The following is a 288,358-nucleotide window of genomic DNA, read 5'->3' as shown; positions in this document are numbered from 1 at the left end:
ATCCTGCTCAACCAGCCGATTCGAAATCAAAGCTGACTTAATGCTCGTGTTTGGTAGGAAGTTCTATTTTAGAATACCTGCACCGAATACAACTAATTTGTTTGAAGTGAAGGCTCTCAAAATATCCATTTAGAAAGAAGTGGTTTGGAGGTATTTTCCAATATATCCCGAATACATTTTTCTTTTTCCAGTCACTATTTATATCAAATGAAAGGTCTTTAAAATTTCTAGGGTTTTCTTAGAATTATGTTCAGATATTTATCGGTTTCTCAGATTTTAAATAGAAAAATTCTCGAAAGAATGTCTAATAGAATGACCCAATATTTGGATCTTAAGGATATCTGAGGTCTTCAGGAACTTGATTTGAGCAAACAATATATATACATTAGGGTGCCCGTGGACGACTTTTTTGGATGAATATCTCTCAAACGATCTTAATGTACTAAATACGAGAAAAATAAAAAAACAATTTTTTTGAAAAGGTCCTCATTTCCCTACCTACGATTTAAAATCTTGATCTCAGTACAAATATGATCCAAATAAATTTTCTGCAATCTTTTCGAAATAGGTCTCGAAAATACCGTAATTTTGAGCTTATCGCGGGAAAAATAATTAAAATTTTTGTTAGACTATTCCTTGTCCGCAAAACGACTTTAAGTGTATTATAAGGGGTATATAAATTTCAAAATAATCTAAAAAATTGGAAATGGACCAAACCAAATGCCAAACTATTTTTTAAATATTTTTCAGTATAAACTAAAAATTACACCAGTTTTGACACCTATTTCGATAAAAAGCGAAAACAATATGATTCTCCAACCCACTAGAAATAATTTGTGGACCAAAACTACTCTACAAAAATTTTATAATTATTTTTCCCGTAATCAGCTCAAAATTACGACATTTTTGAGACCCATTTCAAAAAAAATCCAAGATATTTTATTTTTCACAAATTATACTGAGGTTAGGATTTTCAATCGCTGGTAGGGAACTGAGGACCAATCGAAAAAAAAAATAGTTTTTATGTTTCTCATGTTCAGTACTTTAAATTCTTAAAAAGGCGGTTCCTCGGGACACTCTAATAGTATATATTTCCAATTGATACATGCAATTTAAAACTACTAAGGAAATATTTAATATCAAATTAATCGGTTAATACGAGTGCATAGGAACGCTAATCAATTTAAGTTGTGTTGTAAATAGATTTAAACTTTTATTTATTGTATGTATAAATAATTGGTTTATTTTACGAGTATTTTATTTATATTTTTGTGTTATATGTAAGTATATTTGTGTTAAAATATATTTTCATGACGTAGTTTAAATATTATACATTTTTCAAATTGTTAAACGAAATTTCCACAACATTTTTACCAAATATTTTTCACATTAAAATATTGTGTAATAATTTAGTTAATTTAAGATTTTTTGTTTAATTTTCCAAAAAAAACACAAACACAAGACCTGATTGAACCACACACATTCATGGAGAGGAAAAAAAATAACATTTATAAACAATTAAATAAAACGTAACGAAAACACATTAAAATTTCATACAGATACATTTTGAATACAATTTTTTTTATTCGCTTTTTGCACAATTTTCTATATTATTTTTAAGTACAAGTACGAAAACGAGCAGAGAGCTTTTGTATAATAAATTTTTGTAGTTTATTTAATGAAAAAATTAACTTTATTCAAATTTTTATTTTTGTATCTTTTCATAATTTTGTTTTTAAGTTTGTATAGCTAGATAACAAATTTGTTGGTGTGGGGTGTTGGTATTTTACTATACTTTTGTTTGTATGTATGTCCATTTGTTCATGTAATTTATTTAATAATTTTTTTTTTCGTACATATGAATTACTGCGATACTTTGAAAAAAAGCTATTCCCGCACGTATACGTAATGTAAACAAAGTTAAATATTTATTTTTATGAACTGCATATTCCAAGTTTATACCGACAACTAAAAGATAATTTGGAATTTGTTGAGTATTTTGTTTTACCAAAAAGAATAATAAAACAAATTAATTGCGATAGTGATGGAGAGACATCAAGAGAAAAAAATGAGAATTTTCCTTAATTCTCTGTTTGTATTCTTTTGTCTACTCATAAATAAATTTGCGAGGAAAATATGAGAGAAGAAATAATATACACTGTATGGGGTTAGGCCGAATAGTAAATACCCTTACCTATATGATAATATGATCTTGTTAAAATACATCGGTTCATGTTGCCAAAGTTAAATATAATAATGTTAATACTCAATTTATAGATAATTTTCTTATTTTCCCAGCTAAAAAAGATTATGTATGGATCATATATGGATTCATATATGAAGCATATATTTTCATATATGTTCATATCCGAAAATTGGCGGAATTGGGCATAATCTCCATATATTTTCATATATTTCCATATATTTTCATATATTTCCATACTTATCCATATATGGAAAATTTTTTCATATATGATTCCATATATGACATGATCATATATCGCCATTTTTCGGATATGAACATATATGAATACATATGGTCCATATATGATTCATATATGATCCATATATGATTCATATATGATCCATATATAATCATATATGATAGTTTTTAGCTGGGTTATCAGAATTTTCAATAAATTCTCTACTTTTGTCGATATATTCTCAAATTGAAAAATTTTTTTTCCTTAATTTTTCAAGAAAATTATTAAAGGTATTTTTAGACTACAATACTGAGTATTAATACTTGTCAAAAATGTTTGTATCATAATACAATTTACTAGTCTAAATATAATTTGTAATTTGATTTTCAAAAATATTACTGATTTTTTTGGCATACGGTCGGTATTCATAAATTTTTTAAAACAATTCAAAAACTTTTTATTTTCAAACGTATTCGGGATGTATTTTATAAATACAATAAAAAACAAACAAAAATTGTAAAATACATTAAAAATAAGAACGAAAAGTGCATAAATAATTGAAAATTGGATAAAAAATATTACAAATATTATAGTGTAAACATAAAATGTATTTTTCGGATTGATTTTTTGAAAATGCGAATTATTTTCATAATATTTTTAATTTGAAGTGTGTTAATACTTAGTATTGTAGTCTGAAAATACCTTAAAGGTATTTTTCGGTAAATACTTTTATAAAAATTTTTCAAAAGTTTATAAATCAAAATTTCAGACAAAATTTGTTCTAAAAAAACTTTGACAAATGATTTTGAATAACCCGCTTCATTTTTAAATAATATTTTATATAATTTTTTTTTATATTTTTATTTATTTTTAATAAAATCTCAATTTATATATAAAATCTTCTTAAAATTCTCCATTTATGAAAAAATTTCGCAAAAATTTTAAATTATAGAAAAATTTGATGAATTCTCAATTTATAGAAAATTTTTGAGAAATTCCCAATTTTAAGAATATCTTCTATAAATTCGTTAAATTCTGAATTTATTTATTTTTCAAAATTTCTTAATTTATAGAAAATTTTCAACAAAATTCTCGATTAAAAAAAATTGTTCTATAAATGTTTTAAATTTTCGTAAAATTTGCACAGTGTATTCCTGTATATCCGGAAGAGGTTATAGGATACTTTTTATTTGGATATTTCAAGTAGGCAAGTGGGCCCATATTAAGAAAATATTAAATCAGTATATCTGAGATAATATAACATTTAGAGTCCTCAAATTTTGTCGGAGCCACTTTAGAGTGAATATGATTATTTAGGATAAAAAGTAGGCGGACTAGCAGCAGAGGGCGTGGCACCTCCCATATAAATTTTATACACAAATTCGTTTATCTTGGAAACTATTACCACTAGAATCTTAAAATTTTGCACGAAGAACTTTAACATCCATGTAAACATTTTGTGTTAAACCAATGAGGGGAGCGATACCTCCCATACAAATTAATTTATATGGCAAACTAATAGATAGGAATAATATTAATCTGAACATTTTATAAAAAACAGGGGGATTTTCATCTTAGGGTAGCAAAGCACACTGGGTATAGATAGTAAGATATAAAACACAAAAATCGGTTAAAAATTTTAAAAGTTACAAATTCCTCCGATCATTTATTGTCACAAAACACTTAAATAAGAAATATTTTAAAAAAATAAAAATTTTGTGAAATATTCTAATAAAACTATGTCATTACACCAAATACATATATTCGTATTAACTTAAATGTGAGTTTTTTCTTCATTAGATAGCTTAACCCGTATTTGGAGTATAGTCATAAATTTAAATAATCAATAAATCATTAAATAAAAAAAATCTATTAATATAAAGTATTAAGTCTTGTAAAGGTCGTTCTAGTCCTACCATAATGAAAATATTTATTCGATAAAAGTGAAAGAGGGAGAGAGAGAGAGTGAATGGGCGATCAATGACTTAATTAACCCTTTAAATATTATTTTAGCACTGTCTTGGAAAAAACAGCGTATTTTTACCAAAACTAAAGAAAAATCCCAATTTATATGTCTCTCAATAAAAAAAAAAACTTTAAACTCTTGCAATTAGTATTTATTTTGCAGCAAAGACAACTACGGAGAGAGAATATATAATAAAGTTGTTTTAACTTTTATGTAAATCAGTTATGGACAATTTTCGTTTTGAAATAGTACTAACTTTTACCAAAAACAGTACTTTTTTAACATTAAAAGTACTATATTACTTTTCGGTTTTACTAGTAAATTGGGTCCTGTAGAATATAGTTTACCTAGTAAACGAAGGTCTAACTAGTATATTGGATAAAACAATAGGATAATATATTGACCAGTCAATAGATTAGTCTATCGACTAGGCTATAGATTAGTCTATGGACTATTTTATGGATTAGTTCTTAGAATAGTCTACACAGAGGGAAAAAGAAATAAACACGCCTGGTACCAAATTGACACCAAACTGTTTATAATTTTTCAATAACATCCGTTCTCAAAAAGTATATACATACGTACGACAATACTATGTAATGTTGACAACATTGCAACAATTCGTTGTCGAAATCTAAATTTTAAACACATCCGTTGTCTAAATGTTAACAAACGTGGTAAGCTCACTATTGACAAACAATCCATTGCCAAATCTCAACGTTGCGTTGTCAACATTACATAATGTTGTCGTACGTATGTATATAATTTGACAACGGATGTTATTAAAAATTATAAACTCTTTGGTGTCAATTTGGTACCTGTCGTGTATATTTCCTTTTCTCTATATGTACAGTTAAAAGGATTACTAGATCTAGAATACCGCACGTATGCGTTAACTCTAGTTATTGCTTGTAATTAGTAAAGGCCCCTTAAAAATCATGCCTTAACAGTTCTTCATTTTGTTAAAAAAAACTACACTTTTTTGCTTCTTTTCTTTAGACAACTTTTGCGAAATTGTTTTCATGTAATTGTCTGTGATTATTGAAATGTTGTTTAAATATACTACTACTGCTTATATTTACACTATTCTTTATATTTATAGTCTTATCAAAAACTAACGCTAAATAAATTGAAAAGAGTAAAGCAAAAAAAAAAAAAAAAAACACTGATAAGAAATTTTCAACAACAAAAATGCTTAAGGTGTTTCAACCAAAATTCTTTTGCTAAAAAAATGATTGATAAGAAAATTTCAAGTTGTTTTTTATTTATTTTCCTATTTTATTTAATTTTATGCGTTGGTGTATTTTTATGATTTGTTTTTATTTTTGTTGAAATTTTATTTTTATTTTTCCAAGCAGATAAAATGAGAATTTTGCCAAAAATCATATAATTTCTTAAGAAACAATTCAAAGCTCTTAAGTATATCAACATCTATTAATCTGTAAATTTTAGTTAATTTATATATTCTTCATTCATATCTGAAATATCTTGTCATGTTAATCGTTTATGTTTTATTTTGTTTTTGCTTTTCCTATGATAATTTCGTTGATCATTATTTCGGTAATTTATGCGTAATAGATAAAAAGTATTAAGTAGTTCTAGGAAGAAAATATTCTTGGTTTCTATGAATTGGATTTATTTTAAGACTGATTTGTTTAAAATTATGAAAAATATTAATAGAAGAAAATAAATGTTTCATTGTTATAAGTACACTTAAAAAATAAAATTTTATAGAAATATTGTGAATAATTTACTTTTGAAAAAAATTATAGACAATTCTAAATGTAGTATATATGTACTCAGAAATGACATTTATTTAAGCAATGTATGACTAAAATAAGGTTAGTAACAGGCATGGATAATTTATTTTTTAAAATATTAAACATTTATAATAGGTTTGAACTAATTTTCCACTACACCAGACTGTAAACTAGATTATAGACTGGTCTATAGACAAGAATATAAATGGGCTATATCAAAAGTATATTTTTTTAGAAAAAGTACCGAATATTTTTTTCCGCGGTATTTTTCGATATCAAAAAGTACTAAAGTACTGAATTTTCCATGCCTGGACTGGATTATAGACTAGTGTATAGACTGGACTATAGACAAGACTATAGAGTGGTCTATAGACTGCAGACTGATTATTACTTATGAAAAGTTTATATTTTAGAAAAAGTACCGAAAGTACTGGAAAATGTAATAAAGTACTGAATTTTCCATGCCTGGTTAGTAATCTATATTCTATATAAAAATAAATAATGTGTGTTTGTATGTTTGTATATTTGAAGTTTATATACTTCTAAACGGCTGAACCGATTTTCTTGAAATCTCACAGTGTATTCCTGTATATCTGGAAGAGGTTATAGGCTACTTTTTATTTTGAAATTTCAAGTGGGCGAGGCCCATATTAAGAAAATATTAAATAAGTACATCTGAGATACTATAACAGTTAGAGTCCCCAAATTTTGTCGGAGCCACTTTAGTATCAATATGATTATTGAGGACAAAAAGTAGGCGGAATAGCAGCAGAGGGCGTAGCAACTCTCATATAAATTAAATACAAAAATTCGTTTATTTTGGAAACTATTACAGTAGTACAAAACAGGGCGGACTTCATCTGGGGAGCTTAGAGCCCCCATATAATTTAAATTGAAAATAGAAATAGAATCTTAAAACTTTACATGAAGAACTTTGACAGTCATGTGAACATTTAGAAAATAACGGGAGAACTTTCGACATATGAATTAAATACAAAATTTCGTATATTTGGGAAACTATTAAATTGTTAAAATTTTTCATAGAAAACATTCTTAAATAACGTTCGGAAAAATTGGCGAACTTGCAATAATTTGAGTGGCATATGTAACAAATTGTGTATCTTGAAAACTATTGTAGTTTTCGTTAAGTATGTTTTTTATTTTATTATATTGCTTTTAGGGTAGCAAAGCACACTGGGTGTAGCTAGTATTATTATAAATTTATTACATATATATAGTAATTTGTACATGATGAATTAAAAAATATCAATGAATCGATAATAAGGTATTAAAATAGAATATATAATAGATTTTATTAGGCAAACTACTTGACAAAATTTTCTATAGAAAACTGAATGATTATAAAAAAGTTTGACAACTAATATAGTACACTAATGCTTACTAATACTAATGGTTTTAAGTCTAATATGGACGTAGAAAACATTTTCTAAATGGTAGTTTGTATAGGGATTTATGCTTAATTAAACGTAGTTGCACCGATATCTGAAGACAACAATTCATATTGTATTGAAAATTATTACATTTAAAAGCTACATTCATATATACTCAGCAAAAACATGGTAATGACTTGTACTTGCTCAACAACTTACTTTTCAATGACTATTACATACCATCTGCATTACTTAGAAGTAGTCTATTAATGACTTTTAACCTTATACATATTGTTTCCGAACTTTATTTTTAACACAAACGAAAAAAAATATATTTTTTTATAAAAAGTGGACGTATTCACGTACGCAATTTTTCCTCAGAAACAAAACTACCCAGCAAAAAAAGAACTTCCAAAGAAGCGAAAAGGAAGTAGAATTTACTACTCGGAAGTACTAAAAAAGACCTAATGTGATGATTTTAACACAGGCTTGTCATAGGAGGGATGTCCTTTTTATTTGATTCCAAATTCACTACTTCTGAAGTCATTCTCAAGAGTGCTCTACAACTAATTTGACTTAAATAATATTAACATTAATAAGGGTAATAGAAACATTAAATACAAAAGCCCAAATATAACATTTTTATATAATAAAAATGAAAGAGCATAAAATATATCTTCAACATTGAAAAAATAGAATTATTTTCGCTTCTTCGGAATTCTTTAAAAGTCACTTCCTCAGAAGGTAAAAAAAATCAATTAGTGCTACTTTTGAAGTGGTGATAAATGTTATTCTTTTGAAAGTACTTCGTTTTGTTTTTGCTGGGTACTTACTTAACTTCATATTTGCAAGCGATCATAGTAAGTACTTATCTAACTCCGTATTCGTAAGCGAGAGTGGTAAATACTTTGAATGTGTGTAAATAATTTAAAAATATCATAAATTTTTCGTAAGTTTTCTAAATATTATTTAGCCAATTCATCAACTATTCAAACAAAAATCGCAGAAAAAACTAATTACTGAACTTAACTAATAAAGCTTCTAAAGTATCTCTAGAACTAGTTTGGAGTGTGACAAATCCGAGTTTTTATATTTTTTTTTCTACAGAAAACTACTGGATTAGTTTTTTATACAAAATTTTATATTGCTATGTTCAAATTTAAATTTAGTGATTACAAATTCTTTCCAAATTTTGATATAAAATTCCTCTATCAAATATTTATATTATAAATTAGAAAGTCTGGTACTTAAGCGACTAGATGTTGCCAACATCGTTAATAAATGATTTATTAAATAAATTAGAAAAATGTATAGAATTAAGAAAATATTACTACATAAATATATGCAGCAGCTCACGTATCAAATCCGTATAGAATGCTCGAACAAATTTAATAAATTTTTTATTCCAACAAACCCTTCTTTATAACTGTCTTTTTTTTTTTTTTTTTTGATTGAGTTTGTGTCTTGTGTGTTAATTTCTTTTTAAATTTCACAACTTCATTTTAAATTGCTGCTAATGTGTATTATAATATTCCAATCAGTGTTACTACATAAAGATTAGATTTATTTTATATTTAAGACAAACCCATAATTTTCACTATTTATTTAGTGTGGTGCTAAATGCAAAAACAAAAAAATTCACAAAACAACCGAATTCATTCAGTTTATCAGAGTTAAATTGTATTTTTGCTTTCAGATCGTTTTAATATTTAAATAACTTGTATAAATAAGCGAAAATTGTTGTGTACAATAATTTCAAATTTGAACAAATGTTTTTTTTAAGGAAATATTATACTAAAATTGATAATCATTTTGTAAGTATACATTTAAAATGTTAAAGGAATGTTTAATAACAGGCACCAACCATATCAGAAAATTATAACAAGTGGAGGGAAGGGTCTTAAATTTTTTTCTATAGAAAACTGTTCGTAAAACTTTCTTTGAAAAATGTATAATTTATTGTTAAATACTAGTTATAGAACGAGTGCAAATAGAAGCACTTGAGTGTCCAGAATATTGTTGTGGTTCTAAAGTAATTGACACGCGTAAAATAACTAAAATAACAAAGGCTCAGGTTCGTATTCTGTGTGAGCAATATTTTAACTCTCGATTTGTAAGTACTTATTTAAGTTGTTATTTGCAAGCGAGAAGAAGCTGTGAAAAGCGACTTTTTTAGCTTCTTTACTCATTACTTTTCAATGTTAGTTTTTGGGTAGATTAGATTAGAGAGCCCTAAGCACTGCGACCCTGTTTCGGGTCCTTTGTGCAGCCCATGGGTTCACCATAACAGGTTAAATTCACGTATGAAAATAACAGGTTTGATTGGTGAGTGCATGAATTTATCCTTCAGGGGCTAAGCAGTCGTTCGTTGCCAGAATGACCTTCGTGGCCGGGTACCCAACATATTGTTAATTTGTTGTATTTACCCAGTTCGTTCAATGAGGACACACAGTCCATCACAACACCCGACCTAACTTCATAGCTTGCCTGTCTGACATTATGTAAATTCTTAGACCCCTTAACCTTCACATCACGCACTCTCTAGCACAGATGAAGATGGCATAGATTTCCGCCTAAAAGATTGAGGGATATTTTTCCAAGCCTTCTAAAATTTCTTAGACTGGCGAATTTACAAGCCTCACCTTTAATAAGAATATCCAAAGGTGGTATGTGAAGAATAGCCCCAATGGCATATGTAGGACTTGTTCTCATGGCCCCCGTAATAGAGACGCAGACGAGACGATAAGTTTTGTTTTTGCTGGTTACAATGAAAGCAATAATAATTTTAACAAAATCACTAAAGAAAAAATTAGTTACAAAACTGTTCTAAAAAGATGTATATGTAGGTTCCCTAAAGCTGCCTTAGAACAAGTTCCGAGGGTGTCAAAATCAAACAAAACTCATTGATTAAAGAACTGGTTCCAGAACCGTTTCATATAATATGTGTCTCGACCTAATAACCCTTCCATAGGATCAGTTTCAAAAGTGATAAAACTAAAAAAATTGGGTCCAACTCCAGGAAAAAGTTCATAAATTCTACAACTAGTTCATGTAAAATATATCAAGATGTTATCTTTTTCAATTCAAACAAACTGGTAAAATACCATACAATTAATTCCCTGAATTTGCAAAAAATACCCTTTTTCAAAAATGAATCATATTTTTTGGCATTAGATGCGAACAATTACAAACGTGGTTTCGGTAAAATAATAAAATCAATACAGATCAAATGTAAAAAGGATTATTGCACAAACCTATATTATGATTAGCTTAGAAAAACATTTGATATGAAATATTAAAAGAACAATCAAAATTTAGACAAAAATTATAACTGAATTTCGAAGTATGTTTTTCAAAATGATTGATATTTTGGGTATAATACATTAATTATAATAATTTTAATATATTTTTTAGCATTATTATACTGTATTAACTAATTTAACCGACACACCACTGGACTTTCTAAAACTGGTTTAAAGCAACAACAAAATCTCCCAAAATTCTTTCGAATTTCATAAAATCAAAAACAGGTATGTTAAAACAATAATGTTAAACAAAAATTTCAAATGTCATTAAACCCACCAAAAAATCTTATTTTATTAACAAATTAAATAATGATGATGATGGAAAAAAGGAAATGAATTTTTTTTAAATTTAAAACAATAAATTTCTAAATTTATGCATAAATGCCTTAAATAACTTAATAATTACCACAATAAAATTTACCTTGACTTCTTGGTGTCTACTTCGAATAACACCAAAAACAAAACGAAAAAGAAACAAATTATGATGACAACGCAAAACTTTCCAATGTAAAAATATTTAATAAGAAAAAAACCCAAACAAAATATTTTTTTTAACTTGTTAGGTGTTTGAAGTGAATTTTTGTTTAAAATTGAATACCAGTTTTAAATTTCTATGCGTCTCAAAGTTAAATAAAGGCACTAACAAAAAACCGGCTTTTTTTAAATATAAAAATAAAAAAAAGAATTATAAACTTGACAGAGAGAAAACACACAAAATAAAAGTGAATTGATAATAATTGTGTTAAATAAATAAACTCAATAAGTATGAAAAGCAACAATAATAACAACAAAATAATACTAATAAATTGCTAATGACCTTAAGATTGCACGCAAAAATATTGTTAAAAAGAAAACAAAAACCTGAAATACCCCCTTCAAAATTTAGTCGCATGACTAAAGAAGAATTTTGTCCAGAAAGGGAAAGATAACAATGAAAATTCTATAACCAAACATGAGGAGGTACAAAATCAATTTGTATTCAATGCACATACATACTTTTGAAAATAAAAAAAATCAAAGTATATTTTATTTTTTTCTCTTGATATTAATTGTCAATTCAATATATTAGGCTATTTACCGTTATATTGTTTATAATGAATCGATAAACACCTTTCGTATTATCATTATTAGATATTATACCCTACACTAGTAGAATTTTAGGTATTATGGGTTCTTATTAATGTTTGCTTCTACCAGCTAGTGCACCTTTCGGCTAAGAATCGCTTTGCTAAGTCATGCAAAGCAAAGCGGTAACTTTGGTAATTATAATTTATCACAGACCTAATATAAGGTCCTGTTCAGAAAAATACTTCTATATTTGATTATGAAATATTAGCATCGCGTGGCAATTAATTTAATATAAATCCAATGGCTTTAACAAATTCAATGAGATTTGGTCCAAAATTGACTCCTCCAGAAAATTAGACGTTAATATATATCGGTAGAAATATTTTTTTCAGGTCCTTTACTGACCTGAGTCCACAGAACCAGTTCTTTTAAAAATCTATGTTTTTTACCAATTGTTTGGATATCTCTTCTATATGCTGACATATTGTCCATTGAAGGTCAAATCGTTATTTATGATTTTATAGTTGTTTCAAACTTTAATAGATAAGACTTTCAGGCGACATGACGTCACGCTATTATAAAATTTCATATATGGCAAAATTTGTCCCCGGATTTTAAATCATTTATCATTCTAAAATTCTCTTTGGATCACCACATTACGGTCGTTACAACTTCTAAAAAACACTGGTGTACAGAACTTCATGGTCGGCTATGATCAACTATAATTTCCTAGTTCTTCTCTATAGCTGTCTCTTACTACACTGGTTTTTCTCTTTACATTACAATTGATGTCAGTAATGCTAATTAAAAATATTGATTTATTGAAAATAAGCGAATAAATCGCATAAAAATACAATGTTTTCGTTAAAATAAATAAAAGATCATTCGAAAACTTTCTATAAATACAGATTTTGTTCGAAATGTTTATAAACAAGTAAACAGATTAGCGACATATAATACTTATACGCTAAATGCAAATACTTCTTATTTGTATAAGACCTCGTTATGGCTCCAAATTAAAATGTAAGGTCATGAAGAAAATTTGCAAAGACAAAATATAATCTTTCAATGAATTTGAAATGTGCAGAATAAATCAATCAAATAATGTATATTTGAAACATACACTACATCATATTATCATCTCCAGATAAAATACATATATATGCATGTAGGTTTAATTTGGAATATTATAAAATTCAATTTCTTGACATATTTGCATGAAATTTTTGTTTGATTTTATATGTCATGGTGGTATGAAATGAGTTAGCTAAGATAAAATAAGAAAAAGTTTCATGACAAATAGTCGTTATAATAATAGAATTCCAAATATTTAAAATTAAATATGATGTTGGTTAGAGTGTTTTAAAAATAACTTTCTTAAGACACTGTCGTATTGAATAAATTAATAAACTGGTAGGAGAGCATATGATCATCAGTAATGAGAATATTTTAAGTGTTTTTTGAATGGTGATTCTATTTGAGGGCTTGGTTTATTTGTGGACTGATTCTCAAGGGATTTATTAAATTGATTTATTATAAATGATTTTCAGAATTATGTTAGAATATTGAGACCAACAAAATTTGAAATTCAAAGACCAAAGTATATTCTAAACGAATTTGAATAACTTTTCCATAACATCAGGTTTTCAAGTTATTGTGTCCTTTATTTTGAGAAAAATTAAGTTTTTTTGAGACGTTACAATTGCGCGAACACATATTTATAAAATTTGTTGTTATCTGAAGGTCCTTATCTTGTTCCTCCTTCGAGATATCGATATTTCCTTAAAACTTCAAACTTCCTATATATCTTAACCAACAATCAAGGGGCTTATCTTGTTCCTCCTTCGAGATATCGATATTGCCTTAAAACTTCAAACGTCCTATATTTCTTAACCAACTAGCAATAATTTAACCATTTAACTCGAGAGATAAGAAAATCAGTTGGACTTAACATTCAATTCAAATATATTTCTAGATATTAACCGAAATTTTGACATAAAGATCTACCACCTTATTCACAAACAACATTTTCATTTTATAAAAGGTTTATAAAACAAAATTTCCATACAAAATCTAATTTATAAACTGTTTATAAAATAAAAATTTTGTTTGTGAATAAGGGAGCTATTATATACGATAAAACTCTTTGCTGGCTTCTACTACACATAAATTATTAGAAAATGTATTTCAAGGAAACAAAGATTAATATCGACAGAAATCTAGAAGCATCTTAAGTAAAAGGAGGATTTAAAAAATTCATCAAAAATACAACTGTTAAGGGTTTTCATTAGTTGGTGTGTTTGAAAGCAGAATGTAAGTATGTTACATCAAATCCGAAGAAATACACCTCCATAGTGGAAATCGAACCCTCCAGTCTGACAGTAGAACACTAACAACTATCCTAATGGATGTACACAAGATTTTTCCTTAAAAAATATGTTTTTGACATTTCTGGAATAGAAGTGAATTTAAAATTGCTCCGGCTCCAAAATTGGTACAATTGTACTTTTTTAGAGATTACAACCAGACAGACAATCTCTAAAAACATATTTATGATTACTGTTTTATCCTATCGCTAAAATGCAATTTTTAATAGACATTTAAAATACTTTACTAGACTTTGGACTTATCTATGGTCTAGTCTATAGAATAGAACCTCTATGAATTAGTCTAGACTAGTCTATTATCTAGTGTTCCGAGTAGGATATTGTCTAGACTAGTTCCTATGAGCACTAGTCTGTGAATTAGTCTAGTTTAAAAATAATAAATTTAAAAGCCCAACAGTTCCTATATTGATTAGTTCACTGAAATTTGGTACAATCGGAATCAAAAAAGTACAATTATGGATGCTATTTTGTAGAATATTGCTGGCAGGAGATAATACGCTGAACGAGGGGTATTATCTCAAGCCAGTAGTGATTGATTACCAATATAATTTGAATTCGAATAGCGTCAAAATTTATATGTGTAAATATAGAAAAATCGCTATATTTGCTACATTGTGGTTTATTATTGTTATAGTTTTTCACTAAACTTAACCAACCACAATACTTGTAATGTAATATGTAGTATTTTATAAAAAAAATTGTTTATAATTTTTCTATAGAAAAAAATAAACAAAGATTTGTATTGTCAATAACCTTTCTTGGTAAAAATAATAAATAATAGCAAATATCTTATAGGTATTTCTTGTTATTGTTTATAAAAATATAATAACAACTCACCCTGAGACATCATCATCGTCATCATTGTTAGCAGCGTCATTATTCCTATAGACATCATCATGAGGACCGGTTAAATCTAATGATTTTGTTGCTGCAACGTGTATTTTATTATTAGCCGCCATTGTATCGCGTGTGTTAATTTCACTGCTACTAAAAGCGCTAACGCCGCTGCTACCGGCAATGTTACTGTTGCTGCTGCTATTGGTAGTATTTATATTGTTGTTATCGTTGCTATTATCACATTCTTCATTGTTTTGCTGTTGCTGTTCTTTTTCTTTTCTGCTGCTTAATAAAACGAAATCATTTGGCCAAACACGTAATTTCCTACGAACATTTGACATTTTTTATTGCAATTTCTTTTCTTTCAAATATTTTATTTTTTTGCTAATATAATATATTTCGTACTTTTTTTTATTTAACTAGCATGTACAGCACTTTATTTTTTTTTTTATTTTGTATTATTCGATAAATACTTTTATTTAACATGAAATTCACTTAATTTTGTTATAATTCACTTTAGATTTAGCACACGTGTATATTTTTTTAAAATATTTGTTATTTAAAATTATACAATGGTGAAATTTTTCATTTATTTTTTTTTTACTTTTTCGTTTTCTTTTATTTCCAAAATCACTTAATTCACCAACCCGTCACTTAACCATTTCGTATCCAAAGTATAGCAGCTACTAAAGCCATGTTAAGACGTTACTAAATTGTTGTTTTTTCTTCATGTTTATTCTTTTAGTATAACAGCTGATTGCTGAAGAGAGGGAATTGAAGAAATAAAGTAAAGAGAAAGAGATTTTTAGTTATTTAATACAGGGTGTTTAAGATAATTTTATAAACTTGTTAAATTGACAGTTAATTTTAAATATAAATTTAATTTAATTAAAATTATTAAAAAATAAATTTAACAAATTTTAAGGCTACTCGAAAATGATGACGAAATCTTGAGTCGATTACGATTTTTTAAATACAGTGGAGTAGGGATAATACGAACTCCCAAAATTTTACATTAGTGACTCTAAATAATGAACAACGCAAGCATCTATAAAGACAATTTAATTACTCTTCAAAATTGGGTAATAACACCAAAATAACATGAACTTTCATATCCGTCCGTACATTTGAACCTGGTAATAAAAGTTCAGAATATGGCTTTGGAGCCTATAATTATATTAAAAAATATGTTTAAATTTAATGAGTATAGAATCTATATCTATAGATCCATATTTGACCATACAATTTTTGTATGGGGGATTGTGGACGTTGGAATTAAATCTTTTTACATTGAAAGGGGCAGGAAGTACTACCGCAGGAATGGAATTTTCTAGCTAAAAGATATCCTGTTCTTTTATCATCAATTAGCTTAGACGATATAAGTATTATCGTTTAAATAATTTCTATATTATTCAATTATCATCGTTTTTTAACGGCAAAGTTACCAAATGTTTAATTAGCTGTATGATATAGTACGCCATCTTGAAACCAATTCTTATCCAAGTGCATATCCTTTCAGTTTATAAAAAGAAAGTGATTCAATCGACAACTGTCACCGATAAGTACCTTCCTTAAATAGCAAACTTCTTCAGAGATTTGGACCTTGAAGATATCCTGTACTTTTATCATCAATTAGCTTAGACGATATAAGTATTAGCGTTTAAATAGTTTCTATATTATTCAATTAGCATCGCTTTTTAACGGTAAAGTTACCAAATGTTTAATTAGCTGTATGATATAGTACGCCATCTTGAAACCAATTCTTATCCAAGTGCAAATCCTTTCAGTTTATAAAAAAGAAACTAATCATGGTAGTGCATATTGATGACGTATTGATCTTTATGCACGACAAAGTTGTTCAAGCTTGAAATGACTCCGTTTATCAGCGTCAAAGTAATATATGGGTCATTTTGTTCAAGCTTGAAACGACTCCGTTTATCAGCGTCAAAGTAATATATGGGTCATTTCGTGTCAAGTGACCCAACTTTCAAAATCGATGTCTTCCGATTTTAAGGCTAGTACTTTTGGACAGTAGGCCAGACACAAATTTTCAGCGCTATCGACCTTAATAGGGGTCAAAGTTGGACATTTTGATCATTCAAATGAGTGTAACTTTTCACCTATTGTTCCTAGCAAAAATTGTCTAAAGAAGTTCAGATAGCTATTTTTTCATTGTTTTCAACTAACCTTGGTGCAAATTTCATCAAAATCGGAAGACATCGATTTTAAAAGTTGGGCCACTTGACACGAAATTGCCCATATACAATATATAGCAAAGATCTTTGATTATTTAAATTCTCCTTTTTTATATGAAAAACCATACATATTTTAACTCAGAATAATAATTGTTTCAGTTTATTAAAGAAATATGAACAAGATTTGAGATTAAGCCGATTTATTATCAAAAAAATATGCATAAATCAAAACACATCCGTTGCAAAAAATATATGTACAAACTTTGCTTTTAATATATAACTTGACATCCGTATTTTGTTTAAATATCAATTGAATTTCCTGCAATACTCGTATAATAATAGCGTACGCTTTCATTTGAAACATATTTTTATTATATCTAAAACAAGGCGGAGCTAAAAGAAGAACTTGTGATGTAAAGCAGTAGATAATTATATCAACTACTTATTACAACCCTTAATAAGGAATTAATTGTTTAATAAGTACAAATTTTTGGTAAAGAAATACACTGTTAAAAATATTGTTGCCTAGAAAATATCTCAGATAGATATTTTACACTAATAGCAAAATGTTTTAAATAGATATTTTATGAAAATATCTATGGTAATTTGATTCGTACAAAAAATTGGGATTTTGAACATTTTAGATTTTATCGAAAATCGGAGAGGATGATTTTAAAATGTAAAGAATTTGGAAATTTTAGATAAGTTTAAACTTCGTATTTGCCGAGTTTCATAAAAACGAAACCTGGAAAGGTACGAAACGTGTTTTTTGAAACCAACCTATACTAAATCACTGCTTATAAGTGGTCCTGTTAAATGGCTTTGGACGTTTATAGACCGTCATAGATATCTGATATATCATAATTTTGTATAAGTACATTATTCATTAATCAATTTAATTATCTCAGTGTAATTTTAATATGTGGCACGCGTTAGGGGTTGTTTACTCCTAAAGCGTGTCATTGGCCAATAGGAAAGCAAACATATCCTTAACAAACATAACTCTCACTTTAAAATAAACAGGTGACGATACAGCAATACTTCACATAAAACAACCACCACCAACTATCGGCTCCTCTCGTTTCTCTTATTCACATTTTTTCCTTCTGTAGTTTAAAATTTTTTATTATGAAGGATATTTTTATAAGGCATGAAATTTGATAGTCATATTTAACGTTAGTTTGTCTACTCCAAAGAATTTTTTTGCATTTGGTTTTGGGGACTAAAAGCATAGAGGAAACACACAGGACGAACTGTTATAGTTTGAGAGAATTAATGAACAAAAAAAAAAAAGACTCAACACAAGAAAACACGTTGAAAAATGTTCACCAATACCAATAGTGATAGTTGTGGTTATATTAACAAGCATTGCTTGACCACTCTAATAACAAGGATAATAAGGATAATTTACGCATTGTTGCTTCAGACATTAGTGAAGGAGGGTGTCAGTCTCACTTGTTATCAGCTCGGCTTTGGTCATAATTGTAAATTTAAAATTTTGTAAGAGAGTATACGTGCGTTTAGTTTTCGGTTAAACGGAAGTTAAAGGAGTACGTTATTAAAACAAAAGGATACTTCTGCAAATTAATTCTTACGAAAAAAAAAAAAAAACAATTTACTACCCGTTAATCATACTATTATTATAAAGCTTACAAACTACTCCTACAAATCATTCAACACTGTTAACTCTAACTAAACGGACGTGTGTCCAGACGTAAAACACGGAAATAAATTAATTTCCTTTAAAAAAAATAAAATAAAAAAATGTTACCTTTAAATACTCCAAATACAAATAATAATGAAGGACATTTTATAAACAGCTCCACAAATGTGGCCGGAAAAACTCAAATACGTCCCTCCTCGCCGCGACAATTTTTCGCTCGAATTTACGGTCATCTTGAAAATAACAGTAGTAATAATAATCGTCCTCACACTAGCGGTGACAATGTAACTCCCATTACCACAATATCGAATTTAAGATCGAATGATGTTGTCACCTCATTCACGCATTTACCTCAATCGGCTTCACCAATATGTGATACAAGTTATCAAAGTGATGGCGCTAGCACCTCGTCACCTGATATTTCAATAAGTGATGAAAGGTGTGTTTTTTAGTGTTCTGTGATTGATTTTGTGCATTTAAAAAATATTTGAAAATTTTTTAAAATTTTATTATATTTCCCTTTCCCTTAGAGTGGATAATAATTGTGTGTCCTTTAATGCTTCATGTACATCTCAGGATTACAGCAAACCGGATTTAAATAATGTTCTATCTTCGTCTTTTGTCGGATTACCATTTGGATTTCCAAGTGAAACTCCATTTTCGGCGGGATTGACGGCATTTTGTAAGTAGAAAAGTTAATGTTAAAATAAAGTTTTTTTTTTTAATATTTATTGAAAATTATATAAATTATATATCTAAAAAAGTTTAAATGCTAAAGAATCTAGGGAAAACATCAGATTAGAAAAATGTCACATAACCTAAAAACTAAATTTTTATTACCTTTGCTAAGAAAAATATCACAAAAATTTGAGAAATAAAACAATTTTTTAATGTAAAGAGTTATATTCTTAACATAAAGCAAATTACATAAATACTTCTAAAGGATTACACAGGTCAACAAAATTTAAAAAAAAATCAAAACCCAGAGAGCAAAATATATTTTTTAGAGGATTGAGATCCGAACCGAATGTAATACAACCGATTTTAAAATCGACTGATTGGACTTTCAGACAACATAACACATTTTATAAATAAAGATATCTTCACGCTGTTATAAGGATTCAAATATGACCCAAAAAGGATTTTTTTATTGATCTATTCGATAACTCGAAAACTTGATGTATTAAAAAAAACATATACCTTGATCTCTGGATTAAAAATTTATTGGCCTATGTTATTAATCTAATAACAAGATATGTAGATGGGAGGCAAACTACACCAAGTCAAAATTTCGGAATTTTACTAAAACATTTTGTCGATAAAACTATCCTATCGATAGATGTAAAAAATCTGATCCCGACAGTATAAAAAAAACATATTTTGACATAAAAATTTTAATCGGCATAGTTTACCTCCCACCTACAGATATAATAAATTTTAATAACATTTATAATATGTACATATTAATAAAAAAAAACTATTTCCCCTTATCTTTATCGGTTGATTCTGCTTCAGTCGTATTTTTACTTTGTTCCAAATTATATTGAATATTCTTTAATTCAATGGCTAAAAACATTTTTAAATTGGGATCTTGAATTTTATTAAGAACTAATTGGCGTGCTTGATCACAATTTCCATCCATTAATTTTGCCACTGTCTCAGCATATTCGATCCAAACACAATTTGCACAGCCAGACATACAGCATGTTGTAGGTTCGGGAGGCAGCTAAAGAAAAATTAAAGAAGAAATATTACACAAATATTCTGCACTAAGTAATATATATGTATATATTTTGAGATAATCCATTCAGGGTCGATCATAGGTATTATGCTCTGACTGCAAAACAATGCAAAAATCTAATTTAACTAAGCTGTATATCAATGTATGTTGTTCGGATTTAGAACATTTAGAAATCATACTTTCTCTTCTTAAAAATGTCTGATATTTTGAAATAATTCACCCGCCACTATTTTCTGTAATAAGAAGAATTTTAAATTTTTAAGAAGTGGATTCGGACGTACTTTAGAATCACAATTCCATGAAATTTGATATACATATTATGTTTGACCCTGGGTCGAACCCTAGAGATTTTAGTTAGAATCGCACCCATACAACTGCATCTCGGAATTTCTATTAAACACTCATAAATATAGTGAAGGGTATCGTGGTGAAACTTGGCATAAATAAGTTTTATATGACATCTTTACCAAGTGTTATGAAGATCGGCCCATATTTAACCCCAAGCCCCATATAAACATTATTTCAGATAATCAGTCTAGCGTCCATTAAATACTCAAACATAGCCTTATTATGATAAAATCGGAAAATTCCGTAGGGTTTGTTTAAAAGTTCAATATAATACAAATCTTTTAGAAGAAACTTAAGATCCTATTTCATTAAGGATGATCGGGCATGGCCGACCACATGATATCCTACTCCAATAAATATGTTAAAATTGTGCATTATTTTTTTGTAATGAAGCATTTAAGATGTTTTTTCCCTTAATTATTTTGATTACAAAAAAGCGGTTGGGGGCCAGAGGTAGATATGTACCAATCCTTATAAATTTTGGTAGAGGGATTTAGATTTACATAAAAGTTATTTAGGCAGAATTTCGTAGTAATACTAGTGCATATGAGTGAATTTTTGACTTCATTTTGAATATCAATTTCTCATATCTTTACCAAAATTTAAGGAGATCGGTAAATTTTTAACTCCAAGGCACATATAAACATTCCTTCAGAAAGCCAGTTTGGTGTTCATTAGACACTCGGATATTCTGTATTTGTTTAAACGTTCAATAATCTACCCTCTTCTAATAACTAGCAGGTGTAGGGTATCATACAGATCTTTCAGAAAGAACTTAATATCTCATAGGAACTTAATCATCAATGAGAACAAGTAGGAATCTTTATTCGGGCATGGCCGTTCGCATGATACCCTACATCAATAAGTATGTTTAAAATGTGCTTCATTTTTGATAATGAAGCATTTAAGATGGTTTTTTACCTTAATTCTGAATTATTTTGATAACAAACAATTTTCTGAAAGAGGGGTTATACGAGGGCAAGGGTTAAATATGGGCCTATCCTCACAAATTTTGGTAGAGGGATTTACGCTTACATAAAATGTATTTATGCAGTATTTCGTCGTGTTTATGAGTGAATTATATAATACTTTCATGTACTAGGGTCAAATGTTGCCCGATCATTACGAAAATTGGCAGTATCATTTAAACTTATGTATATGTAGATACTACCACCACATTTAACATAATTATGATCTCCAATGCTATATTAAGGGGTACGGTTATATAGGGGCTAGATGAAATTATTAACTGATTTCAACCATTTTTAATAGACCTTGAAGATAATAGTATATTTTGTGTGACAAACATCAGCACAAACTATAATACTTCCTACTATAGTGGTATAATTATCTTTAAGAATTACTTCTCGAGATTAAATCGAAGACAATGAATTTAAAAAATGCATAAGATAATCATTTTTTAAGAAGAAATTTGAGCGTTAATTATTGCGAAAATTTAACACCGTTGCACAGTGGGGCAGAATGGAAAATTTTTGGAAATAAATCTGGCATTTCTAAACGGCTAATCCGATCGGGATAAAATTTGGCGTGAGCGTAGCCAAGGAGTATTCGAGTTTAAGTTTTGAAGATGAACCCTGCAGATGCCCCAGGGACGGCGCTGTGGCGGCTCAAAGTAGGGTACCTACGACATGTAAAATTTTTAAACTCGTGCCATTTTTTTGTTTTTCACCCAAATACAAAGATTTTTATATTTTGTGAAAGCGCTCGACGAGATCTTGAAAAAACATGCTTGGACATACTACTTATCTCTTATAATATCCGAGTTATAGGCATTTAAAAATTTAGTGATACAAAATTTACCATACCTTGGTCCACCTTTTTTTGAATACCGGGCGTAATTTTGGACCAAATGGACTCAATTTTTTCTTGTTAGTTAGACAACAAAATTTCCAATAATATACAAAAAATTTCAGATCAATATTGTTTACAGATCCAAAAATATACGTTTTTTAATTTAAAAATTCAAAAAATTTTAGATTTTTGGCGTTTTTTTTGCCAAAAATGTATCTTAACTCTTTTATTAATAAAATAAAATTTTTATTAAGAACATATAACAATTTTATAGTTTTCTAAAAGGTATCTTTACGCAGAACGCTTTGGCGTAAAAAACTTGTCCTATTTTTTGAAAATGTTGCCACTGCGTCCTTCCGAATATGACCTATTTTTTATCAAAACTTCAACTTTGGGCGACATGTTCTAAAATCCCAAAGCTGGGATCAGAAAACTGAAAGCAGTTTTGGAAACCTCAATATATTTTCTATTTACTCCAAAAGTATTTTCCCAGCCCTGAAAGAAATGTGGACCCTATGGGCAAAAAAGTAAAAAATCCCATTTTTGGGATTTTCATTCCTATTTTTGGGAATTGCGGGATGCCCTTTGACCTTTTCAATTTTTTTTTGCATATTCTTATTTGAAATGACAAATTTAACAAGCGTTGAAAATTTCATTGAGTTTTGTTCATAAATAAAGATTTTGTCATATATTACATATTTGTTTAATTTCTAAAACTATGATTTATATCAAAATTTTAATAGGATCGCAGATAGCTACAACAATTTAGTCCATATTTATCCCTTAATATCATTTTTTAGTTAGATATGGAAATTCTCGACCCTTTACAAAAAATTTCAAGCCAATATCTCAATTACATTCAAAAATATGTTCATTTAAACCTGTGTCCTTTAATTTCATCTTTTTCATATTTTAGTATTAAGTATGACAGCACATATTTAAATCTTATATTTACCTATTTTCTATTTGTTTGCTTATCTTTATAATTGAAAGGTCCTATTATGCTTAAATTTTCAAAAATTTATAACTATTTTTTACCTAAATTTTTTCGACAGATCATTTCGTTCTGTTTCGTTTATGATCATGTAGGTAAAAATATACAGGTAATGATAATTTCGATTCATTCACTAATAAGAAATATCAATGACTGAATTACAGGTTATAGTAATATAGTCCTAAATGTTAATAGGTAGACAATTCGTAATTTTTTACTTTGGAATACCTGTATCGGAAATGACAAGAATTGGTATATAAGTAAACTTCTCAGATTTTAAGTACCATATTTAATAAATCTACAATGAAGATTACATTAAAGTACGAAGAGTTGTGTTCCGTTTTATGGAGTATATCTTCAAAAGGGCCAGAAAGAATTGAAGACATTTCAAATTATATAAAAACTACATATAGTAGAAAAGTAGACAAAACAGGCATATCAAAAATTGAAAACTTTTTAAAACTTTTTGATGTAAAAAGTAAGTCTGTGGATGGAAATCAAAAGAAATTTCGATTAAAATTTTGTAGTTGGATGGAAACTACTACGGAAATCTCAACTTACAACACATCAACAGGAGCGCCTTGCAAGTCATACGAAGACTTATGTTCAAGGTAAAAAAAAAGAGGGTCACACAAAAACTTTTTTCAATCTCAAATGAGGAAATTGCTGATACATTTAACGAAATGCTGAAAAAGGAAAACCAACATATGGATGTCGTACATATTGCAACTATTCTTCCTAATGCATCACCAAAACGACTTAAGCGAATTGTGGAAAGTATACCAACTCCAACATCATAATCAAATTTTACTGAAGAGGAAGCAATAGCGCTTATGTTGGAACTGGGTCTCAGTCGAAATAAGTACCAAATATTAAGGAAAGCTCTGCATGAAAAAGGACACAATATATTACCATCATACAAGGCGATCCAGGAAAAAAAAAACAAACTATCCTACTAAATCAACAAAAAATAATGAAGAATTGAAAGAACTGAGAGCTGCGGAAAAAAGCAGAATCCAAGAAGAATTTAAAGTTCAGATGGGATTAAACATCGACAAACCACTTTCAAGTTGCGGTAGTACAAATGATGGTAATACGTCGAGAAGGTTTTTTCGTGATTTTGAAATTACTTCAAAAATAACTGGAATCGACAAGGAGTTGCTTCGAAGAGTTAAAACTATTTTAATGGCACTGAATAGTAAACATAAAATTAATGAAAATCAATTTGGGGAATACACATCTGAAATTTCTAAATTACTTGTATCTCTGTATCCATGGAGGGAACTAACACCAACAGTACACAAAGTATTGTGTCATGGTCAAATAATAATTGAATCGAATATTCTTCCACTTGGAGAGTTAACAGAAGAAGCCCAGGAAGCGAGGAATCGAGATTTTAAGCATGTTCAACTATTCAGCTCAAGAAAATGCTCCAGGCAATCACAGAATGAAGATATTTTTAATAGTTTACTTCTATCTTCTGATCCTGTTCTTTCAACTATGCGAAAAAGATGGATTTGTTATGAAACTCTATCATCTCAAAACAAGGAGGATTTAAAGGACTTATATTACCTTCTGGATATGTATACCGATATGACAGATTATTTTATAGAAAATAAGTAGTGCTAGGAATTAACTATATAAGTAGGTTTAAGACAAACAGTTCAAATAAAAAAAGCTATTATACTAACTGATGATATTGTATTAAATTGTGTTTTATATTTCGGTGGGCGGGAAAGGTAATTTGTGTGGGGTGATTTAGGTGTTGTTGTGCGTGGCTCATAATACAATTATAATTTTTTTTATTTTATATACAATATTATAATAAAATAATTAACTAAATAATTTTTAAAAATTGTCCAAATATTTTATTCAACACCAAATGTATGTTCTGTCATACTTAATACTAAAATATGAAAAAGATGAAATTAAAGGACACAGGTTTAAATGAACATATTTTTGAATGTAATTGAGATATTGGCTTGAAATTTTTTGTAAAGGGTCGAGAATTTCCATATCTAACTAAAAAATGATATTAAGGGATAAATATGGACTAAATTGTTGTAGCTATCTGCGATCCTATAAAAATTTTGATATAAATCATAGTTTTAGAAATTAAACAAATATGTAATATATGACAAAATCTTTATTTATGAACAAAACTCAATGAAATTTTCAACGCTTGTTAAATTTGTCATTTCAAATAAGAATATGCAAAAAAAAAAAATTGAAAAGGTCAAAGGGCATCCCGCAATTCCCAAAAATAGGAATGAAAATCCCAAAAATGGGATTTTTTACTTTTTTGCCCATAGGGTCCACATTTCTTTCAGGGCTGGGAAAATACTTTTGGAGTAAATAGAAAATATATTGAGGTTTCCAAAACTGCTTTCAGTTTTCTGATCCCAGCTTTGGGATTTTAGAACATGTCGCCCAAAGTTGAAGTTTTGATAAAAAATAGGTCATATTCGGAAGGACGCAGTGGCAACATTTTCAAAAAATAGGACAAGTTTTTTACGCCAAAGCGTTCTGCGTAAAGATACCTTTTAGAAAACTATAAAATTGTTATATGTTCTTAATAAAAATTTTATTTTATTAATAAAAGAGTTAAGATACATTTTTGGCAAAAAAACGCCAAAAATCTAAAATTTTTTGAATTTTTAAATTAAAAAACGTATATTTTTGGATCTGTAAACAATATTGATCTGAAATTTTTTGTATATTATTGGAAATTTTGTTGTCTAACTAACAAGAAAAAATTGAGTCCATTTGGTCCAAAATTACGCCCGGTATTCAAAAAAAGGTGGACCAAGGTATGGTAAATTTTGTATCACTAAATTTTTAAATGCCTATAACTCGGATATTATAAGAGATAAGTAGTATGTCCAAGCATGTTTTTTCAAGATCTCGTCGAGCGCTTTCACAAAATATAAAAATCTTTGTATTTGGGTGAAAAACAAAAAAATGGCACGAGTTTAAAAATTTTACATGTCGTAGGTACCCTACTTTGAGCCGCCACAGCGCCGTCCCTGGGGCATCTGCAGGGTTCATCTTCAAAACTTAAACTCGAATACTCCTTGGCTACGCTCACGCCAAATTTTATCCCGATCGGATCAGCCGTTTAGAAATGCCAGATTTATTTCCAAAAAATTTCCATTCTGCCCCACTGTGCGTTGTAGGGTAGAGTTATTAAATTTAGACATAAAGATAGGAATTCCCTTACAAATAAGCTGAGATCCTCCTTTATAACTACATATTACTTATGTAGTTTTAGTATCGATCCAAATTTTCGTTAGAGCAATACGTTTTATTCCGATAACATTTAACTATAAAAACTTACCTCAATTTCGTTAGAATTTTCGCTGGAATATCGTAAAAAATGAGCACAAATAGTTTTGCCAGTTTGTAAAATTACATTTTTTGAAACACTTCTAGTTAAAACAGGATACATTTCTTAAAGAAATAAAAAATAAAAATCAATATAAAAATATACACTTATATATTTTTATACCAAAAAGTGGCAAAAATTTCTCACAATATACACAGGTGTTAAACACTTAAAAAAATTATTAAAAAAAAAACTTATTATTAATAAAAAAATTAGTTCCGGCATGCAAAAGCAAAAAACAAAACGTAATTATTATAAAAAATAATAAATATTCTTCGTATGAAGATATTAAATTTCAAAACAAAAAAGTGTGTTCATAAAAACCGTAATCGGAAGAACTTTAGAAAAAAATTATGTATAAGGATTTAATCAAGTATGAAACGGTTGTTTTTTTTTTGTGGTTGTGGTTCTTACACTTAACATAACAGCCGAAACTTGTGGTAAAACCTGTTAGCAAAGATTTGTAATGAAAAAGGATTTTCAGTTAAAAGTGGACAAATGCAGAAAAAATACTTATAGTCATTAGGAAAAAAATTAACATTGTAATTGATCTGAAAAGGAAGCCTAAAAAACTTAAACTTTTAGGATTTGTAATTTATGTGCAAACAAATACATATTACATTAGTTAAAAAAAATAAAACTACTGAGTATTGTATTACAAATTGCCTTTTTATGCTGATTTTAGAAAAAAAATATAACCAGTTTACAAAATCTGAAATAAGAACACCTGAATAAGGGTTAAGTTTTTTTCGTAATTAGTTACTACCATAGTGATATAAATTAAATGAATGTTAAGGCCAATTTTTTAATTAAAAGTAAAGTGGAGAATATTGTAGAAGAGTGAAATAAATTACCTTTGTTAAAAGCAAAGGTTATAAGTTAAAATTAGCCTAATTTAGTTTAATTAAAATTTAGTTTAATTAAAATTTAGTTTAATTCTATATTATTTATGTATAAAATGAATGTGTGTTTATTTGTTTGTTGGTTTGTGGGTGTGTTTGAAGCCTATAGACGCCCAAATGGCTGAAATTGCAAGTAGGCGAGATGCCATGCCCACATATCCATTATGTATTAAAAGTAGCAATAGCTAGAGTGTTAAAATTTACATAGACAATTTTGACATCCAAGTGAATATTTGGGGACAAAATGGGCGGACTGGCTATCAGTTTATCTGAGTCTAAAAATTTTGTCGCAGCCGCTTTAGTATATTTGTTTCATATTTAAGACAAAATGGACGGACTAAAAATAGGGGGTGTGAAACATTCTTTAAGAATTAAATACAAAAATTCGTATATCTGGAAAACCATCAGTGCCAAAATTCTAAAATTTTGCACGGGCAACATTAAAATCCATATGAACAATTTGGGAGGAAATGGCCGGACTAGCAATAAGGGGCGTGGCATCTCCCATATAAATTTAATATAAAAAATCGTATATCAGGGAAATCATTAGAGATAAAATACTAAAATTTTGCACGGGCAACTTTGACATCCACGTTAACTTTTGGGTAATAATATAGCGGTTTAGCAATAGGGGTTTTGACATCTCTCATATGAATGAAATAGAAAAATTCGTATATCTGGGAAACCTTTAGAGATATAATCCTCAAATTTTGCCTGGAAAGGGTGATAAAAGGGTAAAATTGCAGTTGTTGGCGTGACATCTCCCATCTAAATTAAATTCAATGAATTGCATATCTTAAAAACTGTTGCAGCACCAAAATTGTAAAGAGTATTTTTATTTAAAAGAATCTAAGGATTAATACAAGGAATAACGTGGATCTCGATTATTAAAACCGTTCTTATAAGGGCCTATTGTAGCCGATTGTCACCAAATTTAGTAGATGGATTTAGGTAAAAATGGTTTATGTTTAATTATATTTAAAGCTGTTGCAATCTTGGCTCATAATTTGGCGCTGCGAATTATGGCCCCAGGTAAAATGGCCCCAAAACGTAAAACGAAATATGGCCCCAACAAAGATACAGGAAACAAAAACACGAAACTTTTGTTTTTTTTTCATATATTTTTTGGGGTATTTCAACATTTTTACATTTGGGGTAATACTGCATTTTGCAAAAAAAATAAAAATGACCCCAATGTTGTGAAATGAAGAAATACCCCAAAACAAAACTTTTTTCCTTTGGGGCTAATTTTCATTCTTAAATTTTGTAAAATACGTGAATATTAAAATATTAAAAAGGGACCTAAAAAACCATATAATAATTAGGGGTGATCTTTCATTATTACTATTTATTAATATTTTATAAAAAATCAGAACATTATCGCGCGATATTTTTTATTAAAAAATATTTTATGTAATAATATTTGTTGTATTTTCATAAAATGTTTGTTAATTTTGAACATATTTTTACAAAAAATATTTCAAGAATGTTCAAAATTAACAAACATTTAATGAAAATACAACAAAAATTATTAAATATGAAATTTTATAAATATGTTAGCTTATATTTGAGGTGGGATGTCATAATGTCCATTGACGTTATGACACACCAAAAAGTTTCATAGTGTCCATGGACGTTATGACAATTTTTAAAAGTGTTATAATGTCCATTGACATTGTATCACTTTTAAAACAGAACTGTATTTGAAAATTTGTAAAGAATTTATGAAAGGGACATTCTTACCCCCAAAGGAATTTATCCTAAATTTGGTGTATGTTGCATTTTGGTTTCCATTTAAAAAGTTTTCTGTATAGCCGGCCTTCGGCCGGGCGCAGGGGTTTTAAACTCTGGGGTATTTTGAATACCGGCTTCGCTAAATTAAGCCTTCTTTTGATAAATGGACTCTTTGAAATCCATAGACTTTATGTTACATTGCTCATATGCATTGTGACACTTTTGAAATTGTTATAACGTCCATGGACACTAGACTCAATTTAGTGAGTCATAACGCCCATGGAAAATATGACACTGGACTTTATGACACGTCACCTATATTTGAATTAAAATTAAATGGGGTGAAATTTCATTTACGTTTTTGGGGTAATTGTTCATTACGAAAAATTAACCCAATATTTGGGGCCACTTTTCATTTCAACCTTGGGGGGATTTTTCATTAATTTTGGGGTGATTTTTCTTAAAAAATGTTAGGGTTATACTTCATAATGAATTTTGACCCCAACATTGGGGCAATTTTTCGTTTTATATTTTGGGGCCATTTTACCTGGGGCCATAATTCGCAGCGCCTCATAATTTAGAATAATATTAGCCGGGAATTTGCAAAATATTGTACAATTTAACCGATTTTATTGTCGTAAAACTAACTTCTTATCATTGCTTCGAGGTCTATTTTGTTTTATTGCGTTGAGAATAAATTGAACACTAGATGACTGTACAATTTGTTAACCTGAATAATGGAAGCACTGATCTGATAATTAAAATAATTAGAATCATTATTGATGATGTTCATAAGAAAATAATACTTGGTGGAACTAGAATGATCCTATCTATTTATTATAAGGAGCTGGAATCGAAACAAATGATCATTGGAGACCGGTACCGATAATAACCGGGGCCAAACAGAGACCAAAATATACTTTCCCAAAGAGTTGAGCTGCGCTAAATGCGAATATCGAATTGCACTTTCACATCAGATTTTCGGCGTCATGAAAAAACTCCCCACGAAATAACTCCCCAAAACAAAAATGAAATAACTCCCTTAAAATTTGTTCAGAAAGCAAAAACAACGAAATTTAATTCGTTTTTGGGGCATTATTTCACACTTAAAATGGGCAGTTATTTCATTATGAAATAATTCCTCAAAATTCAAAAATGAAATAAATCCCTAAAAATATTTTTGGGGAGTTATTTCATTATATTACTTTTATCACACGAAATAAAAAAATATATGTCTGATAGACGGCTTTTGGCCGGGCGCAAGGGTTTTATCCTCTGAGGTACAAAGGACACCGGCTTCGCTAAGAATACACTCTCCCTGTATCGAGAGTGTTCAGCCTTAGGCCGGCTATTTAGGAAATCTTTACTAAGCGAAGCCGGTGTTGGTCATATTATAGAGCGGTAAATCCTTGCGTCCGGCCATAGGCCGGCTATTTAGGAAATATTTATTAAGCGAAGCCGTTATTGGACATACCATAGAGTAAAAAGTCCTTGCGCCCGGCCGCAGGCCGCCTATTAAGGGAATCTTTATTAAGCGATTAAACTGAAATATATTAAACTTCGAAGCCACACTCGAAAGTATGAGCGACCTACATTTTTTAGAAATGTCACTAAAACCAACTTGTTCCATAATTTGTTATTTTTAAATGGGAACTTATTTTTAAATGGGAACTTCAGACATACAGGAAGATTGTTTCATATGAAATAAATCCCCAAAAATGGGGTGTTATTTCATTTTAATTTAGGAAGTTATTTCATTTCGTTGGGAAATTATTTCATAATGATATAAGTCCCCAAAATTGAGAACTTATTTAATTTTTGTTTTAGGGAGTTATTTCATGACGCCCAGATTTTCGTGAAAACATATCATAAATTTGAAAAACAGCGCCATATTTAGGATGTTATAATAGCGCATATAAAAGCCCAATCTGTCGACTTTAAATAAAGTTTTAACCTCTGTTAAATCGAAATTTCGTAATTTTTTTAATTTTGAGCTCATCGGGGTAAAATAATCATAAATTTATGAACTAAAAAAGTCTTTAAAAGACCCAACAAAATTCCAGTCAGGATTTTCAACCGTTGGTAATATTTTTACATATCCTTTCAACATAATTGTCATAAGGTACTTTAACTCTTTTATATACAGTGTCTCTCATAATTATTCGAATTTGGGTAAACTATAAAAAGAAACCAAATTTAATAATATATTTTGTGTGCAAAAAAAATAAATTAATTTGTTATATTGTCTAGATAGTCCTTATGTTTGATATCACGCTTTTTAAAACTTGAAAAATTTGCATTGACTTAAATTAATTGTGCTTTTTTAAAAAAAGTCCATGAAATTGCCTCACAAAAGTATACGAATTTTTCCTGTATTTCATATTTGATCATATTATACGCAACACAAATTTTAGAATCGAATGGTTTTTATGCGTAATATTGTTTTAAGGGGTTACTATCCACGGAAAGGATATATTTTTGGCCCATTTGGTCCACAATTTTGGGGAATTTGTACCCTCTTTTCATGTAATATCATTAAAATGGCGATTTTTGGCCATAATTGCAAATTTTTCTCCTTTTTCCAGATATAAAACAAAAATTTTATATTGGGACTTAAAAGACCCCTTGGGGTATCTAAAAATAATATTTTTTGTTACAAGAATCTGTATTTAAACGTCCCAAGATAAATTATTCGGGTCATTCTTCTGTCGCTAATTCAATATATTGGAACTTAAGTCCATTTTTATAATACTACGATCAACTATTTTCGGGGAAAGTTTTCTGGTATATATTCTTTTAGATATCAGCTTTAATACATTTTAAGTTTTCAATGTGTTGTGGAAGTGTAAAACTCCAAAACATGCCTCGAAGAAGCACCATTCAAAATAGTAAAATCATTATTTTTATATACCAATGGCCTCCATGCTGCATGGCACGATATCATTATGATCACATCAAAAATGTTGATATGTGTTTAAATATTATTTACTATGATCAAATTAAAACCAAAATTTAGGACTTACAGTGTTATTGTAACGGGCTACATAAGCGTGAAAGTTACGAGTAGTAAAAACTGAAATCTACTATATAGGATGACGTTTTGTTAAGGCATGTTTTGGGGTTGTATACCGCTATTATATATTGAAAATTTAAAATACATTAGTGCCAATATGTACATGAATATACACTAGACAACTTTGTCGGAAAATATCGTCCCTAGAGGTACGAAAAGGGACTTATGATCCAGATAATTCAATTAGAAACTGAAAAACGATACCAAAAAATACATCTTGGAACGTTTAAGTACAGATCCTTATAACAAAAAATATTATTTTTAGATACCCTATGGGTTCTATTAAATTCCAATATTAAATTTTGGTTTTATCTCTGGAAAAAGAGTGAAAACATACAAATATAGCCAAAAATCGCCATTTTAATGATATTACATGAAAAGGGGGTACAAATTCCCCAAAATTGTGGACCAAATGGGTCAAAAATATATCCATGCGGTTGATAGTAACCCCTTAAAACAATATTAAGCATAAAACCATGCGATTCTAAAATTTGTGTATCGTATAATATGATCAAATATGAAATACGGGAAAAATTCGCATACTTTTGTGAAGTAGTTTCATGGACTTTTTTTAAAAAAAGCACAAATAATTTAAGTAAATGTAAAGTTTTCAAATTTTAAGGGGCGTGATATCAAAACTAAGGACTATCTAGACCAACGGTTCCCAAAAGGGGGTCCGCGGACCCCTAGTGGTCCGTAGCAAAATCCTAGGGGGTCCGCGAAGACGAACGAAAAAAATCATGAATAAAAAATATTCTCTATATGTTAGAAAATATTAAAAATATCTCCAAATTTTTCGTAAATACTAAAATACACAATTTTTATTCAATAATCCCAGATTTGTTGGTGACTTTTTGAATTTTATTGTTTCGGTCGTTTATCAGGATGAAGCTAGGCCCTACAAAATTATTGTTTCACTTTTATAAAGTAAAGTATTACGTGATTTGTAATTTTTATAAATATTTATGTATCGAAATAAATGTTTTTATATCAGACGGATAATGATTTGCCTTAGAATTAAATACTGATACTGGTATCCCGGAATATGAAGTTAGGTCACATTTCATAATATTTTTTAAATTGTAAGCAAAAGTGTTAATCTAGTTAATTTTAAATATAAATATTCCATTCCGACGTGATACACAGATTTTAACTTCATTTTGTTGTCCAATATTATTAAATCAATATCAGAAAATTCATTGCGTTTTGCGTAAATAGTCAAAACCAGGCAGTGAAATAATTCGTAGGTATTTTAAAATTAAAATTTAAGATCCAAATTCACAGTACATTCGCAAAGACTTCATGTCATATTTTATGTGGATAACGCATTCCGCAACAACATCGAAGAAGTCTAACTTTCTCATATTTTCCCGAAAACTTAGCTTACATACTCAACTCACTCCTATGCAATCGCAAAAAAATTTGGAAACATGACTTTTTAAGCACATGTCGGCAATACTTGATAAAGAAACCTTTTCGCTACCTTGACGAGAAATGAACATGAAAGCTCTCACGATCATAAAATTAAACATCATGTTAGAAGTCATTCTATATTTAAAACCATGCAATTGAAAACATTTCCGAAATACTAAATATTCTCAATAAACGGGAATATTTTATAGGGTTTATGGACCAGGACAAAAACAATTTTCGGATGAACAATTATTTATAACAATAAGATATCAAAATATGTATGGGGGTCCGTGAAATTAAATAAATTCCTCAAGGGGTCCGCGAAGTAAAAAACGGTGGGAACCGCTGATCTAGACAATATAACAAATTAATTTATTTATTTTCAACACAAAATATATTATTAATTTGGTTTCTTTTCATAGTTTACCTAAATTCGAATACTTATGAGAGACACTGTATAAATCTTTTTCATATAAAGTGTTGGAAATAGAATCTGTCATATATCCAAGTCAATTGACAAGTTACATTATAATTCCTATAGAGTGTATAATACATATTCAATAGCAGATAGAAATCCTTATTATAACTTTTTAATTTATATTTTACGCTTGAAGTAATCTTATCAATATTTCAAACAAGAAGTAAAAATTTTGTGTTTTTTTAACAATAACAATATGAAAAGCATCCTCACATCTTTCATTTAATTCTCTCAAACATTCATACATACATATATTTTTGAATTGCCTAGACAAGCACATAAAAAAATATTAAACAAACAATAGAACATTATAGCCAACATACACAGATGTTAGTATTGTGTGAAAATTCCCGGATCAGTTGAAGATTTTAAATATTTCGTTTAGGGAAAAAGGGTATGGGTGGGGGTGTTTTTTTTTTTCATTTATTAATATTTGATTAACAAGTGTTAAACGGAATGTATACATATGAATTGTTCAGATATCAACAAATAATTTACAAGTTTATTGTGTTTGTTTGCTTGTTGTGGTCTTTAATTAATTGTTAACCATTTTTTATTCACACGCAACATTTTGTGGCATTATAATAATGAGGGGGTAACTTAACATGGTCTCATCATAAGGAAATAACAATTCAAGTGTTTTTTAAGGATTCCCAAAAAATATATATCTGTTTACAATAATAAGTAGAGATTAATTTCAATTTAACATCTTCATTAGGGAAAAAATTAATGCGTGTTTAAGGAGCATTAAAATTATGATAATATAAATATTTGTAGGAAGGGGGACGAAATTGTCTATAGAGTTTATTTTATTCTAATTATTAATAGATCTTTTTAATGGCATGTATCTGATTATTAACTGTTACAGTTTTTATATTATTATTTTAATGTTTAAATTTATTTTCGAATTTTAGTGGCTCGTCGCCGTCGCAAAGAGGGCAGACAACGTCGTCAACGTACCACGTTTAGTAATGAACAGACTTTGCGTTTGGAAGTGGAATTTCATCGTAATGAGTACATATCACGTAGTAAACGTTTTGAATTGGCCGAATCATTGGGTCTTTCGGAGACCCAAATAAAAATATGGTTTCAAAATCGTCGAGCGAAGGATAAACGAATTGAAAAGGCCCAAATTGATCAACAATATAGGTGAGTAATATAGTTTGAAAATTTTGGATTTGGAACAACCAATTGACCGGCTACTGCGTATTTATCGTTCAAATATTAGTGAACTGATACGGACTTAGTTTACACAAATATTTAACACATAGACCAAAGTATACATTTCTAAAGGATTTTAGCCATATTTGAAACGTTATAACAGCGTGAAAATAACTTTATTTATAAAATAAAGTCAACAGATTAGACTTTCAGACGACTGTTATAACACGAATAACGGTGTTTTTGCAATCTATATGATACGATATCTGGAAAACCTATGATAGCGAAATTCTTAGATTTCGATGATTTGAATTCATCGTTGCCCAATCCTTTAGAAAACTATACATTAGTCTCTGAGTTTCGACTTTTATGTTCAAAATATGTTGGTTCCACTGTTCTAACAATGTTTTGAATGTGAATGATTTTTGGATGTAAAGGATTTCGCTGACTTGACAATCTTTTGCCGAGTATGACTCGGTTCGTTTCGGAGCGAAAGATGAAAATAAATTTTGATTGATTTGAATACAATGATAGAATAGGATAAGTTTTATTACATTTTGCATGAACATGGAGTGTATTGCAGAGCCAACAGATTATTTTACTGTGATTTAATTGAAGCTTTCGGACTGAAACAGATAAGCTTTTATTATAATAGTACTGGCAAACCCAAAGTCGAGAAATAGTGGACACGTTATCTTTAGATTTAGTTTTTTATGTCTATCGCCCAATTTCGCATTATGAAACTGTAAGTTGACGTTATGATAGTAAGATATAAATTTTACAGATTTGCGGTAATCGCAAATTGTTCATAAGTTAACCTCGAAGTCGTGTGATTTCAGGGTATTCGATTATTATTTTTAGGAATATTTTTCATCCCTAGATTACACCGATAAGCTAGAGATAACTGTAGCGATAAAATAACATCAAAGGAAATCCTGCAAGGAAATAGCCCGTGTCGATAGACTCGTAGACCAATTTAAACATTCCATTAATCAGATTATAAACAAGTAAGAAATTTTAGTCGGGCATGGCTGACCATATAACATCATAACACCAATTCTGATTATAAAATGTGATTTATTTTTCATAACGTTGAATTTTACCTTGGATCCTATATATTAAGGCACTTTATTGATGAAAAACTAAAATTCTGATAGAGGCTTTATTAGGGGGGCTATAGGCAAATATGGTCCGATCCATTAAAAATTTGTTGGATGGATTTATGTTTGTGTTATGCTTATAGGTGAATTGTAGACATTCAAATAATTTTCTAAGGGGGGTACGATCAAATGAAGCCTTATTATTACGAAATTCAGCATGGTATTATTTTTTGTATTATTCGGTTATATGGGGTAATAATGGACCTATTTCAACCATTATCAATAAGCCTAGTCCTTGGACTAACAAATTTCATCAAATAATCTTAAAAATTGCTACGTTTATACACAGACGAACGGTGGGACATGTCTTAAAAAACTCAGAAAATAATTACAAGCCGACTATTTTACTTTAAGATGGGTACAGGAGTAATATTTCTGTGCATTGCAAACATCAAAACAAATCCATTGTACCCTCCCCCCTAATTTTGTAATTGTAACATTCACAATGGACTCAACTATTGCAGAACTTTAAGTAAAGACGTCAGTTGATAATGTCACATGGCCTTGAATTTGAAATTTTAATTAAAACGTGTATTAAGTTCCTGTTATTATTTTTGGAAAACCAATAAAGCAGAAAACAAACGGAAGTAAAACTACAAAAAAAAACGTAACAAAACGGTAACAAAAACAAAATAGAATTAGCAGTAAAAATATGATTAACGGACGTAATTAAATTAACACGAACCTGAAATTTTACGACATTTACTGGCACACAATTCCCATTAAACTATAAATAGAGACAACTAAAAAAAGACATAAATGTCGCTTTATCAGTAGATGATCTCTACATAATTATTTAATGATTTTCCAATTGTTTTATTGTTCGCTTTTTGTTATTTTATCTCTTTTTAGGAATTTTGTGGTGGCCAATGGTTTTATGAATTCCATAATGGGTCACAATGCAACATATACGCCAACAGCTCTTCAGCAAAATTTCTATACACCACAGTCTCAACAACAGCCATCACAACATTTAAATATAACAATGCCAGCCAATATAAATACTAGCCAAATTGGGCCAAAACCTACCACGAACACACCTTCTTCCCAGCTAACACAGATTCATCATAATGCCCACACACAACTCACTTCGTCGAGCAGGAGATTGAATAATGATGCCCTTATCAATAATCCCAATATCTTGCCTAATGCCAATAATAATTACATTGATATTAATAGTTTTCACAAACAGGAGAGTGTTGTTGCCTCCACTTCTGCCAACAGTTTATGTAATGATGGCACCAGCACAGGAAACAATTGTAATTTTAATAAACTTATTAATTCGTGTTAACAGACAAATAATTATTGTATTTCTAAGCATCCGCATTCAAATTTAAATTAAAATATTTATATGTATGTACTAAGGATTAAAAATATAAAAATTTCAACAATAAGTAATAAAACATAATCAAAATTTTTGTAAAGGTAAACAAATGTTTTGTAAAGCTTATTCAAGGATAAAACTAAAAAGAATAGTAAGTGGCTGGTTAATTTGCATGAATCTTTTATGGTTGAGAGATTTCTTTTAAATTTAAGATTTTTTATTTAAAAAACAAAAAGTTTAATTTGAAGAATTTTGTTCAGAAAAGGTATAAAAAACCTAATTTAAATAATTCTGGAAAAATACAATAGATTACAAGTTTTATTCAAAAGATTATTCAATCAATTCTAAGACGATCCTGCCATGTCCTTCCGTTTGTCTATTGAATTCACGACTTAAAGAGCTAGACTACTGAAATTTCGCATACATATTCTCTATTAAGTATTAGGTTGTTTGATATTGAAAATTGGTAGCCTCTATACAAGTAGCTCCACGTTATACTAAATACATAAATTAGTTTAATTACACAGAATTTCTTAAGGGTTTCACATAGAATAGTGCTTTTTCTATTTATACCCTAAACCACTTTAGTGGGGAGGGTATATTGGATTTGTGCTGATGTTTGTAACATACAAAAATATTCGTCCTAGACCCACCTTAAAGTATAGAATCGTTTTCTGAGTCGATTAAGCTATGTCCGTCCGTCCGTCCGTCTAGCTGGCTGTCCATGTAAACCTTGTGCGCAAGGTACAGGTCGTAATTTTCAAGATAATTGGATGAATTTGGCACGCACGTTTTATTTAACCCAAGGACGAAGCCTATTGAAAATGGTTAAAATCGGTCCATTATTTCACCTAGCCCCCATGGAACATAACCCCCCGAAAAGGGCATCTGAGCTCATAATTATGTTAAATATACAGTTATATCGATAAAATACGACACAACTAAGTTTTATAGAAGTCTTGATGACCCTGCCAAATTTCATAAAGATCGGGCCCCATTTGACCCTAGCTCCCATACAAAGTCCCCTTCAGAAAATTACTTGAATGTCCAAAATTAACTTATAAATACAAATATCGCGATGAAATTCAGCACAATAAAATATTATGTAAATATATTCACAAAATTTTATCGGGCTTGGTCCATATTTGCCCCTAGCCCCCATATAAAGCCTCTTTCAGAAAATAAGTTTTTCATCCATAAATTGCTTAAATGTATCGGAACAAGGGAATATTGAAGATAAATGCTTTATTATGAAAAATAAATCACATTTAATATTCATAACTGGTCATAACTGGTCGGCTACGCCCGACTATACTTTCTTACTTGTTTTAACTACATATGTATTTTCTATTTTATTTTTTGATACTTTTTTGTTTGGACTTTTTGAGCTTTTTGTAATATTGAACCCAAAAACATGAAATTAAGCATTAAGGACTCTAAATGGTACTTTTTGTACCTTAACTGGTACTTTTTTTTTGTTCATAGAAACATAAAATTAAGCACGTAGCATTGAATGAAAATCTTTTAAAAGGACTATTTTTTGTTTACCAATTACAGTCAAACTCGCTTATAACGATCTCGGATATAACGAACTCTCGGTTATAACGAAAAATTTTTCAATTCTCCATATTTTGCTTCGTTTCGGTTATTACGAATCCTCGGATAAAACAAACAACTGCGTTTTCAGTTCCTCAAGTACAAACAAGTTCATACAATTTTCCTTTATTTTAACGAACTTCAAAATTCTGTGGTGAAATCATAAGAAAGTATTTAGCTTTGTTGGAAAAAAACTTAAAATCGTTAAGAAATAATGGTGTTTTTTTTGTAAAAATTATTAAATAAATTTCTAAAACATATTCTTTTAATTTCGTTAAATGCCACTTTTTTTTTGGAACTACAAAAACTTCACACGTCTTATTACGAACTTCGCTTATAACGAACAAATGTGACTGGTCGAGTAAGAATCATCAACAAATAATAAAGTCCTATTTCTTGATACTTTTTATTATAGGTATATTATATGTATATTGTATATTACAGATGTATATTACAGATAGACTAATATTTTTCAATATCTTTACTGTTTATATACATGTAGGTATATAGTTTCCTGCGGTAGGTTAGGGGTTAGTGTTCTAGTCTGGTAGAACGGAGGTGGTGGGTTTGATTCCCACTTGAGGCACTGGCTAAGGAGCTCACAACAGGCCCCATATAGGCCTAGGTGTATTTGTTCAATTTTGATGTACTTATATACAATTCTTTCAAGCTAACTAACTACTGTTTATATGAAGACAGCATGGGTTATGTTTATTTCATTAATTACGATGATTGCAGCGAAGCACTTCGGGTGAAGTATTTAATATAGCACCTTTTTATTAACTTATGTGTATATTAGAGTGGGTCGGTCTCTATGGACAAAAAAAAAGTTGTGTCAGTCACCCCCTTGGATTAAAGGTATGTTAATAACATTTCCAAAAATAAAAAAAAAATATTTTTTTGCCACGCCTAGAAATACCGCCCTTTTTGTTTTTTATATATTACGCCGCCATTTTAAGTCCGATCGTAAGATGTGATATCACTATATTTATAGCTTGACTGTAGCTATATTTCACCCTTAGAAAATTTTTTAATTCGACGTGATATTCTATGCGCGACTTCTGATATCTCGGATCCTTCCCCAAAATCTAAAATTGTGGCTATACTGGAATAAAGTACATTGAATTATAAGAACTATTAGCTTTTAAAATGCTCACTTTTATGCATAAACACCTATTTTATAGATATTTGAAAATGTTCAAGTATTTATCAACCGTTCTCACAACAAACAATTAATTTGCCAGGAAAAACAGTCGAACATTTTTTAAATCAACTATATAAAACAGAAATCCTTTTCATTTTTTCAGTTACAAACCATTTCAGATCCTACTTCCTTTCAAAATAGCAGAAAGTTAACTATGTATGTATATCCTGCAGCAATATAGTGGTTTAGCTATGTCCGTCCGACTGTCCGTCCATGTAAACCTTGTAAAACTATATGTCGCAATTTTCCAAATAATTTGATGAAAATAGGCTCAAATATTTCATTTTACCAAAGGACGAAGTTGTTTGAAAATGGATTAAATTGGAGCTCTTAATTGCGGCTTGTCGTTATTTCCCTCTTAAACACTTCCATTATGATGAAATTCTGCATATCTAAATCCTATATGAACATAAATCCCTCCACCATATTTTGAGAGGATAGGTCTATAATTGATCCTAGCTCCCATATATAGTCTCTTTCAGAAAATCAGTTTTACATCAGATTTCAGTATAAATGCTTTATTAAATAATAAATCACATTTTAGATATATTCATAACTGGTATCATATGGTCGGCCATTCCCGATTATATTTTTAATAGTTTTTATTTCAACAACTTCTTTAAAAATATATAACTATTTAAGAAAAGTTAATCTATCATTAAATAAATTTATTACATTTTATAAAAATTAGTATAAACATTTTTGAAAATTGTTAAAAAAAAGAAACATGCAAGTAATTGTATGGTAAAAACATGAAATATTTCTTTAATTTTGCACAGATTTTTATAAAATAAAATGTTTAGTTAATACCTATGTACCTACGTGATTTTGTTATTAATTAATAAAATTAAATGTTGAATAAAATTATCAATCTTGTGTTAAGATAAGGACAGAATGAAATTTGTGTATTGTAAATTAATTTGAAAAAATAGTTTTCGACCATATCCCTAGCAAATTAATTGTTTGTAGTTAGAACTATACAGGTATTTTTAAATACCTGTAAAATAGCTGTTTATGCATAAAACTGAGCATTTTAAAAGCTAATAGTTCATATAATTAAATATACTTTATTCCAGTATAGCCACATTTTTAGATTTTGGGGAAGGATCCGAGATATCAGAAGTCGCGCATAGAATATGATGTCGAATTAAAAAATTGTCTAAGTGTGAAATATAGCTACAGTCAAGCCATAAATATTGATATATTATATGTTACGATCGGACTTAAAATGGCGGCTTAATATATAAAAAACAAAAAGGGCGGTATTTCTAGGCGTGGCAAAAAATATTTTTTATATTTTTGGAAATGTTATTAACATATCTTTAATCGTAGGGGGTGACTGATTCAACTTTTTTTTTCGACCCACCCTAGTGTATATGTATATTTATGTTTTACAGTTTCAAATAACTCGAGACCTTTATTATAATAACTACGTATATTAATTGGCTATAAAATGCATTTCATATGTAAACCAATCCTCTTGGTGGACCTTTAGGATTGATTCTAAACAATTTTTTAATATTGCTATTTAGGTGCATTTTAAGAAGCCTACCTAATGTACTGTATATATGAAAGTCTGTATTTTTTATGTAAACAAAAAACGAGAAATATTACAAAAGTAAAGCAGCACAAACAAAACTAATTACAACAAAATAATGCTTACCCCTTCTATATTTTTAATAAAGCTTTTCTTTAAATATAACAAACCACTTATTATTATTTAAACATTAATTACAATTTCCTATAGCCGAGAACCACTTTTCCGCGTAATAATAATAACAAAAACACCACAGATAACAAAAACACTACCAGCTGACAGAGCCCTGCGCCGACAAATATTAACGGCGGCGGCGACTGACACTAAATATGTCGGCGGCGGTTTAAAATCGACTGTAAGCCGGCTAAGTTTTCAACTACGTTTAGTTTTCAACGATTTTAAATAAAAACGGAATCCGAGAGATCAGAAAGTGGGATTTTGGAAGCAAATATATTGTTTATAACAACTAACAACAAAACAGATCAAGCTCAAAAGTTGTGTGAGAAATTATGCAGGGATGAATAAAAAATTCTTAAAAATTAAAAACAAATCCTTTCTCCAAGTTTTACGAGGATCTGCCGATATTTAACTCTATCCTCCATATAAAACGTAAAAACAAAGATATTTTATTTGTTTATTTACTAGCTATACCCAGTGTGCTGTGCTACCCTAAAAGCAATATAAATAAGAAATCCAGTTAACGATTTTGATGATTCTAACTACAATGGTTTTCCAGATATACAATTTGTTACATATGGGAGATTCCACGCAAATTATTGCAATTTCTCTAAATGTTCTTCAGTAAAATTTGAAGATTCTAGCTCTAATAGTTTCTCAGATATACGAACTTTTCTATTTAATTCATATGGGAGCTCCAAGCCTCCCAGATGAAAGTCCGCCCTTTTTTCTCCAAAATGTTCAGATGAATATTAAAGTTCTTCGTGCAAAATTTGAAGAATTTAGTTCTATTAGTTTCCCAGATAAACGAATTTTTGTATTTAATTCATATGGGAGGTTCCGCTCTCCTCATTGGTAGTCCCTCAATTTCTTACCCAAAATGTTTACATGGATGTTAAAGTTCTTCCAGAACATCATTTAAAGGGATCACAAAGAGATTGAAAAATATTCCAAAAGTTTCACTTTGAAAACATTATTAGAGTGTATGAAAACTCGCAACTCTAAAGGCAAACTATTCCTATTTTAGCGGTAATTTCTTTATGATTAAAATAAGTAAGGAGTAAGTGTTATATTCGGCAAATCATTTGTCGTAAAAAAGCAAATTTCGGAAGTGGTCATATACATATATATGGACTTTGATCATTAGATTAATAAGAACGTCACCGTGATTTTCGGATTAGAGACTTAAATGTGGAATTGGGTCAATTATGGACAAAGTTCTCTATAATTTCAAGTATTTTTTTTAATTCAACCATAAATCTATCATAATGATAACTTATGGAATGATGTATTAGCTATAAACTGATTTTCTGTAAGAGGGTTATATTGGCGGACCGATCCTCAAAATTTTATTTTTCATAAATGTAGGTTTCGGTTCCTAAAAATGTTTTTTTCTTCGACATCGACATTTGAAAGCCACTTATGTGCGTTTAAGTCATTTTCTGAAGAAGATTTCATATACATATTTACATTACATATTTTCGTTCCAACAAAGTACGTAGAAAACGTTAAAATCAATTATTGAAGGGGGCAGGGTCAATTGTGGCCTATAGAGATTTCGATTTATATCGAGCCCTTTTTCAAAATGGACGTAAGCGAAATAAATTTTCGTTCAATTAGGATACTGCGTGTTTAATTTTATGTTTATATAATCAATATTTTAGAAATTTCAAAAAGTACGAGTTAAAGAACGAAAAATTACCAGAAATACGCCAGTTTAAATTTTCATTCACTCAAGTCCCTGATTGCTTAGTTTTATGTTTTTAGGCTCATTATAATAGAAAATTCAAATAGTACCAGTTGAAGAACGAAAAAGTACCAAAAAGTCCCGTTTTATATGTTCTAACTTACTCCATGCCCTACAGGTTTAATTTCATGTCTATAGGTTCAATATTATAAAAAATTCAAAAAGTACCAGTCGAAGAACGAAAAAGTACCAAAAAGTCCCCTTTTATATGTTATCACTTAATCCGGGCTGTACATTCTTAATTTCATGTTTCTAGGTTCAATATTATAAAAAATTCAAAAAGTACCAGTCTAAGAACGAAAAAGTACTAAAAAGTCCCATTTTATAGATTACTCCGGGCTCTACATATTTATTTTTATGTTTCTATATTTAATTTTATGTAAAACTCAAAAAGTACCAGTCGAAGTACGATAAAGTTCCCCTTTTATAGATTCTCGTTTACTCCAGGCTCTAAGTGCTTAATTTCATGTTTCGAGGTTCAAATTTTGTAGCAAGCTCAAAAAGTACCAGTCAAAGAACGAAATTTCATGTTTCTATGTTCAATTTAACAGAAAACTCAAAAAGTACCTTTTGAAGAACGAAAAAGTACCAAAAAGTCCCCTTTTATAGGACCTCACTTACTCCGGGATCTACATGCTTAATTTCACGTTTCTAGGTTCATTATTATACAAAAACTTAAAATGTACCTTTTGAAGAACCAGGTTCTCACTTAATCGGGGCTCTACACGCTTTCATGTTTCTTATTATAGAAAATTCCAAAAGTTCCTTTTGAAGAACGAAAAAGTACCAAAAAGTCCATATTTATAGATTCTCAAGTGTTTAATTACATATTTCTAAGTTCTAAGTCAAAAAAGTACCAGTCGAAGTACGATAAAGTACCAATAAGTCCCATTTTATAGATTCTCATTTACTCCGGACTCTACTTGCTTAATTTCATGTTTCTAAGTTAAATTTTATAGAAAACTCAAAAAGTACCTTTGTAGAACCAAAAAGTTCCGAAAAGTCCCTTAATTATTAATTTCATGTTTCGATTTCAATATCATAGAAAACTCAAAAAGTACCAGTTGGAGAATGAAAAAGTACCAAAAAATATCACTTGGTACCGGTGTTCCAAATAACACCCCATTAGCTTATTTAGTGTTTCTTGAATAAAATCAAATTTCCCGTTTTTACCCCTTTTGGTACTTTTTTCCTCCCCATTAACGAAATAAAAATTCTGTTCCAAAAAATTGCATCATATTGGGAGCCCGTTATTATGTACTCATATGTTTAAGTTAATAAACTAAAAATAATGTTTCATAAAAAAGTACCAAAAATAGGTAAAATTTTTTTTAAATGAACGACGATAAGCTTTAACTGTTTTTGTAACTTTTCTAGTTTAGGAGATTTGAGGTTACCGAATTTACGTTTTTACCCTTTTTTAACCCCCAAAAAAATCGAATTTCCAAAAATCCCGTCTTATTGGATACATTTGGTGGAAGACTAACATCTTGCCCAAATTTCAGCTCAAAGAGCTTAAACCGTTTAGGCTCTACGATGATGAATCAGTGTGTCAATCGGTAACGTTAGAGTTTTATATACGTATGTATATAGATTTCGTGCATTGAAATACCCTGTAAAAACATTGTAGTGTTCGACTTGAATTCAAGTTTCCTTTTTACTGGAGAATGCTATTGAATTAAAGTGTAATGAAAGTGTATTTCAACACTTGAAATTTAAATGTTTGACTGGAATTAAACATGTTTTAAACTTTAATTCCAGCAAGAATGCTTTATTTGGTATAGTGTGACAACTATAAGGGATCTAAAGTCGACATAAAGCCCACAATGGTTAGTACCAATATTTTGCCCAAACAACATCTACATACCTAGCAAGGTTATATCCTCTAGGTCCGTGAAGACTTTCTCTACAAAGCTATAAATTTGTATAAAAGGCGGCTTAACAATTGTTTCTTGTAAATATTCGGCCACCATAGTGTTTGGAGACAACAAGAGCTTCACTGAAAGGCACACCAGACAGACATCGCGCTCTATTATGGGTGTATGTTAGTGATTCTGCTGAGATTCCCCTGAATACGGCAATCAGCTTCCGTCCATTGACTCTAGGTGATAATATACCATGTCACCACTAGCCGACCGACCACCACCCGCCTAGGTGACTAGGGAGGTATGCAATTGCCACTCTCTTGTGGGCATTCTTCCAGGAGACCATCATGATGACTCCTCTTTCTTGAAAAGAAAGACGTTCATTACAGACAAATAAATAATTAATTAACACCATTACTTACATTTTTTAATCTTCTAGATCTCACAAATATGCCAAATCTAGATTTCAATAAACACTTTTGGGTATTAAACGAAAACAAACCCCGCCTGGAAAAACATTTTCATCATAGTTATTAACAATTTAACTAAATTAAATCCAACACTTGCTGTTTCTTTGCACAATGACCCTCGGTATAGTAGTATAGCATACAATCTTATTAATATCAATTGTTAGTAAAAAATTATTTTTTATTTAAAGAATATCATTTCTGTAATTTTAGATTTTTGCACACACACAACAACAGATTTTTTTTGCAAATAAAAAATGCAGAAAACAGTTTGGCGCGAAAAATTCTAGCAGAATTTCTTTTCGCAGTCGGCAGAATTGACATCAACTGCACTTCCCATTTAAAATACACATGTTCGATACCCTAGCCCTTTACGGTATGACATACCAGCAATGTAAAATGGTATAGCTCCGTTGACGTCAACGAAGCTGGTTTGAAGTAAAAGCAGCGACTCGAATTAGGCGCGTAAAACACGAAAATATCTGAGGCGAAGCATATATGTACATCGAACGTTGAGCAAAGTTCTACACGGCCAAATTTCAATGAGCGGCTTATTATTAGATAAAAGAAAACTTGCTTAAATGAAAACAAATTAATTTTATATTGTAAAATTCCATAAATTTAGCGAAAGTGTTCTGTTAATTGTAGAAAATATGGCAAAATTTTCAAACCGTATTAAGATGAAAAATTTTCGGCGGCGGCGGCTTTGACATTTTGTTCGGCGGCTAGGCTTAAGCCGAATTATTGGCGCAAGTCTCTGCCAGCTGATTAAGTTATAGTTGCCGTATCAAATTTGTATAATTGTCAAACTGCTACAGCATTGCCATAATGCGAAAGTTTGCATTATTGTTTGTGTTTTGTCAAAACGAAGTAAAATATGGCATCTTTGTTTTAGCCGCCATTATATATTTTTTTCTTTCAGAAAATCAATACAGAATTATCGCTAAAAAAAATCTTCCTGTATTTCTATAATCACAGAATTTGTGTGTAAAAATATTGATTATTTGAAAATTTAAATAATTTGCTAACAAAATGTCGGAAAAGAATGATGGTAATAATAGTGATGACAGTGTGGAAATTATTCCCAATAAAGATGATGTAAGTTAAAATTAATTGGAAAAGGACGAAAGGTGTGGCTATTAATAGAACTTTTACCTATTGTATTTTATCTTCTGGCAGGATATATGTGAACTGGAACATTTAAGAAAACTATTCATTGGTGGTTTAGCTCCCTATACCGACGAAGATAGTCTACGTAATTTCTATAGCCAGTGGGGCAAAGTGGTTGATGTAGTTGTAATGAAAGATCAAAACACCAAAAGATCGAGAGGTTTCGGTTTTATAACATACACCAAAGCATATATGGTGGATAAGGCTCAAGATAATCGTCCACATGTTATTGATGGCAAGTAAGTGTAAAAGGTCAAAAGACGGGGTATACAATACATTTTTGTCATGCAAAATGTTTCTACTTTTTAGAGCTGTTGAAGCTAAACGTGCTTTACCTCGTCCAGAACGTGAGGCTCAGGAGAATAAAAGTGCCTCGGTTAAAAAATTATTTGTGGGTGGCCTGAAAGATAATCATGATGAAGCCTGTCTGGAGGAGTACTTTTCAGAATTTGGAAAAGTTGTATCGGTTAAAATTCTTACTGATAAAACTACGGGCAAACGTCGTGGCTTTGCTTTTATCGAATACGATGATTATGATGCCGTTGATAAAGCTATATGTAAGTTTTTAATTTTTGTTTGGTCTGTTAAAAAAAATATTGCTCCGCTTTATTTTAATATTCTAAGTCAATTGGATAGGTATTCATCCATGTAAATATGGTTATCAAGCTACAATAATCATGAATTATAGTTTGATTCATATTTTACCTATATGCTTTATTTGGATTTATTTTGTCGGAAATAATTGCAACTGCATGAAATAGTTCCGATATTTTTCTACGTTTGATCGAAAATTGTAGTGATTACGGTCAGATTTTTGTAAAACATTACTCTTATATCAAAAATATTATGTACATACTATAATAATAATTTGTTATTTTTCCTTTAGTGAAAAAAACTCATTCCATTAAATATGTGGTGGTGGATGTAAAGAAATCGATTTATAGCAAAGAATTACAGATGAAAAAGAATCAACAGCATAGTAGCGGCGGCAATAATACTATGGGACAACAAGGCAATAAAATGCCACCGAAAGACAATCTTAGAAATAATATGCCTCCACAACAGCCGCCACATCCACCTCCATATCACGAAGGGCCACCACCAAACTACAATCAGTGGGGACCACCAGCCCCAGCTATGCCTCCACCAAATTATGGTGGATATCCACAACCTCCACAGCATCAACCACCACCCAATTGGAATTATCCACCAGCTCCCAATACTTGGAATGCACCACCACAACCACCTGGAGTGCCCCAGCCTCCACCACCGGCCTGGAATAACAATCAGTGGGGTTGTCCACCACCAACAGGACCACCAGGTCCACCCGTACCTATGCCACCACCAAATCAAATGCCTCCCCCCGGTACTCAACCACCACCAAACTGGCAACAACCGCCGGTAGTACCACCTGTGGTTGGACCACCCCCACCACATCATCCACAACAGCCACCAGTTCACCCTCAAGTACCGCCTCCCAATTTTGGTACCGGCTATCAGCAGAGTTATAACGGCGGACCCACTAAACATCAGAGTGGCATGAATTCAAATCGCATGAATCCTTACAGTGCTCCGCCAAATCCAAATAATTCATATAGTAAGTAAAATTTGGCAGAATTAATCAAGTTAAGTTGTTTACCCAAAATATATTGACGCTGCTCCGATCAAAACAGTTGTGTGGTTTTTTATAAGGTTTCCGTGAGATACTGTTGTTTGTGTCTATCTACAATTTCCTAACAGTGTTTTAAAAATAATCCCGAATTGACCATTTCTAAACTAAAATTGAACTTAAACACTTAGAAAATTTGATGTTCAACTTACCTTTGCTAACTTCTAAACAAATAAAGATATCTTCAACGGATTTTTTGGAAATATGTATAAAAATATTGAATAATAAATAAAAAAATTATCATTTTCCACATAACTGATTTAGTCGGAATAACAACGTTATTCTTTTATATTAAAAAGTTAAAGTGTAGTTTTGTTTTATTGGTTACTTTTTAAAAACACATTTTAACATACAGATGATACAAAAAAAATATTATAATATCTAAATAATCCTTGCCGTAACAAGTTTAAAATGTTAATATTTAAATAATTTATATACTTTTTCCTTATTAAGATAATGTACCACCTGCTCCTGGTTATGGTGGATATAATGCTGGACCACCAAATGTTAAACCGCCAGTCAATAACAACACCGGCCCTGGACCAGTTCCCAATCCCATGAGTAATGGTGGAGGACCATCATCAAGTGGCAAATATCGACGCTAAAATCTAATGGATAGCAATCAATAATTTACAAAGTAAAAGGTATGATACATGCTTTTCTTTTTTAAATATTTTTTTCGAAAACTTAGTTTTAGTATTTACCATGTTAGTTGAGTACTAGTACTCCTCATAAACATTAAATTATTTGGATTTTTACCCTCAAAAGACGTTTTCGTTATTAAACAAACTCCTTGTTGTAGTTTAGTACAAACAATTTCTATAATTTGGCAAAGAATTTGTATCATTATGTTCTAAAGCTGGAACTTAAAATAGTATAGATGTTTTTCCTCAATATATACCTTCATTATTCAATACATTTCCTGTTCAAAAATAATTAGCAAAGTCCAGTTACAAATATTTATTCAAGACGAATGCATGTTAAGTTTAATTTATACATATAGATATTTTAATAAAGAAAATTTGATTCAAGTTCTAGGTCTTATTACGTTCGTATGTAAAATACTTTTATAATTTCTATAAAATATTTTAAATAATATAACAAAACTAAGTTCGTATAGTTTCCAATAAGAACGCAATTTATTTACTATGTATTTAATACATTTTAATAACTTTTACAATTAAGTAAAAAAAAATTTTAGGTTTTATGATACAACTTAAAATAATTTTAAAATATACTTGAAGTAATAGTTTCGTTGACCATATAAGATCAACTCTTATTGAGGCTATTTATTTTTCTTATAAATATATATTTCTTAATTAATAACTTTTTCATAAATTTTCATATATAAAATGTAAATAATTTATACATATTTTATTACATTCTCTTTTTAATTTAGGTATGTGTGCTACATGCTCAAAAATATTAGAATTTATATATTAAGTTTAAATAAAAGCAAAAGAAATAAAATATATAATAAATATATTAAATACAAGTTATTACTATATAAAAAATTAAAATAGACAACAAATACAAATTAAGTACACCCCCAAGAAAGAAAAGGTATTGCATTAAAGTTTATTTAAACAGTGTCTAAAAACTAAATTAGAGTAAAAAGAAATTATTTTAAAAACTTTCAAATAAAACAAACAAATAAGCAGCTTTAGTTTATTTATAAAATTATAATTATGAATTTAATTAAAAATCTAACATTTATAATAGAATATAATAATATCCCTTTAGGAACTTTTGATTGATCATTTATAATGTTTATAAAAAGTGGAATTTTTTTCAAAGTTTTCTAAACAACTAAAAATAAATTTTTCTTGAGAGGAATAACTGTTAATATAGAAATTTAAGAGAGATGCCTGTAGTATATTATATGCAATCGTTTGTTTAAAAACTGAAAATAAACTTTCCACTTATTTTCAGAAGTTTGGTAGGGTCACTCACTTGTTTTTTTTTACAATACAATAACTTTCCAAATATTTTGAGATAATATTATTATTTTCTCTTACAATCATTTTAATTATTACAAGTAATTTTAATTGTATTGAGAAATTACAATTACTTATAATGTAATTGACATCCACCAAGCCTATAATGCTACTAAAAGAGTACATTTATTGCATAAATCATATCAATTTTTAAGTACAATTCCTTATTACATTCACTCACGAGCGATTTTAATAAGTTTTATTAAAGGTGAAAACAAAAATTCGCGATTAAAAGAAGAAAACAAATTGGTGATATATGAAATTGTATGTTGAAGCATACCTCCAATCCCCTAAAGAAAAAACTTTCATTGCTGATTGAAAGAATATAACATTTTAATGATTTACATTTCAAATCAAATAAATCTACGATTCTCTTTGAAGGAAATCTATTAAATAAAAATGGTAACATTTTATAGACGTAAAAAAATGCTTGGACATAGGAAATGATATATAAAATTTGCTTTTCCTGAGAAGAAAATCATAAGTTTTTATTGGGATATTATTGTAATAAAAAAATTAAGTTTTTTTCGTTTAATAAGTCTTTTTCATCCACTACTGACAATTAGTTGCAAAAATATACATATAACAAATAAAAATAGTTTGTGTTAATTAAACATTTAAGTTTATGCAAAACAAAATATACAGAATAAAAACAAAAAGACAACAGCAAAATTTGTTGTTGTACTTTAATAATATTTTACGATTTTATAATGAAAGTAAACATTAAATTATTTTTTACAAAGTCGCTATACTAATATCAATATGACATTTTAAAATTAAATTTTTTTTTGTAAGAACTAAAAAAAAATATATAAAAATATTTGATTTTATGCAATATAATTTGTTTAATAGCTAATTTTGTAACATTAATATGTATACAACAAATATTTTGAACTATCTTGCCTATTTTATATCTTTCTTTTACCATGACAAAGGTCGACATGGATCGAACATTAATATTTAATTTAAAAAAGTTTGTTGCATTTGTTACATACTATTAAAAAAATAAAATAGTATATAAATTATACTAACAGCTCAAAATAATTAAAATAAACTTCAATAATTACAACTGATTATAGGTAAATAGAATACCTATCAAAATATACTGAATTTACAAAATACATACTTTCGTTATTATTTTATAAATATTTTGAGTTTCATTTATCCAAGACTTTGTAAAATTTAATTAAACAACTAAAATAGTTTTTAAAACAATAACTAAAAATATATATAAAATTCATTTTAAAACAATTATGCTTATGAATTATTATAAACTATGTAAGTTTTTTTTTACAATTGCCTTTAACTATTTTAAACAACAATAATAATATGTTTATTAAGAAATTTAAACATTTCTATGCTGCTCTCAACTAAAATAATATTTAATATTATAAGATTAATAATAGAAAAACAAAAAAAAAATCAAATTAAATACTAAAGTTTATTATAAGTTCTCTATACTTTAAAGAGTCCTCTTAATTATTTTATTTTTTTTTTTTTCTAATGTATGTATTTGTAAAATGTCTGAGGAAAAGAAATAATCGCAATTTATTGTTGTAATTAACAGTAATATTAATAAATTTAAAATTAATTAAAATAATATGTATTTTGTGTATATAATAAATAAAATCATCAAAAAACACACAGTTAAGTATAATTATTGTTATTTCTTATATATGTATAATTTTTCTTTATTATTTTTCTTTATTTATGTATGTTCTAGAAGAAAGAAGATTTTTTTACAATTATTTTTATTAAATATTTAATACTTGTAATGTTATAAGTATTATTTTTTTCAAAATTCTTATCTAAACTACTAACAACTCTTAATATTGTTTGATATTATTAGTTCATATTATGTCTGTATTATTACCATAATATATAATATATAGGTATGTTCGTTACCAATTTTAAGTAACACTTAAGAAATTGCAAACTATTGCACAAATACAACTTTATCTATATATATAAAATTCTAACGTTACTGACTGACTGACTGACTGACTGACTGACTGACTGACTGACTGATTCACTGACTGATTCATCATCGCACAGCCTAAACGGTTGAAGCTAAAGAGCTGAAATTTGGACAGGAGGTTGGTCTCCCGCCAAATAGATCCACTAAGACGGGATTTTTGGAAATTCGAATGTTTAGGGGGTAAAAAAGGGTAAAAACGGGTAAATTCGGTAACCTTATATCTCCTAAACTAGAAAAGATACAAAAACAGTTTAAAGCTTATCGCCGTTCATTTAAAAAATAAACGGACAGGTGTCTGGTACTTTTTTAAAATTCGGCCCCTTTAGGGAATAAACGGGTAAAAACTGTATTTTGGTACTTTTTTCGCACCCCATGTATCTTTTAAACCAGTGCACATTCAAAAAATATTTTTGACTCCTTCATAACTTAACGAAAAAATAAAAATATGAATTTAGTACTTTTTGGATATTCGGACGTTTAAGGGGTTAAAATTGTACCTATTTTTGGTACTTTTTTCATAAAACATTGTTTTTGGTTTATTAACTTATACATATGAATACATAATAACAGGCTCCCACTACGATGTTGCAACTTTTTGGAATAGAATTTTTATTTCGTTAATGGGGAGGAAAAAAGTACCAAAAGGGGTAAAAACGGGAAATTTGATTTTATTCAACCACAATGATCCAATTTAGATAAAATTTTTAAATTTAGAAACACTAAATATCCTAATGGGGTGTTATTTGGAACCCCGGTATCAAGTGATATTTTTTGGTACTTTTCATTCTCCAACTGGTCCTTTTTGAGTTTTCTATGATATTGAAATAGAAACATGAAATTAATAATAAAGGGACTTTTCGCTACTTTTTCGTTCTACACAGGTACTTTTTTGAGTTTTCTTTAAAATTAAAGCTAGAAACATGAAATTAAGCATGTAGAGCTCGGAGTAAATGAGAATCTATAAAATGGGACTTTTTGGTACTTTTTCGTTCTTCAAAAGGTACTTTTTGAATTTTCTATAATATTGAACCTAGAAACATGAAATTAAACATGTAGAGACCGGAGTAAATGAGAATCTATAAAAGGGGTCTTTTTGGTACTTTTTCGTCCTTCGACTGGTACTTTTTGAGTTTTCTATAAAATTTAACCTAGAAACATGAAATTAAGCATGTAGAGCCCGGAGTAAATGAGAATCTATATAAGGGGACTTTTTGGTACTTTTTCGTCCTTCGACTGGTACTTTTTGAGTTTTCTATAAAATTTAACCTAGAAACATGAAATTAAGCATGCGGAGGCCTTAGTTAATGAGAATCTATAAAAGCGGACTTTTTGGTACTTTTTCGTCCTTCGACTGGTACTTTTTGAGTTTTCTATAAAATTTAACCTAGAAACATAAAATTAAGCATGTAGAGCCCTTAGTAAATGAGAATCTATAAAAGGGGACTATTTGGTACTTTTTCGTCTTTCGACTGGTACTTTTTGAGTTTTCTATAAAATTTAACCTAGAAACATGAAATTAAGCATGTAGAGCCCTTAGTAAATGAGAATCTATAAAAGGGGACTTTTTGGTACTTTTTCGTCTTTCGACTGATACTTTTTGAGTTTTCTATAAAATTTAACCTAGAAACATGAAATTAAGCATGTAGAGCCCGGAGTAAATGAGAATCTATAAAAGGGGACTTTTTGGAACTTTTTCGTCTTTCGACTGGTACTTTTTGAGTTTTCTATAAAATTTAACCTAGAAACATGAATTTAAGCATGTAGAGCCCAGAGTAAATGAGAATCTATAATAGGGGACTTTTTGGTACTTTTTCGTCTTTCGACTGGTACTTTTTGAGTTTTCTATAAAATTTAACCTAGAAACATGAATTTAAGCATGTAGAGCCCAGAGTAAATGAGAATCTATAATAGGGGACTTTTTGGTACTTTTTCGTCCTTCGAATGGTACTTTTTGAGTTTTCTATAAAATTTAACCTAGAAACATGAAATTAAGCATGTAGAGCCCAGAGTAAATGAGATTCTATAATAGGGGACTTTTTGGTACTTTTTCGTCCTTCGACTGGTACTTTTTGAGTTTTCTATAAAATTTAACCTAGAAACATGAAATTAAGCATGTAGAGCAATTGGTAAATGAGAATCTATAAAAGGGGACTTTTTGGTACTTTTTCGTCCTTCGACTGGTACTTTTTGAGTTTTCTATAAAATTTAACCTAGAAACATGAAATTAAGCATGTAGAGCCCTTAGTAAATGAGAATCTATAAAAGGGGACTTTTTGGTACTTTTTCGTCTTTCGACTGGTACTTTTTGAGTTTTCTATAAAATTTAACCTAGAAACATGAAATTAAGCATGCGGAGGCCTTAGTTAATGAGAATCTATAAAAGGGGACTTTTTGGTACTTTTTCGTCCTTCGACTGGTACTTTTTGAGTTTTCTATAAAATTTAACCTAAAAACATAAAATTAAGCATGTAGATCCCTTATTAAATGAGAATCTATAAAAGGGGACTATTTGGTACTTTTTCGTCTTTCGACTGGTACTTTTTGAGTTTTCTATAAAATTTAACCTAGAAACATGAAATTAAGCATGTAGAGCCCTTAGTAAATGAGAATCTATTAAAGAGGACTTTTTGGTACTTTTTCGTCTTTCGACTGGTACTTTTTGAATTTTCTATAATATTGATCCTAGAAGCATGAAATTAAGCATGTAGGGCCTGAAGTAAATGACAATCTATAAAAGTGGACTTTTTGGTACTTTTTCGTCCTTCGACTGGTACTTTTTGAGTTTTCTATTAAATTGAACCTAGAAACATGAAAATAAGCATTTAGAGCCCGTAGTAAATGAGAATCTATAAAAGGGGACTTTTTGGTACTTTTTCGTTCTTCAAAAGGTACTTTATGAATTTTCTATAATATTGAAAATAGAAACATGAAAGTATGCATGTAGAGCCTGGATTAAGTGAGAAACTATAAAAGGGGACTTTTTGGTACTTTTTTGTTCTTCAAAAGGTACTTTTTGAATTTTCTATAATATTGAACCTAGAAACATGAAATTAAACATGTAGAGCCCGAATTAAGTGAGGACCTATAAAAGTGGACTTTTTGGTACTTTTTCGTTCTTCAAAAGGTACTTTTTGAATTTTCTATAATATTGATCCTAGAAGCATGAAATTAAGCATGTAGAGCCTGGAGTAAATGAGAATCTATAAAAGGGGACTTTTTGGTACTTTTTCGTTCTTCAAAAGGTACTTTTTGAATTTTCTATAATATTGATCCTAGAAGCATGAAATTAAGCATATAGAGCCTGGAGTAAATGAGAATCTATAAGAGGGGACTTTTTGGTACTTTTTCGTTCTTCAAAAGGTACTTTTTGAATTTTCTATAATATTGAACCTAGAAACATGAAATTAAGCAAGTACAGCCAAGATTAAGTGATAACCTATAAAAGGGGACTTTTCGGCACTTTTTCGTTCTTCAAAAGGTACTTTTTGAATTTTCTATAATATTGAACCTAGAAACTTGAAATTAAGTACGTAGAGCCCGGAGTAAGTGAGAACATATAAAAGAGGACTTTTTGGTAATTTTTCGTTCTCCAAAAGGTACTTTTTGTGTTTTTTATAACATGAAATTAACCATGTGGAGCCCGGAGTTAATGAGAATCTATAAAAGGGGACCCTTTGGTAATTTTTCGTTCTTCAACTGGTACTTTTTGAGTTTTCTGAAATATTGAATATATAAACATAAATTTAAATAGGGGACTTTTTGATATTGCAGATATATATACATTTACAATAATATTTATTTTATTTCATTACGATGAGGGTAGCGAAGCACACTGGGTATAGCTAGTATACATATAAATTTTGTATTTTATACAAATCTTAGAGCGAATGTAGTCCTTTAATATTATTTTTCGTTCAAGTTACCCCCAAATCAATACTATCTGAATACAATAACTTAGTTACTGTTTCCTTTTAGCAAATAACTTTTTCATTTACAGTAAGAGTATTAAATCATCTTCACTCTGGACATGTCTAGCATATGCTTCTTTTTCATTGCAAAATCCTTTGCCATATTAACTATAATATACCCAAACACGTTACCAAGCATTCTGTACAAAATCGTTCTTAGAATATTTTATTAAACGGGAGATATTTTGCTAATACAGTACATTTGTAACTAAAATTTAGACGTGTTTTAACATTACAATCGGAATTATAGCTCATGAGCAATATTAACCAAAAAAGGATATATAACTGTAAAAAGATTCATACAAGCGAATATTCTAAAACTTACTTATCCTATTAGGAGAAACGTCCACCCACGCCGTAAAGAAATTTTATTCACCCCTATTCTGCATTTCGATTACGTTTACGCATTCAGTTACGCAACGATCGAAAAAAGGTATTCCAACAAAAAACTGAATCGTAAGAAAAAGAAGAAGCAATTTCATTTCGTTTCAATGCTTTATTAACGTGTGTATTTTGCGTTACGATTGTACCTACGTTTTTGTAAGTTGTTGTTTATGTTGCGGAGAGTCGAATCGAAATGCAGAATTCCAAAGTTGCCAAACGGAGAAAATTTCGATTCGAATTAAAATGCAGAATAGGGGCCATTAAAACTTGATACATATAATCCTACTTCATTCGGAAATATTTTTTTAAATTACTTTCACCATTAGTTTGCAAGTTCGTCCTACGGTTTTTTTGTTCGTTTCCAGAGAAATTTAATGAAATTTAGCGCAAAAGTTTATATTGTCCCAAAGACTAGATAAGGTTAGGTTAGGCAGCATTACTTGGGTCCGAAATTAATCTTTTTTGTAAATGATGGGCAGCCGTCTCCTCTTCATCCTCATTCTGACAACTCCAACAGAAGTCGTTGTATGAAACACCAATAGTCCTAGCAGGGTTACCAAATTTTGCAGTGACCAGTAATATACAAGATTATCGGCATGGGTCCATATAAAGCCACAATGCTCAAGCTCTATATGTAGTCAAGTTTCCCTTGAGCCATTTAAGGGTTATGTTTGAATATCTCGCCAACACATTCAGGCATTCATTGAAAAGTCTAGATGTGGTAAAAACACTAATAAGTCATTTAATAGCAGCTTGACTATCAGTATTTATTCTGATATCCCTGTTCTATATCCGATAGTACCTTAGCCAATTTGACTCCCACTTGATAGCTGAAATTTCATTTGCCAGTTAAACTAAATCTGACAGCACTGCTCATTGCCATCTGTTTGGCTAGAAGATCTACTCGAAACCAGTTCAGCATAGATAGCAGTCTTTGTTGGTGTTGTTGAAGCTCCGTGCAGGAATCGTTGATTTTCGCGAGTTCCATTTGCAAGTTAAACTCATTCTGATAGCAGTGCTCATTGCCATCTATTTGGCTAGAAGATCTACTGGAAGCAAGTTGAGCTTAGCAAACAAAGTCTTTGTGGGTGTTGTTTTTAGAGCACCGATAATGAGAAGATGAGATCTCATAACCACTACCCCATACAACATTAGTGGCTTGATAACAGCCTCAAATAGACAATGAAAATTGTTTGGGTTTATATCCCAGCATGTTCCAATATAGCGCCGTTGTTGGTGTAACAGCTAAAACTATACAATAATCTAGTTGGGGGGTTCTACATCAATCTCCAGGCCTAAAAATTGGGCTACTTCAACTGAATGCGTCCATAAATCCATTGGACGGAGTGAAGTAGGGTTGGCTGGGCAGTTGAATATGTGTTGGTTGTCATGGAGACTCTGACCGTATTGAGCCTGTTGCTACAACCCGATCGTAGTTGTGTCAGAACTACTCTTGTTTTCCGCGACAGATTTTCTTCCGTGTCTGCTATGGGCGACCTCCAAATACGACATTCATGCGGTATCCTGCGACCGCTGCCATATACGAGGACTGATCCAATGGATCCTGCACATATCTGCATATGTTTTCCTCGTATATACAACAACAACAATATAGCGCCGGAATTGCTTTTGATGTTCAAGATAATTTCCGTCTAGGATCACTTCAAAATATTTTGCTCTATCGAAACGCTTTAAAATCTCGCCATTAAGCCGAAGAGGAGTACAAAAACTAAGCATATTGAAAGTATTTAAAATCGTTCCATTTGGATATTTACAAAAATTTGTGCATCAATATTTTATGTAAATTAGAATCACACTGCTGATTTTCATAATCGTTCCATAATTGACAATACTTATCCACAATACTATGTCCCTTTCTAAAAGTAACTTTAATCTGTATAATTCTTTTATGAATATTAGTATTTTAGATATGCCACAAATCGAATAGAATTAAACAAGTTTTAAATTTATTTATTTTTTTAAATCAATACATAAAGTTTATTTTTACTCTGATCTCAAAACTTTTTCAAATAATTTCATTACAATTTCAGTTTGGATATTCTAATTTAAAATAAAAGGTAAGAAAATGTGTAATGATAAAACAAAATAATAATAAATAAGAATTACACCAGACACATAAATTACAAACAGATTTTTATAATGTGGTACAGGTTGTTTAAGATATTTAGCTTTAACGAACAAAACAAATAATCCATAATACAGAAATTATGAAACAAAAATTAAAAACTTTTAATAAGAGAAACTTTAACATTTTTATTTTTTATAAAATTCATAATTTTTCTAAAGCCTTTGATTAATTTTTTCGTTTTAACTTCCCTAGTGTAGGGCACACACAAAATATTTTATGTTTGTGTCTTAGGCCAATAATGCGTCTCTTTTCTTTCTTTTGTTTTAATTTAAATAAATTTTGCATCCATTTGTAAAACAAAATCTGCAATGATGAAAATGATTTCATCAAAACAATTTTGTTTATTTATTTGTTTGTATAACATCTTGAGCGCACAACTAAATTAGTTCTCTTCCAGTTTTACTTTTTCTCTTTTTTTGGAAATCAACTGGAATATGTAAACACATTTTTTGTTTGTATATTATTTCAATTTGCTTTTACTCTTCACTAGTGACCATTTCCAAATTAGTTTCATACAGTTTGTCTGATCGTTTAGTTCAATCGATCGATCGTTTGTTCGTTTAATCTTAGTTTCAAACACTTGAGTGTTTGTGTATACGTTTTTTTATTCTACAATTTGGATACATTTCCTTTTTAGTTCAACATCTGTTCATTAGTTTTACCACAAAAAAAAGGAATTTATTTTTAGATAAAATGTAAGTAAATTAATTGTGATCTTGTGATTGATGGATGATTTAAACAAAAAAACGTAACTAGAAATGATCATAAATAAATTTTTGAATTCTCTTAGCTAAAAATCCAATTTAAACCAATTTCCTAAAAGAAATTATTAATATAAATATAAAGTTCATTGAATTTAACAACTTTAATTGAAAGTATTTAATTTTTTTTTTCAAATCTCAAATTTCATTTTTATAAAAGTTCAATTACTCTTTTTTTATTATTATTTTCAACTGCTAACAAAATTTGTATTAGTTGTTGCAAAAATATTGTGAACATTTTAACGCAATTGTCAAGTATTGTTATTTCAAAATTTTTTAGTTTATTCTTTACCAAACTAAGTTCAAATTTCCAATTATTAATATCAAGTTCATTGAATTTAACAACTTTAATTGAAAGTATTTTAATTTTTTATTTTCAAATCTCAAATTTCATTTTTATAAAAGTTAATTGAACTCTTTTTTTATTTTTATTAATTGCTAACAACATTTGTATATGTATTAACTTTAATTGATTTTGTTTTGTATTTTAACGAGGGTCTTAATAAAATTTTGAAAACAATAAACCCGGAGTGCTTCGCTAACCAAGTAGAAATCAAATAAACTAATTTTATTACAAAAATTTTCAAGGATATAGAAAACTTTAAAAGTACTATTAAAAGAAAGTACTTTTACGTCACCATAAAAAACCTCTTATTGTAAGTGTTTGTGTTTTTAGCTAAATTTTTAAAGAAAATTTGTAAATAACGAATAGAAAAAGTACTTTTTTATACTCTTAGAGAAATATAATCGATTTAAAGTTCGAAAAAATACATATAATTCACATCACATTTGTATTCATTTATTCAATATTATAAAAATGTTCTATTTGAAGGATGAAAAGTATTAAAAAGTTCCTTATTATAGATTTCCTTTCACTACAGACTTAGCATTGTTTGAATACCACTTAAGAGTATTTTTTCCATAATGGCATGACGCCAAATTAGTACAGAAATGTGAAGACACCCTGAGTGATTAAAGATATGTAAATCCATTTTTTAGATACTCCGTAATATACATTTCTGTGTTTATCGATCCTAAAGTCGCAAAGGATTGGCTGCAAATGGCTTATCCCAAGAAACAACATGTAGAATTTGGTTTGTTTTTTTTATCCGATATTCTTAAACATTACCTCGTCCATCAGCCGCATAAAAATATTTACCCGGAAACTGTGAAAAGTTTCCCAGTACATAAGTTTCATCATCCATCACACAACAAGTGTATTTTTTAATACAATTTTACCTTGATATTTATCGAATTGATTTGAAACTTTCTACGACTTCAACTCAACATTAGCTTTAGCTCTGCGCACAAAAGAATCAGAACATTTAACTATACGCGTTCTTTTCTAATTGAAGTCTGGTGCTCTTCAAATAAGTTGTTCAACTTATTTTGCCTTATCAGTATCTGCTAGACCTTTTTTTATTTCCGATCTAGGGTTTCTTTTAATGATCAAGTCTTCCTTATATGATTCAACAGTTTAATAAACCTTGAGATCTTTTGCTATTTTTATGAAAGCTTATACTGGACTTTGAATAGTTTTAATTATTTTTTCACGTACTATTTTCTCGGAGTCCATTTTGACCGAAATAATATCTAATTAAAGCTAACGTGATCAAAAAGTTTCCCAGTACATAAGTTTCATCACTCATCACTCAAAAGAATCAGACTCTTCTTTTCTAATGGAAGTCTCATGCTCTTAAAATAAGTTGTACAGCTTATTTTGCCTTATCAATATCTGCTAGGTCTTTTTTCTTCCCGATCTAGGTTTTATTTTAATGATCAAATCAAGTCTTCCTTATACTATTCAATAGTGTAATAAACCTTAAGATCTTTTGCTATTTTTATGAAAGTCTATATTGGACTTTTTGAAAAATTTTAATTATTTTTTTCACATACTATTTTCTCGGAGTTGATTTTGACCGAAATAATATCTGAATAAAGCTAACATGATCAAAAAAATATATAATTTGTTAGACCAGGGGCCATTGGACCATCACTTATGTAAATTTTAAAAAAGTACCTAATACTTCGAAAACAAAAAACATATTCTCTGAATGACCCCAAAATCATTGTAATTGGTCCATAATTGATAACTCCTACCATATAAAGCCCACAATCTGAATATAAATTTCGGCTAAGCTGAACTTAGAGTTCTTTCCGGTCTAGATATTATTACTCAAATATATGTTGCATTTTATACTAACATGTTTAAAATACTATACATGTTTCTTTTACACTTTACAAGGCCAACTATCACATCAATTGTAATTTAACCGACATTATAAATTTTTTTTATTATATTTTTTTTACACTTTTCTATTTATTTGCACGCGCCTTTTTGTCTTCCTTGATTGGGTAATTTAGATGCAATCTAATTGAAAAATATTAATCACAATCAATGCACAGTAGAAACTTTAAGGGAAAATAAATATAAAATTAGGAAATTCTTTACAAGTTTAAATATGATTTTTATTTGTTCGTATTAAAAAAATACAATTAAGATATGTATGACTCATAATTGGCGGAAATGGAACTGACTCTTAAACCACTCTGTTCTTGAATATATAACTAGAAAATATTATAAAACAATATTTGTTTAATTGGAGAAAAATATTAACAAATACACTTATAATCCAAGTTTAAAAACAAACTGTTATTACTAGCATTGTTATTTAAAGTATTTGCATGCCTTGCATTTATCTCCAAAAGACATTACCTGAATTATGTCGCGTGCTAAGAAACTCAAAACAACATTATGTATAAAAAATAAAAACAAATATTAAATTTCTATGTTTTTTTAAATCGTTGATTACTTAATATGTTGTTAGTTGTATCTCATATTTTAGAAATATGTACATACATTTATTAGACCCACTGTTCTAAATTCTCTACTCATATAGCGCATGTGTTTTTGTATATTAAAACCAAGTGACCATAATATTTATCAAGTTAGCAACAGAATACTTTCAAACTTTAGCAGACAATTATGAACATTTAGCGAAAAAATAAAAAAAAATATTCTAATAGAAAATTAAAAATTTTGGAGAATTGATTGAGAATTAAAACATCCTTTAAAATCATTGTAAACTGATGTTGAAATTCCAGTCCAGCACCGAATAGCCATCACTATACTAAATTTTTTTTTTTGGGATTAATAATAAAAATATATTTATTAGATTTCGCTAAAATGGGCTTTCAAAGTCATTTTTCATCTAAATGTAAATAAAAAGATTATTTCATTTTTCAGCAGTGTCCAGTTATTAATTAAAGAAGAAAATTCATGACCATTCATCATCATGCAAAAAGGAAACATTAAGGATGAGTTACTAATGGAGGATACACAATACTGCTGTCAGTACTCCAGCTCAAGCATCCCTGAATTTATTGCTAAATCTCCTTTCCATGAGAACTATGTTATGTTATATCGAACAAGATAGAAAGCGCATCACAATGGTTTCGAACTTTTTAAATTTTTGTTGGCCTGTGTTATTAATAATTTAGAAAGTGCGTTCACTACCCTAGGATACAGTGTCACATAACTGATTAGGATAATGATTTCAAGTGGAACTGCGGAATATAATAATTAGGGAATTATAACAGCTATTTAGACTACTTCTTTCCTTTTATTCTCCATTTTCTGACAATATTTTTCAGTTTCTCTTTTATTTCTGAGCTCCATTTTGTTCCCAAAGAATCCATTTGGGAAATAGACCAGGATATTTAGATGACTTCTTCCTTCCAAACTTTATACAATGTATAACAATTTATTTTTTTCAGATCGGAGTTCATCTCTTATTTTTAAGTTCTCTGACCATCTATTTATACCCTACACCACTTTAGGGGGGAGGGTATATTGGATTTGTGCTGATGTTTGTAACATACAAAAATATTCGTCCTAGACCCACCTTAAAGTATACCAAACGAGTCGATTAAGCTATGTCCGTCCGTCTGGCTGGCTGTCCATGTAAACCTTGTGCGCAAGGTACAGGTCGCAATTTTCAAGATAATTGGATGAAATTTGGCACGCACGTTTTATTTGACCCATTGAAAATGGTTAAAATCGGTCCATTATTTCACCTAGCCCCCGTAGAACAGAACACCCCGAAAAGGGCTTCTGAGCTCATAATTATGTTAAATATACAGATATATCGATAAAATAAATACGGCACAACTAAGTTTTATAGAAGTCTTGATGACCCTGCCAAATTTCATAAAGATCGGTCCCCATTTGACCCTAGCTCCCATACAAAGTCCCCTTCAGAAAATTATTTGAATGCTTAAATGTATCGGAACAAGGGAATATTGAAGATAAATGCTTTATTATGAAAAATAAATCACATTTAATATTCATAACTGGTGTAGGGTATCATATGGTCGGCCACGCCCGACTATACTTTCTTACTTGTTTATCATTTGTTTTTGAAGGAAATCACAATGGATCCTTTAGATAACCAAATGGATGTGTTTCATGGGACACACTAAACATCTGATCAACGCTATAAATATGTTTATATCTGATGAAGATGTAGAAATACAGAACCTCAAGCAAACGCATTAAATAGTACCCCTGCAGGAAATGAAGCGATAATTGTCTTAATGCCACTAGTACTAATACTAGAACAACAGACACTAGTACAAATTGGGTTAGAGTTTATATGGAAAAATACTAGTACTAGAAGTAGTTGAATGGCGCCACTTGTAGATTGATTTTTGTTTGACATGTGTTGGAAAAAATAATTTTTTTAAATTATTAAAATATAATTTTGAAACATTTTGCATAAAAAACGATATTTTCATACATATCCCTTCAAATGTGAGGATAAATAGTGCATGCAAATTTAGGTCCGGTTGCAGGCAAATCCCTATGTAAGTACGTCTATTAAATTTAAAAACTGCAGTAAGTTTAATATTTGTTTTATCGTACGGCAAATGTTTTTATAACGAAATGGAGATATATACCTGAAGGGAATTTTTGGACATAATGAAATCAATGATGGTGATACGGATAGAACCAGAATTTCTTCAAACTTTCATATTGAATTGTTAGGTAAATGTATTTACAACATTTGTTATTGTATCTTTAGAAATAAAACCTTATAAAAAACAAGTTGTGTAGTAATTTTCACTTGGAATTGTGCAGGAGGCTTTCAAAAGAGCAAAACCACCAATTATGGCGACTTTTTATGAATATTAGAACTAGTATCAAACTGGTTCTAAAGAACCCAATTGGGTCGAAGTGTACTAGTATAAGTCTAGAACTAATGGTACTAGTAATTTTTCAAACACACTCAATGTTAATTTGAGCATTATGATGGTATAGGAAAGTTTACAGTTGGGAACTAGTACTGGTGATTTTGGTACTAGTTAAATACTAGTTTGGTACTAGTTCCATTTCCTGCAGGGACATAATTAAATTTTACTTTATTTTCATTCTTTAGATTGACTGTACTCCAGCTGTCTACTGTCCCTTTCTTTTAACAACCCTGAAAATTAAAAAGTGAATTTACATAAAATTTTTGCCTAAAATCATTAATTAAATTTAATATTATTAAATTGCAAGTATTCAAAAATTACACTTAAGTACAGTAATTATTTAAAAGTTAGTTGAGTATTCAAACTCCTAAGATAAAAAGTAAAAAATTAATAAAACAAAACAATAATATATTAAATATTACGGGTATGTGTGTCATGTCCCTGAAAATATAAATTACTACAAAAAGATAAGATTGACCTTTCATGTTGAATATACTTAAACCAAGTTTTATTTTTTTAAATAATCGAAATAATTCTAAATTTTGTTTCAAACTGTCAACTTTATTTAAAATACTTTTGTTGAATACTTTTTATTAATTTAATATTCTTTGTAAAATTATAGGCGGCTTATCATCTAATCCTTATCAGTTTATTATTAATACTCAGTTTGTTAGTATTTTTTTTTTTTAATTTAATTTCCGTTGATGAAAACATTTTTCATTTATTTTTTTTTAATTTTTATATACGGACGATTTTTTATACCACGATAAATATATTTTTTATTATTATTCAGTTCATTATTAGTGCCTTTCTTCCAATTCGAATGTAGATCGCGAAAAATTAATCGAAATTTTCTTGTTTGAGTCATTTGTCAGTGTCTTTAGCTAATAATAGGATATTATATGTAACATTTAATAACATTAACTACAAAACTGATATAACTCACAGTATTGACCCAACATTCTCTTCATTGTTTACCAAAAAATCGCAATCGGATCGAGGCCAGGACTATGGGCTGACTGACCACTTCATCAATAAGAAATTGTATGGGTTAATATGTATTCACGATTTTTTACGTGTGCTTTGGGTCACCAGCCCGCGTTGAAATTAATTCATTCCCAGTATAGACGCTTTTATCTAAAAAAGCAAAATGATGAATCTTCAAATAACAGAAAAGTCTGCGTGTTGCGATCGGTACTTTGAACTTGACACTGTAGCAATAGAAAATTTTGGTCGCTAAGCCATTTTTTACTATTTTAGTGCGTGCTTTGGGACGCTTTGCCGTTGAAATATGTGATTATTCATCAGGATTGGCACTCTTATCTATAAATGAAGAGTCTTCGAAGTTGGGTCTACAAAAGTATGATGAGAAGTCTGCAAAATACGTCGATTCTTTCAAAATGACTGTTTTCGCTCTGGGAAAGAATTCAAAGGCACCATGGCAAGTAAAAATCGACGAAATATTGAGGAAAGAAGAACCATGGCAAAGAAACAGTAAAAAATATTGAGGATAGAAGACTATCTGAGTCTTTTTTAGACTCATCACCCCGACACATAAAAGGCCCCACCTTAATTCGATTGAATATTTATGCTGAATAGTGAAGTGACGTTTGGGACATTGCTGATTAACCTAAAACAATTTGGGAGAGCTTCGACTGGGACTCAGCGTGACTGGGATAGTTTTCAAGAAAAATAAATAATGCTAAAGCGTGTTAAAAGTGATTTATGTAAAAAAATATTAAAAATTCTGCTATTCCCTAAAGCTTTCGTAACGTACAAAACTGAGTACATGCGAGTTATTAGGCCGTTCACCACTTAAGTGGGGAGGGTATATTTGGTTTGGCTGTATATGTAAAGCTTGTGCGCAAGCTATAGGTTCAAGAAAATTGGCACACACTCTTTTTTGGTCCAAAGCAAAACCTATAGAAAATGATCTATTTTTTCACCTAGCCCCTAAGCTCATAATTGTGTTAAATATATCGGTAAAAAGCGACACAAATAAATTTTATACAAGCATTGATGATCTTGCGAAATTTCGTAATGATCGGCCCTTATTTGACTTTAGCTCCCACACAAAGTCCCCTTGTAATGTAATATTCAAGAGAAATTATTTTTTTATAAAAAAATCACATTTAATACTCATAACTGGTGTAAGGGGTATCATATGGTCGGCTACGCCAGATTATACTTTCTTACATATTTCATTTTATTTCATAAAAAGTGCACAAAGTACTAACATACGCTCAGTTTTGCTCGTATGTGAATGATAACATAAAAATATTCCCATTTATTTTTTAATATTGTTTAGATTTAATATTTTAAAAATTTCCAAGAATTTTGATCTTTACATTTTATTTTTGCTCTTTTCTCTCCATCTAGCTCAATTGTAAATTATTGTACAGAATTAAATTCTCATATGACTTCTTTTTTTAAGAGAAAGAAAAACACTGATATAGAAATAAATCTTAATTGCAAGATTTGCAATTGTGTGTATATTATGCACTTTCCCTCACCATTTTCAATTGTATTTCAAAAATTCTGGTTTCGTTTCAAATATACATATTTTAGAAATTTTGAATTGTATTCCCGATTTTTTATTTTATTAAAAAAATTGTCTAAAAAATATTGTGGAAAGCAATTATAAATTTCTGAAATTCAATTCGTCACCTAACACGCAAACGGCCCTAGCTAACATTTTTAAAATTTTACAGGAGAAGCAAAAAACTATTTAAATTGAAAAGTTTGTTTCTATCAACGCGATTTATTTGTAGTAAATAAACAAATTATTTAATGTTGAAACCTATAATTTGTTATGAAGATGATAGTTGAAATGGATAAATTGGACTCTTTGGACCTTTAATATTTAAATGTTTTTCTAGATAGAGCCTTTTGTTTTTTGTCAATAAAATCTATAATTATGGTCGGAGGAGTCCAATTTTTAGGGTAGACATTTGTTTTGATGCTATACATTAGAATCAAAAATAAAATCGATCGATTTTGAATTTAGGGCCGTTTGCGTTTCAGGTGACTTTTGGAATTTTTTTTAAAACATTTTGAAATTCAATTGAAAATTTTAAATACAAATGGAAACGGTTTAGTTTTTTTAACTCTTTATGGAATTTAATTTGTACATATGTATAATGAAAATGATGATGATGCCTGCTAGCATAAACATACATACATACACATTCATATGAAAAAAATTTCAAATGAAAATATTAATTACAAAAACTGATGTTGAACAGATGTATTTGATTGCAAAATTATGCATTACGAAAATAATCTGAGTATTATTTAAATAAGTGAATTCTCCACCATTTTTTATTTTGTAATTACGATACATAGTTTAAATGAAAAAACCTTGTATTTCTATTAAACAAATATTGAATCAAAAAACTTGAGGACATTTGATCCGTTAAAATGTACTACTCAAAGTAGCAGTTCTAGGAATGGACCCAAACCTCGACCTACAGTAAATTGTCAGTGCTCGATATAAAATCCCAAAAATTTCGGCAGATTCGTTAAGTTCCCTGTCAAAACAAAACGAAAAAAAAGAGGAAGACTCAAGAATAGTTTAATTATATTCTCGGAACATACATTTAATAGATTTCTTTTTTCTATAATTATCACTCTCAACAGTTTTACGTAGAATAAATTCACAATAAGTAATGATTAAAAAGTGTTAACAAAACATAAATGTACATACATTAACTATAAATCTTCACAATTTAAAACGCCTCTTAAAGTTTTTCCCAAATTATCAGTTTTGAATTTAGTTCATTCATTTAAAGCCATCACAAGGCAGTATTTTATATTTATGTAGCTTATGTACATATAGTGTGAAAAATCAGAGAGCCAGAGAATGAGCGATAAAATAGAGAAGAGAGACAGACGACTCTTATCACCATTTACAAAGACATTATATTTTATTTTTAGCGTTTCTTTTAATATTTTAGACTAAATCAAAAAAACAATATAATTTAAACATTTAAAACGATTTGAATTTTAGAACCATGAAGTGGGCTCTACTGATGCTCGTTGGCCTGTTGGCCTTTGCTCATATTAAAGCTGACGAAGAAGACATCAGTGATTTAGATGATTTGGATTTGTTCGATTTGGATGAAAGTGATGAAGAACTTTTGAGACAATTGGAGGAAAAGAATCTTGTAAGTGTAGTTATTTTATATAAAATCCAAAACTATTTATCAAATTATTTACTTTTAAATTATAGAATAGAGATATTGAACGTGAAAATGAAATCGCTACAAAATTGGTGGCTGAAACTAATCAATTGAGCAATCCCGTTATTGAAAGTAAGTTTTGTTGAAATTTAAATTTGAAAAAAAAAAATGTTTAAACCGATTTATATCTTGTGAGAAGTTTCACAACTTGTTATATAAAGTAGGAAAAGGCTATATTTAAATTTGTATATCAATCCCTTTAGTTGATCCCTGCGAGAAAATGCACTGCGGTGCTGGTCGTGTTTGCCAACTAGAAGGCGTTGAGGCTAAATGTGTTTGCATTCCCGAATGTCCCGAGGAAACTGATGTTCGTCGCCGCGTTTGCACCAATAAAAATGAAACTTGGTCTTCTGATTGTTCCGTATATCAACAACGTTGTTTGTGCGACACCAAAGCTCCTGGTTGTCTTAATCCCGACAATAGCCATTTGCACATTGACTACTACGGTGAGTGTCATGTCCAAAAGGATTGTACCGAAGAGGAAATGAAAGATTTCCCCCGTCGCATGCGTGACTGGCTTTTCAACGTTATGCGTGATTTGGCCGAACGTGATGAACTCACCGAACATTACATGCAAATGGAATTGGAAGCTGAAACCAATATGACCCGTCGTTGGGCCAATGCTGCCGTTTGGAAATGGTGTGATTTGGATGGTGACACTGATCGTTCCGTCTCACGTCACGAACTTTTCCCCATTCGTGCTCCTTTGGTTAGTTTGGAACATTGTATTGCTCCCTTCTTGGAATCGTGTGACTCGAATAATGACCATCGTATCACATTAATTGAATGGGGTGCTTGTCTAGGCTTAGATGCTGTAAGTTTTCGTTTTTTTTTTTCTTCTCAATTTCATTTAAAATTTGATACAATAATTTTTAATTTGCCTTTTGTTTCTTCTATTCTCTTTTTCTTATCACAGTCTGACCTTAATGAACGCTGTGATGATATACAAAAAACTGTGCCTCATTTGTTGGGTTAATTTCGTCATCGCAACGGAAGTTGTTCAATCACAATTTATGAAACACATCTCTTTGTTGTTTTTATGTACCACTACTAAATATATGTTTATTATATACACAATTTCCGTATGTAATTTTTAATGCCAAAAACATTTTGTAATAATTTTTTTAATAAAATAGAATTGTAATAAATATTTTCAATAATGGTTTTTAATTTTTGATAAAGCTTTCTTAGGGCTAATGGCGTTGTTTTTTAGACTTCTAGAAGAATAAAGAGAACCTAATTTGAATACTGTTGCTCTCTTTTTGCGGTGATCACATTAAAGGAAATTTTTTAGCAGAAATGTAAAGTAAAATATTATAGTAATTCCTAAATTATTATAAAATATTATAGTAATTCCTAAAATATTATATTATATTATTATATTATTGCATTCCGAAATGCATCACATGATGATACGCATAAACACGGCAAAACTCGCTTCATAAATATTGCTGATGTTTTAGATTTTAGTTTGTTTCATGAACTTTTCTTCCTTTATGCGTTTTTACACGAAAGTAAATCTCTATAACAAATAAACATCAGCTATTTGCATCAACGTCGCAAAGTAATCACCAAATGCAGTGCAATTATGCATTTGCGAACAGTCCCAGTAATATAAAAAGCCTCTTAAGGCTAATATAACTTATATTACAAAGATATTTTAATGAATATTATTTAAATAAAATTCAATGAAATTTTTAAATTATTTTATTGTCATCAGATGTTTGACGATGCTGATGCAAATCAGCTGTTTGCCTCAAACACCTAATATTCTAAATTTATTACATTAAAAGTTATGAGTACAAATTTCAAACAACCCCGAAATGATTAGTTTTTTAAAAAATCACGAATTTCTTTTTTCATACAAGGATGAACTATGTTGAAAATTCGAAAGATGCATTTATAATATCTAATAGCTTCCATTAAAATTAATACAATTAAAATAACATATTTAGAGTATTCACACGGTCGTCATAAAGTCATATATCATAAAAGAATAACTCGAAAAAATATGACTGCTGTTAGCAACCCTCATAAGTTAGTGTGCTATTTAAAATTTGAGTCAGCTGATAAAAGAAAAATACAATTATAAACAATTTTTTAAAACTATCATAAAACTTTAGTATTTAATGACAAGACTCGATAGCACACCGTGTGAATACCCCAATTATGTATTTCGCAATATCCATATATTTTTCCGTTACATAACATATGTTATGTTAAATATAACATTTAAGTATATAGTGTAACAGTGCGTTAGATGTTAATTTTTCACAGCATACTTTAAGGCATTACTAAAATGTTTTCAATATTAATGAAATGTTAATATAGAGATGTCTAAAATCTTTAATTCGATCATTTATACATCATATAAAGGGAGAGGGTATTTGATATTCATCATAGCCGAATATACATAGCATTCTATTTAGTTTAATATTGATTTATCGGGGTTTCAACTTTTATTTACAAAATACATGGATTAATCGATTATTTTTATTTAATCAGGAAAAAATTTAAAATTTGTTTTCAAATTACTAGTTGTGGAACAGTGAATAACAACTATAAAAAATAACGAACAATTAAAACACACATTTAGTTTTATCTAAATTTTTGTCAATTTTGTATTTATTTTTTTTTTATTTTTTCAATTTAATTAATATTAAATATTTATATACTTGTGTTAATTTTTTATGTTTTTTTACTTGTGTTCTTTTTGCAAAACATTTTCATTTAAATTTAATATTAAATCAAAGTAAAAATAATCAAAACTCCTTTCATTAGATTGAAAGAAAGAAAAAAAAAACATTTTTTAGAATAAATCATTTAATAAATGAATACGAAAAAGGTATGTATGTAGATAAACAAAAGGGCATGGTGTTTTATAACAAACAAAACCGAAAAAGGAAATTTACGAAAATCATTAATTATAAACGGTTATATTATATTGTGTTGTGTAGTCGTTTTAAAAATATAATGAAAAAAAATGTTTTATAAAATTTATTATTTTATGTTTATGATTTATATAATTATTATTAGAAATTAAAAAAAAATGTATATTAAATTTATTAAAATTAATACCCTTGCGAAAGAATGACAGTATTTTTTCTTTGCGGGTCTTGTACGTTGTCTTCTTTCTTGCCAATCAGAGATTTGTGAATGTGTGGAATGACACCACCACCGGCAATAGTGGCCTTAATAAGACTATCCAATTCTTCGTCACCACGTATAGCTAATTGTAAATGACGGGGTGTGATACGTTTGACTTTTAAATCTTTGGAAGCATTACCAGCTAATTCAAGTACCTAAAAAGACAAACAAAATTATTTTTAAATATGCATTAAAAAAAAAAAAGAAATTGGGAAAAATGTTTGTTAAATAATTTTTCTTAAGGACCATAATACTATTTGAAAACTTTTTATAAGATTAAAAGAACTTCCAAGGACAGCATAGTGGTCATAAATATATTCAATTCTGAAAACACGGATTAATCATACTAGATTGAAACGCTTTTAAGAAATCAAGCTCCTTCTTAAACCCTTTCTCAAACGACATTTTATATTATTTGAAAGAAATCTATGAATAGACATCAATAATCTCCTAAAAAAAATTATATCGGAATGAAATGTTTATATATTGAAAGCGAAAGTTATTTTAGTAGAACAATTTAAATTATATTTCAACAAATTTGTATCTCGAAACAATTCAGTCGAATTTTTAGGATTCTTATACAGCATGTCTCGAGTTCCTGAGAGCTTATTTTGAAAACTATCAAAAATATTTAATTAAAATCTGTAAAAATCGCCAAAATTAATTAGTTTCTGTATTATGTACAGTTATGGGTTTGCTATATATTTTTCAATCAAATAAATTTACATGTATTAGGAATGGCAAATGGAATTTTCAAGTTCAAAGTACAAAATAGCATAAAAATTATACTTTATATACCCACCATCAAAAATGATAAGGTACATATCTCAAGTTATGCAAAAATCATGTTTTTGTATTTTTAAATCACCGTTCTCAACTCTATATTGTGTTTTCATAAAAATCGAATCAGAACTTTTGAAAATATCGAAATTTTTAAATCTGTTTTACTATAGTTTTGTATTGGAATGTAAAATTTCAAAACTTTCTCCTGAAAAGTACAAAAAACATCTTATGTACTTTTGCCTTTATACCACAGATTTGTCTAAGACCCCAAAAATTACATATTTGTATTATGGGTCCTTATTTGATTCTAAGACGATCTATCCAAGTCCGTCTTGAAAACATGATAAGAGTCCGAACGATAAGAGTTTTCCATAAATATTTCCTATTGACACAGGTTGTTTGGTAATAGAAATTGGCAGTACCGGTCACCGATTTCACCCAGCCCCTATATAGTTTTGTGATACATACATAACTAGCTTAAATATACCAGTACATCAATGACAAAATTTTTTTTTATAGGAACCTAAGAAATTGGACTAGATACCAGCCTATACGCCACACAATAGTGTAGTCTTTAGAATACCCAGACTTATTCATAAGCTAATCTCCACACAACAGATTAGACAATGAATTAGTCTATAGACTAGACAATGGATTAGTCTATAGACTAGACAATCAAATAATCTATAAACTACACAATATACTGGTTAACATAATAGACCATAGAAGTCTGTAGTAAAATGAACCTTAAACGTCCTTTGAAGTTGTACTTTAAACACTGAATTACTTTGAAATTCAACCTAGATTATTTTTTAAAACCAAATAGTTTATTAGTGTATCATTGTACTTTTCAAGATCCAATTGTACCAAAAAAGTAAACATTATACAGTATTCATACATTCCAATCATAAATTTTCAATTACACATTCCTGATATAAAACCAAAACAAAACTTTCGCTTTCCGATTTTTTGACTCTTTTTTTTTATTATTTAATTTTAATCAAAATCTATTGACATTAGGTAAAAAACAAACGGCAACCCTCGTTCATAACAAAAAACAAACAAGTACGCAAAGAAAGAAAACATAAAGAAAAATGGCGGGCAAATGACGCCAAAAAAGAAACCTAAGTAAATATGGTATATAGTAGATAGGCCATAAAAACATCACAAAAACAACATAAAACATTGAGTACAGCATATACAACAATAACAAAAAATATTGAATAGAAACATTACATTACAACGATGACGACAAACAATAAATGACCATTATGTTTTGGATAAATAAGTGTGAAAGTGATAGCAATAGAAAAAGAAGAAAAACATTTGGCGCGTAATGACGTTCATACATTCACACACATATGCATACATACATAAAGGAAGATTGTTGTCAAAAAATTTCATAATTAAATAAAAGAAAAATAAACTTACTTCAGCAGTGAGGTATTCCAAAATAGCAGCAGAATATACGGCAGCGGTGGCACCTACACGACCATGGGAGGTAGTGCGACTTTTTAAATGACGATGGATACGACCCACAGGAAACTAAATAAAATAGAAAATATTCTTTATTATAACTATTTATAAAAAAACAATAAAAATAGCAGCATCAACTTAAAAATACACCCTGTATCCAAATACAAAACACACAACCTCAGCATTGATATAGTGAAAAAGGCGGGAAATTTTCTGAGATTTTATCTGTGTGTGTTCTTCGGCGTATTGTTTGGGTTGGTTGGTTGCTTAAATTTAATTTTATTTTTAACTCACCTGAAGACCAGCTCTGGCGGAGCGTGAAACTGCTTTGGCTTTTGCTTTTCCTGAATCTTTACCAGCTTTACCACCAGCCTTTAATAAAAATAAACAAAAATAAGTATATTTTAACCAAGTAAACGTAGCAAATAGCAAAATATCATTGTGGCAGGCATGTCGTGCTGCTCATCTGTCATTTCTTTTACTCTTTTTCAAACATAAAAAGTGAGGTTATAAATCATTCGTGCTTATTTTAATATTTAAATTATAATTTACATTAATTATAAAACTTGATTTCATTTATACACAAATATTTTGTTGTCTCTATTTTCATATCATTTCGGGTTTCTTAACATTTCCATTTTCTTGGGATTTACACGCACGCACGCTCCCATCATTTCAACCAAGCAATTGGCCCCATTCACAATGACATTTTCTTTCGCTTTTTCATTTCACATTTTTTCTATCACTATAAAATTAACTAGATGTTTTACCATTTTTATTGAATTTTTGAAATGCTTTCTTTAGTTATAAATATTTGGAATGAATATTTGATTTAATATATTCTTGGCTTTGTGATATTTTCCAAACAAAAATATTTTTTTCTTCACTTTACACACTACCGAACGAAACGAATTTCTTTTTACGAATGTCGATAGAGAGACGCGGAAAATGCAAATAAAGTAGTAATGGCCGCCAATGCTTAAGAAACTTGGCAGCACTATTAATTATTCGTTAAGTATGGTGATGCCGGACTATTTAAATTCCAAAAGAAGAATATTATTTCTATGTAGCTATTTAAGCGCCTTAGCTACACATCAAATTATTTGACTCAAACGGTAAGTTTTTTGATTGCGTTAGTAAAAAAACTCACACCGCATATATACATGTGAGTTTTTCACTAACACAATAAAAAAACTTACAGTTTGTGTCAAACAAATTTGATGTGTGGCTTTAAACTTTTTTCTATTATCGATTTTGATATCAAATTTAACTTACTTCAGAAACTACAGCGAGTTAATCGTTTTTAATATAAAAAACTGAATTGTATATACATATTCCTAATTTACTACAATACTGTACAAAACATAATTGGGGTTTGGATTATGATCTAGTAAATGAACGATAATACATAAAAATAAAGCCATTGAAGATTTTCGTCATAATATTTCATTATCAACTACAACCAAATTTAAGTATTTAATATTAATATTTTAAAAGTAAAATTGAGTGATGTACTAATTTGTGTGAATTTAAAAAATCCAAAAAATCTGCAATAAATATTTCCTTTATATTACATTTTTATAATCTGGCAGTACCATGCTGCGGGAGTAATGCCAATAATGTTGTGAAATCCAAAATCAAACTTAACGAAAGCACACAAAAAATACAACACTGTGACATCATGTTGCACAAAAAAATGTCAAAACAAGTTTGAAAACAAAAAACGGCAAGCTATTTTTCCACAAAAAAAAAAAAAAAACAGACGCAAAGCGTAAATATATGGAAAAAATATAGCGTCCTCAATAACGTGAAACATTTTAAAGTAATATTTGTGGAATTCAATAATACAAGACATAACCGCATATAAGTACCATGCCGAAAGTTGCAGCAAAAAGAAATGTAGCTGGTGGTGCAACTGGAGGAGGCGCCAAAAAGGCCGCTGCAGTAGCTAAGAAATCCAAGTTGTATAGTATGCCAGAAAAAATCAAAGAAGGTACTATTTTAAGGGATCTCATGAAAACTGAATGGAAAATAGGTCCTTCAATAGGTACTGGAGGTTTTGGAGAAATATACTCGGCTTCCAAGAAAGCAGAAAATAAATACGACTATGTGGTGAAATGCGTAAGTAAATAAAAAAGGTGTTTGTGTTTTTCTTAACATTTTATTCATTTGCATTTGTCGCTCTAGGAACCTCATGATAATGGACCACTTTTTGTCGAAATGCATTTTTATATGCGTAATGCCCGCTTTGATGACATAAACAAATTCCAAAAGGAGCATGGACTCAAGAGTTTAGGTATGCCCTATATGATTGGCAATGGCTCTGCGGAAATTAATGGTATTAAACATCGTTTCATTGTCATGCCTCGTTATGGCAGTGATGTGGCCAAACATTTCTTAGCCAATGGACGCCGATTACCCGAAGCCACATGTTATCGTTTAGCCTTGCAAATGCTGGATGTTTATGAATTTATACATGGTTGCGGTTATGTACATGCTGACCTTAAGGCAGCTAATATACTATTGGGTTATGGCAAACAGCAACAACATCAAGCGTACCTTGTGGATTTTGGTCTGGCTTCACACTATACAACTAAAGATTTTAAACCCGATCCAAAGAAAATGCATAATGGCACCATCGAGTATACATCACGTGATGCCCATTTGGGAGTGCCTACTATGAGGGCTGATTTGGAAATTTTGGGTTATAATTTAATCGAGTGGTTGGGTGCCGAATTGCCTTGGGTGAAAGATAAAATACTGACCAGCCCAGTAAAGGTGCAAAAAGCTAAGGAGAATTTCATGTCTGATGTAGGGGCAAGTCTAAAAAAACTTTTTGCCAAGGGAGTACCCAGTGCTTTGGTTGACTTCTTTAAGTATGTGGCAAAAATGGAGTACAATGATACACCGGACTATGAAAAATGTCGTAAAATGTTTACGTCTGCTCTGAAAACATTAAAAATGCCGTTAACTGGGGATTTGGAGTTCAAAGTAAAAGGCGACTCTAAAATTAGTTCACCCTCAACTAGCAAGCCGATTAAGGTAGCCGCTGCCAAGAAAAGGATCAAAAAAGAGGTATTGGCTTCAGAAACAGAATCCGATAAAGAGTCTGAAGATGAAATAATAAATGCCAGCGATGATGACGATGATGATGTTGTATATCTTAATAACAAAAAGCCATTGAAAAAGGAAACCAAAAGACCCTTAAAAACCGCAGTTAAACTAACACCCAAACAAAGAGTTTTAGCCAACAATTCTCTCAAAAGAAGAAGCAAAAATGATTCGAGCAACTCTGAAACATCACCTTCGCCCTCTAAACGCAGTAGACTTAATAACACAAAATCGCCCATTCGAACAAAACACACGCCGTTAAAACGAAATTCACCACTAAAAACAACATCATTAACTTCATCATCACCGGCCACAAAAACCCGACATACACCTCTAAATGCCAAAGCCAATATACGTATGTCGCCCGCCGTAACAATGTCCTCAACACGTTCAGGAAAAACTGTAATCAATGATCGTGTAACGCCCAATCGTAAACCCGCCAAAACATATGAATTTAACTTTGAACTAGATGTTAGTATGGATGCAAATGTTATAGTTAATGTTAAACGTAAAAAGAAACCTTTACAACTCTCTCAGGAAATTCAGGATAACTCTTCATCTAGCCGAAATACTCCCTCGGGAAAGCACACTACATCGAATTTATCAAATTCCACTCCTGTTACTAGAGTTAAAGTACGTAAAGTTGGCAGTGGTGATGATGGCTCTGATAGTCCCCGTACGCCAGCAGTGACTGTGAAAAAATCTCGTAGAATTCAAAATACACCTTTGTAGGATGTACTCTAAATTATTAAGGAAGCACATGATAACATTCAGTAATTATTATTTATTCAACTATAAAGGAAATTTTTTGGTCTTATTTTTTTTTAATATTTTATTTGTTTTTGTATTAATTACATATATCAACCTTTTCGGCACTATTTTGCAGATAGTATCTATTGAATTATAAATCGATTGAATTATAATATTTATTTGAAGATCCATCCAACAATCGTTAAAAAAAAAATCGATACTCCTAAATTCCCATAATCACACATTTCTGTCTTTATGTTGTGTTAATTTTTGTTATACAAAACGGACCAAATATAATTCAAAAAAAATTTTAAGAAATGTTGAAAATATTACTTTTGCACCTTTTCCCTATTTGCCACAGAATTAGTCTTGTTTTGTTTTAAATATTAGTAGACATGGCTTAAATTCATTAAATATTTTCCCTTATTACATTTTACATTATTAAACCTTATAATCATTATACAGCTTAATTTAACTTAAAAAACATTAAAACATTCCTTAAAGCACAATTAAGGCATTTTTGAAAATTTTTTTGTTTTATACTCTATTGCAAACATTTTTACTGATTTGTACATTTTTTAAGTGATAAATTTTTGTCGCGATAAATTTTTTCTTTGTATTGTACGTGTTAAATTATTTTATAACATACTGCGTGTGTGTGCATTTCATTTGATAAACAAATAAATGTTAAGTTTGAATTTACGAAATTTTATTTGAATAGTTTAGTTTTGTTTAAATATATTTTAATTTTTACTTTGAAATAAAAATAATATTCTCCGAATACAATTTCTTCTGCGATACAAATTTTATTTTTTACAAGATTTTATTTAATTTATTCTGCTATTAATTTGCTAGTAAGTTTTAAAATTTGTAACTGAATTTCGAAAATGCAAATTTTATATATCGCTCATTTACTGCAAGACTGGCATAATTCAAAAAAATAACATTTAACTATTAAACAAATCAAGGGATTTGAAAAATTAATCCAGGTTCAGATAGTAAAGGTTAATATCGTCACCTGAAATGCAAAGAGGCGTAACAACCAAAAATTTGAAAATCGACTGATTTGATTGAAAATGGTCCACCACATCGATATACAAGTTGTCGAAAATTTGTAGAACTTTATTGTCAAAAACACCAATTTTATTAACATGAAATTCAAAAGGGCGTAACAATAAATTAGTCATTTTTACAAATCAGAATGTTCTAAAAAGCATTTGGAGTCACATTTATATTTAAACATGTTTATTGATGTTTGGATATAATGCATGGAAGAAAGAGACATTTTTATAATAACAATAGTTTTAATTTTATTTAGTTTTCTGTCTCTCCTGTAAAATTTTGAAAAGTGTTGTTACGCCCTTTTGCATTTCAGGTGACGATATATTTCTCATCTACATTTTTATCTAATGTTCTTGAAAACAAGAGTTTTAGTTTTTACATTTACAACAAAAAATCGATCTCACACCGATAATTATAGACATTTTTGAAATTTGATTATACGATATGATTATATATACATTATGATTATGCCAATCTTGTAGTAAATATTCACATTCGATTTACGTATTCCGAAGGGGAGTTTAACATTTTCGGCCGAATGTATAATAGGAGGCGGATTTCAGTAATGGAACAATAATTATTCTTCCGTTGTTATTAAAGGAACTAACATATACGATTTTTTTATTTAATTCAATTTGATATTGATAATAGGCACGAGATGAGCCACGTCCACCACTGCTTAAGCGATAATATAAAAATAGCGTTTTCAATTAGTTAACAACAGCTATGTGTATATAGATATTTCATAAAATTGCAACAGTAATTGAGATTTATTTCCGTTAATTCAATAAAAAAGTATGCAATTTATATTTTTCTGTAGGTTTTGTATATTTAAAAAAAATTATTTTAGTCAAATGAACTGAAGACATAATTTTCGTTCATAACATAGCATTAGTTATCGGGTGGTTATGAGTCCAAAATTCCACCCTAATTTAAGGATTAAATTGTATTATATCCTGTAAATTATGCATTTTTAAATAAAAAAATTAGGGTTCTATAGTTGGAACGAAAAGTCGACTTTTCGACTTTTTGCATTTAGTTAAAAGTCGACTTTTCGACCTTTCGACTTTTTCCATTTTATGAAGAGTCGATTTTTCGACTTTTCGACCTTTTTCATTTATTTAAAAGTCGACTTTTAGATTTTTCGACTTTTAGTATTTTATAAATGGTCGACTTTTCGACTTTTTTCGACTTTTTCCGACTTTTTTCGACTTTTCGACTTTTTTCGACTTTTTCCGACTTTTTGATTTTTTACGACTTTTTGACTATTTTCGATTTATTTCGACTATATTCGACTATTTTTTTTACTTTTTTCGTTTTCCGACTATTTTAGAGTTTTCGACTTTCGACTTTTTTCGACTTTCTTCGACTTTTTTCGACTTATCGACTTTTTTCGACTTTTCAACTTTTTTCGACTTTCCGATTTTTTGACTTTTCGACTTTTTTCGACTTTTATTTACAAAGTCGACTTTTCGACTTTTTTCATAGATGATAGTAGAGTTATCGACTTTTTTGGAACAAAATAGTCGACTTCGACTTTTCGACTTTTTTCGACAAAAAGTCGATTGTTCGATTATTCGAAAGTCGATTTATAGAACCCTAAAAAAATTAGTCTACTAGCAATCTGGTAGCATTAAATATAAAACAGCTGTTTGTCCAGAGTAGCCACAAACAAAAATTAACTTAACATTAACTTATATTAACATGTAGCTGTGTTATGTGAATTCAAAAACGAAGTATATGTTCTATAAAAATAAACAAACCGAGTTTAAGTTTTTCTTTAATAAATTATCATCAATATTAATTTTAAACACTAATTTTTATAGAATAACCGGGATTTGAATAAATAATTTTAAACTCCTTAACTGGGGAACAGTTTTCAAAGTCTGGCAAGCCTGTTTCATTGGTTGCTGTGTTTTTTTCTTTTTGATGTTTCTTAAATAATTGTTTTAAAACTAGTTGCATTTAAGTTTAAATAAAAGAAAGGTAAAACTATTTTTTACAAAGGAGAAAGCGACAACATTTCATTATGACCACTACCAATGAAATTGAAATATTACTTAAAAAAGCAGTAACTCTTCTACATTCTTCACATGCAAATTCGGCCACTGAGTTGCGTTTGCTGCTGGATGAGGAGATTAAGAAACGCTATGGCTCCGAAAAAACCATTACGAATAGTTTGAGCAAGAAACAGTTGGATGATGAGGCAAATTTCCCCGGAAGAGCAGCCACCCCACCACCGCAACCAGTAGAGACGGAGGAAGTTATAAATCTAATACATTCGCCGGCTAAAACCATATCGGATTCTCCTGACACTATAGCTGATTCAGATGATGCTGTTAGTGGAGCCGGAGGTATACTGTCGACGACAGCCGAAGATGAAACCAATCTCAAGGAGTTTGGTGATTTAAATTGTTGTGTATGTGGTGAAATTCGATTTACAGCTACAAACCGTCTGATCGAATGCTCGAAGTGTGGAGCGCTATATCACCAAGAATGTCATAAGCCACCAATTAGCGATGAGGAAGCATCCGAAGAACAGGGCCATAATTGGCAGTGCGATAATTGTATTGGGAAGCCAACAACGGCTACGTCCACAGCAACGACTAAGCTAAGTGGCAGTTGTACTCCCGGTGTTGTCGTTATACCTGATGAACCAATGCCCTTAATTACCAACTCAGTACCATCTATAAAATCGAAATCATCGGCTACTTCTTCCAGATCATCATCTTCATCAAATTCATCGTCGCCGTATCATAAAATAGAACACGTACAGGTGGTAAATTCTGTAGTAAGCGGTAAAACGTCGTCATCATCTTCAAAGTCTCATCGCGAAGATCGTATGTCAACGGGTAGTAACAGTAGTAAAGTGACTACCATCAATTCATCATCCATATCTTCAACTTCATCGACTAATAAGAAACATTCTTCGTCAGGTAAATCTAAATCATCTAAACATCATGATAGCAAAAGAAAATCAAATAAATAAAATTGCAACAATTGCATTTTCTTAATTTTTGAAATTGTTTTAAACTTATTTATGTGAAATTTCCATTGTGAATAGATGTAGATACTTTTGATTAAAAATAGGTTGTAACTACGTTTGAACAAATCGCATCATTAATGTCCCCTTTTAAAATAGTGTATCTCTATGAAATGGAATGTAAGCAAGTATAATTACTTACTACAAGGTTATATCGTCACCTTAAATGCAAAACGGCGTAACAACACTTGAAAACTGTTATTGTTATAAAAATTAAATTTTATTACATGTATTACATACTACCATCAATAAACACATTTTAATACAAGTGTACCGCCAGTCCTTATGTATTATGTTGCTTTTTAGGACGTTGTGGCGGGTGCAAATGACTAATTTGTTTTACGCTCTTTTGAATTTCATGTTAATAAAGTCGAGTGTTTTTGACAATAGAGTTCTTAAAATATGCGACAACATGTATTTTGATGCAGTGGGCCATTTTCAATCAAAAAGTCAATTTTTGGTTGTTACGTACCATTTGCATTTCAGGTGACGATATATAAGTTGGTCATTCCTTGTGTAAAACCAATAAATATTCATCTGAGACCCATTCCTTATCAAATTCTGAGTCGACGCTCACGGTAAAACTAAGTAAAGGACATCAACCAAATTCACCGAATATATTTATTATTGTCAGCAGTTTGATATTGAAAATCAACGAAATCGGTTCACAAAGTATAAAGTTATAAGTAAAAATTTTAGACAACCTCGAAAAAAGTGACCTTTTTTTCCTAATTCTCGAGTAGTTTTCTCATAAACTACCAAAGGTAATTCGATGAATTTTGTCACATGTTATTTTTATCGCCCAGGGATTATGTTCAAAATCAAAACAATCGAACCAACATTTCCCATAGCCCCCATAAAAAGGTACATATTCTCGGAAATGGATTTATCATTAATAACTTCGTCAAAAATATCGGTATCACCGCAAAATTTTGAACATAATATTTCAAAATATTTTCCTGCTTGGTCCGACACTCAAATATTATGAGAAATTTTAATAAGCAAAATATTTCGCTACGATTTGTATAAATTACCAAAAAGTATAAATGCAAAATAAATTGAAATCCATAATTATAACGGTATTCTTTTTTAACATACCACTAAATACAACCCTGTCCACACAAAAAGATAATACGTACAAAAACAATAACAAAACTTTGACATTTAGCAACAATCATGTTCTGTTTTGTTGCACCTGCGCCAGTTTTGTCGTGAATTTTCAATTGCGCGGATTGCATTTGCAAGTTCTTATTAGATTATTGTATTTTGGCCTTTAAAATTTAATGTTAAAAATTACGTTAAAACAAATATAAAAATAATATTGTTTAGCAACGCATTAATCATTCAAGCGTTAAAAATTGTATAAAGAAAAAGAAAAAACGGTTTCGTGTAAATTATTGTGTTTTTTAATACCGGCGTTCGCGTCCATTTTTTTTTTTTTGATAAAGCAAAATAATTTTCTACTATCATTTTACAATTGTGTTAATAAAAAAACAATTGAGTGAAAAAAGTAAATAAAGCACCAGTTATTAATTGATAACAAGTGATTAGTAAAAATAATAAAAATAAGTTCTTTGTTAATTAATTTAAAAGTGGGAATATAAACCAAAGTTAAAATGTGCTAAATTTAGCAAATAGATTACAATAAAGAACAAAAGAATTTGTTTTTATTAATAACATTCTACCAACCAAACTACCCTTTTAAAATATTTCACCTACAACAACAATAAAAAACACCTGACTTGAAGCATTTTTCACTTCCAGTTACTGTTGTTATTGTTATTTTGAAGTCATCATGTTTAAAGACTTGACGCCAATTTGGTGCCTTCTGCTAATAGGATGCAAGGTCATGCATGCGTCCAGTGTTGGCAATGAAAATCCTTTGGTAAGTGTTCAAGTGCAATTTTTTAATTGAAAGTATTTTTTTGCCAATAGAAGTACTACGTTTAATATTTCCTTTCGATTAGAATCCATGTTTGTTTTTGTATGTAGTTATATTGTATATTTTATTAAAGAAGAGAAAAAGGTGGTTGGTTAGTTTATGGAGTGTGGAAATTGAAGGCAGGGTGAGGAGGGTAGGTTTTTAATATCAAGCGTCATGTAACGGTTTGTTGTTGTTTTGCTTCGTCATATGTTTTTGACATTTTTGTCTTTGTTTTGTTTATTTTTATTTATCTTTCAAAGAGAGAGAGAGTAGTAATTATTTATTTCTCTTATTAACAGTGTTGCCAATGATTTTTGCAATAAATTTGGAGATAATTTATTGTCGAAAGCGGGTATTTTTCAGAAAAACAGACATGGAAAATTTAAGTTTTGAATAGTACTAATTTGTTGGAGAATGAGAATGAACTTCCTTTATAATATACTTGTTTTGTTTACTTTGAATTTAAACAATTTAGTTTGTAAATTTTAATTAGAAAATTTATTGATAGAAAAATAAATTTTTCATTCAGTATTGGAGAAGAAAGTAATTCTGATGAAGATCAATATTTTTCTGATACTGATGAGACATCGCCTAGAAACAATGATGATCAAAGTAACGACTGGGTACCTGGACCATCTGTGAGAATGGCAACGGGCTATGGATGAAGAACTAAACGCTTTAATTGAAAATGGAACATGGGAACTTGTAAAACTACCAAAAGGAAAGAAACCTATTGATAGCAAATGGTGTTTCAAAATAAAGAGGAACTCTAAAGGTGATATAGAGCGATATAAAGCGAGGTTGGTCATAAAAGGTTATTCCCAATGCTATGGGAGAAAATGCAAGGATAGTTGCCGATATTTATCCTTCTTCCAAATTAGGTACCCAAACATGTATGTGGATTATACAATTAAACATTTATTTAAATTTATAAATGGCTTTAGAGAAACGATTTTCCACGGAAGATTTTTGTACCAAAATGACCCGAGTAAAAAGTTTCATTATTAAAACACTACAGGCACAACTTATAAGGGCTAAATTTTGTTTATAACCCTAATATACATACATACATTCTAAATCGTTTATTAATTTTGGCAGTGATACGAAATCTCACACAAATTAGTTTCAAAAATCATATCGTATCATATCTTGTTGATCGGTCCATAATATACCATTATATCAATTACTGTCCTACTTCCAAAAGCAGTAGAACAAAATCTTAAAGGTTTGTTTTAAATAAGCAATTTTAACTAGCTAACCTATACCCTCACCAAAACTGTAACATTATACTCGCGTCTGCCTGTTGCACCACCATTTTTAGAGCCATAATAATATGTATTATTAAAATAAATTCTTTATTAATAGTATATCTACATATGTATTAAGCAATTAATATTTTTAACTATAAAAAATTTGCAGTGTATAAGGTATTTTTCCACTTCATCCACTTCTATTACAACTGAGCATTTGTACTTTGATATGATTTAATTTTAATGCATAAATTATATTTTTATTTTACAGATTCTATCCACTAATGAATGCTCCATTACAGAGCCAGTCTATGGACATAAATTCGATTTTAGTGCCTTACATTCAGATTTTGCCCACCTTACACGCAGTGATTTGGGTGATACATTCGAATTTAATATATGCGGTAATATAACACGCAAATGTAATAATCGCTCTGATGTTGCTGCTTGTCTCAAAAGATCCGATGATAAAGAATATATATTGGGTTAAGTTTTGTTGTTAATAGCCAAGTTTATTGAAATACTAATATTGTTATGTTTTATCTGATTATAGGTACTCAACATCAATTAAACTATCATAATGGCAAAATGTATTTTAGTTTTTCCAATGGCGAAAAATGTTCCAGTTCTAATAAAAAAGATGAAACCTATCAATTGCATGTATTTTTAGGTTGTGATTATACGTTGGATAAAAATCAATCACGCGTAACATCATATGTAAGTATTAAACAAAACAAAAATGATAATTTTTTTTTATTTCTTAATCTATAATAAAGTTCTTGTGCTATATCGAATTGGCTTCTTTAAGAGCTTTTGCGAGGAAGTTATTAAAACGATTTATATCTGCAGTAGATCAAATATTATATTAATTTTTGATCAGATAAATAAATTTTTCTAAAATTGTATGTAATTCAAGTTCAAATCATTACAAATTATTACTCTTTAAAAAAAGAGGAAAACAACTTCTGTTGCTTACAAGTTATTATTATAGGAATTTTAAATTAGACCATTTAAAATAACCTTTTGGTAATTATAAAATTTTTTATTTACTTCTAATTGATATGTGAATTATTCAGAATAATAATTAAAATTTATAATTTGCTTCATCGTCTTTATTTCAATGACAACATTGCGAAATGTTGTACAAAATTTAGTTAACATTAATAGATCTTTATTGTTTAAATAATCAACGATTTCGTGGAATATATCGTTTTTTAATAATATTGCGAATTTTGGTGGGATGAATCCAATTTTTTTGTGAACATTTGTTTTGAGGCAATATATTAGAATCAAGAATATAATTTTTGTTTTATTACATATAAGTATACATGCATTTATTTCTAATTCCATTAGTTAAACTTTAAAAAAGTTCCCACATGAAACTATAAAGCTTGAACTGTTTATATACTATACTTTATTTATTTCAATGACCTATTTTATATGTAACAATATCATCTTTATCAATTTTATCACAAATTCTTAATATTTAATTGTTTTTTCTTGTTATTTTTATTAAAATTGAGCACCACCTAAAAGACTTTGTTCGCTTTGATTGACATTTGATTTCATGGGAGGCTTCTTGTCTTTTTTTATACCCTACACCACTTTAGTGGGGAGGGTATATTGGGTTTGTGCTGATGTTTGTAAAGCACAATAATATTGGTCCTATACCCACCTTAAAGTATACCAGTCGGCTCAGAATCTGTCCGTCCGTCCGTCCATGTAAACCTTGTAATCAAACTACAGGTCGCAATTTTGAAGATCGTTAAGATCGGTCTATTATTTCCTAACCTAGCCCCCATACAACTGAACCCCCCAATAGGGCTTGTAATCCTTGTAATCAAACTACAGGTCGCAATTTTGAAGATAATTCAATGAAATTTGGCACATGATCTTTTATGGTATCGTAGACGAAGCCTATTGAAAATGGTTAACATCGGTCCATTATTTCACCTAGCCCCCATACAACTGAACCCCCGAATAGGGCTTTTAAACCTTGTAATCAAACTGCAGGTCGCAATTTTGGAGATAATTCAATGAAATTTGGCACATGATCTTTTATGGTACCGTAGATGAAGCCTGTTGAAAATTGTTTACATCGGTCCATTATTTCACCTAGTTCATAATTATGTTTAATATACTCATATCTCGACAAAAAGCTGCAATAACCAAGTTGTATACAAGACTTGATGACCCTCACGAATTCCATAATAATAGGTTCTCATATGACCCTAGTCCCTATGAAAAGCCCCCATCAAAATTTCACTTAAATGTCCACAATTTTATTCAACAATAAACGGCTTAAGTATGTATATCTAAGGCAAGGTACAATTCAACTTAAATGCTTTATTATGGCAACTAAATCACATTATATTTTTGTCAAAGGTGTAGGGTATTATATGGTCGGCCTCGCCCGACTATAATTTCTTACTTGTTTAATTTTTATTTCTTTCTTAAGTTTATTTCTAAACAATATGTTTGGTTGATATCTGCATGAGATTTAAACCAATTTGTAGTCATTTGCAAAATAGTTAATTTATAATTAACATTTTTATCAACCAAATATGTTATTTTCTACATGGATATTAGTTTTTGAAACTAAATACATAATTTTATAATAAAATATATTGATTATTTTTATTCAGGGATATTAGTTTTCGAAACTAAATACATAATTTTATAATAAAATATATTGATTATTTTTATTCAGGGATATTAGTTTTCGAAACTAAATACATAATTTTATAATAAAATATATTGATTATTTTCATTCAGTTTATTGTTTTGTATTATAATTGTCGCTTTTTCAATCACAGTAGAATAATTACTCTTAAGTTCACTGCAATCTGTAAAGATATGAAAAAAAGGAATAATCCATTAAACTCTTGTACATAAATATATTTATTGCAGTATTTAAATCAGTTATCAGCAGTAAGAGAATTTAAAGTTAAAAAGTTACTAATATATTTAATAGTCGATGAACATGAGATCGCCAATTATAATACTAATTAGTTAAATTTTTTAATTAGTTTAATTTTATAATATTCTGGAACTTTTATGATAATTTGGTTTATTTTACGCCATTAAATTGCATAAAAAAGAATATTTATTAATTTAAATTAAAATAAAATTTTATATTTCTATAAAAAACTATCTATTGTGCTGAGTGTATAATATTCAGCATAGCCTAATTTAGTACTAATGAATTCTCTCGTCAGTTGCCGACCTCTGACTTAATTACAAGCACACTAATTGATTTCATTGTATCTATAGTTTATGTATTTATATTTACCAATAATTTCGCCACATATGTTGATTGATTTTAAACGTTTTGGAAAACTTTGATTACCTAGAATCTCTTCCAAAGCAGGTCTATCAATTAAATTGCCAAATTTCAGTTTGAGAGTTAATTTATGATTATTCTCCAATAATTTATACCAATTATGCAAAATGGGCGATAATGTTTTATCATAATTAAGTTGTATATGCAACAGATCTGTTTTCAAATTTGCCCATTCAGTATCATAACTTTTATTATATTCATACATATCAATCAACCAATTATAATTTGCCATATTAATAGTGAAATTCTTTATTGTTGAATGTTTTATAACATGAACTATATCCGAATCAAAGAAATCATTATATACATTTAAGTTTAATGTTTTTAAATACATAAAACCCGGTAAGTTTTCAAATAATAAATTTCGAGGTTTCACTGTTAAAGTTTCAAGATTTGGACAGTTTGTGGCATTAATCCATAAATGTTTAGTAAAATCAAGAGCCCAATCTAATGTTTTAAGATTTTTAAGTTTTTCCTGATTTTTGCGGAATAAGATTTTAATATTGTTGACGATGTTGTAATGCAAACTTATATGTTCCAAATTTGAGACAATTTCAAAGTATTCGACTTTACCCTTATAACGAGTAGCATAGGAAGTAATAGCTTTTAAATTCATTTCACCTAATATTGTTTGAAAATTATTCCAAGTAAAACCATTGCAGTGCTTCAATTCTAGTTCCTTTAATGTAGAAACCGGTGTAAATTCCTTTACATTACAATAATATAAGCTCAGACTTTCCAGTTCAGTACAAGAGTTATTGAGTGTATTAAAAAATTCATTAGTAAAGCGAAACATATTCGTTGACATCACTTTTAATTTCCTTAGGTGTTTTAAATTCTTCAATACCTTATTGTGAAAATTACAATAAAATGTCTCACAACTTATTACATCCATCAGAAATTCTTCACAAGAAGTTTCAGTTTCAAGTGTTAATATTTGAATATTATTAGCATTCATATCTAAATATGTCCAAAAATCATCTTCCTGTAAAATCATGGGTTTTGTATCAAGTTTATCTTCTGCTTTATCTTGCTCTCCATTGTAGTCGGCGGCGCTTTTATATATTTCCACTTCTTTACGTGTATTTTTTAATATAATTTTCATTTTAAATCTGCAATTATTAAATGTTTTAAATTATGTATAATATTTTATAGAATATCTGTAATATCTGTTCGATGTTGTGAAATTATAAATTATAATAAACACCTCTAGCTCAACAGGCAAAAAATTTTAAACTAACAAAAACAAAACGGCAGAGTTGGGATTTTTAATGTTTAATATTCTTGTCATAGAGTTGCAAAAAAAAATTGTACACGAAAGAGACAAGTCAGTTTTAAGCAATTGATACAAAAGTACACTCAAACGTAGTTTTATGCGGATTCAAAATTATAATTTTTTTCTGTGTAAAAATGATTTTGAGGAAAATGTTGGACCACATATAACCAAAAAGGAGTTCTCAACAAAGTACTACTCCTGATTTTATACCAATTCCGGTTCGGATATATAAAGTATTGATTGTTCAAATCCTTTGTACATGTAGGAACATTATTTTTTACTTTTTGGACATTTTATATACATATTTTCTTCATTTGGAATTCGTATTGTTCATATTTTTATGGTTTCAGTAAAGATTTAAATTTTGTGTTGTTTTATTTTGGAACGCAATTATGTTTGTCTTTTTATGTAAAACCAAATTAGTGGATTTTGTATTTGTGCTAGTGAAACGTTTTGTGCGAATTAGTCTCATAAAACGAGGTTTGAGTGTAATTCGTAACAAATGTCTCATTGATCCTTTTTTTTATTAACTGTAAAATTATGTATTTAAAGTGGGATAACATTAAACTAATTATTTTGCATAAGTTTTGTAAAAATTCAAATGAATAATTTCAATCTGATACGCAATTTGATATTTTGATAAGAAAAAGTAGAAACACTTGAGTGCCATAGTTCCCATCACTGCATATAAATGATGATTCATGAATAAAAATAAGTATATGCATTTCTCTCCATGTAGTTAACTTTGTACAGAGTTGCCAGTTTATATTAAATGTTTATACTGGATTTATATTTTTTTCCGATTTGACCATCAATCAAAAAAGTCTATTAAAAAAACAAGTAAAAAATATATTCGGCCAGGGCCAACCATATGATACCTTATATCGGTTATGATTATATCTTAAATGTATATTATTTTTAATAAAAAAGCATTTATGTTAAATTTTGCCTTAATTTCGAAATATTTTTGATTAAATTCTGATTTATATATGGGATCTAGGGTCAAATATGAACCCATCCTAACAAAATTTGGTAAAGGTTTTTTTGTTATTCCGTATTCGAAAATCGAAATAGAAGTGTTTATAAGGAATTAACGACGTTCAAGCCATTTTCAGAGTGGGCTTTGTAGGAGGGCTAGGGTCAAATAAGGGTCGATCATTATGAAATTTTTCAGTATCATTTACACAGTATTTTAGTTCATAGTTTATATAGAAACCCTACTATTTATTATATCCACCATCAAAAAAGGGTATATTGATTTTGTCATTTCGTTTATAATATTGGTCGTAGACCCGCAATACGATATTTCCATGTCCGTCAGTCTGTTAAAAGCACGGTAGAGGCCACACGGGAAAGGCAACTAGAGAGTTAATATTTTGAACAATTTTTTCTCTACTTATAACGTTGGTTTGGTATTGTAAACGAGAAATAACGGTCTACGATTTCACCTAGCGCCTTTACAAGTGGACCTTCGGAACATAGGTTAATGAGTCATAAATAAGTTAATTATGAAGGAATCGTAATAAAAACTAGTTTTGTACACGTACAAATTATTGTGTACAAATTATACTGTCATGTATGGCAGGCTTCGGACCATAATTAAATCTACCCGTCATATATGGGCCCCTTCAGAAAATGACTTTAAGTCTCGCAATTGGCCTAATAATAGGATCATATTTCACACAAACATGCTTTATAAGATTATAAATTTCTCTACATAAGATTATAAATTCCCCCTTATAAGGTCCCCTTCATAGAATGACTTTAATGCTCATAATTGACTTAATAATATGATTATAGTGGTGAAATTTGTCATAAACAAGATTTATAAGATTAAAAACCTCTTTACCACATTTCATAAAGATGGTTTCAGAATTGGTGGTGCCCCCATATTAATCGGTCCATAAATGATCCTACCCCCATATAAAATTGTAATAAACAAGTTTTATAAGAACAAATATTTCCTCAGGATCGGTCCATAATTGACGTTATTCCCCGTATAAGGTTCCCTTCCTAAAATTAATTTATTGCTTAATAAATATCATAATTTCCAACAGAAATTAGTTTTTTTAAGAAACTAGTAACTTTTAATTCTGTAAAGCTTGGTCCATAACCCTTTCGAATAATAAAATTTAGCAATTATCAAATAAATGAGAAGACCTTCCGAAATTTACTTACAGCACAATTTGATAAGATTCAACATAGCCGAATATAATTCTCTTACTTGTTAATCTTTTAGAAAACTACGTCTGTTCAAAATTGCTCAAAAACTGAATTTCTTAAAGATGTATTATAGGGTCAAAAATGACCCAACCCTAAAAATATTTACATAAAACTTATTTATATACTATTGTTTATAAGTGAAGTACAGATTTCACGTTTTCTGAGGAGAGGTTTGTATGGTGACTAGGATCAAAAAAAGTCGATCATTGCAAAAAACGGAAAAAGTTTCGTATAAGCCTTAGTGATATTTGTTAAATAATCCATTCGCATTTGACCCCAGTCCCAAGCAAATCCTCCTTCAGCAAATGACTTGAATTCTATAACTTTCCTGTATAATATTAGAGTAATGCGGTAGTCATTATAAATAATTTTTATATTAACATAAATCCTTCCACCAAATTTAATGGAGATATGCTCATATTTAAGCCTCTCCCCTTATAAAGCATTTTTGAAAAAAGTCAATTTTTGAAAAATTTTGTATTAAGGTAAATAAATATCTAATATTCGAACCTAATATCCAATATTCGTTATAATCATGGCTGTCAGGTTTTGAAATTTCGATTTCATGATTTATATTACCACAAATTTATATTAATCAGTTTATATAACTTAATTTCCACATTTCACCTTGTTTATTATCTAATCTTAAATTCTAGGCTCCTGATGCTTGTTCTTTTTACATAACCTTTGAAACGCCCTTGGCCTGTTTACCAGAACCGGACAGTGTTAAAGGTAACATTTGCAATGTGCACGATAGCAGCACAGGTCATACATTCGACCTAATGCCACTAAGTGATAATAATTACAGGTAAATTACTCATATGTATAAAATTTATGTATACATACAACTTGTATGATACAAGTATACATTTCAAATTAATTTTATGTTTAATAAATAATTTCCAATATTTATGTGTTTATTTAGAACAATTGACCGACAAGGAAATGTTTTTGTAATTAACATTTGCAAACCAGTGCTGTATGGAGAAAATGCTATGTGTCCCGCTGACAGCAGTGTATGCTTTTTGAAACTTAAAGAAACCGACTATAAAAAGAAGTAAGTTGAATTGTTTTACGAAATTTGAAATTTTTTTTAAGTAACATTTTACTTTTCCACTTTATTACACATTTATAGATTTATAAACTATGGCACAGTTCAACCTAAACCCGTCATAGAAAATGGTCATTTAATAATGCGCCACATTTCTCCGACACCCTGCAATAAAACAACGAACTATTCATCAACCATTTATTTCTATTGTGATAAAGAAGTAAAGGTAAGATAATATTATTTTTATTATATTCTGTATAGATATTTGATATTTTTAGTATGGGCTTTTAGTATAAAGATAATCTACTTTCATTGGTTAAATAAATTTACTTTAAAAATTGTTTTATTTTGGCCAGTTAAACGACTTTCTGTTTGAAATTTTCTAAAAAGTTTCATAAATATCGACTGATTATGAGCCTAATCATTTATTTCATGTTATACATACTAACAAAAATATGACCTCTTAATCACTTACTGAAAAACAATTCATTGATTAAAATTCGCCAAAAATTGTTTTAATCTAACTAAACTAAGGTTTATTCTACTACAAAAAACTAACGTACTTTATAATTAATATAAAGCAAATGCTGTCGGCTTCTGTAAACATCGTGTCATTACTATAAATGTAATTTAAATAATGTTTTTTCCGTCATGATGGTAAAGTTAATCTCCTCCTGACCTTAATAATTTGTGTATTCTTCCTTTTAATTTAGCAAATTTGATTTTTCCATACTTTCCTATGAATTTTCATTAATAAAAAAAAATGTTTACATGCTCATCGACATATGTATTACATCTACGTAAATATACATTTTCCTTTACTAATTGGATTTAAATTTTTATTTTTCTTACCACAGAATGCCCATCCAGAATTAATGGGTCTACATGGTTGTTCATATGAATTTTCATTTCTTACTCCGTTGGCCTGTAATGATTTACCACCTTGTACTGTTATTACACATGACAACGAAATGTAAGTAATTTCTCCATGTATTTCTGTAGTCAATCAATGATTTTACAATAATTTGATATTTGTTCTTATAAAATGTTTATTTTTTATTTTCTTCTCTTTATACATTTAACATTTGTGTTAAATGAACAGAATTAATATGAGTTCCTTAATGGATAAACCATTTAAATTGCAGCAGGATAATCAAAATTATATATTCTCTGTATGTTCATCGGCTGGTAGTCCTTGTATGGAAAATGATGGTAAGTTTTATTTTGATTTGAGTTCAATTATATGTATATACATATCTACATACATTCATACATACATATGTTTATTGTATGTCGTATTAAGTTTATATTTAAGTACAAATTAATGTGGGTTACAGAAGACTATTTGGAAATATTTTTTGTTTAATTATCGAAAAATAAGTATAAGGTAGATATTGCAATTATTTCGATGTTTGACCTTTATTCTGATGATTTTATTTAATTTTTTTTGTACAGCAAGTGATTTGCTTCTACGTCTATCTATCTCAATTCATATCGTATACATTTTTATTGGATCATTCGAATTTGAAAAACCTGTTAACCCATTAATGTCCACAGTTACATATACGTAACGCAAATTAATTCCAATTTGGATTCGAAATGCAAAGAAATGGAAAATGCAAAGTTAATTTTTTCTGATGGATAGGTTAACTTAACATGTTCTTAACAATTAGAAATCGAATTTGAGTAATTTTTGCATATAGGATTGTATTTTTGGGTTATTTTGTAAAGTTTCCATTTCGTAAACCTGTAAAAAGTCATATTTTTCGAGGAATGAATTCTTACAATGTTAATAACTTCTATGTACACAGAAAAAAATAATACATAACTAGAATGAATTTTGTAATAAATTGTATGAATCGAACATGACTTTTTTTCCCAAACCATTTTCATTCGGAATATTAAAAGTTCATAAAATGTATGAATTTGTACATGAATGAACTTTTTGTTTTTTTTTACTTATTTTCTTTGATTTTCATAAAAAATTGCAATAAATATCCACATTGCAATAAATATCCAATGTTCCATTTTTTTAGAAAATAAAATAATAATAATTAGCGAATTTTTATGAAAAATAAATAAAAATATTGGAAAACAAAATATGAAATAAAAAAACATCAGAAATATAGCTAAACATCCATTCTTCAGACAATCCTGCAAGTTACGCGCATTTTCATTGTTTTCAATCTAAAAATCATAAAGAAATAAAAAATTTTCCAAAGAAAATTTTAAACATTTTTTAACAAATAGAAAAATAGAAAGAAAATTTTTAATTTTTTAAGTCAAGGCTTCTAGATTATTTTTAAAAAAAATAAAAATGAAAAAATTCATACAATTTAGGAACTTATTCTTAAATACTATTAACTTTAGTCAATGAAAGCTGTTCATAATATTTATGCTCAAACTTTTTTCTGTGTAGTTGGTTTTTAAAAAAAGTTTCTGACGTAAACTTATAAAGAAGTGACTAAAGTTTATTACCTAATTGTTTATATACATATACCATGTCCTTGTGGAGACTTAAAAAGAGGATAATAAAAGTGTTACGTATATGTAACAGTGGGCAGTTTTCAGTACTTTTTGTACCCCTCTACATTCGATATAAATAATGAACAACTTGCTTACTTTTTTATGTAATCTGCCCCAAAAATAGTTTTTATCAGAGGAATGGGGTTTTCAAGTAAAAAAAACTATATATTATCTTGAAATATTGATGTTTGATGACAAGCAATATATTTTTAATGTAAATTTTTCTATTAAATCGTCCTTTCGTGGATATTTTACATTTTTTAAGGATTTCCGTAAAGGATATGCCATTTGACCGCATTAAAACATGCTCAAGGAACAGTTGGATTGCAATTATCCTTCAAAAATTAAGCATGGGTTGAAAATAATGACCATTTTCTTGGGTATTAGGAAATTGCAAGGATTCTAGCGCCAAGGACCTTTGGTAAATGTATGAAAAATGTGTATTGTTAGTCAATATTTCTGTTTCTGCAAGAAAATATACAAATTTCTTTAAATTCATGAATTGTCACTGCATAAATTACAAAATTTCACGAATTAAAATTTTATACTTTTAAATCATTTTTTATTTTATATGAAAACATTTTATATGATACACCAAGTTAGCTAATCCAAGCTTAAAACTTAATAATTTACCAATATTTTTTAATATTTTTTTTTGTAAAAAGATGTAATTTTTACTTAAAGGGACAAACATTTGTGGGTAATGCCCACTGTTACGTATATGTAACATCTTCTAAAATCCAGATCGCCGTGGGCATTAATGAATTAACCCATTAATATGTTAGGTAATATTATCAAGGTAGCCGACAGTTACAGTTGCCCCGTAGACTTGTGTATGTGGCATTCAAAAATAAATTAGAACTCCAAATAATAGGTCAATTTTTTCTTTAACTTCCCAAGCGAGAAAAACAGTTTTACCAGGCCTATTCGGAGGTTTATCAGAATAAAATAGCAGCATTCAAATCAGTCTTGATAGGTTGACGGAATGTTTACTGGTTTCCTTATAGAATATGTATTTGATATCTTAGCCTGAATACCATTGATCAAGGATTATGAAATATTATATTATTTGTACTTGAAGTTAATAAGGCTAGTCTCACGCTGTGAGGAAAATGGTCAATCCATTGTAGTTCACATTTCCAGGATATCGGCTCTTCTTCGGAAAATTTAAACTTATAACTGACACAAAGATACCTACAATTATAGCCATAAATATTTACATAAACAAGTTTAGCCTCGATAAAACCTTTTACCTTTGGATTTAATAAATCAATCAGATTTAGAAAATCGCTTAAAATTTACTCATAGCTCGTTAGAGAATCGTGTAATTCTTATTTATCTTAATCTCAAAAAAGTTAAGCCGCTTATGGTTATATGTATTCTAAAATCCAATATAAAAAATGGCTGACTAAAACATAATTTAATTTGAATACGTTAATAGTCTGTATATTCGATGGTACCATTTTAAAGTATGTTTGTGTAAATAAGCTTTAAACCTAAAATTGAACTAAAGGAGATTATGTTGGAAAATAAGTAATCAATACATTTATTATTCTAATCATTTTTCTTAAACCGAAAAAGAGTCTTAAAACATAATTTCGCAAATGCAGGGAAAAAACAAATTTTATTAATGTCTATTGAATCTTCATATCCCCTACCGACAACAAGTAAAGAAAAAAATACAAAATCACGTAAATAATTTGTTTATGTTGTATAAGCGAAATATGTATAAAAATGGTAGCAAAAAAAAAAAACGATTTTAGTAAAAATGGGCAATCAAACCCATTGGCATCAAGGTTTGTTTGTTCAAAACATACATTTTTTTAAATATTGTAAATAAAAAATAATCAAGGTAAAAATTGAAGCTATACATTTTCAATGCGTGCAATCCTATCTATAATCCTACCCCGGCAAAAGTTAGCAACAGGATACATTAGGGGGGTTGTGGATACTAAATAAACGATTGTAAATAACAAGCAAATAAAATGTAATATTTAAGACACTATTTAATGATCCTAACTACAGTAAAATATAAAATATTTACCTAAAAATCTAAATCCATATTGTATGTAAAATGCAAATTGGGCTTGAAATTTGCACAACATTTAACTTTGAAATTATCTGCTAGCCTAACAATTTAAATAAAATATCAACCATCCACATACATATGCAAATATATGTATGTATACATATACAATTTTATCCAATATATACATTGGAAATTACATTCTATTTTTTACACCACCAGTTTACTCCTCCAGCCAGGTCAGGCAATTGTAAAATTGAAAAATAAACAAACTCTCCATAAAAAAATCTAATTTGTATATACGACTACAAAAAAAGGATAAAGTAATAAAATACCGAAAAAAATGATGTTAAAATAAAATTGAAAAACCCATCGAGAAAATCGACAAGACAACATTTTATTTCTTTTTTAACTTTAACATTTATTATATAAATGTTATTTTGTTTGCATTTTTAAAGCTTTCCCGAAGCTAATACCAAAATACATATAAACTGTAATAGAAATTGTACATAAAAATAAATATTGATAAAGATTTCTGGTTAAAAGTAGTAAAGAAGTATTGATTCAACGGTAAACAACTTGATTGCATCATTGAATTTTTAAATTACCATTTATTATTTACTTATGTGATTGAGTAAGAAATTAATTATACTTTTATGATCCGAATTACATTGTGATTCATTTATATGTATATTGCAAAACTAGTTTTTATACCCTACACCACTTTAGTGGGGAGGGTATATTGGGTTTGTGCTGATGTTTGTAACGCACAATAATATTGGTCCTATACCCACCTTAAAGTATACCAATCGGCTCAGAATCATTTTCTGAAGCCGATTGAACCCCCCAATAGGGCTTGTAATCCTTGTAATCAAACTACAGGTCGTAATTTTGGAGATAATTCAATGAAATTCGGCACATGATATTTTATGGTATCGTAGACGAAGCCTATTGAAAATGGTTAACATCGGTCCACTATTTCACCTAGCCCCCATACAACTGAACCCCCGAATAGGGCTTTTAAACCTTGTAATCAAACTACACTACGCAATTTTGGAGATAATTCAATGAAATTTGGCACATGATCTTTTATGGTACCGCAGATGAAGCCTGTTGAAAATTGTTTACATCGGTCCATTATTTTACCTAGCCCCCATACAACTGAACCCGCCAAATAGGGCTTTTAAGTTCATAATTATGTTCAATATACTCATATCTCGACAAAAAGCTGCAAAAACCAAGTTGTCAAAGGTGTAGGGTATTATATGGTCGGCCTCGCCCGACCATAATTTCTTACTTTTTTTTGGAGTTTTGCTATATTCTAACCACAGGGATGGAGTTTTGAAAAATCTTTGTCTATTTTCTTGCGTCTATATAAATAAAATAAATAAAAAGTGGCCTCCGATAGGTTAGTGTTGTAGTTTGGTAGACCGGAGGTGGTGGGTTCGATTCCCACCTGTATCGCTGGTTAAGAACCGCACAACAGGCCCGATAGAGGTCTAGGTGTATTTCTTCGGATTTGTTGTATACACATCCTCCTTTCAAACTAACTAATTAATACCCAGGAAAAACTTATATTGAGAAGTAATGAGTTAAAAAGCTAATAAAACCTCTTTTCACTCCTTCTTCATTGGCATTTTAAGTCATTATTTTAATACGGTGGTGTCATTGGATGCAAGTACTTCCACGCTCTCTTACAAATAGGCAGTTAAAGAAGTACTTGCAATTTCTCTTACGAAGAAGTTGTTTAGTAAGTTGTTTAATTGTTTAATAATAAAAAGAGCCAGCTAGAATACGAATCAGGGACTTCGGTTTGTTAGTCAACTGTTCTACTCAATGCACCACTGCATAGCTATTTTATTGCGCATCAAATAATGGTTTTTACATACAAATTTTATTTCGTTTTCTTTTTGTAAAACACATTTCTTAACACGCAATTAAATAAAATGTGCAAACAAAATTATAAAGCCGAAAATAAAGTACTTCTATATCAGATTATAAGAAAGTCATTACTAGAGTACTTCTAAGTAATGTGGACGATAAGTAGTAGTCATTGAAAAGCAAGTGATTATGGAAGTACAACCCATTACCGAGTTTTTGCTGGGTATAAATAAACGATTAAGGTTTGATAGTAATCGATAAATTCGGGTACTATGGCATTTAATGGTAAAATTTTCCAAAAATATCTTTTTAGGTAATTGGAAGTACTCCTGTGAAGTCTTATGTTTGTCTAATAGAGTCATAAAACCCAATGGGGAAATGTAATGGTATCAATCATTTTAGGAGTTACTTCTGTAAAGTTTTATATTTGTCTAATAAAGTCATAATAAAGAACAATTGGGAAATGTAATGATGTTACCAATAGCGTTTTTCGGGAATAGTATTGCTCCTATACTCATGGTGGATGTTTGAATGGATCAGTATGACTAAAAACATATACTTGTTTTGGTCGTCAGCGACTCGAAACACATCTAAAAGTAAGGATTTGCTTTGGAGTTCAATCTCTTGATCTTAGTCCAATACGGAACCAATGAAACGATGTATAGCAAGATTTAAAAGTCGGTACTAAAATTTTTTGTAATTTGTTGGGCAACCGAGTGTGCTCCGCTGAAGAATATGTCTAGTAGAAGGGAAGATCTTAAATATTAGTACTATACCCACCTTAACTTATACCAATTGATTAAGAATCACTCTCTGAGTCGATGCCCGTCCGTGTGTCCATGTAAACGTTGTTATCAAAGTACGGGAAATTTCGCAAATACGTTGTTTTTGGTCCAAGAACGAAGTCTATTGAAAATGGTTAAAATCGGTCTGTTATTTCACCGAACCCCCCGAAAATGGCTTTTGAGCTCATAATTAAGTAAAATATAATTGTATCTCGACAGAAGGTGTCACAATTAACCCATTCGTTCCCACACTTGGGTACAAAAAAAAAAAAAAAAACAACCGGTTTTATAATGCTAGATTATCCATATTACTGATTTTTTTTGTAAAATTTGATTTTTGGAATATAATTTTAGGATCTAAAGAGTAAATGTAGCGAATTATAAAGTCATAAAAACATGACGGTAAATTTTAAATAATTTTTTTTGTCAACAGATTTTTTTTGTGTTGAATGGATTAGAATTTTACTGAAAAATAAAGTAAACAGATCAGCCCATTAGGATTTTGTTAAAAAATAATTAAAAATGGTTAAAATCGGTCCATTGTTTCATCTATCCCCCATACAACAGAACCACCCGAAAAGGGCTTCTAAGCTCATAATTATGTTAAATATACCTGTATATCGATAAAAAGCGGCACATCTAAGTTTTATACAAGCCTTGATGACCTTGCCAAATTTCATAAAGATCGGGGCTCATTTGACCCTAGCTCCCATACAAAGCCCCCTTCCGAAAATTACTTGAATGTCCAAAATTAACTTATAAACACAAATATCCCGATGATATTCAGCACAAATAAATATTATATAAATGTAAATATATTCACAAAACTTTATCGGGCTAGGTCCATATTTGCCCCTAGCCCCATATAAAGACTCTTTCAGAAAATTAGTTTTTCATCCATAAATTGCTTAAATGTATCTGAACAATGAATTATTATGAAAAATAAATCACATTTAATATTCATAACTGGTGTAGGGTATCATATGGTCGGTCACGCCCGACTATACTTTCTTACTTGTTTTTCATATATCTTAATTATCTTTTAAGGATGTTTATGTCCTTTTTGGTAAACATTTTAAAAGGCTTGTAGGTGCTACTGATTATCTTTATAATAAAATCAGTTTACATTTACATTTTTTCATTATTTTTCCAAATATTGCCAAGAAATTGATGAAAAAGGAATTGATAAATGCAGTTAAATACTGGAGGATCTACCAGACAACATTTTTGATGAATGGGAATTGTATGACAGTAGTGCCATTGGAGAATACATTCCATTTTATGAATTCGAATTAATTTATCAATATCAATAAAGTGCACTAAATACGGTAATTCACAGAGAATTTCAATACATTTCATAAATAATCTAATGATAATGATTTCATTTATTTGTGCAAAATTAATGTACAGATTTTATTGATGTATTTCTGTTGGTACGCCAAATAAAGAGTTTTAGTACGTAAATTGTACTAAAACAATGGGTGTATAAGTTCCATAATTTTATAATTTTTTTTTGTGAAGTATGTATGCGATTAATCGGAAACTACTTTTATCTTTAAACGAAAATGTAAAAAAAAAACACCACAACAACATCCTCTTCCTCTATACATTTTCAATTCCTTTAATAAAAAGTAAAATACAATTTGCAATTATCCAATTAATGTGTATTTTTAATTTCTTTATTTCTGATTTTAAGGCAATTTTCTTTATTGCCCCTGAAGTGAGTAGAATTCAAATTAAATGACGTACATAGGTACATATTGTTTTTCTTTGATAAATTTCAATTTTTTTCTTGTGCATGTTTAGTTTTAACGTATAACACAATGGAAGAGTTTGTTGCATTTGGCTACAACGGAAACGGAAATACAATCGCATTTCCGTACAACCATTGAAAAGGCCGCTTTTTTACTGTCCGCGTTGTCTATTGTAGTTGTAAGTATGTAGACATAGGTTTGTATTTTTATTGTATACCAATTGCGAATTGCTGCCATGTACTAACTGTTGTTATGTTCATTTTTTTTAATTTTGTTGTTGCTATTGTTGTTATTACTGTTAAAGTTATCGTTGTTGTTTTTCTTATCCTTTACGTTTCCTTGTAGCCGTAACCATTTTTGTTTTTTTTTTCTTGTTCGAATAATGTAAACAATAATAACGTCACAAACACGTCGAACAACGTTCCATTTGTTAAGCAAATAACAATCGTTGTTGCTGCTGGTGATGATGGTTCCAGTGGCTGATGTTTTCAGACCTTAACTGGCTGTTATTTCGCTCATTTCTTTCATTCTTATTTTACATCCTTTTAGCGCAAAACAAATTGTTTGTTTTGCCATAGAATTGCATGCAATGTAGGGAAAAAATAATCATTTTTGTTTTCAGCGAAATATTATTTTTGATTTTTTTTCATCACTTTTTTTCTTTGTTTATTCACCAACAACCGTTTAGAGGATACGTTCATTTAGTTATGGTACCTGTAACATAAGGAAATATTGCCCTAAGACTTTATGTTTGGAAAATTAGTTCAAAAGGTTTCTTAGTTTTAGCTACGATCGTAATGCAGAATACACACAATCATAATACATTGAAACGAAATGGAATTGGAAAAAAAATATATATATTTTTTGGGATTTTATTTATATATAGGGTCGATCATATTCGACTATATTTTCTTATTCGTACGATACTTGCGTTTTATTTTGTTGTTAATTTTTAATTCTGTTTTCTATATTCACATTTCGTATTCTCTCTGTACACTTGGCATGGGTTATTGTTGTTGTTTTTTTTTCAGTATGTCGTACATAAATCGTATCTAAATATGGCTTTAGGGAGTTCGGAAACAACAACAAAAATAACAGAATACATTAGTTCGAATAAGTGACTAATATTAAAGTAGACAAATCGAATGTTATAATTTAATTCATATATTTTATTCAAGAAAAAATGTATTAAATTTTTAATTTTCATTATAATCAATCAATTTAATGAAAACAATTGTTCCACATTTTGTAGAATTTATAATTTTGCACACTATAGTGGAAAGAAATGAAAAACAATTAAAATGCTTTTGATTCTAAATGTCATCTTTCTGTATGGTCCAAAAAAACAGAAGGGCTGATTTTATTGTACCATGCTCCTGATTCCATATTTTTACATTCTGTGTGTCTGGTTGGCGATTAAAATTGTAGAATCATGTCGTTGTCTATTGTAATAATAGCAAACATAGTCGTAATATTTTTTAAAATTCTTTCCATAAAAAATTTTTTTTAGCGGGAAATAATTTTTTTACACTAAAACAAAAATAACCATATATTATCAATTTTAACTATATTTTCAAGAGTATTTGGAACGGTCCCCGTTATGCAAGGATTTCCTCTTTCATAATTTAAACTGCAACATATTTTTAATGGTTTTGGTTTTTCTTGCAGTTTACATGGATTTAACTTTTAATTTAAAAATGTTTAGCATTTTACTCGGCATATTTGTTTAAATGTTTTATATAAATATTAATAGATCTTTAAATTTAAGTGTAGTCGTGCTCAGAAATGGAACTAATTTATGTATTTAAATTTTATTATGTAATTAAATATTATTTTAGTGATATTTTTATTTTGGTTATTTTTAAGTGTAAATAACACGGGCTAACACATTTTTAAGCCAGGAACCATAGTATGTATATATATTCAATGATATTTCGGGATTTCATGTTATGGTCAAATATGGTCAGATACTTATAACATTTGGAGGAGTGATTTATTTTTATATAAATGTTAGTTATGCTGAATTTAATTGCGATATTATAAGTATATTATGGTTATAATAAATAAGGATGTTTAAAGAATTTTCTAAAGGGGTGTTTGTATAGGAGCCGTGCCATTAATGCTTATATCAAATTTAGTTGTGTCGATTTTTGAAGAGATCCTAGTCTTTGATGTAGATATGAAATAAAAAGGCCAAATCGGACGTTCTGGTTGTATGGAAGGTAAATAATCAACCATTTTCAATAGGCTTCGCCTTTATGTCGTAAAACACGTACACGTACATGTTGGCTTTCTCATACTATGTGTCGATTTTTGAAGAGATCCTAGTATCTTTGATATAGATATGAGATAAAAAGACCAAATCGGATGTTCTGATTGTATGGAAGCTAAATAATCAACCATTTTCAATAGGCTTCGCCTTATGGCGTAAAACACGCACATGTTGGCTTTCTCCTAGTGTGTACGGTCAAAATTTTATCAAAATATCTTGAAACTTGCGGCCTATATCTTGCGAACAAGGTTTCTTCTTAATCGACTCAAAATTAATCTGTGTCGATCAATATACATATGTATGTACTTTAAAGTGGGTGTGGGAGCAATATTTTTGTATGGTATAAATATCAGCATTGATTGGATAGAGAAGAAACTAAAATTTGCGGTCACTCATATTTGACTTCAAAAATGGAACCCTTATAATCGGCTACAGATCCCTAAAAATCGGCTACAGATCCCTAAATTAAGCTTCATATTACACAAAATGACAAAAACTCAATTATTTTTAGAAAACTTGGGCAACGCCGAGTATGTAACTGTCTAAATGATACTCGTTTGGATCAACATTTATCATTTCTCCTAGTCATTCAAGTCATTCGCTGCGAAATAGATAGGACCGATTTTTATAAAAAAATACTCTAAAAATCGAAAAAAAATAATTTTTTTTTTTAATTTAATTAAATTTTCTTTGTACAATTTTTGTTATGTTGAATAGGCGAAAAGTGACACCCAATTGAAAAAACCCTGTATGACCAAAAAGTGCAATTTTGATTTTGACTCATTCAGTTCTTCATCGATATAGCTGATGTCTGGCCTACTATCCAATAGTACTAACCTTGGTGTAAATTTCTTCCAAATCTATTTTTTGAGTTGGGTTAATTTTTTAAATTTAATTAAATTTTCTTTGTACAATTTTTGTTATGTTGAATAGGCGAAAAGTGACACCCAATTGAAAAAAACCCTGTATGACCAAAAAGTCCAATTTTGATTTAAACTCCGGCAGTTCTTCATCGATATAGCTGATGTCTGGCCTACTATCCAATAGTACTAACCTTGGTGTAAATTTCTTCCAAATCTATTTTTTGAGTTGGGTCAATTGACACGAAATTGCACATATACTGTCACGTACCAGTCGTTGTAGTTTCTGAAAAATAAAATTAAAATGTTTATTCACCATAAAAAAGTTAAGTAAAGTTACCAACCTATCCCTAATGAACATTTATAACGTTAAGAAATATTTTATAAATTTTCAATTTTAATGCACATATTTACAGTTCAATCGTCAATTTCAAATCCATTTAATTCCAATTATAAATTGATGTAGCTGAAAATTACATAAATTCTCCAAATATTTAAACATGTTTTTTAAACAAAAAGCAATTTATTCCTATAAATCCATTCAATATCATTATCCTGCTGCCTGTATGAAGTTTTTTTTTTTTAATGAACAACGTGTATTTGGTTTGTAGTTGTGTGTGTGTTTGTCTGTGTATTTGCACGCTTACAAATGTACACAGATGTTCAGTTCGTGTTGTGTTTTATAAGGACAATCCTTTTATTCGTTTTCTACCCAAAATGACAATGTTTATGTTGTCATTCATCTAGCCGTACAGTCAGTCTGCCATTGCTGGTCATTGTTTTCAACGTGGTCCGTCCGTTGTCGTTAGTTGTTTACTCAACAACTATACTTTAGAGTAAAATGGTCAGTCACTAAAACATTTTAGGCCATTTACTATGATTTGTAACGATATTACAAAATATCGATATGTATGTAAGTATGTATCTTTGTTTAGTAGTTTTTCCTCGTTGGAATGTTGTCTGTGTATGTGTGCGTTTGGTGGCTCTAATAAAATCACTCATCTGTTAAGCAATAAAAATCATTTATTTTTAGCCACTTTGTAATCTGGCTAAAAGAGTAAATTTCTTTTGAATTATGCTGTTTGGTAAATAGTTTTGTTTAAAGTGAAGTCTCAACTAAAGGGGCAGTAGAATGTTGGCATTAATGCTCGTTAATGCTGAGGTCCCAATCAGGATAACTTTCTGGTTCGATTTAAAAAAGACCGCATTTAAATGTCGCAATTTTTATAAACATGAAATTCGTTGGCATTTAGCACACATATCGTAATACGAACTCTATTAAATTTTGTTGAAATCGATTCATAGGGCTAACTTTATATAAGGTTCTCTTCTAATACAGAAGTAAAAATTTTAGAACAACGATGAAATCTGTTTATATTTGACCTACAGCCCCGGAATATATTTCCTACTTGTCTATTGAATAAATTTTGTAAATAAGATGGAAATAGTCTTGATGAATAATAATATTAAACCAAAATAAGAGTGAATCGAATATTCTTATTTGTTTACTTGTCCGTTTTCGATATCTTCTACTGTAAATGTGCTATAGATAGTTGGAATTCGATAGATGTAAGTGTATTGAAGTTTGTTGGCCATGTTTTATATGTTTTAAACGATTTCAAAACTATTGAGTTAATTTTTCTACTTGATTGCATTTAAGTTGTAGTGGTGTTACTAAGAAAAAGTTACTTCTTTTAAGAAGAGAAGTTTTCTTGCTGTTAAAAAATAAATTCTTCAAATTGATGGCGATTATATGGAATATATTTTAAACTTCAATGAACTTGAAATCCATGAAGTTGAATTGCCAAGAGCTAAAAAGAAATGGCCAAGAGTATTAAGTTGAAAAGATACAATTGTATGTTCTTATATAGTTATTGATAAAATATGAATATAATTTAACTTATTTTTCTTCCTTAAAAATAGTATTTAAACTTTATTCTGTCCTGTTTTTCTCTTTACAGGGGCTTGTCTATTTAACAATCAATCCAACGGTCTGGGTATGTTCAACACAAATTTACGTATCAATCAAACTGGCGCTCCATATTTATTATACGAAAATGGCGTCATTTGCAATGACAAAGAAAATACAAAATGGTCAACAAAAATTGAATTTGTTTGTGCCAACAAAACTAGTAACAGTACGGGTCCAAAAATAATTGAAAATTCTCATTGTCAGCTTTTAATACACTATGAAACTGATTTAGCCTGCCAAGAACAAATCGATTGCAAAGCCAAAGTCTATGTAGAACACTCTGAAGATGTGGCCGATATGGAGTTAATCGATTTAACACCACTGATAAATACAATCGATAACTATGAAGCTGAAATAGATTCAACTTCAATTACTGCACAACAAGTGACCAAATCTACTAAGGTAAGTTGTGATAATGGTACAGTGAAGGAAATGTAGTAGAAAAAAAAATATACATACTGTGAAACTAAATTGATTTGATGTTGTTATAAAAAGAGTATTTAAAAAATTTTACTGAGGAAGAAAAAAGGAAAATATATATGTTTTGAAAATTAAGTTAAAAAAAATTAAAATTACTTTTTAGGTACGTTCACATCTATTAAAATGTTTGATGAAAAAGACGTAACCACTATTTTTTGTAAAAGTTTTTCTTTTGATTTTATATGATTGCTGTAGTTGCAAAAGTTTTGAAATTATTTTCGGTAGAAAATTTTATCCAATTTGATTGCGATAAAATCTTCTGTAGAAAAAATCAATTAAAATTTTAGGGGGCTTTTTTTCGTTAGAAAAAATTTAAAAAATTTTTTTAATATGAAATTTTGCCTCAATTTGATTGACACATATACAATTTGTTTGGGGCACTCCTTTCTGTAGAACATTTTGTGCAGGACAAGAAAATGTTGCCCAGTTTGAATGGGATTCTTTTTATGTAGAAAGTTTGCACAATTTGACATTATTTTCTATAAAATTTATTCTAAATTAGGACACTATATTCTACATATACACAGAAGGAAAATCCGGTAGAAAAGAACCGAAATTAATACAATCCGTTGTCAAAAGTGAGCTTACTACGTTTGTTAACATTTAGACAACGGATGTGTATAAAAATTAGATAACACCCAGTTATCATTTTGACAACCACCGTTGTAATTTTGACAACGCATCGTTGTCATTGCAACAACGCATTATTGTCACTTCGATTGCGCTTTGTGTCATTTCGGCAATGTATCGTTATGATTTCGACAACGCAACGTTCTGTTTGACAACATAGCGTTGTCGCTTTGGTAACACATTATTATGTTTTTTGTTGATTTGATAACGTTGTATATTTTTGTTGTAGATTTGACAACTATCCTTATATACTTTGATAACGGATGTTATTGAAACATTATAAACATTTTGGTGTCAATTTGGCACCAGGCGTGTATAATTTTAAAACGACTTTTTTTCCTCTATGTAGTAAGCTGACTCAATTTGATTGAGATAATATTTTGGAGAAAACGTTAACCCAATTGGATTAGGACATTATTTTCTTTATAAACTGTATAAACTAATTTCTATAGAATTTTTTTACTTCAAATCTTTTTTGTACTTCCATTATATATCCCTTTCAACTTCCTCAATTTTCATTGATAATGCCTAAACTTAGTCATCATTTATTTTTAATTATGCAACAAAATTTCAATTTCAACTACAAGTATGTGCAATGTACAATTTAATTTTTTCTTCATTCTAAATTTTGTTTCCCTTTCATCATTTCTAGTTTTTCCTAAATGTCTGCCGACCATTAGTGCCTAAAAATGGTTTAGGTTGTAAAGGTGGTACTGCCGTATGTATGGGTAAAATTGATAGTAATACCGGTAAGCTGGAAGAAGAACAGGTATGTATTTTGAGTATGAGGTGCTTTTTATTCCGATTTTTATTACTCTTTTTTTTTGTTGTTGGTCCTGAACAAAACTTAAAACCTTAAGCCGTTTATCTTTGTTATATAGGTAAATGAGTGCGTACATGTGTATATTGATTTTCAGTTTGAATTTTTACTGAAATAGATTTTTTCTCAGATTTATACTGCCATAAGACCTTTAAGTTGTTTTATTCCTGTTTACTTTGTAAAATGAGACCAACAAAGTGGATTTAAAGCAAAGGTCGAAAACAATTCGTTCTTTTATTGGAATTGTCCAAATAAAGAGGAATACTTTCAATAGACGTTCTTTACAAAATTATTAAAAAGAAGTGTACAATATGCTATACATACTAATTTTGTGTTTTCGTACTAATTTTTTATTAAGTACAATATATACATATTTTTATACCCACCATCAAAAAAGATGGGGGTATATTGATTTTGTCATTCCGTTTGTAACACATCGAAATATTGCTCATAGACCCATAAAAGTATATATATTCCGGGTCCTTATTAAATTCTAAGACGATCTAGCCATGTCCGTCCGTCCGTCTGTCCGTCTGTCTGTTGAAATCACGATAGGGACCACACGAGAGGAGCTAGACAGTTGAAATTTTGCATAAATATTCTCTATTGTTAAGGTTTGTTTGGTATTGAAAATGGACAATATCGGTCCACTTTTTCGGATAGCCCCCATACAAGTGGACCTCCAAAAAACAGCTTCAACGGGCATAACTGCTTCAGAAGTACAAGTATAGCGATAAAATTCGACATAAATAAGTTCCATATGAGCCAAAATCTTTCTACCAAATTTTTTCAGGATCGGCTCATAAATGACCCTACCCCCCATATAAGGTCCCTTTCAGAAAATGACTTTAACACTCATTACTGGCCTAAAAATTCGGGAATAGCTATAAAATTCAGTATAAGTCAGTTTCTTGCGAACCAAAGCCTTTCAACCAATTTTTTTTAGGATCGGCCCATAAATGACCCTACCCCCCATATAAGGTCCCCTTCTGAAAATGACTTTAACACTCATTACTGGCCCAAAAATGCAAGTATAGCGATGAAATTCGACATAAATAAGTTTCATGTGAGCCAAAATCTTTTTACCAAATTTTTTGAGGATCGGTCCATAATTGACCCTACCCCTCATATAAGGTCCCCTTTAGAAAATTACTTTAACACTCATTACTGGTCAAAAAATGCGAGTATAGCGATGAAATTCGGTATAAGTAAGTTTCTTACGAACCGAAATCGCTCTACGATTTTTTTAAGATCAGCCCATAAATGACCCTACCCCCCATATAAGATCCCCTTTTGAAAATGACTTTAACGCTCATTACTGGCTAAAAAATACGAATATAGCAATAAAATTTTACACAATTAAGTTCCTCGCGAGCCAAAATCTTTTTAATAACTTTTATTATGGATAGGTCCATAATTGGCCCTTCTCCCCCTATTGGGTCCACTAGGTCCCCTTTAGAAAATTTCTTAAACGATCATTACTGGCTTAAAAATATGAGTTATGAAATACGGTTATGAAATTCGCTCCGAATTTCATGCGGAATGTGTCGGTAATTCAACCTACCCCCCCATATAAGCCCCTTTATAAAATTACATGAACGCTAATTGCTGGCATAAAAATGCGAGAACAGCGAATGTAAACAAGTTTTATATGAACCAAAATCAGTCTACAAAAAGTTATGAGGATATGTCAACAATTGACCATACACCACATATGAGATCCTCTTTAGAAAATTTGATGAAGAAAACTCTGATAATTACAAGTACAGTACAAAATATTAAAAATTAATATTTTGTTAGTTCAAAAGGTCTCGGTCCATAATTGTCTTAAGCCATATTCCAAACATCACCCTGATGTTTATATGGGAGCATTCCTTTTACGGCATACGGTTTGATGGTGGGTATATGAGATTCGGCACAGCCGAATATAACACTCTTACTTGTTTAAATTTTAAAAACTTGTTTTTTTTTTTTAACTTTTGTTGAAATTAATTATACATTTCTTAATTTATGTATTCCAAATTTCTGGCAATTTTTCTAACAATCGTTGGCCACATTATTTCCGTAACATAATCTTAAACAAACTGTTTTTGCCAAGATTATTTAATATTGTTTTCCATTAGTTTTAGTTTAATTTTGTTCCTTTTTTGTTTGGCACAAAGTTATGCTATAAATACTCATAAATTTTCTATGTATTTTACTACAATTGTAAAAGTAACTTACATTTGTTATTATTTTACCAACACTCTGAGGTGCCACATTAGGAGGGGTCAAAAAAATGGATTAGGTTCATTAGAAAGTCCTCAACAAGTAGGAAAGTATGAAAGAATAAGATCTTAAAGATGTTAATGAAAGAAGGATTACACAGAGGGAAAAACCGCTAGAAATGTACTGAAATTGATACAATCCGTTGTCAAAAGTGAGCTTACCACGTTTTTTAACATTTAGAAAATGGAAGTGCATAAAATTTAAATTACACCCAGTTATCATTTGACAACCACCTTTGTCATTTTGACAACGGATCGTTGTCTTTGCAACAACGCAATGTTGTCATTTTGATTACGCTTTGTATCATTTCGGAAATGCATCGTTGTGATTTCGATAGTAATCATAGTGTTATCACTTTGATAACTCATCGTTTTCACTCCAAAAATATACCCCATATAAATAAATAAATAGATAAATAAATATTATGAAAAAATTTTAAAATGTACGTAGTTTGCCGCCGCCGGTCGTAGATCGAATCTGTATCGAATGATTTGACTACGTTTTGTTGATTTGATAACATCGCGTATTTTTATATCCTTCACTTTTTTCAGAAGGGTATATATAAGTTTGTCATTCCGTTTCTAATTTCCACAATATAATTTTTCGACCCTATAAAGTATATACATATATTCTAGAACTTTATAGACGGCGGAGTCGATTAAGCCATGTCCGTTCGTCTGTTTGTCTGTTGAAATAAATTTTCTGAAGAAGCAAAATCCCTCCATAAATAACGGAGATATGAGGAAAAATCCGAGACAACTTCTGAAAATGTAAAAAAGACAAATTTTTGAATGCACTGATAAAAAAGCAACAACAACATTGCTTATTGAAAAAAAACGTATGTTTGGATGTGTGTTGGTTTCATTGCGTTGTGTATTTTATTTTGCTATTGATGAAGTAATGGTAGAGTCGGAAAAAATGAAATAAATTTAAATTTTATAAAATTAATCTTTTTTAAAGAGACTATGGTGAAGGGTATATAAGATTCGGCAAAGGCGAACATAGACTTCTTACTTGTTTATATTTTTGTTGTTGATTTTACAACCATCCGTACATACTTTGACAACGGATGTTATTGAACAATTATAAACACTTTGGTATCAAGTGTGTATAATTTTAAAACTTTTTTTCTCTCTGTATACTATTTGATCTATAAGACTCATCCTCATTGAAATATTTGTCAGGCTGTGACATGTCTTACCGAGTGCTTTTTTTTCAGATTATTTCTCTGTCCCACCTTAATGTTCTTCAGTAAATTTAAATACATAGGATCGAGTTAAGGCCATAATTAATTTCTTTAGAAACTCTTTTTAAGCAATAGATTATGTAACGATAATATACTTTACTCGTACTGAAATATATGATTTATTACAAACATTTATTAAAAATATAGTAATAAATACAAATGTTTAAATTCTTTCGAAATAAACCGATATTCTTATCTGATATATTTATTTATCAATATGTCCGTTTTTTTCTATAATGAATTGATATTACTTTATTCTTTTACTAGGACACTTGGTATTGAATGAGTGTGTTAATTTACCATAAATTGTATATTTTTTGTTATTTTTTTAAAAGGAAAAAATGTGTTTTTATATTTTATGCAAGTTTTGCAAAACAATAATGCCATAAAAAGCAAAACGTAAGAAAACTGTCAAATAAGTTTAGTTTGTGTTTTATTTTTTTAGTGCCTTTACAAAAAAAAAAAAAGAAAACATACAAGAGTATTCTATACGGACCTACACACTCCATCCTATAGAAGAATAATAACACTTAAGTTTAAGTAGATGTTGCGAAAGTTTGTCTTTTGGAGTGTGCATTTGTGTTTATTTATCTATGTGTGTATGATATTTCCGTTTCCTTTGACAACTGTAATACCAAATAGCAATAAATTTCTTAGTGAGATATTTTAGCAAACTATAATATTTGGGGAGGGGGTAAACACTGACATCCTACACCCCACTCCTACATATAATAAATTTACATTTTTAACAAGTAGATTTAAATATATAATACTACTTTGGTTTGTCCCACTGTATGTACTATGCTTAACCGTGCATTTAATTTAGAGCATTTTAAAGTTTTATTTCCTGAGTTACAATAAAAGTTTATTTTCTATTTATTAAAAATATGCAGTGACAACTAAATTCCTATTCAAGTTTTTTTTTGTTAAAAATACTTTTTTTCATTTAATTTTTTCTTAATTGTTTGTGATGACACTTAATGACCATTGTAGTGCACTCGTTCTCAAGAGTATGCAGTAAATATCACAATTTTTTCTTTTGAATATTCTAAGTTTAGTTTTCCGTTATATTTTTTCCTCATTAAATTTAATTAATGAGAAAAACAGAGTAAATAATAAAAAAGTGTGAAAAGCTTAAAATAAAAAATAAAACTTTAAATAATGCGCAAAAAAACAATTAATGCAAATCGATTAAAAGAATTCATAAACAATTATATTATATTTTATAAATTCTTTTTGGTATTTAATAAATAAAATAACATCTCTAAAACTGAGCATTTTACCACTTTTTTCTAGTTTCAATATTTTAGAAAATTTAAATAGTACCAGTTGAAGAACGAAAAAACACCAAAGAGGAGTTTAATTTTATAGATGGTCATTGCATCAGGATTCCATATGTCTGATTTTATGTTTCTAGGTTCAATGACAAAAAAAAGTACCAAAAGCTCGCTTTTTTAGGTTTAATATTATAAAAAAATTATAAATTACCAGTTGAAGAACGAAAAAGTTCACTTTTATATATTTTCATTCCATCAGGATCCTATAAGTTTGATCAATAGTTCAGAAAATCAAAAATGTACCAGTTGAATAACGAAAAAGTACCCTTTTATAGATTTTCATTCAATAAGTATGTTGCGTTTTTAGGTTCAATGTTATAAAAAATTTTAAAATTTCAAGAATGAAAAAGATCCAGTTTAAGAACGAAAAAGTACCAAAAAGTCCCGTTTTATATGTTCTTATTTAATCGGGGCTCTACGTGCCCGTTATTATAAGTTAATAGACAGAAACCAATGTTTTATGAAAAAAGTAACAAAAAAATGTACAAATATCCAAAAATATCGATAAATTACGAATGAATTAAAAATGTTGTTTCTATGTTCACTGGTTTAAAAGATACATGGGGTACAAAAAAAGTACCAAATACAGTTTTTTTTTGTACCTCTTTTAGTTTCGGAGATATGAAGTTACCGAATTCACCCGTTTTTTACCCCCTATTTGGTAAATTTCAGCTTTTTGGCTTCATCCGTTTAGGCCAGCGGTTTCTACCGTTTTTTACTTCGCGGACCCCTTGAGGAATTTATTTAGTTTGGCGGACCCTCAAACATATTTTGATATCTAATTGTTCGTCCAAAAATTGTCTTAGTTCATAAATCCCAAATAAAAGTAGAGATGGTATATCTATAAAATATTCCCGTACATTGAGAATATTTAATATTTCAGATAGGTTTCAATTGCGTAGCCTTGAAGATGAATGACTTCTTTGATGAAATTTTAACATGATGTTTAATTTTATAATCGTGAAAACTTTCACGTTCAGTTCTCGTCAAGGTATCGAAAAGGTTTCTTTATTAAATATATTCGACATGCGCTTAAAGAGTCACGTTTCAAAAATTAGTTGCGATTGCAGAGGGGTAAGCTGAGTATGTAAGCTGTTTTCGGGAAAATAATTTAGGAAAGATGGTCTTTATATGCATAATATATCACGTTAATTTCTCGTCAAGGTATCGAAAAGGTTTCTGATGAGGTGGGCTGAGTATGTAAGCTGTTTTTGGGAAAATAATTTTGAACTGTTTGCGAAAGTAATGTGACTTTGGAACTCAATTTTAAATTTTAAAATACCTACGAATTACTTTACTGAGTAGTTTCGACTATTTGTGCTAAACGCTATAGATTTTCTGATGTTAATTTGATAATATTGGTCGAAAAATCTAGTTAAAATCTGTGTCGTAATGAAATATGTATTTATATTTAAAATTTTCTGGATTAGATTTCGCAGACCCCCTAGGATGTTGCTACGGACCACTAGGGGACTGCGGACCCCCATTTGGGAACCGTTGGTATAGGCTGTGCGATGATGAATCAGTCAGTCAGTAACGTTAGAAATGTATATATGTATGTATATAGATTGATTTATTTTCTTAGAATACAAACTAGGATAACTATATTAATGATGAAGATAACTATGTTTAATGAAACCTAATTTGAGGAGTAACAACAAAAAGCATATACTTCATATTCATTGTGGGTAGACTAGAAAGTACCAGAAGATTATTATTTTAAGGAAATTGCATTCCTAATATGAGCTTTTGTTTACAATTCTGTGCTCTTTTTACAGAAATTACATTACATATTTCTAAACAAGATTTTCATGGATGTTCATTAACAAATTGTATTCAGTCTAGGCGTATGATTTTTCTCAATTAAGTTTCAATAATGCTTATACGTCAGCATGTACCATGAACTTAAGTACTATATTTTCCATCGATGTTGATAACGAAGTCAAAACATTACAAATTCTTATCTAATCTTCAACAAACAATTAATGTAACAAATTTACGGAAAAATCTTTAATACATAAATAAAAGAAAAAACTTTATTAAACTATAGTTTCTAAGAAAACTGTCAGCTTCATAAATAACCAAAAAAAAAAAACTTTATTCTAAAACTACACTAAGATCAACAGACATCAACAATATTGTCGAAAAGAAAACTTTTTTTTAACAAAATATTTCACCAAAGTAAATGGTAGAAAACAAAAATTAAGTTTATCTAATTTTTCCAGCATTTTCACATCTTTTTTTATACATATATTTTTCAGTAACATGAATCTCCCCTGTCTGTTTAAAAGTTGAATCTTGTGTCTTGTTTATGTCAGAGCCACACATTCCTACCAAAACATTTTTCTCAACTTTGCAAAAATGTAGGCGATTTATTTAATTTTTTTTTTGTTTCTTACTGTTTCAGCAACCTCAAATAGAAATTATACTTGTCGTAGTTTAGATAAAACAATTCAAAAACATGAATGTGTGTATAATATTTGTTGGAAAAACTGTTGTTAAATTTTATACTACGAGGTTGAACATTAAATACTGAAGAATTTTGGTTCAGCTACGTTTTTTAGATATTTTCTAAAGGAAATTTATATGCGTATTTGTACGTTTTGTTTTTCATAATTTTCCAACGACACTCATAGAATATACTCCAAGAACTTTAACAATAATTCCGAAATGTCCGATAATATTTGTAGTTTTAATGTTAATAAATTGTGTCTCTTCTTCTTGTTTTATACCTTGATAAAATCGGTCAAATTCTAATAAATATTATCTAGAAAAACATGTTAGGCTCTATAGCAGTTATTAGCTTTGAGAAGTTGTTAGTTATAGCAGCAAGCAACTTGACACAGACCACACATTATAAGAAATGTTGGTTCCACACCTACCTTATCATACAAACTGAGCAATTTTTCTGTAGATAAATTTCTCAGCCCTGACATCTTAGAAACTTATATATAGAGAATGTGACCAGTTTATATAACGGAGTAATTTTTCTTTATATAAAGTTTAGAGCTATGACTATGTATAAGTAGCTTGTCCATTGAAATTACCGGCTCAGACTCTAAGCAGTATTTCTGGTAATAAGAAAATAAAAACTTTTCTGTAGAAAAAGTTGTCAGCTTTTATTTCTGATCTCGTGTTATTTCGTTACTTTTTGTTTATCAGTCTTTTTTAATAAAACTCAAATATTCATACTGATAGATAGACGTTTTTATGACTTTATTATATTCATGCATTTGACATTGTAACAATCACCATGGTAACGTGCAAACGTTCTTTTGCACTTACAACCGCAAGTAAAACTATTGTGACCTTTCTAAATATTATTCGTAAATATGTCTTCTTAAAAAGAAGTCAAATACGTGTCTATTGTGCAGTTTTTTCAACACTATTTAAATTTTATTTTCACAGGAAAAGAAACAGAAATGTTCAAGTAATAGTGATTGATCTATACCCTTCATTGTCAGTATGTAGAAGAAATTTTTGTTTTGGATTTGTGAAATTTGAACTGAAAGTTTAAATTTTATAAATTTCCTATAGGGAGGGGAACTGATAAAGAATTACGGGAGTAACTAGTTAATTGGGACCTAGGGTTCTAGTTTTAGCACTTTATTTAAAAGCCCCTGTCTCCGCTAGACATGTCGAGACGTCTAAACTAAAAAATTGGAATTTAAAAACATGAAAAACTTCTGAGACCGCTTAGAATAACTTATTTTGGATGCCTCGATGCATTTCTTCACATGTCCAAGGGCATTACAATTCCTATGGTCTGGTGACCAAAATTTTAATGTGTTGCAAACCAGTTGATAAAAGTAATGCTTCAATTTAATATTTTTTATTAAAAAAAAAAAAAAACTTAAATTGTTTGCAACTGAAAGCTAAATAGAAATAAACATAAAGCACGTAAAGCTTTTGCATATCGCTCTGAGATATCCCTTTTGTGATAAAATAAGAGACGAAAATTTAAATTGATGGTATTGGAATGCAATGATAATAAACGTTGAGACAATTTAGTAGTGTGCGTAAGTAATAGGATTATTATTCGAATAGAAATTTTTTTTTGAAATAAATTTTTTCTGCTATGTCCGTCTATGTGTCCATGTAAACCTTGTACGCTACAGGTCGCAATTTTAATATAATTTTATGAAATTTGGCACATACTCTTCTTTCGACTTAAGGACAAAGCCTATTGAAAATGGTTGAAATCGGTCCATTATTTCGTCTAGCCCCATACAACCGTACCCCCCGAATAGGGCTTTTGAGCTAAAACATTGAAAAAATAGCTACCTGAACTCTATTGGACAATTTTTGCTGGGACCAATAGGTGAAAAGTTACACGCATTTGAATAAAACCCTGTACGACCAAAATGTCCAACTTTGACCCCCTCTATGTCCGGAAGTTTTGGACCGATAACGCTGAAAATTTTTATCTCACCTACTATCTATTAGTACTAAATGACCCTTTTATAAGAAATAGGTATATTCTGATTAGACCTTCGGTATTAGAAAGTTTCAACTTTCTTTAACGTATTTCTTGTAAAGTTTTCTCTAAAAATTCGTTAGAAATTTCGTAGATAACTTATTTTCTCAGTATTGGGATTCTCGGTGAGGCTAGATATTGAAGGTCAAAGTTTATAAAAATAATTTCGCTTATCTCGCCTATTAAACATTTTACGAGTTTATATATGATTACAATTTATCTAACCAATAATTCCGATTACTCATTATTCGTTCGAATAATCGATAAAATTTTAAAATTTATTTACAGTGAACATTTATTCGAAATAAAAGTCAAATAATTTGACAACTCTAGTGAATACACCCGAAAAATTATAACAATAATTCTAATTTTTCAAAAGCTTTTTAAATAATTTTAAATTTTAAAAAATAAAACGCAGAATTTAATTAATCACTAATTGGGTACTGTATAATCAGTAATATAGAAAAGTAATTTTATTGTATTTAAACATTTTTTTTATTTCCATAATTACTAACATTTTTCATTTGGCAGTATCCTACGTGCCCATAAAACATACATATAAACCAAAATATTGATTCAAGGATTTTTGGCTTTTAAGTTGATTTCTTCCTCTAGTTCTATTATTACTTTTGCACTTCTGATGTCGTATAGTTTTGGTTTACTTACAATTTATATTGAATCTTAAATAGAAATGTGACACATTTCGATGGATTTTTATTACTAGAGGCATAATCAACATTTGAATATTTTTAGCTATGTACAAGTTACTTACTTACATATATAAGTATATATCTTAAACCTACATCTACCACAACTACGTTCTAGTTTGCCATTTGCAGTGGTGGGGTGTCGTCGATATAAATACATACATGTATACGTAAGTAAGTGTCGTTGCATTAAAAGCAAAAAACAAGTAAAAAAAGGAACTTAAATGTGCAATTGCGGTTAAAAAAATGTTGTTTACTCGTACACACTTATTCTAGTATTTTAGAACAAAATTAAAAAAAAAATTGTGTACGTATACATTTTATTGAATCATAAAAGCATCTTGCATTCGAACACTCTTAAATCTATATTTGTGTACACAGAACGAAAACATATGCAAGGAAAAATATTGACTGAATATTGAAAACTAAAAAATGATTTTTCGGTTATTTCATCAAAATCTCAAAAAAACTGGAAATGAAAACTAATCGCACTCCTTCATAATAACATTAATAATTTAATAATTAAAGTTTTACCATATTTTCTATTTCTTTATTTAATATTTGAGAACTTATTTCGATATCAGAACTCTAACATTTAAAATCAGTATATTACTTTTACGTGTAAAAGTTTTTTCATACAAGTAAAGTAAAAATACTCAGTAAATTCTTAGCCCTGTAGATCTAAATGCAATCATTTACTATATCACTGCTTATACAACTTCATTTCCTATGAAAAATTGCACTGATCTCTGCATAGTCTTTAAAGCCGAATAGTTCCAAAATCTGCAGGACCGCCTACTACTCATATTCTACTCCGGATTTTCTGTACATTTAAGTATTCAAGAGCTGTATGTTCAAAAATACATTGAATATAAGTGTTTGTAGTGGTTAAATGCATTTGTGCCTGTTAAATAAAGAATTAGAAAAATTTTTATTAGGGTGTTTATTTTTTGTTTGCTAAGTATTATTTCCAAGAGTTGAGAAAAATATAAGTCAATCACGTGTCACGTTGGTAACGGTATTTGCAGCAATAATACCCGACTTACGAGAAAAATCATTTTGGTCTTATGAATATTTCGGAGTGTATAACCCTCAAATTTTAAAATAATTTGAGTCGATTTAGTTATGTCCGTCCGTCTGTGTGTCCATGTAAACACAGATAATTTGATGAAATTTGGTTCATACTCTTCTTTTGACCAAAGGACGAAGTCTATTGAAATTGGATAAAATCGGTCCATTATTTCGCCTAGCCCACATATGTATGTATGTATATCCGTACCCCCGAATATAGCTTTTGAGCTTTTTATGTTAAATGTTGTTGTAGCTATACAAAAATCGGCAAAACTTAGTCTAAATGATACTGCCGATTTTCGTAATGATCGGCCCTCATTTGACCCTAACCCCCCAAACAAAGTCCTCTTCAGAAAATGACTTAAAGGTCATGATTTATCTAATGGTTTAAGATAATCTTGATAATCGAGCTTGAAGTTTTAAAGTTCTAAAATTAAAAGGTTTTCAAATTCCCTAATGTATAAAATTGCAATTTTATGTAAGAATGTATGTATTGAAATTCAACAACACACAATTTGTTTAGTACAATGGTAACGGAAAAGTATACATAAGTGCACATTTTGTTTTTTGCTTCAACACATATTCATAAATATAAAAATATTCACTTATAGACCATATACAATCTGCATTAGGCACAAACCACTTTAACCAATATACCGAATGCATTAAATTTACCATATACACATATACATATTTTCATATTTTCTTATTATTGTCTACATTTGAATTTTGTATGGAAAAACTTTTTAATAAAAAATTGATAACTGCAGGGGTTAAAGTATTTATACATACATATATGCACATATTCCTTTATCTTTCATTTTGAAACATTTATACAATATAAATTTTATAAAGTATGACCGTTTCCCATCTTTTCGGCACATCTTTTGAGGCCAAGTACGAATATATAGGACTTGAAGTATAACGTATCACAGATATAGAGAGCGGCCTGAATCGATCGAAACAAATAGTAGTTGGGAGGGGCAAAGTCTACACTGAGGCAAAACTTCTCAACCACTTCTTTCTAAATAGTTTTTAAGAGTCATTATCGCATATTCTGCTCAGTTTAATTGGACTTTCTTTCAACTGCTTTTTGGAAATTCCAAATCGTCATTCAAGGTCTTTCTGCTTCAATTCGGTGCCCTATTTTGGGTGAATACAGCTGCACGAAATAAAGTACTATCAATGTTCGTAAATTTCAACTTACAAGACTGGCATAAACCAAAATTTTTAACTGAGTACTGAAAAATGTGTCTTTCATATAAAATGGTTACTATTTTCGCAAACGTCGAAACTAAAACTCAAGTTTTCACGTAATTTAGTTTAAGTTCAGATTAGAGTCAAAAAAAAAAAAAGTTCAAATTAACTTATTTGAAATAAATTTAAAAAATTATTATATTACCATCAAAAAAGATGGGGGTATATTGATTTTGTCATTCCGTTTGTAACACTTCCAAATATTGGTTATAGACCCACAAAAGTATATATATTCTGGGTCCTCATTCAATTCTAAGACGATTTAGCCATGTCTGTCCGTCCGTCCGTCTGTCTGTCTGTTGAAAGCACGATAGAGTCCGAATGGAAAGAGCTAGAGAGTTGAAATTTCACATAAATATTTCTTATAGGTAAGGTTTATTTGGTATTGAAAATGGGCAATATCGGTCCACGTTTTCGGATAGCCCCTATACAAGTGGCCCCTCGAAAAGCAGCTTTAACAGCCATAACTTGTTTAAAAATACGAATATAGCGATTCGAAGAATTCGAAGTTTCTTGTGATCCAAAATCACTATGCTAAATTTTATGAGGATCGGTCCATAATTAACCCTACCCCCCATATAAGGTCCCCTTCAGAAAATGACTTTAACGCTCATTACTGGCTTAAAAATACTAGTATATAGATGAAATTCGACATAAGTTTCACACGAGTCAAAATCTATCTAAAAAATTGTATGTTGATCGGTCCATGATTGACCCTACCCCCCTATATAAGGTTCCCTTCAGAAAATTACTTTAACGCTTACAACGGGCCTAAAAATACGAGTATATAGATGAAATTCGACAGTCAAACGAGGTTTGATAGTGGGTATATAAGATTCGGCATAGCCGAATATAACACTCTTACTTGTTTCTGTTGCCTGATTGGTTCTTTCCTTCCTTCATGGATTAACTCTAAAAATGTGTTAATTTTTCCAAATCAATGCAGTATGTGCCGTGTCATTATATAACTATTTTATGATATTCTCAAAATGACACTTTACTATCTAAGTAAAAGTAGTTTCGTGTTTTTGCTTTTCCATTCAACCCTGCAGTGTGAAGTGGTTATTACAAGCTAATCATTTTAATTGGTTTTTATGGTTATTCTTGATCGCCAATAAAAAACTTCAATTATATGTTACAAATGATCTGATGAGTCTTGTGGTGGGTCTAATAACTACCTATGTGCAGCGTATAAAAAAGACTTTAAATACGTCTTCTGATAATCCAAATTCAAGTCCACCAATTAGTTAAACATCAGGGAAAAAAATAACTAAAAGGAAAAAAATAACATTGGACTACTGATGTCTTTTAAAATTCTCATAATATGTGCTTGTGTAAAAGTTTGTATATGGCAAAGGATATCCTGGTGAGAATAAGAGGAAACAGTTTCTTATCATGCCCTTATAGAGCAACTTAATATTGCATTATATTTTTATGTTCAATATTTTGCCAATTTTAAGCGGAGTGTTTATAATTTGTATTATTCTTGCAATAAGTAAATGGAAAATCGTTTTTAAGACTTTCAAATAAAATATAAATTAAGGATGATTTAAAGTAACTTTTAAGTTACTAAACATAAACTAAATATTTTTTTATTTGATATTTCGAAATAAGGCTTTCGGGCAGAAACCCCATTTTAATCATAATTACAGTTTATTAGTGCAATTCAAGAATGTCTTGCAAAACTCGAAGGACCACTTGAGTTAGTATTGCAAAAAAATTAAAACTTTCGAAATATTTCCAATATTTGTTCAAATCCATTTTACAATTTAATAAATTATTAAAGTAATCAACACTTTAACTCTTACAAACCACCAAAGAGCAGAGGTGCACATTTGTTTTGGTAAATTAATTTATCCGAACAATAATTAAAAGGTTTTCAATCAAAAAACGACAGTTGTATTTTCAAATAAATCTCTCACCGCCGGTATTTGCTAAAAACAAGAAAAACAACAACCTAAATAAGAAACCTTAAAAAACTTCTAAACCATCTTTTAACCACCAATAAACACAGGGACTGAACTCAACACATACCGACCGACAGACAGACAGACAAACTCAGGCACTAAAAGTAACACTAGCCCTGTTAAAGGAGGAGAAGAAGCAAAAGAAACAGGAAGCAGAAGCCAAAGTAGAAACAACAATTTATAGTCAACAACCATCAAACCAAATCAAATGGAATCGATCGACCGACCAACAAATACATTTACTTGTACAAATACACAACTAAAAGGATTCAAATCTTACATACGTCCTTTTGAAAGTGTAAATGCATGCATGTAGCCAAGGAGCATATAAAGATATGAGTTGTTGTGACCGTATGTGTGTGTGTGTATGTTTTATACAAACGAGTATTTAATGTTAGAAACGTGCTGCAGCATTCCAAACTATTGGAATATTCAATCAATGTTCATGTGCGGTTGTTGTATCTACTGTGGTCGGAGATGAACACAAACACATTCAATAGATACAAAATATTATATGGCTGTGTAAGTTTAAAGTAAGAAAAAAAAAACTCAACGATGATGAAGAAAATGTAGCTAGGAAAACTATGATAACAAGTGTCTTTGCCAGCCATGACCACGAGCTAAAATTGTTTAATCCTTGAAAGTAAAGAGGAAAAAACTCTTTAGCAGAGAAAAGAAAAAATGCAACATGGTCAACAACTTTATCGATAAAAAGTTTAAAACCTTTAAAGGAAAAAAGTTAAAGAAAAAAAAAAGAAAGAAGATCATTATGATGCCGAAATACATACAAATCACATAGAACACAACTGTTGTTGACATTTTTTTCTTTATTTTTTCTTTTTGTCTTGAACACCAGATTCAATTTATACTGACATTGCATTGGTCCTTTGAACCTAAAGAAGCATTAAGTAAAGTAGAAAGAAGACAACACTAGCAAGTAACTTAAGTGCACAGGTGGTTAAAAACTGGGAAATTCGAAGAAAATTTTACAAATTATATAAACCGAATGGATTATATTTTCATATAAAGTATAAAGAGAGACTTGCTGTTAAGACTACATGACGTTTTAGCGATTTTCTTTGCTATATATGTATTTCTAACCTATAGAGTATTGTAATACTGTTTACTTTTATAGCCGAGATTTGACTCAGTTTTCCCATAACTTTTTAAACAAAACTTTATTTACTGAAAACTTATTTACGAAACCTTCCAATCCCCAACGAGATCTTCTAAACGGTTAATTAAAATTAAATCTATAACTGCCTCCCTATCCTTGTTCCTGAACGTCGGCGTATCGCCCTTGTTACAGATGATGAGATTATTATCAGTTATAAAGTCAAATATTAACTCACCTCTTTTGTTGATATCCTTGCTGCCCCAATAGCAAGGATCGCACTTTTTCTTCTCGCATATGCCGTCAGCTCACGAGCCGGATGGGTCAGTCGCTTCGTACGGCATATACACCGAAGCCAGTGTGAGCGTACGCCTACCTTTGGCTTCTTTGTTTATTACGGTTATGTCACCGCTCCTAAAAGAATGAGAAATGAGAAAACCTAATTCATTCTTTGCCGGATACAAGTCGTTACCTTGTCCTCGGAAGACGGGACAAATAAGGTGTAACCTTTGACCTTCTTAACCTAACCTATTTAAGAAACCATAACAACCTTTAAGTTTACGTAAATGTATGATATTATTCGGGAATTCAGTAGAGCGAGAAGTATAATGTTTGGGAGACGAGTGTTGATCGACAGATATGCATTAATGTGAAATTGGCAGCAGACTGGAATCTGATACTGGTAGCTTAGCCGAGAAACTGGCGAATAAAAAACAATCTGCAACAAAGAAGTCAAGAAGAATTTGGAGGATCTTGATCTAATTTATTTTAGAATGAAAAACAATCGGTTAAACTGCTCGAAGCCAAGAATAATATGGGGACTCTTGATCTCTACACAGAGTATTAAAGCAAACTAATCCCGTTAACTACACGATTCCAAGAAGAAAACAATTGGGGACTCTCGTTCTCGACAATCCATTTCTCATCTTTAATTTTCCTTCCATACAATTTTCTTTATAAATGTTTTCTTATTTAGTTCTTTTAGGCAACGCTTTTGTCCCATTGTCCCATAAACCATGCATCCGTATCCTTTAAAACGTTACATTTTGAAATGATTCTATATGAATTCATTTTAATGTTCTTGCCCCATACACATTAGGCAGGTCTCCTTTTTATAGAATCAAAAAAGATAGTCAATATTACTAACTTAAAGTTTTTTTTTTTAACTCAAGAGACGTTCTCAATAATAAAATACTTATTGCATTTTTCAACCTTTTCCTTTAAAATTACTTTTGAAAGTTCTTAATATCTAAAATCGTTTTACTTGGGATCATCTTAACAATACACACACAGATACAATTGCATATTCTTATGCACATGTGCATTTATAATTGTATATTCATTTATAATATCCTAGAGTAGTATTTATCCTGGAGCATGTGAGTTTGTACCCGATGTTTGCTTACAAATCTTTATCAATTTATATGTTTCAGTTCTTTAAGATTTGTAGTTATTGTTGTGGCATAAAAAGAAAAATTATGAAAAAATTCAAAAACATATATCCAAAACGAAAAACATAGCCTTTACAGATTGTAGCAACAAGAAAGATGGATTGCAAAAATCAAAACATAAAAAATAAATAAATTTATTTCTCTTTTTATAGAAAAACACAAAATACTTTTTTTAAATATTTTTTTTTTTTTGTTATTTATTTTTGTTTTTTACTTATTTGGCTGTTCTTTCTTAATATCCCATTAAAACGAAACAATATAAAAAAATGAAGAAATAAAAGTAGTATAAACAGCCAGAAGAAAGAATAAGAAGAATATGAAAATCATATAAGAAGTTTTTATTTTTACGGATATAAGTTCTACTTCATTTATCATCTCGTTATGAAATTCAATTTATTTATGGTTTCTTTGGAACATTTAATATATTGTCAGATTTATTGCCCCAATAGCTATGAGTATGAAAAATTTAAGTCATTTCTTTTATATATGTATGTATGTATATAAATATTGTACAATGTACATATTAATAGTTAAAGTCAGTTTAAATATTTATTTGTAGAATTTTATTGTTGTACATCATATGGTGCTTGAGTACTTAAAGTTGTTTTTATCCTTGGGATTAAAAAGAAAATAGGAAGAAAATTAATAATAAAGTTAAAACGAAATTGTCTTGAAAACAGAATTAACTTTTTAAAATATTATAAAATACAAATATCGCTTTAAAAATACATGAAATTTGACTTTTTTCTATGATTTATAAATATGTTCTTTCAATCAATTCTCTATTTTGAACTGCAGTAGGTCGAAACTGCTACAGATTCCAAAAACTGACAGACTTGACCATTTCCATAATATAATTTTCCGACCTTAAAGAGTATATCATATATTCTGGATCTTAATAGATAGCGGAGTCCTGTCCGTCTTTGTGTCTGTCTGTGTGTTTGTTGCAATTAATTTTCCGAAGACCCCAGATATCTTTGGGATCCAAATCTTTAATAATTCTGTCGAACATGGTTTCGAGAAGTTTCCTATTTAAAATCAGCCAAATCGGTCCATAAATAACGAAAATCTGAGCAAAAACGCGAGACAACTTCTGAGAATTTCGTAAAGAATGAGAATTTTTTTGCATGCAGACGCAAAAAGACAACAGCAACATACTGCTTCATAAGGTACATGTTGTTATACCCTACACCACTTCAGTGGGGAGGGTATATTGGGTTTGTGCTGATGTTTGTAACGCACAATAATATTGGTCCTATACCCACCTTAAAGTATACCAATCGGCTCAGAATCGTTTTCTGAGTCGATTTAGCTATATCCGTCCGTCTGTCCGTCCGTCCGTCCATGTAAACCTTGTAATCAAACTACAGGTCGCAATTTTGAAGATAATTCAATGAAATTTGGTACATGATCTTCTATTGTCCCAGGGACGAAGCCTATTGAAAATGGTTAAGATCGTTCCATTATTTCACCTAGCCCCCATACAACTGAACCCCCCAATAGGGCTTGTAAACATTGTAATCAAACTACAAGTCGCATTTTTGGAGATAATTCAATGAAATTTGGCACATGATCTTTTATGGTACCGTAGACGAAGCCTATTGAAAATGGTTAACATCGGTCCATTATTTCACCTAGCCCCCATACAACTGAACTCCCGAATAGGGCTTTTAAACTTTGTAATCAAACTACAGGTCGCAATTTTGGAGATAATTCAATGAAATTTGGCACATGATTTTTTATGGTACCGTAGACAAAGTCTATTGAAAATGGTTAACATCGGTCCATTATTTCACCTAGCCCCCATACGACTGAACCCCCCGAATAGGGCTTTAAAACTTTGTAATCAAACTACAGGTCGCAATTTTGGAGATAATTCAATGAAATTTGGCACAGGATCTTTTATGGTACCGTAAATGAAGCCTGTTGAAAATGGTTTACATCGGTCCATTATTTCACCTAGCCCCCATACAACTGAACCCGCCGAATAGGGCTTTTAAGTTCATAATTATGTTTAATATACTTATATCTCGACAAAAAGCTGCAAAAACCAAGTTCTATACAAGATTTGATGGCCCTCACGAATTCCATAATAATAGGTCCTCATATGACCCTAGCCCCTATGAAAAGCCCCCATCAAAATTTCACTTAAATGTCCACAATTTTATTCAACAATAAACGGCTTAAGTATGTGTATCTGAGGCAAGGTACAATTCAATTTAAATGCTTTATTATGGCAACTAAATCACATTATATTTTTGTCAAAGGTGTAGGGTATTATATGGTCGGCCTCGCCCGACTATAATTTCTTACTTGTTTTTGTATTAAGTTTGCTAAACAGAGAAAAAACAACACGTATCATATAAAACCGTTTGTTGTTATTGCCATTGTCAGGGATGGGGAAAAAAATAAAAAATATAATTGTTTAAACATTAATATAAAATAAATAAAAATTAATGGGGCATTTCGAAAACTTTCGAACAGGATTTTACCTTATCCTCTCCGATTTTGATGAAGCTCGTTACGCATTCTTTGTATAAATACGGAGTTTAAAGTTCTCCAAAATTTTCAAATTCATAACGGTTTAGATGCTCGTGGTTCAAAGTTCCTATTTTTAAAAGAGTAAGAGTTCTATATTCGTCGTGTTAGGTTTAATATTATGAAAACATCAAAAACTACATTTTTAAGAACGAGAAAAGAAGAAGGAAAAAGTACCAAAAAATCCCCTTTAATAGGTTATCACTTACTTCGAGCACTACATCCATAATTTCATATTTATAAGTTCAATATTAAAGACTTCAAAAAGTGCCTTTTGAAGAACGAAAAAGTGCCAAATTATGGTATACGCACAATTGGGACGAACGACGAATTTCGTATAGCACGACGAACTAGTCGATAAAAATTCGTTGCGTAAATTCGTCGAATGGAACACAATCAAATTATTCCTACTGCGAATTCGTTTCAAAATTTGTTTGTTCGAAATTGGAGAAAGTAAGAAAAAGGAACAAAAATTATATTTTTGTGAATCTCTACGATTTTGAGATAATTTTAACGGCTTTAAAATTTATTCGAACATTATTTCGAAATTAGAAAATGTAAGCAATATAAAGAATTAAAATTATATTTTTGTGAATACCCCCATTTTGAGATTATTTTAACAGCTTCAAAATTTTTTCGAACATTACTTCGAATTTTCGAACTTAATTTTAAAAATTCCAACATAGCATTGTAGTGTCATCAAGTGTACCCCAGACTGCCAAATTTCAGACAATTCGGGCCACGAGAACTGGTTTTAATGGTTTTCAAAATTTTTCGAACTTAAGTTCGAATTTTCGAAAATTTTATTTTTAGTTTTTAAGATCTAGAGATTATTTTAAGAGCATAAAAAATTTTTCGAACATAACTTCGAATTTTCGAATATAATTTCGAATATTCAAACATAATATTGTATTGTCATTAGCTGTACTCACAACCGCCAAATTTCAGCAAATTCGGGCTACCGGAATTGATTTTAAAACAATTTTCCCTAATTAATTCGTCGTTCGTCTGGGTAAGAAATAGAAATAAACCTATCGCATAGTTCTTTACGTACGACGAATTTCGTCATACGCAATGATTGTGTACATTTTCATATACCCAAGTGTGTTCTATTTCTGACGACGAATATTCGTTCCGAAAAATTCGTCGTTCGTCCCAATTGTGCATATACTATTAATACCCTTTTAAGGTTATTGCTTACCCCGAGCCCTACATTCTTAATTTCATGTTTCAAGGTTCAATATTAAAGAAAGTTCAAAAAAGTAGCTTTTGAAGGACGAAAAAGTTTAAAAAATCCCCTTTTATATGTTATCACTTACTCCGGGCCCTACATGCTTAATTTCATGTTTCAAGCCAATAACTACCTACAGTTTCATCCGTGTAACGTGTTGCTCTTGCTCAGCTTTGTCTTTATAAACAATCAATTACAATAACAAAATTAACCGTATGATTATGTGTGTTGTTGTCGCTTGTTTATTATTTCTGTCTGAGCATGAACGAAAATTCTTTATTTTTGATGAAATTTTCAGATGTTGTCTCAAATTTTTGCACATATCTTCGTTATTTATGGAGCGATTTTGTTGATTTTAAATAGCGTTCTTCCCGATCGTATGTCTGATAAAATTAATGAAGATTCAGATCTCGCAGATATCTGGGTTCTTCTGAAAACTGATTTCAACATACACACGGACAGACAGACGGACATTGCTAAATCGACTCCGCTATCTATAAGGATCCCGAATGTATATACTTTAAAGGATAATTATATAAAAAAGTTTTTTAATGAAGAATATCTTATAAAAAATATCTTCCATTTTATTTATTTCTTTACCAAAAATAGCTTATTGTGTCATTAGCAAAATATTAAAAAATTCAGAGTGAGAAATGAGGGGATCTCAAGAAAATTAACTTTTAGTAAAATAATCAACATTATTTCCATACAAATTTCAACAAAGATTTTTTTGCATAAAATTATTATAAGTAATATTTCTTTTATTATTTTCAGAGTCTTGGCTTTCCTTTGGCTTCATTAGTTGCTGTTAATCGCACAAATGCCCTATTGCGTTATTTATTGGGTGACATCTGTCCCGAAGATACAAATTTGCGATTATCATCAAGAATTGAATTTTATTGTAACATGCGTGCTGGACGGGTAAGTAAATTTAAGATAAAGCTAATCTAATGTTTAAATTCTTCCCTATGTATTCATAAATGCTTATTGAAATTATTGAAGGTTTATTGTATGAATTCTGTATGAAATAAAACAAAAATAAACGATTAATATTTTTATGAATATATTTTTACATTGCTAAAAAGCAATTATAATTTTAATGTGCAATTACTTCCATAAACATAATTAATTTATATAATTTCCTTTATCATAATTTAATAATCAAATATTGAAATTTTGGTTATACCAAGTTATATCAAGGGAGTGTAAACCCTTACTTCAAACTCTTCTCTTCTGTCTAAGATTAAAATTTTCTTTGGTCATTAATATTTACATTTAATTTATATTCACACAAATGCAATTCATGTAATTTCCTATAAACTAGTTAAATGTGTAATTGCAAATTTTAACTGCAATAATTGCTGTGCGTCTTGGAGAGCAGATATGTAGTAATGAGTAAAATCTACTGAATGCAAACCAAACCAAACCGTTACAATGCCGTAGTCATTATACTTGAACAATGCTCATTATTAATAATCGATTTATTATGATTGTTGGTTGAATAGTCGGTTGGCCATAGTTTAATTCCCTGTCCACAACAGATGCATTCCAACCAAATAAACAAAAACAATGAATGGAAACCCCATTGATATTATTGTCTCCCCAATCGTACCGGTCACAATTTTCACCAACACCCTCTCCAAACAAAAGCCTTCCTCCCCTATAGCTTCTGGCTGTTTGTTGTTACTGGCAACAACGATTTTTTTCCTTTCAATCTTATTGCTTTTTGTTTTACTGTTGACACTTTGTCTGCAATTTGTGTTGCATGCTGTAGCATGAGTAGAGTACTAGAGCAACTCATTCATTCATTTACATATACAACCCTTCCATTACCATTTCACTTCCGAACATTTTGTTTCTTTTGTAGTTGTTGTTGAGTATTTAAAAGCTGCCGTCAGTGTAAGTATCGCTACAATTTTGTAAATAGCAATTAGTGGCCTTTCATGGGGTACAATACGATATTTATCATACGCTAGTTACCTTTAAGTTTACAGGTATATGGTAAAGTAGTGCGATATATTTAAAGATGTGCTAATATTGTTATATTTCGCAGCGACCCAGTTCTAAATATTTGTCTTCTGATATTTTTTATGAGTTTACATGATAACGCAAAATAATTTACTGGTTCTACTAGCGATATAAAAAAGGCTAGCAATCCCCTTTTCGATTTCCATGTAAACTATATACATTTCCACATAAGAATATTAAATGTATGCTTTTTATATGGTGAATAGTGTCTAGGGAATTCGTTACTGCAGCACTAGACCCATGAATTATAGGAATTTTACTAACTGGTTTGTGTGTGTATGTGTGCATCTGTTGTTGGCCCTTTGCCAATTGTATTGCTATTCATTTGTTTCTTGTTTACGTTTATTTGTCTGTTTTTTGTTAGGATCTTAATGTAATTTTTTTTGTCTTTCAACCCACCTGTGGTGCTTTTCATATGCAGTTGTCAGCGGCCATTTTATCCGCATATTTTCGTTTATCTTTTTTTTGTTTGCTTTCTCGTTGATCCTTGGTTTACCATTGTTTTCTGCCTTCTGTATCCTGCTGTTTTTAACAGAATGCTAACGATTTTTTTAGCGCGTTCAATTTCCCTTTTCTGTAGTGGGACTAAAGGATTGATCAAATTATTAAAGTCGAACAATGAGCGCTTCGAAGCTGAAGCTTTATTTTGACAATTGAGCAAAGTTCGGTCGGAATCAAATCGGATATTTCTGCAACCTCTCTTTGATATCTTTGTTGATAATCATGTGGTTCTCAAAATCGTACATTACTTTTTCAGTTCCCCTCCTTCAGTAGAATAATTGTCCTGTACTGGTAGTTACAAGTCAACAGTTGTATAAGGAAGCTTTACGTTCGACTCACAATTTCGGTTCAGTAAGAACGATCAAACACGATCGACATTACTCTTTTTCAAAATTATGCGATACTGCTGCTGCTCAGTCAAGTGAAGATGATAATAAAAATATATCAAAAAAGTTGGCGGCTTAGTATATTTGTTTTTTGGAATGGCAGGTCTGGCATTTTTCAGGATTCAAATTTAAGTAGATCAAAACTGTAAATATATATCGGTTAGTGAAAGTCTTGGGTGTAATTCTGAAGAAAACCTCTATCTATTAACCCACTGTCTGTTAAATTTCATAGTGTGAGTTTTTACCGCTATTATGAAACTTTCATTTATCCTTAACATCATCATCCTTCTCTTTATTGACGTCAACGCCAGTGACGTTGTCGCCATTCACATCATCGTCATCATCTCTTATTGTTTTGCATCTGCATAATATTGCGTTGAATTTTATTTTTACTCACTGACCTATGCGGTTTTTTGTAAAGCAACACAAATTCATTAGTTCATTGTTTTTTGATTGTTTTGCTGCTGCTGTTGTTGCTGTTACTATTATTACTGCTATTGATGCTGTTGCCCTTGCTGCTGCAACATCTTACTGCCACCAGTCGAGCATGTGGTTGAGCAGAAGTTTGGTTGTATTTAAAACTCTGGTGGTTTTTAAAAGTACCATGGAAAGTTGTAAAAATTTTGCTGACATTTCATTATTATTTCATTCACTTACTTACTACTTGTCCTGCTGCTGTTCACCATAATATTTTATGGTGTGTGAATCTATTAAAAATACTTAGTTCTATACGTTTATTTCTTTATTGTTCGCTTTAAGATATCTCCCTTTAAGATAAAAAATTTTGTGGTTAATTGTTAAAAGATGTTGAAGGAGGGAAAAACTATAAAATAGTTTCCATTGGCGCAGCAATGCAAAAGTAATAGTAATAAAATAATGTGTCTACAAAAACTTTGTATGCATTTCTAAAGTAGAACAATGTTATGCTTAACAGATACTACAATTAAATGTAAAAAAATTGTTAAGATACCTTTTCGCCAACTGTGTTTGCATCTGGCTAGAGTAATAGCAACAATTTTAAATATTTCTCTGTCTAGAGCAGAGAGCTCTATAACTAAGAAGATTTTCCGGAATTATGGATAAGAAGTGGGTAGAAAAGAAAATACCTTTTTCGCTCAAATGTGAAGTTTTTAAAATTTTAACAAGTAAGAAATTATAGTCGGGCGAGGGCGACCATATAATACCCTACACCTTTGACAAAAATATAATGTGATTTAGTTGTCATAATAAAGCATTTAAGTTGAATTGTACCTTGCCTTAGATATACATACTTAAGCGGTTTATTGTTGAATAAAATTGTGGACATTTAAGTGAAATTTTGATGGAGGCTTTTCATAGGGCCTAGGGACATATGAGAATCTATTATTATGGAATTCGTGAGGGTCATCAAGTCTTGTATAGAACTTGGTTTTTGCAGCTTTATGTCGAGATATGAGTATATTAAACATAATTATGAACTTAAATGCCCTATTCGGCGGGTTCAGTTGTATGGGGGCTAGGTGAAATAATGGACCGATGTAAACCATTTTCAACAGGCTTCGTCTACGGTACCATGTCAGATCATGTGCCAAATTTCATTAAATTATCTCCAAAATTGCGACCTGTAGTTTGATTACAAGGATTACAAGCCCTATTGGGGGGTTCAGTTGTATGGGGGCTAGGTAAAATAATGGACCGATCTTAACCATTTTCAATTGGCTTCGTCCCTGGGACCAAATTTCATTGAATTATCTTCAAGATTGCGACCTGTAGTTTGATTACAAGGTTTACATGGACGGACGGACAGATAGACGGACATAGCTAAATCGACTCAGAAAATGATTCTGATCCGATTGGTATACTTTAAGGTGGGTATAGGACCAATATTATTTTGCGTTACAATCATCAGCACAAACCCAATATACCCTCCCCACTAAAGTTATGTAGGGTATAAAAATGTTTATAATTATTTTATACAAGTGGTAGTTTTTATTATGATTTTGCTATGAAAAAAGTGAAAGTTTGTATTTAATATCTCATTTCTTGATTGGAAAATTTTTATTTTGTAACTCTCAAAAATATTGGTCCTAACTTAAAGTATACCAAACCGCTCAGAATCACTTATAGAGTCGATTTAGCTTTGCCCGTCCGTCAGTCTATCTGTCTGTCTGTCCGTCTGTGTGTCCATGTAAACCTTGTGCGCACGATACTGGTCGCAATTTTCAAGAAAATTTGATTAAATTTTGCACATACTCTTCTTTTGACCCAAGGAATGTGTTAAATGTTCTAGCATCTCTTCAAATCGCAAAACTTTATTTTATATAAGTCTAAATGATACTGCCGATTGATCGGGCCCTATTTGACCCTAGTCTCCATACAATCTCCCCTTCAAAAAATGACTTCTGACTTCAAAATTCACTTATGAACACTAATATCACCATGAAAATCAAGAAATTGATCTAATTATATACCCTAATATATAATTCATTATTAAATCGTAGGGACATATTTAAAAATTTCTTTCTTTAGCTACACAATGATGCATTAACATTATTATTTTGTTGTAACCTTTACATTTATCCGCCACCTTCTTTTAATATTTAAAAATTAATACATCACTCTTGTGTCGTTGCAGGGTACACCAAAATTGCGTAAATACGCTGACTGTCATTATGAATTCACATGGGCAACGAATGTTATTTGTCCACCGCATATGTGTGATTTCGAAGAGAAATCATGTGAAATTAAAAATTCTGAACTGGGTGTCAGCTATAATTTGAAGAAGGCAACCTTTAGCAATGAGGGTAAAATCAAGGTAAGTACACACTCGTGCAGCTAAACTTATGTAAGTTTACACATGCGAAATATAATACTTTTAACAGCAGTGGTCGGCACTAGGAGTATATATATGGCATTACATACATATGTATATTGCAAAAATATTTGTTTAAGAGATTAGCTTTTACTGATTTTTATACAGTTGTTTATTCAAATAATTAATAGCAACCGGTCTCTGTTAACTATGGGTGCCAACCACTATTTTATAGACTTTTAAATATGTAAAATGTCATTAAATGAACGGTATGAGTAATAAAAGGAAACATATTTGTCTGTATACGCAGACAACGATGATGAAGTGGTGGGAAGTTAAAAAATAAATAAAACAATATTTGCTTTGGGAATTTGCGTATTTTTAACAAAAGCGAAAGAAACTGAGAAAATAAATAATTAAAAGAATGAAAATTGGAAAAACAAAGTACAATATAAGGCAGAATATTCAAGGTATGGATGAAAAATGTGTTATAATTGTACAATTCCAGTTATCCTATGGACGTTAGGGTAGTTCTATGATTAAACACAATTTCGTAAATTATTTCTTCTTTTAATGTTATTTTTGGAAAATTGAAAATATCGAGATTTATTAAAAACAATTTTGTGAAATCGCGATCTTTTTGCCGTGACGTAAAAATATTTTCGAGTCATTTCAAAACATCCTCTTTTATACCCTTCACCTTCGTGAGAAGGGTATATACAATAAGTTTTTCATTCCGTTTGAAATCTCAGTAATATAATTTTCCGACCCTATAAAGTATATACATACATATATTCTGGATCCTTATAGATAGTGGAGTCTATTTATCCATGTCCGTCTGTCTGTCCGCGTGTATGAATGTCGAAGTGCTTTATGTGAACAGCTGCCGTGTCGGACTAATTTCATGATGGTCTTTTTCAACCTTAGGGTGAGCTATTGTGACAACTCACCAAAGCCCTTTTGTGTATCTTTCACGTGGGTGGCAATTTTTGTACACCATTCCCTGTACAAGCACTTTGCGATCATTGCTGCCCGGTTGCATAACTTCTGAGATGTAAAAACATCGCTTCCGTTTACAACCACGCAGATGGAATGGCCTCTGTTGAATCGGTAACAGCACCCAGAGACCTATTCGGTAGTCCGAAACACAAATCCATCATATAAGCTGAGGACTTTGTTCTTACTCACAGAGAACACACTGTGGTACATCTGGTATGGACAGAGTTTGCGCCTCCCATACGTACATATATCGGTGAAACCATAAAATCTAAAATCCGGAAATTTTTGCAAATATAGCGCAAAAACTGACAGAAATAGTTTATTTTTTACTTTTAATTATGATAAATGTAGCAAAGCACACTGGTTATAGTTAGACCTTTATTTTATAGTTCAAGCTCTACACTAATTTTCATTTAGTAAGAGTTCGGCATCTTTCCACTAACAGTCTTTGAAATTTGCTAATAAACATTAAAATTTGTACTTAATTTCTTTTTATCTTTCAGATTTCAAAGGATAACAAAGAATTTACTTTAAACTTTTGTGATGAAAAAACAGTTCACAAGGCTGTTACTGATTATAGTCAGGGTTTGGTGAATCTATTTTTCATGACTAATGGTTCCTGCAATTCATATGGTAAGTTAACATTTCATTTTTTTTGTTTTTCATTTTCAAAAGTGATTTTTTTTTTGGAATTCAGCTTTGTTTATTTAGGAAGATTGTTGTTTGTATAAGCTTACATATATTTTTTTAAAACCAGAGTTCAAAGTTTATTTTTCTCTTTATTTTTTTTTTAAATTTAGCACGTGTTTTATGCAAAGTGTTCTCGTTTTATTTATTTTTTTTGTTTATTTTGACTTTTTATTCAATTTAATTTCCTTTTCCTGTTTTAAAACATCCGTTTGGCACAAGCATTTCCTTTTCTTTTTTTTTATTTGCCTCCTTTTAGCAGCGAGTATTCAATCAATTTGGTTGTAGTTGTTGTGTTTTCATCTTCTTTTATTGTTTACTTTTCGCTGTGTAGGTTTCCTTTCAATGTTGTTGCAGTAAATCGTGTTTTTTCTACTTCTCTGCGTCAGTGAGAGGGTTTTAGTAGTATTTGTATTAGACTGTGTGTGAGTGTATATTTGCAAGATTGTCTGTATTTGTCTTGTATAATTTTTTAATGCTTCTTACTGCTGCATGAAGTATCATCATTCGCTCCTTTTTATTTTTCTTCTTCAATTGTCCGTCTGTCTATCTATCTATCTAGTTGCTGCTGTTGTCTCATTTTTTTTTGCTGTCGTTGTTCTGGCTCCTGCGATTGCTGTTGTTGCTTCGAACCAATCTGTTGTTTTTAGCTACTTCTGTATTTTAATCTTCAAATCGCATTTGAATTGGCAATCATCCCAGTGCGCTCATATTTCGTTTATTTTTTTTGTTTCCTTAACTTTTTGTTGCATCACTACATAATGTACTGCTGTATGCTGCATTCATTTTGTTGCACAGTTTGTTACACACATCACTTGAATGCCAAGAGAATTGTTATAAAATTTCAGTTGTTTTTTATGCAGCAAAAACTATTGGAAGAATTACATATTTAATTTGATTAAAATTACATTATGTAAAATATACGTATATTTGAAGTACATACTCCAACTCACTTATCGAAGGCTCATTGTTACTAATACTGAGAAAGTTGTCATACCCCTTATAACGGGACATCGTGACTGTGGGTACGAAATAGGTCGGAGCTAAAATGTTAATATGTTATTTAGTGTGAGCAATCATAGTTACAGTTTTTCATCTCTACTCCTTTCAAATATCTATTACCTCAGTAGTGTATAAAATATTTCGTTCAATACCACCGTGTGTCACATTTATAATACTATTCATTTGTTCGTCATTTAATTTCAGTATTATCTTCAACACTTCTCACCACATAAAATCTTATCGGTCGAAATAGGTCGGAGCTAAAATGTTAATATGTTATTTAGTGTGAGCAATCATAGTTACAGTTTTTCATCTCTACTCCTTTCAAATATCTATTACCTCAGTAGTGTATAAAATATTTCGTTCAATACCACCGTGTGTCACATTTATAATACTATTCATTTGTTCGTCATTTAATTTCAGTATTATCTTCAACACTTCTCACCACATAAAATCTTATCGGTGTGTTTAGATCGTAAAATATTCCACTGATGAACCGATATACTTCATTTATAGAGCCACATATACATATAGTACAATTGTAGATACTTGTATTTCTCTACAACACTTAATTTCATTTTGTAGTAAAAAAAACTATTTCGTTGGGTTTTTAGATGCATTCAACTCGTTTATTTATTTTATTTCTTTTGGCGTTTATTTAACACGATTTTATTTCAGTTTAGTGTTGAATAAAAAAATATTAAATAAAAGAGAGAAATGAAAATAGCTAATTTACTGAAGTGTTTGTAATCGTAATTTAAAATTCTATGTAAGATTGAGGATGAAATAATTGATTTTTTTAGATAAAAAACATAAGTGATTTGTTAATGTTGGTAAAAACATGGCTAGGTTAGGTTAGGTTGATAGAAGGCTGTATACTACATCAAATCCGAAGAAATACACAAGACCTCTATCGGGCCTGTTGTGCACTTCTTTTCATGAAAAAACATTTTCACTGAATGTATTACTTTTTAAATGGTTAATAACTCAGTTTCCTGGACGTTATTCCTAAGAGTTTTCCAATCAGTATTAGTGAGGAATTTATTTCCGGAATAACATCCCTTCTAAAATACTTGGATCTAACTTCGACGAATGCCTGACAGTGGCAATGAAAGTGCTCCAGAGTTTCACTGTCCTCTCCACATGCCCTACATTCTTATGAATCCGCAGGTCCAATTTTGGATAGATGTGCTCGTAATCCTGTGTGTCCATTCATTATACGTACCGTCATACTAACCTCGGACTTGTAAAAACATAATATTTTGTTTCGACATTAGAGCATGACTTAATGACTATTTTTTTCACAAAAGCTTTTTTACACAGCGGTCAATTTTCTTCGTAAAAAATCGGCTGTAATTCCTTCAATATTGGTTGAACCTAAAAAAGGATAATTATCTCTGATCACAGAGTCAGTTTTTTTGGTGAACAAAAATCTGCTGTAGTTCCTCTAATGTTGCTCTAACATAAAAATACAATGATTTCTGATTTAGCGGTGTCATGAAATAATTCCCCAAAACAAAAATTAAATTGTAACTCCCCAAAAATTTGTTCATAAAGACACAACAACGAAATTTGGTGATTTAATTTGATGTTGGAGCTCTGCCCATTGGATTGACCTTCAAACAAATGTTATAGCTTTTATCCTCTCACAGACCTTTATTTTGTGATTATTTTTTTCATAAATAACTGAGATTTTGAGCAAAAATCTGAGACTACCTCTAAAAAATTATAAATATGTAACGACGATAAAACAGTTATATTTGGGTAATACAGTTTATATTGGTTTAAGGGTGGTTATACAATAGAATATGCTTGTAGATAGGCAATACAGTCCTATTATATACTTGGTGAAGGGTATATAAGATTCGGCACATCCAAATATAGAACTCTGACTTTTTTTTGAGAAATGTCACTAAAACCGACTGTCCATAACTGCCGGTCCACACTAGGAAACTATTTTTGGGAAACTTTTGATTTTGCGTGAGAGAGAAAGAAATATCATTCTCGCGTCACTTAAGTTACTTGTACAAAATTTGGTCAATCTAACTTTTATAGTTTCTCACATATACAAATTTTATTAATATGGGAGGTGCCACGCCCACTATTATTTTCTAAAAGTATTAGTTTGGTATTCATATAATTTTACAAAAGTTCACTTTAAAAATTTACTATGAAATTTGAAAATTAAGCAAAATGCTCTGATAGTTTTGTGGGGAGTTATTTCATGACGTCTCCCTCAGCAAATGTTATGAGGCATTTGTGGTGTTGTGCGTTATGTGAAGCCTATAATCCACCAAATGTTAAAAAAAAAATACTAATTCCTATACTCTAATGTAGTGTTGTCATTAATTACACGGGCCGACAAAATTTGAAAAAAGTGGAAACATTGACCCCAAGTTAGACGTTTAAGATGGCTGTTATAACATCTCTAAAGGACCAAAAATAGCGTTTTTTCAAACTTCTGGTCACGACATCTCAAATCCCACATGTAATGGAGAAATTTTGAGGGCAGATTCGGATTCAGCGCGGCTCAATCTTATAGTATACTTTGGTCAATGGGTTTGTCGGCCTGTGTTATCGAATCTACTTAATAATATCTATTTGTTAAGAAAAACCGCTTTAGTTCCATAAATGATAGTCCAATAGAGAAATAGGTTATAATCTATGATCACTCCTTAATCTTCCTGAAAAACCACCTATATATAAAAATTTATGTATGTTTATAGTCTATAGGCTACTGAACCTATTTTCTTGAAAATTTCACAGTGTCTTTCTGTACTTCTGGAAGAATCTATAGATTAATTTTTAATGCAATATTTCAAGTAGGAGCAAGGTGCCCCCTCGCATACAAAACATGTATTGAAGGTTGCATATCTCAGAAACAGCAATAGCTAGAGTCATAAATTTATTCGACAACTTTGATATCTATATAAACATTTTGGAACAAAACGGGCCTAACACTTCCCCTGTGAATGAAATATAAAAAATCGTATATCTGAGAAACAATTAGAGCTAGATAACTTAAACTATAAACAAATAACTTGATATACATGTGAACATTTAGGCTACATTGTGCCACATCCCCTATAAATAGGGGATAGGGATGAACATTTATAATTTTTGCACTTTAAATGTCGTTACAACACTTTTCTGCATGATGGCTCAGAAAAAGTGCTATAAGTATGTTCAAAGAAAGTTATTTAAATATGTTTATCTCAAAATGTTAACAGGTTTAACTAACTTCATAATTTATTAATTTTTAGTGTTCCCATGTGTTACTTAGTGAACACTTCTTTAAGTGTTCACAGATTTTTTATTTATATTTTACACTTTCAACAAAATCCTGTAATATTTAGTTTGTCTACATAGATTTTTCACGGTTATCGATAATCTTCCTCGTTGTAGAAGAAGTGCTTTCTTTTTACGTTAAATGTGATTAATCTTTTTTTCATTCCTCAGCATTTTTTATTTACAAATTTCATGACTTTTTAACTACAATATTGAATTTTTTTAAAAAGTCAATAATATTAAAAAAAAATAAAAAAATTAAATCCATTGAATTCCACTTTAATGTTGCCAACAATGGAATTGCATGTTTGTTGTTGAGTTTTTGCTAATCTTTAAGTGTTTATTTTTCTGTTGCTTACATAGTTTTTCGGATGCTACCATACAGATCTCGTATAGTCTTATCACTATAGTATTTGATTTGTTTTTGTTTTATTTGTTGCTGGAGTTGCTGCTGTTGCATATTGCTCTTTTTTTTGCAATGCTGCACACTTACTTATGCCACCATGTTAAGGAGGATAAAATGTAAAAAGTTTTTTTATGTATTCCACTATTGTGTGGTGTATGAATATTTAATATGGCGTCATCATGCTTTTACTTGCATTTCCTCATGCTGCAATGTTTGTGTTCCTTGTTTTTTTCGGGTTTCCTTCCAATGGCGACACATACATCCTTTTTAACTTACACATACTTTTTTATATGTTTGTATGTATATGTAAACACATTTTCAGATCCTTAAAAAGGAAAAATATCCAAAAAATTAAAAAAAAACTATTTCACTTTTTCAGCATTGATAAGTTGCTACTCGTACGAACAAAAAAGTAATTCGTTAATAAAAAAAATCACAACATGCTGGTTTATATTTATACTTCCATTTTATTTTACCCTACACTTGTGATAATGTTAGATAGAGTAATATGTCTACAAATAGTTTACTAGTGGTTATTAATGTATAAGTGCTTATTTATTACCACGTAATATAAAATGAAACTACCTACTTTTATATAATTGTAGCATGCAAATAAGTTCTCCTGTACCTACATTAATTACAATTTAAACTCTTTTCGTTTGTCTTTATTATTGAAAATCCCGTTTAAAAAATACAGTTTACTATCCTTATTGTCTATTGACGTGTTGTTTCTTAGATGTTCAATTTTAATTTTTTTCAAAAATGAAAAATCAAACAGTTAATTCGAATACCTTTCGTTGATGGTTTCCAATACCATTCGAAAGTAAAATCCTCATTAAATTGTCGTTAAGCTCAACAGCTGCTACTTGCTTTTGTTTTTCATTGCTTTTTTTATAATTCTCGTTCATTTTTTCCTGATCTTTATTAAAATTTCCAAAGGGTCTTTATCATCAATATAAAGAGTTGCTGATAAAATTGTTATTTAATTTGAAGTTTTCCTTCAATGTATTCTTCAATTCACAAGCAACATAGCCCAATGGCGTAACATCCAAATATTTTGGAAATAAATGTGGAATTTCTAAACGGCTGGTAAGGATATAATTTGTCATGGGTGTAGACAAGGAGCATTCGATTATAGCTTTTAAAATGGACCCACAATTCAGTGGCTTCGTTATAGGGGCACAAATTAGGGCGCCATCGAGATGTGAATTTTTCATATATGATGCCAAACTCAAATTTAGTATTTTTTTTAGGTCAATCTATACAAATTAATTAATTGTCAACAATTTCATAGAAAATTTAAAAAGTTCTTTTAGACGAAAGTACTGTTATGTCATCACTAAAACTCTATGATTTTGTGTTTTTATACATGTTTAAGGAATATTTCTTAAGTACCACAAAGCCCTACACTACCATAATGCGAAAGCTATTTACGTTTGTGCTGATGTTTGTAACGCAAAAAAATATTGGTCCACCCACCTTAAAGTTTTTTGAACACTTTTTGAGTTGATTAAGACATGTCCGTCTGTCTCTCCGGCTGGCAGCCAGCCATGTAAACCTTGTTTTGAACACCAAAAGTACTAATATATCTTCTTAGAAAAATGTTAGTTCTTGCTGTTATTAACAATTCTAAAAGTACAATTTGAAAAGTGAATAATACCAAAAACTTCCTACCTATAAATTATCATTCAATACATTTTTTTAGACTTTTAAATAAATAAATTTTTATCATTAAGTCCCTAATTGAGTACCAAAGAGTTAAGCCAGCTCAATATATTAAAAAAAAGAAGTATAAAAACCCAAATTTTACCATTGATTCCATAAAGGAGAGAATATTTTCATTTTTAGATGTTTGAAGTTCAAAAGGTACCAGTACTATATATAAGAGTAATTTTATGACAAGAGTCATGTATGGAGATTTTGCCATCGAACTCTTATATAAACAAGCTAGGTCCAGAAAAATTTATATTAAGTGATTTTCGGATGTGGATCTTGTACGGGTGCTATGATTTATTATGGGCCTATCTTGCCGATGCCAAAACTTTAAGAGATTGATTTGTATATGTACGGACCATATTCCTGACGATTTTTACTCCGACGTCGATATTTTTAATGAACTAAATTCTGTTGATGACCTTATATCGGAGCTATCACCAATAATAGGCCAGTTGGAAAACATTTTAGCTGAATGATTTATCTTTACACAGAACATACTCAAGTCAAATTTTATCCGGATAGAATAATTTAATAATGAATTATGTGGTATGAAGTGATTTTTAGAAGTGAACCTTATATGGGAGCTAAGACTAATTATGGACCGATCCGGAAAACATTTTGTTAGAATCATTTATATGTACACAAAACATATTCAAGTCGAACTTTATCCCGATAGCTTTACTATTCAACGAAATGCATGCATTTAAGTGATTTTCGGTAGTGGTCCTTATATGGGAGCTATGAACATCCGAAAAAATTATCGTAAAATGATTTATATGTACACAAAACATATTTAGGTTGAATTTTATCCCGATAGCTTTATAATTCAATGAAATATATGCGATTAAGTGATTTTCAGAAGTGGACTTCATATGGGAGCTATGACCAATTATGGGCCTATCCGGAAACAATTTCGTAGAGTGATTTATATATAGACAAAACATATTTGTGTAAAATTTTTTCATAATAGTTTAATTTATCAATGATATATGTGCTTTTAAGTGATTTTCGGAAATGGACATTATATAGGAGCTATGACCAATTGTGGACCGATACAGATCTACGTTGGTAGTATGATTTCTGTTCGTATTAAACTTACATGTCCAAAATTTTGTATTGATATATTTGAGGGAGTTATTAACGTTAAACTAATTTCCGGGAATATTTACTTTAGTATGTTGGCTATGGGAAATTTTGGATCAATTGTAATGATTTGGCACATACATACTTGAATCCTGGCAGAAAAAAATAATGTGTGACAAAATTCATCGAAATGTCTTTGGTAGTTTCTGAGAAGACTAGGGTAGAAGGTTGATCATGCGCCATAGGGGCACATCTGCCAATAGCGAATAACTTGAAAACTGAGTAATCGACTTTATCGCATTATCAAATTTTGTTTTCGTTTATCGATTATCTATCATCCCTGAAAATTTGAAACATTAACTTTACATATGATGGGAGGCAGACATGATTTATTGTTTTTCAAAGGGCTGTGAAAATATTTCACTGTGTGAACTTTTTATGCTTTTTGTGATAGAAAAAATATATTTGGTCAGTATTAGAACGTCAATAATAGTGAACAATAAGACATAATAATATTTTCGATATTATAATTTGAAGCCCGAAAAAAATTGAAACTAAACCCCAGAAATGCCCGTGGGGCACATGCGCCAAATATATATAATGCTTGTGATGTAGAACAAAATTTGGTTAAAATATAGAAAAAAATCAGTAATAATTTGTTTTAATTTTTTTGTTAAGTTTTGTGAAATAAACAATAAATATCTAGTTTATTATACTTTGTTTAATGAATTAAAGTATAAAACAGCAAAATAAGTTTTTATTTTTGTAATTTTTTCTTTTATTTTACTAATGACAAATCTGTCCCATCCCCTTGGCGCTTTTACCCCATGGATGGTGCGGTATCGCCGTTTTTGGTCAGTGCGGAAAAGTTAAAAAAATATGTACATGAGGATGACTTAGGAAAGATTGAAAGGAATACAACTAAAGCCAACATATCTAAGTATCCGAACCAAGAAAAATATTAAGAATATGTATTGTGGTTTTAATTTGAGGCCGCCTCAAAAAAAAAAAGTGGCGTATGGTCCCCCTTCTACCCTACTTAAGAATTGGAAAACTGATTTTGTTGATTTTTAATACCAAACAGCTTAGGACAATAATAAATATTTTCGGTCAATTTGGTTGATTTCCTTTGCTTAGTTTTAACGTCAACATGATTTACACAGACAGACAGACGGACATAGCTAAATCGACTCAGAATTTCACAAGGACCCAGTATAAATATACTTTGTTGGGGTTAAGATGAGTATTTTTTGGTGTTACACACGGAATGACAAACTTATATATACCCTCCATCACCACTGATGGTGGTATAAAAACGATAAAAAAAAGTTTTTTTTAAGAAAATGTAAAAAATTAATTTCTGTATCGATCCAGAAATATTTTTTTAATAAATATCGCCAATGGGATGATCAAAATCATGCACTATTTATACAATTTATAAAAATAATTTAAGAAATTTTACAGCATCCGAAAAAAAAAACATTTCAAATAATCTTATTTAATATTAAATCCTTAAAACAATTTATGCGTTCTAGATTTATCCACTCATCCTGATAACCTTAATTATTTTGCTTAAAAAAAAACAACATTTTATTTTTGTTAGCATTATTTTGTTCTTCTGCTGAATACAAAAATATAAAGAGCCTGGAAAAAAAAATCGCTTGTTTGTTTTTTTCTCCTAGTGATGACAAAAACTAAAATCCTGAAATCAGTTTTTCAGCCTAAAAAGTCACATTTGATTTTGTCGTTAAAAGTTGGTGTAAGCGAAAATGACTTTTGCGTTTCGTTCTTTGTTTTATCAGTTCTAATACTACTCAAAGTTCGTAATAAAGATTGGCATATGAAAAAAATGAAGAAATCTAGCCTTAGAGTCACTGAGTGAGTGAGTGAATAAGTGATTACGACTGACTAAATGCATATTTGTTTCCAATTCAGTTGAATGAATTCTGTGTGTACAGAAATGTTTTTATTTGTATTTTTTTCAGAATCCTTTTTTTTTGTGTTTTTTTTTTTTTTGGTTGATAAAAAAGCAAAGTCCAAGCATTTGTAATTTGGATTTTTTCCTTGTGCTATACATAGTGGCATAGGATTCAGTTTAACATGAAGGCGGCTTATTGGATATTTTTATTGGAAACAACATGAAAAAAAGTCAGTTTTTAAAAGGTTGCTATTTCGACATCCGTTTAAATTGATAAAGCTTAAAAAATTTAAATGTTTTTATTTAGTTGAAAAGTACGTTCGACAGCCACTTAGAGTTAATTTTTTAATTGACCCATTTTCGTTCCGTTTTTCTTTTTTCTTCTAATTTTTAAAAATAAATTTAATTAATAATTTTTTATTTTTATATTTTTTATTACCATGAATTGTGTAAGTTAGTTAGCAATGTTGGTGTAAAACAAATAAATAATGTAATTCACTAAAAATATTCATCGTTGACCTTGGTTTTTGGTATTTAAAATCGGTCCATTCCGCGAAAATTTTTAATCAAAAAAATTCGTATAAAAGATTGTCTTTAAAAGAGATTAAAAACAATGCGAAGAGCTTTAACTTTTGATTGCTTTTGATCCTTTGTAAGGACTCTAAACAAAAAATTTAAATAATTTTCATTTTTTTACATTTTATAGCCTCTTAACCCGCTTTTGCAACACTTCCATTGAAAGCTGTTTGCATCTTCTGTTTACTCAAATTTTAACTACATTTTCATAAAAATTGTATTATTATTATTATTGTTGCTGTTGTTGTTGTTGTTTAACAATTGTATTATATAATTTATTTTTGTACTTTAAGAACTAATACTTTTTTTATGACTTCAATCGCATTGTAAAACATAATTATGTTAGTGTTTGCTCTTGTTGTGTCCCTCTTCAAAAGCACGAAACAGTAATTTAAAATAATGATGTGAAATAAAACGTACCATAATTCCATTCTAATCTTACTCAACATCAAAATTTTGCTATGGTCCTCTAAATCTGCTTGCTGTGACAGTTACTGTCTATCTGTAGGTTATTCTGTTTCTAAAAGAAAAAAAAAACAAAATTTTGAAGACATTTTCTAGCAAATTACAATCAAAATGTTAACATCCTTGCAAACAATGACAGGATAATGACTTACTTTCTCTCGACTAGTTACAATTCTGTGTTTTGTTGTTTATTTGGATTTATTTTTTGAAATGATATAAACTTAAAAAATTACTACAACTAAACAAAATATATATTTTGTTGTTTGGATTTAATTCATTTCTTGTTGTTCTCTCATTGTCATTTTGCACTAAGGTTTTTGTTTAGTAGCAGCAAAAGCTTTTTTGTCATAGTTAACAACTTTGTAAAGTAATAACAGCACTGAGAGAAAAAAAGTCGTGTGTTATAAGAATCTACAAACAATAACTCTAATGGAATCAGATTCTAAACTTCCAAAAATTGTTTAGTAAATTCATAACAACATTTGCCAATATTTTTCTAAGTGTTCTTTCGAGCGCTTAAAACTTTTTGTATAACAGCTGTAATATTTATCAAATAAAATGAAAAATGTTTTCTTTCCTCTACTTTATTTTGGTAGTTGTATACAACGTTGACACATTAAGCCTACTTAGAAAATGGTGATTAAATTGTATTTAGTAGATGATGACAATAACAGTTGTAAGTTATTTTCAGCTTTTATAGATATTTGTTTTTCGTTTGGGTTATTTTATTATTCTTGTTATACCCTACCCAACATCAATGTGGTTCTTTTTCAACACTTTCCATATCGTCAGTATTTGTAATCAAACTACGTGTTCCGAATTTCAAATTAATTGAATGAAATTCGGAACACAAAGATGGACATTTTTGATTTTGGTTAAAATTATTTTTCACATTTACATCGGAATTTGAATCCAGCCATTTTTTTGCTCTCCATACAAAATGTATAAAAATCCGATTTCGTCATTCGAATTTCGAAGATATCTTAAAGAAGGAAGAATATATAACAGCTGTTTTAATTCTTTATATTAATATCGACTTTCAGATGATATAACATAATTTATTAACCTGTGTAATTGACGTACAAAAACTCGATGAAAATCATAGTTTGGTCCTAGTCCATATATAAATCCTCCATCAGAAAATGGTTTTGTCAATAATAATCGCTTGATAATAATGGAATAAATATTGGGTCTATGTAGAATTTGATCCGTAATCGGCCCAAAACCTGATATCGGAACTTCTCCAAAAACCAGATTAATCATCATAGATTTCAGATGGATATCGATTTTTTAATAAAATTTAATACCAAAAATTTTATTATAAATAAAGAAGTCGATCGAAATCAATCCAAAATTGACCTTCTTCTTATAGCAATTGTAGGGCATTGTATGTATAGTCGGGCATGACCGGCATGACCGACTTGTTATTGGATATTGTTTTGTTATAAGAATTAATACAACCTGAATAAAACCCCGTAGTGCTTTGCTTACAATGACTTAAAGCTCCATATAGAATTGAATTGTCGAACTCTTCCAAAAACCACGATTAATATCGATTTAAAAAAGTTCCATGAAATTTGATCCTTAATTGGCCACCTGGTAAATCTTGTAGGTTATCATATAGTCGGACATGGCAGATTATATTTTTATACCCTCCACCACCATCAGTGGTGATAGAGGGTATATATAAGTTTGTCATTCCGTGTTTAACACCAAGAAATATTCATCTGAGATATAAAAATAAACCAAATTCACCAAAAATATTCATTGTTATCCTAAGCAGTTTTGTATTGAAAATCAGCAAAATCGGTACAACGTAAAAAGTTATGAGTAAAAATTTTACTTTGTTTTTCGTAATTTTTAAGTCGATTTATCAGAAACTACAAAAGATAATTCGATGAGTTTTGTCACACGTTATTTTGCACAGGGATTAATTATGTTGAAAATCAAAACAATCGACCCAAAATTTTCCAAAGCCCCCATACAAAGGTACATATTTCGGGAAATGGATTTATCGTTAATAACTTCCTCAAATATATCGATATCAACTTAAAATTTTGCACATATAAATATAATATGAACAGAAATCATACTACAAACGTAGATTTGTATAGGTCCACAATTGGTCATAGCTCCCATATAAGGCCCACATCCGAAAATCACTCAAACACATATATTTAACTGATTAATAAAGCTATCGAGATAAAATTCGACATGAATATGTTTTGTGTATGTATAAACCATTCTAGCAATTTTTCCGAATCGGTCCATAATTGGTCATAGCTCCCATATAAGATCACTTCCGAAAATCACTTAAACGCTCATATTTTATTAACTAATAAAGCTATTGGGGTAAGATTCGACAGGAATATGTTTTGTATATATATAAATCATTAAGCGAAATTTTTTCCGAATCAGTACACAATTGGTCACAGCTCTCATATAAGGTCCACTATCGAAAATCATTTAAACGCACATATTCCATTGATAAATAAAGCTATTGAGATAAAATTCGGCACGAATATGTTTTGTATATGTATTAATTACTCTACGATTTGTTTTCCGGATGTATGTATCAATCACTCTACGATTTTTTTTCTGGATAGGCCCGTAATTGGTCATAGCTAACATATAAGATCAACTTCCGAAAATAACTTAAGCGTACATATTTTATTAACTCATAAAGCTATCGGGGTAAAATTCGACGTGAATATTTTTTTGTATATGTATATATTTAAATATATATGCGAAATTTTTCCCAGATCAGTCCATAATTGGATCATTTCCGAAAATAAATTAAATGCACAATTTCATTGACAATAAAACTTATCGGAATAAAATTCTACTTGAATATGTTTTGTATATATATAAATCAGTCGATCCATAAATAGTCGTTAGCTCTCATATAAGGTTCACTTCTGAAAATCACTTAATACCACATAATTCATTATTACATGATTATATCCGGATATCTAAAAACTAGATAGTTATATGGGTTTTAATAAAATGTAGCGTGCTGGTGGAGGGTTTTTAAGATTCGGCATAGCCGAATATAGCACTCTAACTTGTTTTATCTACTTGTTATTGTCATTGCTGCTGTTATAATAAGGCAAGATGATTTCTAAGTTTTACAGTTTATTTAGGTGAAAATTAACAATAAAGCGGAAAAAGTTTCTTGTGAAAAAAGTTTTTCTACAAAACAACAAACAGCAACTTACGAAAACTCAATTTTATTTGCATATATCTTTATATCTAAATATGTATGTGTGTGTGTTATTTAGTCTGTATGTACGCATGTAGATCCTATAATGTATTTACTTAAATTTCCTTTTCGTTGTTGTGCTCGTTACAGGTCTTATCAACGTACAAATGCGTTTAATTTGTAGCAGCACTACCGAAGAACCTTCAACATCCTTTAGTGGGGTAAGTACTTACATACTTGTTACAATTCATTCAAAATGCCAGCTAACTTTTCCCTCCCCTTTCCTCTACCGTTTTAACCTTTTTTAATGACATTAAATGATAGTGATATGAGTTTGAATATGGTTATAGTCTAAAACTTAAATACAGGCGAGTTCAAATTCATCCAGACTCTCATACGTACATTAAAATAGTACTTATGTATATACATACATGTAAATATCTATTATTTTATTACAGTTTAACAAAAATACTTACATTTATCCATATGCGTTGTTAACTGTAGTTACATTTTTCCTTATATTAGATAAAGAAAACTATTTTCGCCTAGAGAAATTTGTTTTCCGGTAATTTAATTTTTGCTTATGAATCTGTGGTTGTCTGCAATAACATCCTAACTCGTAAATCATACTTTTGTAAAAATCATTTTTTAAACCCATAACCAGTAATGGTATGGTTTTCTCTGGCTTCCTGCAATCGTTTGTATGAATACCCCGAATTCGAGTTCACTGTAACCACCTACACAGCCAAATATAGTATGTATGTTCTACGTATATAGCTTTTTGGTAAATTTGTTTATAATCTAAAGTACTTAGTTTGAACATTTTCATCAGTTTCCCTAAAACGAAAAGTTTAAATGTATATTTTCCTTAAACTTTGTGTTTACTTTTCTTTCGGTTTTTTTTTGTTATTGGCTGCATTGGGTTCTTATTCTTACCAGACATGTAAACAACATTAGGTTAACTCGTCGTCTTCTTCTTTTTTTCTTATATCTAATACTCGTTAAACTTTAGGGCTTTTTCCACATTTTTATGTTCTTTAGTTTTATATCCGCATCCTCATACGTTGCTGTCGACGTCATTGAAGTTGTCTGCACGTCTGTCTGTCTTTCTATCTGTTTTCATTTGCACATGAAGCAGACAATCTGCGTTTACATGCAGTATGCAACGTTTACCGTGTTGTTGTTGTTGTTTTCCTTTAAATTGTTATTTAATAAAATTGTTGTGTATATGTGTTGGTATGTAGTTATGCTTGTGTGAGTATTTGCTGTTAAGAATCCCTGTAGTTTGGGGCATCTGTTCCGAATTGGGGACTATTATTTATAGCGAAAATGGCATTATACTTCGTCTTAATATCCTAAATAAGAATAAAACTGTAAAAACAAGTGGGACATGGATTAGTAAGGTTCCTTATGCTAAATTTCATCGCGATACTAATGGTTATAAGTAAATTTTGGATGTTTAAGATATTTTTTAAATGGAGGCTTGTATGAGAGCTAGGGTCAATCAAATAAGGTCCGATCATTACAAAAATCGGCATGGTCATATATAGAATTTAGTTGGAGAGATAGTAGTATATTTAACGTAACTAGGTGTTAAAACCCCAAATTTTATCAAAATATTTTAAAAGTTGTGGCCTGTAGCTTGCACATAAGGTTTACATGGATAGCCAAGCGGACAGACGGACGGGTGGACTCAGAAAGCGATTCTTAGTTGATCCGTATACTCTAAGGTGAAGGGCCAATATTTTTGTGCGTTACAAACATCAGCACAAACGCATAATACTCTCCCGACTATAGTGGTGTAGGGTATAATAAATTTGTTTCAATCTTCATGGAAAGAAGATATAACCGATTTTAAACATTTTTTTAAGTCGTCAGATTGTACTTTAGTGAAGAATATATTTAAATGAATCTCCAAGCTAAAGTAATATAACTCAGGTGACCCAAGTGGATCAAACATATAATAAAAAGAATATACATATGTATATGTACATAGAAATTCGTTCAATCAAGTAGTTAGACATTTGGGCACAATATTATCTTTCTCCTTGTAAAGCTGCTGGCTAAGTGATAAAACTTGTGAAATTAGTTTTTTACAATAAAAAGCAATATTTTGTTTTGAAGAACAGAACAATTCAGAATGTTTTAAAATGTTTCTTACTTTTTAAAAAAATTTACTAAACAATAAAATTTAAAAACACAAGCCAGCGAAATGAAGGTTTGGTAAAATCATAAGGGATCTTTGGAGCAATGGGATCAACATTTTTATACCCTACACCACTATAGTGGTGTAGGGTATCAGCGTTTGTGTACTAACGTACTAAAATATTATTGCTATACCCACTTTAAAGTATACCAATTGATTCAGAATCACTTTCTGAGTCGGTTTAACGATGTCCGCCCGTCCGTCCGTGTGTCCATGTAAACGTTGTTATCAAAGTACATGTCGCAATTTTCAAGATAATTCGAAATGAAATTTGGAATACACGTTTCTTTTGACCCAAGGACGAGGCCTATTGCAAATGGTTAGAATTGGTCCATTATTTCACCTAGCCCCCATACAACTGAACCCCCCGAAAAGGGTTTTTGAGCCCATAATGATGTATAATATAAATGTATCTCGATAAAAGTTCGCACAACTAAGTTTTATACAAGCCTTGATGACGTTGCTGAATTTCGAAATGATGGGACCTCATTTGATCCTAGCCCCCATATAAAGCCCCCTTCAGAAAGTGACTTGAATATCCGCAATTCACTTTTTAACACTGTTATTGCAATGAAATTTAGCACAAACAAATATTATATAAATATAAATCTATCCAGCCCATTTTATCGGGATCGGTCCACATTTGCCCCATATAAAGCCTCTTTCAGAAAATTAGTTTTTCGTTAATAAATTGCTTAAATAAATCGGAATCAAGGTAATATTCAAGATAAACGCTTTATTATGCAAAATAAATCACATTAAATATTCATAATTGGTGTAGAGTATCATATGGTCGGCCACGCCCGACTATACTTTCTAACTTGTTCATAATGCTTTAAAATTCATTTATTATAACATTTGTTAATTATGAACTCATTCTGATCAAAAACTTAAGTACAACGATGTTTTTCCGCTTAAGGTTTAATAGGGGGCAGGCGTATCCTTGCACCGTTTTGTTGAAATACAGGAGTTTTTGTTAATTATCTTATAATCTAATTTTAAATAGGAGGTAGCCTTATCCATGGACCGATTCTAATTTTGAATGTACATATTCTTATGAAAAAGTAGATACAAATACGTTTTTAAGTTATATGGGAGGTGGGCGTGTCCTTGCGCCGATTTTTTCTAATACAAGGGTTTTGTTTATTATCTTATTAAACATATTCGATGGAAATTGTAGTTTCAACGTAATTTTTAAGCTCATACAAGTGAAAAACGAATACATTGGCGATTTTATTTGTTACAAGTTCACATAGCGTGGAAATTCTTTATAATTTTTTCAGTTTCATTAGAATTTAACAAAATGTATTTTCAATACAAGTGAATTTCTTTCCATTCATCATTTTAAAACCAAATAAATATTTAAGAAAAGTTTAAAAACGCGCTTGGCATCAAGCAACTAACCTCTTCCTTTTTCTCTTGTAAAATAATTTTTTACAAGATTTTAGTAGTAAATCGACTTAAAATTTTTTTTTTATATTTTATTTACTGGTATTATCTAAATTTAACAAAAGCTGTTGTTGCTTTTAAAAAATCTTAAATTTTTCTTCTTCAAATATTTATTTTGTGTTTTTTTGATTTAATCTGACGAGAAAAGAAAATCGTATGTATGGTGACTTATAAATAATATTAAAAAAATCTTAACTTGAAACTTTCTTACACATAAGTAGTAGGGAGGTATTGTTTTACTAATTTTCGAAAAGTAAAACTAAAAAAGAAATCAGAAAAGCAAGTCAAAAAGCTGTCTATAGATGATCATAAATTCAAAGAGATTTACAGCATTCAGGGTCTTCATATGGCTTCTGAAAGTTGTAGAATGTGACATACAAATTTTAAAATTTTAATTTGAAAAAACCCCCTAATGTATATTTATTTTCCTTCGCACCGTGTTTGCAAAGTAAATTTTTAACTTTTATTTTTTTTACTTTCTTCTTAGTTTTATACTTTAAGTTTTTTTTGGCAGATTTTTGTTCGGTTGTCTTTCAGCTACTTAAAGCAGATTTTAGGAATTATTGGACATAGACGAATGTGTATGTGAAAGAAATAAATGGACATTTTCAAAAGTTTTGAGCACTGTTATTCTTTCTTTGCTTTTAATGTTTAAGTTTTTTAAATTTTACAACGAAAAATATGTTTTAATTCTTAAAATAAGTTTATAAATTTCTTAAATTTTAGATACGCTTCATATTCTGAAAAAATATAAAAATTGTAAATTTCTCTTTATATTTCAAATGCAATATATTTTCATGTACAAATTGTCTCCCACTGATTGCGCACATATGAATATTTCACGTTGTTACTTTTATTATATGGGAAATTTTGAAAATGTTATTATTTGCACGAACGCAACAAACCATAGACAAAAATACGTTTTATCGCCTCTAAAAAGAAAATATTGTTATAGACATAAAATACATTTTTCTTGATGGCATAATAGAATTGTTTTTTATTTATCTTTTTTTGCACTAAAATATATATAAATGTTGGTAACATGTGATATTTTAGCCAATATTTACATAAATTACTCATATAGAAAACCTATATATATTTTTGTATTCTGGTAATGACATTAGGATGGTACTTGTTTTTACAACATTACATTACAAAAACCGTGGACGACCATATGATGCCCTACACCGATTGCGAAATCTGATTCATTTTCAATAATAAAGCATTTGTGTTGAATCATATATAGATAGGTTCCAAATGATGTCTGTTCATGTACGGTTCTATGATGACTAGGAGAAATAAAAGACGAATTTCAATAATTTTCAACAGCCTTCGTCATTGGATCCAGACACATGTGACACATTTTAACAAATTATATTGAAAATTACGAGCTGTAGCCTGCACACAAGGTTTACACGGTCATAAAGACGGACAAATGTAGCTTAATCGAATCAGAAAGTGATTCTGAACCGAATGGTGGTGAACAGTGAAAAAATGCACCAATTTCAACCATTTTCAATAGCGTTCGTCCTTGGACCAAAGGAAGCTCATGTTCCAAACAAGGTTTACATGGACACACCGACAGACAGACGGACGGACTGACAGACGGACTGACAGACGGACATAGCTTAATCGACTGAGGAAGTGATTCTGAGCCGATTGGTATACTTTGAGGTGGGTGTAGGACCAATATTTTTGGGTGTTACAGACATCAGCACAAACGCATAATACCCTCCCCACTATAGTGGTGTAGGGTATAAATATCAAAATTGACTTATGTCGCATGTCTGACCTTTATGCAAATCGCACATAAAAGTATCTAGCAATGTCTATTTATTTGTTGAAGTACATTTTGTGTTTCCAAATTTAAGTATTTTTTTTTTGTCAAGAATAAATAATGCTGAATGTACATTTTTTGCATACTCATGTGGCGAATTTAACCACTTAATAGCACAAGTCTGCATTTTAAAGGCAAAGCCATTGTGTACTTTTTATTGTTGATGTTTGCCACGAGTAGACGGATATTTTTTTGTGTAGCGAAAGAAAAGGGAATAAAAATAAAATGATTTCATCTGAGAAAATTTGTATCACTTGATTTTCTTGAATATTTTAAAATTAAGAAAAATTGAAAAGTAAACAATATTTCTTAAGGAAAATTGAAAAGTAAAAAATATTTTTTTTTAATATATTTCAAAAATATTCAAAATATATTCAGTGAAAACTGTAGTGTAGATTTTTCAAGTAGTCTATAGTCCTAGTGGTTTTCCAATAGCAATCAATTTACTAACAGTTTTTATACCCTTCACCTTCGTGAGAAGGGTATTTACAAGTTTGTCGATCCGTTTGTAATTTCCACAAAATAATTTTCCGTATAGATATTCTGAATCCTTATAGATAGCGGAGGCGATGAAGCCATGTCCGTCTGTGTCTGTTGAAATCAATTTTCTGAAAACCACAGTTATCTTCGGGATCCTGATCTTCAATAATTCTGTCAGATATGATTCTAATATGTATGTATGCCCGGTGAGATTTTCTGAGGACTCACCATCGCCTCATTGTGCTTCTTACACGCAGGTGGCAATATTCGTATATGGAATTTCCGGTCCAGTATACGTGCACTTTGCTTAAGTACTTGAGCTATCTAATCTCTGATCGTTGCTGCCCCGTTGATTAACTTCCGAGATGCAAAAACATTACTTCCGTTTACAACCACACAGATGGGATGGCCACTGTTGAGTCAGCAACAGCACCTAGAGACGTAACCGGTAGACCGAAGTACGAATCCATCAAACAAGCCGAGGCATTGTTCTTACTCACAGTGACACACTGTAGTAATTCTGGTAAGAACAGAGTTTACTCTGAACATACCTAGACAAGGAAGGAAAGTTCAATGGTATCACTTGTATTAGATACCTTTCATCCATCACCATTGAACCCAGCACACTTCTCATTTATCCGACACACTCATAAGAGAACAACATCCGACACACTTATTCTAGGTATACGGGTTGACAATGCCCGTTTATCCCTACATTCATCCTGTATCTTATACAATTAACGACAACTCATTTCCAACGCTTAGTCCCACAGTCACTAAACTGTGGGGTATCTTTTGTCATTCGGCAACAGCGCAGATGGGATTGCCACTGTTGAGTCAGCAACAGCACCTAGAGACGTAACCAGTAGACCGAAGTACGAATCTATCAAATAACCCGAGGCATTGTTCTTACTCACAGTGACACACTGTAGTAATTCTGGTAAGAACAGAGTTTACTCTGAACATACCTAGACAAGGAAGGAAAGTTCAATGGTATCACTTGTATTAGATACCTTTCATCCATCACCATTGAACCCAGCACACTTCTCATTTATCCGACACACTCATAAGAGAACAACATCCGACACACTTATTCTAGGTATACGGGTTGACAATGCCCGTTTATCCCTACATTCATCCTGTATCTTATACAATTAACGACAACTCATTTCCAACGCTTAGTCCCACAATCACTTCTCTGTGGGGTATCTGTTGTCATTCAGCAACAGCACCGAACTTATCCCGAAATATAGATTTCACCGTGCATCAGTCTTTTAACCGCAACTTGCTTTTTTCGCGAATTTGGGTTTAAACCACAGTCACTACGTGGATCCCGAAGGAACCTCAACCAATTGACTAGCCAGGACACGTCCTGCGGGCAACTGGCCACCCGTAGTATCAGATTATGTGGTTCTCTGGTTAGACCCCATGCCAATCATATCAAGGACTAGACGAAGAGTGAAGTGACATCACCAGTTTATAGTCCCGGTAGACTAGAGGTACTGGTAGCACCTCTTTACCCCGGGATTGCAATACAACAAGATGAGGGTCATTCATCAAGGAAACATGCAGTAAGGAATTAAGGCAAATTTCAAAAATATTACAAAAAAATGGTTTTCTCTGAAATCCTCAAAATTCAAATCTCAGTTACCGCTAATCTGTGAGAGATATCGATCTAATTTCATTACTATTTTATTTCCTTCTTCCTTAATAAATACCCAATAACAATGAAATTATGAAGCTAAACAACCTAAACTAGATTCAGCTAGTGCGGAATCGGATATATTGTCATACGGGAACTACTTTTATTCTATATCTTTTAATATGGACATTTCATGATTTATCTCTTAAACTTTCTACAAACACAAGTTGATGCCATAAAGAAATATTTTCATTAATGTCAGTTTACCTTTATCTGTTCTGTTTTGTTTATGTTTCTTCTTTTCTTTATTTTAAAATTTTGTTGTTTTTCCTGGGTACATAATCGTTGGTTTCATTTGTTTGTCTCTTGTATCCTTTACGTTGACATTAAAAACCGCAACAAAGGAGGCGGTTGTTGTTATTGTTGCTCGTCATTTCTTTTGTTTTTGTTGTTTTTTACATCTAAATACTCTTTTGGCATTAAACAAACAGTCAGCCTGCCAGCCAGCCGTACAACCAGTGTTGTACGCTGTTGGTTAGTTTTTGTTAGGATACTGTTTTTGCTTCCATTTTACATATATTTTTTTTATAAATCCCTGTTAGTTTGAATATTGTTGTTGGAAAAATATATACTTATTTATGTGTTAAATACATACATACACATTCAGCGGTTTATATCTCGGAATTGCGTTCGTATATTAATATTTATATTTTAAGAAAACAAAAAGAAAACATTATTCACTAAGCCTTTGTTATCCTTGGCACCTTTTTGCAGGTAGGGTCTTATTTTGTATTTCTTTCGTAATGAAGGGGTTGTAGAGGTCTACAATTTGTTTGTTATAAGGATTGAGATTAGTCAAGCTTGGGGTTCCTGTAACATTTTAATGAATCAAATATACATATTGATTCACAAACTATAATGGCGCTTAATCTTTCAACAGTGAATCTATTGTCATTTAAAGAAGGTCTAGTGACCGTCAACTTTTCTATTGACATTACCACAGATCTCAAGAAATTATACAATTTTATATTTAAAAAAAAAAATATTTAAGTTTAATTTTCAACTATTCCTTTCTTTTACTAGATCTACAATAAATTTATTATACACATACATATAGAAGAAGAATTCAAATTTATGTCAAAATGGCAAATTGCAAAAGTCCAAGGTCAAGGAAAAATGTAACCTTACAACAATGACTATAATTTAAGAAAAAAAAGATATTTGAAAAAAATGTATGCATTTTCTTTTAAATCTTTTATCCTTTGCCGTCGTGACCTAACCACAACTAACAACTTTTCTTTAAGTGTACTTAAAGGCTTTTCTTTGACGCAGTTTTTTTTTTTCATTTCCGTTCTTCTTTTCATTCCTTTTTATATGTTATTTAGCGGAATTACGCTTGTGGCCACATTACAATTTTCCGTCGAGTTTTCTGTTTTACCCCGACTCCTCCTTCCTTTTTTTTTTGGTTGTAAGATTGTGTGTGTTGTTGCTCTTTGTGTCAGTTGCTGTTTTTGTTGTTTTTCGTTTGGCTTTCATTAAAAAAACAATGGACAGAAAAAAAAGTATTCAGATTTAACAAAATGAAAAAAAAAACATGAAAAAATAAATAAGTAACAAATCCTTTGATGCCCTTTTTGTTGTTGTAAAACGTCTTAAACAGACTGTGAAAAGTATTTTTTTATGTAACATATTTTTAGGCCTTTGAGCCGGAATATAAGGAGGAAAAAACAAAAACAATAAGGAAAAAGTAACCACACACATATTTTCCAAAGTATTTAAAAGTTTTCCAAGTAAAAATATGAAAATTAAATAAATACTTAAAAAAATAAAATTTTTTACCTTTATTTTAAACTAAGAATTTTTAAATATGAAGGTAATTATTTGAACATATTTTTTTGGTGTTTAAGGAATGATAGGAAAACTTGATTAAGTCATTTTAAATAATGAAATAATGGTCCATAATTCAAAAGTAAGCTTTTATAACAATTGCTTTATATCAACGTTATTAGATGCTTTTTGGAAGCAGAATTTCTGAAAATTTTTGAAAATTATACACAAACTCTTTATATTCAAACATTTGTAAACTATTTTGAATGGATATATGTACATGAGGAAAGGAAGGTTCTCCCAGTCAGCTTGACTCTTCCTCCTGGGATGTTGCCAAAGAAGTCATTCTAACTTTAACATCACACTGGTAGATGCTGCCCCAAGACATGTCAGGAAGGATCTTCGTGCATACAAAGAGATCATACGGCAAAATGTACATGATCCCTTGTATAGTACTGGCTAAACACTAGTTTCAAATAACATTCATACAGACGCCATCATTATCCGCGTTTCTCAGCCCACCCTACTTCACTTAAATTGTAATTTTTAGCTGTTACTTTATTAGCGTTAATGACTAACTGATTCCGCACCGCCCAAACGGCTGAACCTATGAAGTTTTGAAAGTAGATGTGTTTTTGGTTATATAGATCCACTAAGGTTTATATCTCGGAATTGCGTTCGTATATTAATATTTATATTTAAGAAAACAAAAAGAAAACATTATTCACTAAGCCTTTGTTATCCTTGGCACATTTTTGCAGGTAGGGTCTTATTTTGTATTTCTTTCGTAATGAAGGGGTTGTAGAGGTCTACAATTTGTTTGTTATAAGGATTGAGATTAGTCAAGCTTGGGGTTCCTGTAACGTTTTAATGAATCAAATATCACTTAAATTGTAATTTTTAGCTGTTACTTTATTAGCGTTAATGACTAACTGATTCCGCACCGCCCAAACGGCTGAACCTATGAAGTTTTGACAGTAGATGTGTTTTTGGTTATATAGATCCACTAAGGAGGGATTTTTGGAAATTTGTACATTTAGGGATAAGAAAGGAAAAATAACGGGTAAAACCGGTTTTCTTAATTATATTACAAAATATTAGTGACCAGTGTTGCCACTTTGGTTATTATTAACCAAAATTGGTTATTTTTGTTTTGCATGTGTACATGTGAACTATTTTTTCGTTTTGGTTATTTTTTGCAAACAATTGAACTAAATGCTCTTTGCTTTTATTCTAAAAATAAAATTAAAAATAAAAAGTATTTTTTATTTGCCCTAAAACGCGTTAAAAACTCAGTTATTTTTTTCCGCGAAGAGATATATATTTGTTGTTGAAAACACGATAGAGTCGAAAAGAAACAATATAGAAAACTGAAATATTTTGCCAACATATTTTTAGTTGACCCAGTTTGTTTGGTATTGAAAATGCGAAATATCGGTCAACGATTTCACCTAGCCCCCATATTATGCTCTATTCAAAAAATTACTATATTGCTTAAAAAAGCATGTATAGCGATGAAATTCAATATAAAAAAGTTTTATTGGAAATGTATTTGTCAAAGTTTATGAGGATCGGTATATAATTGATTCTATCCCTCATAAAAAGTCTCCTCAGAAAATGACTTTAAAGCTCATAATGTACTGTAATATAGCAACAAAATTCAACAGAATCAAGTTTTAAAGGAACTAAAATATCTCTGTCAGATTTTATGAGAATTAGTCCATAACTGTCTTCATAATACCAGTTTAGCGACGAAATTTAACATAGTTACAAGTTCCACTTCAGAAAATGAATTTATTATTTTAATGTCCAAATGTAAATAAATAAAAATATTTTTGTTTTCTTTTTTCTTAATTTGGTTATTTTTTATTCGAATTTTGGTTAGAAAAAAAATTTTGTTGGGGCAACACTGTTAGTGACACAAGAAAAATTTTAAATGCACCTGTATCTACTCTTAAAATGAGCAGATGGGTGTCTGGTACTTTTTTGAAATTCATACTTTGTAAATATTTTGGATATATCTTCCAAAATTATGAGACACCTGTTTCGTACTTTTTTAAAATTCAGGACTTTTTGGGTGTAAAAGGATGAAAACTTTATTTTTGGTACTTTTTTTTTAGCGCATTAAGGAAACTTATTGACGTATACCTATTAAATTACATACTAACTCTGTAATATTTACTGAAACAAAATATTAGCTATTTCACTGGGGAAAAAAGGTACCAAAAAGGGGAAAACGGGAAATTTAATTTATTCAAATTATTTTGGAATTCGTGTACTAAGGTCTAAATGGGACCAAATTCGGGTAAATAGTTTGGTACTTTTTGAAAGCACAATTTTTCTGGAACAAATGAATGCTCATTTAAATCGTTTGAGTTTTATTTGTGATATATAGATTTAAACACGGAATATTTTTTAAACTTAATTCTCGAAGAAGTCTAAAAAGGGAAAATGGTTCTTTTTTATTAAAACTTCCACAAAGGTAGAATTTATTTATTTCACTTTTGGTACTTTTTCTTTTTTCAAATGATACTCTTTGTATGTTCCATGGTATGATCGTCCCTTTTGGAATATGATTCTTTAAGAGGGGACCTTTTCAGGACTTTTTATCTCTCAAATGGTACTTTTTGAATTTTCTAAAATATTCTATCTAGAAACATAAATTTGAACATACATGGCCCTGACTGAATAATAATCTCTAAATGGGGACTCTTTGGTACTTTTCCATTCTTCAAATTGTACTTTTTGGATTCTCTATAATCGGAAACCGGAACACAAGACATAGTGTGGAAGCTAAACTAATGAAAATAAAAATGCGTATTTATTCACGTGACCAGTTTCTATAATATTGAATATAAAAAACAAAAACATTAAAAACAAACGTTAAATCAATTAAAATTTTCTATAAAAATAATACAAATTTTGTATGCATGTATTTAATTTTGGTTAAGATAGCGAAGCACCCGGGGTATTCTAGTCTAATATATTTTGGCTTTATTTCGATATGAAAGCTAATTCGATCATGTATACGGTAATTTGGCCCCTGGTATGATGTTATGAATCAAAATACATATATGAATTGCAGTTCTGAATATATTTAACTGTTTATATTTTTTACTAATGTGAGTTGTCGTCCTCCACCATTTCCTATATGTAGGTGTGAGTTGTAAACAAATGAACAGCAACATTTTCTGCCATAATTAAGAATAACAATTGCATAGTAGTATATGTACTACACTAAATATTAAAATTTACATAATATCATTTAAGTAGTATCATTAAAACAAGTTCAAATCATAACTGTAGCTTCTCTAATTAAAAATACCTTTAAAATGATTTTGTTTTCTACGCTTAAAATCCGTTTATTGTGAAACGAGCTTGTAGGGTTTGAAGCACTACAAACACTCTTCATGCACAGTTAATTACAAAAGTGAGTATACGAATGTACTGTACATTTATTATTGATATGTTAGCAGTGGGCTTTTTAAGTTCTAAAGTAATAATTTCTTACAATATTTGCAATAATGTAAATAGTGTTATTCTTTAGTAAAAATATACATAATTAGGATTACATCTGTGTACTTAATTTTGTAATTAACTGTATATAAGTACACACACTATTATTCCATATAATTGTATAGTTGTTTTTAAAATCATAAACTTATACACAAAACGTTAACAGGAAAAACCTCTTATAATTATTAAATAACAAAACTGCATTTATTTGTATATACAACAGACAAACATACACACACACACTCTAATAATATACAAACTACTTTATACTATCATTTTTGCTTCCGTTACACCTACATATACACATCAGCTGTGTTTTATACACACATAATATAAATGTGTAAATGTTAGTTTGAGTATATATACATATTTGTGTACTTAAAATAAGAATAACATTTATGTAAAATAAGTCTAAAGCTAAAATGTTTGATGATTAAATTTAAGTTAAAATTATATAAGTTTTCGTTGTAAAATTCTCTAGTGTATAATAGGATTTTAAATTTGAAAGCGTGTGTGTGTGTATGTATGTGTAGTTTCATGTACATAAATGTTAAAAACAATTTCGTGATAAATATTTTCAACTCCATGCATAAGGGCAATTTTTAAGTTTTTTTTTTTACATCTAACTAAGCGTGAGTGCTACATACAAACACAAAATAAAACAAGTAAGAAGTTATAGTCGGGCGAGGCCGACCATATAATACCCTACACCTGTATACGAACAAAGTATAAAGTTCATCAGGGTCATCAAGGTTAGTATAGAACTTGGTTTTGCAGCTTTTTTTCGAGATACGAGTATATTAAACATAATTATGAACTTAAAAGCCCTATTTGGCGGGTTCAGATGTATGGGGCCTAGGTGAAATAATGGACCGATGTTAACTATTTTCAATAGGCTTCGTCCCTGGGGCAATAGAATATCATGTACCATATTTCATTGAATTATCTTCAAAATTGCGACCTGTAGTCTGATTACAAGGTTTACATTGAAGGACAGACAGACAGACAGACAGACAGACAGACAGACAGACAGACAGACAGACAGACAGACGGACGGACGGACGGACAGACGGACGGACATAGCTAAATCGACTCAGAAAATGATTCTGAGCCGATTGGTATACTTCTTAGGTGCGTATAGGACAAATATTATTGTGCGTTAAAAACATCAGCACAAACCCAATATACCCTCCCCACTAAAGTGGTGTAGGGTATAAATATAAATTCTTAAAGTTCGACTTAATGATGCTGTACATTTGCTGATATAAAATTTACTTTATTCACAAAACATAAAATGGACCTACAACCATTGCCGTTCTTTCATCTGTTGGTATATTTCAGGAGATCTTGCTAAAAACATTGAAACAAAATAAAGAAAGGTTATTGTCAAAGGCGTATACGTAATAAGTTAGGTATTAAAAAATAGTAATTATACGCCCTGTAAAATATAAAAAATTATATGCTCAATGGTTGATTTGTATATGGAAGTAAATCAGTCATCAGTAAATCATGAACTCAATGAATAGAGACTATTTACATATTTATCACTTTATTTGGGGAGCTTCAGCTAATTTTAGATTTTCCATGTAAAAATCATTTTAAATTATGACGTGTCACTGATTTTGATTAATTTTCATAATTTAAGCGTTATTTAAGGTAGATTTTATGTGTGTCATTTCTTTTGAAATATTCAAGTCTGTCCTTCCTTCATTCAGTCTGTTCATAAGTCCATCCGTATATATGTTGAAATTAATTTTATAAATACCCCAGACATCATCGGGATCCAAATCTTCAATAATTCTATTAGACATAATTTAGTGAAGTTTACATAAAATAAAACTTATATTTGAGTTTTATTTTTTTGCTTAAAAAATAATTATTTCTTGAGTTTTGAAGTGACGATAAAAGTAATTCTTTTGGAAGTACTTCGTTTTTGTTTGCTATTTGTATACCAAATTTCATGTAAATCATGTCGTCTGATTATTGTCTAATATATCCAATCTTTTTTTGTAATTTAATCCTAGCAATGAAGTCAGTAGGGTATTTGCCCATGAACACATAACAAATACATATTATTGAAAAATATTTAGTGACACATGAACGTTGGGTATATCGATAAACAAAAGTGTTCATATTTGAATATTTTCATATCGCATAGTCAACAAACAGAACTCATACGCTATTTTCTCCCACTTTTCATTGCACAAAACACACACACACACATGGTAAATGAGAACACACTTTAATATTCATGTAAATCTGCTAAACGTAAACACTCAACATATAAACAGCTAAACAAACATACAATAATAGTAGAAAAAAACACAATAAACTATAACAAATAATAACGAACGCTCGGTAACCACAGTAATTGAAATATTGAAGTGTTATAATAAGTGAAAATCAAGCCAACAAACGAATAGTATTTGCATACACTGGAAAAAAAACCAAAAGGCAATTACGAAAAACAAAACTTTTCATAAGAGAAATATTGAATATTTATTATTATATTTAATAAAATATAATCAAATTTAAATTCTCCTCAAATATGTATGTATATGAAAGTACTATTTGTTTTTTTATTACTAAATTTTTTTCTGACACTGTAAACATTTAATAAACGCCCTTCATGTATTTACATTGCTACATATCCTTACATACATATGTACATATGTAAGTAGAATCATCAAAAACGTGTACGTAAATAATATTCTTATATTACACTTTACTAATACCTCGACAATACGTTCGCGTATCGTTTAAAATCATTGTAGTGAAACAACATTTATGATGTGGAATTTTTCATACTCGTCGTCGTTACCTTCGACATGTCAACATCCTCCACTCTACCTTCTTTTTGTGAAATCTGTGACTATGTATGGTGTTTTCTACATTTTGTCACAATAACAGTCAGTGGTTCCCGTTCAATTGTTTGTATTTATGCATGTATGTATGTTTGTAGGTGTAGATATGATTGTGTGATGGTGTGAATGTATTTGTTTAACATATACATACATACACACGTATACTGGCCATAAAATTAAATTACCAAACCAAAACACTCGTTTATAATACACAAACACACATTTAAACACTGACATATACACAAATATCCATACATGCAGACATCGAAACGAATTTAATTAAAAGCAAACTTTGAATTTTTATATTTTCGTATCGAAGGATCTACTAAGGCAGACTTTAAACGTCTTGTTAAGAGTACGTAATTTGGCGTATATCACTTTAAGTTTTTATACTTAACTTTAGTATGATGGTGATTTTTGTCATTCCATTTGTGACATGGGAACTCAAATTTCACACTTTTCTTCTGATATGTTTTTGTGTAAGGGACGTATACGTAATAATTATTTGAAAATATTTACAATATTTATTAATTATACGCCTCTATTGCTTTTGAAAGATTTCATCGAACAGTGAAATAAGATTGTTTGTCTGTGCAACTATTTTTGAACATAGTAGATAGACAAGTTCATTTCATCAATATACTGGTATTATGGCTGTTATTTTCGTTTAAGCCAATTTTTGAAGGTGACCATACATGACGCCTATGGTTAGATATGGATAATGTTCGGCATTATAATAGAACAATTTCAGATCGCATAAAACTTATTTATACAATATCAAATCACGATTGTATAAGTAACATATTTATTAGTATTAAAGATTATTTCGAAAAGGTCCCCCGTTCAGACCCTATCGTGTTTTTAATAGGTAGACGAATCTGGCTAGATCGTTTTAGTATTTAATATACTTTTGTTGTGGGTCCACGACCAATATTACGATGTTTTACAATGACAAAATTCGACATTGTATAACAATGCCTCACAGCACTCCGTTGGCACGAGCCAACATACTACAATTTCACAATTCACAGAAATTGACACAACTATGCTTCAGACATTTTTCTTACGAAGTATATACGTATGTATGTAATTTAATTTTACAATTTGTTTAATCAATTTTGCTATAGACATTTTACCTACAAGTTGTTTTTTCCTCCCTAGAAATGAAATTTTAGTTTCCATTAAATTTTCATTACCCTCGAAGGGAAAATTTCTGTCGTGACATTCCCCTGAACTGTTTATTCTCAATAATAGACATTGTTTGTGACAGCTGTTTAATGTTTATAAAATTCAATAAAAATTTTCGCATTTTTTTCACGTGAACAATATTTATATACACAGAGAAAACAGATTCGTTGTAATAACCGAATTTGTTTCCAATCGAATTTAGTCGGTTCTAACAACTATCACTTAATTCAATTCTGATGACCGAAAAATTCGATTGGCATTATTGAATATATAGAACACGGAACCGTTTAAATATACAATTCGGTTGTAAGAATTAAAACTAACAGCAATACTAATTGAAATATTATTTATTACCCACATATTTGTGGATTGTATTTATGCACAATAAAATTTTATAAAAGAAATAAAAAAAAAAGAAAAATGTTTATAAATAAAATATATACATCTCGAAACTGCTTCAGAGTACCTTACATATCCTATTTTTGGTTTGGTGTTACATAAGATTTTGATCACAGCTCGTCAAAATATTCCGCATTAGATGGATGGCTTGTAGACAGCAGTTCTTACTTCCATTGCTGCAAAAGTGTTAAAAACTCGTCAAATCATATACAAAATTTGAAAAATTATGAACATTACCTTTTTATATTTTTATTCATCTTAATATTAAGCCGCATCACTTACATATTTATGCACAATAACATCTATTATATTTTTCTTTTTAAAATATTTACAATATTTTTATATTTTCTTTAATAATTATTCTTGAAACGTCAACAAAAAATAAATGTACCAAATTTTCGGTTGGGAAAATCGTATTGTTTTTTCAGCTTTTAAGTATTTCTAATATATAATTGGTTGTAGTGATTGAAAGCTAACAATCTGACTCCAATTTGTTAGCCCTAATATATTTTTCAATTGCAACTACTAATATTTGAAGTTGTTGCATTCAAATGATAAATTAAATTCGGGTGTATCTACTGAATTAATGAAAACAATTTATAAAAGACACAAGTCGGTTAAATTAACTAATTTGAAAATTATTAAAACCGTAATTTGATTACAATAATGGTTTTACAGTTCTGAATATAGAAAATCGCTTGGTTTTATGTTTTTTTAATAACAACGATGGAATTTTAGTTCAAATCTCTAAATATTTGTAATAAGAACCGATTTCCAATTGATCCTTTTTCTGTGTGTACTATGTGAAATTTTGCTTCGCGTAAGTTTAATTAAATACAAATTTTGATCGATGTTTTTTTATTTGACGTTCTTTTTATAGAATTTTATTAAAAAAATGCATTAAAATAAAGCACAAAACATCAAAATATGCACTAAACGGTTGAAATATGCTCTAAAAACGAGTATAATATGCCTTAAGTATGCTATTATAATCAAATCATTTATTAAATTGGTCTGAAACGTATAAATATCCATATGACAATCCATAAGAAGCATGCATTTGCATACTTTGGTTTCCCTGGTAATGACTTATTAAAGTACTTATTTGTAAGCATGCGTGGTAAGTACTTGCCTCAGTTTTACTTCTATAACTCATTACTTTTCAATACAAGTTTTAAAAATATTAATTTTTTCGTTTTAATCGGTTAAATATTTGACCTAATTGAATAATTTCAAATTATTCAAATAAGCAAATAATTACCGGAAATCCAAAAAAACTCCATTCTCTATGTTTTAAATAAACTTTAAAGATTTCCCTCGTTTGGATTTAAGCATTTACATATAGTCTTTGTATATGCTTGTGTATGTAGATATTTGTACAATAAATATTTTCCGGTCTTTCTACCGCTCTCTTTCTCTCTCTCTCATTATGAGGCATTTAATAGACTTGCTTTTAAATACTCGTATTTACATATGAATATTTGCTGATAAATTTTTAAAAAAGACTCTGCAGTAGAATCAAGAATTTTTTGTTTCCGGTTTTTTTCCTTCTTGTGTATGTGTATAAGATTTTATTTATTTGCTTGAGCATTTAAATTAATTGAAATAATCGTTATTATTTTAACAACAATACTTTTTTATTTTACATTTTACTTACTTACACTCAATATCTCCCATATACATATGTATGTATAAACTTTCCCTTGGCATTTACTCTATTGACAAGTGTCTATGTACTGTTCTGTTGAAAAAATATATTTTTTTGTAGCTGACTTACTGCCACTGTATGGTATGGAAACTGAGTGGTATGATAGATTTACATGCTAAGGTCATAAACAAATTTAATTAATAACTTAAGCTGTGATTTTCAATTAAAAACTATTTAAATTATGAAAGACATTTCTAATAAATATTTTCATTTTTATTATAAAGTATGGGAAATAATTTAATTGATTTTACTTCATACTCTTAATATCAATTGCAATGAAAGAATATTTCATTTTTTACTTATGTTTGTAGTAATTGTCTTAATTATACCTTAAAATTACTTAATCAAAAAGTACTGCTGTTTTAAGGATGGTGTGTTATGAAACTTCCCCTGCTATTGTCTACTATTATAGAACAACGTTTAGTAAACCGCGGCTCAATGTAATACATTTATGTTCATATCATTATCACTTTAGCAAAGAGTCGGAAAATATGTTCTAACCTTAACCATAGACAAAATGCATATTAATGTTCATTTAATGCTATACAATTATATTAAGTACCATGAAAACACATTTAATATTTAGCTCATTTCATGTCTTTTAGTGCAATTTGACGATACATACCTCATTCCTTCTCTACTTTACATTTAGTAATTTACGAAATTTCGAGTTTATCTAGAACAATCAAAATTAATTATTTACAATTTTACGTGTGGCATAATTTACAAAACCTTTGAGAGTTATTGATGCACACGCACACATATATACTTAAACTCAGATACGCAAAATGAGGAATTATAATTTATATTTGTACAATAACAACAACAACAACAACATTTATAACACAAACAAAGTACAAATCTTCGCTTTATAACGATAATGTGGCATGTAGCAATATGCTTTGGTATGTGTGAAATGTTTGTATAAATGCTTAAGTAGACGGGGAGAAGATGGATAGTGGAAGGACAACAACAGAAATGATGATGACGACGTCATTTACGATGTATTCTAATGAGAATATTGCGTAATTAAAGCATTATCACCTTTGGAAACAAACCATAATCGTTTTAAGTTTGATTTGTCATTGTCAACAATACTGACAGTGTCATTTTACTAATTATCACGTGAACATAAAGGATTCATTGATTCATTTTAAGTGTCCTTTTGTTTGGTGGTCAAGAATTACATTTTAAATATGCTTTAACTTATAGGCATTTATACATATGTTCAATTGTTACATATATTGAGAACATTTGAAAATTTCATTCATTAATTAAAATAGAGATTTTGCACATTTTTTCATCGGTTAAATTTTCCAGCAAAAATAATATGAAATTATCACAATTTTTTTGTATAACTATAAATGAAAATTTTGTAATCAATGTCTTTAAAAAGTTAATTTGTTAAAATAAAAATTACTGCAATAATCCCAATAAAAAAGTTTCCATCTTAAACTGATTCTATATTTTAAATATTATTTTTGAATAAAAATCAATATTTATATAAAAACAAAAAATCCATTGTATTGCAACGTCAAAACTTTTCCACTTAACGCAGTATAAAGCTAAACTTTGTCTTCATCATCAGCATCATGTTGTGTTGCTCCATGTAAATTGTATCTATTGTTTCGACGTGTTGCAAGTAAAACTTTTTTTTTAAGCTTTAAACGCACAAAAGGTGGCATGTTGATGTCAACTTCAGTTTAAAACTAAAAAAAAACAATTTAAAAATATAAATAAATTAACTTTTAAAATTCTAAAAATTTATTTATAAATTGAAATTGTTTTTATAGAAAAAAATTTTCAAAATAGAAATATTTATTTTTTGTTGTATTTATATTTAACTTTATTTGATTGTTTTCATATTAAAACAAGTACGAAAGGATTTGGTGTATAACGTCAAAAAATGTGTTTTTAAAAAAGGTTTTCCGGGCCGTTCCTTCAATTAAAAATAGGATCTTTGTAGATCAATTCTCATTAAATTTCGGGGGAGTTTTCCAGTTTTTCCTACCTCGTCCCCCTAAAAACAAATATGGAAAGTGAATATAATAACAGTAAATTTACTGAGCTGGGCCTCAAAAACGAATGTGGATCTTTTCGCGATTCATGTGTTTTCGTCATCCTCGGTAACTTGGCCTTTGACAAAAATTGGGTGAAAGATAAAAATGTACTCAGAGAGAGCTCTAAGCCTTTAAATATACATAGGTGAGGATTTTGACTCTGAATCCTCAGATGATAATAGCACCATCATCATACCAAATTCCAAAAAGGATGAAGTGGAAAAAATTGTGAAGGAGGTGAGTGATAGCATAGCTAAACGATAACTAAAACGGTTTTCTGGAGCACAGAGGAGAAAGTTGTGAGTCAATCCTACAACACTCCAAAGTAAAAATCTGATTCTCTCTCAGTATCATAGGCAAAGAGCATCAGATCTCCCGAGAAGTTCTGAAGAGAAGAACAAAATATACAGTCGAAGTCAAGCCATATCCCACTCGAAGGAATCTCAAGTCAGAATCCTGCGGGCAAGGATTACAACGTCAAGCAAGATATTCCGAAGACGAGCACGTCGGCTAAATCAACCTCTAAGGGTGTCTCAGAAGAAGTCCCGAAAAAACGAGGAAGAGGAATCTAGACATTGAAAAAGGCAAAGAGCAGCTATCTTACGCCAAAGTTGCTAGGAGAAGACACCGAGGCGATCTCTGCCATATATATTGGGAGTGATTACTCCAAATATAACATCCTTTTCGAACACTGATTGTAATATTCTTAGGAACATCGGACCATAATACCTTCACTGATCACTTTAGAAGGCTTTTGTTTTTCCATTAAAAGCAGCGCAAAAGGCTTAGGTCTAGGCGTATTTCTTCGAATTTGTTGTAGTACATATATATCCTCCTATAAACCTAACCTACCTAAAAAAAACTTGTATTGACAAGTAATGAGTTAAAAAGCTGATGAAAACACTTTCATTACATATTTATTGCAATGTTAACTCATTATTATAGCACGACGATTTTTTGAAGTTTTAGACAATTGCCGATGAAGAGTTATCTTCACTAATAGTTCAAATTTCTTCTGAACACATTTAAGCAACTGATGTTCGCTTAACTAATTTTCAATTCAGCTTTTCGTAGTATTTAAGGGAGTTATGTTATACTATGAACCGATCCATCTAAAAATTCATAATATCGAACGAAACATTCTAATTTCCTTTTGTTTTCCTCTAAATATCTTCAAAATCGCTGTAAATGTAGCTGTTGGTTTAATAGTTTTTTGGTGATGAAAATCTCAACACAAGCTGATTATACAAATTCTACAAACTTCACTGCGGACCATAGTCTGTAAACATCCGTTTGAAATGAATGCATCAGAAAAAATTGTTTGTGGGATTTAAACACGTACTATCATCATATTACACTAAAACAAAATAAGAAACCTGAGAAACACAAAAAAAAAAAAAAAAAAACTAAATCCACAATTTCCGTTAAGGAAGTAGTTGGTGATATTCTTCTATTCTTGTTTGCAACACAATGTTGTAATTAGCAGTTTTTGTAGTCGTAACAAAAAATGGAAACAAAATAACAAATGGTAAAAGTTGTATTTATTATAACCCCTATCACTATTCAGAATGTGAATTTTGTTTCTTATTAGGTTTAGAGCACCTAGGAATAGGAAAAGCAGTCACCAGTCTATTTTTCAGTGAATAAACGGCTCGTGCCCCCTGGGCGTTTTACAATTTTAACAACTTAAAAAAATCCAATAGCTATTGAATTTTTCACTTGTTCAAACTGGGTCATTCATTACTCGATGGTAACTAACTAACTATAGTTAGTTATAAATTGATGTCGTTGCTGACCTTATGTATTATTTTATATTTTTATAAATAAATATATTTAAGTTTTCAAATTATCAAAAACTTGTTCCCACTATAACTATTTCCCCTCTTTTAAAATTAGTTTTTTGTTCCCCCTGATTAAAGTTTAACCACAATTTGTGCAATGGGTGGGTCGGTAGGTGTTATATTAACAGCAACAGTAGTGCCATAGAAGAATGAGAGTTTAGTTCCAAAATACATATCGAGGGACTATATTCAATAGTCGCTATCTCTCATTTTTATGAAAATGAAATTTTGATGGCAAAATATTCAGCAAACTATCGCGCATCAGTGATATAAATTTCAAAGAAAAAAAAATATTTTTTGGCAATTTTATAGCATTTTTAAAATTTCTCTATCTTAAAAAAAGAAAAATTCTGAATGCAAAACTCTCTATCTTATCCAAAAATTGCTTCAAACTCGATCCCTTTGGATAATTTTCTGTTGCAAATCAAGTCTTCTTAATAATTTGGACATGCTGAACACAAATCCGTCAAAATATTTAAAATCGGTCTAATAGTTTTTGAGATATCGCTCATTATGATACTAATTAAATCAATTTTATTGTCGTGTTTAACCATATAACATTGATTTTGGACCAAAACATTATAATCTGTTGCTTTTTCAACAATTTGGTTTCTTTTCCTCCATTAAATTGTATAAAATATAATATTTATTGATTTTAATTCAAATAAAAATTTTATGTTTCCATGAAAAACTCTCTATCTGTTGGTTGAATGAACATTTTCGTAGAAAAATAAGCTCTATCGGATATAAATTTGTGAATAATTTTGTAAATAATGCAAAAATTAAAATTCTTTTTATATAATGGTTTAGAATATGGTCGTAAAAATATATTGCAAAAGAAAAAAATAAAAAATCTTCACGAACTAGCGAAATAAACAGTTTTTTTGCTCTCCTGAAAACTTGTATTATTTTAGATAGAGACTATTGAATATAGTCCCTCGATATACTACTGCAGCTAGTAATTTAATAAAATATTTAATGTTCTTGATGGGTAATTTAAAGTTTTCAACATTTTGCAAATTGTTAGTTGTCACGTAAAAAGCTTAAAATAGTTTTTATTTTTAATAGACAAGTAATTTTCGATAGAAAAAAATTATACATATCGCTGTTTAACCCACAAATTCAGTTGTTTTTTGTTAGATTTTCAAAAAAAAAAGCAAAAAAAAAACAGTTTTACTTTTAATTTCGCGAATTAAATGTAAACATAACTCCTCAAAGAACTAGGACTGGGCCAAAACTCATCTAAATACATAGAATAAACGTACTCTACTTAGCATTGCGATGTAGTAGGTGACGACCACGCAATCCATCCATGCATTACATCAGATTAAACCCAAAACTTCTCCCTTCGACATTGTCTATATAAAGCAGGCTATGGACTTTAGAAAATGTTCGACCTATTAGGTATCGATTTAAAAAATAAATTTAATTTATTAGAAGTATAAACTTATTTCCATCATGATTTTTTGTACACCTTTCGTACCTACCTTTTTCTCCCAGATTCATATTCCTTCATTTCTTCATTAACTCAATTTAATTCCAAAAAAAAACTTCATATTTTTTATTTTTATATATAAATCCTTTTATTATTATATTTAATTATAAATATTTTTTTCTTTTTAGGTAAGTTATACCACTTATTAGTTATTATCTTATACGAACTACTATTGAAAAAACAACAAAAATATTTTTCTATTTTTGGGCGGTCGAAATCCTTAAGCTTTATTGCTTCTTAAATACACACAAATCATATGCGAAATAAGCATTGCTATTATTAAAATACATGCAATGTATACCGATGTAATGCTTTTGGGTTATAATACGTAATGTTTATTTCGACTTGATATGTATATATTTTAAAAGTAATAAAATATAGCTTAACGATTTGAATTACTGCATAAATTACCAACATTGTTTTCTGGTAAGTATTAAACAATAAAATAATCTATATATATAAAATTCTAACGTTACTGACTGACTGACTGACTGACTGATTCACTGACTGATTCATCATCGCACAGCCTAAACGGTTGAAGCTAAAGAGCTGAAATTTGGACAGGAGGTTGGTCTCCCGCCAAATAGATCCACTAAGACGGGATTTTTGGAAATTCGAATGTTTAGGGGGTAAAAAAGGGTAAAAACGGGTAAATTCGGTAACCTTATATCTCCTAAACTAGAAAAGATACAAAAACAGTTTAAAGCTTATCGCCGTTCATTTAAAAAATAAACGGACAGGTGTCTGGTACTTTTTTAAAATTCGGCCCCTTTAGGGAATAAACGGGTAAAAACTGTATTTTGGTACTTTTTTCGCACCCCATGTATCTTTTAAACCAGTGCACATTCGAAAAATATTTTTGACTCCTTCATAACTTAACGAAAAAATAAAAATATGAATTTAGTACTTTTTGGATATTCGGACGTTTAAGGGGTTAAAATTGTACCTATTTTTGGTACTTTTTTCATAAAACATTGATTTTGGTTTATTAACTTATACATATGAATACATAATAACGGGCTGCCACTACGATGTTGCAACTTTTTGGAATAGAATTTTTATTTCGTTAATGGGGAGGAAAAAAGTACCAAAAGGGGTAAAAATGGGAAATTTGATTTTATTCAACCACAATGATCGAATTTAGATAAAATTTTTAAATTTAAAAACACTACATATCCTAATGGGGTGTTATTTGGAACCCCGGTACCAAGTGATATTTTTTGGTACTTTTCATTCTCCAACTGGTCCTTTTTGAGTTTTCTATGATATTGAAATAGAAACATGAAATTAATAATAAAGGGACTTTTCGCTACTTTTTCGTTCTACACAGGTACATTTTGAGTTTTCTTTAAAATTAAACCTAGAAACATGAAATTAAGCATGTAGAGCTCGGAGTAAATGAGAATCTATAAAATGGGACTTTTTGGTACTTTTTCGTTCTTCAAAAGGTACTTTTTGAATTTTCTATAATATTGAACCTAGAAACATGAAATTAAACATGTAGAGACCGGAGTAAATGAGAATCTATAAAAGGGGACTTTTTGGTACTTTTTCGTCCTTCGACTGGTACTTTTTGAGTTTTCTATAAAATTTAACCTAGAAACATGAAATTAAGCATGTAGAGCCCGGAGTAAATGAGAATCTATAAAAGGGGACTTTTTGGTACTTTTTCGTCCTTCGACTGGTACTTTTTGAGTTTTCTATAAAATTTAACCTAGAAACATGAAATTAAGCATGCGGAGGCCTTAGTTAATGAGAATCTATAAAATGGGACTTTTTGGTACTTTTTCGTCCTTCGACTGGTACTTTTTGAGTTTTCTATAAAATTTAACCTAGAAACATAAAATTAAGCATGTAGAGCCCTTAGTAAATGAGAATCTATAAAAGGGGACTATTTGGTACTTTTTCGTCTTTGGACTGGTACTTTTTGAGTTTTCTATAAAATTTAACCTAGAAACATGAAATTAAGCATGTAGAGCCCTTAGTAAATGAGAATCTATAAAAGGGGACTTTTTGGTACTTTTTCGTCCTTCGACTGGTACTTTTTGAGTTTTCTATAAAATTTAACCTAGAAACATGAAATTAAGCATGTAGAGCCCTTAGTAAATGAGAATCTATAAAAGGGGACTTTTTGGTACTTTTTCGTCTTTCGACTGATACTTTTTGAGTTTTCTATAAAATTTAACCTAGAAACATGAAATTAAGCATGTAGCCCGGAGTAAATGAGAATCTATAAAAGGGGACTTTTTGGAACATTTTCGTCTTTCGACTGGTACTTTTTGAGTTTTCTATAAAATTTAACCTACAAACATGAAATTAAGCATGTAGAGCCCAGAGTAAATGAGAATCTATAATAGGGGACTTTTTGGTACTTTTTCGTCCTTCGACTGGTACTTTTTGAGTTTTCTATAAAATTTAACCTAGAAACATGAAATTAAGCATGCGGAGGCCTTAGTTAATGAGAATCTATAAAAGGGGACTTTTTGGTACTTTTTCGTCTTTCGACTGGTACTTTTTGTGTTTTCTATAAAATTTAACCTAGAAACATAAAATTAAGCATGTAGAGCCCTTATTAAATGAGAATCTATAAAGGTGGACTATTTGGTACTTTTTCGTCTTTCGACTGGTACTTTTTGAGTTTTCTATAAAATTTAACCTAGAAACATGAAATTAAGCATGTAGAGCCCTTAGTAAATGAGAATCTATAAAAGGGGACTTTTTGGTACTTTTTCGTACTTTTTGATTTTTCTATAAAATTGAACCTAAAAAAATGAAATTAAGCATATAGAGCCCGGAGTAAATTGGAAACTATAAAAGAGGACCTTTTTGGTACTTTTTTGTTCTTCGATTGGTACTTTTTGATTTTTCTATGAAATTGAACATAGAAACATGAAATTAAGCATGTAGAGCCCGGAGTAAATAAGAATCTATAAAAGGAGACTTTTTTGTACTTTTTCATTCTTCGACTGGTACTTTTTTCAGTTTTTTATAAAATTTAACCTAGAAACATAAAATTAAGCATGTAGAGCCTGGAGTAAATTAGAATCTATAAAAGGGGACTTTTTGGTACTTTATCGTACTTCGACTGGTACTTTTTGAGTTTTCCATAAAATTAAACCTAGAAACATGAAATTAAGCTTGCAGAGGCCTTAGTTAATGAGAATCTATAAAGTGAACTTTTTGGCACTTTTTCGTCCTTCTATTGGTACTTTTTGAGTTTTCTATAAAATTCAACCTAAAAACATGAAATTAAGCATATAGAGCACGGCGTAAATGAGAATCTATAAAAGTGGACTTTTAAGTACTTAAAATTGAGTACACATATACAATCATCATTTCTTCAAATTAGGGAATTACCAATATGTAAAAATTTGTAATCTTTGTAAAACATATTATTTTTTCCTTGCTAAATGAAGAGCCAACATATTTCTCATTCTATAAAAACCCTCGCTAACAAAGTAGCGGGTAATAAGCTAGTTTAATATAAATGTGCGATGAGTTAGGCTCTTAATCCGCAAAATAAAATTTTAGCACAAAAATAGTGAAACTAAACTAAACCAAAATATCATTTCTAAAATAAACCGAATTATTAATTGTTTAAAATTGACGAATGTAAAACAAAAGCTGTTAACTCCATTTTTGGATTAACTTGTTATTTAGTTAAATTTTATAAATGTTTGTGAGCCATCAAATCGCCAATACAAAACTCGTTGTTGCGATATTTATTGAAGGTATTTCAGAAATGCAGTTTTTTTATTAGTTTCAGAAAGTTTATATTTATTAAAAATTAACAATTATTTTTGAAAATTCAATTTGAACTGAAAACTATAGCGTGATTTTAATTTTGAAAATCAATATTATATGTATGTACATTAGGGTTGCTCCGTTGTTATGGAGGAAAAATAAGGTGTCGATGTTCCCGATTAAAATTAAAGATTAAGATAGCGTTTCTCAACATTTTTGTACTGGGTTCGATATTTGGCGAGCTGGATCAAAGGATAAAAAGGGTCCTTTTTATGAGGCTTTTATGATTTCATATTTTTTCCAAAGGAATGATATGAAATTTTGGTATCATAAGAAAGGTCCTTGAGAGACGCTTTCAATGGCATATAAACAATTTTTGTGTAACAGCAAAAGTAATCAAAATATTCAAAATTTTCGGAACATTTTCAGATTTTTTACATTTTAATACACATGTACATATTTAATAAAATTTGTTGAAATTAATACATAATAATCCTCAATAAAATCTACGGAAACAGTGTTTTCCGTTTTTTTAAATTCATTCTAGATCGAAGTTTATTTGAATTTATAGAACCCTATGTACACTATCAAAACATTGCAAAATAATGTAAACAACAATATATAAACCGTTATCAACAAGGCAAGCGTAAAAAACAAGTAGATTTTTAGGATAAATTGTGCTAATATTTTAGTTAAACTGATTTATCATAGAATGAAATTACATATAAAATATTATATACCAATATAAAGCAAATACAATTGCGCTTATTTTGATATACATATTAGGAACGTTAGATAAATATAGCTAGCACAATACCGGGGAGAATGTAGGATATAAAATTTTTAAATAAAATACGAAACATATCGAATTTCGAAAAACTGAAAAAACTGTTTCGATGAAAGAATATAAGGTTTATAATGTAATAATTTCAATTAATTACATTAAATAATTCTGTGTAAAAATTTTAAAAATCTACAAATTTTCCAAAAAATTGAAACATTTTTAATAATTTAGGAGTCGTATACAAAATTGTTTATGTCATTGAAATCGTCTCTCAAAGACCTTTTTATCCTTTGATCCAGCTCACCAAATATTAAAGTCAGGACAAAAATTTTGAGAATTGGTATCTCAGAATTAACTAAATTTTCATTTTCGATGGGAACATCAAAAACTTCCATTTTGGGGCCACCCTAATGTATATATATTTTTTAATTTATTTAAAAATTCAATCATTTTTTGTGAGGCATGGCAAATCGTAGTTTTTGCCAAAACCACGGATCTTCCCACTTTAAATACGTATTCATTTTTAAATATAGTCTTAATTCTTTATCCAAATTAGCCAACTCTCCAATGTCTTTATACATTATGGGAATTATTTTCGCTCTACGTTCCGTTAGGGTAGCACGATAAGCTTCTTTAAATTCCATTTTTGCCCACTCTGATTCTATGAAATTGTTCGACAGCACAACAATGATACGTCTAGAATCAGCTATTGACTTTACAATTTGATCTGGTATATAATCACCGATAACAAAATCTCTGACATGAACACATAACTTAAAGGAGGGACAGCCATTTTCTAATTCGGGCACTAAATAGTTTGCAATGAAATCTTCATCTTTATGGGAGTAGGAAATAAAGGCATCATATCTCTTATTAACATCATCAACGTCATCATATTTAGCAACAATGCTACGACAGATGTTGTGGCTATATAAAAATATTTTAATTTTTGTCCGATATTTGTAATATAAAGTCAATATTATAAATATAATAGTTATACACATACAAATCATTACAATATTTAATATGTTCTTTTTATGGCATAAAACTTTTAGGTCTTGAATCACTTGTATTTTGGAATAATTGTGGCATGCCACTTTAGAGCCATCAACAAATTTTGAACGATTGCTCTGGATAGTATTTGACAAAAACACTGATGTATCGCTGCAATCACATTTCCATTTGTTACTGGACAGATATATGGTATGCAGAAATCGGTTGGCATTCAAATATGTTAAAGTGTCCTCATCTAAGAGCTGCAATTGATTTCGCCTTAAATCCAAATGTGTTAAATTTAAGGGTATTTGCGATTTATTGATTTCGCTTAAATTATTTTGGTATAAAAATAATTTAGTACATTCTGCATAACCTTGTTGAAGCGAAGAGGGTAGTGTAGTAATTAGATTTCCGCTTAAATTCAGTTCTATGCCATTGAGATAATTCCTGATACTTTTTATAATCGGTACTTGGGTTAAGTTTCTGTGCGAACAATTCATTAATAAAATTTTATCATACAATCTTATCCAACATTCACACTCTTCTGGACACTTATAAGATCCAACATATTGCGGCTGCAGGGAACATAATAATTCCATTTTCTTAACATCATTTAAATATTTGCCATTCAATTGTTTGGGTCCCCAACAGTTTAAATTTTCTATATTAAACTTTAAGTGAGTTTTGTAACCATTCAACAAATATTCCATTGATTTTAATATTTTACAATCACATTGCAGAGGATTATGATTTAAATCCGTTCTAACGCTTAATGTATCCAATAGATTGTATTCTCCGAAATCTTCCAATTGTATTGTTTGTATGCGATTGTGGCTTAAATTCAATGTTAGATCATTAGTGTATAATAGCTCGAGATTTTTACCTTTTAATTCGTAAATTTCATTAAAACTCAAATCTAGTTCACGTAAATATCGTGGAAGTTTAATATGCAGTATGAACAGATCTGGAATGGAATTGTTTTGCAGATATAAATAATTTAAATTTGTATTTTTCTCCAATGCTATTCTAAAATATGAGTTCAACTGATTATGGCTTAGATCTAATGACTGTAGCTTGTCCAATTTTTTAAAGAGATTTCTGAAAAAGGTAGAGAAATTGAACATTAAATTATTGATTCAAAAAAATTCTACATCATTTGAATTGCCTTTCGTCCTTCGTCCGTCTATGTAAACCTTGTAATCAAAGTACATGTACACGCAACAATTTTGGTCCAAGGAAGAAACCAATTGATTTTTGTTTAAATCGGTCCAATATTTCTAATCCCCATATAACGGGATCTAATGGCTTTGGAGCTCATAATTATCTTTGACATGTATGTATCTTTACCGAGAAAAGGATCCAAATTACTTGTATAGAAGAGCTGAGGAGGCTCTGAATACGGCCTTGAGCTGAGAACAACCGAGAGGCCTCAATGTTAACCCGGCGAAAACGGAAATCTGTCTTTTCACAAGAAAGACAAACATTTCTACGTATACTGAACCTTGCTTTCTGGACAAGAAAATACCGGTGACAGACAAAGTTAAGTACTCAGGTGTAATCCTCGACCGGAAATTAAAATGGAGACACTACAGAGAGGATAGGATCAACAAGACACATCGGTGCTGGGCGATATGAAGGAGAAATATAGGCATGAAATGTGGTTTTAGTCCAACTATGACAAATTGGCTTTATAAAAGTGTAATTAGACCAATTCTAGCTTATGCTTCAATAATCTGGTGGACTTTGGACAGAAAGTGTAATGTCAAACTACTACAGGGAGTTCAGCGTACATGCTGCTTGGGTATAAGTGGTGCCATATGTACTACTTCAACCGAAGCTTTGGAAACGTTGTTTCACCCATCGAAACATATTTTATTTACAGCCGAACGGCTCTATAGGACACTTCATCAATGTATACTGGACACATTGGAAGGTTATACACAATCATCGGACGTGCTTGATCGCATACCTGACACAGAATATGTCGGAAACTTTGAAACGCTGATCCCAGATAGAATGTCTTGCCCAAGCGGAAAACTAGAGCATCCGTTGTTATACGGATGACTCTAAATTGGGGGATAAAGTGGTACTGGGGATTTATATTGAAGGCCAAGAAATAGAAATATATCATAACACAAGCTTCCAGGCAGAAATCCGAGCAATAACGGAATGTGTAAATTACAGCGCTTAATATATTTACCGACAGCTAGAAGGCAATTAGGGCGATATCAGGTGATAGAATTAAATCTAAGACCTATTGGATTGTAAGAATGCTTTAACTGAATACTCTAGTAGAGGTAAGGTTTACATCATATGGTTACCAGGCCACTCGGGACTAGTCGGCAACGTAAGGTCGAATGTAATAGCTTTAAAGGGAAGGGAACTCGAGGTAGTTAACCTGACAAAAGCAAAACCATTCGACGCAACAAAAGCTGAATTAAAAATATGGGTGAGAGAATCCCATAAGGCCTCTTGGAATAAAGAAACGGTGGGTAGAACCACAAAGATCCTATGATGTGACCCTGATGAGAACAGGACGAGAAATCTCGTCAAAATGAGCAAGTCTGAAGCAAGTATGATGGTGCGTACATTTTCTGAGTGAACATACAGGATTACGAGTACATCTATACAAAATTGGCAGCGCGGATTCAGGCGAATGTAGAGCATGTGGAGAGGACAGTGAAACTCTGGAACACTTTCTTTGTCACTGTCCGGCATTCGTCGAAGTTAGATCCAAGTATCTCGGAAGTGCTGTTATTCCGGAAATAACATTCCTGACTAACACTGATTGGAAAATTCTTAGGAATTACGTCCAGGAAACTGAGTTTCCGAACATTGGAAAATAATATACTCAGCGAACAAATAGTACAGTGGTTTTTCATATTTTTTAATGCTCTATTCGACTATGCTATGCCAGTTCTCATATTAGCAAAAAAATGTCTATAGTTATATCCCTAGTGTATATGTATGTATGTATATTTTGATGGTGGGTATACATAATTAATAATAGTTTTGGTATTGTGTATATAAGATTCGGCACAACGGAAATTAACTCTATATTCATCTTAATTTCTCAAACATACACACCTGTCGATTGTTTGCAGCTGATTGTTGGCCAATTTTAAAGTTTTCAATTCCTTCGTATTTAGAAACAAGCTCCTGTTTAAGCTATTCAAATTATTATACGATAAATCTAAATAGCTTAATTTCACTTGGTTTTCCAGTAGGTTACCTGGTAAATTAACCAATTTGTTATGATCTAACATAATTTTTTCAATATTCGTAGAATTATAAAATACATCATCAGGCAAAAACTCAAGACCACATTTTATTGCAACTTTTTTTAGTTGAAGAAGATTTGACAAAAATTTCGCTGGTAACGTCAATAAATCAACTTCTCGTTTATTTGTTAAAACGAATTCTTTCAATTTTATATTATATTGAAAAAGTTTAGGTGGTAAATTTTTAAATTCATTTGAATTTATATTTATGGTAATAAGTGATGGAATTGTGTCAAAAATATGCGAAGGTAGAGTTTGAAGTAGATTGTTTTGTAAATCTATGGTTTGTATTAGGCCATGATTGGGAAATATATTCGAAGCAATATTTTTTAATTTGTTATATGATAAATTTAAATGCAACAACTTTTTTTGATTTCGGAATTGACTAGATGTTATAGTTTCTAAACTGTGACCTAGGGTTAAGCTTGTTAAGTTTTCCAAAGTTTGAAACAAATTATTTGGTATTTCAGAAGCATTTGTGTGTAAAACTAAAGTTGTTAAATTGCTCAATGTTGCATCGGTAAATAAATCACTTGGCAAATGTCTTAAATGATTCATTTTTAGTGTCAAACTTTCCAATTCTTGAAAATATCTTAAATGATGTCTGTTAAGTTGTTTTGTGGCCAAATCATAATTCTTAATCGATAAATGACGATAAACAATAATTCCAAATTTCTGCAATGTAGAGCTCAATGAAATGTCATCATCGGCAAGTGGGCAATTGTATATGCTTAATGATTGTGTTTCATTTCTAATATTAGTTTTACGAGATATTATTAGATTTTGAAATTCCTTGTAATCCGTGATGTTGTAGCAATTTATTTCTATACCGACATCATATTCTTCTGTGACACTTAATTTCGTTATTGATTGATTAAAATTAGACACTGTTAAGGATATTATTTGTGTGATTAGTAGAAAAAGATGACAAAAGGATATTGTTAAATATGTCATGATTTTTTTTTCCAATTAAATCCTGAAATGAAAAATATTATTAAAGTTATTAGGAGGAAACTAAACAATTATTTTGGAAATGATATGTGTTTTTGATGAGACTAAGAGTATGTTTTAAAAGAATGGAACAGGGTGGTATATAGTACATTAGTTACAAGTATCGATTAGATTGTTTAATATTATTTACATTTGTCGAATTTTGATTAGAGTTTGCATTGATACTAAAAAAATTGTCCCAATTAACCCAGAGACCAAAATATACTTTTCTAAAAGATTGAGCCGCGCTGAATCCGAATAAGAAAGAAGATATGTATGTCAGATGTTAAGTTATTTTAAAGTTGGCGCTGTTTATAAGGTCTCAAAAAGGCTAAAAATGGCGTTTTAAAAAATTTGAGGATGCGACATCTCAAATCCCAGATGTAATAGAGAAAATCACAGATTCGGTTTCAGCGCTGCTCAATCCTTTGGAAAAGTCTAACTAGGTCTCATGGTTTCAATCTTATTTCAAATTTTGTTCCGTTATCTTTTCAAAATCGACGAAAATATTTACCGAAGAGATAATTGAAGGTTGATATTTCTTTTAATATAAAAACTATTAATGAACTTTAAAATTAATATATATTTATTTAAAACTTTTCAAGATATTAAATCGCGAGCTGGTTGTAAAACATTGCCTATAAAATTTAATTTCTGCTCAATTTATTTAAAATTTTAGATGTTAGACTATTTTTTATTTTAATATGCACTGATAAGTCTTATCAATTTTTTCATTCACCATTTTTGAAAAAGAAGATTAATCTTAATTTTAAATTTGTATTCAATTTCTCTTTTTAAACAAATCCAATAAGCAAAAATTTTGGAAATAATGTAAATATGTATTTTAAATTTTTTTTTTTTGAATCGATGTTTATTGGGTATATACTAGGGTGATCGACTCGATTTTTCAACCGGTTTAAAAACCGGTTTTTTCTGCTTTACCAGTGTCGGTTTTTTCTTAATGTTGATTTTTCCGGTTTCGAATACTTTTATTTGCTTTGTATTCAAAGATTATTTAAATGAAAATTTTAAGTAAGTAGTAATACAGCCCGTCTAAATTTGAAAAATATTCGAGTCGAAGAACTAGCGTATATTTTTCTACAGCTCCTTTGGTTAAACTTTTTTGATTTTCCTAATTAATTAAAAAAATTTATTTGTAAAATTTATAACTGTTTGATAAAATTTTATCAATCTTAAGATAATATTCCAATTATAATAATTAATTTACGGCTGAAATTTTATGGAAGTGTTGGAATGCCTAAACAGGGCTTTAAGTTACTAAACAGGGCTTTTAAAATAAGCTAGGATTAATTTTTTTATATTAAAGAAATAATGTAAATCAGACGACTAGATCTAAAGTTATAATCTTTTAAACTGTTAAAAATCATTTCGGGCCATGTTTTATTAATTAAATTTAAACATAAACATTAAGTTTTTCAAATTAAAATACATATATATTTTTTATTTATAATGAAAAACCGGTTTTTTTTAAATGTCAACTATTCGAAAACCGGTTTTTGGAAAATGTCGAATAATCGATCACTCTAGTATATACATACATAAATATTGCACGCATTAAGGAAAAATAATTAACGCAAACAAATTTGAAATTCGTAACTGTTGTCGTAATTCGTGATGTTTTCACAAGAAAAAAAATATTATTTTGTTTTAAAACGCAACAAATTCTTGAAAATTTCTTTTTTTGCTTTACATCTATTTTTTTATGATTTATAAATTATTAATTTTAAATAACAACGTCATCATCTTCTTCGATTCCACATTTCATGCATTTGTACACTTTCAAATAATCTGTTACGATCTCTGGTTACGTGGGGCATAGCATAACGCAATTTCTCCCAAAACCATGGATCACCCCATTTTAAATAGGTATTCATTTTTAAATATGCCTTTAAATCTTCATCCAAGGCCTCGACATTGCCAATATCTTCATATATAATAACAATAACCTTTGCTCGACCCTCGTTAAGAGCTGCTTGATGAGCTGCCTTAAATTCCATTTTAGCCCAAACCGATTCTATAAAATTTGCCGTCAACACTACAATAGTCTTCTTAGACATTGCTATGGAACGTAGAATTTGATCTGGTATACATTCACCTACCAGCCAGTCACGTACATGGATACATAAACGAAATGGTGGATGACCATTTTCCAATTCGGGCATTAAAATGTCCAAAACAAAATCTTCATCTATGGCTGAATATGATATAAAGGCATCATACATTTTATCCTGATCCAATTCATCTTCAACCACTAACCACAGACACATATTGTGGGCATATAACCACACTTTAATTTCGGTTTGATATTTGTAATACAGAGCCAACATTGAACAGATTACTGCAACTAATATAAAAATAAATATATATAACTTTCGTTCAATTGGACAGAGATTGTGCAAATCATAGAAAAAGGTTAGATGTTCGGTGTTGGCGCAGGTCATATTGGAAAAATCCTTAAATAGTTGTACATTGTTTTGGGCAAAACGTAACAAAGATCGGGCATCACAATTGCATAGCCAAGGATTATTCGAAAGATACACCTGGGACAAGTTACTGCTATTCATAAACATTAATGTATCGGTGCTTAAGGTTTCTAAATAATTGCCTCTCATATCCAAATAAGTTAAATTTACAGGCAATTGGGTTCTTTCCACTTGAGTTAAATAGTTGTCAGCTATAAGCAATTTAGTTACATTAGCATAACCCAGTGTTATGGCTGTTGGAAGACTTAATAACCCATTGTGTTCCATATTTAGCTCAATTCCCTTAATAGATTCTTCTACTATAGTAGGTAATATGGGAACTTTAGATAACTTTCTATTAGAACAATTTACTATAAGCATTTCATCAAAAGATCTTATAGAACATGAACAGACGGCAGGACATTTTTCTTTGTATTCACATAATAAAGTAGCTGGTTCTAAAGTCTTAACTAGCTCTCCTCTATGAATATCTGGTTCTACACACGTTAGATTTCTCACCAGAAATTGCACGTTATCCCTTAAGTTGTAGTATCTATTTGGAGACTTAAATAATTGTGCAAAATCTAAAATTTTACAATCACACTTGATGGGATTATTATTTAGATCAATTTTTAAAAGCTGCCTTTGAAAGTCCTTATTTTCAACAGTATTATTTTGTAAATTAATAAGTTAATTATTTCAGTATCGCTTAGTATCGTTATTTTATTATGACTTAAATCAAAAATCTCCAGAAAATAAGGCACTGTCCACTCTTTTGATACTGATTCAATTAAATTGTTGCTCATATTTAGCGTCTTTAGATTTCGGTGAAATCGAAAGGTCCATGTTATGTGTATGTTGTCGGTAGTTAACTTATTGTTGTTTAATAAAAGAACTTCCAATTCTCGACAGGAATGAAACATGTTACTGTAATAAAATAAATCATAATTAATGCAGTGAAATTAATTAATATTCGTTAAATATTCTCATATGTTTTAATAGAACTGTGTCGCAATAAAAATTACTCGAAAAAATTCATATTTGTTGTCTAGATTAAAGTTTGTTCAGGCTTTCATCATGATATTACAGTTAAGTCAGAAATGATCCCGTCTTCGCTATGTGAGATATATGAGTTCAAAGGTCATAAAAAACAGTTTTTGTTTTTGCATATACACATCTCGCATACTTTACATGATATAAATTTTGTAGAGAATCAAATTTTTTTTGGTTGAAGATAATTTTTGGATTCAAGTCATTTTCTGAAGGGGACTTTGTATGGGGGCTAGGGTCAAATGAGGCCCGATCACTACGAAAATTGGAAATATGTATTATTTATGCTTATATAAAACTTAGTTTTGCCGATTTTTATATACTATTATATTTACTATTATATTTGACGTAATTTTGAGCAAAAAACATAAATCGGAAGGTCCGGTTGTATGGTTCCTAGGGCAAAAATTGTGCCGATCCTTATAAAATTTGTTGACGGGATTTATGTATGTTATCATCGCGATACTAGTGTTTATAAGTGAATTGTGGACATTCAGTTAACTTTCTGAAGGGTACTTTGTATGGGGGCTAGAATCAAATAATGCCCGATCTTTACGAAAATCGGCAGTATTATTATGACTTATATAAAATTAAGTTTTGCCATAACTATGAGGTCGAAAGCCGTTTTCGGGGGGTGCTGTTGTATGGCGGCTATGTGAAATAATGGACCGATTTCAACCATTTTCAATAGCGCTCGTCCTTGGATTATCTTAAAAATTGCGACCTGTAGAGTACTCAAACGGTCCGACGGACGGACGGACAGACAGACATAGCTTAATTGACTCAGGAAGTGATACCTGTTGGTATACTTTAAGGTGGTGGATAGGATAGGGTGTTACAAACATCAGAACAACGGCATAATACCCTCCCCACTATAGTAGTGTAGGGTATAAATATCATCCAAATTTAAGCAAAATATTCATTATTATCTTAAGCAGTTAAAGAAGCACTTAATCAGCAAAGTCGGTCCAAAACGTAAAAAGTTATGAGTAAAAATTTCAGACTACATCTAATTTTCAAGTTTTCTCAGAAACTATCGAAGATAATTCGATGAATTTTGTCACATATTTTTTTCGCCCGGGGATGAATTCGATCATACAAAAGTATGATTTATCGTTAACAACCCCCTCAACATTATCGGTAATATAATATGAACAGAAATTATATTAACAATGTATGTAGATATCGTCTGTATCGGTCTACAATTGGTTATAGCTCCCATATAGGGTCCACTTCCAGAAATCATAAAACGGAAATATTCCATTAATAATAAAGACATTGGCATATAATTCGACATGAATTTGTTCTGTGTATATAAATCATTCTGCGAAATTTCTTTCGGGTCGGTAACTCCCTTCCTTAAAAGGTCCACATTCGAAAATCACTTAATGTAATTTTTTCGGATCTGATTAAAATTATTTACGAAAATTTTTCCTATTTGTGTGTAAGTTATCCTAAATCCTAAAAAATATACTAAGATACTACACAGATTAACCTTTCCGACGATATTCGGATATTGTAATACCCTCAATATGTTAACCTCAATTATAAAATCACTTTTTTCATGTGATTTCCTAGAGAACTAAACACATTTTTAGAAACTATTCTGGCCTTTTGAAACGACTGGTCCGGTCGGGACAAATTTTGACATAGGCGAAGTTGAAAATAGACCCAGTGCGACACAGTGTAATTACTTAAATATATAAAACATAATAAGTTAAACCCCGATATTTTTTTTGAAAGTTATGCTTCTTATATTAGACTCTCACCTTGAGAATAATGTTAGATTATTGTAGGATACATCAAATATCTGAAGATCCGTAGTATTTTGCAAAAAAGTTTCCGGTAAATGCAGTAAATTATTATTGGATATATTCAAAAATTTTAAATGCTGTTGACTCTTGAATAAATCTTCCGGAAGTTCTGTAAACTTATTGCCCGTTATAGTTAAGGATAAAATATTCTTCGAATTGTGAAATATAGTTGGCGGCAGCTCTTCCAAACCACACTCCAAAAGTACTTCATATAAATGGGGCAAATTTGCTAGCAGATTTGAAGGCAAATTCTTCATTTGCACCTGATTATGGCCCAAAGAAAGTTCTATTAAATTTTTATTATTATCCAAAAGACCCTGGGGCAATGCGATCAATTTGTTGCTACTTAGATTTAATCGTATTAAGTTGATTAAAGGTTTAAAAATATCAGGCTGCAGTACTTCTATAAGATTATTTTCCAAGTCTAAACTTTTTAAAGTTGAACTATAATAAAATAGGTTTTCTGTTAAATTCGTTAACTTATTATTTCGCAAGCTTAGTTCAATAAGTTTAGTTTGATGACGAAAAATATCAGCCGGTTCTATTACCAGGATCCAAGACCACATGTAATTTGATGTCAGTTAGTAGTACAAATCCAGTTAAGGAACAATTAGAGTGTTTAGCATCTTCATTTAATTGCCAGAAAGTTCTGCCCCATATTAGGGAAACATGCATAATCATTATTAAAGTCGTTATAGTCGTATTTGCTGAATTCATATTAGAATATTTCCAAAAAGATAATTTGCTATAAAGGCTGCAATTACAAGAAATATTAAAGTTTTACGTACATATTTACAGGTGGTTTTGAATTTTTTGTTATTATTGGTAGTAATCAGCAAATGCTATTAGTACAGGGAAATTTAAAAATAAATTCAGTGGTAGTGTGTGTAAAGTCCAATTTTAATTGTATTTTTTTTTTAATTTAATTTAGCCCGACATAATGCATGAGTTGTAAATGAATTTTAATTACTTACCTTTGAACATTTTCTGTTTTAGAACTAAATGAGTGTTTCCTATTTTGTTCTCTATAGTCTGAAACAAGCTGCAGTAAAATTTTAGGCATTCGGATAAAGAAAAAAAAACGTTCTACCTATTCTAAATTCTAACCTACATCACCAACATTGGTTTAAAAGATCTTGATCTGTAGATTTAACGATATACATATGCCAAGAAAAATTGTATTAGTTCCACAACCAGTACTAGAAAGCAAAAAAGATGTGGGTATATTGTTTTCGTCATTCCATTTGTAACACATTGAAATATTGACCCATAAAAGTATATATATTCTGTTTCCTTATTAAGTTCTAAAGCTATATATACACGGTTGTTAGATCTTACAACGTTGGCAGTAAAATGTCTAACAACGGTGTCAATTTACAAATTTTATCTTGCAATATTGTCAGTAATGATTTTTCTGACAACATTGCAAAAGAAAAATAGCAAGTTCACAAGATTGTTGGACACTTTCTGCACATTTTACTGACAACGTTGTAAGATCTGACAACCGTGTACAGAGCTTTAAGACGATATAGACATGTCCGTCTGTCTGCCTGTTGAAAGCACGATAGAGTCCGAATAGAAAGAGCTAGAATTTCAACCTTCTAGCTCTTTCCATTAAGTAAGGTTTGTTTGGTGTTGAAAATTGGCAATATCGGTCCACGTTTTCGCATAGCCCCCATACAAATGGCTTTAACCATCATAACTGCAACATCAGCAAAAATTCCTCTACCAAATTTTATTAGGATCGGTCCATAATTGTCCCATATAAGGTCCCCTTCAGAAAATTACTTTAACGCTCATAAGTAAGTTTCTTACGAACCAAAATCGCTTTAGCAAATTTTATAAGGATCGTTCTATAATTGACCCTACCCTCCCATATAAGGTCCTCTTATGAAAATGACTAACTTTAAATTCGACACAAATAAGTTTAATACGAGCAAATGCCTTTCTACTAAATTTTGAGAGGATCGGTCCATAATTGAACCCATATAATATATAGGTGAGCATTACTTTTACGGCATACGGTTTGATGGTGGATATATAAGATTTGGCATAGCCGAATATAACACTCTTACTTGTTTAAGCCTGTACTCGTTCCAGTTTGGCGTTGAGACCAATGATTGATTAGTTTTAGGGAAGTTTTAGAGAAGGTATACGCTTTCTTTAAAAATAGTTCATTTATCAGTGTGTTTATGAGTTTTTCATTTTTAAACTCTTTTCAACTGAATCTTAGAGGCTGTTTCGGAACTACTATGCGTTCGATTGAACTAGTGTAGTACCAATGTATAACTAATGTCATGTACTCGTTTGGCGTTGAGACCAATGATTGATTAGTTTTAGGGAAGTTTTAGAGAAGGCATACACTTTCTTTAAAAATAGTTCTTTTATCAGCGTGTTTATGAATTTTTAATCTTTTACACTCTTTTCAACTGAATCTTAGAACTTCTGAATCTTTCGGAACTAATATGCGTTCCATTGAGCTAGTGTAGTACCAATGTAAAACTAATGTCAAAAAATTAGTTCGTTGAAAACTCTTTAGAAATGTTTTAGAACCAAAACGATGTTCCGAGGAACTGATTCAAGAAGTAATAGTGATATCACTAGTTTCAAGATTGTTGTTTAAGAGTCTGAGTTTAATCTAGTTTTTTTTAGAACAAGTTTTAAAATTTTTCCTGGGATGATACTATTCTTTAAATACTCATAAATATTATAACTAAATATTATAACTACACAAATTAAAAAACATCTTAGTTGGACCATTGATACAATTAGCTGTTGTGGGTTATACATTGGTCCACTGTATTCGACCATAATTTTTTTTTAGTTATGAGTAATGTTTCCTATATAGATATGGTATTTTTTAAACTTTATCAATTCTCAAAAACTCGGTATTTTACACATCAAAATTTTGGGAATGACATTCCTAGTTGAGAGTGATTACAAAACCTATTTCGAAGGCATATTTGCATATGACCTCAAAATTGTAGGTTTTAGTCTATATTTGTTCCAATTTTCATTCCTTAAAAAGTTTGATTTTTATCTTATTCAATCTTAATTTTTTTTTCTATTAAATAAATGAACAAATAATTTATTTTTAAAATATACATATTTATTTGTTGTTGTTTTTTATAATTAAATTTTATATTAATGTAATAATTACTTAAAGTAAATTTTATTTTTTGTTGATTTCCATTAAATTTAACATTAATTTTACATAAATAGACATAACTATACTAAAGAATTATTTGTTTGTTTGTTTTTTTTTTTTGTTTCTCAATATTATTATAAATATTGTGATTTTCTTTTTGTATTTTGTCGAGTTTTATGATAATGAAGATGCTGTTTAAGAAGAATACAAATAATTTGAATACATACATTTAAATTTATACAAATACAGATGTGATGAAGAAATAAAAAAACTATACATTATTCTTGATCATGTAAAGCGATTGATTATAGAGTAAAGTGAGATTATAAAAATATTTCAGTTGTGATTTTTACAGTATAAAATTTTTTTGGGCGAAACTAGAAAGCAAATATTTAACATTTGGCTATTGAAAGTATAAGTTAATATAAGTATATACGATATCGTTATATTATTTTTTATACTACTTTATACATATTTTGTTTAGTTTAATATAATTACTACTAGGAAAAAATAAAATTATTATTAAATAATAAAAGAGGTTGGTGTAAAAAGTGTGAAAACATTTAAAGTAGAACTAGAAGTTTTATATACATTTGATATTTCAAAATTTCTTATTTTTATTTTTTGTTTTAATAAAAATTTACTCTTATATAAAATATTTTATGTTTACACATAGAAGGCAATTTTTGTTTTTGTTTTCTCTTAATATTTGTTAATGATGATCTATATAAGTATTTTGAACCATTCGAGTTTTTAATGAGATTCAAATATGTTTATCTTTTGTAAATTGGGATTCTTTTTTTTTTGTTTTTTTCATCTAATATTTATTATTCTAAAGTTTAAAAGAAATCATTAAACTAAAATATGATTGTTTTCAAACTTATTAACTAAAAAACTTAAATTTGAGCTTTGAAGTATAGCGAGTGTTTGTTTTCTAAAAAAAAAACTAATTGAACAAATTATAAAAAAGTTATTGAAAATTGTTATTAAAATAATTCTCTGCTTACTAAGGTAATATTTCAAAGTATACAAAAAAATCTCTGTTTAGTCAGGTAATATTTCCAAGTATGCAAAAAGTTAAGAAATAACACTTAACAATATAAAATATTGTAAAAAAATAACAAAAGTCTGAAAAATTAGTTGCCAATCATATATCTTCTATTGAGTACTTTGTTAGTGATTTAATTAAACATAATAACTAACTACTCTAATAATTATAAAAAGCTCTTTGAAAAATTAAAACTAATAAAAGCTATATTTAATGCTTCAATTGAAATTGTACAAGGGAAAAGCTTTAAATATTAAGAAAAGAAAATTTGAAAGCTATTTGTATTACTAAAAAAACTACAAATTTTAAATTTATTAATTGAAACTTTTTTCTAATCGGGTTCATTGTTTTCGTCAAAGAAATTTATAATATTATTTTCAAAATTATATCAATTCATAAATATTGAAAATTGAATTTATCGTTTAGTATGCTGTTGTAAAACTTTTTTATCTTTTCTTTTATAAAGCTTTTCACAATGCACTTTAGTCCCTTCAGTCTGATATTTGTGTGTTATTTTCTCTATTTTTACTGATTTTGTTTTCATATATATAATTATAGATCATTGATGTTAGTATGTTGGTGGTGTCCTTTTAGCGTCTCAATGTTTCATCGATAAAGTACGTCATCAAATTGAAACATTTCCGCCTTCTCCCAATTCTATACATCACTCTGTTTGGCATTTGTATTAATAATAAAAGCTCCATTAATATGACAATTTGGTGTGGTCTTACCGTTCGTATAGTAGCTGGGTGTTTTGCCATTGGCAAACATAACTGCCGTTTGCGGAGCACCCACGCCATTTAGATGTGCCACCAATGGGTTTTTCGTTGTCTCACCGGGTGGTGTTGTCAGAGTGGGCGTTACTGGCGATGGCTTTATCAATTCTAGTTTATCATCGGTTGAGCCTTTAAGGGGAGTTTTTACTAAACCTTTAAGATCATTGGCAGAGTGGGGCATGGCATAACGCAATTTACTCCAGAACCAAGGATCACCCCACTTCAAGTATGTATTCATTTTGAGATAGGCTTTCAGATCTGAATCTAAATTGTCAACTTCGATATCGCCATATAAAATGACAATTACTCTGGCTCTGCCTTCATTGAGGGAGGCTTGGTGAGCCGCTTTGAATTCCATTTTAGCCCACACTGATTCGATAAAGTTTTGCGACAATATAACAATAGTTCTTCTCGAATCATCAATAGAGCGTACTATCTGATCGGGTATACATTCGCCTACCATCCAATCTCTGACGTGCACACATAGTTTAAAAGGTGGTGTACCATTTTCCAATTGGGGCACCAAATAGTCAGCGATAAATTTCTCATCTTTATGCGAATAGGAGATAAAGGCATCGTACTTTTTGTCTTTGTCCAATTCTTGTTCGGTCACAAACCACAGACATAAGTTGTGGGCATATAGCCAGATCTTAATTTCCTTTTGGTATTTATAGTACAAAGCAGCCAATGAGCCCACCAAAAGACCCACCAACGATATAACTATACTCACTGCTATATACAGTTCATTGTCTGAACATATGTCATTGACGGATAATTCATTAAAGTATTTGGTTTCCATGAAATTGGAACAGGTCATCTTAGAGAAATCTCGTATCAATTTGAATTTGTTTTGGGCAAACATTAAAAATGGTTTTGCTTCGCAGTCACACATCCAGGGATTCTCGGAGAGATGTAGGGTATTCAAGCTTCTGCTATCGTTTAAAAAATGTATAGTGCTGATATTAAAATGCTCCAAGCGATTGTTTCTTACATCCAGCTCTGTCAGTTGCACAGGCAAATGTGTACTGTCTATTGAAGTCAAGTTATTGCCGGCCAAAAAGAGTTTTGTGACATCAGAATAGCCCGGAGTCTTAGCCAGGGGTAATTTCATTAATTCATTATTCTCCAAATACAACTCGGTACCAGCAAGTTTGAATTGTTCAATTCTGGGTAAGGCGGGTATTTTTGTAAAATTTCCATTTGAACAGTTAACCATTAAAACTTTATCTAGAGAACGCACCCAACAATTGCAACCACGCGGACACCGTTTAGGATTAGTTCCCTCATGATCAAATGGACAAAGCAAATCCATAGGATTTATATACTTAACAGGTTTTTCCTTTAAATTTTCTGGTTGATTACAGTATAAATTTTCAGCATCCAATTTTATGACATCGCGAACCTCTTTAGCTTTTTCCCCTCTCAGGTACTGGACAAAACTCAATAGCACACAGTCGCATTGAATGGGGTTATTATTCAAATCCATAAAAATTTTCTTTTTATCTTGAGGAATTTGCAAGGTTTCAATAGATTGTAAATTCACCATTCTCAACTGGTTGTGGGTTAAGTTTAATTTCAATTCGTGTTTAGTTAAGAATTGTAAATCGTTTTCATCCATGGTGGTAATGTTATTGTAACTTAAATCCAATTCTTGCAATTCTAGTAATTGAAATTTCCAATCTTGATAAATATACATGATGGAATTATTGCGTAAGTTCAATTTACGTAAATTGTTTACATATTGAAATGGCGAACCGAGAACGTTCTGAAGGCCCTCTAAAACACCACCATATGGTTCACTCAAAGTCAGTTGATTATTCTCCAAATTGATTTCCTGTATGTTCTGGGTGCTGGCAAAGGCACTCAAATGGATGGTAGTCAATCTATTGTTGCTGAGATCTAGAGTTTTGAGATTTGTTAAAGATGAAAAAAGTTCTCTGTAAAGGAGCAGACAAAGTAAATATTTAATTTCGTAAATAATTTAGGAGTTAAGGAACGAATTTTTTATTAGTGCTTTATTTTTAACTTACCTTTGTATTTCGGTCAATTGATTGTGGGACAATTTTAACTTTGTCAATTTTCTGGTATTCTTGAACAATTCCTCGGGCAGATTAAATAGTTCATTGTATGACAAGTCCAAATCAATAAGATTTTCTTGGCTTTCTAGCAATTCTGCAGGTAAATTACTTAATTTATTGCCGGTCATTGAGATCATGGTAATGGCTGTGGAGTTGCTAAATAGATTTCCCGGTACCGATTCCAAATCGCAGGACAAACGTACATCATTAAGATGTGGTAGATTTGCAAAGAATTCAGTTGGTAGACTTCTCAAAGGCACACGATTATTGGTCAATCTTATTTGTGATAAATTTTTATTCTTTTTGAACAAACCCTCGGGCAGTGAACGAAAATGGTTGCTATTCAAACTGATGTTGGTGAGATTCGTTAGAAGTTCAAAGATATCATGGCGAAAAGTTTCAATGCCATTGTTGCTTAAATCTAAATCTGTTAGCGAGGTTATACCTTCAAATATATTTTTGGTAAGATTGCGTAATTCATTGCTCCATAAATTTAGAACCTGTAATTTATGCTGTTTGCGGAAGATACCTTGAGGCAGCGATTTCAAATGATTATAACCCAATTCTATGAAGATTAAATTTTCTAATTTTGCAAAAATATCTACTGGTAGGTCGACATTGTTAGAACGTAAATCTAACCAGGTGAGATTTCTCAATGAAATATCGGAGAAGAGATCTTGAGGCATATGCAACAGGCGCGAAGAACTAAACCTTAAACGGCGTAAACCATGTAAACCACTTAAATGTTCCCGGGTAATATTTGTACCTAAATCATTATTGTTGTCAAATAACAAGGTAGTGTAGTGTTTAACACCCAGCTGCTGTGGTATGGTTGCTATGGTGAAATGTCCCGGTAGTGGACAGCCCTGTATTTGCACCTGGGAAGTGTTGCCAATGGCCATATTGGGTAAGAGTTTATAGTCTTTATAGTTGATGTTATTGCACTCTATCATTACATGATCACCAGGACGTATTTTTATGGTTAATTTGGGATCATTAACGGGACATTCAATTTGTATATCGGACAGTATAGGTATACATTCGCACTGTGATTTAGCGGCAAGTTCCATACACTCCTCCCTTAGCTTAGCAGCAGAACTTGCTATTGAGAATGGCAGATGTGTGCATGTTAGAATAAATATATATAGTAAACAGGTTGTCGATATTTTATGCAGTAGAACTCTTCTACTTTTACGTAAATACGAGGGGAGATTCATCATGATTGCACCTTTATGGCTGTGATGGTGATAAATTATTTATATTATAGTTATAGTCCACTTGTCAGAAAGGCTGAAATATATAAAAAAAAAATACGAAAATTTGTACGACCCTTTATTGAAAAAGACATCAATCGAAAAGCGTAAAAAAACCCAAAACCAAAAGGATTGAAAACAAACCAAAACAATTACCAACACCATTAATCAAAAATAAATTGAAACTAAAAAACAAATATTGCAAATGAGAAAAAAATTATGGATTTTGGAAAAATATTAAAAAAAAAACATTAAAATAAGAAAGCAAAGGATTTGTTAAAAAAAAGTAACAAGTTTTAAGCGATGTGTTTAAAAGCTTAAGTAAATATTTAATGATTTTTTTAAAAGACCTAAAATATAAATTTTTATCGTAGTAACTTTTCTTGGGGTAATAAAAGTAATAAAATCTATACAAATATTTAAGAGTCCTTCTGCTTAACCTCAAAACCCATATAATTAAAAATTCTTGAAATTATTTTGTTTATAATAAAGTTAAATTCTTATAGTCATTAGCCAAGTAATGTCCTTTAAATATTTTAAGATAATTGCCAACATTTAAGTCCTTTTTTCACTGTTGTTGTCAAGTTTGTTGAGCTGTCTCTTGCCCAAAATATCCTTTTTTATTTTTAAAAGTGGCCGGCTAACTGTTACTTAACATATTTATTTTTGTTAAAGTGAAAAAAATATTTATTTCATTTAACCTTCTCAGTTTTCCTTTTCATTATATTATTTGTTAATTTCAATGTTTTTAACAATTAATGAGGGTGTTAAAGAAGTATTTTATTTTGCTGTTTTTTTTTCAACGTATAAATTAATTAATGTAATTAAGAGCTTTACTAACTTACAGAGAAAAACAAGTGAGAAATTATAGTCGAGTGAGGCCGACCATATAATACCCTATATCAGTTATAAAAATAAAATGTGATTTAGTTTTCATAATAAAGAATTTAAGTGGAATTGATATACTTAAGCCATTTATTGTTGAATAAAATTGTGGCCATTTAAGTCAAATTTTGAAGGGGGCTTTGTATAGGGGCTAGGGTCGAATGAGGCCCTATAATTATAAAATTCATTAGGGGCAACAAGGCTAGTATAGAACTTGATTTTGCAGCTTTTTGTCGAGATACGAGTATATTAAACATAATTATGAACTTAAAAGCTCTATTCGGCGGATTCAGTCGTATGGGGTTAGGTGAAATAATGGACCGATGTTAACGATTTTCAATAGGTTTCGCCTCTGGTACAATAGAAGATCATGTGCCAAATTTCATTGAATTATATTCAAAATTGCGACCAGTAGTTTGATTACAAGGTTTACAAGCTCTATTCAGGGGGTTCAGTTGTATGGGTGCTAGGTGAAATAATAGACCGATCTTAACCGTTTTCAATAGGCTTCGTCAATACAATAGTATATCATGTGTCAAATCTCATAGTAGTTTGATTACAAGGTTTACATGGGCGGACAGACGGACAGAAATTGATTCTAAGCCGATTGGTATACTTTAAGGTTTGTAAAGGACCAATATTATTGTGCGTTATAAAATCGGCACAAACCCAGTAACCCTCCCCACTAAAGTGGTGTAGGGTATAAAAATATTTAAAAAGTTCAAGAACAAATAAAAAATAAAAGTTTTAATTTCAAAAACCATTTGTGAAATTTAGCTTTTTCTAATTTTAACTGTGTAATCAAACAACTAAGTAAATATGTATACAGTTTTTAAATATTTTTTTACGGTTTCACATACTTTCGTTGCAGTAATATGCGGAATTTTCAATATAAATTTAAATATATTTATACTTTCTAAATAATGTAGTAATTTTTTTAACATTAAATTGTCCTTCCTTGTGTCCTTCCTTTTATGTTACCGCCTATAAAATGTTAAAATTACGGTAAGTATCAAACAAACTCGAAAAATAGATAAAATATAGATCCTTTTGACGTTTTATTTACTTTTATCTGTTCGATAGCAACAAAAGTTTGTGAAAAGTTTCTACAAATATTCCACCGCAATTTCAAAAAAAAAAAAAAAATGTCCGTCAATCCACTAAGGAATCTTCATTCAAATGGTAATATAACACTGTCCGACACTAAAAATTAGTCACGAACCGAAAGATATACGTCTGAAACCATAAATTTAATGAAAAAAACTGCGTTTTTAGTTTTTCATTTCGTGATCCTGTGTCCATTTTAAAGGACTTCAAAGTTTTAAGAGGTACACCGACTGACGGGGGAACGGATGGACGGACGGTCAATGCTAAATCGACTCAGAAAGTTATTCTGAGATGATTAGTACACTTAGAAGTGGATTATAGGACTATAATTTTTGAGAGTTACATCATTACAAATTCATAATATACTCTCCACTGTAGTGGTGTAGAGTATGAATATGTCATAATAAATAATCAAATACTTAGCATACTTTTAGGAAAATGTATTAGCAAAAAATAAACAAAATAATATGAACGAGTAAAAATTTTACAAAAATTCCACAATTTTCACAATAAATTTCAATGATAATTAAATTATTATAAAAATAACAACATTGTTATTAGAAATGAAAATAACAAAATTCCCATCAAATTTCCTGTCAACAAATGATAAATTTATTAACAAAAGTATGCATTACAAATGAATACCAAAAACAAAAAACTTGTAATGCATTCATGTCAAAATATGTATTTCTCGATTAACATAAAAAAAAAAATAAAACAATAAAGCTATTGTTTGTCTAAACAAGATGATGGTAATAACAAATGAAAGTAAAAGTTGTATTATTCGCTAAAATAAAAAATAATAAAAATAACATTTTATTTAAATAAAAATTCCCACACTCTCCCACAACATAATCCGTATTTATGGAAAAATAAAAGACTAAAAAAAAATATTTTCCAATTTTATAACCTTTTGTATTATTTGCAAAAATGTTTAGGAAATTTGTTGCGGATAATGCCATACTAAAACTTTATTGGAAACTGAGGATGATATGCTCGGAATAGGATGTGATTAAACTTAAGTCAGATTTCAATAAGTTTTTCATTATTATCAGTACATTAATTAAATCAATTGATATTTACTTTAGTATTTTTTGGTGTTTTTTTAGTTTCAGTCAATTGTTAATTTTTAAATTTATGAAAATATTATTCTGGTTAATTAAAATTAATATTAATAATCATCATCATTATATGTATGTTTATTGTAATAAATTAATTTAATCATGCATTTAAGCTTATGTTGCGATTTAATAAAGTTATTGTCATTGCAAACAATGATGCTTTTATCAATATTTAAGATCTTAAACAAAAGCCAAGCACTCTATTGTATTTGACATTATGGGACCATAATGATTATACTAAAATAATGGGAAAATTGTGCACATCTGTTTTTGTTGTTTTTTTTTTAACTTTTCGCACAGTGTAAGAAATTGCTGCATAAAGTGAAAGTTATAAACATGTTTGTCGTTATTTTTGTTCACATTTGTAATGATTATTTTTAACTATTACTTAAATTTACATTTGACTGAATACAATAATAATAAAAATCAACGATAAAACAAACTAATTTTGTCATATTGATATTGTAGACCCCATTCTGGGATTTCAGGCGATCACCCTTTCTCTCTATCTAGCTATCTCATTTTCACACAGTTCAGTCATTTAGGGTTTTTAAATTTTAAACCATAAAAACCACTCGTTTGTAAAGTACATAAAATCATCATGAGCGTCATCGTCATTCTCGTCATCATCATTGTCGTTTTTAACTACATATCATCATCAGCAGTTGAAATACGTTGTCAGACATGTTGCCATACATATTATGCATGTTTGCATCCATGCTGGCTGGCATTTACTTATTTGTGTGGATCTGTATGTGTGTATTACAAATATCCATACATGAAGAAATTTAATGCAGTAGTTTAATACTACAATATTTATTCATGCAAAATGTCATGTGTATGGTATACATATATGTACCCTTTAATACTTATTGCATGATTTTATACATGTACAAACATGTCGAAATGTTTTATATACAGAATGAATTCAGAGACACATAGACATAGGCTGAATTTAATGACATGCTGGTGGTAAATAAATGAATGAACCCACCAACGAACGAACGAACGAATGTCCTTTCATTTCAACTGTTTTCATTTATTGTCATTTAACAAATGAAGCGTAATGATGATTATGGCATCAACAGTAGATAATTTCTCTCTCTCATGCGAACATGTAACCATATTTACATGTATGGATGCATCATGTATGTATGCCTAATAAATGGTACAAATTGTTGGAATAAAAAAAAAAAAAAAAAAAAAAAAAAAAATTAAAACATTTACTTTATAAATTTTCATTGGGTTTTGAGAATTTTGGTATTGAAAATCTGTAAAATCGTTTGTTAAAATCAAGGAGTTAAATGTGGAAATAAAGAAAAATACACATTCTGTTGCAAATACTTTTGTCTGTAACCGAAGAAAACATATTTTCTAAAGTGTTGAACCTTTAGGTCCTGTAACCGATGAATACATATTTTTTAAGGCGCTGACCCATTTATTATGGTCTGGTTTTTATTCTTAGTTTTGGTTAAGTTCCTTTAGCGTGACAATTGTAGCACTTATGTTTGTATTTACATACATATAGTTTTTGCCTATGTATATTAATTAAAACAAATTTTGGATTTACCAAATTTGACAGACATAGTAATTACAATTTAATTAATAGAATATAACGAAAATTTTTATACTAAGGTAATTAATATCTATGTATTTATATAAGCCCCTAAATCACACATAGTTTTATGTTTTATTTTAAAAATAGTTTAGATAACAGTTTTGATTATGATTTGATTTTCATTTAGTTTTATTAATTTAAAATTACTTTAAAAATTTTACTTTTTTGTATAGATTGTGTATGCAGTTTATAGCTTAGAGTGGAAAAATGCTTTTTTTGAAACCATTTAGAAGGAAATATTAAAAAAAAATCAGTTAAAATCTTTTTTTAATCCAATGATCCTGTTGATAAACTACTTAGTTTTGTAAAGTACACCAGCAGTGTTGTAGGGTACATATAGTAACACCCAAAGTTTACCAATCGATTCAGAATTACTTTCTAAGCAGATTTAGCTATGTCTGTATGTGTTTAAGTATTTTTTGGACTAAAAATAAAGTCCATTGAAAGTTATTAAAATCGGTTCATTATTTTACCTAACCCCATGTATATAAACATAAATCTCTCCATAAAAATGTATAAGGATCGGTCTATAGTTAAACATTGTCCCCACATAAAGCTTCTTTAAGAAAATCACTATTTTATCAATAATTATTTGAATAATTCGGAATGTAAACAATTGCTTCATTATAGTAAAAAATTCACATTTCTAGAGTAGGATATCATATGGTCGGTCATATAGGACTATACTTTTATATTTGTTTTTATCATATAAATCGATTTCTTCGCTGTCCATCACACTCGCTTCCGAATTTAATTTATAGTCAATTTGTTCATTATCCAAAATATAATTAAAATTCATTGCCCTCTGGCAAAAATAATAATTCTTTTTGATTTTACTTGTTTACAATAGATTAAAAAAAAAAAATAAAGTAAATAAATTAATGCCAATAGAATTTTAATTAAAAATTTGTTATATTTTAATTAGAATTTTATAATCGAATTAGTTATTTTATGTTGTTAAATTTACACAAAACTAATTCTCTATACAAATATTGAAAATGTAAAATAAATTTGTAAAACATTTGCAAAACATAATAAAAATGTAAAAACAAAATGTGCAATCAATCATGGATTGTTCATTTATTTTTCTTTTTTTTAGAATTCTATTATTGCAATAAGGATAAAACAATTAATAATACTGTTTTTTGCTTTTTTTAACATTCAGACACAAAATATTGATTTGTTTTCATGTTTCTTTGCATCCATTCGTTTAGTCTAACATTATGCTGCTTGTATATTTGTTATATTGTTTACTAGGAAATGACTGTTGCAGCAGCAATATATTTAGTTGTCAACAATGTCAATGGTAACAAGACGGTTATAAAGAATTTTAGATATACACTACTACAACATAAGGACGTGATGTTTCTATTTTCAACCTAAAAAAATGTTTGACCATGCATTAGATTTGGCCAATATCCTGACTTTATGAATGAGATATTTTGCACGAAATGTCAACAATTTGTTTTTATTAAAAGTTTAATTTGTTTTAAGTAGAAACCCTTAATTTGACTGAACAATGTACAAAAAGTTATCACTATTTTCAAGATAAAAAGATTATTATATACATACATATGTATATATACATTTACTTTTTGTTTAGCTATTATTGCAATTTATTGTTATATTTTCGTTCATTAGTTCACTTAAGAAAAATGTTCCTCATTTATTTAATTAGTTGTTAGGGAAAAATAAAAAGAACATTTTAAAATAATTAGTTTTCCTTAGTTGTAATACATTTTAAAAGAATAATTATCGCAATATGAAAAAACTGTCCATATATTATATGTGCAGGTCCAACCAATTTATGCCGACCAAATTTTATCGTGATACTAGCTCAAATGATGCGCGACGGCGCTAAGGTCAAATGATGCGCGATCAATGCGAAGATTGGTACGGCCATCAAGGCTTATACAAAAATTAGTTTGGTTCAGAAATAATAGTGAATTTAAAGAAATTAAGCTCATATTAAGTTGTGCGATTGTAAAATAATGGTCCGATTTTAACAATTTTTAAATTGTGTTTATAAGAAAAAAAGATATGTGCACCAAATTTCATAAAACTATCTTGAAAATTGCGACCTGTATCTTGCGCATAGGTATACATGACGACACAGACGGAAAGTTTGATCGATATAAAAAGTGTTTCACTTCCGATTTTTATACTTTAAGGTGTGTAAAGTCTATTACTATTGGGTGTTACAAACATTAGTACAAACGCATAATAGCCTCCCCACTAGCTGTACGGTATCAAAATTTCTTCATATTAAATAATAGTCTCTTTGTGATTTTGTAATTTACACAATATAATTCCGCAACCCTATAAAGTATATATATTCTAGATCCTTGTATATAGCAGAGTCGATTAAGCCATGTCAACAACAACGAGCAGTAATATTTGGGTAATGCAGTTTATATTTGTTTGAGGTTGGTAATACAGTGCATTTATTGGTGGATAGGTACAACAGTTAATATTTCTTTCTGCGCTTAAATTTGTTTGTGTGTATTATATGTGTGAAATGTGTGCAGAGATACAAGTTGATGCAAAATGCTGCTTGAACTAGAAATGATGTATTTATTTGTTATTGTTGTTTTTTACTTTGATTAGAATTTTGTAAAAATGGACTTAGAACTTTTGCATGTCATACCAAATGACAATACTCGCTTAATTATTAAAAGACATATTAAATGCTCCAAAAATATAAGTAAAAATATTTCTTTTTTAGTTTTTGATCTATTGCATTTAGGTTGTGTTATATTTATCTTTTCATCATTTTAATTTAATTTTATTCCTATACATAAAAAAAGAATAGTCTAGTGGCATTAAAACTTTAAAATGTGAATGCACAAAAAAAAAATATAATAGAAACCCATAAAACCATTTACCACTACATTCGGAAAATCTACTTAAAGTGATGGAACTACACATACAAATACATTCTATGCAATACAAAGACTCAGTCATTATAATACCTACATACATATGCAACACTTGTTTAAAGCTTAAACCACAAGTATTGTGGCAACTAAATGCACGTTAATTTTTTTCCGTTTCCTCTTACTTCCTACTAAAACGTATAAAAAATAGAAGCAGAGCTTTTAATGCTGGCTAAAGAACTAAAACTAACACTTTGTGTTATAAATATAGGTACAGAGATTTGAAAACTTTTCCTATAATGTTAAACATTTAATAATACAATGACGGAGCCACATTTAAATAATTATATGCTTGAGTTTACTTTATACATATATGCAACAATTTTAATGTATTAAAAGTGTTTGTTGCACATTTGGATGTGTTAACGAAAAATATTAAAAAAGAATAAAATGAAACCTTTTGTTTTTTAGACAAATAATGGAAAAGAGTTAAAAACACGATAAAAACCAGGAAAAAGAGAGGTAAGGAGCAGCAGCTGTAGAAGACTTACACAAAAATATGTTGCACATAAAATGTGTATATATTAACATTAGAACAGTTAATAGTGTAGATGCTACAGACAGGTAAATTCTCCCTGCAGTTCAGGGTTGCAGTTTCAAACTAGTCTAGTAGATAAAAAGTTAAGTATGTGGTTAGTTAATTTAAAATTTTTGCTTGTTTTGGGAGGAAGTTGGTTGGTGCTTTGATTACAAATGGGTAATTACATTTGATAGGTCAGGTATTTACTATAAAGGATGTTTTAAAGTGACTTTTCCCTGGATGACAATTGACTTTCTGTATTCCATAAAGATACTAAAAAGAACAATTAAGTTTCTCTCTGCATAACCAACCACCATGTGGTTATTCTTTGCCAAAAAAAGGGATACATTGTCTGCTTTTAAAACCACTGGGTGCAAAAAATACTTTTTATAACACATACACATGGTGAGAGGAGAAAAACTCAGACATACGAATATAAAATATTTTTATTATTAAAAAAATATACTATTTCAAAAGGGTAACGTTCTACATGCAAGTGTTAAGGCAGTATGGTGTGTAAATTGTCACATACATATTGCACTTGCAGTAGGACTCACACAAATATTTTGTTCGTTTGGATGGAAAAAATCTAAATTTTTTAGTGTTTGTGGTGTACAATTACGGTCAGGAAGCGTATATAACGAATGAAAATTGTGAACAAATACACTTAGTAAAAGAGAAATATTTAATATTTTTTTCTATTGTACATATAGAGAAGTAAACACACAAACAGGTATATACATATTTATTATACATATGTAAAGTTTTGTATAAAAATATAATGTGAACTGAGTTTTCATCTTTTTTTGAAAAAAATTAAAGTGATAAGGATGGATGAGATTTTAGTTATATGTAGTCGTTTAAATACATACAAGTAACTAAATTGTAAATGTGTGCTTCCTAAAGTGTTTTAGATGAATTGAATACTTTTTCATAATTATGTTTTATATACATATATAGTTCCCACATCCATAAATAAAAAATACTTGGAATAGTATTGTTCTATGCTACAACTCACACACATATATACATATAATCTAAATATGTATGTATGTGTGTGTGTACCAAAGGTAGGTAGGAGTATGTTTGAGTGCACTTATATGACTACAATTATGTTTTATGATTTTAATGAATTTCCCCAAGTGTTTAACAGCATAAAATGAAAAGGAAATGAAATGAAATATATGGTAGAATAAATCGAATAAAACAAGAATTAAATAAAACGAACCAAATAAATGAAAAAAATATGAAAAGAAGTAGAAAAAAAAACGTTTGTACATTATATTCAATCTAAATATGAATAATGGTGTGTGTGTGGTAATTGCAATGAAATGAATAAAACTTAACTGAAAAGAAAACTAAACCAAATAAAATCTACTTACAATTGTTTCTTTACATAAAAAACATGGTCAACATACCTGAAAATAGAAAATAAAAAAATAATGGAAAAAGTTATTAGAAATTGCAGTAAAAAAGATTTTTAATCGATTTTTAAGTATTTAATCAAAAATTATGAATACAAATTTTTAAGTTTTTTTTCTAAAAGAATAAAAATTTTATTGAGATAAAACCAAAACGATAATGATAAAATCATTGTTTATGGAAACTAAAAATAAATAATTTTTAAGTCTTCTGAAATTAATGTTTTATATAAAACCCCAATAAAAGAAAATTTCTTTTAACTAAAATAAAAATAAGTTGGAAAACTTTGCTGTTCCTACAGTTGCAACCTCAACTTAAAGTTCTCCGCCTTTGTGATTATTATGATGTTGTAACTACATACATATTATGAAATCTATAATAAAAAAGTTTCCAACAAGATAAAGTTCATTTTAGTTTATTACAACTACAATATGCTTTTTTTGTAGCGACTTTGTTTATATACTTATGTATGACTTTATATAAATGTGTATGATTGTGTAATATTGTTATACCCTACAGCACTATAGTACATAATCTCTTTCTGAGTCGATTTTGCTATGTCTGTCTGTTTGTTTGTCTGTCTGTCTGTCTGTCTGTCTGTCTGTCTGTCTGTCTGTCTGCCTGTCCGTCTGTTTGTCCATGTAAACTTGTGTGCACTCTACAGGTCGCAATTTTCAAGATAATTTGATGAAAATTGGTATATGCTCTTCTCTTGACTTTGAGCTCATAAATATGTCAAATGTTATTGTATTACTTCAAAAATGCTGATTTTTGTAATTATCGGGCCTCATTTGACCCTAGCACTCATATAAAGTCTCCTTCAAAAAAAATGACTTAATGATCAAAATTCACTTATGATGATATTCTGCATAAATAACTAATGTAGACGTAAATTTCTCTACCAAAATTTATAGGACCATATTAACCCCATATTAAACCCATTTAAACCCTATTTTAGGAAATCCTTGTTTTGTCTACAAATTATCAAAATATTTCTGAATTAAGTTAAAAATGAAATATTATTAATAAAATAAACAAAATTTTTAACATAATCACTGGTGGAGGGTATCATATGGTCGGCAATGCCCGACTATAAATTCTTACTTGATTTTTTTTTTTATAGAACATTTATAAATACATATGTTTGTACATATGTATATTGTATGTGGTAAATGTAGGTGTTAGTTTTGTTTGCCAAGTATAAGTATCTTTTTGTTATGAGGAGTCATCATTATTATTATCATCATCATCCTGATGATATTACACAAACACAATAATACATTCTTACACTCACTTAGATACACAGAAAGTCGTTTTTATAAAATAATAATAATAATAATTTATTATTATTTGTCCAAACATGTGTTGGTGTAGTTGTTTATGCTTTTAAACTTTATGTTATAGTATAAAAATAATTCATTACAAGCTTTTCTTTTCTCTTCTCTTTTGTTTTCGAAAAAAAAATATATTTTTAAGTGTTAAAAGTGTAAATTTAATATGATTATATTGAAACACACACATCCTTGCTTTTTCACTAAGACACACTAACACACTGATACTTGTTTGAAAGTTGAAAGTTCTGCAGTACTTAACTAGAGATTCACCTACAGAATTACATATGAGAACAGTCCTCTAGGAAATAAATAAATTCAAGTCCACCAAGTAGGTAGACATTTGTAGAAATATTTGAACTAAAAGGGGACGCTTTGTCTCCTTGTAAAACCGCTGGGTACTTTTAGATACTTATATTGAAACAGCAACAAAAGGAAGTATAAAAAAACACTATTATTTTTATTATTTTTTAAAAATTTTATGTCTGCCAGCTTGTCTACCTTTGCTCGATAGTAAAGGATGTCTGTTTTATATTCTTTTGCTATTTCTTCGACATGTTAGTGTATATTTTAATGTTTCTTTTTTTCGTTTTGTATTTTCAATTTAATAACCTACGTATATATGTATGTTTGCTGTAAGTGTCAAAATTTGTTCTTAAATATTATAGACACAAAGGTAATGTAGTGTTTAAAGATGTATTAAAAGTAATGATGCATACAATTTTTAGACTTTAACACAAAAAGTTGAGCAATTTTTTTTAATACTTTTTTAATTGAAAGTTTTAAGAGGTATTAAAATTTTGTCATTTTTTTTTTTTGCATAAATAAAATAAATCAAGTTCTAAAAGTATGCTACAAATATTGACAATATTATAATGCAAATTTATATACAATTTATGTATGCATATTAAAAAAGAATTAATTTTCAATAACATATATGATATTTAAATATATTTTACTTTTTCTTAATTAAAGACAAAAAACATGTAAAATTACAGAGAATTTTACACTTTGAATCATCATGAAATAAAGCCTACTATTAAAATGAATGCATTTTGTAAATGTATTGTGTATGTATATTGTGTTAATATAATTAAATTACTCTTGCAAACAGAAAGTTATTTAAATTATTTATAAATTAGCATGAAGACATATTATATGTACATCCCTGCATTATGGGGTGAAAGTACCAAATTAGTTATTTTAACTATAATTTTTAATTACCCCTAGTTTAATGATGATTGACTAGAAGATTATTGTTTTTATTTACATTACAAGAAATTTATGGTTAAAATATTAGCAAATATTCGTAATGAAATTCACCTAGACCACTATGGGGCCTGTTGTTTCCCCATAGTGGTCCTATGAGGGTATTATCGTTCGATATTTAAAAACTCAGTTTCCTGCCCGAATTTTCCAATCAGAGTTCATGAGGAATGTCATTATATACAATATTATTCATCAAAAAGGATACGTTTATTGCTTGTGAAACTGCTAGAATATACATATGTACATATAATCAAAAATCTGCACAAAATTTTAAGTTTTATTACATCTACCTTTATATGTAAGTATGTATGTGTTTGTACGTGTATGTTCAAGAAATGAATTATTATCAAAAACCATAAATTATAACATTTCGAATATTTAGTATTATAAAGAATTTATGATGTTTCTTATGAATACTCTATGCATATATGATTTGTTATTATAATATAATTAAAAATATATATGTACATAATATATTAAGGTATTTCTATTTATTATTTTAACCTTAAGTATATGAATATCAATTTAAATTATGTATACAACTACTACAAGTCCCACCTAATACTAAAATATATACTAAATATTTTAGTATATATTTTATGTAGATATATCTCAGTTTATTATATGTATTATATAAAATATGATTTGTAGCTTAAGATTTTTACTAATTATATCTATAGATACATATTTTATGAATGTTTCATCTATATGGAATCCTGTTTGCAAACATACAAATAAATGAAACTGCATTTATCTGTGTGGATTCTTGTACTAACTTAAATATAATTAGAAATTCATTAGATAAAGAATTAAATATTATTTCAATTTTCTTTATGTCTAAATAATGAATTTTGATTGTATTTGATAGCTTAGAATTATGCTTAGTTACATAATATATGTATATTAGGGTGGCCCTGTTTGTATGGAGGAAAAATATTCCCAACTAAAATTAAAGTTTAATTGATTCTAATAAACCATTTCTCAAAATTTTTGTTCTGGCATCAATATTTGATGAGCTGGATCAAAGGATAAAAAGGTCTTTATTTTGAGGTTTTTATGATTTTTTTCATATTTACTCCAAAGGAAAGATATGAAATATTGGTATCATTAGAAAGGTCCTTGAGAGACGCTTTAAATTCCACATCAGAAATTTTTTCGTTACAGCAAAAGTAGTCGAAATTTTCTAATTTTTCGGGAAATTTTCAGATTTTTTGCATTTTAGCAAAAATGAATGTAAAATAATTCGTTGAAATTAATATATAATAATCCTCAATAAAATCTACGGAAACGATTTTTTCCGTTTTTCAAAATTCAATCTAGATCGAAGTATATTTAATTTTATAGACCCCTATGTACGCTACCAAAACATAGCAAAGTAATGCAAGAAGCATAACAAACAAGTAGATATTTAGGAAAATTTGTTTATATTTTAGTTAAAATGAAAAATTTGATCAAAAATAGAATAAAACCATAAAGTGTTATATAAAAATACCAATATAAAGCTAATGAAATTGCTCGTATACGGATGTACATATTATGTTCGGGGGAAAATAGATTTAAAAATATTTAAATAAAATACAAAACATGTCGAATTTCAAAACACAGAAAAAAGCATTTTGGTGAAATTATATGAAGTTTATAATGAAATAATTTAAATTAATTACATTAAATAATTCTATGTAAAAATTTTAAAAACTTAAAAATTTTCCAAAAATAATACGACATTTGTAAAAATTTTGGAGTTGTTTACAAATTTGTTTTATGTCAATCGTCTCCCAAAGACCTTTCATATGATACTAAATTTGCATATGGTTTATTTGCAAGAAATATGATAAAAACCTTAAAAATGGACCTTTTTATCCTTTGAACCAGCTCACCAAATATTGACGTCAGGACAAATATTTTGAGAAATGGTATCTTAGAATGAACGAAATTTTAATTTTCGGTGGGAACATCAGCAACTTCTATTTCAGGGCCACCCTAATGTTTATATATGTACGTACAAATGATATAATATAATTTTGTGAAAATTATAATCATTTACATTATTTAGCTTATTGTTACTAATTCTAACTTTGTAATAATTTTGATTATTTAAAATTTTGTTTCTACAGAAGGAATCATATGAATTTTATATACTAAATATGCAAAATAATATTTACATACTTTTTGTTTATTAAGGTTATGATTTATGTTTAGTTAGATACATGTATGTATGTTTATCCCAGTTAATAATTGCATTATTTATTGTAAAAAATATTAATATAATTAATATCACCTTTAAGTATTTGGCATTTTAACAGGACGAATTGTTTTCAGATTCTCACATTTGCCTATGACAAAAAAATAACTTAACTAAATGAGAATTATATGCATATATAAATTCTTTACTTGGTAATTAATGGCATGTGCATTTAGATGATCAATGAAAGATCTATTTAGTTATAATTTTACAAACAAGTCATTACCCAAAAGTTTTGCTGGGCTAGTTTACTATTATTTTTTTCAACGTAAGCAAATTTGTATTTTCCATAATAAGTTTATTAAATTATTTTCTTTGTTTGAAGAAAATCTGTAGACATTTGAATCCACAATTACATTTGCGGTAAATTAACTTTGTTTAACACATTTCTGTTAGTTTTGTCAATAATAAAGCCCAGTAGAATGGAAAAAATATATAGACAAAATTGGTTATGAAAAGGTACTCTTAAGATTTAATTCTTTCGAAAAATACAACCAAATTGTTTTCTTAAATAATTAATATTTGTAATTTTAAATGATACATAACATCTTTAGTAAAATTTCCATAATGATTATGATTGCAGAGAAGTCGATTTTTCGGTGGAAATGCCCATATGTATGTATTATTTAAGATTTAATTGCATAGTATTTATAATGCCGCAGTCAAATATTTATAAATATTGCATACTTTAAGGTGTTAATTTTGAAATTAAATTTAATCCAAGTTTGTTTGATAATAAAAGTCAAACAAAATTTCACAAATTTTCTTATATTAAAATAAAAACATAATTAGCTAATTTGTGTAATTAAATGGTCATTGAACTATTTAAACGTTGTGTTAATAAAAAAAGAAACTTCTCAACACTTATTCTTTTCATTACTATTACCTTAAAAATCCTTGCAAAAGTGTAATCGGACACTGTTTTATGGTTTTGATACAAGTCTCTATTTTCTTTCCTTAATTAGTTTCTTAAGTGTTACAAAAATAATAAGGAGAAACACTTAATTTTTTTTTGCATGTTGCTAAAGTAATAATATAAAAATTGCTTTTAGAAAACACTTAAAACGGGAAAGAGAAATTATGCCCAAAAGTGTTTTTCTCTTTATTTGTAATTCTTTATATATTTGTCTGTCTGCCGTTTTCTGTTTATTTAAGTAAATATGAATTGAAATCCTTGTGTACTTAAAAGTTTTTATGTGTAGTAGTGTTTAGTGCAAGGCGGAAATAAGTTCTTTTTTTTGGGTGTCTGTCGGTGTTGTTGGCATTATGTAAAAGTTTTTAGTGTCTAAACTCTTGAGACAAGTAGTTTTTGTCATAACCTTAAAAATATACTAAGTATACATATTTCTAGTTGTATACATGCAGCTATACATATACAAACATATGTAGACTTAAATACACATAAATATGGTAAATATGTTTTCAAATTTTGCAAAAGCACTTATTTTTAAGTAGTATTTCATTTTAAGATATTATGCTATATAAATGAAATACTTCATCAAGAGTTCAATGAACGCCTAAAACTATACTACATATATGTATTCGTATGTAATTACGTACATATATATGTTGTGATAAATTGCTTTTAAGTTGAGAAAAACTTATTTGAAACTGAAATCTCTTAATAAACAGACAGATTTTTTAATGAGTAGAATAAACAAATTATCCTTGACTTATGTAGAACTAAAATAAAACTATAAAATCACTTTGAATTTTATAGATTGTGAAAATAATTCATTATAATAAAAAAAATAAAGATTTAAAAACTTTTTATAAAAAAATCTTGTTTAAAACAAATAAACACATAACAAATGTCCTTTTTATAAATAATGTACATGTTTTGTAAAGTATTTATCAATTTTTAAATATTAATGTATATTTTGTATGCTTTTTTCATTCTCTCATATACTTTTTAAAGTAATACTGAAAATTTATTCAAAATTTTTATTTAACTTATACCAACATTACTGTTATTTAAAATCTATTTTTTATTACAACAAATACCTACAAGTAATAAATAATATATATAATTGAAAGTCATAACATGTGTTAGTTATTCATTTTACAGAAAATGCTTTTTCTCTAAGAATTGATTTAAAAAAAAATAAAATATATGTATCAATTATAATATCTGACCATATGTGTTACCTTTAACCATATACTGACAAACACCAATAACAATTTGTATTTTTATAAATCCTAAAAGCACATTTATGTATATGTTTGTAAGAGATGTTTGTGATAAACTTTTTCCCAACAAATATTTACCAACAAAATTCTTTTTTAAAATAAAAATATATTTGAATGTGTATTGGAAAAGTTGTCTTAAAATATTTATCAGAAATGAATTAAACTGAGCAAGAACTAGAATTGCAGTAACATAGAACTCAATATGAAATGAATTAGAACTGAACTGGAACTGAATAAGAACTGAACTAGAACTGAACTAGAACTGAACTAGAACTGAACTAGAACAGAACTAGAACTGAACTAGAACTGAACTAGAACTGAACTAGAACTGAACTAGAACTGAACTAGAACTGAACTAGAACTGAACTAGAACTGAACTAGAACTGAACTAGAACTGAACTAGAACTGAACTAGAACTGAACTAGAACTGAACTAGAACTGAACTAGAACTGAACTAGAACTGAACTAGAACTGAACTAGAACTGAACTAGAACTGAACTAGAACTGAACTAGAACTGAACTAGAACTGAACTAGAACTGAACTAGAACTGAACTAGAACTGAACTAGAACTGAACTAGAACTGAACTAGAACTGAACTAGAACTGAACTAGAACTGAACTAGAACTGAACTAGAACTGAACTAGAACTGAACTAGAACTGAACTAGAACTGAACTAGAACTGAACTAGAACTGAACTAGAACTGAACTAGAACTGAACTAGAACTGAACTAGAACTGAACTAGAACTGAACTGAACTAGAACTGAACTAGAACTGAACTAGAACTGAACTAGAACTGAACTAGAACTGAACTAGAACTGAACTAGAACTGAACTAGAACTGAACTAGAACTGAACTAGAACTGAACTAGAACTGAACTAGAACTGAACTAGAACTGAACTAGAACTGAACTAGAACTGAACTAGAACTGAACTAGAACTGAACTAGAACTGAACTAGAACTGAACTAGAACTGAACTAGAACTGAACTAGAACTGAACTAGAACTGAACTAGAACTGAACTAGAACTGAACTAGAACTGAACTAGAACTGAACTAGAACTGAACTAGAACTGAACTAGAACTGAACTAGAACTGAACTAGAACTGAACTAGAACTGAACTAGAACTGAACTAGAACTGAACTAGAACTGAACTAGAACTGAACTAGAACTGAACTAGAACTGAACTAGAACTGAACTAGAACTGAACTAGAACTGAACTAGAACTGAACTAGAACTGAACTAGAACTGAACTAGAACTGAACTAGAACTGAACTAGAACTGAACTAGAACTGAACTAGAACTGAACTAGAACTGAACTAGAACTGAACTAGAACTGAACTAGAACTGAACTAGAACTGAACTAGAACTGAACTAGAACTGAACTAGAACTGAACTAGAACTGAACTAGAAATGAACTAGAACTGAACTAGAACTGAACTAGAACTGAACTAGAACTGAACTAGAACTGAACTAGAACTGAACTAGAACTGAACTAGAACTGAACTAGAACTGAACTAGAACTGAACTAGAACTGAACTAGAACTGAACTAGAACTGAACTAGAACTGAACTAGAACTGAACTAGAACTGAACTAGAACTGAACTAGAACTGAACTAGAACTGAACTAGAACTGAACTAGAACTGAACTAGAACTGAACTAGAACTGAACTAGAACTGAACTAGAACTGAACTAGAACTGAACTAGAACTGAACTAGAACTGAACTGGAACTGAACTAGAACTGAACTAGAACTGAACCAAAACCAAATTTTAGAATGGAGTTAGAACTGATTATGAAATTTTGTGCACAGATTTGCCTAAAATGTAATGTTAAAAAATGTAAATGTTAAAACTAACCATAATAATATGCTACAAAATATACATATTTGAGATTACTTTAATTTTAAAATAAATTTAAATAATATTTAGTGATTAATTTGTTTTGTTATTGTTAAATATTTGCAAATATTTATTAAAAATTTTAAACGAAAATAAAACAAATTGGCTTGAAAATAATATCATAGGTTTTTCTGCAGTAGATTTTTTATTTCATTTAAACAACAATTATTTAAAAATTTCTTTATGAAAAAATGTTTACTTTTTGCCATAAAAATGTGGCGATATTTTATATATAAAACTTTTTTTTTTTTTTTAAATAACGTTGAATTTTTATTCCGAGAATTTATAAAATGACAACAAAAATTCAAGTATTAAACAAACAAGTAAAGAACACTAAATTGTTTTATAAAGGATTTATAAAAAATTGAAATAAAGAAAAACCGAAAAAATAAACATCAAAGAGTTGGTATATTTAAGTGGTAAATATACATATAAAATAAAACTACAAACGAAAGTGAATAATAAATTACTGCTGCAAAAGCAATTTCGTATTCTTTTTTATAAAAATATAGGCGCAGAAAAGTATGCACTATTTTTTAGTAAAAAATCGCTCCTAAAAATATAATTTTCTACTTAGAATTTTCTTGTTAATTGAATTTATGTTTAATTTAATTTTAATATAAATTGTTGCAAATATGTATTTTATAATTTAGTGTTTACATTGTTATTTAGCATTTTTCTCCAGCTTTAGTCACTTTTTTTAATTACGCCTGTATTTATCTTTGCTGTATAAGCAAATCATTAACGCTGTCAGGGAATGGCAACAAATACATGGCGTCTATAAACAAGAACGTTAAATATAAAACAAATTACTGGCTCTTTGAAGTTGTGACGTGATGTCTTTAAAAAATATATATTTTTTTAACGTTTCAACTGTAATTTGAGCATAGAGTGAGAGATAGAACAAAAAATAGTAGCATGCCTTGAGGCTTAACTTTTTAATGATTTACATTTCATAGACCGTTAAAGCAACCAAGCATATGTTGGTTGGTTGGTTGCTTGGAAGAATGAAAGATGACGACGATGATGATAATAATGATTGTTCTTTGTGACATGTAATTTTTTGTTTTATAGCAAACGATAAAAATATTAGAGATGTAACAGTTTGTTAAAGAAAAAAAATGTGATGGAATGATAAAAGGTTGAGTGCGTTTAGGAAATATGTTGTTATTAAAACAAAACTTTGATTAAATAGGGAAAATAATTTTGCTAAATTTAATGTTTGTTTAAATCTCACTGCTAAACGTCATTTTGTTGTACAAAAACATGTTAGCATACTGTTAGGCTTTCAAATAAAGGGTTTTGTTAATTAAGTGAGTAATTGTAATTTAATGAAAATTTAAATATTTTTTACACATTGTATAACTTTACTGCTTACTGTTGAAGTTACACACCTTATCTAAACAAAATGAAACTTTTCTTAATAAAACAGCATAGTCTACTTTACAAAACTAATTATTTTGCCAAAATTATACAACTCTTTCCAAATTTAAGTTATATTGTAGATTTGTAACTTAAACTTGAAAAGCATTAAAAACAAAAATATAAAAACAATTGAATAAATTAAAAAAATATGAAGTTTTGTTTTTACATTATACTTTTGCAGCAGCGCCAAAATAAGCTGTTGCATTTCCTTTTAATTTTTCAAGATAAACTTATAACTTTTAAACATTATAACAACAGACAACTACTTAAAGATTCTAATGTGATAAGAATTGTGCAAAGCGGATGGTTGGAGGAGTAGAGTAAGTGTTTGTTGAACTTTTCTCTAATACCGAAGAAGATAAAAGAAACCGAACAAAACTACAAAAAATTCGTTTAAAATATTACACCTACATACCAGCCTAATGTAATTTTTCTGTTTTCATTTTTAAGAGAAAAATTTAAACGAAAAAAAAAAAGCATAAAGTTTTGTTTTTCAGCTAACAGGAAAAAAGATATTATCATAACTTTGCCATCAGCTTATAAGAAAAACAAAAAATATCTGTAGTATATCGCATGAAAATTACCAGCATCTAGCTACTTTTAACTTACTAAGGTGGAAAATTGTAGACACAACTCTAAGACATTGCAAATGAGAATGATAACGATGATGTTGCTGATGCTTATGCTTATGAAATGAAAGCCAACAAAAGTATATACATTAATTCCAAAATTGTATGCTTCGCTTTTATTTTGTATAAAATGCTAAAGAAATTGGATCTGTTTGTGCTTCTAAACAAGGTCGTCATCGTTAAGGAATAGGTTTACAATGTTTATAGTAATTTGGGAAAATTGCTGTTGTTTTTTATATGTATATTATCACTTGTACATTAAAGTTCACTTAAGAAAATTACTTTTCTTTTTACAGATTCTTGTTTAAAACAAAATTTTTCTTAAATTTTTCTTTATATAATGTATTTTCGATTATCTATATATACAATTTAGTTACATGCTAATTTTTATTTTAATATAATACTTATTAAATTACAACTCGATTGTATATGTTGTTAAAACAACATGTTGCTAAAATAATAATAAAAAACTTCTAGCATAATTTAGGGCAAAGTCTAAAATTCTACAATATGTTATATGTTTTTAGTTTTAAAATTTTAAAAATTATTAAGTAATTAGTTCTTTTTTATAAACCCACAATTTAATATAATATTTATCTTGTAATTTTTTTATCTATTCTAGTGCAATCTCTTGTATATACAAAAAACACCTGAAATTTGTGAATTTTTGGGTTTAGTAAAATCTACTGCATCAGCAGCAACAACAACAACTACAGAACCCACTTCCAGCCAAACTACAGAATCCAATAAAAAACCCAATACAAATGGTGATGACGGTAATAAACATCCTGCTGAAAGAACAGGATCTATAGGAAGTAAGTTTATAATTTCTAAATATTTATACAGTTAAGAATGAAGTGGAGCAAAATTAAAAAAAAAAACTATAATTTGTTTGTGTTTTTTTTTATTTTCATACTTAATGTCAAAATATAGCAATATTGGCTACAATATTATCGGTAACATTCTTTGTGGCCTGTCTGGGAATGTTTGCATTTTCGCCAGAACGTCGTAATAGTTTAAGACGTTTATTTAATAGAACTGGTATGACGGCTATATACAGAAGGGTAAGTAATAGTTACACTTTTTATACCCTACACCACTTTAGTGGGGAGGGTATATTGGATTTGTGCTGATGTTTGTAACGCACAATAATATTGGTCCTATACCCACCTTAAAGTATACCAATCGGCTTAGAATCATTTTCTGAGTCGATTTAGCTATGTCCGTCCGTCCATGTAAACCTTGTAATCAAACTACGCAATTTTGATGATAATTCAATGAAATTTGGTACATGATCTTCTATTGTCACGGGGACCTGTTGAAAATGGTTAAGATTTTGAAGATAATTCAATGAAATTTGGCACACCATCTTCTATGGTATCAGAGACGAAGCCTATTAAAAATGGTTAACATCGGTCTAATATTTCACCTAGCCCCCATACAACTGAACCTCCGAATAGGGCTTGTAAACCTTGTAATCAAACTACAGGTCGCAATTTTGAAGATAATTCAATGAAATTTGGCACATGATCTTCTATGGTCCGGAGATGAAGCCTATTGAAAATGGTGTAGGGTATTATATGGTCGGCCTTGCCCGACTATAATTTCTTACTTGTTTTAATATATATTCACTTAAAGAAAGTGTCAGATTGTAAAAAACACTAAAATCATTTTTTCTAAAATAACATTTATTCCTAACTATATAGGTGCCCAATAGCGAGGAAGGTAATTTATTACTTAATCCAAATGGTGAATTTACAGAGTCAGATGATGAAGATATGCTGCTTTAAAACTAAAATATACATTTTGCCAAAAATAAACCTGTAACTAAAAGTATGAAATATGATCTTAAAAAGTTTCCTCCTGCTGTTTATCTGCCTCTCTATGAAAAATAAATGACTCCAGCAAAAAGGAATTATTAATAAATAAAAAAAAAATAATGTTATAAATATTTTTGTAATAAATTTTACTAAATGCTAAGCTTAAAACTATAAAAATTATATATAATAAAACTATAACAGCTTCTGAACTGATCTGAATATACATGACAAGATATTATGTATATTAAACCATAAAAAAACATAACTATACAACACCAAAGATTTATTTATATGTATTTAAATGAAAAAAAGAAAAAGACAAAACATCTATTTTAATGAAAACTGCAAATTTTATATTAACAAGTATTTATACATTTTTGAAAAATTAAACATGAAAAAAAACTTATTAAATGTATATTTGTAAATCGACTGTAAACAAGTTTGAAAATTGAATTTAACAGAATTTTATTAAATGAATGATTTAGAAAATAAAAGAAATGAAAATGTGGTGGTTAAAAAAAAAGTAATTATTTAAGACTTTTATCTATGTATATTTTTAATCATAATATGTACTATATTGCTTTTAATCTTTACATGTCTTATGTATATCTATTATAAATATGTTATTTTGATTTTTGTTAATATTAACTATCCTATGTTTTATATATTTACTATTATCTTTTTTTATGATTTGAACAAATATTTCAAATGTATTATTTTATTTTAACTAAAACTTTAGGTTGTACTTAAATGGACTTAATTTGTACTTAAATTTTATTTGAGTTTTAAATAAAAGTAGTTTTTTAAAATATTTCCTAATATTGAATAATGATTGTTTTTATTAAAAAAAACTACACTTTTAAAACTGTAAGATTTATTAAGCTTTTAGAAATTCCCAATTTAAATATTATAAAACAGTTTATTTTAACTTATTTGGAATAGTTATTGCTTTTCCCCTGTAAAAATTAATGGAGTACATGATCCATTAAAGTTATCCCAAAACAACCCCAATGTAAGCATGATTGGAGTACATGATCCGTTGTCTGCATTATATAGGACCATGTTGGGAATCCTATAATTTTAGCAAAGGAGTAGTTTTGGGAGTACTCTGATGTGGAGTATGTGTTTTCAATATATTTGGATTAATTTTGGACCAATCCTAGTTATTTGAGTGTGTAGTAGTCTCAATTTTTGCAGGGTCCTGACTAGTACTAATCTATCTATATATATATAAAAGAGTAGCTTTACTGACTGACTGACTGATTCATCATTGCACAGCTCAAACGGCTGAACATAGAATCATGAAATTTTGACAGTAGATGTGTTTTTGGTTATGTAGATCCACTAAGGAGGGATTTTTGGAAATTTGTACATTTATGGGTAAAAAAAGGGAAAAAACGCGTAAAACAGCTTTTCTTAATTATTTTACCTAATATTAGTGATAAAAGAAAAATTGTAAGTGCACCTGTATCTGCTCTTAAAATAAGCAGATGGGTGTTTGGTACTTTTTTGAAATTCGTATATTTAAGGGGTGAAAATGTGTAACAAAGGTGATTTTGGTACCTTTTTTGGCCCTTTATAACTTTTTAACTAATTAACATAATAAAATTTTTATAAATATTTTGGATACATCTCCCAAAATTAGGAGACACCTGTTTCGTACTTTTTTAAAATTCAGTCCTTTTTGGGTCAAAAAGGGAGAAAACTGTATTTATGGTACTTTTTTTTAGCACATTAAGAAAACTTTTTCGGTTTATTGAATTATTCCTAATAAATTACGGACTAACTCTGTAATAATAAATGTAATAAAATTTTTGCTATTTCACAGGGGATAAAAAAGTACCAAATAGGGAAAAAACGGGAAATTTAATTTTATTCAAACTCATTGAGACAGTTTTTATAAATTTTGAAAAAGTAGTTTATTTACTCACACAAAATAAGCTATTGGTATATTATTTTGGAATTCGAGTACTAAGGCCTCTATAGGATCAAATTGGTGTAAATTGTTTGGTACTTTTTGAAAGCACAATTTTTCTGGAACAAATTAATGCAGATTTGATTGGTTTGAGTTTTATCTATGATATATAGATTTAAATACGGAACATTTTGTAAACTTAATTCTAGAAAAAATATATTTCTAAGCGAAAAGAGGAAAAATTTTACTTTTTTATTTGTACTTTCCACTAAGGTAGAATTTATTCCACTTTTGGTACTTTTTCTTTCTTAAATAATACTCTTATTAAACGTACACGGTCCTCATTGAATAAGATTATTTAAGAAAGAAGTTTTTAGTACTTTTTATTTCATTAATGGTACTTTTAGAATTTTCTAAAATATTCAACCTAGGAACATAAATTTTAACATAATATGCTGTAAGTGGGAACTCTTTGGTACTTTTCCATTCTTCAAATAGTTAACCGGAACACATGACACATGCTCCTTATTAAATGAGAATTTATTGAGAGGGATTTTTGTACTTTTTCGTATTTCCGATGGTACTTTTTGATATTTTTAGGATATTGAACATAGATATTGAAAATAAAATTTAAAATGTTGGGACCTTAGTGAATGAGAATCTACTGAAAGGGACTTTTGGTACTTTTTCATTCATCAAATTATATTTTTTCAATTATATATAATATTGAACACAGAAACATAATTTTTTTTTTATTAAATGAGGTATTTTATAGTACTTTATAGCTTCTTATTGAATGCGAATTTATTCTATAATTTTTTTTCTATATTTTCTATAAAAGTAAACAAAATTTTGTATGAATTTAATTTATGTTAGGGTAGCGAAGCACCCAGGGTATGCTAGTACATACATATTTCAATTGCTTTTTATGTACTATTAAATTGTATTTCAATTATATTTCAAAGAAATCATACTACTTGACTTTTGCTATAATAATTGTTGTATTGTTGAATACAAAATAAATAACATATCTTCTATTTCCTTTAGATTTATTTAAAAACTTTTCTACTCTATTGTACTATACATATGTATTCATGTACATTCTATATATGTACGTCTATTAGAGGGACTCATCAAAAAACGGTGTTTGATACTTTTGATTTGATACTATGCTAAAGTCAAGTTGGAGTAACTCAAAATTCAAGTATTTTGAACTGAGAAAATACAAAATATAAATCTGGGTTTAGTGTAGACCGTTCAGAGTGAGTCGGTCTAATGTCTTTAGTTCTAAAGAATAAAATGTGTATCTCAAAATAAAAGATATTAAACTATGTGTTCAATCCATGCCTATACAATAAATTTCTACAGACATAAACTTATTCGTACGAGGACTATAGAGAGATATAAAGATAAAAACACATACATATTAATATTGTATACATATTTCGAAAATTTGTTATTAATACTTTTAGAAATTTCAGAAAAACATGCGTGTGTGCGAATATAATACCAACAAACAAATTTATATAGGAGTGAACACGAACATTTTTACTTCTTATAAACAAGATATTTTTTTTACATTATATAGAATTTATTGCCTCCTACAGCAAAAATGTAAGAAAATATTCTAGTGTTCATATTTCAAAAGTTTTTGTAATGTTTAAAGTTGAATATAATACAGTGGTTTCTCGGTTTAACGAAAGATATAATATTAGAACTATTTGTAAAACAAAAAATTCGGTAATTTTTTTTTAAATTTTTCAATGCATCCATAAAATGTTGAACTTTTTTTTCTACTTTATTCTGCAGTATGCATAATACAGAAATTTGTGGAAGATTTTTTGAAACTGTGGACTTCAGTTGTTCTTAAAATCGTAACTTTTTATGTTTTTGAGTTAATAACGAAGTTTAGTGCTCTTTCTATATTATCTTCATTAATTCGAAATATAAGGTACTCAATGAAAAAAATTCCCGGTTGTTTTTGTTGGTTTTTTTCTCCAACATGTTTAAATCGTAAATTTTTTTATCGGAAAGACTTTAAAAGTCTATTTTAATCGATCCTCTCAAAACTACTGAAAAGTGGGTAAAAAATATTGACCACGTGTGACTCGAGCACCCTTTAGAATTTATAATTAATATAAACAAAGTATCGCGACTAAATTGATTACATACAAATATGTAAAACACAATTTTATGATAATTGATGCATTTTTGAGTCTAATCCGTTTCGGATTACTACACTTCTTTTTTACATATACAAAACGCATTCGAAAGCGATCGAAATTTCCAAAAAATTTTTTTTAAGTTGAATTGTACTTTCGATCGCTTTCGAGTGCAAGAATTTGCCCCCATGAAAAATTTAGCAGTGCCACTTCAGATACTTGATTGACATCCATGCAACAAGTGATGTCGCCATTACTTCTAGATCTCGTTCTTTTGAAGTTTGTTGTTATTCTAAAGTATTTCTAAGGAGTTTTCAAGGAACCAATTCTTTGGCATTAGTTATACATACTTATTTAATCTTAATCTTAAAAATTTAAAACTAAAATCATTGAAAAATAACTAGTTCTCTAAAGCTGCCTTAGAACTAGTTCTGAGGATCATAGAAATTCGTTCAAAAAACATTGATTAAAGTACCAGTTCCAGAGAACGATTGTGCTTACCACAATCGCAGAATGTTCGGAACTGATATGGACAGTTTTAAAACATTTTAAAAGTTGTTTTATAACAACTTACTTATATGTTACATTATTTCATTTAAATGTAATAAATGAAGTAGTTTCTTGTCATCTTCTAATTTCAATGATATCCGTCCTTAACTAAAGTTCTAAAACTATAAAAGTTTCTCAAATTTGCAATAATTTAAGAAGAATTTATGTTTGTAGGAAATTTGTTTTATCAAATTGTATAGTAGAAATTTGCAAAAACTACTAATATAAAAAAATTAAGGTGCATGGATGGATGTTACGTTGGAGGAAGGGTGTGTTTATGAATGGCAAAACCAATACACATCTATACTTATTTTTCAAAAAAAAGAAAAAAAAAAGTTTCTTTATAAGTACACGAAAACATGTCTGTGTGGTCTATGTGTTGTTCGCTCCTTCTCTTAGATCTATCTAATGTTTTTGTGTTGTATGTTTAATAAATGTATTCAAGATTGTTGTTTGCTGTTTAAGTGTATGGTTTTTTTTGCTGTTTCTATGTTATGTGGCATTGTGGTAACTATGGCTTTTAGTTCCTTCTTTTTTTTTGTTTATTTTAAAACTTGAAAAGCATACAACAAACGCAATATTAAACACTCAAGAAAAGAAACATTTTTTCCCCCTATTTCATTTACAAACAATTTCAATCTTTCAATATTTCTTGCAACTACTCTTCCATTATAAAAGTATGATAGTTTCTATGTAAGTGTTTATATCTTGCAACACTACAGGGAGATATGGGGGGAAAAATAAACACAATAATAAAGAAATAGTGAAATATTTTAAATATACGTAACTTAAAACCAATGTTGCTTACAAAAAAAAAAAAAAAAAAACACAATAATACGTAATGAAAATTGTTACAAAGAATCCAACAATAATAAGTTGACGATGACGATAGAAGGCAACTGTGGTGAGTACGAAACCCACAAGGATTCAATATAAAATATAACATCTATTGCATTAGTAGTAGTAGTGAAAGAAGTGCAATATTACCCCAAGTAGTAGCAGCATAGTTTTGTGCTGTTGTTGCTATTTGTGTCATTGTCGTCTTTGTTCTTATATTGCTTGTTGCAAAAGAAACAGCCACAAAAACCTCAGCAGACACGAAGTACTTAAATACAAACACACCATCTTTTACATATTTAGGTATTGTATTCATAACACTCTAAGATATTTAATTAGAGATACAAATTATAGAATGTACCTTGAATGGGAAAGGTGAAGAACGGGTTAAGTTAGAAATGGGTCGTATGTTAGACAAATAATCATTTCTAAACAAATTTTTTACACACGTTTTTCATGGACATGACCTTAATCCAATCAGATCTTATGAAATAGTTAAAAAAGATTTCCTGCTAAAGTGACTCGGAGTGTATTACTGTAAGTATACAACACAATATTGAAATCAATATAAAAAATACGAACTTGTGTGTTTACATACGAAAGAGTTGCCGCAATACAGACACATATTTAACAAATGCATTTACACTTCTTCTTGTTGATTCAGTAAGTAAATGTAATATTAGCAGATATGGAAGGAAAAATAAATGTTTTGATTCCTACAGGACATAAACGTAATATGTTAAGACTTTTTTGGAATTGATTATTTACAATTCGATTTGTTGCTAAAATGTTGCTAAAATAAGGATGTAACAATTATTAGCATATAAAAGGTATGGAGTATTTTATTAAAAATTAATCTTGTTCTAAGATGCGTGTTAGCTTCTAGGATGTAGGGTATTAAACAAATACTTCTCGATGAATGAAACTGTATTTTTTATTTCTGTTTAATAAGAAAACTTTTTTAAGTAAAACATTACCACTTTAGATTTATTTCCCAATACATTGCAATATTTATTTGTTGCAGAATTTTGCTTAAGGGGAGAAACTATTCTATGTTTTCGAGCATGATTTCTGGAAACAATTTTACTTTTTCTCATTCTGTTGTTTACTTAAACTTTGGATACATGTACTTATCGCTTATTTTCTTCAAAAGTGTCATAACTCAAATTTTGAGCACACTACAACAAAATATCAGCCAAGTTTTTTTAAAAAAATTTCTAATATTTTCAGTCTAATATTTAATTTTTAAGCATCAGCAAAGAAAATATTTTTTTGAGTTACACCAGTTTTGAAAAAACTAAGCGATATGTAGTGTGTATGTTATTTTTTTCTTCGATTTATTTCAAAGAGATGACGATATTTTTTATTTACAATTCTTACTTATAGCGATTAGAAATCTATTTAGATGCGTGTTAGCTTCTAGGATGTAGGGTATTAAACAAATACTTCTCGATGAATGAAACTGTATTTTTTATTTCTGTTTAATAAGAAAACTTTTTTAAGTAAAACATTACCACTTTAGATTTATTTCCCAATACATTGCAATATTTATTTGTTGCAGAATTTTGCTTAAGGGGAGAAACTATTCTATGTTTTCGAGCATGATTTCTGGAAACAATTTTACTTTTTCTCATTCTGTTGTTTACTTAAACTTTGGATACATGTACTTATCGCTTATTTTCTTCAAAAGTGTCATAACTCAAATTTTGAGCACACTACAACAAAATATCAGCCAAGTTTTTTTAAAAAAATTTCTAATATTTTCAGTCTAATATTTAATTTTTAAGCATCAGCAAAGAAAATATTTTTTTGAGTTACACCAGTTTTGAAAAAACTAAGCGATATGTAGTGTGTATGTTATTTTTTTCTTCGATTTATTTCAAAGAGATGACGATATTTTTTATTTACAATTCTTACTTATAGCGATTAGAAATCTATTTAGAGTATAGAAAACAAATCACAATTGTAAGTATATTGTTTATTTGCCAGCATGTGTGTTTGAATGTTAGGAAAAATTGTTATTTATTTCGCTTCTACTTTACACTTAACTAAATCAATATATGTATGTACACAAATACACTAGTGTACATTCATATATAGTAATATTTATGTACTTGAAAAAATATATATAAATTGTATAATAAATCACACAACAATTTTCTTGCAGTGCAGAAAATATATTTACTTAGATTTTTTTCTATTTGGTCGGTGATTGATGTGTTTGAGAGTTATTTTCTGAAGATTCTTTATAAAGGTTTTGTAAGTTGTTTAGTTAACAAATAAGATTTAAATATTCCTAATAATTTCAGAGAATCGGTCCATTGCTTTAGATCCGAAAATGCTTTACAAAGCTGGAATGGTGTACATGCTGAATTATGGTACATAGTTAGTTAGGAGGTTGTATATACATCAAATCCGAATAAATACACCTTGGCCTCTATCGGGCTTGTAGTGCGCTCCTTAACCAGTGCCTCAGGTGGGAATTGAACCCACCACCTCCGGTCTACCAGACTAGAACACTAAAAACTAACTTAACGGAGGCCACAATTGTGGTACATACAATTTAGTTAATAATAAGTACATGAAAAATCATTTATTTCTGAATATATTCAACAAAAATATATGGATATATGCCCTTATTCCATTTAAGCAAAATTTCAAGGGTCGATTTTTGAAAGTTGTGATTTGAATTTTTTACTGAAAATTTTCAGAGCGCTATCCCATTGATTGATAATTTATATTCGAGGGTATATTTAAAAAGTTTATCAAAACTATATAATTTTAAAGTTTTTTTGATGTTTTTATGCTCTCCTGTATAATTTAATAAATGGTTTATACGCCCTTATTTGGCTCCATGCTTCATTTGTTTAATTTTTTACTAAAACAATAGTAGGGAGTAGAATTTTCCTATGTTATAAAGTTTTTAGAGAAAATTATTTAAAACTTATAAGATTTAGGTGATTAACATGGTGAGCATTTTGACCAGGATATTGCTACAATAGAAAATCAATTTAAAGGATGAAATATTACCAATGTTATAGTAAATTATATTTATAATAATGCGTTCCCATACATTTTTCAATTACATATCATATTATCCTTAAGTGGAGTTTACAGTTCAGAATATGCTGTATTTAATGTCAATACCGTGATAATCAAAATGTAATAAATAAACTAACACAGTGCAACAAGACAAAATATAACCATATACTGACACCACTATGTGATAAAGCACCAAAAAACCGTCTTTTTCTTGGTGCATCGGTGAAATTTTTGAAAAAAATTATCATTTTTTTCAGGCTTATATCTTCCAAACCGTTCGGAATTTTGATTTACTCTCTAAGGAAAGTTGCAGCTCTTGTTATAAAAAACAAAAATTGTGAACATATAAAAATTTTCAAAATCACAAAAATTCGATTCAGTTTTTACTTTCAAGTGCTTTTCTAAATTAGGCGTACATACGTATACTTAATATTTGTAACATCAATAAGTCATTAACACGTATACGTACAGATGTCGTTAAAAAAGCAGTGCAATTTCATAATGTAAAACTTTCCATTTGAAACGAAAATATGAACACTTTTTTTTTATTTTATATGTTCACAATTTTGGTTTATTATGACAAGAGCTACCACTTTGCCTCAAAGAGTAAATCAAAATTCCGAACGACTTGCAATATATGAGCATTAGAAAATTATCACTTTTTTGGAAAAATTGCAGAGGCCCCAAATTTTTGGAAACTGTTAAAAAAGTGAATGACTTTGGTCAAAACTGGGAGACACGAATCTTTTTTTTTGGTCTTTTATCACGTATATATTTTCACGACTTAAAAAATTACACACAGTGTTATTTACACAATATCATACGTTTTATGTGGTATCCAATTTTAATGTACAAAGTATTTTCAACAAAAATATTTTTATATCCTACACCAATTTTGTGGGGAGGGTATATTGGATTTGTGCTGATGTTTGTAACGTTCAAAAATATTCGTTTTTGAGCCGGTTAAGCCATGCCCGTCCGTCTGGCTTGCTGGTTGTCCATGTAAAGCTTGAGCGCAAGGTACAGGTCACAATTTTCAAGACAATTGGACGAAATTTGACTCAAGGATGAAGCCTATTGAAAATAATCCAAATCGGTCCTTTATTTCAGCTAGCCCCCATAAAACAGAATCCCCGAATGAGCTTTTGAGTTCATAATTATGTTAAATATACTTTTATCTCGATAAAAAGCGGTAAAATTAAGTTTTATACAGCCTTGATGACCTTGCTCCATTTGACCCTAGTTCCCCTACAAAGTCCAGTTCAGAAAATGACTTTAATGTCCAAAATTCAAACCAAACACTAATATCCCGATGAAATTCAGCACAAATAAATATTATATAAATTTAATCTGTTCACTAAATTTTATCTGGATCGGTCCATTTTTGCTCCTAGCCCCCATATAAAACCTCTTTCAGGAAATTAGTTTTTCGTTCATAAATTAATATTCATGAACATGCTTCATTATGAAAAATAGTACAACTACATACATACATACATACATACATATGTACATACATATGTATGTATATCAAGTATGCAGATTCCATAAGATAAAGATAATGAAAAAAGTATCTTAATCAAATTACTACTCTCTTTTCATTTAGTTCCTCCCTAAACCACTAATGCTAAAATATAGCAAAAGTCTACATATAACAATACATACATATGTAACAATTATAACTAATTACCTTAAGTACTTTCATATCCTTAAGCATGTGTATAATCAAAGTTTTAAATTCTTACCTAAAAAGAAAGAAAAGCAAAAATATAATTAGCAAAAAATACTTAGTTTATTTAAAAAGAAATTACATATATAGAAAATTAACTTTTGCTTAAATCTTTTAGTGAAAAGTACATTGCACATAAAACACAAAAGTGGCTTGCTTGTTTTTAATTAATACTGTTAAATAAATATTCTCCAGAATTTAATAAAGCTGAAGAGGAACTTATAATGATGTTACTACAACTTGTAAAATCATGAAATGACATGATAGTGTCATTAATAACTTAAGCAGCTGAAATACTTATAACCCGCAGAAGAAAGATGAAATAATTTAATGTAAATGCAAAAAAAAAAAAAAAAAAAAAAAACATAAAGAAAAAGGAAGAAAAAAATCTTATAAAAACAAGATGATAAAATGTTACAACAGAATCAGGAAAGAAAAAAAATTCTAAAAAGATGAATGATAAGAAAATGACAACATAAAATGCAGTCGAAATTTATTTCTTTAAAAATTTATGTTAAAGAAAACGCTACGGAAAGGATAATATTTTTTTTATTTTTTAAACTTGAGAAAATATAAAAGAATCTGTATAAGAAGAAATGTTGTTTTTATTAAAATATTTTTGCAACTTTTTTTGAAATAACCTTGAATTTGAAATAACGTTCTTAAAGAATCGTTTAAACTAAGCTCGATGTTAGTATGAAGATACAATGTTTATATACATATGTTGTCTCAATTCCTGAGTCCATTTTCATGTTCTCTATCTGTTTAAAAATAAATTAAATTTGTGATCCCATATAACCGCATCAAAATATTTTATCCAAATAAACATCAATCCATATTTGAGTCATACCTCTATTCCTTTCAAAATCGCTTTAAGTTTTAATATTCGTCATTCCATATATAAGTTAACTAAATATTTGATCAGTGTTCTGCAGTTTAAGAAGTGGTAATAATTTCTCACATTTTTAAAAAACCCCCTTAATTTCTAATATTATTCCATTTTTGTATAAACTAAAAATGGGAAATAATTTTATTCTCATACTTTCTACAATGATCTGCACTTAATAAAACTAACAAACAAACTTTTCATGTTCTTGGTGTTGCTGTTTTAAATGTTTTTGCGTGCATTTAACTACATTACTACAAAACAACAGATTGTAAGTACTGATGCATTTGTGGCACAAATGTTGCATTTATGATTTATAGCACTTCAGCACAACAATTTGTGCAGCACACATAGAAACTATTCAACTGATACGAAGCATTTGAGATTGCTGCTGTTAATGCTACTCATAGTAAAACAACTTTCAGTGCCACTAAATGTCGGCACTTTAAAACAAAAAGGGGGGAAAAAACCTAAATGAAGAAAATACAAAAGGACGGCAAATTATTACTAATATTCTTAAAGGGATAACTTATTTAACATGCAACGCAATCAAATTAACTTCAAGGCTAGTTACGCGTAACAGACGAGATAAGACGCAGAAAAACAACAACATTAATTAAATCTCATTTTTTAATACAGCTACATATTAAATTATTGCACTTAATGATTCATATTTTCTTGTTTTCTCTTAAACATTTCAAAAGCCCTAAGCCGTCATGTCATTTCATCTAAAGCAAATATTTACTACGCAAAACAATTATGTAGAGATTAGCATTCTTGATAGAAAGCAATAGAGATGGAGCTTAAGTCTGAGAAATTAAGACATTGTAATCAGGATCATGTCATAATTATGACTTTTTCGCCTTTGTAGAGTTTGAAAATTAAAAATTTAATTTCAATGACAACAATGGCATTCATTATAATGTTTATAATAGAGCAGCAATATTTCATGTGATTGCTTTCTTTACATCGACACATAAAAGCTATCGTGTTTTATGTTTGCACAAATTTTGTGAGAAAAATCTAAACCCTGTAGTAAATTTATGTAAAAAATCTTAATAACACTGGTCTGCCAAAAAAACATTTTTTTTCGTTCCTTAGAATTCAATTAGGAAATCATTAAACTAGCGGAATTTTATCTTGATCTGTGCATTTACATTACGTATTTTATATACATACAATTTATGTATTTATGTATATTTTCATTAAAACATTTGATATGTAAAATATGTGGTTCCTCAAAATATGACGAAATTTCCAACGGTGAAGATCAAGTCGACTGAATGTTCAAGCATATTTTACATACGTGTCAGTAAACATCAACAATACACACACACACACATACAACCATAAATATATTCACATTTGCATAACGCGCGGCATGCCACTTTTACCACCATCGGTAATCATCTTGAATTGAAATTGCAACAAAGCGTAAACTTCAATCTACTCATAATCATCTTCGTTGTTTGTTTTTACCAATCTACATAATGTACACATATACACATATACATATGTATATGTTTAATAATGCAACGCACACAAATTCCAAGTGTTTTTACCGTACAATTTCATCCTGCCGCACAGAAAACACTCAATACGAAAACATTTATACATGCAAACTTGCATGTTGCAATATAAACGTTAGTTTGTGCCACATACATATCATATATCAGTGGTGTTGAAAACATTTAGTTAGTTTTTTTTTTTAACATTGATGACATTGTCGAGGACAATGCCTTGTACACTTATGCATTCATACATTCATCATTCATTAAGTAGGATAAAGGATAAAAGAATAAAGTAAGCCAGAAACTGTTCACATTGTAATTGCAAGTTAAAACGTTAAAAATTCATATAAATTAGATAATATAGTTATTCTTAGAAATGGTCCTTCGAATCTTATAAATATTCAAGTGTAAAACTGAATTTTTCAACATGTTAATATAAATTGATTATTTTTCTGAGGAAGCATTTACAGAGCAGATAAATAAGAAAAATATTTTTTTTTTTCATTTATAGGTTCTTTTTATTCTATAAATTTTTCAATAATAAGTGAAATGGTTAAAAACTTATTTCACAGGAAAATTTAGTTTACTTTATCATTGAATCAGGCTCGAGTTCAAATTCTAAATTGGAAAACTTTATTAGTATATCATAACATTTTCGCTTAAAAATAAGTTAAAAATCTGATCCTAAACAATCTCTCTTTTTATATATAGGCAATTTCGTGTCAAGTGACCCAATTTTTAAAATCGATGTCTTCCGATTTGGATGAAATTTTCACCAAGATTTTGAAAAAATAGGGGAAAATGAAGCTTCAAATATTGAAAAATTTTATTATTAAGTAAAAAAAATATCTTTTTTCATAGATATCCCACTCACATCCCATTATGGTACTATAAAGCCGTTAAAGGAAATTGTATAAGTTTTCTTCTGAGCAAAAAATAGAGTTTCAAAAATAATTTTTAACAAAATTAATTTTTTTGGAAACAACGAAGAAATAGCTATCTGAACTCTTTTGGAAAATTTTTGCTAGGACCAATAGTTGAAAAGTTACACACATTTGAATAAGACCCTATACGAACAAAATGTCCAACTTTGACTCCCTCCAAGTCAGTTCTTGACCAATAGAGCTGAAAATTTTTATCTGGCCTACTATTCAATAGTACTAACCTTGGTGCAAATTTCATATTGAATATTTGTATCAGTTTATTATGAGGATCTATATGAGACCTTCTTTAGAAAATATTTTTTTCATTAACAGCCAATTATAAATAAGTATTATATACAGTATAGGAAAAGTAAACATAAATCTTAAATCTAAAAAAAGTATAGAAAATAAATTTCTTTTAATGATTATGAAATAGCAAACCTCTTAAAGATGCATAATTTATAGCAAAAGTGAAAAAGTTGTCATTAAAAGTAATATGATATTGTAGAGTAGAGTAGACTAGAATAGCAATAACAAGAATAAAAGCTTAAAGATACTATTTTTAGAAACAAGTTTTTAAATGATGCAACATTCTGCTCTTAAACAGTGCAATCCTAGTAGAGTCTACATCTCTGTCTAAAAGGGAACATACAAGTTTAAAGATACATATATATATAATGTATATGCACATAAATATGTATGTATGTATGTATGTATGTATGTATATCCCAGAAAATACTTGTGATCATTTGAAGGTTTCTTTGGAATTATTTTTATGGTTATGAGATATACATACATACTAGGGATGCCAATCCCGAAATCCCGATCCCGAAAATCCCGGGATTTTTCGGGATTGGTAAATCCCGAATCCCGGGATTTGGAAAATAAATCCCGGGATTTTTTCGGGATTAGGATTTGTTTCAAAAAACTGTTTTTATTTTCTTTTTTTGAGCCATAATTTTAATTAATTTGAAAATTACGATCTTATTTTATTTTTGACTCATGCAAAACAAAATTCCGCAGAGCTAATTTTATACATATTTGAACCTTTTATTTTTTAAAGTGGTATGAGTCCATACACATAGCACATATAAATTTATTTATTCACTTCGTTTTTATACCTTACACCACTTTAGTGGGGAGGGTATATTGGGTTTGTGCTGATGTTTGTTACACACAATAATATTGGTCCTATACCTTAAAGTATACCAATCATTTTCTGAGTCGATTTAGCTATGTCCGTCCGTCTGTCCGTCCGTCCGTGTAAACCTTGTAATCAAACTACAGCAATTTTGAAGATAATTCAATGAAATTTTGCATGATCTTCTATTGTACTAGAGACGGATCCTATTGAAAATGGATAACATCGGTCCAATATTTGACCTAGCCCCCATACAACTGAACCCCCCAAATTGGGTTTTTAAGTTCATAATTATGTTCAATATACTCGTAACTCGACAAAATGCTGCAAAACCAAGTTCTATACTAGCCTTCATGACCCTGATGTATTTTTTGATGATGCGGCCTCATTTGACGCTAGCCCCTATGCAAAGCCCCCTTCGAAATATGACTTAAATGTACACAATTTTATTCAACAAAAAATAGCTAAATTATATCTGAGGCAAGGTACAATTCAACTTAGATGCTTTATTATGAACAATAAATCACATTTTATTTTTATAACTGGTGTAGGGTATTATATGGTAGGCTTCGCCCAACTATAACTTTTTACTTGTTAGCACATTGCAATGTTGGTCGTAGACCGACCCAAAAAGTATACACATTCTGTGTCTGTAAGCTGAAAACACGAGTTAGAAGACTCATTCTATTTGGGCTGCAAATTTGGACCAAAATTGACACAAAAAAACCTAATTGGACCTCCTCTGAAAATCACATTGATGCTGATATTAATATCAATACATTACAATATTTTGATGGTGGGTATTTAATTTCGGCACAGTCGAATACAAACTTTATTTTTCAATACTAGAGGATTTTACATTTCTAACTTTCTACAAATCTGAATGATACCGGTAAAGGTAAATTACCTTGTTCTGAATGCACCTAAAATTTTAAATTAATACTACGAATATAATAATATGTTCCAAAACTAATATGTATTTTGAGTAAAATTCCAAATATTTTTCAAAGAATAGGTTCTAAATTGATGTTCGAATAATTGAATTGGTATCTGTTATAATTATTAGTTCACATGAAACAGTATGAGGTTTTAAAAAGTGCTTATGTCTAATTTCGGAACTTGATATTTATTTTTATTTAGGAAGTAAGTATGTATTTAAAAAGTTTCAGAAATTATGCAATTCTGAAAGTTTTTATTTAAAAATTGGAATTAATTGGATTGTTTTAATTTAAATATATCTTCTGTCTGTTAAATTTCCACAAAATTAAACAATTTTCTTTACAAATATGATGATTTAAAGATTTTCATATATAAAATAATTAAATTCATGTAATCCCGTAAAATCCCGAAATACCGAAAAATCCCGGGATCCCGAAATATCCCGGGATCCCGGGATTGCAATTTTCAAAATCCCGAATCCCGGGATTTGTAAAAGCCAGTCCCGTTTGGCATCCCTATTACATACACACATTTTAATATAATAAGACTTAAAAAATTTAATAAGTTTACAAAAGTCAGACAGCAGTAATACAAGGAATTTAAAAATACTCTAATAGATTAATTATATATTATTAACCTAATAAGCGAAAGTTAAATTTATTATAATAAGCCAAAAAATAAGGGGATTTCGATGTTCTTAAAAATATTGTAAACAAAATGTATTGCTAAACTTTATTTTCAATTTTCCAAATTGTAGGGAATCTGGAATTTGTAATGTAGAGTCGTGTAGGCATTTGATTATAAATATAAAATTTTATATCTGTATAATTATTTCTGCGAAAATATTTGCCAAATAAAAATGCTAGCGTTGAGTACGGTATTGACAGGTTTTTGAAATGGCAACAATAGAGTATAAGTAATTGTATGTATTATTAGTATCTGTATTATTTTTTATGGTGCTACAATGATGGTTAAATATACAGTTGTAAAGAGAATAATCTACTGAGAATATATAACTACATAGAAAAATAATATTAAATAATAATTTCCTACATTTTTATGGTTCTGTAGAAACGTTATAGAATCGGCCTTCTTCAATAGAAAGATTCTAGAACCAGTTCTATAATCAATAATTTTTTTGGGATTCAGGAACTTCTAAACAAAAAATAAGTTTTGGCATATTAAACACAACTAATTTGCTATTTTCATTAACACCTCTGTAAATAATTCAAAATTATACAACACATATGTTCGTAATATACACACTATATAGTACATATTGCACATAAATGGTATTAAGTTAAAATGGTTAAGTATGATGGTAAAAATAAAGAAGAAAAAAAACAGAGGAAACAACAACATGTTCTTCTGTTAAAGACATTGATAGAGAAGACTAGAATTAACGAAGCCAACATCCTTCCTTAACGAGCTAAATAAAAATGTAATAAAAATCCAACATCATCAACAACAAAACCAAAACCAAAAGCAACAATAACAATTCAAGTTAAAAAGTATCAACAACCGAAGTACCCACTCACTTATTCACTTAGTCATTGGGTAGTGAAACTATTTATACAGATCATTGTAAAATATACATGCGAATGATGAACTCAATACAACAACAATAACAGTTGGTACAATCATCGGCAGTATTGAAACAACAAAACGCAGTTGTTGCAACTACTTGTTTGTTCTTCGATTCGGTGGGGGTAAACCGGACCATATGATCCCCTACTATCAAGACTATGGATACTTTCATCGGCAGTATTGAAAAAACAAAACGCAGTTGTTGCAACTACTTGTTTATTCTTCGATTCGCTGGGGGTTAACCGGACCATATGATCCTCTACTATCAAGACTATGGATACTTTACTATATAGTGAAAGCAATAATTGATATAGAACAGATTTAAAATTAAACTAAACTAAGACTAATTGATAACTAAAGCACTCCCCTTCAAAACAACATTCGCATTTTTTTAAATCAGAAAAAATCGGTTAAACTTCGAATACGGAGAAACATAAGTAGAAAAACTTCGGTTCTTGATCATTGGTGTATGCCACTTAATTGTTCCCTCAGTTTCAAGTAGTAATGTTATTATTATTGTAGTTGTTTCTTGTACTTAACAATGGCATTTGAGAATAAGTATGCAGAAGTTTTATGGTAGTCATTGTCGTATTATGCTGTTTGAAATTCAACTCGTTTTTCTTATTTTCTTAGTGTTTCTTTTTAGGTTTCATTTAACGTTCCACAAACAGCAGATAACTAGATGATATAGCCAGTCGTACTCGTACTAACTACTCCTTTTCTAGTTAAGTGTTTAGCTTAAAATATTTCTAAAGGTTTTCCACAGAAAACAACTGAAGAAAAACAAGCAAATATTAAACTAAATATAACTTTATATGGTCATCAGCGTCAGCATGCATCATTTTTCATATTGTCTGTATTTATTATACATTGTCTTGTTTTTGTTTGTGGCAATTGTGGCATTGTAAAGTCTTTATTTGGTTTGAAACATAAATACCTTTTTTTTTCTAACTTCCACTTTTGAAAGTATCTTGTTGAATACTTAAATGGATGGAAGTATGGGCGCAAATGTTGCATCTTCATGTTGGTTATATGAGAACGTTTGAAGATCAAAAAGTAAATTTAAACCGACTGTGTTTTTTATTGTTGTTTCTTTATATGTATGTACGTTTGTTTTAACTTAATGCTTGTTGCAACCGTATTTGATACATTTGTTGTTGGTTTGATTATTTTATTATGCCCAGAAATTGTTTTCAACTGATAGTCACGTCTAATAATAATTTCAAATATTTGTAGTTTATCATTAAATACAATTTAGTTTAAAGGGGCATTTGGTTGGCTGTTTTGTATAAAATTGTTCATCTTGAGAACTGATCTTGAATTGAAAGAAGGAATTGAACTAGAAGGAACTAGAACTGAACTAGAACTGAACTAGAACTGAACTAGAACTTGAACTAGAACTGAACTAGAACTGAACTAGAACTGAACTAGAACTGAACTAGAACTGAACTAGAACTGAACTAGAACTGAACTAGAACTGAACTAGAACTGAACTAGAACTGAACTAGAACTGAACTAGAACTGAACTAGAACTGAACTAGACCTGAACTAGAACTGAACTAGAACTGAACTAGAACTGAACTAGAACTGAACTAGAACTGAACTAGAACTGAACTAGAACTGAACTAGAACTGAACTAGAACTGAACTAGAACTGAACTAGAACTGAACTAGAACTGAACTAGAACTGACTAGAACTGAACTAGAAACTGAACTAGAACTGAACTAGACTGAACTAGAACTGAACTAGAACTGAACTAGAACTGAACTAGAAACTGAACTAGAACTGAACTAGAACTACTACTGAACTAGAACTGAACTAGAACTGAACTAGAACTGAACTAGAACTGAACTAGAACTGAACTAGAACTGAACTAGAACTGAACTAGAACTGAACTAGAACTGAACTAGAACTGAACTAGACGAACTGAACTGAATAGAACTGAACTAGAACTGAACCTAGAACTGAAACTAGAACTGAACTAGAACTGAACTAGACTGAAACTAGAACTGAACTAGAACTGAACTAGGAACTGAACTAGAACTGAACTAGAACTGAACTAGAACTTGACTAGAACTGAACTAGAAACGAACTAGAACTGAACTAGAACTGAACTAGAACTGAACTAGAACTGAACTAGAACTGAACTAGAACTGAACTAGAACTGAACTAGAACTGAACGTAGAACTGAACTAGAAACTGAACTAGAACTGAACTAGAAATGAAGAACTGAACTAGAAACTGAACTAGAACTGAACTAGAAACTGAACTAGCACTACTAGAACTGAACTAGAACTGAACTAGAACTGAACTAGAACTGAACTAGAACTGAACTAGAACTGAACTAGAACTGAACTAGAACTGAACTAGAACTGAACTAGAACTGAACTAGAACTGAACTAGAACTGAACTAGAACTGAACTAGAACTGAACTAGAACTGAACTAGAACTGAACTAGAACTGAACTAGAACTGAACTAGAACTGAACTAGAACTGAACTAGAACTGAACTAGAACTGAACTAGAACTGAACTAGAACTGAACTAGAACTGAACTAGAACTGAACTAGAACTGAACTAGAACTGAACTAGAACTGAACTAGAACTGAACTAGAACTGAACTAGAACTGAACTAGAACTGAACTAGAACTGAACTAGAACTGAACTAGAACTGAACTAGAACTGAACTAGAACTGAACTAGAACTGAACTAGAACTGAACTAGAACTGAACTAGAACTAGAACTGAACTAGAACTGAACTAGAACTGAACTAGAACTGAACTAGAACTGAACTAGAACTGAACTAGAACTGAACTAGAACTGAACTAGAACTGAACTAGAACTGAACTAGAACTGAACTAGAACTGAACTAGAACTGAACTAGAACTGAACTAGAACTGAACTAGAACTGAACTAGAACTGAACTAGAACTGAACTAGAACTGAACTAGAACTGAACTAGAACTGAACTAGAACTGAACTAGAACTGAACTAGAACTGAACTAGAACTGAACTAGAACTGAACTAGAACTGAACTAGAACTGAACTAGAACTGAACTAGAACTGAACTAGAACTGAACTAGAACTGAACTAGAACTGAACTAGAACTGAACTAGAACTGAACTAGAACTGAACTAGAACTGAACTAGAACTGAACTAGAACTGAACTAGAACTGAACTAGAACTGAACTAGAACTGAACTAGAACTGAACTAGAACTGAACTAGAACTGAACTAGAACTGAACTAGAACTGAACTAGAACTGAACTAGAACTGAACTAGAACTGAACTAGAACTGAACTAGAACTGAACTAGAACTGAACTAGAACTGAACTAGAACTGAACTAAAACTGGACTAGAACGGCCAGATCTAACATTGCTGTTGAAATAAATACTTGGAAAAGATATCAAAAATACCTTCAGAGAAAATTCGAACTTAAATTAAAATTAAAAATTCAAACTTCATTAAAAATTAGTTGCTTACTTGCGGTTGCACAATAGACCTTTGAGAAGATACTTTTTTTTTTTGAAATACACGACATTATACTTCATGATGCCGTTTTGATTTCGTTTTCGCAGTATTTATGTTATCACTTTCCCGATACTGTTATAATCCTAATAAAAAACTATAAGGTAATTTAAATTCATACATCTTTTTTATTTTATTATATCTATAAGTAAAATCTCATCAGCAACTATTATGTGGACTAGAAGAAGAAACAAACTCATACAATTTCGTTGAACACTAAACAATGTCAAACCACTTTTTTTCCGTTATCACTTGACTTTATTTCCCTCCACATAATCGATTATTATACATATAAAGTTTTTTTTCTTTTGTTAATGCTATTGTTGTTTGTTAATGTCTATTTTTGTACAAAAAGGAAAGACAACAAAAAATTTGAATTGTTATTTCCTTAACAAAAAAATATATGTATAAAAAAACCCAGCAAAAAAATGTCATGCATTGTTTTCATTTCAAGTGTTTGCCAGTTAACAACGATGAAGTTTTACCCTGTGCAACTTTTTCCCAGTTTCGATTGTTTTCTTCTTCAATTCAGTTTTTCCCAGTTTCAATTTTTTCTCATTTTTTTTTATCGCAAAGTTATGCCATTAGGAAGTTGTTCATACGCAAAGTACTTTGACTTGGATTTTTTTTCTCTTTTATTCAGTATTTTTTTTCATTTGGCATAAATTTTCTTAAGTATTTTTATTTGCCTCTATTTGCATATTATCTTTATTAGTTTTTTTTCTTCTTTTATTTAATTTTTTTTGTGTTTCGGTTGCTACATGTTGGTGGCATGTATAAAATATATGTATGTATATAGATGTTGCATATGTATTATAAACATTGTTATTGCCATTGTATTGTTGTATTGAGTATGAAGTAGTTGCAGAAACCAATAAGAAAAAGTTTTTCAATTGTCATTGCTTATTGAATATAAATTGAAACACAAAGTTAAGATAAGATTAATGAATTCATAAAACAAGTACACGAATACAAAATCCAAAAAATTTATATTGGAAAAAGTAAGATGAAAAAGGAATGTTGGATATGTCATTAATTAAAGTGATTTCTTTGGGGTTTATTAAAAGGAAAGAACATTAAAAAAATAAAAAATTAATTTATTTATTTTTAATACGACCAAGTTTACAGGCAATAGTAATATAGGATGATATAGTATGGATAAGAATAGTATGTAAAAAGTCATTGTATACCAGGGATGGAAAATTTTGTATTTTGTCTGTACATTTTGACATCGACAAACATCATAGTAACTCCCCGGGAGATTAAGTACTTTTTTTAATTACATATATACTTTTGCTAAGTAGTCCTTAGAATAATCTAAATAATAGTAATGTAACTAATAGTCTATTTCATAAATTAAACAGTTGCCTAGAGCGTTGTTAATATACTAGTTCATAGACTAGTCAATACACTAGTCCATAAACCAATATATTATTCCATAGACTGGTTCATAGATTAGTTCTTAGAAATATCAGTAGTACCAAGCAAAAATAAAACCAAGTACTTCCAAAAGAATAACATTAATCACCACTTAAAAAGTAGCACTAATTGAATTTTTTTTTACCTTCTGAGGAAGTGATGTTTAAAGACTTCCGAAGAAGCGAAAATAATTATATTTTTCAATTTCGAAGATATATTTTTTGTTCTTACATTTAAACAAATGTTATATTCGGGCTTTTGTATTAAATGTTTCGATTACCCTAATTAATATTATTGAAGTCAAATTTGTTGTATTATATACATAATACTACAATTTCACTTCCGAATAACTTCCAAAAAAAGAACATTAAAGTTACTTCTTGAGAATGACTTCAGAAGTATCACTACTTTGGAATCAAATAAAAAGGACATCCCTCCTATGACAAGCCTGTGTTAAAATCATCACTTCTTCAGGTCTTTTTCAATACTTCCATGAAGAAAATTCTACTTCTTTTTCGCTTCTTTGGAAGTTCTTTTTTTGCTTGTTATGCTTAAAACTTTGAATTTATGGAATTTTGAAATATGTTAAACATCTATCGAAATTGTTCTTAAATTTTTACCGATTTTATCCAGAATGTATGGATGTCAATCGTACGAATCATATACTTTAACAATGAACATCGTTCTAGTTATTTACTTAATAATTATGTATTTAATTTTTGATATAAATTAGCTTTAGTAAAACAACTATTAAGCTCCAACAAAAAAAGTGTTAAAAAATCTTAAATTATTACACTCAAAACATATCTATCTTTGTGTTAAAAAATAACCATGCAGTAAAATTAACAAAAATAAATATGAACAATGTTCTGTTGCAGTAGTATACGTTGGAAAATAAAAATGTGTGTGAACACTTAATGAAATTTTATCATACAGATGAAAACTTGCTCACATACTCTGTGAATGTAAACAATTCATCAACTTTTTTAAGTTGAAATGCTTAAAAAAGCAATTTTTGAAGGATAACAGACAGATAGACGTATTTATAACAACTGGGTACAAATAGAAAGGATTCCTTTATAAAACTCTATTACGAACAGACAAGAACACATAAGTACAATAAGTTAGATTCTATTGCTGCAGGCTGGTAAATGTATTTATTTTTCTGATGTTGTTCTGGTCTCTCAGTGTTTGAAATTTTCTTAATTCTTTAAAATTTAAGTTTTATGCTAAATTATGTTTATACAGCGTCATTGAAAGATTTGCTGGGTGTATGTATATCAGTTTAGGTATTTTAAATTTAAGTAAAACATATATAAATAAAATAAATTCTATTTGATGTCACCTTAATATTCTATACTTATACAGTACCATTCTGCAATTGTAGTTTGTCTTTTATACTTTACAAATGAATTGTTTGACGCTGTTATATGATAAATATAAGAAATTTGATGTCAAATTTAAATTAAGAAATTTTCTTGTTTTAGTAAAATATGTATGTACATTAGGATGACCCCGTTTGTATGGAGGAAAAATAAGGTGTTAATGTTTCCAACTAAAATTAACGTTTAATGGATTCTAAAATACCATTTCTCAAACATTTTGTTCTGGCGTCAGTAGGATAAAAAAGGTCCTTTTATGAGGTTTTTATGATTTTTTTCATATTTCTTCTAAAGGAAAGATATCAAATATTGGTATCATAGAAAGGTCCTTGAGAGACGCTTTCAATGGCATATCAGAAATTTTTGTGTAATCGGATTTTTTTAATTTTTCGGGAAATTTTCAGATTTTTTACATTTTAACACAGATGATTTTAATATAACTGTTTGAAATTAGTTCATAATAATCTTCAATAAAATCTACGGAAACGGTTTTTTCCGTTTTTCAAAATTCAATATAGATCGATGTTTGTATGAATTATGGACGGCTGTGTTCGCTACTAAAACATAGCAAAATAATGTAAACAACAAAATACAAACCGGTATTAACGAAGCAAGCGTAAGAAACAAACTCATGTTTAGTATAAATTATGTTAATATTTTAGTTAAACTGAAAAATTGTATTTATATAAGAACGAAGTGTTATATACCAATGTAAAGCTAATTCTGATGTACATATTATGTACGTTCGATAAATATAGCTCGCACAACACCGGGGAGAAAATAGGATTAAAAATATTTAAATAAAATACAAAACATATCGAATTTTGAAAAACAGAAAAAACCATTTCGGTGAATTTATATAAGGATTATAATGTAATAATTTTAATTAATTAAATTAAATAATTCTTTGCAAAAATTAGAAAAACTTAAAAATTTTACGAAAAATTACGACATTTGTAATAATTTTGGAGTCGTATACAAAATTGTGCTATATCACTGAAATCGTCCCCCAAAGACCTTTCATATGATACCAAATTTGCATATGGTTTATTTGCCAGAAATATGATAAAAATCATAAAAACCTTAAAAAAGGACCTTTTTATCCTTTGATCCAGCTCACCAAATATTGACGTCAAGACAAAAATTTTGAGAAATGGTATCTTAGAAAAAACTAAATTTTCATTTTCGGTGGGAATATCAGCAACTTCTATTTTGGGGCCACCCTAATGTACATATGTGTATTAGACCGTCGAATATTTAATATAATTCTCATAAGATACTCTGATGTTTTGTCATATAATTAAAATGATCGGGTTCCTAGAAATATAACTTAGCGTTTTATATCATTATGAATACAAAGATTAGTCATTGAACTAATCTAAGTCCCAATCCCAGCAAAAACTCGGTAATGGGTTGTACTTCCATAACCACTTACTTTTCAAAAGAAAACAAAATTAGATTTGTATGTGAAAACCATTATTTGGCGGACAGTAAAATAGCTAAGCAGTGGTGCAGTGAGTAGAACATTTGACTAACAAACCGAAGTCCCTGGATGGCTCTTTTTATTATTAAAAAATAAAACAACTTACTTAACAACTTCTTTGTAAGAGAAATTGCAAGTACTTCTTTAACTCCTTATTTATAAGCGAGCGTGGAAGTACTTGCCTCCAATGAGGTAAAATAATGACTTAAAATGCTAATGAAGAAGTAGTGAAAGATGTTTTATTAGATGTTTAACTCATTACTTTTTAATGTAAGTTTTTCCTGGGATGTTAATATGGGTACAAAAATTCGTCTTTGAATTCAATATAAAACAACTCTTCTACTATATATACAAACAGTTTTTAAACGATTTTACTATTTTTTTCAAGTTTTATAACTTTTTAACTGCTTACAACGAAAAAACATTTAAAATAAATAGTTTAAGTTTTATTTTATATTGTTGCAGCGCCAGACTAATTGTTTTTCATAAAAACGTGAAACTTTTTTCCCATAAAGTATTAAATATTTTTAAGTTTAACTTTGCTTATTTATAGCATTATTTATTACACAAACAACGCCATTATATTATGATATTAAATAACGTGTTTATTTGTTTAATTTTTTTTAATAATTCATTAAATTTACATAAATATTAACATATTTGTTGATTATATTAAAACAATAGTAAAATATGTAAACAAATTTTTGAATTATGAAAGGATTTTGAAGGGCATTAGAAAATTAATATATATTTTTAATACAATAATTTTTAAAATAAAAATTTTACCCAAAACTTCGAAATTTATTTTGTATAAGGATACATATAAAATCAAAATTTTAATTTAGTTTCACTTTTAAAAATCTCATGCATTTTTTGTATAAACATTTAAATTTTCAGAATTTTAAATATTTTCACTGTACACAATAATTTACATTCTATTGGCCATTTAAAATCCTTTTAGTCATATACTTTTATATATATAGTTTTAATTATAAAACAAATCACATAAACCAATTTTTTGTTATAAAATTCATATAAAATCGTCTATATGGCAACGTATAAAATTTTATCAAAAATATGTAATAAACATTAGGAAATGGTGCAACCTCTGCAATTACAGTTTTATAAAGGCAACTACATATACATACATATGTTTGTAGGTATATTATTATATTCATATAGTACATCATATTAGGGTGGCCAAAAAATATTGTTATTCTAGGGTATTCCATTGGTAAAAAAGCTCTAATAACAAAAAATTACCCTTTTTGAACGACCTTACCCATTATGGGTCTTTGCGCTTAAGAAAAATTAGAAAAAATTTAGGAAAGATATCTGAGTTTTTTTTTTGAATGAGTAGAAATAGGGCCACCATGACTTATATATGTATGTGTATATAATTACTTCTAACCTGTCAGCATTTTTTTGGAATCATTTATAATCATGCAATAAGATTAAAGTAGCCAAATGTGCACTCGTATTTCACTCATAAACTATTCTAAAATATTTCATTATGAACAGCTATTTTAATAATTTTCGACTTCGAAAATCTTTGGATATTTTCTTTAGACGCTTAACTGATTTATCAGATTTTGGTCATCAAAATTTGTCGACAAAAATATGTTTGTTGATTAATCAATCAATAATCGTTCAAATGCTGACAGGGTATGTACATACATGTATGTACATGTAATATTTAGCATGTGTTTATTAGGGCGTGCGAGTGAGTATCACTTGACAAACTAACATATTTTATTTGTATATACACACACAATAAACGATGCTTTTAAATTTTACAATGACTACAAAAAGCTCTACTTGTATTGTATAAAGGGACCTAAATTAATGTTTAATTTATTGAAGTCTATTTTAAATACAAATATCCATACACTCAGACATACATAAACATATACCTAGTATGTACATATGTACTTGTGTACATGGAAGTATTATATACTTATGTATATAATCCATGTACAATAAGGTGGTTTTAAACATGGAAATCATATCTTAGATAAGAAACCTACTAAATATGCTTACTACTAAAATATAAGATATACTAATAGAATAATTTTCCAACTTATAGTAGTGAAAAAATTTGAAATTATATGTAAATACCATTTTTGTGGGCCTTCTTATTGTACATATGTACATTAGGGTGGCCCCAAAATAGAAGTTGCTGATGTTTCCACCGAAAATGAAAATTTAGGTCATTCTAAGATACCATTTCTCAAAAATGGTGAGATGGATCAAAGGATAAAAAGGTCTTTTTTAAGGTTTTTCAGATTTTTTCATATTTCTAGCAAGTTAACCATATGCAAATTTAGTAACATATGAAAGATCTTTGGGAGACAAATCCAATGACATTACACAATTTTGTATACAACTCCAAAATTATTACAAATGTCGTATTTTTCGGAAAATTTTTAAGTTTTTCAAAATTTTACATAGAATTATTTAATGTAAATAATTGAAATTATTTCATTATAAACTTATACATATAATTTCACCGAAATGGTTTTTTCTGCTTTTCGAAATCCGTTATGTTTGGTATTTTTTTTTTTAATATTTTTAATCCTAACGTACATATTATGTACATCCGTATACGCGTAATTTTATTAGCTTTACATTGGTATATAACAATTTATGATTTCATCCCATTTCAGATAAAATTTTTCAGTTTAACTTAAATATGAACACAATTTATTCTAAGCATCTACTTGTTTGTTATGCTTGCTTTGTTAATAACGATTTGTATGTTGTTCCCAGCAAAAAAAAAGAACTTCCAAAGAAGCGAAAAATAAGTAAAATTTACTCCATGGAAGTACTGAAAAAGACCTGAAGAAATGATGATTTTAACACAGACTTGTCATAGGAGGGATATCCTTTTTATTTGATCCCGAATTCACTACTTCTGAAGTCATTCTCAAGAAGTAATTTTAATGCTCTTTTTTTGGAAGTTATTCGGAAGTGAAATTGTAGTATTATAGAATACACCTAATTTGACTTAAATAATATAAACATTAATTAGGGCAATAGAAACATTAGTAAGAACATAAGTAGTAACATAACATTGTAAGAACGAAAAATATATCTTCAACATTAAAAAAATATAATTATTTTCGCTTCTTCGAAAGTCTTTAAACATCACTTCCTCAGAAGGTAAAAAAAATCAATTAGTTCTACTTTTGAAGCGGTGATATGTTATTCTTTTGGAAGTACTTCCTTTTATTTTTGCTGGGTTGTTTACATTATTTTGCAATGTTATGGTAGGGTACATAGTCTATATGTCTATAAAATCAAATAAACTTCGATCTATATTGAATTATAAAAAACGGAAAAAAAGATTTCCGTAGATTTTATTAAGGATTATTATGTATTAATTTCAACGAATTATATTAAATTTATATGTGTTAAAATGTAAAAAAATCTGAAAATTTCCCGAAAAATTTGCAAATTTCGACTACTTTTGCTGTTACATAAATATTTTCGATATGCAATTTAAAGCGTCTCTCAAGGACCTTTCTAATGATACCAATATTTCATATCATTCCTTTGGAAGAAATATGCAAAAAATCATAAAAACCTCTAAAAATGAACTTTTTATCCTTTGATCCAGTTCACCAAATAATGACGCCAGAAGAAAAATTTTGAGAAATGGTATCTTAGAATCAATTAAACTTTAATTTTAATTGGAAAAATTTACACCTTATTTTTCCTTCATACAAATGAGGCCACCCTAATATACATATGTATATATAATAGTATTCAAACAGTTGTGTGCCTTAATACATGAGTGAATTTTATTACTCTACTATAAAAATAGCAGCAGTTTCGTAATGGTGTTGTTGCTGCTAATTCTGCCATTGCCGGTGCTGCTGTTGTTAGCACTTCCATTCTATTGTTATTATTGTTCTACTTTCAATTTTATTTTTAACTCATACCAAATAAATAACTATTTATTCTGCTATTACAAAAGGGTATATTTTTTCAGGGGTTTATTATTATAATAAATGGACTTTATTTGAACTATGTTAAATGGTTTACCATGAGAATATGATCTCAAAGCTAATGTAAGTCCATGACTTGAATATTTAAATCGTTTCATGATTTTATCTGTAGTCCATGCAACTATCTCCAAATTTACACTGAAAAGTAATGTGTTTCAGAGCTAACTACTTATACATCGGCATTTTAAGTCATTATTTTAAGACGACGATGTCTTTGGAGACAAGTACTTAAAACGCTCGCTTACAAATAAGTACTTACATAAATCATTACAAATTGGTAGTTAGGTAATTTAGCAGTTAATAACATAAATGGCAAAAACCTAAGAATAAATACTTATGTATTCGATTATATGTAAGTCATTACTACAATACTTAAAAGTAATGCAAATTGTATGAAGTAAAGGAAATTAAACCAAATTTTTAACCGAAAATTGTGATGTTGATTTCACAGAAACAAAAATATCACCCTTTACTATAAAACCATATTCATTTAATTACATTTTCATTGTATGTATTTCTATTGTTTAAAATGCATATTTATTCCTTTTTATATATTTTATACCAATGAATGTGTGAACATGCACCTTAAAGCAAATTTTATTTTGATTTCATTGCATTTTCGTATATTTTCTTTTTGATTCTTTTGTAAGTAAATTTGCTTTAAGGCAGTTTTAAAATATATATATATGATGTAATTACAAGTTGCAATTTTGATTGTTAAATATTAACAATTGAAGTTTTATGTAAGTTAAAATTTTTTTCTAATCTATTTGTATAACAAAGTGATTTTATATATTTTACACATTTATTTTAAATTTAAATCAAATGTATTAGTATGCCGACAAATAAACTATTAATTAATATTGTTGTTTTTTTTATTGCGGTTTGGCATAATTTTATTTTTATTATTGTTATTTAACAACATGGCAAATATGTATTTCGATTTGTTTATTAGAATATTCAGTGTGAATGCAACAATTTATTTTAACAAATATATGTATGTACATATGTACTTATGTAGTTAGATATTTACAATATTTGTATTTGTTGCAGCGCATCAAGGTTTCTCACATAAAAGTTTAAATGTTATATTTTTGGCTATTTTTGCCAACTTAATGTTGGTTTACCACAATTTTGTTCTAACAACACGTGGGTGTATGTATGATCATACATACATATGTACATCCATTTCTATTAGTATGTGGTAGGTGTATTTATGCGCTTTATGTTTGGGTTAAAAGTTGTGCGGATGCTAGTTTTTAATTAATATTTTTGTTGCATTTCATTTTCATTGGAAACCAAAACCAAAATATAATTTGGTTTTGACAGAAAATGTTTAGTACTAGTTTTTTTTTAATTTCTGCAATTTTTAATTTTGAAAATAGCTTAAAGAGTTCGATGTTGGTTGTTTTGCAAAAAAAAAGAAAAAGTTTCAAAATTTAAAATAGTTTCTAAGTAGATTTAAATAAATTTAAAATTAATCTATTTTAATTAAATAAATTGAAATTCTAAGGACTGTCTATGGAAAAAATGGACATTTTTAAAGTTCATAATAATTTTGAATCAACAATAAAACCGGTGTTATTTTTTTAGCATATTTATGCCCTACACCACTATAGTAGAGAGGGTATTATGTATTTGTGCTGATGTTTGCAACACCCAAAAATATTGGTTCTACACCCACGTATACTAATCGGCTAAGAATCACTTTCTGAATAGGTTTAAATATGTCCGTCCATCCATCCGTCCGTCCTTCTGTCCGTCTGTGTGGATGTATCTTCTCAGAAATATTTTACTGATTTTTATTTGCCCCGAGCTGTAATTTTATTTAACAATGAAATTATTAGTTTTTTTATGAAAAAATCATCTCATAATAAAAAATAGTTTTTATTAGATATGTTAAAAAAAATTCTGTAAATTGATATTTATAGTTTTTATTTCACTTTGATTATGCCATACATTCAACCATTTTTTTAATATTTTATAAATTTTTATTTAAGTATTTTACGTATTCTTTTTTTTTTACACAAGTACAGATGTGCTAGTGTAAGTGTATAAAATGTTTATTTTTGCTGCGGTTTTTATTTATTTTTTAATGCTTTTTAATTATGGAAATTAAACTAACAATATGAACATTTATTTGCGACTATAAAATGATTTGGCTGTTTTAAATAAACATCATAAATTTATGTTGATTTCAATTCTGTTGGCTGCTGTCTTTATTTTTTATTTTTGATACAAATAAAAATATTAAATATGATGAAAATGTGCTGCTTTTAAACCTAATGGGACCAGTTTCTTGCTACTGTTTTTCAAGAATTAAATTGTGGCAAATTTTTTACTACTTTAAAATAACTAGATTGAACATTATTCTACCTTTTTTAGGATTTATATAAATTAACCAACTTATTAATTATTTTTTATAACAGTTTTAATGGGTTAATATCCATTTATGTTAACAACATTTTATGTATTTATAATTGATTTAATATCTCATTTATTTATACAAATTTTTTTACACAAATATTTGTGAAAAAATATTTATATATAAGTAAAAAAAAATGCGTTTATATTAAATGATAATGTGTTTATAGTATAAACTTTATACATTTCAGTTATTTTTTTTTAAATAAAATTAAAAAAATTATACCATTTAATGTGAAGAGTTAATATTGTTAACGAAAAAACTCATAAAATAATAAATAAATCAATTGAAATGTTAATTAGTAGTGTTAAAATATAAATTAAATATAATAAATTTTTAATGAAAACAAAGCTCAAATTGGTTGTTATTATCCAGCGTAAATGAAATCTGTATTTATAAAGTTTAAAAAATAAAGAAAATTAGTTTAATTAATTTACAACTTTTTCCATTTATATAAAATGTTAAAAACAATATTATTATGATGCGGCATAAAAGAGTTAAGATAACTGAGTTTTTATAAAGGATTTATTTTTTTCGCAAAAAAGAGCAATTATTTAAATGATGCTATATATGAATAAATAAACAAATTATATTTTTACTTACCTTAAATAATGTATTTAAATTAAATAAAATATATTTTTAATAAATACAATGTGTTGATGTTGTTGTGGTAAACTGTAATTATAAACAAAATATAAAATAAAGTTTTAAAATATGCAAATAAATATTATTATAATGTATTTGTTTTGGGGATAAATTTGTTTGTAACAAACTATACGTATGATTGATATTAATTGTATTTATTAAAAATCATACGCCACATATAGCAGTACATTGTATATAAATAATCATACGTACAGTGTGCCATATAAAGCGGGCATTTGTACTGTCATACATACATACATATGTACAAATACATAGCATATTTAAAAATCAGTGTTATTATGTACATACTAATATTAAATTAATAATCTCATTCAGAGGGTCCAGTTGTATGTGAGCTAGGTGAGCCGATTTCAACTAAAATCTATAGACTACGTTCATCTATTATTACATTTCAACAATATTCAATAGACTCCACTGTACACAATAAGATTTAAAAGATAACCAGCAGGGAAATGCAATATTTACAATTTTTCCAAATCCAAAAGAACAATAACATGTTTTCAAGGATAACATTCGATTTTTGTTTTCCACACTTCGGCTTCTTTTAAAACTACATAGCACTTAGATATGTATATGTGAGAAAACGAACTGTTAACACTTTAAACTTAGTTTGTGAAAAACCAACAATAAATCTTACATTTCTAAACTAAACTAGAGGAAATTAAATTTGTTAAGGTTAGATAAGATATTAAGTAATTATTTGAACATGAAGCAATATTTAAATTCACATTGGTTGAAAGTGGGGAAGGCACTAGTGGTTAAAAATGCACAAATGTTAAGGAAAGTGATCCAAAATATTTATATTTTTCCGTAAACTTTGTAAGTAAAGTATTAAATGCTTTAATTTAAAATTTTAATTTTGCATGTAACAGTAGAAAAGTGTTTTGTAAACAACAGAAGAAAATAGAATTAATGGAAGAATTAAATGACAAAAAAAAAGAGAAAATGAAAGAGAACTCTGTAACATTTTGACCATTTCCGTTTTTGTTGTTGAACATTTTGAATATAAAACTTTTTTCTAATTCAATTTGTTTAAAGACGTAAACTTGAAACCAATGCACCAAAACAGAGAGAAACTAGGTATTGCAAAAGAAAAGAAACGTAAAATTTTCTTATTTCCTTAAAAGCTATGAAAAATCCTGATGCAACAAAGAAGTGACAATTTTGGTGACGATAAAATACATAACTTTTGACTTTAGTCTTAAGCATACAAAAACAGCAACAGATAGATAGAATTCCAATTTTCAGTTGAAATCAACATGAACTTTTTTAAATTACAGGGAATATAAAATGACAGTTTTCCATTTACTATGGTTTTGGTTTTAAGTTTCTATGAGCAAACTGATAAAAAAAGGAAGAAAAAAGCAAGTCAGAAGAAACTATATATAAGTTTGTTTCTTTAATTTTGTTTTTCTGTTCACTTTTCTAAAAATATTTGTGTTGAATAAAACACCGAAAAAAATTTTAAATTAAATTTTTCATATCCCGTAAACATTTGAAAAACTTACTTAGGTTTGATAACGGCGAATCTAGATGTAAGGGAAATAAAACGATTTACAAAATTTTTCTTTAGAAATAACACAAAATAAAACATAGATCAAAAACATAAATGAGAATACAAAATAGAACTTGTTATGCATGTTTACAGCAATAAAACAATTTGATTAGTAGGCCTTAGGTTAGACGCAATAACAAGTAGAAATATTAGCTGGAAAACAAATATTTTGTCAATTTTACTGTTTTGACATTATTCGTATGATTTTTTAAATTTTATGATTATGATGATTATTTTTAAATTTTATGAAATTATTTTATTTAAAATTTACTTGCTTTGGGGTTTCATGTGATTTTAATATTGTTTTATATATAATTGTTTGTTTATACATACATACATATATACATATGTATGTATGCATGTAATTCAATTAAAATACTCCTCAAATATCTCTACAGTCAAAAGAAATTCTATTTTAACATACAGAAATTTTTAAGTTGATAAATCCCAAAAATATAAAATCAATCCTTAGAATTAAATTTATCAATTTAATACTGAAAATTTCCCATTTAAAACCAAAAATCACATAGATTACATTTTTCGGTTTCATTTATATAGAGAGCAAGAGCTTATCTTTTAATATAGTGTTTTAAAAGTCTTTATATAAAAACAAAAATGTCGACTTTATTTAAGAGAAAGGGCGTAACAATAAAGTAGAAGCAGAAAGTCTTCATGCTATATACATCCCCAAAACAAAACCTTACGTAGAATAGAATTTACAAATTCGGAGTTAAAAAGTTGTTTTGTTTGAACATTTACTCTTCCATACATACATAAGTATATCCACCAAAATATTAAAAAATTAAAACATTGATCGAGATGTTGATCATTAAAATCATCCAGCCTCCCATTTTACTAATTTTTTTACATTTAATAAAAGCAAGTGAGAGTATTATATTCGGCTGTGCCGCAACCACATATACCCACCATCAAACCGTATGCCTTAAAAGGAATGCTACCCTTTAAACATCAGGGTGATATTACTCATCAAATTAACTGAAGAGGACCTTATATGAGAGATATGGTTAATAATTGAGCGTTTTTTTAGACCAATTTTGGTTCATACAAAACATCTTTACATCGAATATCACTTCCCGACACTTTCCGCATAAAATTGGGTAGGAAGATTTACGTTCCTATAAATGTTTCTTATATAAAATTTCATAACTGTTCATGTATCAAAGTCAGCAAAGATCGTTAAAGTAACTTTCTTATGGACCGATCCTGAATACATTCGGTAGAGAGTTTTAACTCGTATAAAAAATATGAGTGTCGAATTTCATCGCTTTTCTGTATTTTTTATTTTTAATCCAGTAATGACAGTTTAAGTAATTTTTTGAAGGGCACCTTATATGGGAAGTCAATTATGGACCGATCCACATAAAGTTATATAGAGAGGTTTTGGCTTCATTGAAACTTATGTGTGTCTAATTTCATCACTATACTCGTATTTTGAAGCCAGTAGTGAGCGTTAAAGTCATATTCTGAAGTGGACCTTATATAGGTGGTAGGGTCAATTATGGACCGATCAACATAAAATTAGGTAGGGAGATTTTGGATCATATGAAACTTATGTGTGTTAAATTTTATCACTATACTCGTATTTTTAAGCCAGTAATGAGCGTTAAAGTAATTTTTTGAAGGGGACCTTATATGGGGGGTAGGGTCAATTATGAACCGATCAACATAAAATTTGGTAGAGAAGTTTCTGATTATAAGGGACTTACTTATGTCAAATTTCATTGTTATACTAGTATTTTTAAGCCATTAATGAGCGTTAAACAAATTTTCTGAAGGGGGCCTTATTTGGGGGGTAGGTTCAATTATGGACAGATACCTCATAAAATTTGGTAGGGAGATTTTGGATCATATGAAACTTATTTATGTTGAATTTCATCGCTATATTCGTACTTTTGAAACAGATATTAAAGCTGTTTTTCGGAGGTCCACTTGTATGGGGGCTATCCGAAAACGTGAACCGATATTACCCATTTTCAATACCAAACAAATCTTATCTATAGAGAATATTTGTGGAAAATTTCAACCCTATAGCTCAATCCGTTCGGACTCTATCGTGCTTTCAACAGACAGACGGACATGGCTATATCGTCATAGAATTTAATAAGGACCCAGAATATATATACTTTTGTGGTTCTATGACCAATATTTCGATGTGTTTTTTAATGGTGGGTATAAAAACTATTGCTGTTTTCAGAAAAATGTTGAAATTTTTATATATCTACATATGTATATTAATGGACATATTAGCACTCAACTTATTTTTGGTAACGATTACAGTGGAATGGCCCGTATATAAAAATTCTAAAATCATTTGACATTTGCACACATATTAAAACTTAAAATACTTAAAATGTGGCCTCCGGTAGGTTAGTGGTTAGTGTTCTAGTCTGGTAGACCGGAGGTGGTGGGTTCGATTCCCACCTGAGGCACTGGTTAAGGAGCGCACAACAGGCCCGATAGAGGCCTAGGTGTATGTCTTCGGATTTGATGTACATATGTACATCCTCCTTTCAAACTAACTAACTAACTAACTAAAAACTTAAAATAATTTGATAACAAAATTCATAGAAAAAAAATTTTTAGAGAATTAATTAAATACTTTAATCAATTCACCAGATCATATGTTCTGTGCGATATTATTATAAGCAAATTCTGAGTATTCATTATCTTCAGTTCAACATTAAAAATACTTTTATGATTTATATTCAATTTATTAACTAAAATTTAACCCCCGCATTCATAAAGTTATCAAAAAAGGAATGTTGATACAATTATGACGTTTTCATTTGTTTTTGAATTGACTTTGAGGTAATTTTCTCAAGTTAAATAAAAATAAAGAAACCACAGGGAATACAATATTTAGGAAATTTTTACTTGTATAAAAATTGGGAGACTGCAAAAAATATTCTGCAGTCTCCCAATTTGCAAATTTTCTTCTTTAAAACGATTCAACAAATGCGGTATTACGTATGCGGTAATTCTGCCCAAATTTATTGCGGATGAGTTCAGACGCTTTTTTTGCTTTAAAATTACAATACAATTGAAGTTTATATTAAAACATAATTTGCCGACCAGAGTATTGATGTCATTCATTTTAGTGAAACAAAACAGAGTCTCTGGTGGGAATCGAACCTACGATGTCTGAACTGATAGATATTTCAAACTACCAACTTGTTTACTTCCATTTACATTTTTTTAAAGATAATGTTAATTTAGCCTTATCGGTCCTTACAGGGCCCAATCTTCATATAATTCAGTAGAGTAATTTAGAATAACATAAAACATTATTTGTGAAGACATGAACAGTTTGCAACCTTTTTAAAAAACTGTATTCGTTTAATATCAAAATCTTTTTTGTCTATTCTAGTCAACTAAATAAATACATATGCAAGTAGTTGATGTTATGAGAACAAAAATTTTAAAATATTTAATTACTAGATTGTGTCGAGTGCATTTACACTAGTGGCATAATAATAACTGAACATCAAATTGTTTTATTGCAGGTAGAAAAAGGTTTGAAAATAGGGGAACAGATACTTACAATCCGATTATCAATGAATTAGATTTTAAATAATTAAAGAATATGCAGTTCCTGCGGATAGATTTTAGTAAAAACTGAAATTAGTACACTATTAATTAACTTATAGTAGTAAAAATGACGAATTTCGGTTATACCCCTAATATTTTGTTTTGATGAGTTATACACGTGAGGTACATATTTATGTACTAGATAAAGTAACAGTTATGAAAACAAGAACAAGAGTAATATTTAATACAAAATAAAAAAGTAAATTCAATTTATTTGAACAATTAAAACATATTTTGTTGGAAAAAAATATATAGAATTTCTAATTCTAGTGTATAACCTGATTGACTTAATAAAAGGAAATATAATAAAAAAATGTTTCCAATTTTTTTATAAAAAGTATTTTTTTTAATATGAATATATATAGAAATGATACATATGTATGTATATACACAGATACAAAGTTTTTAATAACATTTTAGGATTTAGAAGAATAAAATTATAATAGTTTTAAAAAGTTGAAATTCTAATTAAAATAACATAAAATTAAACATAATTGAAAAACAAAAATTATATTTTAAAATTTAGGGGGTTATTTTTAAAATCTTTGCTCTTCTATTTAAATACATTTTGTTATTACAAAATGTTTTTAAAAATATTTATAAAGTTAGGTTGATTCTATGAGGATCAATAAATTTAAATTTCTTAAAAATTTTATAAAAATACTAAATTTGGATTTCATTTTATATATTTTTTTATCTCTGATACATACATATATGTTAGGCTTCGTTTCAAAAAATAAAATGTTTCCCGTTTTTGTGATATCACAACTTTTTAGAAGGTTTTTGTATCAGTGATTACTATGCAGTAATAATTTTTTCAAAATTCCAACTCCTTCCTCTGCATATCTGAGGCGGAAACCACTGATTTTGAGCGACATTTTTTAGAGAGCGGAAACTGTAGAATTTATAGGAAATCATGCTCTAATAATTGATTTTATAGGAAAAATCAATAAGAATGAGCTTAATTTCACACTTTTATAATGCTTCAAAAGTGCATATAGTATTATCCAAAGATGCACAAAGTATGCTTTTTGCTGAGACAAATGGTGCAAAAACAAAAATTTTATCATTAACCCTTTAGACGTGACGAGACTTTAAATTTTCAGATTTTAAACTTTACAACGCTATATTTCGAAAACCACGAAAGTTATAAGGCCCAAAATTTGTCATTATACAAGTTATATATGGAACATTAATTGGATAGAGTTTTATTAAATTCAGAGATGATGATGAAAAACACCATTGTTGGATGGGAAATTATTAAACCACAAGCCAACATTATAACCATCATAACTCCTAAAAGGATTACAATAAATTAAAAATTTTAACACTATTATTTAAGGGCACACAGTGGGGCAGAATGGAAATTTTTTGGAAATAAATCTGGCATTTCTAAACGGCTGATCCGATCGGGATAAAATTTGGCATGAGCGTAGCCAAGGAGTATTCGAGTTTAAGTTTTGAAGATGAACCCTGCAGATGCCCCAGGGACGGCGCTGTGGCGGCTCAAAGTGGGGTACCTACGACATGTAAAATTTTTAAACTCGTGCCATATTTTGTGAAAGCGCTCGACGAGATCTTGAAAAAACATGCTTGGACTTACTACTTATCTCTTATAATATCCGAGTTATAGGCATTTAAAAATTTAGTGATACAAAATTTACCATACCTTGGTCCGCCTTTTTTTGAATACCGGGCGTAAATGGACTCAATTTTTTCTTGTTAGTTAGACAACAAATTTTCCAATAATATACAAAAAATTTCAGATCAATATCATTTACAGATCCAAAAATATACGTTTTTTAATTTAAAAATTCAAAAAATTTTAGATTTTTGGCGTTTTTTTTTGCCAAAAATGTGTCTTAACTCTTTTATTAATAAAATAAAATTTTCTTTAAGAACATATAACAATTTTATAGTTTTCTAAAAGGTATCTTTACGCAGAACGCGTAAAAAACTTGTCCTATTTTTTGAAAATGTTGCCACTGCGTCCTTCCGAATATGACCTATTTTTTATCAAAACTTCAACTTTGGGCGACATGTTCTAAAATCCCAAAGCTGGGATCAGAAAACAGAAAGCAGTTTTGGAAACCTCAATATGTTTTCTATTTACTCCAAAAGTATTTTCCCAGCCCTGAAAGAAATGTGGACCCTATGGGCAAAAAAGTAAAAAATCCCATTTTTGGGATTTTCATTCCTATTTTTGGGAATTGCGGGATGCCCTTTGACCTTTTCAATTTTTTTTTTTGCGTATTCTTATTTGAAATGACAAATTTAACAAGCGTTGAAAATTTCATTGAGTTTTGTTCATAAATAAAGATTTTGTCATATATTACATATTTGTTTAATTTCTAAAACTATGATTTATATCAAAATTTTAATAGGATCGCAGATAGCTACAACAATTTAGTCCATATTTATCCCTTAATATCATTTTTTAGTTAGATATGAAAATTCTCGACCCTTTACAAAAAATTTCAAGCCAATATCTCAATTACATTCAAAAATATGTTCATTTAAACCTGTGTCCTTTAATTTCATCTTTTTCATATTTTAGTATTAAGTATCACAGAACATACATTTGGTGTTGAATAAAATATTTGGACAATTTTTAAAAATTATTTAGTTAATTATTTTATTATAATATTGTATATACAATAAAAAAAATTATAATTTTATTATGAGCCACGCACAACAACACCTAAATCACCCCACACAAATTACCTTTCCCGCCCACCGAAATATAAAACACAATTTAATACAATATCATCAGTTAGTATAATAGCTTTTTTTATTTGAACTGTTTATCTTAAACATAATACAATTAATTCTTACAACCTACTTATATAGTTAATTCCTAACACTACTTATTTTCTATAAAATAATCTGTCATATCGGTATACATATCCAGAAGGTAATATAAGTCCTTTAAATCTTCCTTGTTTTGAGATGATAGAGTTTCATCTTTTTCGCATAGTTGAAAGAACAGGATCAGAAGATAGAAGTAAACTATTAAAAATATCTTCATTCTGTGATTGCCTGGAGCATTTTCTTGAGCTGAATAGTTGAACATGCTTAAAATCTCGATTCCTCGCTTCCTGGGCTTCTTCTCTCCAAGTGGAAGAATATTCGATTCAATTATTATTTGACCATGACACAATACTTTGTGTACTATTGGTGTTAGTTCCCTCCATGGATACAGAGATACAAGTAATTTAGAAATTTCAGATGTGTATTCCCCAAATCGATTTCCATTAATTTTATGTTTACTATTCAGTGCCATTAAAATAGTGTTAACTCTTCGAAGCAACTCCTTGTCGATTCCAGTTATTTTTGAAGTAATTTCAAAATCACGAAAAAACCTTCTCACCGTATTACCGTCATTTGTACTACCGCAACTTGAAAGTGGTTTGTCGATGTTTAATCCCATTCTTCTTGGATTCTGCTTTTTTCCGCAGCTCTCAGTTCTTTCAATTCTTCATTATTTTTTGTTGATTTAGTAGGATAGTTTTTTTTTTCCTGGATCGCCTTGTATGATGGTAATATATTGTGTCCTTTTTCATGCAGAGCTTTCCTTAATATTTGGTACTTATTTCGACTGAGACCCAGTTCCAACATAAGCGCTATTGCTTCCTCTTCAGTAAAGTTTGATTATGATGTTGGAGTTGGTATACTTTCCACAATTCGCTTAAGTCGTCTTGGTGATGCATTAGGAAGAATAGTTGCAATATGTACGACATCCATAGGTTGGTTTTCCTTTTTCAGCATTTCGTTAAATGTATCAGCAATTTCCTCATTTGAGATTGAAAAAAGTTTTTGTGTGACCCTCTTTTTTTTTACCTTGAACATAAGTCTTCGTATGACTTTCAAGGCGCTCCTGTTGATGTGTTGTAAGTTGAGATTTCCGTAGTAGTTTCCATCCAACTACAAAATTTTAATCGAAATTTCTTTTGATTTCCATCCACAGACTTACTTTTTACATCAAAAAGTTTTCAATTTTTGATATGCCTGTTTTGTCTACTTTTCTACTATATGTAGTTTTTATATAATTTGAAATGTCTTCAATTCTTTCTGGCCCTTTTGAAGATATACTCCATAAAACGGAACACAACTCTTCGTACTTTAATGTAATCTTCATTGTAGATTTATTAAATATGGTACTTAAAATCTGAGAAGTTTACTTATATACCAATTCTTGTCATTTCCGATACAGGTATTCCAAAGTAAAAAATTACGAATTGTCGACCTGTTAACATTTAGGACTATATTACTATAACCTGTAATTCAGTCCTTGATATTTCTTATTAGTGAATGAATCGAAATTATCATTACCTGTATATTTTTACCTACATGATCATAAACGAAACAGATCGAAATGGTCTGTCGAAAAAATTTAGGTAAAAAATAGTTATACATTTTTGAAAATTTAAGCATAATAGGACCTTTCAATTATAAGGATAAGCAAACAAATAGAAAATAGGTAAATATAAGATTTAAATATGTTCTGTCATACTTAATACTAAAATATGAAAAAGATGAAATTAAAGGACACAGGTTTAAATGAACATATTTTTGAATGTAATTGAGATATTGGCTTGAAATTTTTTGTAAAGGGTCGAGAATTTCCATATCTAACTAAAAAATGATATTAAGGGATAAATATGGACTAAATTGTTGTAGCTATCTGCGATCCTATTAAAATTTTGATATAAATCATAGTTTTAGAAATTAAACAAATATGTAATATATGACAAAATCTTTATTTATGAACAAAACTCAATGAAATTTTCAACGCTTGTTAAATTTGTCATTTCAAATAAGAATATGCAAAAAAAAAAAATTGAAAAGGTCAAAGGGCATCCCGCAATTCCCAAAAATAGGAATGAAAATCCCAAAAATGGGATTTTTTACTTTTTTGCCCATAGGGTCCACATTTCTTTCAGGGCTGGGAAAATACTTTTGGAGTAAATAGAAAACATATTGAGGTTTCCAAAACTGCTTTCAGTTTTCTGATCCCAGCTTTGGGATTTTAGAACATGTCGCCCAAAGTTGAAGTTTTGATGAAAAATAGGTCATATTCGGAAAGACGCAGTGGTAACATTTTCAAAAAATAGGACAAGTTTTTTACGCCAAAGCGTTCTGCGTAAAGATACCTTTTAGAAAACTATAAAATTGTTATATGTTCTTAAAGAAAATTTTATTTTATTAATAAAAGAGTTAAGACACATTTTTGGCAAAAAAACGCCAAAAATCTAAAATTTTTTGAATTTTTAAATTAAAAAACGTATATTTTTGGATCTGTAAATGATATTGATCTGAAATTTTTTGTATATTATTGGAAAATTTGTTGTCTAACTAACAAGAAAAAATTGAGTCCATTTGGTCCAAAATTACGCCCGGTATTCAAAAAAAGGCGGACCAAGGTATGGTAAATTTTGTATCACTAAATTTTTTAATGCCTATAACTCGGATATTATAAGAGATAAGTAGTATGTCCAAGCATGTTTTTTCAAGATCTCGTCGAGCGCTTTCACAAAATATAAAAATCTTTGTATTTGGGTGAAAAACAAAAAAATGGCACGAGTTTAAAAATTTTACATGTCGTAGGTACCCCACTTTGAGCCGCCACAGCGCCGTCCCTGGGGCATCTGCAGGGTTCATCTTCAAAACTTAAACTCCAATACTCCTTGGCTACGCTCATGCCAAATTTTATCCCGATCGGATCAGCCGTTTAGAAATGCCAGATTTATTTCCAAAAAATTTCCATTCTGCCCCACTGTGGGGCATTGAATATTATATTTACGAATGATAAAATCAGGTTTTGATTTTTTTTTTAAATTGCAATTTTTCTTTTGCTCTTATGTATTTATAGTGCATCTAAATTCTGTCAAGTTAAGTTTATATACATATCTTAAATTTTCCTGTAGAATAGTATACTAAAGTCAGATTTGAAATATGTACAGCAGTTTTCGGTCTATAAAAAAATGTCGCCCAAAATCGGTATTTTGGCCGCAGATATGCAGATGAAGGAGTTGAAATTTTAACAAAATAATTACGCCAATATTAGCGCTGTTCCAAAAACTGTCATAAAAGGTATGATATCACAATTTCAAAAATATTGCGTGAAGCCTAATATATGTATATGGGGAATTTTATGTTAAGTGACCCAACTCAAAAAATCGATTTTGACGAAATTTGCACTAAGTTTAGTATTATTGGTTAGTAGGTCAGACAGAAATTTTCAGCTCTATCGGTCAAGAACTGACGGACTTTGTGACAAATCTTTTGTATAATCGAAAGAAAACAGCAAAAAACAAGTAAGAAATTATTGTAGGGCGAGGCCGACCATATAATACCCTACACCCGTTTAGTTATTATAATAAAGCATTTAAGTTGGATTGTACCTTGCCTCAGATATACTTAAGGCATTTATTGTTGAATAAAATTGTGGACATTTGAAGGGGTGGACATGTGTAGGGGCTATGGTCAAATGAGACCCTATAATTATAAAATTCATAAGGGTCATCAAGAACTGGATTTTGAAGCTTTTTGTCGAGATACGAGTATATTGAACATAATTATGAACCTAAAAGCCCTATTCGTCGGGTTCAGTTGTATGGGGGCTAGGCGAAATAATGAACCGATGTTTACCATTTTCAATAGGCTTTGTGTACTATAGAAGGTCATGTGCCAAATTTCATTGTATTATCTTTGAAATTGAGACCTGTAGGTTGATTACAAGGTTTACAAGCCATATTCAGGAGTTCAGTTATATGGGGGCTAGGTGAAATAATGGACCGATCATAACCATTTTCAATAGTCTTCGTCCCTGGGACAATAGAAGATCATGTACCAAATTTTATTGAATTATCTTTAAAATTGCGACCTGTAGTTTGATTACAAGGTTTACAAGAACGGACGGACATAGCTAACTCAGAAAATGATTCTAAGCCGATTGGTATACTTTAAGGTGGGTATAGAGGACCAATATTATTATGCGTTACAAACATCAGCACAAACCCAATAAAGTGTCCCCACTAAAGTGGTGTAGGGTATAAATATGTCATATCCTTCATTTACTATAAGACTGGCATATTCCAAAAAAAAAGGCGTTTCGAGAAAAAGTTTCGAGAAAAATGGCTTTGAATGTTTAATAACATTTTACTATTTTTACTTTTAAACAAATCAAGAGATTTGAAAAACTAAACCAGATTTATTTAGTACTTAGAAGTTAATATGTTGCTCATATACATATATATTGATTTTGATTTATTTGTTTAATATTAGTGAAAAGATGAGTTTTAGTTTTTAGGTGTACGTTATTATGAAAAGTTTTTGCTGATTTAAAATAGAAAATATTTGTAAAACATGTTTGATAACATTATAGAGGATTTCGATATAGCAGATAACTGGATCTTGAAAAAATTATTTTAATAAATCTACGGGCAGACGAATACAGCTTAATCGAATAATAGAGTAGAAAATTTGTTTTGTAGAAATTACAAAGTGAATGACAAAGTCTTATATAGTATACTCTACTCACGAAGGTGAGGGGTATAAATATACACGTGCTGTGATATTATTTAAAATGTAAATATTTTTTTACAGACTCATTTAAATTTGTTAACAAAAAGGATACAGGTACATTTTAGTGCTTAATATCTAAAGAGAATAGTATTCAAAGTTTAATGAACCATTGATGAAAAAGGGTCCATTTTAGTTATAGTCCTGTGTAAAAGAAATTTTATTTTTTTAACTTGTCAACCGACCGTAAAAAGTAGGACCATTATTTGTTTTTGTTTAAAGTAGTACGTATATGCATGTGTAACATAAAAAATAACATTTCTACAAATAATAAAATAAAATATTTTCTGATAAAACATCAAATGAAATATAAATTATACCACTTTTGTTTACATAAACACACATTTACGAATGAATTATAAAAACCAAGTAAACAAAACATTAATTTAAATATATATTTTAGGCAGTTACTAGAATGCATGTTATCCATTCAAAATCCTGACAAATTTTTTGCTGGGTTTAATAAAGGAAATATTCACACTCCCACACAATTCCCGCAAAAAATACAACAAAAGGTTTTTTCTCACTAGCTGTTTTTAACACATTTTATATTTTTGTTTTTACATAAAAGTTAAAATGATTTTAGTGATAAAAAGGATAGCTGGTATATATACATACATTTTCATTGAAAAGTTTTGTTAACAAAAACAAAAAAACTCTGATCATTAAGGATACCATTTTGACAAAAACAAAGGAATAAAAAATGTAAAATATATTTACACACAGAAATTTAATGAATGAACATTTTTGTAAATCCCCATTAAGATTGTGATGATTTTATGTTAAAAAGTAGTGTATACCGCCTTACAGACATACAATTTTTTTATTATTATATTTTTCAACCTAGGACTTTATTTTTCCATTACTTTTAAAAAGGAATTTGACTATAATGAAAATACCTTGCCAGTCATCATTACATTAAAATGAACCATGAAATTGTTTAGAAAGAAGTTGTTTACAATAAGCGTGAATAAATGATTTGACATAGAAACTGTGGAAATCTAGATTTGTTTGTCCCTTTAGATTTTAAAGCATATTTAAGTAAATTGTATGTATTTCCCCAGATAACAGCTAACAGAACAATGAAGTATTCATTGTTCTGCTTCAGTACAATTGCCAGCTATTGTATTAAATAATGATTTATTTGGGCATTTGTTTGTAAGGAACTTTATCTGCTATAAATTTGGTTTTTTATTGATATAATTAAATGATGTCTAGATGTAAAAAAAAGTGAAAATATTAAATTTAGATGAGACAAATTTTGCCACCAAATCACGGATCGAAAGCGGGCACTTATTGTAAGTTGGTTTATGCAAATATTGATGTTTATAGATATTTGTTTCTGATTAACAAAATGTTTAGTTTAGACTAGAAGGGGCTTGAGTCAATTGTATACCATTATTAATATAAAACCAGAAAAAGGAAATGAATTCCCAAAACCTAATTTTTGTACAAAAAACACAATTAGAAATGTACAAACAATAATAATAACTTTATTTTTTAAAGAGGAAGTTGTAAAGTAAATATCCGTCCGTGTGTGTTAATGACAAGAATATGCCAAAAGCAATATTAAGATATTTTCATACATACAAACATACTCGTAAACTCGAGTTAATTTATTCAAAAACTCAGGGGAAAATAACAAAGCAAAAATTTAAGTTTTAATATCTGCAACGTTACAATGACATGTAATGAGTACGACGAGCCCGAGCAAGCTCATTTTAATGACAGTCAACAAACTATTAGAATATGTAAAACCAAATGTTTGTATATATGTATATATTCATTTACATTAACCAACATATAAAATTACTATTCTATATAAATTTTTTTATTTTCATCTATCAGTACCCTGCAGTGACTATAACTTTTATAAACCAAAGATTTTAACTAACGATTGTATTCCCCCTGGATTACTTGGGGACTTTAAAGGTGAATGGATGCTGATATAGTCTTGTATACAGAAAATACAAACGGATCGTGCTTTGAAGTTTTCCACAAATATTTGCTATTGATATCGCTTCAAGTTTGACCCATATAAGGTCTGACATACCTTGGCTAACTGTAAAACTGCCGGGTATGTACAAACATAAACTCATACTAACTAAATACATATGTATATATTAGAAGTAAAAAGAATACATATGTATTTACAATATACTGAATAGAATACAAAACAACTATTCGCGGTTTTATTAAAAAAAAACACAATAACGCAAAAAAGTACCAAAACTCATTATGTAAAGGGAGTTGCATAGAAAAGACGACACTATTGCTGGATATTGTTATAGTTGGTTCGTACAACATGAAGTACGAGTTGCATAGTAATTATGTCTATAGTATGCTAATTTAGATGAATATGTATGAATGCAATTGCAAAATGTATTTGCGTAACTTTCCTATATATACACACATTTATGTTCATAGTATGTACGAACGATATGTATACGACTTTATGTTCTAATTCTAAATGTGTTTGTACAGAAATTTAAAAGAATTATTTCATGTCGAAAATATGGCATCCAAAAATGACAGTCATGGTGAGCTCTAATTCGTCACGAATGTAAAATTTGTAAACGAGATTGAAGTCAGTGATCACTTTAGTGTCCCTTTTTTAAGCGAAAGCGGAGACAGTCGTTACTTTGCTATCTCCAAGTAATCTAGAAAGTAGATTATTTTAAAAAACTTAAGCGAGAGGGTTTATTTCATGAATTGACTTCTTTAGACTAGCTTTCCGAATGTCTCATTGTGTTTCTATTGAGTGATGATTGACTTCCTCCTAGGACAAGTACATGTTAAAATAGCTAGTCACCTGGGTAGTCCGTTGGCTAGTGGTGACAAATGTATTAGAGCAAATAATTTTAGCAGTTTGACAAAGAGACGTTGCATCCGAAAATGATAGTCATTTCCACTAACATTCCCATTACGAAAGTACTCTTTGTGAACGAGAGTGAAGGCTGTTGTCACTTTAGGGTCCTTTTGTTAGCGATAGCGGAGAGCTAGTCACCTGGGTAGTCTCGTTACTCGACTCGATAGTTCGTGACTGTCCCTCCGAACTTTTCCCAGGGAACATGTTACCTTGATGAAAACCACATCATGGTGTTATTGCAATACAAGGGAAAAGAGGTAATACCAATGGCGATGGTCTTTCTTTTGAATGATTTGACATGGGGTCTCACCAGATCTAATCTGGTATCACGGAGAGGTCCTTTTTTTTGCGGAAAAATAATGTTAGTTATTTCGTATAAGTTCGGTTCTGTTTCCGAGACAACAGATACCACGCAGAGGAGTGACTGTGGGACTAAGCGTTAGAAATGAGTGTGAAGTGTATATAATACGGGGTGGGTGTAGTGGTATGCGGTACTCATCCGTATACCTTGAGGGAGTGTGTCGTTGTTTTTTTAATGAGTGTGTCGAATTTTCGGATTGTTATGAATAAGTCGCTTATTTCTTGAAACCAGAAAAGTTTATATTATAAAATTTAACAAAATAATGTGTTCTTTTAAACTCCGATCTTGATCACAAACCATGTTGAGCCAAAAACGGCAAAATAGTGCTCTTTTTAAGGTTTTGGTTTTAAAAGCCTTTACGTTCCTCTTTATTCTATTTTCAATTCTTTCATTATTATGCACTGTGTAAATGTTTAAATATTTATAAAGCAAAAAACTAACGAAAGAATGAATGCATGAAAGAAACAAAAATTGTAGTAATTACTACAATAATGATGTTGTAACAATACAATACATATAGTTAAGGAACAGTTAAAGGAAGGTGGGCAGACAGGCAGAAAAATATACAAAGATATAGAGACATCTAAGTTTGATGGTGAATGAATGACATAACAGACATTGAGTTTTTATGGCAGACATGGTACAGACTTATGGTGAGCAAAAAAATTAAGACAAAAAAACAACAACAATACATGTTGCAAAATAGAGGGTTCTATCTGTTTTAGAACTTCATTATCTGGTTGTTAAGCAAAACAAAAAAATGTTTTGCAAAATATTTGCTATTTTTTTGTTGTGTTATATTGTCTGTCTGCTGGTTTGTGTCTTGAACAATTTTTTTTTTTTTTTGCTTTACTCATAGCTACTAAATGTAGTGATTTGCGCTTCGTTGCATTTGAAATGTGTCAGTGAACACAAAAATTATCATGAAACCAAGAGAAAATATTAAATAATACTACTAGTTAAGACAGACTAACTATACCAACAAAGAGGAGTTAATAAAAATTTTGCAAGAAAAAAATCTAGGCAAAATGCAAATACTAGTATAATGCAGAAAAAAAGTAACGATTATAAAAGTCTAAATATGAAAAAAAAAAAAATTAGGTAATATTCATCTTACAGTTTCTATGTGTATATAATACTTACATTAAAACTCCATTGTTGTTGAGGATGATAAACTAAAATGTATCTGCAAAGAAAAGAAAGAAAAAATGAAAAATTAATTAAAATTTAAATTAAAAAACTTTTAATATTAAATAATTTTTTTAGAAAGTTAGTTAAAACGTTAAAAGGCAAAATATTCATAAAGTTACTAAAAAATGCATATGTATTTATAGTTGTGTGTTTAAAATATAATTGAAGGCATTTATTTTTTGCTAAAAAATATATAAGAAACATTTTATTAAAAACTAGTTTAATAGTTCACTTCTTATAGTTTTAAATTTTTAATGTTGCTGAATATACCTAGTATATTACGAATATTTAGTCTAAAAGTGTTATATCTCAAAATGAGAGAGTTTTCAAAAGAGTATTTTAAAATATTTATCATATTTCTGTCTTTTATAGAAAATATTATTTAAGCTATAGAAAAGTTACTTTAAACATAAAATTTTATAAGTTAGGACACTTTAAAAGGAAATTAGTAATTTATTTTTTAAACATTTACTAGTATATTACATTTAGTTTAGTTTATTATTGTTTTGTTTACTAAAGCATGAAATTAAAACTGACCAGTCAGCCAAGCGCTGCTAGACAAACAAAGTAGAAAAATTTATGTTTTTTAAAAAAGAGGAGAATTGTTTGTTAAAAGTAATAAAAAAAACAAAAAGGAAAATCGAATTGAAATAACAACACAAATAAAATATAGAAAATACAACAAAATGCAGTCATAAGGAAACGGGAAAACAATTAAAAAAGGAATAAAACGAAGTGTTCAAAAGAGCAACAAAATTTTAAAGCTAATTTAAAAACATTTACTTGTAATAAAGGGACAACTAAAATTCTATGAGGAGACCTCAATGTGAGTAGGACGATAGCATGAGGGAGATGCATGCGGAGAGGACAGTAAAACGTTAGGATGATTGCGATAATGTGCAGTATCATAATGTCCATAGGCGTTATGTCACACCAAAATAGTCATAGTTTCCATGGACATATCGTCCACTTTCAAAAGTGTCGTAATGTCCATGGACTTTGACACTTTTAAAACATAAATGTATTGGAAAATTTGTTTAGGATTTAAGAAAGCGAGTGACACTCTTATCATGTATAGAATAGCTTGAAACTCGAAATTTATTTAAAATAAGTAGGAAAGTATAGTCGGGAGTGGCCGACAATATGATAAAGATACTTTTATCTTAATGTACATATGTATTTAAGTAATTTATTGATGAAAAACAAATTTTCTAAAAGAGGCTCACATATAGTGTTTATAAAAAACCGACTTTTGGAAAAACCGGTTTTTCGGTTAACCGAAAATTGACCATTTCTAAAAAACCGGTTTGTCGGTTAACCGAGTACAAAAAAACCGGTTAAACCGGTTAACCAAAAATGTTTGGAAATCTTTAAAATATTATAATATTTAGTTGAAAAATTTCATTTTGCGAAATATTATGAATTACTTAATAAGATATTTGCACTTTTTAGTATAAATATGTACATTAATATATCATAAGAAAGCAAACTTATACAGATCTGAAGTTATTATTGATTCGTCAGGTATATGGAAGTTGCCATAGGAGGAATAAATTGACCTTTGAATATATAATGCATCTATATCAATAAAAAATTTTATGTCCAACACTAGTATAAATAGTGTTCAGGCTCGAGACGATTCATCGGGAACGGAAGTAGACGACGACTGTCTCGACATAGACATTGAGCCACTGCTTTAATTGTGACCACCCTCCGCTCACTACGCCTGTGGTTGTTCAAATTACTGTGAATGACACACAGGTGTCAGTACTTACTTCCTGATAATCAACCTAAGCGCCATTACAGTTTGTGAAAAACCCCAGCAGCATAAATTCTCGGACAGCGACAATTACCCTTATGTTTCGATAAATAAAATCCGTTTTGAGAACGTTTGACAAACTTCTCGATTTTTGTTATACTCACGCAGTAAACAAGGAAGTGCATTTTATAATCAACGTTATTTATTCGTCTTAATAAGTAACAAATTTCTTCATATAATGGTTGGAATTTGTTTAAATACTTAATTTTTTATTATTTTTTTGTCTGAATTTGTAAATCTCCATTTTATATGCATAGTATATGTTTAACATTTCCTAACATTTGTTTAACAATCTCAACTATCCAAAATTTTTAAAAATCACAATAAAAAATCAAAGAAAACATACAATTTTGTACTAAAAATTAGATTTTTTTGAAATCGGTTAACCGAGACTTAAAAACCGGATAACCCGGTTAACCGAAAACCAATGTTTTAAAAAAACCGGTTTGCGAAAAACCGAAATATGCAATAAAAACCGGTTCTTCGGTTAACCGGTTAACCGGTTTATAAACACTACTCACATATATGGGTCAAATATGGACCGGTGGGACGTATATTTATATAATATTAGTTATGCTGAATTTTATCGCAATACTAATGGTTATAGGTCAATTTTGGACGTTTAAAATATTTTTGAAAGGGGTGTTTGTATGGGGGCTAGGGGCCGATCATTACAAAAATCGGTATAGTCATTTATGCCTATATAAAACTTAGTTGTGCCAATTTTTGGATATTTGACGAAGTTATGATCCAAGAACCACATGTCGGAAGGCCAGGTGAAATAATGTTGCGATTTCAACCATTTTCAATAGGCTACGTCCTTATACCAAAAAAACGTATGGTTCAAATTTTATCAAAATATGTTAAAAATTGCGGCCTATAGCTTGCGCACAAGGTTTACATGGACTGCCAGCCAGCCGGAAAGACGTACGGACATGTCTTATTCGAATCAGAAAGTGATTCTGAGTTGATCGGTATACGGATCAATATTTGTGTGCGTTACAAACATCAGCACAAACGCATAATTCCCTCCCCACTATAGTTGTGTGAGGTATAAAAAGTGTTCCGGATAGCCCCTGCCGGGAACGGGGTTTTAAACTCCGATGTATTTTAAATACTGGCTTCGCTATATTAAGCCTTTCCATAAATGGAACATTTTACAACGATTTTTACAATAACTTTGGAAGACAACCCTGGCTCAATACTCACAGAATGACATTTTTAACAAGTAAGAAATTATAGTCGGTCGAGGCCGACCATATAATACCCTACACCAGTTATAAAAATAAAATGTGATTTAGTGTTCATAATAAAGCATTTAGTAGAATTGTACCTTGCCTCAGATATACATAAGTCATTTACTGTTGAATAAAATTGTGTACATTTAAGTCATATTTCGAAGGGGCTTCGCGGCTAGGGTCAAATGAGGCCCTATTACCAAAAAATTCATCAGGATCATCTAGGCTAGTATAGAAGTTGGTTTTGTAGCTTTTTGTCGAGATACCAGTATATTAAACATAATTATGAACTTAAAAACCCTATTCGGGGATTCAGTTGTATGGGGGCTAGGTGAAATAATGGACCGATGTTACCCATTTGTCAAATTTCTTTGAATTATTTTCGAAATTGCGACCTGTGCTTTGATTACAAGGTTTATAAGCTCTTTTCGAGGGTTCAGTTGTATGGGGGCTAGGTGAAATAATGGACCGATCATAATCATTTTCAATAGGCTTTGTCCCTGAGACAATAGAAGATCATGTTCCAAATTTCATTGAATTGAAATTGCGATCTGTAATTTTATTATGTACAAGGTTTACATGGACGGACGGACATACCCAAATCGACTCAGAAAATGATTCTAAGCCGATAGGTATGCTTTAATGTGGCTATAGGAACATCATGTTCCAAATTTCATTGAATTGAAATTGCGATCTGTAATTTTATTATGTACAAGGTTTACATGGACGGACGGACAGACATACCCAAATCGACTGTGATTCTATCGAATGTGATCGAAAATGATTCTAAGCCGATAGGTATGCTTTAATGTGGCTATAGATAGGACCAATGTACAAACATCATCACAAACCCACCAAAGTGGTGTAAAATTTCATAATGTCACATTTTAAGATGGATTTCGTGTCACAATTTTTGATTAGTTTTCTTATAGGTAGGGTAGTCAATTTGCCTAAGTACATACCGTCTACAGTTACGATCTAATTCTAATCAAATTTCTTATAATTGTAATCTATGTATATTTTATTTAAGTACATTTTAAATAGTATTTTTTCACAAAGTCTATAGTCATAGTCATTTCAATCCTTAATTGCTCTACTTTGCTTCTAGCGTGTTGTATTACCAAGAACAAATAACTTTATTTTTTTATAACATTTCTCTTTCTTATAAATATTTATGTGTACTGCATAATTTGAATAATTTTGTAAAATATAACAACAAACAATTTTAGCAGTTTAAATAATAATTTCAAGACCATTAAATAATATTTAAACACACATGCAATATGTGTAATTATGACTGCATAAAAAATAGTTTTGTTTTTGTGTACATTTTAGAAACAACAAAAATTTTTACAAAGAAATCCTAACAAATACCTCAGTAATTTAAAAGTCCTATAATTTATGCAAAAATTTAAATGTGTTTTTGTTTTGTTGTTTTGCCTGTAATATATGTCAATATGACAGAGTATAAATATAATACAGACATACATGAATGAATTCTTTACTTTTGTTTTGCTTTTTGTAAATAAACGTCAATTTAAATCATAGTGTACAGGTAAATATTTGATTTCTTTTTTAATTTTTTTATAAACTATTTTACTGCATAGTTTTAGGTATGTGTATGTATGTTATATTACAGCAAGTTGGATATTGAGAGAGGTAGGGAGGGAGAAGAAAGCTCCACAGTCTTGCCAGCAAATTAGAGCCATTGTTCTTATTTAGGTGTTGTAGTTTTAACTTGTAATTCTCTGTTTCTTAAATAGTTCACAATTTTATTTCTTCCCGGATGAACCAGTTAAAGAAAGAGAGAGACAGGGAGAAAGGAAAAATAAGGCGGAAATAGGGTTGTTTATTCCTTAAAAATATTTTATGACTACTTTTTAGTTTGTTTATATAAATGGAATTGTGTATGTGTGTTTATGTCTGTGCATACATACATGCATGTGTAGTTTGTTTCGTCAGTTTGCATTTAATTGAACAATTTTGCAACGACATTCTTAGTCGTTGTTATTATTGTAGTGATTTTATCGTCTTTATTGCTACATTTTGTTGTAGCTTTTCGACTGTTCTTTTTTTAGCGGCCTTTCGAATGAATTGTGATGAATGATGGTTGCATGTTATAAATACTTTACAGTTGTTTGCTTACTCCGTTTTTTTTTGTCCATTTTAAAACTTAAAAGTTGAAGAGCAGGGGTTAGAATTTTTGATTTTGTGAACTTTGTTCTATCCCGAGGTTATAGATAGTAAAAAAGTAATAATAGGAAATTAAAAGAAAAAAAATCTTTTCAAAAATAAGTAAAAATTAAAATTTATATAAAAATTTCTATGAATTGAAGAAAATTTAGGAGAAAAAAAAGAAGCAATCTATCGAAATTCTTCCTCATAAACTAAAAACGTAAGGATATTTTTATATACATATTTAGAAAAAAAAAATTATGTACATCCAAATGTTGAACTCAAAAAAGAGTTTCTGTTGAGCCCCACTGTGCATTGCCTATTTGTAGTAGTGATGACTATTTTGTTTATGATAATACGCTATAGTAATTTACACTTTACTCTAACTGCAGAAAAACTATGAAAGTTTTTCAGTTTGTTTTACCAACGAGTGTATGCGTGTATCTATGTGTAAGTTGCGGTTTAGAAAAGCATTATTTGTGCTGTTATATTTTTTATCCTGCCGCTTTTCATGCACCATATTGTAGTGCATTTTTTTATATTATTTAAATTAAGACATTAATCACAGTTTTTTTTGTTAAAATTTATTACCATTATTGTGTAATTTATGCCAAAAGATTAATTATGATAAATGCATGCAAAAAGTAACATTATTTACACTTAAATACCTACTACTAGTGACTAGCAATTGAAAGGAATGCATAATTACCTTAAAGTAGGCAATAAACTTGAAAGTAATTTAATACGGAAAAACAACCTTATTGTATTAAATAAAAATTGTTTTCAAGATTTAGATTGACCTTGAGAAAATCAACCTTTATAATAAGCTTTTATAAATACAAACATTTTTTAATTTAAAGGACCACATTTAAATTAAATACATATTTTATTGAAATTATTTGCAAGCAGCAGTCTTGAATTGTTCTGTTCTTTTACCAGAGGAAAAATAAATTATAGTATAAATTAAAGAATAATACAATTCATGAAAATGAAAACAATTGTTTAAAATATTTGCATATTTTTAAGTTTAAAATGCCTAAAGTAGCATTTTTGGCTGAACGCAAAGCCCATTTTGCCCTCTCCAATAAAATACATACTAACATTTTTTATAAAACATATTTTTTACGTTTACAACTTAATTTCTTTTTGCTTTATTTGGTCAAGTTAAATTGAAATATTTTTTCTTTTCGGTTGTTGCTGTTGCTATTTTTCTTGCTGTTAAGCACTCAAGTGCAAAGTGAAGTAAATTTGTTGTTATTTTACTTCCATTGCCAACAACAACTATAACATAAAAATGTTAAATTGTATGTAGAAAATGACAGCTTGAAAGAAAAATAGCAAAAAAATGAACAACTCTGAAATACCAAAAATTTACAACTTTGTAAAGTTCTACCAACTATAAACATTTCTTTTATATACCTTTATATTTCTTAAAGTGCAAATAAACATAAATAATTTCACCTTACATTTTTAACATATTTTATTTTTACAAAATTTGGTAAATTTTTGTTTTTAAAGGAAAGAATTCTTTAAAATTTATTTGCACTTGTTGTGAAGAATATTACCTTAAATGTATAATAAATCATATTTAATATTGTGTTAACATAACACGCAAACATATGATTATTATCTTTTTAAAATTTATAAATCATATTTCGAGGGTGTAGAAAATCCCTAGCAGAACTGTATTTAAGGAAAAAGTTCATAATACTAGAAAAAAAATTTAAATACATAAGTATTACTAATGTTTGCTTGAAAAGCATTTAGGTGAAAATGAAATTGTGTATGGGAAAAAGTTTTATCTACAAAAAAAATTTAGTCCCGGAATATTAGTCGGAAAATTTGAATTTTAGATAGCTAAAGCTACTTCATAGAAAATAGAATTTCATACATCTAATTAAAAAAAATTCTTTGTAGTCATTGTCGTAGATCAACATTTTCCATTTTTTTTTTTTTTTTTTCAAAAAAAACTTTTTTCCTCAACTTCCTCTCTTCACTAATGCTAATACTGTGAAAAACTCACATAACTGCGATTTTATGAATATTACCGTAATTTATCCTTTTAAACATAATTCATAGAGGGCCATTGTATTTAAACTGCTAACTGCTTTTACTTTGTTCCTCTTCGTTCATTGTGTTTTTATACCCTACACCACTTTAGTGTTTATTGGACTTGTGCTGATGTTTGTAACGCATAGAATTAATGGTCATATAATCATTTCTAAATCGAAGCCATGTCCGCCCGTCTGTCCATGTGATTGTCTGTCTGTCCATGTAAGCTTTGTAATCAAACTACAGGTCGCAATTTTGAAGATAATTGTATGAAATTTGGTACACACATTACTTTTGACACAAGGACGAACTCTATTGATTTTGGTTGATATCGATCCATTATTTCACTTAGCCCCCATATAACCGGACCCCCTAAATTGGGATTTGGAGCTCATAATTATGCCAACTATCCTAATATTCCTACAAAAATAGGTACAACTACGTTTTGTGCAAGCATTAATGATACTGAAAAATTTCGTAATGAGCGGCCCTTATTTAATACTAGTCCCCCTGCAAAGTCCCTCTCTGAAAATGCTCGAATGTCGTTAATTCCTTTATAAACACGAGTATTTCAATGAAATTCGGTATAATTAACTTTAATGTCAACAAAAAATTTCTCCTCCTAATTTTTTGTAGGATCGGTTCATAATTGACCCTAGCCCCCATATATATCCTCCATTAGAAACTAATTTTTTCATCAAAAATATATCGAAATTAAGGAAAAATTCAACATAAATGCTTTATTATTAAGAATAATAAACATTTTAGATATACTGGTGTAGGGTATCATATGGTCGGCCACTTTTTTACTTGTTTTTAGTTCTCCACAAACTTTTTCATATAAAAACATTTTAGACACCACTATAGACGGGAAATTTATGCAAATTTGTCTTGATTTTTTTATATATGCAAGTATAAAAGTATGTATATAATAGTACATATGTATGTATGTATGTTTCCAGAGTTGATTCATTGTTGGAAAACATAACTTTGTAACAATATTTGCTGGTATTCTGTATATAATAGTTTTATATCCTTTTAAGTAAAAATGCCTTTACTATCTCCATTTACCTGGTTTGCACACATATACAACAAACATACATACTTTGCCAAGTTATAAATACCATTTGTAAAAGTTTTACTGATATTAAAACCAAATTGGTTTTTTCTATATTATTCACAATTTATATATGGTTACATTTATAAATATGTAGTACATTTGTATGTACGTTTATATATACATACATATATATGGCGGCAATAGTGGTCTTTTAACTTTAGTAGTGTGGCTTTAGGTGATGAAAAGAGAGGAAAAAAAAGTGTTCTACAATAAACGAATTCTGAATACCTCTTACAATAATAATTATATAAATAGATAAATTCACTTAAAATATATATTGTGGTTTAAGGTTTCCCACAAAGTATTATTATAATAATTGAAAAAATTTATATTTTTACCAGATGTTTTTCGTTAATACTCATCTTCGTTTTTATAACGTTTTTAGTTCCACCTAAGTTTTTTATAATCGTCGCACTTTATGTTTCAAAAGCTTTTTTAATTCCACAAATTTATAACCGTTTCCAATTTATTGAAAAATTTTGCATACCCATATTACTTTGCTATAGGGTAAAATATGGTAATGAAAGCAGTTGCAATGTTTTTTATGGTTTTCATATGATTTATATGCCACAAAATATGATATTTGTTTGTATACATAAGTGTATTCATAGATAATAATTTTAATAATGCATAAATATTTACCATTATTTATACATTGAAACTTTTTAAATTGTTTAAAGGATTTTTAAATAATTTAAATTAAAATAGTAAAAAAATTACTGTGGTTGAAGCCCTTGTTAACGAAAAGGATGGTAAATGGTAAAATATACTTAATTACAGGTTGTAATTTCGAAAATATTAAACTTGGTACATAAAACACATTTGACACTTTCTATAGAAATGGAACATGCACAACTTTGTTTTAAAGCGTTCCGAAAATTATTAAAACTGAAACAAGTAAAAATGTATAGTCGGGCGTACCCTACATCAGTTATAAGTAGATATACTTATAACTGATGTATGTGTATTATTTTTAATAATAAAGCATTATGTTGAATTTTTCTTTAGTTTCGATATATTTTTGATGAAAAAATGATTTTCTGATGAAGGCTATATATGGGGCCTAGGGTCAAATATGGACCGATCCCAACAAAATTTGATGGAGGGATTTTTGTTGACATTAAAGTTAATTATGCCGAATTTTATTGAAATACACGTGTTTATAAGGAAATTAAAGATGTTCAAGCATTTCCAGAGCGAGACTTTGCAAGGGACTAGGGTTAAATACGGGTCGCTCATTGCTCATTGCGAAATTTTGCATGCTTGTACAAAACCTAGTTTTTGTAGGGATATAAGTATATTTGGCATAATTATGAGCTCCAAATCCCAATTTAGGTAGTCCGATTATATGGGAGCTAGGTATAATAATGGACAGATATCAACCAAAATCAAAAGGGTATACTTAAAGTTGGGTATAGGACCACTAATTCTATGCCTTACAAACATCAGCACAAATCCAATATAGCCTCCCCACTAAAGTGATGTAGGGTATAACAATTGCACCCCTTTAAACAGCTATGCTAAAATGCATTTTATGTTTCCAAGAAAATTACTGTAAAAAATATACATACATAATAATGCTGTGAACATATAGGCACGTACATATTACCACCAAACTTTAAATCGATGTCTTCCGATTTTGATGAAATTTGCACCAAGGTTAGTAGTATTGGATAGTAGGCCAGACACAAATTAGGTGAAAAGTTACACGCATTTGAATAAAACCCTGTATGAACAAAATGTCGGCAATTCTGGACCGATGGCGCTGAAAACTTGTGTCTGGCCTACTATTCCATAGTACTAACCCAGGTGACCCAACTCAAAATCGATTTTTTGAGTTGGGTCACCTGGGCCTAAATTATGGCATGCGATATCGATCGAAATCTCCATTTAGATTCTATTGAGATTTCAATCGATATCGTATGCCGCAATTTGAGCCCTGATATGAAATTGCCCATAAGTATTTATGTACATTAGGGTGTCCCTTGGACCACTGTTTTGTAGAAATGCCTCTAAAAAGATTCGTACTAGGGTACTATACACGAAAAAATTAATAAACTTTTTGATTAGGCTCTCAGTTTTTTCACAAATTATACTGAAGTCATGATTTTCAATCGCTGGTAGGGAACGTCCTTAATTCCAAGATAATAATTTTGTGAAATGGTATCTTACAATGAATCAAGCTTTAATTTTCGATAAGAACATTAGTACCTTATCTTTTCTCCATAGAAACGGGGCCACCCTAATGTATATGATGATTATATTTCCACACCTCTTATAGATCTTTGAAAATTGTTTTCTGATGTCATGAATTCCATATAAATTCAAGATTTAAGATAAATATTTAACAAATATTCTTTAAAAAAATCCAAATAAACATTTTTATATTAAATAGTCTAGACTTTATGGTATAAAGAAACAAAATCCCCAAAAAAGTAGCAATACATAGTAAATCACAACATGTTGCCAACAAACTAATTAGGCCTAACAAATCCTGTAAACAATTTCTACTCAACCATTTCACTAAGATTTTCATTCCAACTTTAGTGTTTTATATTCGAACACGTTTCTGTAAGTTAATAATAATGTATGAATAAATAAATAAATAAATGTTGTTGTACATTTTTTTCTAAGTAAATTTTACGTTTTTCTTGTTTATTATTTAAATTATTTTCCTCCGACAATCAATCACTTTGAACCAAGTACAAGTGTGAGTTGTTAGTGAAGGAGTGAATGTACTATTTTATGTTTGCTGCTATTAAAGGAAAAACAAAATATATTTATATTGTTTGGCACCGGAAGTGCTTTTAGTTACTGCCGTGTTACATGTTTAAACTTCATAAAATATGTTCACGCTTTTTATTTATATCCTTCGAATGTTTAAGAGAACAAAACTAGAAATGTTTTCCAACAACAATAAAAAGAACAGCTATTATTATTGTACAATCTATTGCCATAAAGAACAATTCATTGAATGTTGTGACAGAAAGATTTAAGTCTTTAGTCAATGTCTTTTATTTGAAAGTTATGTTGGAGGAGAAATAAAATGTTTGAATATTTAATACTTTATTAGTTGTGAAATAGGGAATAATTCAAATAATGCACACTTATCGCGCCAATGGCATTAGCGTCATTCAACCACAGTGCTATATATTTCTGTTATAAGTATCTGAACTTGTTCTAATTATGGATGTTAAATTGTATTCCTATTTAAACGATTACTCAATTTTCCATAAGGATTTTTTTACATTTTTCAAAAATTTACTAAATCGTATACTTTTAACTTTTATTAAAGTTTTTAACTATATGGATGTGGAATTAGAATTAAAGTAAATGATTTTGAATTTATTTTTTTATAGCCACAATTATAAACAACACTTTTCATCACTTGAATTATTTTGATTTTTTGAAGTAATTTTTTCTTTTCGTTTTACTTTCCACCTGTACTTAACATTAAGTTGGCTTTATTTCTAGGATAATAATAATCTAACATTAACTTTTTTATGGCTCCTACTCAGGACTTTTGTTGTTCCATAATTTCATTTACAAAACTGACTGAAAGTGTATGAGTAAGTAGTTGAACATAAACACGCATATACCCATACACATAAACATCAGTAAATATATTTACTACAGTCCAGTAGTTCTGAATCCTGTAAAATGGAAACAAGAGTTGAAATTTATAAAGCTCTGGATTACCCATTATATAACTTTTGATATATTAAGTAATCAATCAAAGTTTACTTCAAACAAAACTATGTACATATGTATGTAATTGGAGTTAGATAAATAATTAGGTTTTAGTTATTAGCGGTGGCGTGTCATAATGTCCAGAGACATAATGTCCATGGACGTTATGACACACCAAAAAGTGTCATAGTGTCCATGGACGTTATGACAATTCTTAAAAGTGTCATAATGTCCATGGACATTGTGACACTTCTAAAACAAAAATGTATTGGAAAATTTGTTTAGAATTTGGGAAAGGTGGCGTGTCATAATGTCCAGTGACATAATGTCCATAGACGTCATGACACACTAAATTTAGTCATAGTGTTCATGGACGTAATGACAGCTGTAAAAGTGTCACAATGTCTATGAGCAAAATGACATAAAGGCCATGCATTACAAAAAGTATCCTTTTATAAAAAAGGCTTAATTTAGCGAAGCCAGTATTCTGTTCGGGATTAGAGTGTTCCTTTGCTAAATTCTAAACAAATTTTCGAATACATTTCAGTTTTAAAAGTGTCACAATGTCCATGGACATTATGACACTTTTAAAAATTGTCATAACGTCCATGGACACTATGACGCTTTTTGGTATATCATAACGTCCATGGACATTATAACACGCCACTGTTATTAGCATATTAAATATTAAACTAAAGGTGGTTATTTGTCAGCCTACAAATCTAACGGGAAATTTTGTACTATGAAATGGCACAATAACTACAGCTAAAACAACAACGACATAAAACTTGCATTATAAATATAAAAATATAAAAGAGAACTGAACTGAAAAAACTGTTTTTTATTTAACACGCAAATCTCATAAATTTTCATTTTTTTCCTTAAGATTAAACTACCTTGAGCTTTTCAAATGTGTTTGTATAGGTAAGTGGCCATGTGTGTGTGTATGTGTAAATGTTGTATATAGTTTAATTTCAAGGTTGTTTTAAAACCCCATCAGTTTTATAAATATTTAGAAAATAGTTCTAACAAATGTCTAACTACATGTTTATATTAGAATTTTCTATATACCGGAGGACATTTGAAAGGTTTATGCATAAGTACATATCGCTCATTTACTATATGAAAAGTATAATTCAAAATTCGTGTTCTTAAAACTGCGTACTGGAAAATATATGTCACATATTGCATATAGTTTTGCCTCTTTTAAAAAATTACTATTATTTTCGGCCTGCGAGTGAGTAAAATTCTTGAAGTAAAAGTGTGATCTTTGTAATTCAGAATGAAAATCTATTGAACAATCGAAACACGTACATGACATTAAATGAAATCTCTAGTTCGGAAACAGTCACCCCGAATTGCAGGACTACGATTTTGTTTTGCGCTATAACACCCTGCAACAATTTTAGAACAAAAATTGAAAAGTTGATATGTATGTGAAACTAGAGTCCATTTAGAGTAATTCTGCATACTCCGATTTTTATAATCAGTTCTTATATCCTTATAAAAGGACTTAAAAGTTTAAAAGACTTACAATTTAAAACGAATATTTTAAATATTTTTATGTACCGTATGATACTAATATTAGCAACAAATGAAAGCTGGGAATCTGTAGATACTATCTATATTATTTATTAAACTCATTTAGACAAAAAATAAAAAAATAAATTAAATTTAAAAATGCTCTCATTTTGAAAATAAAAATGTTTAACTACTTTTTTGTAACAAATTTTCTTTAAGCTTCCATATATTCTTTAATCCTGACGGATTTAAATAAATAACAATATTTTGAAGCGGAGGCACTTAGCTTCATTTGATATTAATACCAAATTTTTTATATAAGTTTCGGAATTCCATCTTTTGAAATCATATGTCCTTTAAACCTCCTTTTACAGGGGCATAAGAACTGAGTACACAGGGTTAATACTAATGATCCACAGTTTACATATGTAAAAATGACTGTTGCACGGTGTAATATATACAATTTTTATATGTCTATCAAGTAACCGATAAATCGTCAAGTTTTGTTATATAAGTTGCATTTCATGAATTTATTTTAAAAAGTTGTTTCTATTCTTCCCTACAATTTTCATTTCACTTGTATAGTTTCCCAGCAAAAACTTACATTGGAATTTTAAGTTATTAGTTTAACACGGAGATATCATAGGAGACAAGAACTATTGGTTTACCATTTTGAAATACTATTTTGTTTGTGTAAAAAAGGAGTTGCTACCGGAAAATGACAAAAGCTTAAAATAACTACTTATATATGAGATTGTATGTCAGTCATTACTATTGTACTTAAAGTAATGCAGATAGTAATGTTGTAACGAATTTTTTGCTGGGTTGGCAGAAAAAAAGTAAAAAAAAAGTTTCGAATATTTACAACATGAACTCGTCTTAAAAATGGCGGCAAACTTGTAAATTTATTTTGTGTGTTTTTGGCAAAACAACTCTTGTTATGAAGTAAACATATTACAACGAAACTAATAATTTGGTTGTAAAAAGTATTACATGTCTCATAAAAATTTATTAAGTTTACTGGTAAGTTTTTTTCTTTACAATATTAAGTAGATTTCGATATAAAATAATATAAAGTAAATCAAACTTAAAACTCCTTAAAGCATATTATAGATTTCTAAGCAAATCTAAGATAGAAAAACTAAAAAAATATATACTAAAAAAGTTTTAAACTTTTATGTTTATTCAGAGAATAAAATAAATATTTATGGATTAGTTTTTACGATTTAAATTGCCGCATATATAAAAACAAAAAAAAATAGCCTAAAATTAGGCTACAGTCTATTAAAGCCTTAAGAGTAGGCTGTATTATATATTCCTAAATAATAAATAAAAATATAATAAAATAAAATAGTAATATTTCTTGTATTGCCAAAGGAAAAAACTAAATTAAATTGTATTGTTTGTTGTTTTTATTTTTGACATTTCTTTTATTTATTTTTTTTTTTGTTGTTTGTCTCTTTATGAACAATAACGCCAACAACTTCAATAAAACAGCAACAAAAGTGGGCAAAAGGCAGAAATTGTTATAAAACTTTATTACTCCCTTAACAAAAATAATTTGCAACAACAAGCGTTCAGTTAAACTGTAAAAAGAGTAACTGAAAATGACAACCAACTTTTGTCACAATGACAAGAACAACAAAAACAACAATAAGAAAAATGACAAACAAAATTACGAAGAAAACCCATAAAAAGAAGAAACAGAAAGTATAATATATGGACAATAACAAACAACAACCGACAAATATTGCCATTTGGGGGAGGATGGTAGACAAATTGAAGGAACAAACCAACGGAGCCTACAATAACTGTAAAAGCTAAATTGTGACGTTGACATTTTACAAGTGACATACAGACAGCAATAAAAGTTTGTATTTGAATAATAACGAACAACAACAACAGTAAAAAATTATTCGTTTTTTATAATCTCCCTCTAAAAGAACATAAATGTCCAGTAGCTATAAATTCTACAATCCATCAATAACAGAGGGGATGGATGTTAAAAACTGATGGAATGTCATAAACTGAATGTTCTAAAAGAGAAATTTTACCAGCTGCCGCAATATACTGGATCTATAACACTTTAGAATTATTTGCCATAAAAAAAGCTCTAGGCAGAATTTAACAATCGTCATAAAAATTGTAGAATAATAATAGCAATAGAATGAATATGTATGTAGATTTTTTTTACAATTGCTATTTCCATTAAAAACGTAATTATTTTCTATT

The 288,358-nt window shown here is 29.3% G+C and overlaps 12 protein-coding genes across 16 annotated transcripts in view; 6 read left to right on the top strand and 6 right to left on the bottom strand.

Moving 5' to 3' along the window:
• LOC119603281 (mitogen-activated protein kinase kinase kinase 4) overlaps positions 1-19,386 on the bottom strand; it is a 34,364-nt gene extending 14,978 nt beyond the window's left edge. Inside the window, exons 1-2 of the mRNA XM_037955267.1 lie at positions 19,104-19,386; positions 15,138-15,897 (exon numbers count right to left, since the gene is read on the bottom strand). Coding sequence (XP_037811195.1) covers positions 15,138-15,478 — 341 coding nt within the window. The 5' untranslated portion in view covers positions 15,479-15,897; positions 19,104-19,386. The remainder of the gene's footprint in view (positions 1-15,137; positions 15,898-19,103) is intronic.
• Positions 19,161-38,487, top strand: LOC119603278 (homeobox protein rough). Its single transcript, XM_037955264.1, has 5 exons — positions 19,161-19,165; positions 19,243-19,434; positions 19,526-19,677; positions 35,790-36,024; positions 38,049-38,487. The coding sequence occupies exons 1-5, from the start codon at positions 19,161-19,163 to the stop codon at positions 38,485-38,487; spliced, it is 1,023 nt and encodes a 340-aa protein (XP_037811192.1).
• A 9,491-nt stretch (positions 38,488-47,978) lies between these two features.
• On the top strand, positions 47,979-52,202 carry LOC119603268 (ribonucleoprotein RB97D). Its single transcript, XM_037955249.1, has 6 exons — positions 47,979-48,211; positions 48,293-48,522; positions 48,593-48,840; positions 49,170-49,880; positions 50,406-50,596; positions 51,352-52,202. Exons 1-5 carry the CDS (start codon positions 48,146-48,148, stop codon positions 50,555-50,557), a joined length of 1,407 nt encoding a protein of 468 aa, XP_037811177.1. The 5' UTR covers positions 47,979-48,145; the 3' UTR covers positions 50,558-50,596; positions 51,352-52,202.
• An 8,133-nt stretch (positions 52,203-60,335) lies between these two features.
• Positions 60,336-71,840, top strand: LOC119603269 (SPARC). 2 transcript variants are annotated; one of them, XM_037955252.1, is made up of 5 exons: positions 60,336-60,357; positions 70,452-70,608; positions 70,674-70,755; positions 70,887-71,497; positions 71,600-71,840. In XM_037955252.1, the coding sequence occupies exons 2-5, from the start codon at positions 70,456-70,458 to the stop codon at positions 71,657-71,659; spliced, it is 906 nt and encodes a 301-aa protein (XP_037811180.1). In that variant the 5' UTR covers positions 60,336-60,357; positions 70,452-70,455; the 3' UTR covers positions 71,660-71,840. The 2 variants fall into 2 exon arrangements, with proteins under 2 accessions (XP_037811180.1, XP_037811179.1); XM_037955251.1 differs by lacking the exon at positions 60,336-60,357 and adding an exon at positions 60,898-61,123.
• A 1,648-nt stretch (positions 71,841-73,488) lies between these two features.
• On the bottom strand, positions 73,489-77,074 carry LOC119603280 (histone H2A.v). The gene is made up of 4 exons (XM_037955266.1): positions 76,860-77,074; positions 76,384-76,461; positions 76,045-76,158; positions 73,489-73,985 (listed from the first exon to the last, which is right to left on the bottom strand). The coding sequence occupies exons 1-4, from the start codon at positions 76,860-76,862 to the stop codon at positions 73,755-73,757; spliced, it is 426 nt and encodes a 141-aa protein (XP_037811194.1). The 5' UTR covers positions 76,863-77,074; the 3' UTR covers positions 73,489-73,754.
• Positions 77,075-77,774: 700 nt separating this feature from the next.
• On the top strand, positions 77,775-80,716 carry LOC119603277 (nucleosomal histone kinase 1). The gene is made up of 2 exons (XM_037955262.1): positions 77,775-78,210; positions 78,277-80,716. Exons 1-2 carry the CDS (start codon positions 77,962-77,964, stop codon positions 79,930-79,932), a joined length of 1,905 nt encoding a protein of 634 aa, XP_037811190.1. The 5' UTR covers positions 77,775-77,961; the 3' UTR covers positions 79,933-80,716.
• Positions 80,717-82,873: 2,157 nt separating this feature from the next.
• LOC119603279 (integrator complex subunit 12) lies at positions 82,874-84,120 on the top strand. Its single transcript, XM_037955265.1, has one exon. It carries the CDS (start codon positions 83,042-83,044, stop codon positions 83,999-84,001), a length of 960 nt encoding a protein of 319 aa, XP_037811193.1. The 5' UTR covers positions 82,874-83,041; the 3' UTR covers positions 84,002-84,120.
• A 1,141-nt stretch (positions 84,121-85,261) lies between these two features.
• Positions 85,262-224,037, top strand: LOC119603272 (cation-independent mannose-6-phosphate receptor). 3 transcript variants are annotated; one of them, XM_037955257.1, is made up of 18 exons: positions 85,262-85,565; positions 85,820-85,940; positions 87,501-87,714; positions 87,783-87,946; positions 94,728-94,879; positions 94,997-95,128; positions 95,207-95,348; positions 95,980-96,095; positions 96,225-96,334; positions 109,188-109,600; positions 110,961-111,077; positions 132,567-132,713; positions 137,322-137,501; positions 139,001-139,130; positions 152,991-153,061; positions 222,014-222,206; positions 222,325-222,455; positions 223,098-224,037. In XM_037955257.1, the coding sequence occupies exons 2-18, from the start codon at positions 85,851-85,853 to the stop codon at positions 223,179-223,181; spliced, it is 2,586 nt and encodes an 861-aa protein (XP_037811185.1). In that variant the 5' UTR covers positions 85,262-85,565; positions 85,820-85,850; the 3' UTR covers positions 223,182-224,037. The 3 variants fall into 3 exon arrangements, with proteins under 3 accessions (XP_037811185.1, XP_037811184.1, XP_037811186.1); XM_037955258.1 differs by lacking the exon at positions 85,262-85,565 and adding an exon at positions 85,580-85,598; XM_037955256.1 differs by having other exon boundaries at positions 85,262-85,940.
• On the bottom strand, positions 89,664-91,904 carry LOC119603275. Its single transcript, XM_037955260.1, has 3 exons — positions 91,780-91,904; positions 90,522-91,684; positions 89,664-90,075 (listed from the first exon to the last, which is right to left on the bottom strand). Exons 2-3 carry the CDS (start codon positions 91,675-91,677, stop codon positions 89,972-89,974), a joined length of 1,260 nt encoding a protein of 419 aa, XP_037811188.1. The 5' UTR covers positions 91,678-91,684; positions 91,780-91,904; the 3' UTR covers positions 89,664-89,971.
• On the bottom strand, positions 182,252-184,045 carry LOC119603273 (protein toll-like). Its single transcript, XM_037955259.1, has one exon. It carries the CDS (start codon positions 183,998-184,000, stop codon positions 182,327-182,329), a length of 1,674 nt encoding a protein of 557 aa, XP_037811187.1. The 5' UTR covers positions 184,001-184,045; the 3' UTR covers positions 182,252-182,326.
• LOC119603276 (protein toll-like) lies at positions 190,151-193,241 on the bottom strand. Its single transcript, XM_037955261.1, has 2 exons — positions 192,450-193,241; positions 190,151-190,557 (listed from the first exon to the last, which is right to left on the bottom strand). The coding sequence occupies exons 1-2, from the start codon at positions 193,058-193,060 to the stop codon at positions 190,263-190,265; spliced, it is 906 nt and encodes a 301-aa protein (XP_037811189.1). The 5' UTR covers positions 193,061-193,241; the 3' UTR covers positions 190,151-190,262.
• On the bottom strand, positions 196,314-200,836 carry LOC119603271 (protein toll-like). Of its 2 annotated transcripts, XM_037955255.1 has the most exons (3): positions 199,497-200,834; positions 197,422-199,403; positions 196,314-197,359 (listed from the first exon to the last, which is right to left on the bottom strand). In XM_037955255.1, the coding sequence occupies exons 1-3, from the start codon at positions 200,762-200,764 to the stop codon at positions 197,355-197,357; spliced, it is 3,255 nt and encodes a 1,084-aa protein (XP_037811183.1). In that variant the 5' UTR covers positions 200,765-200,834; the 3' UTR covers positions 196,314-197,354. The 2 variants fall into 2 exon arrangements, with proteins under 2 accessions (XP_037811183.1, XP_037811182.1); XM_037955254.1 differs by having other exon boundaries at positions 196,314-199,403; positions 199,497-200,836.
• Positions 224,038-288,358: the final 64,321 nt, after the last annotated feature.

The sequence above is a fragment of the Lucilia sericata genome, unplaced genomic scaffold (genome assembly GCF_015586225.1).
Source record: "Lucilia sericata isolate MDLA Ls3-8-SP2 unplaced genomic scaffold, ASM1558622v1 Contig000286F_arrow, whole genome shotgun sequence".
Taxonomy (NCBI): Eukaryota; Metazoa; Arthropoda; class Insecta; order Diptera; family Calliphoridae; genus Lucilia; species Lucilia sericata.
This window is presented reverse-complemented; position numbering and strand designations above follow the sequence as displayed.

Coding starts and splice junctions, on each gene's coding strand:
- LOC119603278 (XM_037955264.1), top strand. Junction 19,678..35,789: donor GGCGGGATTGACGGCATTTT/GTAAGTAGAAAA, acceptor TTCGAATTTTAG/TGGCTCGTCGCCGTCGCAAA. Junction 36,025..38,048: donor CAAATTGATCAACAATATAG/GTGAGTAATATA, acceptor ATCTCTTTTTAG/GAATTTTGTGGTGGCCAATG.
- LOC119603268 (XM_037955249.1), top strand. CDS start 48,146: ATGTCGGAAAAGAATGATGGTAATAATAGTGATGACAGTGTGGAAATT. Junction 48,523..48,592: donor CCACATGTTATTGATGGCAA/GTAAGTGTAAAA, acceptor TCTACTTTTTAG/AGCTGTTGAAGCTAAACGTG. Junction 49,881..50,405: donor AAATCCAAATAATTCATATA/GTAAGTAAAATT, acceptor TTCCTTATTAAG/ATAATGTACCACCTGCTCCT.
- LOC119603269 (XM_037955252.1), top strand. CDS start 70,456: ATGAAGTGGGCTCTACTGATGCTCGTTGGCCTGTTGGCCTTTGCTCAT. Junction 70,756..70,886: donor GAGCAATCCCGTTATTGAAA/GTAAGTTTTGTT, acceptor CAATCCCTTTAG/TTGATCCCTGCGAGAAAATG. Junction 71,498..71,599: donor CTTGTCTAGGCTTAGATGCT/GTAAGTTTTCGT, acceptor TTCTTATCACAG/TCTGACCTTAATGAACGCTG.
- LOC119603280 (XM_037955266.1), bottom strand. Junction 76,159..76,383: donor CCGCCAGAGCTGGTCTTCAG/GTGAGTTAAAAA, acceptor TATTTTATTTAG/TTTCCTGTGGGTCGTATCCA. Junction 73,986..76,044: donor TGGAATACCTCACTGCTGAA/GTAAGTTTATTT, acceptor TTGTCTTTTTAG/GTACTTGAATTAGCTGGTAA.
- LOC119603277 (XM_037955262.1), top strand. CDS start 77,962: ATGCCGAAAGTTGCAGCAAAAAGAAATGTAGCTGGTGGTGCAACTGGA. Junction 78,211..78,276: donor ACGACTATGTGGTGAAATGC/GTAAGTAAATAA, acceptor TTGTCGCTCTAG/GAACCTCATGATAATGGACC.
- LOC119603279 (XM_037955265.1), top strand. CDS start 83,042: ATGACCACTACCAATGAAATTGAAATATTACTTAAAAAAGCAGTAACT.
- LOC119603272 (XM_037955257.1), top strand. CDS start 85,851: ATGTTTAAAGACTTGACGCCAATTTGGTGCCTTCTGCTAATAGGATGC. Junction 85,941..87,500: donor TTGGCAATGAAAATCCTTTG/GTAAGTGTTCAA, acceptor TTTATTTTACAG/ATTCTATCCACTAATGAATG. Junction 153,062..222,013: donor CTTCAACATCCTTTAGTGGG/GTAAGTACTTAC, acceptor TATCTATTCTAG/TGCAATCTCTTGTATATACA.
- LOC119603275 (XM_037955260.1), bottom strand. CDS start 91,677: ATGAAAATTATATTAAAAAATACACGTAAAGAAGTGGAAATATATAAA. Junction 90,076..90,521: donor CATATGTGGCGAAATTATTG/GTAAATATAAAT, acceptor ATATCTTTACAG/ATTGCAGTGAACTTAAGAGT.
- LOC119603273 (XM_037955259.1), bottom strand. CDS start 184,000: ATGTTCAATTTCTCTACCTTTTTCAGAAATCTCTTTAAAAAATTGGAC.
- LOC119603276 (XM_037955261.1), bottom strand. CDS start 193,060: ATGTGGTCTTGGATCCTGGTAATAGAACCGGCTGATATTTTTCGTCAT. Junction 190,558..192,449: donor AATCTAACATTATTCTCAAG/GTGAGAGTCTAA, acceptor ATTTTATTACAG/TAACATGTTTCATTCCTGTC.
- LOC119603271 (XM_037955254.1), bottom strand. CDS start 200,764: ATGATGAATCTCCCCTCGTATTTACGTAAAAGTAGAAGAGTTCTACTG. Junction 199,404..199,496: donor CAATTGACCGAAATACAAAG/GTAAGTTAAAAA, acceptor GCTCCTTTACAG/AGAACTTTTTTCATCTTTAA.